This window comes from Strix aluco, chromosome 3 (genome assembly GCF_031877795.1).
Source record: "Strix aluco isolate bStrAlu1 chromosome 3, bStrAlu1.hap1, whole genome shotgun sequence".
NCBI classification, from domain to species: domain Eukaryota; kingdom Metazoa; phylum Chordata; class Aves; order Strigiformes; family Strigidae; genus Strix; species Strix aluco.
The window spans coordinates 62,414,835-62,703,192 of record NC_133933.1 but is presented as its reverse complement, the minus strand read 5'-3'; the positions used below and the strand labels follow the sequence as shown (position 1 = coordinate 62,703,192).

The following is a 288,358-nucleotide window of genomic DNA, read 5'->3' as shown; positions in this document are numbered from 1 at the left end:
GTTATGACAGAACCATTTCTATGTTCAGGAAACTTTGATCATTCCTTCACCTAGCTCAAAGAGTATTTTTTTCATGCTTTTATCTGTGCTTGAAAGTTTTGAAGCCCTCATATCAGTGAAGTATATGATCTTTTCACATTTTGGGGGGAACTGCTGTGTGTTATACTGCCACCGGAATGGTATAAGTGGTCTTTTGCAAGCATAAGGTGTGTTTCCACACTGCAAGGTTTTCTTGCAACAGCTAAACAGGCAGACAGGTCCAAAAACTCAGTCAGCTGCAGAAGGATATTAAGACCTCTTTCAAAAACTAATTTAGGCTGCTCTGGCAAGTCTTTACAATGCTGACAGCTTATGCAAGGCAGGGGAAGATGATACTTTGGATATAATTACTTATTTTTCTGAGGTATGGCCCATGATCTCCCACATTGGACTTTATGCAGATTTGACAGTATTACTTCATTTACCTGAAAATGATGTACTCCTAACTACACTTCCGTTATGTTTCTCATTGCACTTGTTGCATCTAATTTAGCTCCTCTTCCCTCTGCCATAATTATAAGCAGATGGAAAGTGCATTTGCCTCTGTGGATTTGAAAAAACATTGTCTGTCTTGCTTAACGTTAAAGCAAGAAAGAGAGAGTAGTACACGCTGAGTAAAAGTGTACGAAATCAAAACTGACAATTTGGTATCTCTGACTGATTGAAAGGTCCCAGGGAATGACCTATCATCTTGGATTAGATCAGACCTGGAGACAGAGTCAGGGCCCAGTTACTCTGATTTCCAAGGCTGCCTCTATTGTCTCTATTATTGATTACATCACACTTACTTGCTGACCTACTGTTGTGTCATAACTGCCTCACCCAAAGTAATGAGCATCAATCAGGCTGTTGGGCAGCAGACTGGAAAATAAGAGGAAAAAGTTGTGAAAAAAGGGGAATTGGGTGAAGATGATTCAAGAAATAAGGAGAAATCCAAAAGCAGAAGCAAAGCTCCAAGTAAAAGCCAGAAATATTTAACTGAGAGATGGAACATCAATTGAACGAGACCGTGGTTAGATAGGCTGTTAGGTGACGAAACGGTCTGTGCCTGTTTTAAACATACTATTTATCAGTGAGAGAACCATAACCAGCAAGGGGCTTGAAGAAAGGAGAAAATGTGGCTGAGGAACTTCAGATTGTCTTGAGACACTTTACCGGCGAGTAAGAACTCTTAGTTTTCTATCTTGTTTCAACAAGTTGCAACTCTTTAGATGTGATTTGGATGAGTGCACAGCATGACTAAGTTATATCAGGGCATGGGAGTGAAAATTATATCTCCTTGTGTGAGAAAGGATGTATAATTTGATTGTTGAAGGGAAATTTCTCAAAGCTGAATTGCATGAGGTAGTAGCTTTAAAATCTGCTAGAACTGTTTGGAGAAACCAGTGGTATATTTTAGTAGTCTAAAGTAGATGTGCAAGAGATGTTTCATTGCTTCTTTGCAGACATTTCCTTTGCATTCTACATTTCTATTTCATACTCTTTTCTAGGTAGGACTTGAAAAGAATTGTGAGTAGTTCTTGGTAGTAGAGCTGCCCTTTGAGAAAAAAATAAAAAAGCTTATGAGGTTAAAGCTTGAACCTAGGGAAAAAATGTTTTTTAGAAGAGGTGTTCCTGATTCTGATCTGAATTGCACCACTGATATATGGCAAATTTATTTATATGTCAGTTCAAGATCTTTAAAACAGAAGTAATTTCTTCCATAATGCAGAAAACTAAATAGTTTTGTTCCCAGAAAAGAGGCAATAGAATGATGTAAAAAATGAGATTGCTCATGGGAGGCTTGTTACCTAGAATAATATGATGATAGGTGGTAGGAAGAATTAATGGCAGAAAGAGTAATAGGACAGCTTAGAGATTTAAGACAGAACTTTTTTTTTTTTTTTAAGTAAAGAAAGGACTGAAGGTCATTTCACATTTCAAAAAGATCTGTAATTTCATCAACATCTAAGTCAAACATATCTCATTTTGCTGGATGTTCAGCTGTCCAAATAAAGCATTGAAATTTTAAACAAGCAGAAAGTTATCAAATGTTTTCATAATTAATATTAAGGAAAAGTCTGAGTTTCCTGGATGTGGTTGATCTCTTGTTATTCTTTTACACTCGTTAGCCCTAGCATGCTTCACAGAGCACCGAGTTAACACACTCACTAAAAAATGGTGCAGTTTTAGCCTCTGTATTTTATTTTTTCTGTCTGTCTTTATTCTCTATGAGCTGAGGCGCTTTCAGCACAGTTGATCATACTCTTAAAATGCCATCTTTCTTGACCTCTTGAATCTCTCATGGTTGCTCTCTTACCTCTCTAATACCTGTCTCCCAAAGAGCTGCTAAAAGAGATTATTATTCATCCCTTGATTGGTTCTTCCCTCTCTGTTACAGAAAATGAAGCTGGTTCCCTTGTCTGTCATCTTTTTGTGTCCTTGCACTGGTGCTGCCTTAACTTCAGAGAGTAAATCTTTTGGATCAGAGTCCATCTTTTCACCTGTTCATGGGCAGGGCCTCACTGGCTGGAAGACTTGTCCTTCACTAGGTTTCCTAGGCACTTTGGTAATGCAATGAATTAACAACAATCATAAATCTAAGGTCTTTTCCAGTCCACAGGGAAAGGAAATGAATACAAATGAGTAAATGATCAGCTGAAAATAAGGCAACCCTCCCTAGTAACAAGGAAGTGACAAAAAAATTGTGTTGACTGTATAATTATTAGTAGAACCAGGTGAAAATACTGCCTTTGGAATATATTATAGAATATAACTCTTTATTGACTTCATCTTTATATACACCTTAGAACGTTCTAACTGCTTGCTATTCAACTAAATTTTTATGATAAAGAAGATGATATGATTTATAGAAATCTTTCCAAAAATCCTGTTACTTCTTAGGTGAAATATTTTCACCTCTACTGAAAAGTAGAATACAGAGATATCCCAGTTTTTCCAAAACTGTACCTTTACTCTTTTTTGGTTTTAATTTTTTGCTTCTTTTCCTCCCCCAAGACTTACACAAGGCTGTATCTGAGGAGTTATGTTTCCAGGGTGAGGCATTCTGCTTTGCAGATTTTGCACTACAGGACATTTTCTGGATCAATGACTTGCTCAAGAGAATTTGTGTGCATATTTACAAAGTCTTGTCCTGTCTGCTGCAGCAACCCTGATGCTGAACATACTCTGCAAATGAAGGAGATGTAAGCCTCAAGTACAAATGAAGGTTCACTGTAGTTGGAGCACCCTGATGTTGGAAACAGGTTACCGAATCAATCATGCAACTGAATGTGCCACCTTTTCTCTAACAAAATATCATTGTGGAATTAGACTAGTGAATCTTTGACTGACAGAAAAAAGCATGAGCAAGACGATTAATTAAGTAGTCAATAGCAAACTTATTCCAAATGTTTGCAATAAGCAATATGACTGAGTGTGTAGAAGCAGCATTGCATTTAAACCCCAGATACTTATCAATACTGGTAGAAAGCACTCCAAGAAATTGGATGTTGTTTGTAGTGGATCATTTCAGCAGTGATTCATCAGATGCTATCACATATATCTGACAGAACTCAAAACTGGCAAATGTTCTAATGGAACATAATAACAACGATGAGTCGTACATTTGTAGCACTTACTAAAAAGAATTCCAGGATTGACAAATTGGAGTGGCAATGTTGGCAGACTTAAAATGAAGCATTTGTACAGTATATACAGTACTCGGAGATGTGGAATAGATTCCAATATGAAATGCAGAGAGGTTTCTTAACATCTTTATGAAGCTTCATGCCAAGATGGTGCCTGATTTTTATCCTGTCACTCACAAACCCCTTTGCATCTGTTGTTTCAACGTGTGAACAGTGACCCGGTTCAAGCTGCTGCTAAAACTTGAGCATTAATTAATAAGGGGGAAGCTGGCTGATAGATAATTAAGAGCAGAATAGGAAATTTTGGACAATATATTTGCAAAACTGCTCTTGGAAGAAAGATGTAGAATGGTTTAAGAAAAAGCTGTTTTGAAATGAGATATTTAGGGAGAAGTAGTTTCAGAGACTATCACACATTTTCAATCAGCGTGGAAGGCTCCAGCCTTTCACCTTCCTGGGAAACTTCACTGTAGTCATCCCAGCTGTTAGACTGGCCTTGTACTTGACTCAGAGTTGCATCTCCTCTCTCAAGAGCACATAACCAAAACCCAGGTTTTAAAGGGCTCTGGCTTATCAGCACTACTTAGAGTTACAGGTCTACCACAGGTATAACTGCTAATCTGTTTCTTCATGTGGACACCCTTATTGTATAATTAACAGAGGGGTTCACTCACACCAGTACGCCTAGAGCCTTCAGCTGAATATTATGCTTGTACGGCAGGAAAGTCCCTTTCCATCAACAAGAATTGTTTGAGGCACAAGCCCTGCACCATTTCTATGTGGGCCTTTTATCTGGAACTTGTTTTAGATCTGTTTGTCCAATACATTTAAAATTTATTTCTTTGTGATGTCTTCTAAGAAGACACTTACATTATGTTGTGCTAATCCATTGTCCTTTGCCATCTTGTGTCTATTAAAAATTCTTCTTTGAAATTGTTATTTATTTTTACCTTCTTTTTTCTTATTTCTCTATAGCTGAACACAAAAGGGCACTAATCCAGATAAAACCTTTCCACAAAATAAACACAGTCTCATATGTAGCTCTACAGAAAATATTTTGTAATTTTGTATGTCCCTGGAGATTTTTTTATCTACTGTTTACTTCACTTTAAAATACAGTCTCACTAATAGGATTATCTGAAAATTTTTTTAACAGTTGAAGGTGATCAAGTTAAGTGGAAAAACTGTATACACACACACAAATTAGTTTACACTCATCCAGGTTTTGACTGACATGTAAAATCATGTTAAGTAACGGTTATATTCAAAAATACTCACCACAGCTAAACTACCAGCCACAAATCTCGAGGAAATAATCCCAAGAATTTTTTGAGTAATAACTGCTAGTTTACACTGCTACACAGTTGCTGAAACACATAAGGCACAACTATCAGAAGACACAAGAAGGGCTCTGGGTTTGTGAGCAAATCAGTCATATTTACTTGGCCACATGATACCGGGACAGGCAGAGTGCCAGAAAGCAGAATTTTCTGTGAAACAGCCCTGTGTACTGCAACAACTGATTCTTAAACCATTGCTGCTGCTTCTTTCATAGATCCCAGGTCTTAAAGAATAAGGAAAACAAGAGCTGAACACATTCATCATAAATCCTACAATTAAACTCAACAAGTCAATTTATGGCTTATGCCTTGATCAGTGTCACACACAAACATCCACACACATGGTTATACGCACATTATAAAAATGCATTTCAGGTATGAAAGAAATAAAGATGCTATCAGAAATAAACATGTTGCATACCTGAACACAATGACTGGCTATGTACTTTCATTTTCTTCACTTACTTTCTTCTAAGTTCTAGCACTCCATTTCTAAACTTCAATTTCAACAAAGATGCCTTGGTGGTCATTAAATATTGAATCCATTCTGCAAGGAGGATGGCTTCTCCTCTGCAGAGGATGAGATCTAGCAGAGCTAATTCTGCCAGTCACATAAATGTGATCTTCCTCAGGCATTTGTACAATCTTCCATCATGGAAATACCTAAATTTGCATTTGAGTGCCTCATTCCCAAAAGGTGAGTAAAAAATTATTTTCTATTCTGTTTATCTGAGGAGAATGCAATTGTTATTTCACTTCAACTTTTTTCAGGTAAGTACTATAACTTTCTTCTGTGCAGCCTAGTACTTGCCTTCTGACTGAGGCAGCTGGGTGATATTTTGGCCACAGGTGCTGGGTTCCTGCTGAACTCAGCAGAAGCAAGGAGCCAGAAGCAGCTGCCTTCTCAGAGAAAAAAATCCCACCTATCTGAGGGGCAGAGACTCTGGTTTGCAGAAGGGGCTGGATTTTCTCTCTGATGACAGGCAGAGGCTCCTGGGTCACCGCTCCCTCTGTAACCTTGCAGCAGAGACCCGGCCCACAGCAGCATGCTGCTGAGCTCAGCAAGGTGCAATGGGCCTTACAGTCAGGCTGGGAGAGGAGCAGACCTGGAGCTCACTGCTTCACACAGCCTGCAGAAATTCAGCAGGAAAAGGGGTTCCTGATGAGCTCCTCCAGGCACCCTGCATGAACCCCCCCTGCAAGGAGATGCAGAATTATTGCAGCATGGTGTCTTGGCATCCTGCCTCATTCCTAGGAGCTCTGGCCAATGGTGCCTTGTACGTATCAAAACAAATCACTCCTTCCAAGGTTTGAATAGACACCCAACATGTAAACATCACCTTCCCAGGGCTGGGAGGGTTTCCATTTTTTTCTTCTTTCCTTGAGCAACAATGTGAGAGCCCAAAGCATATCATTCATTTTATTTATGCTTCTGTAACTCAGGAGTAACTCCTTTACAGTCAATAGAGGATGAAAACAGTGAGCATCAATTCCCAAGGCAGTTAGGAGGCTGGGCAAAAGAAAAAAAATCTGCAAATAGTACTGCCTCTGAACAGGATGTTTTTTCATAATGAACACAAATGGAAAATTTAATTATTTGCACAATTCTTGTAAAAAACTCCATTTGAAACAAAGATCACTCAGTATTTGTAATATTGACAGATATGTTCTATGAGGTGAAATGGCTTATTTTGGTCCAAACTTCAAAATTAGATTTTTATTTTGTAATAAGACCTTGTATAACTCTTGATATCTGTTATATGGAAAGTGATATAATTTTTAAAAAAACTTTATAACCTAAAAAGAAAGATAGTATTGTTTGAGAACTCATTTTTTTTTCCTAATATTTTGATTTCTATACTGCCTAAACACTACAGTCTCTAGTCCCAACTTCTTTATGCATTTGACTGAAAGGTGCTGATGATATAAAGCAGCAAACCTTAAAAGGCTATGAAAAAAAATCTTTGAAGCAGTTCTGTTCTAGCAGCCTACAACAGGATGGGCTGGAGGGCTAGGATAAAAACAAAACATATTGAAAAATATACACTTGCATTCATTTCAAATAACCGTAATTACCTACATTTTTAATGACATGTAATCAAAATATGATGTGGGAGAGGTGTCTTTGCCACTGCAAAATCCTTTTCTCATTGAAAAACATAATAATAATAATAACAACTACATTTAATGACAATCAAGACGCAGCTGGATAATGATTTTATGTGCTCTTTCATAACTATTTCAAGGTGTCAGCTCATCTGAATATCATACTTTCCATGGGAAGCTATTCTGCTTTAACATGGCTGATGTCAAGGTGAAGGGTTTAACCTGTTGTGCTGGGTTAAGAACAAAAGGAATATGTTTGTGTCCAGAATCTGGTGGAAATTAAAGGCCTGTGGACTGCTGACAGGCACTGTTGACATCATGGTGAGAGATGAGAAGTTAGAAGGAAGGACTGTTGATGTCTGTCCCCTTAACATCAGGGTAATGGAAAGATGAAGCACTATGTAGCTCGTGCTGTGTTCTGCCCCAATCCTGACTGCTCCTCAGCATAGATTTTGTTTCCTTATTTCCTAGGATTCACAGGTTTTGACATATGTCTGCAGGTCACTCAGTCTTGAACTACTGTCTCCCAGAGAAAATTATTCTGTTTAAAGCTGATCTGGACTTCATTCTTGAGAATCACAAGAAACTCTGAAGTGTCTCATTAAACCCTCCATCCAGAATATTTCATTGTAATTTGAAATTTTGTGGAAACCAGAGGAGCTCTCCAGCCTCAGAAGCTGAATACCAGCCATGAGAACCAGAGGGGACTTGGGTGAAAGAGGTTGTGATCACTCAGTTCTCAAAACTCCTATTAATACCTGAAATCTGCCTGCTTTCTCCAATTAAGCTTTATTATGCTTCTTCCTCCTAGTGTCTGCAGTTTGAAGCATATCTCTGAGCCTCAGCTTCCCCATGGCAGTTTGGAGGTGGCCTCTGCCTGAACTAATTGGGAAATTTCCCTGTTCCCATGCAGAAGAGCTTATAGTGTTGTGTCCTCTTCACTGAATAAGGGGTAGAAGCACCCAATTTTCCAGATTTGTCCTGCTAGAAGGAACGGTTTCTACTTAGGCATTTGTATATCACTAAGAGCTTGGGGTGGGAATCCTTTCATTCATTTCTTTTCACATATGACTCTCTTAAAAAATCAGATCTCAGCCTTATATCATATGAGTTCAGTCATGGCATTAGCCAGACAAGGCACATAAAACTGAAACCACTTTGTACTTTCCAAAGTCTGAACACTGAAGATGGATTATTCTCTGTATGACTGGTGCAACCTGCCACAGATAAAACCTGTAGCTAGTATTTGTTGTATAACGAGGAATTCTGTGTTTACTGCCAGAAAAGGATTAGCCATTATAAATAAAGGGAGAGTCTGGAAACATCCTCAAGGCAGCAACATTCCAAGGCATAAAAAAAGAGAGAAATGGATCTCTGGGAGTTGTGCACATCTGTTGAAAACTAGCAGGCAATTCCCACCTCATGCCCCTGTGTTTTGGGGGCAGAGATGCAGGGAGAACTCCTGCAGATTAGTGTTTAAAAGTGCCTTTCCAAATATTAAGCAGCATGTCATCCTCCTACCCAAGCAGTGTCATTTGTACATGGAAGGGCCTGGACCCACAGCTGAGGTCTCCTGGGGTAAAGGTGTGGAGGAGGTAATCATCAAGAACAACTCTTCCCCAAGCAAACACATAGAGTACTTCTTGCTACAAAGCAGCAGAGCTGTGCATTTTTCCTCTTTCTCTGTTCTGCTGCAGTGGGCCATTCCCTGGAGCCTTCAACTTGCCAGAGTACCTGGTGACGGTACCTGGCCTTTCAAGCTTTACATGCCCTCAAAAGTGTGTGTGCATGTTGTTGCCAAATTTTAAGTATAAAGTCTGTATTTTTGTACTGTTGTTTAGCCTTTCATACAGGAATACACTTCCATACTATAGTCACCAGAGAATAAAAACAAAGTACTTACTCAGCAGTATTAAAATATAGTAACTTCTGAATATTTTATGACAATGCTTGAGGTGTAAAACTTTACCAGAGGCTGCTACTAAATAATTGTGTTAAGGAAATTAAAAGAACAAGTGGAATATAGTAGGAGAATGGTGCGAATTCAATCAACCTTTACCATCCTCTCCTTTTATATTTTCTTTGTACCACAGAACTCTGTTAGCATTTAGAGATGATTAACATCATTGTCCAATTAAAAGTTAAAACCTATAAATATATTAAAAAAGCAAGCTTTCTCTGTATAGTGTATATGAAATAATTTGCCACAGCAGGCTGTCTGAAGCAGAAGAGGTAGAACATGACACAACATGTGGTTCTGTAGATATATAAAACTGGATTTTCCCCTGAAGCTTAAAAATTAGTCAGTTCCCAGACTTTGGTGGCATGTTCTCTTTAGCTGGAATGGGATGACACAGCATTATTACTATTTATGACCAGTTATTTCATGTTTCTATATGTATTTATCTTGATCTTCTCTGTGTTGATCACTTGGACCACTGGAAGTTTTACAGGATGTTGTTGTTCAAACTTATTTGGAAAACGTGCAGCCAAAATATGTACAATAATTTTAAAGTAAATTAATGCAACACTAAAACAGGAAAATGTGCAGTGAACTATAAACATGAATAGTTGCATTTTAAAATTCTCCTGCTCTTACCTACTATGAAAATTATTTTTTGTTAAAAGTTTCCTTTACCTTCCTGCTCTTCCAAAATGTTTTTTGGTTGTATTCAATTTTTGTGATTCAGCTTTTCTGCTCTGCTCCTCAGAGATCTTTTAAACTCTTGGATCTTCTCTGTTTCTCTGATTTCATGAAGATAAAGAAAAAGAAAGCCTCAAACCTTAATTAGTTTGGCAAGATATTCACACTGAATGCTCTTTATCAGCATGATTGGATTAATAAAGTTCATTAGCAAAGTATTTCCACTACTTTTTTTTTTTTTTTTTTTAACAGAGTGTAGGCATTATTAAGCTTCAGAGCTAACAGTCAGAGGAAAGCAATGAGACAGATAGAGCAGGTCTGTCAGTTGTTGTGTGTGCAGGCAGACACAAACTCCACATTGATATGATCCTCTGGATGCAAACAGACATTTGGTGGTCTGTTTTTGAGGTGAAAATTTTCAAAGTGTGTGGTAGATCTTAGGGTTATGCCAGAGTCCAGAAGGTGTGGGGTGAGCAGCACCATGGCAGCCAATAGCTGAGGTGCTCCCCACTTTCCTTACTTCTCTTTTGTGGAGGTAAAATATTTGCTTTCCCCAGTCACACTCATTTCTTCAAGTGCAGAAATAGCTACCTTATGGAGTTGTACTTTACACAGTACATCTCAAAATCTTTTCAAACCCAAACAGTTCAGCAACCTTAAGAACTGTTCTTTACTTGTACAAGTAGCTTGTATAGTGTATATCAGCCTGGTCCACCATTTTACCATCTTTACAATAATCATGTATTCTATCTTATATAAAATAAGATCTGAAACAGATACTGAGACATGGCTAAAGTGGTGCAGGTCATTCATCTTTGTATATCTCCTACAAGTTGCCTGAATTGTATAAAAGTGACCTCTGAAGATGCTTTTGCATGCAGATAAAACATCACAATGTGCTAGTAAATGAATGGTAATTAATGTGTGGTAGCATACAAACATAGAAAAATGGCTCTAGTTAGAACTTACTTTTATTGTCTAAGTAATGAAGTTTATCTCAACCTGCTAAAACCTACTGACTACATCTGCCTTGTCAGCAATGTCATATTACCTGTATTTGCAGCTATACAGTTAAACACACCCCCCCCACCCCCCCCCCCCCAATTAAATATCTTCTTTCTTCTGCTGATGGCAGCACACATAGGAGCTGTGCTTGACTTGTGGTTATTGCTGTTTTCTGCCTCTCACCTTCACTTCTCAGCCCTATAACACACTCTTGTTAGAGGTCAGCTGTGCTAATGCAGCCCCTCGCTTTCCCACTGCTGCTAGCCCCACAGGGCTAGCACCCCCCAACCATCAGGGCCTCACCCATATGCCACCGGGAACTGTCTTTGTGGAAGATAATGTCATAACTTTGAAGGAGTCTTTGATGGCACCTTTGATTTCCTTACCCACCCTTGGGGGTCCTTAAGGACGGGACTCTCTGAGGGTATGGCTGTGCTCTTGGATAACTCCACAGTTAGTCTGGCATGTGATAAAAGTTGATTTAATTTCTACTTCTTCAGGCTTCACAGCCTGCTGGCTAATCTGCTAATTGGGTTGGAGAAAAGCAGGGAGGAAATGGAAAAAAGGGGAGTAGTGATGAGAGAGGGTGAAAACACATTGCTGTCGGGATTAGTAACAGGTCCACAGAGGAGCAGGTCTTTCAAAAGGTTTCTGAAAGATCAAGGTTTGCTCAGACCTGTTTAAATCACATAAGAAATGGCAGCCTTTCCTAATAACTTGTGGTCTCACTCTGTACTTTAAAGGAGCCAAAGGAAAGCTACCCATGCACTAACAAAATGTTGGCCCTCTGTCAGAAGTTATGTAGTTGTCTAGAGCAGTTCTTTAGCTGCTCCTATTTCCAAATCACCATTTTATTATAATTAATGTGTTATTGTACTTTTAAATATCATTTATAAATATGCATAAACCTAAATAATCTGTAGCAGAAAGGAATTGGGAGTAAAAACATTATGAAACCTATGCCTCTCCAATATAAAATATTATAATATAAACATATTGCACATAATTACATATAATGACAAATGTGTCTCTGTGTGGTGTGATTAGTACTGCCGTAACAAAAGAAGAAAGAAGGAGAAGATATCACTCTAATTGTCAGCTATGTCAGAAAATACAGATGAAACATCTCTCTCTCACCATTATTCTATTTACTTATTAAATAGTCACTACAAACTAACCAACAACCTGTATTCAACTATAGAGTTACATAAATCCAAGAAGGGAATATAAAAAAAATGATCACCCTTAGCCCTTTACTGGGGACAATGAGCTGGATTCATATTAATCTATCTCATTTAGACAAAGAACATGTGCAAAATGACTCGTCAACTTCACAAAGAGCCGAGGAGCTTTTCTGGAGTTATTTAGAAACCAGATGACAAATTATGCTCTGAGCACATCTTTGAAAGACTTTTCTATTGGGACACCTAGAAAATGGCTGGGGAAGAATCAAATCTAAACTGTATTAAGTAAAAAAAAGATCTTGAGTAGCTCTAGGAAACTTTCATCATTTTCATAAGACACTCTTTCTGAGAACATACACATGTGAAATACCTTTGTGAGGATGTCTATGGAAGACTCCCCAAGAATCACAACAGTGAGCCTGGGGCTAATGATGTAGAGTTGGCTGGGACATTTTAACAAACTGAAGCCTCTGTAAAGTTTCTCAAACTCTGCTTGGGAGGAAAGCATCTACCAGTCTAAGAGCAAACAACAATCCCCTGGTTCGGTGGGGTGGAAGAGGGCAAAAGTAAGGTCAATGTTCTAAGTGAAGTAGGTGAGTGGGCTAACCATTGGACTGTTGGCAACTGAATGATGGCCCAGTCTTGCCATCTCATTTTTGTAAGAGATTTCTGAAGAGCTCATTTTTATCCAAATATGTAACAAAACCAACTCCGTGTTTTTTCATAAAACAAAAGTTTTGTTTTCTGGACAGCTTGGACACAGAGCAACTAACACCAAATGCTGAGATGAATCTAAATGTCCTGGAAATAGGATGATAAAAGTGGTATCTTGGAGTAGGCATGAAGTTACCTTGGAGCAGATAGGAAGTACATTTTAAGAAATATAAGCAGTCACACACATGTCCAGTCCTAGTACTGTATTACATTTCTGGCCTTCCAGTCTGTTCAGGAGCACTTTTGAAGTACATGCATTAAAGCTGTGGCCAGCTATGCACACAAAGTGGAACAGGAAAAAATACTCCATGTTCCCTTTCACATAAAGCAACTACCGTGACAGTATAAACCAGTAAACAGTAAACAGAAATATAAAGGTAAGCCATATTTGTCTTGGCACACATAAAAGTAATTCAAGTAAATGTAGAACCTGCTTATAAGTCTAAGTCTATTGCTGGCTAAATGTCCACAATAATTTTCTTCAGACATGAAAAATGTACACTGTCTTTTTGAAACTGTAGACTGAAAGAGAGTGCTTCTGTAATTGCTAACACAGTAATAGACATTTTCTGGCTGTCCACACCACTAACTTGTGGAAAAAAGTACCCATCTATGAAATATTTTGTGGAAATTATACAGTATATCTCCCCTCTCCCTCTATCTTCCTTTTACTTTTTTTAAGAAAATTAAGTAACTCATGAAAGACCAAATGAATATCAATGAAGAACACACATGCTTCTATGCTTTTTTCTGCACACAAAAGAGAAATGATCAGAAAGCAGTATTTACTACAGTGCTTTCTTTCTATAAGAGCCCTTGATTTTGCCAGAAATGAAAAATACTTATCATCTGCCTACAAAATCACATTTTTTTAAGTGAAACCAAAATATCGTGGGAGTGACAGCTCCTTCAAACAGAGAGCGCAACCATGCGACAGTGAGGCCAAAGAGGAGAGAAGAGAATTTCAGATCCATAGAGGGACCTTCCCAATGAGAGACCATCTCTTTACCCCCAGATGGTGGGGGCTCTCCCCTGCATCCTGTTAGCTTTTTCCCTGCTCCCCACTTCCCAAAATGACCCTTTCTTTTGGTCCGCCTGAAGGAGGAGGAGCAAGAAGGCCTGGAAAGAGGGAGGTTGAGCCTTGTGTGCTTTGGTGGTACAAGTCATTGGTCTGGAGTGATAGCCCACTCATCACAGGATGGGATGCTGGCTAGATCTGGTTTTCAGCTCAGAAATCTTACATGATATCTATGGTACCAGATACAGTTCAAAACAAGCCCAGATAGGATTTATTTGCCCTTTTCGAGGAGCCCTTTCTCCTCTGTTTCTGCTGAATGTTCTTCCTCTCCAAGCGGTACCCAAACCTACAGCAAACTGATTCACTGAGCTGCAGCAGGAGCTAATGGTGAAAATACTGACCAGTTGTCCTTAACTCTGACAAGAGAACATAGCACTTCCCTGGTAATTCAATTGGTGTTGTTGGGGAAGGAGTGGAGGATATTAGAAAACTGAAACCTAATAAAATAACCTAATAACCTGAAAGTAACCTCAACTAATTCTAGCCAAAAAAGAAAAAAAAAACAAAGCAAGCATCAGAAGAGGCTGAATCAACCCAGTTGATATTTTGACCAGTCTGCCGCTGCTCTAAAAGCAGGGCTGGCTGGAGCTCCACACCACCTCTTATAGCCTGGGCTTCAGAATTACTCTGCAAGCAGTGAAGAACACTTTCATAGTGAGAGTCAGGAAGCTTTACTGTCCAAGGAGTACCATGGCTGCATCTCCGAAATGGGAAGTTGGAAGAACCATTGCAATCACAGCCAGTTTTTTCTTTGCTTTGTGATAAACTGCTGGCTTGTGATAACAGCTGCAGCATCTCAGCACACATTCATTTTGCCATTACAAATACTCCGAGGAGAAGCAAGGCTGTATTCTACAAAGATCTTGTTTCTTGTAAGTTAGACTCAGCTCTAAAGCCTAGAGCAATCTTAGGCCTCTGGGATCCTTTGTTTATTCTTAATTGGCTTTTAAGATCTGAAAGAAAAATTTCAGAATGTCACTTTTAGTCAACACAAGGCTCACATTTCTCAGTCCCTTTTGTAAGTGTCAGGATCTTCTGAATTTTTTAGTAAATTCCATTTTGGATTACAGGCTTGATGTGGTCATTTTTGAAAATTCTATTTCAACATTTTATTTAAAATGTGCTGTGAAAAAAGTATAATTTCAAAGGCACTTTTTGTAGCCAGCTTTTCCTGAAGCAAAGTTTTTGGGAGGAGATTTCAAACATGTAGTGTTACCACTGACTTAAAATGTTATCTTATGTTAGATCTGTTTTAAACTCTTCTGAAAATTAAATTTGAGCCCCAACAAAGCCACCTATGAGGAGTCTTGGAGCAGAAGAATGCTGCAATGCTGGAGCATGCAAGTCTCCATTCAGCCTCGTTTTCCATCACAGTTACAATTGAGATTCGCTGTCTGAGTGGAAGAGGCTGGAAACTCTGCAGTAGGCAGGTATACAGGGTAAGCTTCTCCTCCTAACCCATTTGCTAGAGGTTGCCAAATCCTACCAGCCATAAGAATTTTATCACATTCCGAACTATTAGCTTTAACGCTTTTACTAGCATAACACTGGATATTTTTGTCACTTGTTAATGTTGTTTTTTTGTGGCTTGTTACATTTGGTGTTTGCAGAGCTTTCATAATTTATTGCCTGATTATGCCACTGAATAGCATACACAACTCTTATTGACTTCAAGGGGAGTTTCACACAGAGAACATGGCAATATAATACAACACTTCTAAAGTACTTCCTATAACTATTCATGACTTTGTCTACATTGGTGTTAAGATGTAAACTGAAGAATGGAAAATTATTCCTGGTAATTCTTTTGTCATACTCTACTTCTGTGTTATGAAGACAATAAGAATTTGCAACATTATGGTTCCTACCAGAACAGAAGAAAGTAAATAATTTGTCAGTTAAGTCCACAGAAGCAGACCAGATAGAAATGTATATACAGAGTTTTTGGCACACGTAAGATTCAGCAATAACTGACCTAAACTGGTCTGTAAATGGAAAATGGCAAGTGCTGGGAAATCTCCAGGAACAATAAGTGATTGCAAAGCAATTTTCTGGTAGTATGGTGCAAGCAGACAGATAAATTTATAGTCAAATATCCCCAGCTCCCTGCTGAGCATAGTATGATGGCTACAATTAGAGCATTGGACAGCAGTTTTAATGGTTGAGGCACTCTCTGTTCACAAAGGTAATTATTGCTTATTTGCGGCATTTGGGAACAGATATGTTAGATCATTGAACTAGCTTCAAGGAAAGCTGTCCACCAGCATATGAACACATAAATCCTGAAGGCAATCAACTTCAGGGCTCAGAAGATGACCCAGTTGAACTCATCAGCCTAGGAAGCTAGAATCTGTACTGATAAAGAGGTGACCAAGAGGAAGATAGAAGATTATTCCCAAAATAATGCAAGATGAATGACACCTCCAGATCAGTGACTTCTGAATTATCTTCCAATACTTTTTGATAGCCTGTTTCCCTAAAGGACAAAAGGTGATTTACAAAGGTGTCTGCTGAAGGACGAAGAGGTACTGGTTTGCCCCCCAAAATACGTGTTTTGTTAATAGAATGAAAATGATGTTTTGTCAATACAATGAAAGAGATAGATCTCAATAAGTATGAACTGTAAGTGGTAAAGACAGATGTTTTCTTACCATTGTTGAGAAACTAACTGCATTATGGTGGGAGACTAAGTTGGCATTTAAGTTATTAAAAAATTATTGTTGTTGATTGTTATAATCTTTGGTTTCAAGGATCTCAGCTATTCAATTGCTATCAAGGAGGAGCAATTTAGAAAAAAAAAGTCTGAAGGGCAAAGACTCTTCCTTTCCACAGGTGATGATCATTGAGGATGATGAAGAAAGAACACCTCACTTAAAACAAGGCAACTATAACTTGGGAGTGTCTTCAAATGGAAACCTTTGCCAATCCTCTTGCTGAAGACAAGTCTATCCAGAATAGGCACTATACCCATCTTTGAAAGGACAAACGAAAATGCCGGGCTTGTAAATTCTTTTTGGAAGCATAAAAAGTAGATTTTTGGTTCAGGAGATCTTTGATTCTATGTGCAGAAAAAGTGAATTTCATCAGAGGTTAGAAAACAGACTCTGGAGACAATGCACATTGCATGAGGTGTCAAAGTTAGGAAAATCATGTTCTTCATTTAGTGTTTTGGTAGATTATCTCAGCAGGGCTTTTCAGGAAGGATATCAAAGCAAGACACAGGAAAGTGTTCAGTCTATGTAGTCCAAGAAGTAGCATAACCCTGGCAAATGAAGTTTAGCTGTGAGAAAAGCAAAGGGCAAAAATAATTCATTCTTCTGGCATTGTCTTTTAACCTGTGTTACATGAAGAATTTAGTGAAGGAAGAACTTGATATGAGCCTTACATCATATTTATTGAGTTTTCAAGGTTCCCTGTCTTAATAGAGCTTTTTCCCTGCTGATACTGCCTCCGAGACATTTGTGTGCATCTAATGTAAACAGAAACATCCACAGAGCCTGTGGGCTTCTTATGGATGTGGAAGGAAAGTGGTAAGACAGCCACTGCCATTGAGACCTAATCTTAATGGCCAAGGACCTGTCACTTGCATAGCTCAGAAATGGGTGAGGGATAAGAAAGCTGTACTTCCATCTGTGGTAAGGCACCATTAACTGTTTGAAAAGTTCAAAACCTCAGAGAGTTAAAATCAGAAGTTGCAGCTGCAAAGCGCCTGATTTGGAGGCAGAACTTCCAGTGAGAAATTTTGGCCTGGCACCCTTAGAGGTGTGAAATGAGAGAGCCATCTAACTGACTGTTGAAAGAAGCAGGACTCAGTGGTGATACCGAAATGCCTGTCTGAAGCAAGGACAAGAAGCCATTTATTTTATTTAACAGTGGCAGTTGCAGGCAAACTTAGCATCAAGGACTGAGGAGATTTTAGGTCGCTCCTTTCTTTCCACTGTACCATAACTTCTAATGTGCCAAAGAGGACAGGCAAGGCTGAGTTATGATCTTGCACGGCCTTTTCTCTCCTAGTCTCCTTTCTTGACTCTTCGTTCTGCTTCTCCTTTCATGATTACCTCACCACACCCTTTTCTTTCTCATCAAGGGATGAAGTAAGGTATCTACTTCATGAACCAGGGATCAATGCAGCAAAAGGAAAAGGGAGACTGCTGCAGTTATAGAAGAAATAGATATTTTACTTTCCAGTACATGAAGCAAGAATACTGCATTAAGACAGGATATGTTATCAAAACATATTATATACCTGTTGTTAGCTGTCTTTGAGTATACAGCACACTGGTTTTAAAGCCAGTGAAGTCAATGGGTGAAATTCTCTTCTGTAACACCTCTGAAACCCAGCAAGTTTTCAGTGATGCTGCATGTACCCAGGGATAAAAAATGATCCAAAGTGTAAAGTGTATTCTGGAAGACGATTTGAATATGTTATGATCTGAATTTCATTTCTTAACTTATATGTGAAACAGACATATCACATATATTTTGCCTTTGTTTTACTAAACAATGCATTGGAACTTGATCAATTGAATAATAAGATAGAAGGAATAACTGCAATTAAAACTCTAAATAGTAGCTTTTGGGGGCTGAAAGAATTATTGGATTATGCTAATGTTCAGCAAGTACTATAGCAGCAACAATTTTTGTTAACTCAAGACAATGGTTAGGGTCTTTCAAATTACCAGTGTCAAAAAGATCACTTCCAAAACAAAAACTTGGTACATTCACAAAAACTCAAATTTACACAGATATAACCTGATCAACCTTCGCAAGCAAGGCAAACAATCAGGAAACAATTCTCTTCCTTTACTTAGCAGATTATTTTAATTATACTACCTGCAATATACAAAATCATGTAATGCAAAAGCAAATTAAATACACTGATGTTTTCTGCTACCTCAAGAACCTTCTTTGCCATGTTGTCTTTTGTTATAGCAATTTGGAAAGCAAAATTAAACACCTAAAAATGGCAGCAATCTCTTTACTAAACAGGAGCTTTTTAAAAAATTCATTTTAAAGTTATCTGCTGTCTCATTTGTATTGTTTAGCTTCTTTGTTTTCACTCCAGAAAGGCTGTGCCAAAGTGGTCCCCAAAATTTGTCAGTTAACTATTTCACTAAACTTAAAGCTGCCACCTCTGGTGATTAATCAAATTTTGCTCTAAATAGGATTAATTCGGGTGTATCTGTGAAGAAGATTGTCAGAGTGCACGTCCCTCTTCTCATCTGTCCTCAGGTCTTTTTTTCTTGCTGAATTTAAAATGAAGCTTGAGCTATAATCTTGTATGGCAGATACTGGATCGTTCCTTTGATAAACATCTAAAATGCTAATGAATGTGGGCTGCGGTTCTGAAACAGCAAAGCAAATGATTTGACAAGAATCTAGAGGGTAAAAAAAAAATTGGAACTTTCTGACTTAAAAGAAAAACTCTTTTTGTTCACATAGACTATTGTTTCCCCAAGAAAAATTTTTCTGCTCTGCAGAAAACAGAAAAAATCCTACTACATCAAAATGCGGAAGCATGAAAAACTGATGAGCTTTCAGATTGTCCTCTTTTGCATGCAAATCATATCAGAATTTCTCATTAGCATAAATGCATGAGCAACTCTAAATGCTTTTAATTTCCAATCTCAGCCAGCAGAGGAGTAATTTGTCACTGTCAGGGTGAAAATCTAAAAAGAAAAAAAAAAGAGAGAAGGACTCCATGCTAAATTGGAATCATATAAATTTTTGATTTGCTAATTGACTGATGCTGCAGTTCAATCAGCTGCCTTGAAAGTGTAAATAATTCAGTGTACAGTCAGAAATAAAAGCATAATGTGCTTCTACTGAAGGCATATTAGCATTCACTGCACCAGGACACACCTGACCATGTCTTTTTCGTAGATACCCTTTAGTCATGTTCTAACTCTATGCTGGCAAGTACACTACACTAACAAATAAAACTACCTCTGAAAATATTTAGGCTTTCACATCAAGAAACATGCTTCAAGAGATAGTTTAAAATATATTCACTCTAAATAATCTAGTATGTCAATCCTAATACTTGCAGAAATGGTGGAATACATTTGTATAACACTAATGCAATTATAAAGCATAGAAAGTGCATAAATGGAAATCCAACACTTCTATCAACTTTTAATTATCTCTTTCCCTTAATCAACTGCTTTAAATGTCATATGCAAAGTATATTTATTGCAAAAATGCTTCTCATCAGTGTGTGTACACTAAGGGTGTGTTAGAATCTGTATAGTTAGTTGCAATAGTTTGTGATTTACAATAGAGGAACAATATTGAGCTGCTTTGTACCATTTGTGTTAATAAAAAATTATTTATTTCAAAGATGTTGCTTAAGTAAAACCTATTTTCAACTGACTAGTCATTTCCTCCTACCTAAATCAAATAAGATTTATAGCCATCTTATACTTTTGTAATGTAATTATACTTCCAAAACCATAAATGAATAATTAACAAAAAGACCTTGAATATACAGTTTTGGGCCCCTCACTACAAAAAGGACATTGAATTACTCGAGCGTGTCCAGAGAAGGGCAACGAAGCTGGTGAAGGGTCTGGAGCACATGTTGTATGAGGAGCGGCTGAGGGAACTGGGGTTGTTTAGTCTGGAGAAGAGGAGGCTGAGGGGAGACCTCATCGCCCTCTACAGCTACCTGAAAGGAGGTTGCAGAGAGCTGGGGATGAGTCTCTTTAACCAAGTAACAAGCGATAGGACAAGAGGTAATGGCCTCAAGTTGCTCCAGGGAAGGTTTAGACTGGATATTAGGAAGCATTTCTTTACAGAATGGGTTGTTAGGTGTTGGAATGGGCTGCCCAGGGCAGTGGTGGAGTCCCCATCCCTGGAGGTGTTTAAGAGTCGGGTTGACATAGCGCTGAGGGATATGGTGTAGTTGAGAACTGTCAATGTTAGGTTAATGGTTGGACTAGGTGATCTTCAAGGTCTTTTCCAACCTAGATGATTCTGTGATACAAAAACACTCATATGGAACCTGTATGAATAGGAGATCCAGTTTATAGTTTACCAGGTGCATTAAACTAATTGTTAATATCTCATGGACTGGTGGATGTGAAAATCAAAGACAGCTACACTGACCCACAAAATGACTAGTTGCCTTAGTTGTGAATTATATTTTGCACAAATTCTGATTGTAGTATTTTGCTGACATAGTACAAAAATGCATCACATACACCTTATCTGTTCTTTAGATGCATCATCAAACCTGTTTTTCCTGTCCTCATCCCTCCAAACTTACACTTAAAACAGGTTGGGTTTAAACAATTCATATTAAGACTTTATCCCAGGCAAAGAGCAGATTTAATTGCCAGTAGCAGTCTTGCAATGGTTTTTGCAATGGAAATCTAGGTTTCTGATGATGAAAGGCTTACACCAAATTCCCCAGTGTTTTCAACAGGGATTTAATCTGAATAAAGTCTGCAGGATTAGGTTCCAAGGTGTTCAGTTTGACTGAGCATTTGATTCTGCTTTCAGTGAAATCAATGATGGCATTGATTCAGTCATTCGCACCTTTTACTTGTCATAAATTGCACATTTCCTTTTAAAATAGTGTTAAAATATGAACAACAATAGCCAAGTAGTGAGAATACATGAAATATAATGGGTTGAATACAAGCTGTAAGGATTCAGTTTCCAAACAGTCAGTTCCTGTTTACTCTGATAGTTGACTAAGGAAGTCTAGAAGAAAAGATCTGAAAATCAGTTTTATGAGTATATTTGTTTATATCCAGGGTTGTGGAAAACCCAACTGGATTACAAATCTTCAAATTCCTTAATAGAGCAAGGGGAAAGCTAGGGTGAAGAAAATCCTGTGATAGCAGCCCAAGTATCCCCACCATGCTGAGTATAGCTCAAACACCTACAGATCCCACCCTGGCCCAAAGACCTTGCAGTGCAAGCAGAAGAGACACATGAGAGCAGGCAGAGAAGATACCCATGGAGGTAATTTTGGATAACAAAATGTGGATGACAAATCTGACAGTAAAAATGAACACAGGTCAATCAGTCTCCACATCCCCTGAAGCAGGGCCACTGTGCCTGCCCTGGGCTGGTGGTGGTCTGGGGCACTGGTGAGCCGGCACAAGAGCCCTTGGGAACTGACAGTCCCGAGGGCAGATGGTGGGGCCCCTCTTCCCTCTCTGCTGCATTGGTGAGCCCAGGAAAGGCACACGAAGGGATTTTGTTTGGACAGAAATTATTTCTGCAGGCCCTGCTCCTTTCTACAGGGTCTTTCATGTTCTGGGATCCCCATAAAAAGGGGGTGTTGTGGGAAAAGCCTAACTAAAATATGGACATCTCACCACTGCTTGGTTCACCATTCAAAAGACAAACTGTTTTGTTCTGCTGGTCAGGGATAGTTACAGCCCTAGGACTGAGTGGAAAGAGAAATGCGTCATCAAGGGGAAAATGAGCTGGATCACAGGATTAAACAGTGGGGAAATTTCCTGGAGTCTAATTCAGACTGTAAGTAGGCAATTAAAACTTTGCTCTAAATGATGAAAGCAAAAAGCATAGAAATTTCAAGGATTTTTAAAAAATAACTTTTCAGACTCCCTTTAAATATTTGTATTTTGGTCTTTTAAATCTCTTATGTAGCTGCCTCTAGTTCTCTTGTGACTTGTGCATTATTCTGGAAGCAATTGTGGCAGCCTTTTAGATGCAGTAGAACAGATATTAGTGAAATGAGTGAAATTCAGTCTTGCTCTACCCAATTGTTCGTATCTATATTTATTTTTGATGTTCATATGGAGCACAACTATCATCTCTGACAAAAGCATTGCAAATAAACATGATTATGGTATTACAATAGTTTAAGACTCACATTAATACAAACGCTTATCTTTTTTAATATAAGGGAATATAAGAAAGAAGGGCAAATTTGGAAACATGTTTTGTGAGCAGGATCTGTTTACTGTCTGGAGAGCAGAGGGGCTCGGACTCTTCAGCCATAAAACCCTGGCCAAGTTATTGTCTGGCCACTGGTACAGGTCCAAGGGTTAAGCAGATTTTACAGCCATGAAGTTCCTGTACCAGGCAATCCTGGATGGGGGTAGGTGCAGTTATGCTACATCAGCTTTACAGCATACCAGGACAGGGCTCCTGAGTGGATATGCTGCAGTCCTGTGTCCTCTCCCAGATAACACTAGTGGGAACACATGTGCTGGACCAGACTGCTTGGGTTCACCAGTGTGCGTCACAGATCTCTACTTGGGCACTGACCAATACCAACAGAAAGACATACTGCATTTGTTTCTGTTTAAAAAGAAACCAAAAAAGACTTACCCTCCCTCTACCTCATTTCTCAGATGAACAGCAGAAATGGGTGTCTTCATTCATTTGTTAAAATGCGCTGCCACTGATTGATGTGGAATACCGTAACCTTCCTGAGGTTGCCAAACCCATTGTTCTCCCTCTCTCCAGCAAGTTTTACTCCAACTCACTGCATTCATCTTTAGATTAAAAACAAACAAACAAACAAACAAACAAATAAATAAATAGAAATCCCTTTGAGCCCAGGTTGTATCCTTCTGAATGTCCAGAAACAAAGATACGGTTCTGACCCTGGTAAGAAAAGCACAGTATGGTGATCAGGCTCACGACTGTTGTAATCAGGTCAGCACCGCGTTAGGAGGGATTGTTGCTGCTGCTGCCTCCCAAGGTTTGTGTGGTGATGAGGGGGTCTGATTAAGGTGCTGAACTCCAGGGCCAGGAGGGTGGCTGCTCCTAGCCCAGAGCCTGAAGTGACTATTTTTGGAAGAGAGGAATCTAAGCACTCTTTTCAATATTCGCTGCTGCATTGCTTATCTGGCCTCAGTAAATTCCAGGGTCAGGTTGTGCTGGACATGGAGCTTGGAGACCTCACTGGGACGTCACCAGCTGTGGGGAGCATGTGTTTGGAGCTCAGAACTGATCCTAGTTCATCTATGTGGATTTAGCCCCCAGACAACATTGTGATGAGCACAAACACAAAACAGGACCATGATTTACCATCACAGGAAAGAAAAACACTTTTTCAGCATGAAGGCTTGGGCCTGAAATGTGTTATATGATTTTATTTCACCTTTCCTTTCCTGTTTTTTACTTATGGTAAATTCTCTCTGTTTCAGATGATTCTTAGAGCTTTTTTTCCCATAGTAACATGGTTCACTCTTGCAGAAATGTATGCAAATTAACTTTTTATGAAAAATGGGGGCAGAAATAAAACATTATGCTGCTCTTGCAAAATAAAAAATCATTAGTGATTGCCAAAAGCAACAAAGTTGATCTCTTGACAGCATATTGTATATAATTACAAATTTTCTATTCTATTTCAGTTCTGTGAACAGTAGAAGAATAGCCCTATCATAGGACACAAAATAATTCTGACACCATGGTAACTCACTCGTCTACCTCATTCTGACCAGCTTTACATGAGCATTGTTTCAGACAAGCCACATTTTCAGTGGAGCTTTGAGAAGGAGGGAGAGACCAAACACTTTTTCATTACTTGAAAAGTGCCAAGGATGCTATAAGCATACCTCAGGCAGATTTAATTGTAATATTAATTAACTGGTTCACTTACTCACTAATTAATCTGCTGCCCCCTCTTTTTCACACTGATGTATTTCAGAAGCAGATTCAGAAGAAATGTTAGAAAAGTTTCTTTCTACAATCTCTGAACTAAAATTTGCAGAAGTACGTGTACAAAAATTTTATTAGGATCAGTGTCAATGTTTAATCTACTACCTTCATTTGATCTAGTTGTTTAAAGTAGGAAGAGACAGCTAGTTATTGACTTGATAACATGACTAAAAGACAATCAAAATATATCTCAAGAATCAATCCTTAGAGTTGCTATACACTAATAAACATACTAGTGTTATTCATGTAACAGGTAATGCTGTCATGTCTTCGACTACAAGCATTTCTCAACCACAGAGAAATACACAACAGGTATTAATATTCAATTAGTATTATAAAATACACAGAAAACTCCACATAAGCTGTATCCTTTACACTCTGCCTCGTTATTCATCTCTTCAAATTATTTCAACTGCTTCATGAAATAACTGCTCCCATGTCTACAAAAGCCAACCTGCAAGAAAAGCGTTCCCGCATTAGTGGCATTCCCATCTTGTTGATTTGGAAACAAGACATTTCTGTCATCATAAAGAGGAGACTGCCAGCCTGCTGATGAGATGCACAGCCCTGTTACTTGTTCAGTAAGGGCTAATAACACTAGAGTTTAATCTAAGGTACTCATGCATAGACCAGGTTTAGAAGCATTTTCAGTATATTGGTTACAATTTCTCTTCCCTTTTGACAGAAAAGCATTCCCAAGAGAGCTTCAATTTATAAGCAAATGGGGAAAAAATCATATTTTTCTTGCTGCTTTGCTAATACAAAGATGGAGAGCTTCTAAAGGGGGAGCAGGTAGAGAAGAGCATATTCAGATCTCCTGCTTTAGGTTAAGGTAAGTATATAACTAACTCCAGTGCTAGCTAAAGGGCTGAGACAAGGATTACACATGCCACAGCATGACGAAGGTGCCACTGGTTGCAATTCTGAGCACTAAATGCAAACATCTTTTATCACCTCTTGGGACTTAGGACCTCTTAAAAAGGAAGACCATCCCACAGAGCCTAAATGACTTTTCCAAGATCAGATAGCAAACCTGAGGCAAAATAGGAATTAAGTCAATGTCCTCAAGTACAGGGAGACGCTTAGCACTGAGCCACATTTTCTGTCTTTGGAATGTTTTTAGAGGTAGGTGGAATAAGTGTCATACATAGAAGAAATGATGACATAATATAACTTAATGGTTTATTGACAATGTCTTGGGACAGGCTGCATAGTTTTCTCATGGCTTCAGCACACTAAGGGTAAATTATTTCCCAAGCCATGATGTATTTCTTCCTCACTAGCGTTATTTAGATAAAGAGACAAAATGAATCCTGCTAATAAGCATTGTTAAAGTGCTTCACATGGATAGTCCAGTGTTTTGGCTCAGATCTTACTCTAAGGGTTCATGCAAGCTTATACCTCCAACAGTGGTGATGAAATTAGTGTTCATTCAAGTGAACTGCCTCTGAAACTGCAATAAAGTTAAATCACTTAACGTTATCTTTTTGTTGGAAAATTTTTCCCTATCAAAATTGAAGAAAAGTTATTTGGTTTACAGACAAAGGTGTTAACTTTATTAAACTTACAGTACTAGGCATCTTTCAGTGGACAATATGAAACAGTCAATGATCCAATTTATACCTGTAAATAGGAGAAATTACCAGAGAATAACACTTCAAACAGAATGGGTTCAAAATGGTCTAAAATATGTAAATGAATAAATGTTTAAGACTTTTTGGCTGGATGACAACCTGATTCCACTGTTTTCATGCATTTTCACAAAAGTTGTGGCTGAGCGAGACATGTGGTCATTGTCACACATATCCTTACAATCACATGTTGATAAAAAGGAAAGTAATTCTTAAATTTGACAAATTATTGTACCAAAGAGACACAGGAAAAGCACTGCGACAGTAAGTTGCTCATACATTATATTTCCCCCAATTCTTTCTTTGTATACTGACTCAGAATTCTTTGGTGTCATCAGCCTGCCAAAACTGGTATACTTCCTCCAAAGCTCGGCCAAGTAGAACGTTTCGCTTTCCATTAAAAATCTGCCTGGGAACATTACATATTTGCTATCTGAATTGTTAATGTGCATTGCAAGTAAACGGTCCAGCTGTCAGACAGTAAAACAATGTACATTTTAAGGTAAAAAATTGATTTGGAAAAAGGCACAGGTTGATAGTTGAAACTGCATTTCAAATTGAATGCATTTACACCAACTGTTTCTGGAAGTGCCTTCTCCAAATTGTGACTTAGTTTCTTGAAGAAGCAGGAGGACACTTCTCTTTTGTTTGTAGCAGCCTTTCAGGAAAGTCTGCAACGGTAAATGATCGAGGTAATCTGGTGTTCTGCTCTGTCTCAGCAGCTAATCCCTTTCAATAAATTAAACTTTTCATTAACTATAAATTGACTTTTTTCTAAGCAAAGTGGTAGGTTTTTATTTCTATCAGTTTTGATCCCAGACCCTATTTACAGAAGAACAATTTTGTGTCAATTTCTAATTCTACCAGCTCCAGATTTTCAGTAATTTTTGTAGCCTTGGACAATATTCAGCATCCTGCAATGTCTTGTGTTCACTAGAGAAAAAAAAAACGCAAGAAGGAAGTTAACCCACAGAACTGAGAGTTAATATAGCATGTGCCAGCATATCACTCTCTCTTTAAGATATAGTCCTCAGTATAAACAGAAATTTTTCAGAGCACACAAGTCTCAGAAAATACAATTATCTGAAAATTGATGGATATCTTCCTTGCTTTCTGGATTAAGAATTTACCCTGCATTTCTCCACTTAATAACTGCCTCATATTAAAGATGATCTACTTTTATTTTTGTAACTTTATAAAAGGAAGTGGCAGGTTTGTTTGTGAGGCAGTAGCAACTCCCTTTCAAATTGCTGGTGAAAGCCTGCTTTAACTTGGTGAAATAAGACATACAGTGTATGTGAGAGGCAGTTGTCATAAGAATTGTATCTGGCCAGGTACACATTTGTATTGCTTTCTGGGTGGGAGAGTCTTCAAACATTAAAAAACAGCCCTTTGATTCAGCCAGGGCATTTTCATCTCTTAAATCGTACTATGAACATGTTTTGCTCACTGAAAAATGCAACCTGAGACTTATGAAACAGATTAGCTACTGAAGTCTGAGTGAAGTGGGGTATTTGCCACCATCTGGTTGTGAACCCTATAGAGAAGCTATCGATGGGTCTGCTTGCTATTTAAGTGGTAGCCATATCCATGCTGGTGTCCCAATTAGGAAAAAAAAAAAGTTTTTTAATTGGAAAGACAAGCTCACACATTTCCAAATTTTATGGCAGGCCCAGATGAGACAAAAAAAAAAAAAAAAAAAACACAACAGAAAAAAAATGGTTATATCAAAACTGGATTTTTTTCAAATTGGCACAGAAGTGACCATATTTTATTCAACGAAATTCTGAACTATCCTGGATGAGAGAGGGAAGAAAAATATTTAATTATTTTTCTGATATAAAGAGGGAAGAAAAAGCATGTGGACTACAAAATGGCACCTTTCCAGGAACCTGATGAAAAATCTGTTATCTTTTGAGAAAGAAATTAACTTTTGTAGGTTTCTAAAATGCACAATGATAGTCTTATATACTGCCAGCATTTTTAAGATTTTTTTTCTCTGCATCTTGGAGAAGCTCCTGTTGTCCTAGTTTAAAAGGTAGCCTATATTTACCAGACCTGAAGGAGATGGCTGGGGTGCTTGCCAAGCCACTTTCCATCATTACCAGCAGTCCTGGCTGGCCAGGGAGGTCCCGACAGATTGGAAATTGGCCAATGTGACGCCCATCTATAAGAAGAGTCGGAAGGATGATCTGGGAAATTACAGGCCTGTCAGCTTGACTCCGGTGCCCGGGAAGCTGATGGAGCAGCTCATCCTGAGTACCATCACACAGCACATGCAGGACAACCAGGGGATCAGGCCCAGTCAGCATGGGTTTATGAAAGGCAGGTCCTGCTTGACAAACCTGATCTCCTTCTACGACAGGGCGACCCGCTTATTGGATGAGGGAAAGGCTGTGGATGTTGTCTACCTTGACTTTAGTAAGGCCTTTGACACCGTTTCCCACAGCATTCTCCTGGTGAAACTGGCTGCTCGTGGCTTGGATGGGCACACACTTTGCTGGGTAAAAAACTGGCTGGATGGCCGGGCCCAAAGAGTTGTGGTGAACAGAGTTAAATCTGGTTGGCGGCCGGTCACGAGTGGTGTCCCCCAGGGCTTGGTTTCGGGGCCACTCTTGTTTAACATCTTTATTGATGACCTAGATGAGGGGATCGAGTGCACCCTCAGTAAGTTTACAGATGACACCAAGTTGGGTGGGAGTGTTGATCTGCTCGAGGGTAGGGAGGCTCTGCAGAGAGATCTGGACAGGCTGGAGCGATGGGCTAAGGCCAACTGTAGGAGTTTCAATAAGGCCAAATGCCGGGTGCTGCACTTGGGCCACAACAACCCCCAGCAGCGCAACAGGCTTGGGGAGGAGTGGCTGGAGAGCTGCCAGTCAGAGAGGGACCTGGGGGTGTTGATTGACAGCCGGCTGAACATGAGCCAGCAGTGTGCCCAGGTGGCCAAGAAGGCCAACGGTATGCTGGCTTGTATCAGAAATAGTGTGGCCAGCAGGGACAGGGAAGTGATCTTACCCCTGTACTCGGCACTGGTGAGGCCGCACCTCGATTACTGTGTTCAGTTTTGGGCCCCTCACTACAAAAAGGACATTGAATTACTCGAGTGTGTCCAGAGAAGGGCAACGAGGCTGGTGAAGGGTCTGGAGCACATGTTGTATGAGGAGCGGCTGAGGGAACTGGGGTTGTTTAGTCTGGAGAAGAGGAGGCTGAGGGGAGACCTTATTGCTCTCTACAACTACCTGAAAGGAGGTTGCAGAGAAGTGGGGATGAGTCCCTTTAACCAAGTAGTAAGCAATAGGACAAGAGGTAATGACCTCAAGTTGCTCCAGGGAAGGTTTAGACTGGATATTAGGAAGCATTTCTTTACAGAACGGGTTGTTAGGTGTTGGAATGGGCTGCCCAGGGAAGTGGTGGAGTCCCCATCTCTGGAGGTGTTTAAGAGTAGAGTCGACATAGCGCTGAGAGATATGGTGTAGTTGAGAACTGTCAGTGTTAGGTTAATGGTTGGACTGGATGATCTTCAAGATCTTTTCCAGGCTAGACGATTCTGTGATTCTGTATCACCTGCAATGAAGGCATAACTCCTTTCTTATCTGATTCAGAGATCACTGACTGATTTCTTTCAATTCTACTGCACACAGCTACCTTTCTCTAAAGTAACTAATGCACAGCTACTTACAACCCTTTACCCCTGTACAGACCAGATACAATTACATTTTTAATAACTTTATTTTTAGCCATTTTCCTACAAATGTGTGTGTTACTGTAATTCTCATGAGCATTAGGTACATGGTTACTTGAAGTCTTAAAACTGCAGCAAACTGTTAGGCCAGTATTATGGCTACAGGCATCAGTACTTAACATATTTGAATAATTTTATTTTAAAAATATTCCATTTGTTTTAATCTGAAACACAAAAATAGTCCTATTCCCCGGTAATATTATAACTAGCAAAGAGATTAAAATGTCATCAGAGCGTCAGTTTGAGTTTCATTCCACCAATGCAAGATAATGTCCTTTGAACTCTAAATATAACAGTGAAATTTCAATTAATATCTTTCATGTATGTTGGATTGCCATTAGCTAGAATCATCCATTCAGTTTGCCCTCAAAACTGAAGCCACATTTTTTTTCCACATACATCAGTGGTCAACCAGTATCTTTTAAGTGTTAAAAGGTGGACTGGCTTTGCCATACTTTTAGCATAGATAGATGAGATTATATTGAAAACAGCGAACCATGTTTCTGTTCCTCTCACCTGCATATTAATGTGGGAAATAATGGATGATACTTTATATTCTACAGCAATGAACTATCAGATGCTGAAAAATAGGACCAAAATCCTTATTGCCTTGAATATACCCAGTTAAGTAGCCATTTTTCCCAAGGAAACCATAAAAAATTTCTGGCTCTGGATTAGCAACAGAAATACATCTAACTCAACAAATGCAGAGCATGACACTTGTTCAGCTGAAAAAAACGAAAACATTAAAGGGAAGTGTAAAGAATATATGATATATTCTGAAATGCTAAGTTACAGCATAGATGTGTACATATTATAGAAATGTTCACATAATTCTATGTCTTTCAAGGATCTTTTCCTAGGTAAATAGGCAGCACTTCCGGCAAAAGGAAAAGCACAATTCCCAGAGAGGCTTTTTTTGCCTAATGAACAGCTTTATCTGAAGACATGTAGCAAATATAGTGCAAACCTGCAATCAGACTCCTAGGGTTGGATCTATGGCAGCATGCACCAGAGTCAATATATCTCTAAAACAACGCAAGATGCTATGGGTAATGTTTGAAAATTTACCAATGCTGATGTCATACCTTAGAAATATATTGGCATTAGTCTCCTGTGCTCAGGCGATTTATTACCCTGACATGTTACAGACTCCACCTTCCCAGGCTCTGCTTAAGCAAAGAGGCCAGAAGGCAGAAAGCCAGTGAGGTGACTGAGGGTTGCTATAAATGCACCATCATATTACAATAGATGAGGGATCCCCTGCAATGGATAAGAGTTGTGGAATAGCTCTACTTCCCTTTCCATACACCAGCCGACAGAGCTGAGACTGAAAGGAGATTAAGGAAGAAACTAAAGTGCAAATGTGACTCTGAATTGCAGTCTCTTTTTTGATCTGCTCATGGGATGTTACAGGTATGTGCTACTTTCAAAAATTGGACCAAAAATTGTAGGCTATAGTCTAGATGACACATTTGCAGTCTAGCACCCTAGTCCATAACGTGCAATTTTTCATCCATTTTTTGATTCATATGTGTAGTATCTGTTAGCAATACATATTGGAATGTCAGGCAAAATCCATTAAAGTTTTATATCCATAACTTCAGTGTGAATTTCGGTAAACTGTCTCCTGTGTACATGAGCAGACTGCATGTGCAGTATTTGTATTCTTAGTGAAACTAATGGAAATATTTGAAATATCACAATGAGGATTGGTAAAATTTAACAAGATGCATTTTTTAAAGATCTGTATAGCTGTTTAGGTAGAGGTGGTATGTGAAGGAACTATCTGATAAAGGAAGAAAAAATTAAAGATTCTCCAAACCTGCAATCAGTGTCTGCTTAGCGCTAGGAGGTCTCAATCCCAAGGAAGTAAATTTTTGGTGTTGGTCCTTCCCAGTGCACTTAAAAGCCAGAAGGTTTCACCTTAGGAAAGTTCATCAAGAAGGGCTGCCTACTTTACTTACTAGAAGGTATCTGACAGATCAGCCCTAAATGCAACAAAGCAGAAGAGAGGAAGCCTGGGATGAGAGTGACCAAGATTTATTTATAGCCTTCCCTATGTTGATTTGCAACATCTAACTCCTAGAAGCACATTCTGACCACTAGCTTCTGATGCGCTACGAAGTAACCACTCTCAAATTTTCTCATAAAAGCTGTTTTACTGATATAGGAGACAGAAATTTATCACAGCAGGACCTAGAACATGGGTGTCCCAAAAAACCACACTTCCTAGCAATCAAGCCATTTTTCCTTCTCCCTAGCCAAAGGAAGAAGACTTATTGCAATGAGCCTGACACAGAGGGAAAAGCTCCTGTTTGCCAGGAGGACAGTGTCCTCCTTGACATTTCCTAGCAGCTGACTTAGATGGCCCCCTTATTAAAGGTCTGGCATCTGTGTTTAGGTGTCACACCAGGGACAGCAAGTGCTGTAATACTAGGTACAGTTTTATGTTTGGATCTAGATGGTGATAATTATTTGGTTCAATCCAGACAGTATGCAGTTTGCCTGCCTCATGGTGGCTGCAGCCTCAATAGGCCATTGTAAAACAAAAATATAACCTACACCCTACAAGTAACCTAAACCTCACCTTCAAAGGGAAGTATGCAACTCGTGCTGGTAGCAAGAATCCCTGAAGCATTCACATGTAAACTAATCTCAACAGTGTAAATATTTTCTTAAAGAGAACTGTCTAGGAATATTGTACATTTTAGATGTTATACTCTTTTCTTCACAAGGCTCAAATTCACAGATGTTATTACTACGTTGTACAATCTCAGCATTTGACTTGGAAGAGTGAGGTAAATTCATGGCTCTACAGTAATCAAATGGGTGTGATCTGTAGGATCTGGGCTTCGATAGGTTCTAATATATCATACACATGAGACATACATAAAGAGAGAGTTCAGAATGTGCATAAATTTAAATTAACTTTAAATGGGGTTTTAGTGTTTTCCCAAACTAAAAGATTGCAAAAATGGAATTACTAAACAGATCAAAACGTCTCATATTTGAACTTTATAGTTTTGGGTCATTGGTCATCTGTCTTTTGCACCCTATTTAAATTGTTACGTTGTCTGTTACAAGTGAGAAGCTTTTCTAAATAAAGTTAAGAAAACTTTTTTTATTTTTTTAAGAAAAATAAAGTTATGGAAAATCCAAACCAAGACAAAGTTTGCATGGGAAAAAACAGAACATGTCTTATTGGCAGCAGCTTCTTCTGTCTAGGCTGGGCTTTCTGGTCAAGAGCAGACAGAGGTAAAAATCCTGTAAGAGTGAACAATGTAGCAATGAACAATGTTATATGGAATATGGGGGTATGAGAACAGCAACTGAGGACCTTCTTGGCTGTTAGCATGTCCATCAAGTGCTATAAACACAAGGCTACTGGCTATCCTATGGCCAATGTCTCTTCCTAAATGTGAAAAAAACTTCTGTGGGTTTCAAGTCTGACAAGCACAGAGCAGGATAAGTCTTGAAAAATCACAATTCAATGGGACAACTCATTGTTTCCTGCCCAGTTCTATTCACTAGCTCTTGGTCACTATAGAAAAAGATAATGAAATATAGAAATATAGAAAAAGAAAATGAAATCTGATGCTCTGACATAGTTTCCTAAAATTTATTTGGCTAAACAATTTACAAAAATTAAATTATTTGTAAAACAGTCATTCAACATTAAGTTTCCAATAAATCTCACATGTAGAACATACAGACCACTCTTCTGATCTAGGACAGCATTCCCTATTTAATAATGTATCTTATTTCTAACAGTGCTCAGAGGACCAGTTGCAGAGGCAGCTATGAAACTGGAAAACAAAGAAACAAAGAATCAAACCATAATTCCTGCAGATGTGCCTATACCTGTAGCACTCTTTATCTAATATTATATAATATAGAACTTATTTTAAAAAGCAGCACAAACCTCCGTTGGAATCTAAGCAGTATTTGCTTTAAACATCACAGGCTCATACTTTATACATGAGGAATTTTTACTTAAAAAAATGAAGGAGAGTCATCCAAAAGTCTTATTCTTGCAGAAATGTCCTTTTATTTCAATGGAATAAAATATGCCTAGTGCTATTTCATTCAGTAATGATCTGTGTGCTCTCAGCTCCCGATGGTAAGCCACGTGATTAGACCTTCTAGACAAATAGGATTGTTTCTCCACTCGTGTAATTGATTCTGATGTGCAGGTCTGGACATTGTTTCTGTGTTGTGCCACTTTGATTTGCCTCTTTAATTGAAAATGTGTTATGTTTACAGAACATCAGAGGGAGTATATAATCCATTTGTAAAAGTCTGTTGCAGCAACTTTAAGCCACAAGATGGCAATGGTGTTTACATTTTTTATTAGTATTTAGATTCTGTTCTGTTCTATGACCTACACTTCGGTTTATGTTAAAAAGTAATTGAGATTTCACTCTAGAATGACATCTTTAAATCTCTGACCATATATCTAAAACTTTAGCCATGGCCTTCACACCACCAGAGAACATGCAGTGAGTCACACTATGGAAGCCATCCCACTATCTCTGTCAGTCACCTCTCCCAAGCCAGAAGAAGGCACAATGACACTGTGGTGAGAGAGGTATCAGCTGGCTAATTGCAAGACAGCTGGAGTCCAAGGGCCACAATTCATTCACTTTGGACTACACCCGAGCTACCACAGATACTGGTGAGCTTGGCACTGTGCTTTGCCATGCAGATGGACTTTGTGTTCTGGGGGCACACACCAACTGTATCTATACCTCTCTGCTTTATGTTGGATATACATACACTGGATGCCTTGTAGAAAGCAAAACCAAGAAACCCCTGGCAGAAATTCTGTGAAACAAATTTCCATGTGCTCAGAGCTGATCCCTGGTCCCCCTGCTGGGTCCATAACCCCTTCTGCTCCTTCTCCCAAGCTCGGGCAAGGTAAGACCGACTGCCTCACACACATCTATGGCTCATAGTGCAGACTGTTTCAGATGCAAACATTTTTTTCCCAGAGATGATCATTTACTAACTTAATTTCTTCAGTAGTACTCTAATAGCCATACCTAACCACCTCTGGGTAAATTTAATCCTCCATGACCTTTACATTTGCTGGCAAACTGGCTGGCTTGGTTGGTTAGTAGACTTTCTGTCCCAAGGTGTTTACCTCACTCTCTTGAGACATGATCTAAAGCTTACTGAAGGGAGCAGAATTGCTACCTGATTTCAGCAGGATTTGAAACTCCTGACATTTAGTTTCCTCCCTGTGCCATTACTACCAATCCATCCTTACTCCACCATGATTTATATATATATATGCATATTAAACCCCACAACAGCAACAAAAAATAAAGAAGCAGCAGAGGAAATACAGGATCATCAAAGCAGACTCCTAACCCTGCAACTGTAACTGCATTACAGCCCTCAGCATAGGGTTTAGGAGTTAGTTTATTTAATGACGTGCTTCAATTTGGAGTATAAGATTTTAGGCCAGGGAACTTATGTTCTTATTTTTTGCCTAAAACATTCCTACAGTACAGCACTAGACAGAAATAAGTAATACAATACAGAAACACTAGAACATGATAAACAGCTTCACGATAATCAACACTGATTAACATCACCTTGTCTGTTTTATTATAATCTCAAGTATAATAAGTAATGATTTCAGACTGAGAATGCATCCACAGGTTACTTAGGAACGTGAAAACACTCTTCACAAAGGAAGCAGAGAGGACAAAAAGAGGTCTTAAGGAAGAAGGCCTAGTTCAATTTTGGCCATTAGAAGATTAAATCAACAATGGAAACTCACAAAGATGTACGAGCGAGTCTGTCTCTGACACTTATATTGGGCAGAGAGAAGCAGGATGGGAGCAGAGAGAGAGAATTCTTAAATGTGAGATACTGAGAGGTTTTGTGCAGAGCAATGGGCTATTGATCCTGAAGGCAAGAATGGCAAAGAGGAGCATCCAAGAATGGCAAAGAGGAACATCCAAATAGCTGCTTGGGCTCTGGGTCAGAAAAGCATCTTTATTCAGTACATTATTTAAGCATATGAGTGTGTGATTTACTGTTTCCCTGAACAGAATTGCATTTAATCAGTTTTTCTGAATAGAGACCAAAATAAATACTGAGAGGTAGGAGACGAGACGGTAGAGGACTGAGCTGTGAAAACAAAGGGAAGGTAATATTTCAAGGCAGTTACCATAATGTTGAAATCCAAGGAAAAGTCAAGGATGATGAAGGTGGTATTTGACTACAAGGATGGCATTAGTTATTTAAGTATAACCAGTTTTAGCATAATGGAAAAGGTCTCAAGAAGGACTTCGAAGAAGCAAGAGAAGAACAAAGAGCAGCAACAGCTCAGGAAGGGGCAGGTGTTGAATAGGGAGTTGGGAAGAACAATGCCAGGGAACATAGCATGTGCGTTGTGAAATAGTGGGCTGTGATGGGAACAAGAAGACAAAAAAGAGGGTGAGAGGAGACAGAGGGCATTGGAAATGGAGCTGTTGGGGAAGGGGGAGAAAGAGGTGAAGGGATACTGGGCAGCTCAGCTGGCAGACAGCAATGTCAATCTGGCCCATGAAATGTTTCAGTTTGGTTCATCAGTTTTCCCCAGAGAAAGAGGAGGAGGAAGGTGCCACCCTGTGCTGATGTTCCCACAAAAGGCAATGCTTTCTCTTGTGCCTTCTGCTGTCAAAACTGGTGATGCTGAGGAACAGTGATTGTAGGTGGAGACCAAGCTTCCAGACAGCTGTTGCGTCCTCTCTCTTCCTATGCAGCATCCTTGCTCCATATGTGGGCCATCAGCTTGCTCTCCTGCTGCCCTCCTTCATGGTCTCTAGTATGCTTCTGGGAGGCAAAAGATTCAGTGAGGTTCAGGATAAATTGACTTAGAGCTTAAGCATGATTGTGCATTAAGACTATTCATCAGAAACCTTCTTGTGTCATCCAAAGATGGGAAGCGATGGATGTGCTCTACAGTGCTTGCCTTTGTATACTCAGTCAAAGGCAGCTGGCATTTTGCCTCAATAGAGATTGCAGAATCCATCTACATGAAAGAAAGATTTCAGTATCTCACTCTAAGCCTGAAGAATCAAGACTGGATTTTCAATCCTATTTCTCACCCCAGCTACTTCAGTGACCTATGGTAGCACATTTTATACCACAGCTTTCAAAATGAATGGTAATTTTGGTGCCACACAGGCTGATCTTCAGACATGCTCAGCTCCAATTTCCAGCTTAAAAATTAAAGGCTATATTTGAAAATGCTGCTATTGCCTCTGGCCCAGTATCCCTGTTTGTAATGAGGAGTTAGCTTATTTCCCAAGAATGCTGAGAATTTAATTACATAATGTCTGTAAAGCAATTGGAAGAAAAGCACTATATAAGTGTTAAGCATTATAATTGTATTAAATGTGTATGCCCAGTATTGCAGGGAAGAGATGTGATTATCTAATAAGCAATGACCTCTCATCACCAGCAATAAAAGACTTTGTGAAGACCACAATGTTGTGCTGGCATAGGCTGAATTAAATGTCAAGAATATCAAGCAGTGCTTTTTAAGTTTTCATTGTGCAGAAGGTTAAAAGAATTTCTGTTAAAACATGCACTGCCCAATCAGAGTATTCTGACTACTAATGGTTTTACAAATACTGGTACAGATATTAACTGGAAGAGCTAATTTGAGGCTATCTACTGTCACCAGTGCAGCTTTAGATGAATGAATTTTAATCTGACCCTCAAGAGTCAGTCTAGCCGAATAATAACAATGAAAAATGCATGAGAATAGCAATTTCAACATGGCTATTTCACAGACAAGCTTATTTTATGCATCGATAGCAAATAAATCAAGAAATTGGATGGACTTTCTGAATGTCTTTCACTGATCTAAGTAAATCCATCTAGCCAGCGTAACCATTGGTTCTGAAGATAGGAGAGTAAACAGAGGAAGAATATTGATTGATTGCTTTATTTGGAATGGAATTTCTAATGTCACCTTTGCCAGGAATTTAGCTTATAGGGGTGAAACTATCTTTTTGCTATAAGCTGAACTGTAAGATATCCTAATTGCTAGCATTTGGATTTCACCGATTATCTAAACAGAAACTGCATCTTAAAATGACTTGTGTAAACTTCATACAAATACCATGGCATAACAACTGATCGTTAGCAACAGGTTGTTATACAGCCCTGGTAGAAGGGGCTAATGTATTTTTAAAATTACATTTTCTACAATATGTACTATAAAGTATGTGTCCTAATTAGTAACAATGGGAATTACATGTTGTCACAGAAAAATAGACAAGTCCAAATTTAGGTGCCTAAAAAAATTATTCAGCCTATTCTGGCACAATTTTGTGGTCTATCACTTTTTGCTCTGAAACAGTTTCCCAGGTAGTACATACACTGTGCCACTATTAGGCAAAAATATTGGTTTTGGTGTGTCATTTATCTGCTCCTAATACTAGGTGCTCAGGTTTAAATTTCAGGCCCAATTCCCAGGACATATTTCATTTGATTTGGAAGATGGCCCAGACATTTGTATTAACACAAAGCAGAAAAGTTTTTATATCAGTGCTTACCAGTGGATTCAAGTGGAGTTCAGACAGCCAAAATTTCATTCAAACCATCAAGCCCTGAACAGTAGCTTATAAAAACAACAGATCGTATTTTGTTTTTAAAAGGAAGTTTGACTTATTGTACTTGATGAGTGTTCCATTTTGCTATATGAGAACTGATGAAGCCTCAGAATAATATTCTTTAACATAAATTACTGTACAGATTTCAGTATCTGAAAGTCTATAAAATCAGATTTTTTTAATATGATTTTCACTGGAAACCTCAAGCATGCACGTATGCATTCCCCTTCTATTGAGCAAGACGTGGTATCTGTTCTATTAAGTACAGGTGAGTGGAATAATTGATGTATTATTATACCTTAACAGGTGCACAGGAAATGACTCTTGGACTTTGTATGAATGTGTGCCTGCACACATGCAGCACTGAACAGCTGGGACTAAAGATTATGTTTGAGAAGTCTTAAACAAAATGCTTGTTTCATTTACCCTGTCCTGTGTGGATCTTCATTCATGTGGGCAGTTTAAACACGATATCAGCATTACAATGGTCTGCCCATGGACTTCAAATTGCATTGCTGAGAACAAAACTAAGCAAATGTTAATGAAACTGTTCTTTTCAAAATCCTCAGCAGAAAGGTGATATGAAGCCCTTCTGGGATTTCATTTCCAATATGTCTGTCTCCTGGCCTGATATTTGCACGTTGATACAGATGAGAAAGAAATCCTCATGGGCTATTTGAGATAACTGAGCCTATTGTTTTCTGAGCAACTTCTTCTGTGAAATTGAAGGTCTGTGTGATAAACCAAGAACCCACCTGGAGAATGGATCTGCCAGGAGAGTGGTTAGAGGAAGTACCCAATAAGAGTTGACAAAAAGTGTGATTTCAAAGACAACAATAACATACATACAGAGAGTTTTGTCCTTAATGGGGAAGAACTAAAACTAAAGATATGTTTCTATTGCAATACAAACATTCAAGAAAGCCTGACTTTGTAGATTCAGAAGAAAACCAGAATAAAATTCCACAAAACCCATTGTCATGTCCATACCAATAAGATGCATCTCAGAGTAAAGATAAAGTTCTATGCCATATGTTCATAACACATCATTAACATCACTTTCATCAGAGACTAGGAGGCAATATAAGACCTCCACTCCACAGAGTGGAGAAAAGAAATATTAAGTATGAGTACAAAAATCCTCTATGAAAATCCCTGTCCCAATGTATTAAGCAAAAATAACATCTCCAATTAAACTAATGAAATTTGTAAAAAATCTACTGCCTGATACAATTCAGAAGTGTACCTGGGTTTTCTTTGGGTTAATACCTATTTTCAAACATAGTACCATGGCAAGTGAGCCAGATGACTGCCATCAACAGGAAGATCCACAGCATTGGAAAAGATCTCTTAGAAGGTCATGGGGATGAATATAAAGATGCAACAAGAGATTCTGGTCCAATGTAGTCAAAGCTTGAGCCTCCCCACTTTCAGTGATATCATTAACAAGATTTTCACAGCAAGTGCATGCAGCATAGTAGATCTTCAGTCCTATGTCAGGAGATCAGCTGGAATGATTGCAATGGGTTATCCTTTCAATATTTTCAATGTTTGGAAAGGGTGTGCTGAAAGTATGATAACTATGTAAAAAACATCTCAATAAGAAATGACAAGCATATCAAAACAGAAAGACAGTATTGTCTAACATATTTTCCTGCAAGTTTCATGGGAGGACAAGATTTTTTGAAAAGTGGAGGAAGACTTTGGGAGGAAGAAGGTCACATGATGCTACAAAATATTTGTGCATTTATACGTAAACCAGAAGCATAAATGATGGAATCGGAAAAAATAAAAAATCAGGAAGAAATAAAATATTGAATCTCTTTGAAGAAAATAAAAAGGCTTGCACAACCATGCTTCTCTGCCCTCAAACATGTTCTTTTGGAATTTAAAACATGTTCAAATGAAAAACAGACTTACTGTGTAAAAGAGACTATTATTCACACAAGATTAAACAATGATCCCAAAGAAAATGTCTTTGAATCCCTGTGTATGCTGCTAGGTAAAAGATGGACAAGACAGACATCTTACTGGCAGCATGAATGCACAGTCAGAAGAATTAGTCATAGACTGTTTCATTTGTGCAAAATATCAGGACAAAGCTGCAAGAGACCTTAGGTAGTTTGTAATGAATCTAGCAGAGCCTGGCAACAACTGACCATAGATTGACCTATCTGAACAATGGGAAACTACTGTTACTGCTAGCTAGTTACTGAAAATTCATTTTTGAAGTAATTCAGCCATGTTATTCAGCACTGAGATTAATCATACCATGGCAATGTGCATCAGGCTTGCTCTTCATGATGAGCTTGTTTCAGCTAATGGCTCACCATATGTAATCAAGGAATTGTATTGGGTTGCAAAGAATTGGGATTTCATGCCTATGACTAATAGTCTGGACTAGTACAAGCCAAAGCAAATGAGAATAGTTAAGAGTCTTAGCTGAGCTTGCTAGACTACAGAAAGACATGTACAGGACTACAGGCTTCACCTACACAGCTATATAAGCAGAAGACCTAAATAGGCAAACCTCATCAAACAGTATTGCCTAATGCTCTAAGCTGTGCAAACCATGACAAAACAAATGAACAAAAACCCCTTGAATACATAGAAAAGGACAGAAATGCCACTAAACCATAAATGTCTGAACACTGAAGTTCTTCGCAAGACACTCCAACATAATAGTGAAAATGCCAGATGATGTTTGGTGTCTTGTCATGGTAACTGAATCAGCCTTAACCTAGAACAACCACAGCCTATTAGACTTGTAGCTTAACAAACTCTCCTATTACCAACAATAGAACAGGTAAAAGAAGCTTTCGTTCAAAAGTGGCATATAGTATGACAACTGTGATCTCAACAGCCTTTTACAGCAATTCACCAAGAGCAAAGAGAAAAGAGCTGTTTTAAAATCAGTACAGGCACAAACCTTGATGCCATCAGGACTGTACCCAGGAAAGTATAAAGAGCCACAGTAACCCCAAGTATGGGGAAAGTTTAAACCCCAAGTGTGGCAGGACAAAGAGATATTCTAATGCCGGGGTAAGAAGAGTATTAGCATCAGCACTGTTCAATCATAATTTAGAGGGAATAGATTTAAGGGATGTCCAGGAAATGACAGCAAGATCCTTCTGCTTTCTTTGTACGTGTGTGCAGACATGTATATACACAAATGGAGATGACTACGCTGAGGTGAGAGCAGGGAGCAAATCTGAAAAAAACCCTCATTAATAGCTTGTTTGTTTAGTTTGTTGATCCTGAGTGGATCTTCATTCCACTAAGTTACTTAACCAAGACACTGCAAGTCCCCACTTCTTCCAAACTACGTTTTAAGTGAGTGGGATTTTTTACTAAGAAGGACTCAAATATTTAATCTGGAATCAGTGCAATTCCTGGCAATATAAACAGCAAAAACATCTTGGTATTAAAATCCCCCATCTTCCAAAGAAGTGCCTCTGTGCCTCTGACAGAGGTGAGCTCTAGAAAGATGAGCAATATGCTTTACTTAGCCTCCATATACTTGGTTTTTGACTATCAGTTAAGAAGTTCGTTTTCTAATGCATGTCCATCTGGACAGGGAACAATAAGAAGTTAAAATGGGGTGGGCAGGGGGGTAGGAAGGAAGGAGGAAGAAGTTATAAACCTTGATGGAAATAGTAACAACACTTTTCACAACATTAGGCATGTGGAAAAGAGGTAACAGAATACTTCTTCAAACAGCTCTTTGGCTTCTCTGACTTGGGGAGAAGATCCTCCTGCTAGCTGGGTAGAGCCACAGAGCAGAATTGCTCTTGACTTTCTCTTGGTGAGGAGCCAGGCCCTCTGTTTAAATAAAGCTTCTGTAAACACTCTGCCAGTACATTTACAAAGGATGTCTGAATTCCTGGTGGAATGAGTGATCTGTGCAGTTCATAGAAACACTAGTGTGACACTTGGAAGGAATGTAAGGTGGTGCCTACACACATTCACCAGTACAATAATTTCTTCTCTTCCTTTAGGGCACAGATAAAAGAAGCTGCCTTATTCAGTGCAGATGGTTTATTATACAGCAACATCCTTTGTTAAACTGCAACAGTACTAGGGAAATAATAAATATGGAACAGTTACTTCCCACTAATTACTGAACCTTTAAATTGAAGGCAAATTTATCTCACCAAATTTACAAGTCTACAGCATCATGAGCTAGTCACCATTCACTCTCTTTACAACTGATGGAGAGGAAGAGGTGTTATAAAGAACAGTTCGTTTGACCAAATTTGGGAGTCCACTTTAGAAGGGTCATATTTCAGAAGTGCCTTTTTAGCTATTGACTATAAAAGGATCTAGATGATCTGCTTAAAAGTACATCATTGTTACATGTGTAAGAATTCATTAAAGTTTTAATTTTTTGTCATTATGGATACATGACATATCTTGTTTCTGTCAAACTAAGATTGTGAGGGGAACCCAAGTGATTTGTTGTTAGTATTTTGATTTTAGTGATAAAGTCTTTTTAACTAACACTTTTCTTTTTGCTGTGCAATTTCTGCACTTTACATGTTGTTTAAATACATCCAACAAATCTAGGATGGAGGTCAGGTATTAAGATGCCAACTTTGGAAATATTTCCAAAGAACTATTATTTTTATCTCCAAATCATCTAAATGATCTATTCATTAATTAAGTATATACCATAGGCATAACTCCATAATAAACTGAGTTACAGTATTGTATTGGTAAAGTACAGCTTCATTTTACACTTTCAGCACAGAATCATTAAAATCATAGTATTATCTTTATTGAGTGTTGTATGTATGTATCAGACAGATTCAAAAGATTACATCATATTTTGTCACTGTCAAAGCAATATTTCTCTTGACTTAGTCTAAACAGCTCCCAGTCCTAACAAATCAACACATCATAAGGTTTACTACTCAAATTAACAAGAGAAGGTGGCTTTTATGTCAAGTGTAAATCATCTGTATTCTACTTATCCCACAGTCCTTAAAGATTTTAGTTCAGTAAAAATCAGGTCTTTGTCTCCCTGAAGTTCAGTCTTCTCTTGCTAACCTTCATAAAAGAACTAAAACCAAAACCTTTACACAGAAACAAATCCCACCCAAGAAGAAAGGCATCCTTCAGAAACAATAGCATGTATTCATGCATATAAATAAGACAGTATAGTTAAGACTGTGTGGAGCATCATGACTTACATTTTCACACTCTTGAATGTTTTGATATACTACCTTTTAATGTAGGTGTTTGCTAATATAATTAGGGAAAAGCCATAAACAAACACAAAGCCCAAAGATTTCTTTTTTGAATCCTACAGCGAGCCTATCACTGTGATAGCTTATGCAATGAAACGTGCAACAGAGATTTAACTCAGACATGGAAATTATTTGCTTGTCTGGATCTGATTTATCTTTGCAGTCCTGGGTCATTCTTATTTAAACTTCTACCAGCCCTCCCACTGTATATGCTGTAGTGGAAACTTAAGGTCCTCTGAATGAAGTAAAGCACGATAGAGATATTCAGCTTCAACCACACTAGTTGTAGCTTGACTTTTCCAACACTGCCCTGACTTGAGCTATGAAAGAATGCATTTTTAGGTAATGAAATAAACTTATTGGAAAAAGAGCCTGATTATCTACAGACTATCACACTGTGTGGCTATTTATATAGGGCAAAGGAGGAATAAATCAAGTCTTCACTCAATCTACAAACAATGTTGTAAAATATAAAAATAAAACAGAAGACCCAGAAGAGAAGTGGGATTATACTGTTCGGTAATGGAGAAGTAGAGAAGTCTGCATGCATTATAGCAAAGTGAAGTTTGGACCAAAGCTTGCACACTGCCATGCAATTGCTCAGTGCTTAATTTTTAGCAGACTGTATCATGGTTGTGGTTAAGCCAGCTACCATTTTCCCAGGCAGCGCCCTGGCATGAACTGCTGGATAGCTTGGGCTAGGAAGTGATCCAGTAAGCAGTATGGATGGGAGAATCTGGTTTGGAGCAGGGAGGAGGGAGTTTAGCTGGACAGATGTAAGCCAGGACATTCACTTGTCACTGTTGTTTATTAGTTAGTATAGATATGGCCACAAGTGTATACAGTGGAATAGTCTTTTTGCTGTCCTTTAGAAAAATATTTTTTTTTACCCTACTAGTCATAGGTGCCCTATGCTAAAAGGCTTGGTTGTTGGGGTGGGGAGAGGAGAGGATGGAAAGTTTACAATCTTTTATGGAAAGGTTCATACCCATTAAAATTATTATTACAATTTCACCAAATAAATAGTCTTTTTAAAATTTTTAAATAAAAATAGTATTTTAAGTTCATCTACCAGAAGATAGAGGGAAGACAGAGGAAACCATTCTCCTTGTTATCAGGATTGTTCTGTGGCCAATACCGAGTAAATTTACTGTGTTTCCATATATGAATAAAGATTCTCTGTGGTCTAAGCAGTGAAGATCTGATTAGTAAACCTCATGAAGATGTTCACAGTTTAATACAAGTGACACTTATTTGCCTACAGTCATCTTTCTAGTAAGTGAAATAATGAATAATTGAAACATCGTTATTTGATACCTGCTCAATTATTCAATGGTAAAAGAGAGAATATAAATTTTTAGGTAAACATTGCTATCCTGGATTTGTTTAGCTGTGGTGCTAAGATCACAGTGGCAGCTTTACCTGCAGTCACAGTGAAGAAGTCAAGGCTATTTTCTGATGATTATTCTATGTTCTAACAGACTAGAAGCACTATTTTCAGAGGCATTTACACTCGGGCTTCCCACAATGTTTGTGGATCTGGGTTGTGTTCAAGAACTCAGAAAGGAGGTCAGAGATTTATGCATTGTGCAGCAAAATTTATTTTCCTTCTTTGCCTATTGTATCTTACAGAACATTCCTAATTCATTGCAGAGCACTGATGCTGAGCATTCTGCTCAGTTATTGACAACTGGATTAAATTTCCAGGAAGAAATGTGAGATACAACAATTAGATTGAGGATTTGAAGCAATGATCATTTTACAGCTCTGAGAGAAAAAGGTTTGTAGTCTCTAGGATACGCAAGTAAACTGATGACCTACAAGAATTATGTACAGATAGAGTATATATGAGTACATACAGTACATAGACAAAAGGACAAAGAGCTTCCAGATAAAATTCAGCAGTCAATATTTCACATCAGATTTTTTTAAAATCAGACTAACAAAATATACCTACTTAAGAAATCTAGATTTTGACAGCCAAAAGTTCAGATATGCCCAGAGACACACCTTACTAATTGTATAGAGGCTTGCAAGAATGTTTGAATGCCTGCCTTGGAAACAGACGGTCTGAAAGAGCTTTGGAGTGGTTGTGGTTATCACATGCAACAAGTTGACTTCCTCAGAGACACTCAGAGCAAAATGTGAAAAAACATGACTCAAAGAAGAGATGAAAACCAAACTTACCACTGCAACAGTTACATTATCACAGGGAATGTTACAACTCCCCATGTGACTTTTTTAATACGGGAACCCAATTTTTCCAAAGACATATATTTAAATACTCTGTCTAGACTTTCTAGAATGATGTTTTCTAACTCCACCAGGAATCAGACAGGACTTCAGACTTGTGTAGCAGGTCAATTAAATGTTCTGAACTTTATTCTGTGTATAGAAATCAGACTCTAAGGTTGAAGTCCCAATTGCTTTGTTTCTACAACTCTTTTCAAGGAGTTTCCAGTTCTGGCTTGACCAAGCACTCCTCTCTGAGCAAGGTTTTCTGGTAATATTTGCTCTGGAATAGGTGGTTCTGTAGCTTATTACACATGTATTTAATAGACATAAAATTTTGATGTCATTAACCTCTATTCCTATAGGTGCATTTTTGGGTTAGGTCCAAGAACTTGAGGTCCTAGCAAAAATTTGTTCACAGTTCAATAGAAGATACAGTCTGAATTTCTAGATTTCTTGCAAAGGATACTGACTAGTCCTTTGAGTGCTTATTCTAAAAAGGACAAAATATTGCAAGAAGCATAATTGCATGATTTCCTGAAGTAATTTAATTGTCCCTGATGCTTTCCCAAGTTTGACAGCAGTATCAGAAGAAACAAGGTACTGCTTCCACAACTTAATGATAATGCCTTCATCCAGGACAGCAATAATTGAGTTTTAATGTCCTGCACTGCTGCTTGTCATAAATCCTCTCTGTGTGAAACTCTAACCTATGCTAGGCAAGATTAATGGTTAACAGTGTATATAATATTTATTAAACCTCTTTTTTATATTGCTTGGCAACCTGTGCTGCCATCAAACAACTTGAAATAATTGACATTTAGCACATCAACCTTCTTTTGACTAAGAAGCATGACATTCATGTAGATAGTAAACATTTGGCAATTGCTGTAAATGTCTCCAAATTTAACGCCATGACCTTTTCTCAGGTAAATGTTTTGGGATAAAATGTAAATAGTAATTTGCTGTATGTCAAATATCATGCAACGTCAAGTTTACTGTCTTATTATTCTTGAGAGGTTTGCAACTTGATTTTGACCTCTTGCTTCATCTTTTAAACTTTTGTACAAAATACATGTGTATGTGTTTTTCAGTTTATTTTTATGACTTGAAGACCGGGAGAAGTTCATTGGATCTTTTTTTTTGGTAGTTTTACAGTTGACAAGAACCCAGTAATATTACCACTAAAATAAAATAGGAAGAGACACATAAATGTTAGCAACGTGACTTTAGTAATGTTGTATACGTCAGAGTGTTTTTAAAAAAGATTTTTTTTTGTTCTTTGTTTGTTCTGTCACGTACTCTGAAGGCAGTGCTCCAGAAATAAACAAAACAAACAAAATTCACACTAGAAAAAGCAGCTGAAGAAAAAATGACAAAAGCAATGAAAGTTGGATTCATTCAGGTCAAAAAGGCATTATTGCATTGTGATTTAATTTGGTCCAGAATGAACACACCAGGTGTCTGATTTCATGTGTGGTCAGCAGGTAATTATTTATATTGGAGTACAGTTACTTTGGAAAGAAAAACTGGAATATTTCCCTGTATACGCCTGTGATTTAGGAATGGAGGCATTTGTTTACTAACATGATTTCTACCAGTAAAAACACATGCAAGTGAGAAAACATGTTCCTGAAGTGAGAAGAACATAGGTTGTTACTAAGAGACCTGCTTTGGTCAATGAGGAGATGAGGCAGAGTTAAAACAAGAAGCAGGCATGTCTGAGGCCCATGACTTGTCTTCCTGTTATTGTACTCCATTGACATTTGGCTCAGCTTCACACACTCCTACCAACTCTTAATCACTTTGTGAGGCCCATAGAGGTGGGAGTAGCAATTCCTGTCCAAGGAGAAGCCTCAGGTATTGTCTGAAGGCAAACTGAAATCCTTCTGATACTACTGTTAACTGCCATTTTAGCCACGAATTTGGAAACAGTTTCTGATATGGAGGACTCTTAAGGACAGCCACAGAGCAGAGCACATACTTGCTATGATCTGGCTATCATTGCCTATCACTATCATCATTGGTCTGTTGTTGTCACCTTTCTCTTCTGCAGGATGGTCCTGGTCCTCTGATTCATTTAATTTGCTGCTTTCAGAATATCAGTTTACACAGAAAATTCCAAATAAAGCACATAAAGCCCCAGCAAGGACTTGTGTAAAACTCTCAGCATTGTTGCTACAATTCTTTTCAGTTATTTCCCTCCATACCTCCACAAAGGGTTGTAGGATGAATGAAGATCTTGGGTTGCCATTGAACAGCAAACCCTACTCCAGAAAATTCCAAGCAAGGCCAGATACAGATATTTTCTGCTAACCCCAGCTTTGGACTGTTAAACTTGTGTCTCTTACATTTACTGTCAAAAAACAAACACCAGTCTCTGTTTCTAATCCTTCACCCTACTAAACATCATATGTGCCAGGAACAGACTCTTCCTCAAACAATGTATTTCACAAGCAGTAGTCAGTAAAGCTTCCTGCTCTGTCTCTACAGGCCAACAAAATCCTCTGCATGGTTAGCCAGATGTGTTTGTTTTGATAATTAAGCTTTCAGGCATCTATTCACCCTTCTATGCCAATGTGGTATTAATGGACATTCTTTCAAATGAATATACTGTATAAAATAAAGAAAATAAACAAGCTGAAATAAATAGCTGAAATAAATGAAGAGAATGGACTACCAAGACTCACTTTGCTGGGAATATATTTGGATTTCTGTTGATGAAAAGGGTATGAAATAAATGCCATCAGAGTGGGAGGAGCACATAGCAGAAGCCATTCGAACTAGACATCACAACATACATTTCAAACATCTGGCAAAGCTGTGGACGAGTGATAGAATTTAGAGGAAGTCATTAGTGTGGCCATGAACCAGAGCATAACCTGAGAAAAAAGTAAAACATATTTTCAGAGTAGCAAGGAGCAAAAGCCCCATCCTAAAACATCCACAACTTGAAAAGTGGAGTGCAGAATGCTGTATTATTGCTTGACTTACATGGCTGCTGATGGAGCAATAAGGATGAAGCATATTCTGCCACTATCTGCAGACTATCAAATAATAAGTGTGGATATGTTTTTTAAAGAAATTAGCTTTGTATTCACAGTGAAATATTCACTGACTGAAGATGTCTGCTCATTAACTACATATTTGCAGAACAGGCAGTATAAAACTCATTATCTCTTGACTCAAACAACAATCAAAGACACTGATGAGCAAAAAAGCTAACTCCATCAAGTCATCAGTAGCTATAATCAATAACGAGAGCCATAGGTTTGACCATCAAACCGTAAGTGCCAAGAGAAGATAAAGGCAGCTATTTGTTATAGTAATAATGACCCTATAGTCAATAATAATGTCTCAAACATATAAAAGTTTAGTTGGATTTCACCAGCCTCTAACTTCCTTAGATACTTTGTTTCTGGATCACATTTAGAAATTTTGACCTTCCCTATTGATTAAATGGCAATTTCATATAGCCAATGATTAGATAATCCAATCTTATCTGCCAAAAGTGATCAACCGTATATGAAATAAAGGGCAGAAGTTGTGCAATTTACAATACAAATGAGCTGGTTCCTGTGGCTCTGATTAAATAAAACAAAAAATCAAATTAAACAGTGATCAAATTACAGGGGTGGCACTGTAACAATTTTAATTTTTCATGATTCATTTAATTTAAGACAGCACTTAGCTAAAAAATAAATAAAGAAGAAAACCCTTTTTACTCCTTCCTTCTTTGAAGTTAATTAGCCTTACTTAAAACTATTTCTTGAAATGCCATGGTGCAAAACATTGAGAGCTATTTTCAGCGTAATCCAAGTATTATTTCTACACCACACATAAAAGTGCTGACAACATCCTCAGTGATAAATTTAACTTGGGAATAATGCTTCCACTTTTAAAAAACATTTTTCCCAAGCTGTTTCAGTCCATTCCAGAGAAGTTGCTTCTGTTACAATACTGAAAAGAAATCTTCAAAGCATCAGTTTATCATGTCCTAAAATTCACCAGGCAATCCAGCCAGGAGAATTTAGGCAACTTTTCCTGAGCACCCACCTGATCTCCGTACCCATGTGTGGGAGGACGAGGGGAGGTGGGTGGCTGCCCCAGGATACCCTCCTCCTGTGGGGAGGAGAAGGAGAGGTGTCTGTGGTCACTGATCTGAGTCAGACCATAGAAGCAGTAGATACAGGTACAGGCGGATATGTCAAGCATCAGGAAAGTTATGCTTACACTTGCAGAGCTATTTCTGCAGATGGACAGACTACAGCTGTGCCTGTCAAACCATGAAGCTACTTCTGAGGAGCATGCATCATTAGAGAGCTTTGCATGATATAGATGTTTTCCACTAACATAGGAATGAAGTTCTTTAACTGGAGAATTAGTATTAAGCTTCTGCCCAAAATAGCATGTGGAATACAGTGTCCATTTTTAATAAAGATCTCAATGACAAAAAATTAATAAGATTGTCACTATGCCTCTAATATCTGGATCAATAGGTCAAATGTACACAAGAATGCACAGGTGGCCATTTTTGATAATACAGATCCAGAAATAAAACAATTACTGCAAGTATGACATCAAAGGTATACTATGGACAAACTGGAAGACAGGTTCTTTCTGGAAAGTGAAAGTTTGAAAGTGGAAGATGGGATAAAATAAAATGAGTGACTGATATCTATTTGGTGTATTGTTTATCAATATTTTATAGATGAAAATAATGTAGAGCTAAACAGTGGTTTAAAAGCAGCTCACTTTAGAAGAAAAGCGCTAAATGGAGGTGGTGGAAGTATGACAATCTGTTTTAATAACTGATTTCCACTTACAAGGAACATACTGATTAGATATAAGGAATGCAAGGTTTTGAGGGGCTGCTCTATAGCTTTGTTGTTGTACTAACACTGTTCTTCAGTGTACCTCCATGTCCAGTACTCTATTCAACGTTTGGGGTCTGAATAATTCACTATTCTAAGTTCTAACTTGTTTCTAGGAGTCTTTCTGGTCTCTGGACTCAGGAATTTCTCCCCTCTTAATGCTGAAACTGGGCTTTATTGGCTGGGAAAGCTGCTTCTTGAAGACTTATAACTGGAGTGAAGAGAAAGAGACCTCATTGGCCATTTCTTGTTCTGCACATATTTGTTTTGGCAATGAAAGACAGGAATAATGATTTATATGAAAACAACGTAGAATTACTTCAACCTATTAAAATTAAACAAATTCTCCTTTCCTCCTCTTCATTCCCCTCCACCTGTTTTTTTTTTTTTTTTGAGGTTAATTTTTTTGAAGTAGTAACTATAAAGCAAATAATTTCAAAAAGCAATCCTTATTCATGATGGTCAAGGTTCAACACAAGATTAGCAGACCTAACTTTAAGCTGTTTTTCTGTGAAGCTTAGAGTAGGATATACCTGCTCCCTGTGCCCTTTCAGCATCAAACTATTTCTCTGACTGTCTGCACACTATCTTCAAGGTAATCTTTGGAGAAGGACCTCCCCGTAGGAAAGTATGCTTCTGCCAGTGCCAAAATCTGTCCATCATTCTAATTAAGCTTTTTTTCCCCTTAGGGCCACTAAAGAATTGATGCTGTTGACTCAAATATTATGGGCAGTTTGGAATTGCGTTGGTGCCATTGTTTATCTTGGCTTGCTACCTCAGAAATAATTATATTTTAAAAAGGCTGACACCAAACTATCAAAAATGTACTGCAGGTAAATCTAGACAGATGGTCACCCTAAGTGTGTATGCCTGGACAGTGGAAATTTCAAGACCTGTTTTTCTCAATTCTGTCTCTGTATTAATGCATTGGCCCCCAAATAAATTTGGGTGTTTCAATAGTTTTAGTACTTTGACATGTTCTCAGTTGTGGGATGCTGCCTCCCTGGCACTAGGAGAGAGGCACTAGGAGAGAGGCATCAAGGTGACTATAGATTAATGATTAAAATAATTACTTAACACTACAGAGGAAAGTGTAACTTTGCCTTATTTACTTGATGAGCTATAAAATTTCTGAGCTTTTGAGCACACTGTTGAAATTCAGTAAGGGGATACTTCTCAGGTGACAAGAAGGATTTTTGGAGTGATACCTGTAAGAAGCTGTGTAGAGTTAATCAATCTACAAACCTATGAAATTCCAAAGGCTCTGAAGAGCCGTGAAAGTAGATGGCCTGAGTAAATCAGGTACTGATCTATGTAGTTTTAATATAGTTGCATATAACAGAATTTGTTTTTATAATCACTGTAAATAACATAGAAAAAGAAGAAAATTACAGTTGCAAATTCGAGCACATCAAAGGTGATGCACTCTTAAATCAGCTTCCATTTATTATATATCATGATACAGTCTTTAATGACATGATAACATACCCCTACCTCATTAAGTGTGCAGAATGTAGTGTGATTAAAGGAAGAATGTTTTACAGTAGAGAAAAAAGCACCTTCTGTTGCAGCACAGGATGAAAGCCCAGGAAAGCTGGATGTACCCGTGGTTCTATCACAGACTGCATATGTGATGGCTATCAGAAAGCAGATAAAAAAGGATTTGGAATATGACTGCATGGCCAAACTTGTACTTGTTAATTTCTGAACACTTTATATTTGCAGAGGTAACTTTCTCTTAGCACCATTCTCTGTATGAAATATAAGTTACATGCAAGCAAACTAAGCAAAGTTATGAGATGCTCAAGTAGTCTTCTACTGGTGATAAATGCTTTTCTATTTCAATGACATTAAAATACATAACAGTTCTTAGGAACAGTAAGTTAGGAAGAGTCATTTTCACTTCAATGCAAATTAAATTCTAATAAAAGCGTGCAAACTGGTGAGGAAATTAAAACATTCTTGCCCTTTTAGCTCATCTGATACAGATTTATACACCAAGTCATGAAATAATGGAAGCGTACAGTATTCAAAATACAAATGCACTTGAACATTTGATCTGTCTTGTTAAAGCTTTTCTGTACGAAGCATTTTGTTGGCAGACAGACCCACTCTACACAAACAAATTCTAATTCTAGACTTAGAAATACCCCAGTTCAAAGAGTGCCTTCCATAGCTAAGCCATTGTAGATATTCTCCAACAAATTTTTCATTAAAACACTTCATTTTATGTTTGTTTCCAAAGTATTACAGAACACCAAGCAGGAGAAAACACTGTTTCAGCTGTAAAAGATACTTCTTATACATAAGAGGCAAGATAAAGAAGATGTTAAGGAGTAATTAGTATACTGAATAGTTCACGGTCATGTGTTAAAATGTGTAGAAACTTACAGATTTATATTCTCTGACTTGCTACTATCTCATTTTATACAGGAACACACTATACATTTTTCAAAATGTTAGCTGAATTGTAATTGGCACTTGAAACAAAAACTTAGTGATAGTAAAAACTTTCATCAACTGCTAGTGCAGCTTAAATGGGAGTTAATATAATAAATATTTTAAAACAATACAAGGCTACAAATTGAGAAATTATAAACCAGAAAATCTGTTTTGGTAAGAATTAAGTTTCTCCAAAAGACCTTTTTGCTTCCTGAAACTTAATGCTAGTTCCTGAAGTCACTTCTATTTTTTCTGCAAGCCAAAATGTACATAAGTACACACAGTGTTTATAAATCTGAAAAATAGATGCTTTCAAAACTGTAATACTAAGGCTTTTGAATGCTGAAGAGATCTTTTTAGTAATATTGCAAAAAGAAAAAATTCATCACAGAATAAAATTAGAAAAATACATATGAACTACTTTCTGACTTGCCAACTGTTTTGGAGCAATATGATATACGGCCCGTAATCTGCAATTATTAATGCCTAGATAAATTGATCTACCAGTAAGCACTTTTTGTACCCTTAAAATATCCTGGCTTTTATTGAGTTCAATAACAGGTTTTAAAACTCATTTTAGAACACTGCTGTATATTTAATTTATTTGAGAATTATATCCCTAAATACCTCCGATTTTCTTGTGATTGTAATTCTACATAAATTAATAACTTCAGTCAACAGAAAGGAGTGACTGTGCTTTGAAACGTGGAAAAGATTACAAAAGTAGTACTCAGCAAATACATTAACTGTACACTGTCAGTTATTAATCTTAGTTAATGTGGACTTAACAGGGTTAGCAATTGTAACTTGAATGTTGGGTTTTCGGGGTTTCTAGAAAATACAAAAGAGATTTAGCACATCTTGGAATATGGTCTTTAATGCAATAAATGCAGGGAGATATTCAGTAACAATTTATTGAAGATGCTAATGTTAAAAAAAGGGCTAATTAGGTTATTATTTCCACAGAACAAGTTGTTTCCCTGCTATAAAGTGTCAGGTAGAACAGCCCAGATTCCCTGTTGTTGCACTAACAGTACACTGATTTAACCCTTGCTTTTTCTGATTTATAGCAAGTTTGAATGTGACTACACCCTAAGATGAATTAAGCTCCTTGATTTTGTATTTCCTGTGAAACTGGTATTTCAGAACACTTTCAGAGTTGAAGGCTGCCTATTAGAAGACAAAAGCTTTTCATTTCTGAGTATGGCTGAAAATGGATGAGATTCTGGAAACAATTTGTAATTTATAACTGAGGGGACCAGTTCCATATTAAGTGTTTTTAATTTATGGATCAGAAATTGGGCTCCACAGAACCATTCCTGGCACTTGTTCTAGCTGCCTGCCCTGCTTGTACAGAAAGCAGAAAGCAGCCAGCTGTAACTAGTGACTGCAAGGGCTCCTTCCACGGTCCCCTGCAGTGGACGTTTCCAGGAAAAAGCTCTGCAGCTGGATGAAGCAACGCAGTGATGGCTTGTTTCAGGGTTGTGGGCACAGCAGGAAAGGGATATTTGCATCCTCTACCCTCCACTGTGCACTGAATCAGCTGAACCAAGTCAGAGAATACAAATCTACACTGTGCCTGCATACATCCTGGACACTAGCAATGTTGTAACACAAGGTGCGAAAATAGTACGGATAAATATTGCAGATTTAAATGTAACAAAATGAGACTTTGGGAACTCTGTTAGCATTAAAAATGTTTTCAATAAGGAGTTGTTAGCAGCACATTTTTTTTACTTAGAGAACCCAAATCACTTCTTAAACAACGGGAGGCCATCATTCCTGTCCCAACCTCTGGGGCACCTTCTCTGCCTCAAAGAACTTGTAGCTTTGCTTGTAGCAAGTTATACAGCAAAAGCTATACAGTATTAGGTAGGTGTGTGGGATCTTGATATTTTTTCCTTCTCAGGCTTCCTTTGGTAGTGAACTGAATGTCTGCCAACCTTTGGATGAGCACCTACATGACAGAATGTTTCTATCTGAGTGCTGAAACTATTCTTAGACAATGTTTGTTTAAATCTTCCCTTTTTAGTAGAATTGCTGGTTGCTCTAGATTGCTAAATATGTCTATACATTGAAACTCTAACTCTTAATATTTGACCTGTGTGATATTAGGAAGTATTTCTTTACAGAACGGGTTGTTAGGCGTTGGAATGGGCTGCCCAGGGCAGTGGTGGAGTCCCCATCCCTGGAGGTGTTTAAGAGTTGGATTGACATAGCGCTGAGGGATATGGTGTAGTTGGGAATGGTCAGTGTTAGGTTAACGGTTGGACTAGATGATCTTCAAAGTCTTTTCCAACCTAGATGATTCTGTGATTCTGAGTTTGGGGATCTTTTTTTTTACTAAACTTGTTTGATTTAAATTCGAGAAAAAATCTAAAAGCTTGAAATGTTCTTCTTAAGTTCATGCATCGGTTCAACTTAAAATTAAGAGCTACAGGAGTCCTGATGTTGAGAAGTTAACTCATTATATTTCCTGGAGATATGTCAAAACACACAGCAATGCCCTTCACTAAGGTGGAGCCAGGAAACTTCCATACCACTTTTTCTTTAAAGTCACAAAAGGTTTTTCTCATATCCACAGTCTCTGTAAATACTGGAATACACATAGAAATCTGTAGTCAAAGGTTATTCAGGTATAAACTAATCCCCAGATCTTCAGAGATCTTCAGATATCAAGCTCCTGAACTTCCATTGACTCCCAAAGGCTTTAATGACCTAAATAACTTTGAAGATATGGTTACAGAGACTTCTTTTTTTCCTTCACACCAGTCCTCACAAGAAAGTGACTATTCAAATGTACCTGTCCACCATCGGGTATTACTGCTCAATGCAAAAAAGGAGACTCTTAGCATAATTTCATTTTATAGGGAAGGAATGGAAGAGGAACCCTGCAGGATGGGTATCCCAAGCCCAAATTTGTCACTGAGTGCTCATAGTCAGTGGTGGAGAGTAGCTGCAGGGAAGCCAACACTAGATCTTTTCTGCACAAGTGACTCCAGAAGCATTTTGCCTCTCCTTGTGAAAATGACACAAGGAGGCTTTTAGTGTATGCAGAAGATTTGAAGTACTGAAGTCTCAGTGTTTCCTCATTAAAGATTTCCAGAATAGATAATGGACATGGCTGCTTGATAGACAGCCATATGTAACTGAATAAAACCACTTTTAACCAGTGTTCTGTTCTAACAGAAATTATCTGTGTAAAAGAGAAAATTAGGGTAATCAATCTATTTTTATACAAAGGGCAAAAATATTTTTCTAGCATATCTAGCATGTTCTGTGTAGAGATGTCATAATAAATTTTTACAATAAAATAAACAGCAAAAGTAATCAATTATGCAAACATTTTAGATAGATAGAATAAAAAACCTAGTTATCATCAGCTCACTAGGAAGGGTGAAAGATTACTTTTGTATTTTTCTAGCTACATGCATGAACCTTCCTTACTCTGAGGTACCAGGGACTTCTTGGGACTGATTAGCACCAGACTCAGTGTCCCTAATTGAACACTCAGACAAAATGCCATACTTCAGAAACTACTAGGAAAAATATTTAGCGAATAAATAAAAAAGTTATGAAGCTGCAACTATAAATAGAGCTTAGAACATTTTACTTTTAGCTCCTTTTCAGCGATCAAGCAAAGCAGTTATTAAGTGCAAAGAAATTACCAGTTTTCAAATGTGGCTATTTTGAGTACACTTACCCAGTAATAGCTGTACTATTTAAGCAAAAATGCATGCTAGTAAAATGACTATGAATTGCTAATAATTAACAGGAAAAATATAAAAGTAATCGTTTACCTTTGTTAGTGAGCTGATGATAACTAGTTTTTATGGCATTCCAAATACATGTATTTAGAAACAATTATGAAGCAAATGCTAGATAAATAAGGTTATAGAAAATGTCAAAAATCAGAAATACACACCGGTTTAATCCTTTACTTTTTCACTGGACCAACACAGGAATTTGTTTTCACATTAAACATTTTACAGTGTACTGCATACAAGAATATATAAAATTAAATGCTGAAAGATGATGGATAATGATTTAACTTCTAGGATGTGATCTGCATTTAATAAAATTGACAGCATTACTAGCAGATTTCGAAGAAGGAAGATTAGTCTGCTAGCTATCAGAATCAGATTTCTTCCAGCTGCCAGAAAAATTAAAGTCTTAGAAACCTGCATCCAAAATTTGGCTGAAATTTGCATAGAGCAAGTCCTAACCACATGTTGTCTCTATAGACAGGTGCACAAAACTTGATTGCAAGTATAGAATTGTCTCCCTGGTCTCAAAGATTACTTCTTTTTGCTTGCAATAGAATTAGAACTGGACGAATGTGGGTGCTCTGAAAATCTGAACTGATGAGGTTGTTTTGGAGCTGAAGAGTTCACTACCATATCTCGTCTTCCATGAGACACAAAGAAAGTGGAAGCAATGGGAAAGATGCATTTCCTCTTCCGCAACAAAAGTAACATGCAAGGCATTTAGCAGTCAGTCTCAGTGAAATCTGAATGGCTCTCCACTGTAAGAAAATACATTTTATTATTTCAAACACTTCTCAGGATTGCTGCTTTCCTTAAAGACTCTAGTAGGGACCCTATTAGCTTTTCTGCCAACGGAAAGAGTCTTATCCTTACTAATCCCCCAGTAGATTGGTTTAGCAAACCAAAAGATTTCACTCTTTGTGTGTGTATATAGCTCACTACTTTATTATTTAAATACTTGTATTATTTTTAAAGTTGGAGCAACAAAATTACTACTGATCAACTACTTCAGTGGTCTGTTTCCTGGGGCTGATCCCTATATCCCTCTGCCCTCTTCTCTGTGCAGTCTTTATTTAGAAACACCAAGATTTTTGATAGAACTGATTTGTCTTTGTTTTTGTACATATTTCCACACAGAATATTTACAGAAATGTAGGATTCCAGCTTGCAATTCTTGCACCTAAATATCTTGCTGTGAATGTATGGTCAGTAGATTAATTTGACCTATGACTGAAAGTATCTGAAATGATGGCATGGCAATGTTGTTATGGAAATGCCTAACATACAAAGCCATATGACACAGTAATTTTAAGCATACCTTGACTGAGAACTAAGGATGAATTCTCAGTTGCATCACCAACAGACATATGGTCTGAAATCTGTTCTGTGAATGTGAAAATTTTGCCAAAGGAATTTATAATTATTTTACAGATTGGATTAGTTGATAAGGCATTATATGTGATTTGTTCATATTGATTTTAAATCCTAGCAAAAAAACCAGAACCATTTAGACTATAAAGAAATTGTGACATTTTCACAAATCAGCCAAAATATGAGTGAAAGAGACACTATAACCTCAGTTTAAGCAAATGAGTTGTTACTAACAAGAGGCTGTGAATGGAGTTGCTGGTATCAATGAATCTATGGGATGTAGAATGGTCATTACTGAAGCAGAAGTCACCACGTGGAAGCCAAGATGAGTTATTTAAGTAGTGAAATATATGTAGGTCATCAGTGAGAGATATTTGTATTCAGTTCCCCCCCCAACCCTGTTTTTTTTTTTTAAGTACAGAGGAATATGGCTGAGAAGGAGGAAGCAGTGTCAGCTCCTTCTGAGCTATTAGTAGAAACAAATCTATTCCTACGTTGGGGAGGTTCATATGCATGTTCTGTAATGGGAGTGAAGTTAGAGGGGAAGGAGACAGAAGCTGTGACTCAATTTACAAGTATTATGGATTACGTTTAATGCCCACTCATCTATTGTAATTCCTGTCCAGAAGTGTTTGGAAAAAGTAAGTAAAAAGCCAAAATAAAGCTCTCCATAAATCTCTGTAAGATTCTCAGTCATAACCTGATGGCTGAGAGGACCTACTTTTGAAGTGGGAGAAGCAGATGAAATAATTTTTCTCTTCTGAAATCCTCTGCATAGAGCTTCTGTTCTTGATCATTTGTTCTCAAGACACTTGAGAGGCAGAATGTTTATTTCTAAATGACTGCATGTGTCCTAAAGACAGATTTTTTTTTCAGGCAGCAAGAGGTCTCAGGCTTATTCACAAAAGTGCTCTTTGCCACCAAAGTTAAACTGCATATACCACAGTCTCCTTTTTTGTAGGTATCAGTGATACAGAAATTCAAAATCACTTCTCATTATATTTGGCACTGATCTTACTCTTAATTTGAAGCATGTGGTGCAAGCCAGAGATGTGCTGCTGTAATCAGTTGCCCTTTAAACAAATAGACTTAAAGTTTATAGCAGACATATTATCAGTAAAATTAACCATTTAATTCAACTTCACATAGACTTATTCCTAGGGGCAGCTTAGCATAGCAAATGTTAACTTTCCAGTTAGTGGAAGTGTGCATCTTCCAACAACAGTGATACAAACCCTGGATTCCTTCTCCTTTGGCCATGTTGTAACAGACTGCTGCCTCCGTCACAGACCATACACTACAACTCAGAAGAAGCACAAGCTTGACAGAGTCATTCTCCTGATTTGCACCTTTCAAGGAACCTGTAATGGTTCTTAGTAATTTCTGAGAAACTATTTTACCAGTCAATGAGTTTGTCTGCAAAGTGTTGTATGTTTGTACTCCTTTCCTTACACCATGTTGAGGACAACAAACAGAGTCTGGCATTGTTAATAATTTCTGAAAAGCACTGATGTCACTTAGAGTGAACAGCTAAAGGCAGTGAGGCTGATGAAAAGCAAAGGAGATACCTCTCTTCTTCCATCAGTATGTGGTTTTCCTTTCTAATGGATTCACTTTCATGAGGGAAAAGAACTCAGAGGCTCCCACATAAAACATATTTCTAGATCTCAAATATATCATGGTATCTGATTCACAATGTAAGGCTAAGGAGCCCAGTTTCGTAGAATCATAGAATAGTTTGGGTTGGAAGGGACTTTTAAAGGTCATCTAGTCCAACCCCCCCACATACCTTACAGCAAAGCCCCAGTCTGAAAATATTTCCTTCTCAAACTGGTGAACACTGGTCTGCCAGCAACATCCTAATTTCCTCTCTTTCCTCCTCTTTTCCCTCCACAAGATGGGAAACCTCTCTGAACCTCATTTTAGCATTCCCAAACCTTTCCAGACAACAGTCAGTTCCTGGAGCATTTCTCAAGCACTGCACAACCTAGCTATTTCCCAGACAGAGCACTATCCCCCTGGAAATTCTCAAAGGACTTCTGCTACTAGAAAGCATTTGTAATTATCACACTTCTACACACTGCAGGGAAAAAAAGCCTGCCTGGACAAATTCTATCAAGTTCCCACTGCTCAGTTCAGGTATGCTGACATCAAGATAGCAAGTATGCACATTTAGTCAAATAGCACACATAGAATGAATTTTGAACTAAATATTTGAATATTATCCTAACTGATTTACATCTAGTTAGATGTTTATACAGATTAATAGTACCATAATATTAATATTAATATGGAAAAAAAAAGCATACAAAATACAAAAGCATTCAGGAATAAGCTCAGTAGTGGTACAATCAAAATCTTCATACTGCATTAAAGGCAGTGTTATAGCTAGACGTGTATGTTTTATTGTTTTGGGTTTCTTAACTCGTATTTTTCTTTTTATCTCAGGAGAACACCATTTAATCTAAAGATATATTACCTTTTGGAATACCAGAAATGCCAGAGCCAAAGCATAACATGTGATGCAGTATGAAGCAGAAAGAACACAGGCATAGCCTTACCCATCAGATTTATTCTGTGAAACAGAATGTAATTGAATTACTTAACTATCAGATTTCAAGAGATGCTCTCAAGTGCCTATTAATCTTACTAAGGTTACCTATTCTCTAGAAAGAATTTACAATTCAGCAATTAAGAGGCTTAACAATGTTGCTTCTTACATTTTGCCTTTTCTTTATTGCCATTTTTTGTAATGGATATTGAAATAGTTGCTGGTTTGTATGTAATTTCTCCACCAGCTTTATATAATTCTATTTTCTCTTAAAGTCCAGATACCTTCATGGCAAGTTGAAAACCACTGGGCAATAACTTTGCTCTGCTTAAGTCAATGACAAAGTTAACAGAATTTCAATCACTATGTATAGGGGCATGCTTTTAAATTCAATGTTTACACTGAGCAGCTAGCAGAACTACTAGCTAGATATATAAATCATGGTGATGGTGATATAATATTACACATGTCAATGCAGAGGGTGTCTTGAAGGCCCACCTACACAACTGAATTGTTGAAAGGTTGTGAGACAAGTTGATGATCTTTTATACTGCTAGAAATAACTTCTTAATCCCAGCTTCAAGTAAATACTTTTTCTCTATGTGAAAACTCATTAACTAGACATGCAGTTTTAAACTAGTAATTTAATTCATGTATTTGGACCATCATTAACTACAAGCCTCTATCCCTAACCACTTCATAATGAAGTTAAATTGTGAACTAAAAGGTATCCTTCTGTTCTTTTATTTCAAAAGTCCCCAAGTTTGAAGCTATCATAATGAAATAAGTCTTGAGTAATTCAGTACCCAAGCTAGAAAAAGTATTTTGACTGGAAAGTGGGGTGCTAAAATGTACAAATAGTACTAGAAATCAGCCAAGTCAGTAATGTGTTTGTAGTCTGATTTTGTACCTTCTATACTGTTAATTTATTAGAGAATTTACTATGTGCTCTTTATCACAATGTACAGAGAGATCCTTCAATGATTACAGAATCAGATGATTTCACTAAGCAAAAAACTCTCAGTTACATGTATAGTGGCAAAAACTACAAGTGTGTTCTTTACGATCTGATTTTAGCCATCAGAGAATTACGTATTAATCTCAGGAAGAGGGAGAATCATCTTTGTATTTCCAAATTTTTGAATTTATATTAGCCACTTATAAAGATTAAAGATTGCTTTAGATGATTAAACTCAGGCAGTGAGGCCTGTGTCTAGCGTATGACTGACTCCAGAGCTGTGAAAAAAAAATATGGGAGACCTCTTGTGGACATCTTACTTCCACAGATGGAAGTGGACTGTTGTGTGGAGTACCAACAAATTCCATAAAATGTCTTGCAGTGTTCCAATATTGCAGGTTTTACTTGTTGTTAGCTACTATACAGTACAAAAACCACCTCAGGAGTACCAGATACTTGTATCATATCAAGGACTACATGTTCTACTTTCACTTTGTAGAATCTTGGAAAATTGGATTAAATTATTTCATTTACTACTTCACCAAACATACCATATTGAGGTTCTGTTCTGATAAAAATGATATATGAGCTCATGTATTACCTATAGATACTGTCACCTAGCCTTAAACTAAAGAATGAGATAGAGATGCCCATTATTACTCACTTGAGTAGAAAAAGATTACATATTCTCCACTTAGAGAAATTGACCAAATTAAGATTTTCTTATCACTATATCTAATTGCAAAATGTAATTACATTTTGTTTTAGGTATAATAAATAATCATATAGAAACCTTCTGGATAGTTTGATAGTAAGTGAAACTAAAAGAATCAACGTTCCTATTAGAATTCATTGAAAATAAGAGTTCCTGTATTGTTCTCAAGTGTTATGAGTTCTATAATCTTTCCCTATAAAATAGAAAAGTTCATTTAATAGTCTTAAAACAACTTTTTTAAAGTTACATCAGCATACTAATTAGAGAACAACTTTGATATTTTTCCATCTTCCAGCGTACAGGTGCTTCCTTGCAAGGAAATAATTTCAGCCCTAGTTGCTGTTATCAGTTGGGGTGCACGCTGAGAAGTATCCATGGGCTATCATCTCCCTCAGAGACAGAGACATTTAGGGGGGGAAACTAGTGGTACAACAGACTTTTTTAGCAGTTCAATGAGCTGACGTAGTTTGGTTTCATCAGCTACAGTACAGCTGGGGAGGATGAATCGTCACACACCCCCCCCCCCCCCCCCCGCCTTGGTCTGTGCTTTGGAATTAAGTTTGGACAGATTTTCTTTCCTCTTCACTTTCTTTACTTTTTACCCTGCACATCAAACAGCTGGAAGTAGGGTAATGTCATGATCAGTCCTTCCAAAGCAAGGATGAGCTGAATATGAATGTCACCACCCTAGAGCAAACACAAGAAATGGTTCTGGTGCAGGTTCTGTTGGCAAAGACAATTCCAGAGCAACTGTCCCTTACTAGGACAACACAGCTGCTTTCCTCTCTTTTCTGGAGACTCCTTTCAGAGATAACCAGAGGATAAGCCTCTGGCTATGCAACACTACCTTAAGCCTGTTGAAATTACGGTGTCATACATTCTCAATCTTTGCAAGAAATGTTTTGATTAGTCTGTTAGTATCCAAGCCAAATAAATAAATTTCATACTCTAAAAGAAGCAAATGAAGAATTTATTCTTTTAAACTTAACATAATAGACCACAAACCAGTAAATGACATAAAAGGGTTTTTTTAAAGTAAAAATTTTAAACGGAGAAAAATGCTAGTGTTCCCTATGTGTATCACTCTGATAAGCTGTACAAGATGCCACCTGACATTATGTAGCTAATGATTTCCAATTGCTTTTCAGATCTGTGGAGCCTAGAAATAAACTCAAAGTGGGCTTACTTGTCATTACCATTCGTTTTGCCTTTTTGTTTTTGTAAAAAGACCTTTCTTAGGATATGTTTTTTATTTTGTGGTGTGCTCTAGTCTTTAGAATTTCCCAAAGACACCTGAAATTTCTGCTAAGACCAAAACTTCACCGTGTCTGTGGTAGTTAGGGAGTGCTATATTGATTCAGCTTTCATTTCTAATCAATGAAAGTTCACTGGAGAAGTTGTGCCAAACCAGTGTTAATTCCCCCATCACACATACTGTCAGAAGATGATGTTTACACTTTGTCCTCTAATTGTGCCTGCGGGCTGCCCCTCAAGAAGCCCTGAGGGTGGGCTGGCAGAGAAAACACACAGGAGCTTCGGTGGAGAGGAGAACGAACAGTTCTTTAAACTGTCATCACTGAATGTGTCAGCAAGCAGAGTCTTTGCCAGTGCAAAGTCAGGCAGGTTACATGAAGCAGGAAGTAATATATTGTCTAGCTCTCTTTTTAAAGTCTTAGATATCATCAAGATGGAATGTTTTCTGGATTTTTTTTTCCCCTTGTGTGTCTAGGACCATGAATAAGAATCATGCTGTTTAGGGTAAGAAAAAAAACCAAACAACACTTGTAACAGGGGACAAGGAAAAAGGATTTGAAAATACCTCCGCTAGTTAGGAACCTCCTATTGTGCTAGTCATCATTAAAGAAACAAAAGTAAAACAACTGGAAAGACCTGGGGCCACTCAGACAAGAAAATGATTGTACATGAACTTAATGACTTTCCTTACAGATTGCATGAGAATACTAAAGATATATCATGGGAAAATATTCATAAAACATAGCTCCATTTTTCCACCCAGCATGGGCAGTTTTGCAAAATGGCTCTTTGAACCAGCTTTACATGAAAGACAACAATTTTATTTCAAGAGCATCCTGGCAAGTAGAGCAAGACTTCCAGAACAGACCACAACAATACTAATGTGGGACAGGCTATCAATTTTTCTGCATTAAACTATACTGGTTGTAACTAAATTAGGAGAGAGCTTTAAAAGCAGGTTTATTGTATTAAGAGCTTTGTGGAAGCCATTAGTAAAAACTATTTTCCAAAAGTAGTCAGTAATATTTTCAGGCAGTTTTTTTCTCTGCTTGTTTTTATTTAAAAAGAAATACTCATATGAAAATTTCTGTTGCTTAGGAGTACATTTGTTCCACAGGGATTTTGATTTCAAGTCAGGAAAAAGCAGCAGCAGCTGATAAATTCCTACGTGCATATTTTTATGCAAATATCTCTAGTAATCAATAGGGAAAAGTGATAAAAAAACATATATGCTCTAGAAACAGAATTATTTCTATATAAAATGTTTTCAGAATTTCCCATGAGAAGACAGTAGTTTTAAAAAGTAAGTTGCAAATGCCATCCTTAATCTGAAAAAAACCCCATCTATGGTAAGGTTTTCACAATATATTTATGAAAGGCATAGAAGTAAAGATTAAAGGGTGCACGCACTGTCAACCTTGGAAACAGTGCCCATTAATTAAATATGTGCGCAGTTCTAGCTATTATGTTGAAAATATGCCTCTGTGAGACCATCTGACTTAGGACTCCTTGTCATCTAGTCACCAGGTTACTGTCAGGGAGAGGAGCTACTCCATCACCCAAATATTTTAAGCCTCAAGAGCTTCATCAGAGCCCAAACACTGTCCATATTTTACTGCCCCTGCTCACTCAGGGGATGCTGCTGTGCTGGTTAGGATCCTCCCTCGAGTTTCCTCTCAAGAGACACTTTGCCTTCCTGTCTTGTTCCTATCATCTAGTTGTTTTTATCTCTCTCCCACCGTAACACAGATTTGTCCTTTCCCATTATTCCTTGAACCTTCAAGGTGCCTGGTTTCCACTTCAGCTCTCTAGAAGGCGCACTATAAACATGCAGCGAATAGTGAAACAAAGGTAGAGGCAGATACAGATGCACCATAGATTGCCATAATGGATTACATTTGCTTGCATAATTTCTTTTTACTCAGAAAGATAAAGCTGCCAAGTCATTCAAGAACAAACTTACAGAAAACAGTGCAACTCAGGCTATTTTAGACTTCTCAATTTAGCCTTGTATGTTTATTCCTGTTTTTCAGTCCAGACCCTTTGAGGCACCTTTCTTTAGATTAGATGCAAACGCACCTTCTTCCACTGCCGGAAGCCATTGAGATGTACCCGGCTTTGCCTGAGGCTTGATGGAGCACTTCCAGCTCATGGTGGATATGCAGATAGGGGTATTCATTTGCACAACTTTAAGCCTCTCAGCTGCGTATTATCTTGTCCAAATACAAGGCAATATTGAATCTAAGGCAATCCTCTCTGTCCAAAGAGCAGGTGTCAAAAAAATTGCATTAAAAACTGAAACTGCAGGTGCCCCTCCTTTACAGACGAACCTTTCCTGTACCACTGCACAGACTGCTTTCCCTGCAGTCTGACTCCATCCCCCATCCTCCTTCAGCAGGTAGGTGCCAGGTAAGTAGGAGGCTAAAGAAAATTCATATACCTTGAGTTTCTCCTCTCACAATGACATTTTGGCTCATAGAGGACCTATGCAGACAAATAGCCCTTAGGCTGTCATCCACAAGTACAGGGTGAGCTGTATCTTTCCAATCTTAATTCCCCAAAAATCTGGCTTTATGTTCAAGTTAATATGTTGAAAATTTCTTAATATCAGCCTTAACTCCTCAACTGTATAGACAGGTTCCTTAAATCATTGTTCCAAGCTGATCATTGACCAGATCAGTGTGACGTCAGATTCACATCCTTCACTGTCCTTTGGGCAAAGAGTAGATAAGGTACAAAACAGTTCACCCTCAGTCCATCTCCACCAATAATAAAACACCTTCATTTTGTAATAATTTCAGTATGTATTCAGCTAAAAAATACACTGAATCTAATAAATACTTGGAAAATTATAGATTCTTTCAAAAAAAATGAAAGTTTTAAGCAGAAATCCTAAGACCAGTTCAATATCAATAGGAAACTAATCAACACAGGGCACAAGTAACCTCCTATCTTGACTTCTTGGATGCACTCTTCACATAAAAAGAAAAATATCAAAGTATTCATAAACTTCTTAAACAAAAACCAAAAGTAATATGCAAACATATAGTCACAATTATGGAACCTTTATCAGTCATTTGACTGTAGGTGCCACACAGTTTTAGTGACACGTGTCACATTTATCAAACATCATATGATCAGTTATTCTACGGACATAAAGAGCATTGTTATTCAGAAAAAGAATTTTCTATTCAATGAAAAATTCAGATGGTTGTGAAATGTTTTCTATTCAAAATTGCATGAGGAAACAGTTTTAATGCTACTCATCTCCAAAATTGCTTAGGACAGTTAGACTACTGTAATTATATAAAATATAAGCAGCTGGGTTTGACTATTTTAATGTAATTCTTGATAATTTTTCTTTTCAAAGAGAAAAATAAAAATTGAAAATTCCAAAAATAAAAAATATTAGTTTAATGTGTTTTGAGTATAAACTACTAGTGTAAATGAATATTGCCAAATTTAATATCATAATTTTGACCAATAAATATTGGACTAAATAGTATTCACTGATGTAAAAAGGAATATCAACAAATTTTCTAATGGCTTTGAGGATAAGAAATTGGATGAAAGAGAATAGAAGTAGAAAAAAATTACACAAATTGGCATTCAGTGGATGTTCAGACAGTGTAATTTACATGTATAGGAGACAGAGGGAAGTCATTAAAGGAAAAGCAAATTATGGGATAGTGTAAGTCAAAATCTGTTCCCTTAGAAGTTTAATTAGCTACCCTCATCATTGCTTTTCTCTTGTAGGCACTTCTGCCCCATCTTATTCAATCTACACCAGTCTAGTGCAGCACCTAAATTCAGGGATAAATTACACGTTTTAATAAATACACCCATTCTCTGACAGGCTCAGTCTACAGCTTGTCACTCTTTATAATGTTGCTAAAGTTAGGCCAGCTTTGATGGAAAATTCGCTCACTTACTGCAGCCCTGATTTATCTGTCTTGGAAGCATGATCTGAGGCAAGCTCCTTACATTTTGTGGAACTGCAGTGAAAATTTTATGGCAGCAAATATTTATTTTTAAGGATTATTTTATTTGATTAAATACAACAGTGCATACTGTTGCGCACAGCATGATTTATACAGTATGTCTGATATTACATTTATTTCATACTGTCCATGTCATTTCAGCTTTCAGTGTACCATATGCTGTCATTTGTAGGTTTGAGTTAATAGTTCATTCATATGTGTAGGACACTTCATGTTCCTCAGCAATCATGTCTTTAAGGTCTGGAAAGCATCACTAGATCAGTTTGCACTTGATTTATATTTTCAAGGCTGTCACCACAACAACAAGGTCTAGGATGTTGTTTACTTATTTGTCAATGGAAAGCTGGGATTCTTGAACACTGTTCCTGGGCAAGGGGTGAAAAATATTTGGGGCTGACTGTGCAAAAGTTTTTAAAAGGACGGCATTATCTTCAGCCCTGATCTTTGTGGCCATCTTCTCTATCATTACCAATTTTTCTACATCATTTTTGACTACCAGCTCTTGATGCATTTTCTTGTATTGATTTTATCAGTGTTATAAAGCATGTTATATTCCTACTCCTACCATGGACTCCCACAGCCACATAGCCATTGTCTTGCTCAGCCAACTCACTGTAATAGGAATTCAGAACGAGCCAGTTTTCTTCTCAAAACGATGAACCTTTCTGAAGTCACTGTTTGCCAGGAAACAAAGCTTCATCCTGTGCATACAATTTTATTCTTAAATATATAGATTGGCATTCAGAGTCTATTTTTTTGAAATGGCTAAGGCTGCAGGATGAACCAGCATGCAAGTGTGGCTGGTGCATCTTCCCCAGACTGGGCAGGGGACAGATCTGCTCCTTACACAGCAGACCCTGCCCCAGGGACAGGTCCTAGTCACCAAAGCCAGCATCAGTCGTAATGTCAGGACAGGGATGCTGGAGCAGGTCGCACAAGGTATGGCAGCAGTTTCCCATTTAGCAAATATTAATAATATGTGGGGGAAAAAGAATTTAGAAGACAAATACTGAATTAAGCAATAAATATCTTGTCATATTTATTTTTTTTTCTTGCTGCCATTCTCTCAAGTAATCTATCAAATCACAGTAAAAACATTTGGATCTAGTGATCACACATTATCATTTTCTCCACTATAATAACAATTAACAGTGCAGTTTTAATGTTCTCATATATGAAGAACGTTTCAGCTTTTTTCAAAACAATGGAAAAGATAGCAATTCTTGTGAACTGCTTATGAGACACAACCTGTTAACAGTTGCTGTGACTCTTTGGCAAGTCACTTAATGTCCCCTTCTGATTTTACTTTTTATAATAACTTATCTTTGTCTTACAGAGTTTGATGTAAAGACTAAATAGAACTATTTGTACAGTAGTTTATTTATGGCAAGAGCTACCAAAAAATGGAGTGTATTTTTTTGAATGAAAAATACATTATTATAGAATAAAATTATATTATTATAAAAATATATAATAAAATACATATAGTACAAATACCATCAATTGAGTATTGAAGTAAATGAAACAGAGCATTTTAGCTGAATTTCTGTTAAAACAATTTAAAAATTAGCATGATTTGTAAATAGGCTTCCCTCAAGGTTTTATTTCTAAAACCTAAATTTTTAAAATGTTGTTCAACTTTTAAATTAATAGCATTTTACAGATAGTCCTTTAAGTCTCTTTTAATTCCCTTATTCTCAAACCATAGGCAGTTGTTAGAACTTTTACGAGATCTGAAATGAGCAATATTTGAATATAAACCAACTTTAATCTCTTCTGTTTTAAAGTACTATATTGGGAAAACCTTTAACAAAATTGAATTCATTAACTTAAGTTGTAACTACAATATAAACAGGCATACATTAAATACCATAATCACCATGTCCTTGCAGTTACCTTTATGTTCACACTTACAATAAGGTAAATTTACAGTTCCACAGAAATTTCAGGCAGCTCAAAGCCTTGAAACACTTGCAATGTTAATATAAATTTAGAGCAAAATGATGTGAGATCTGACTTTCCAGAGCCCTGGTGAGGGATGATGCCTGTGGAGAGCAGGCATGGCTAGGGTAAGGCCATGGGACCAGGGCAGTGTGGTGGTGCCCATGGTGGTGCTGGGTCAGCAGGGGACATTGCTGGTTGCCACCTGGCTGGAGGACATGGGAACAGATTGTGCTGCTTGTGTTGCCTTCTCAAGAAAGCACCATGGCATGAGACCAGTCTGCATATGGTGGGGAGAGGAGGAAGAAGTCCCTGTGCCTTGCCTGAAGGAGAGGAGAGATGAGAAAAGAGCATGAGCTGGTCTGCTGCTTTCTTCTCCATCCTCAGCCTCAGACCCCCATTGACTGAAATCACTCCACTACAGGTGAGAACAAATGAAATTGGGGTCTAATTGGAAAGGAGTCACTCAAAATTTAATTTCAACTGCAAGGACCAAACCATGAGATGTGTTAAACGTGTGTAACCACTTGGTCCTTTGGCATGGATTGGGTGTCCTAAAACTTTATTGCTTTGTCCACAACTTGTTAAATCAAAAGTGTCACAAATACTAAGTAAAAGCCTTTTTACCTATGCACACCATTGCCGTGAGATGTTGGAGAAGTTTGACATAGGACTAATTATTTTTAGTTGCTAAAACTTACAGAGCTTTTAGAAAAAGTTTAGGGGAGGGGATAAAGATGTGGCGAGAAAATGTTGAAAGGAGAAATAGATAGAATCAGGCATCGCTAGGAAACCTTTACTCACAAGGGCACTGTTGTGCAGACTATGAAAATGCTGTTTAAATGCCTGTTATCCTCCCACTTTGTCTTTATTCATTGTTTCTTTGCCTCTTCTTGGTGTATTCGATCTTTATTCTCCCCCCCACCTATGCCTCTTCATGGCTTCTTCTCACAACAGAGGGGTATTTTATAGACAGTGCCACCAGCTTATTTGAATTTAAGGTAATGGAAGCAAATAACATTTTAGTGGCAGAGAAATGAGTCCAGAACACTTACAGCTTATGCTTTTATATATTGCTATACTGCAGTGTTAACAATGATGGCCTGTAATTACTTTAAAATACAATTTCCACTTCGAACATGCTAGCAAATGTTTTCTACTAGGTGAACTCTTAGCTCTTGACCTCTGTTCTTGTCCACAGTTGTGAATAGCCATCTGGAAAGGTTGTACATATTGCTGCTCTTCCTGCATGTGCATATGATTACTGACACCAACGAGTACATAGGAGTGACCTTTTAATGCTCCTATGCTGGGCAAACTGTATTTAATTTTTAATTTAATATGGAATAGGATTTAATAATAATCTCAGAATGAATTTGAGAAGGAATATAGTCTAAATGAGGAGAAATCATTCACTAAAAACCATTCAGATAACATACAGTTTTATCAACTCTGGTCATTTTACTGCTATTCAAATGAGGAATTTGCATGGTGATGTGTTTTTTGGAAAAATGATTTGCAGCACACAGTCTTAAAAACATATCTATATACAAGTCCTTATATTAATTTAATGAAAGTCTTTATTCATGTTATTGCTACTCATTTTAAGGGTATATGAAGTCACTTAAATACCTATGTTTCCTTCTTATCATTGTTTTTGGTGTATCCAGTGAAAGAATTTAAACTGCATCAACCAAATTTCTATAAAATATTCCACTGAAAATGTTCAATCTAGAACTCCAAAACATTTCATCCTCATAAAAATGTACTGCTAATGGGATCACAAAGTTCTGAATAAGAGCCAGAAATAAAATCAGACTGATCTAATAACTTCTTCATGAAAATTTTAACAAAAGACAAATTAATTTAGTTAAATTAAATAATCTCATAGTCTAGGTTAAGAAACTTCAGAATGCTTCACTCACTTTGTTCTAGTAAACTAAGTGGAAATCACAGACATCGCAAAATGTCTGAGGCCGGAAAGGACCACCAGAGATTGCCCAGTCCAACCTCACTGCCCAGAGCTGGGTCACCTACATCAGGCTGCTCGGGGCTGTGTCCAGATGGGTTCTGAATATCTCCAAGGAGGGGGACTCCATACCCTCTTTGGACAACCTGTGCCAGATACCCTCACAGTAAGAAAGTGTTTTCTGATGTTCAGAGGGAACCTCTTGTGTTTCAGTTTGTGCCCACTGCCTCTGGTCCTGTCACTGGGCGCCACTGAAAAGAGTCTGTCTTCATCTTCTTTAGATCCTTGCATTAGGTTTATATATATTGATAAGATTCCCCTGAGTCTGCTCTCCAGGCTGAACAGTCCCTCAGCTTGTCACATCATGAAAGATGCTACAGTTCCTTAATTGTATTTGTGACCTTGACTGGACTTGTTCAGTAAATACATCTCTTTTGTGTACTGGGTAGCCCAGCAGTGGACCCAGGACTCCAGATGTGTCTCACCAGCACTGAGCAGAGGGGAAGGATCATCTCCCTTGACCTGAGGGCAACACACTTTCCTAATGCAGCCCAGGTGGCTGTTTGCCGCCTTTGCCGTGATGGTGAATTGGTGGCTCATGGTTAGCATGTTGTCCACCATGACCCCCAAGGTCTTCTCTGTAGAGCTGTTTTCCAGCAGTCAGTCCCCAGCTTGTACTGGTGTCTGGGATTTTTCCTCCCCAGATGCAGGACTTGGCATTTCACCTTGTTGAATTCCTGTCAGCTCATTTTTTCCACCTGCTCAATACCAAATCCATCATCTCATCATAGAAGACTATTCAGTTGATTAACCAAAATTTCCTCTTTGTAAAGCCATGCTGACTGCTCCCAATCACCTTCCTGTCCTTCAGGTGTCTGGAAATGGTTTCCAGGAAGATTTGGTCCATCAGCTTTCTAGGGACTAAGCTGAAGCTGACCACTTCGGGTTCCCCAGATCCTCCTTCTTGCCCTTCTTGAAGACAGGATGACACTTGCTTTCTTCCAGTCCTCAGGAGGCTTCCCCAATTGCTATGACCTTTCAAAGATGGTTGAGAGTGGCCTCTCAGTGACACCAGCCAGGTCAGCCCTTGTGGCTGTGTCCCATCAGGTCACATGGATTTGTATATGTGCAGTTTGTTTACATGTTCCCTAACCTGATCCTCCTCCACCAAGAGCACATCTTTCTTGCTCCAGACTTTCCCGCTTGCCTCAGGGGCCTGGAATAACTGAAGGTCAGTCTTACCACTAAAGACTGAGGTGAAAAAGGACTGAGTACCTCAGTTTTGCCATGTCCTTTGTCACCAGGTCCTCTTCCTGATCTGGTTAGCCCTGGAGTGCACAGAGAGGATTATATATGTGCAGTAGCGCAGGGGAATTGGTTGTGTGCTGATGCGGAACATAAACAACATTTTATACCCATATTGAGTCTCTCTCAATACTTTCTTCATTGTGTCAGCGATGCCCTGGCTCTGGGGGAGATGAAAATCCAGCTGGGAGACATCATCCTCCTCCAACACCTCACCTTCCAGGTCACAGGCCTTGTTTCCCACTTATCGTGGGTTATACCGAGCCTGGCAGAGCCTGCTCCCATAAGGGGCATCCTGTGCGCACAGTCCTGCAAAAAAGTGTCACAGATTGCAGATCTGTGGACTTAGCAGTGGCACCTGGTACAGGAGATGAAGAGCTGGAGGGATGCCAGATGATGCACAACTTGCTTGTGCTATATCAGGAACATATGAGACAGGGCCAGATGAAAAATATCTCGTCTATTATGGGATTTTTCAGGTCTGGCAACATAGAGAAAACATCATGGATGCTACTGTCACCCCTTTTTCCTTCTGCTCCTTGTTCTTTTCTCAGCTCTTTAACCTGTTTTCCATGGCGTGCTACCTACAAAACAGCTAAAAGGAAAATTCATCTGGCTAACCTGTGGACACATCTATTTGTACAAGATTCCAGCTGCTTTGAGGGGTTGTTTTATTTTATTAAGCTGGAAAACAGCTCGTGGGGGAAAACCAGCATTTTGCACATATAATTAGGAAGGTAGGATATTCTATTTCTGGAGATGCACAGTCAAGAGCTGGGAGATTCTGGCACTTACTGAAACAAATAGCTTTTGAATGTCTGAAATTGCTCCTGAATATATTTTGATTACAGTGTGAGTATGGTAATAAAGGACTCCTTTGAGAGAGAAAAGATCTGGATTCAAATATTAATATCATTTGGCTGGGAATTGATTATCTCCCAAGCTTAGAGCTGTTACGTTTCTCATTGATAAACCTTTCTGCTACCCCGTGGAAAGAGTCAGAACTGGGGCTGCTCTCTGCAAACAGGGTACTGAGCCCTGCTTCAGGCAGAAACAACAGTTGTTCTCACACTGGTCAGTGACAATCTCCCTTTTAGCCTCCAACGTGACTTCTGATTTTGATCCCAGACCCTTTGCATTTTGCTGTTCTTTCGACTCTTCTTGACTCCTGTAGGCATCACTGTTATTCCAGGTCCTGGCACTGCCCGTCAGTTGAGATATCCCCAACACCAGCAGCAAGACTGCTAAACACAGGGAAAGGAACTTTTTTTTTTTTTAATTGCACTGGCTTGTGGAGTTCAAGAGGAGCTGGACCTACAGTCAAAAGACTTTTCTTCTTTTTAAAGGGGTTCTGAAACTTCATTCTGCTTTTCTGGATAGAGACAGAAGTCTTTCTCTCCATTTTGTGCCTTGTGACTAATGACTGGGTTTGTGGACATAGTCAATACTTGCTAAATCATTGCTAATTCTGCCAGCTGCATCACAAGTGTTTTGATAACTGCATAAGATTTTTGTTGTTCAAGCCCAATTCTGGGGCCAAAATTTTTAATATTTTATTAAAAAATAAACACATTGTTACTGAAAAAAGCTGTAAAGGAGAAGACAGATACCCTTGAAGTCTCAGTACCCAGTCAGCACTCTGCCCCAAACTGTACACTCTTTTTTTTAATGTTATAAATTTTAAAACAATCTGATAATTTTTGAATCTTTGGCACTGCAAAGACTGATATTACATTAGTCTTCTCCAGCTTTAGGGATTTTTTTGAATGTTCCCAAACTGCAAAACTGTTCCCCCATCCGTAATGTGAGTACAGTTCATAAAAAAAAAATCCATTAACATTAATGAGGTAGTTAAATTAAATAAAAAAACACTATAAGAAAATCTCTAAAAATTATGTAGCTGTTTTTCTGCTACTAGTCACTCAGCCACTGTTTATAGAAATTCAATAAATTTCTTTTACAAAGCTAGAATCAAAGCATTGAAGAACAACCAAAGCTGAACCTTGGCCTCTGTTCTTTCAGAATTGTCTTTAAAAGAAAAAAAGAAAAAAAAAGGAAAAGGCTTGCACTATAATCAGCTTCAGCAGCTTCTCTCTCCCCAAAAGTCAAATGATTTATCAAATATATTGTGCAGCTTCTTCATCCACTCAACAGAGACAAATCTGCCTCTCACTTCTTAAACATTATCAGGAAACATTATGTAGAAATAATGTAAAAATTAGAGAACACAGCAGCGCCACCATTTTGTACAGTCTAATACAAACTGTACACTCTGATATAGTCAGCAATTAAATGCCTGTCAGATGGTCTGCAAAATTAAAGCATCCTGATCCTCTGGATCACTTGTTTACCTACATCCATCTCTACTTGTAGCATAGTGAAGCTCACTGAGTTCATCCAGCTTACAAACAGACATAAAGTCAAGCACATATAAAAACTACAAAAGGGCTAGGGTAGAGTTCAGAGTCAACTGAAATGATTTTGCCTTTGAGAAACAAGGCATGCATACCTAATAGTAAAATGAGGATAGCCTAGCAAAATGAAATATATGTAGGTATATGTATACAGTCTCATGCTAATAATTAATTTGTCTTGTAAAGGGTAAGCACTGTTAAAAGTACTTTAAAAAAATTACTAACAACCTCAGATAGAGGTTGCTGTCAAATAGAATAGAACTAACTGCGATTGAGATCTGTGACAGTAATTGATATAAACATTGACATTAATGTTGAGATACTTACATGGAAGAATTCAGCACCTCATAAACCTCTTTCCATGCAAAAACTGACCTTTTAAGCTAATGACAGAGTTGCCTGTCTCTTGCATAGGAACTCATCATACCCATCGCTGCTTTTTCCACAACTGGTAGAACAAATCCCTTTTCACCCTTATTCTATATCCTTTTTAGGACAGTTGCACTTCATGATAATGATAAAACAATAACAAAATGGAATACAATTAGTTCTTTAAGCAATAAAATGTCCTTTCCTCAGTCTTGTCTGAATAGTTTGTGCTAGAAATTGGCTGAGATCACTGCAAATCAGTATAATAAAACGATGATGACCAGTTCCTTTGTAGAAAATGAAGCAATAAAGAGCTTTTGTGTTAGCTTTATGTTTTTATTGATAGATACCATACTGGAGACCACACACATTACCGTTATATATGAGAAAAAAATATAGCTGTTTCAACAGACAAAAAAGAAAGTGCAGTTGATTCATCGGCTCCTTTAAGAGGACTGGCATCTGGACCGCATGCACTTCAAAGTCAAATGCTGTACTGAGATGTGCTGCTTTGAAGTACAGCTGCTGATCCAGACAAATTTTGGAGCCTAAACCAGCATATGAATCTGCTGTACTCTGAAAAAAAATCTATTTCAGATGCCAGTTTTGACTCATTTTAGAAAATTGCTGTCTGGATCGGCTGAACTTCAAAGCAGAACATCGCAGTGTAGCATTTCCCTTTGAAGTGCAGCTAATCCAGATAGTGGGTTTTTTCTCCCTCCTTTTTTTCTAAGTAGTTAAAATTGGCATCTGACCTTACTAGTATTTCTCCTCACCCTCTGTACATTCTTCTTCCCTTCTCCCTTATTTCCTCTTCTTTTGACCTCTCTGAAAAATACAGCAATACTCACTATCTTGTTAGCTCCTGCATTACCAAAGCTACCATAAAGAGGGTCGTTGTGGGAGTAATCTATATCAAGTCACATAATGGACAGTGGCCAATTACTGCACATGGCTTGTCATAAAGTTTGTTAATAAAAAATGCTTAATTTTACCATCCAAGAAAAATAAAGGTCAAAATAAATCCCCTGTAAATGGTTGTATTCAGAGTATTCATAACTACATTTCCATGGTTCTGCTAACTTACATTAACGGTCATTAGCACTGGTTTAAAAAGTAGCTGAGCTTAATAGTATTTCAACTCTAAGAAATTTTAAGCTATTTTGTCACAGAAAGATCTCCTTTGCAGCCAAGTCAGGAAGGCCTTAAGAAAATGGTATTAGTGGGGAAGGAATGAGATTACTACAGGGAGAGTTTGCACAGCTTGTGGCAAGGGGAGCCAAGAGTAAATGCAGAGTACTCACCAGGACAGGACAACAGAGGAGCTGAGACCTGGTCATCCAGGAGGACCTTCATGCAGTAGAATGGACCATGTTTCAAAGCAATCTCTCCCTTACCCAAATTGTTGCCAGTTCCACAATGTAAGGGAGGCCAAGGGGAAGGGATTTCCCTCTGGAAAAATGCAGAAAAGTCAACAAATTACTCTTGCCTCTTAGTAAAGACAAATCAGAAAATGTGTTCTTCATGTTGAGTATAATCATGGTGATGGCTGCTCATATAACCACCTACTAAAGAAAAGTCTTGAACAGACTAACAGCATTCTCTGTTACACTGGCCTGTTAAAAAGTTTTGATCTTGCTGAGAGGTATTGAATCCTGCTGACTCATTTTTGCAGGTAGCTTGTTAGATCCTTACAGGAGTAAACCTCTGAGGAGAAGGAAGCAGGCTTAACAGTCCTCAGGACAAACCCAGAGGAACAGGAACATATGGTTTTATAAATAAAAACAAATCTTGAAAAAAGGTGGGTAAGCTTTAGCCCTGGGCAGTGTTTGTGGATTGTATTTGGAAGAGGCTTATATTTCCTGAGTACCTTAAGTCCTGCCAAAGCAACATGACTTTGCAGACAAAACGTGGGAGCAGGGTCTGAGGCACATGGAGAGCCACAGCACCTGCCAGGCTGCTCAAGCCACATGCACAAGTAAGGGTCATGTTTTTTCCTAACCCCTCTGTGCTCAGACCTCTGAAACAGGCATCCTCTCCTCACCTCATGGGTCGTGGGTGAAGGCAACCAATGTTTGTGAGACTTGACTGAGAAGCCCAGGAGGAAATGAATTGTTACTTCTTTTCTCCTACCAGGGAGAGAAGGAAGTAGGATTTGTGTCCATACACCAAACAATGTGACTAGAAGAAAGAGAAAGTAACTGCTTATTTTATGACTGCAGCCAACTGAATGAAAAACTATCATGCATTTTAACATTGCCAAAATCTATATTTGCCAGAAATCCATAAGAATGTTAGAAGGGCACCCCTTATTCTGACAGTTCCCAACTTGTGATTGAATGACTTTGCCACTCCCAAGATCTTTTAGCAATGCTCCCATCTTATATACACATAAGGGATGCTCCCATTTGCTACTAAATTAAAAGACAAATGATGAAGAAATGCTGAACTCTCTTCAAACTGCAAAGACAAAACAAAAAACCCACCTAAATAAATGCTAGTAGAAGAGGACAATTTAATGACAGCATCTCTCATTTGCTGAGAAATAACTTTGGAGAGAGAAAGAACTGGACAATGACCAGCATTTTATTTACACAGGTCATGAGACATGTCACTTGGGTGATCTGTTCTTGTCAGGCAGTTCTTAATTAGAAAATTCCTAGAGAGAGCTCCTGCTCCCACTAGGTGCTTATTAAAATCTAAAGACAAAAGGAGTTAGTAGAAAAGCCTGAGAAATGGACAGAGAACTCAGGTTACACTGGAAGGCAAGAGTCAGCTGCTGCTAGCATAGGGAGAGACACTCAGGATGGGATGCTGGATTTTGAATGAAAAACTCTCAGTGCTGTTATTAGTGAGTATTTTTAGCATTAAAAAAATCTAATTGGATATATATATAAATATTTTAAGCTTGTTTAAAAGACATTTTATGGTTTGCTTACAGTAATACTCCCAAGCTTAATGTAAAACTTGCTATAAAATATTCAGCAGCCTTTTTATAACTAGTCTTAAAAACAATTTAAAGTCTTACTGTTTTATTTTTAATTATTTTTAAGTCTGTGTACTTTAGTCCTCAGATAAAGGGAATGGGGTTGCAATTGTAATTGAAATTATATACTGATTTTTTTTCAGAGGTTTTGGTGAACTGAGTATGGGGGGCAGAGAAAGGAATTTCTTCAACTCCTAACTCCCTCCATTTCTGGAATTCTTTAATTTTAGCTTTTATTGCCTTTTTAGAGACGAGGCTAAGCCCTGTGTTTAAGATCAAGTTTACCATCACACAGTAAATGTCATCTATATCCTCTATTGGGGATGTGGGGATAGGACTGTAATCCTGCATTTGCTAAAAGATAGCCTCATTCCAGCAGACATTTGTGATTTCTATCATCTGTGATCAAGAACTGCATAGCACACTGATTTTGAAGTATCTCTTAGATACTTTTAAAACTGTAACCATAACCAGTTTTATATGCATCAAAAAATACTGTAAGTGTCACTAATCTGTAGCCTGTCTGCTTTGCAGCTGGTGTGGCTGGGACTGAATTTCTATTTGTTTATTGATACCTTCCACTGGTATGAAGATGAAGATGCTTACATTTATACACGGATTATGCTGGGAGTAAGTATGAGTTTGACTGTTAAAGGGCTCCACAAGAAGAATGTATGCATAGTCTGATTTTATTTACATCCTTCATAATAATCTTTTTGATGCTTCAACAGTGATTTTCCCATATAAGAGTATAATGTTAATACAGTATTTTCTTTCTTTTGCTCTTTCTATACCAAGCTTGTAATTTAATTTCTTTATACTGTTATATGTACAGTCAACCCTGGCTTGGGCAAGGGCTTCTGCAACGTGCCTTAATTTTAACTGCATGCTAATCCTGTTACCAGTCAGTAGAAACCTTACTTCACTCTTAAGAGGAGCAAGCATTGTAAGTACCATTTCTCAAATAGCCATATTATCCACCCTTTTTTATTTCTGTAGTTCAGCAGTATTATCCATATCAAACATTTTCCAAAGAATTTTAATTTTTGACAGAGAAGTCTGTACACTATTGCCTAGTTATTATCATTCAAATTGTCAGTATTCATGACTGAAGAGAAAAAAATGGCTTAACACAGTGCTCTAAAGGCAATGCTGATTTTGGCAGTCACTGCATAACATGGTGTCATGAAATGAAAAGTGAGGAGCTACAAAAAATGGACGTAATAATGCAGTTTGGCCAAATGGAGAAAATACGTATCCATCATGTGTATCCTGTGTAGTTACAAAGTGAAAATTGGAGAGAGAAAAGTACAGATAGATAAAAGTGTCATAAGGATAATAACGAACATGTCTAAACCCTTCTGCTGAGTGGCCACCATTCAGATCTTTCTTTCTTGTAAACGTGTTTTTGTAACTGAGTGGTCATCTGCTCAGAGGCCTTTACATTAACCTTGGCATCATGCATAGGAAGTACTTAAGGCTTTAGCTCTACTAGCTATAGCTTCAACTTGCAGTGAATTATTAAAGTCAGAGCAATTCCAATACTACATGTTTGGGTAAAAAATCACTGATCACTTCATGCCTCCAAGAACAACAGGAATTTAGAAATCATAACATTAATTTATTTTATTGTAAGCTGGTTCTTATTTGAGTTCTGCCTTTTTTTTTTCTTCAGCATTAGAGATACGTTTCAAGCAGTCTTTAGGCTGGGAATCAACACTGGTTTATCATTGTTTGAGTCCAGGAACTGAGCATTTAAGAAAAAAAGTCTTATTGGACTTCTGAATCAGTTTGTGAATTAACATAAAATATATGCATGCCCACTTAGGTGCTGAGTAAGAACTCAGAGAACTGGAACTCTTCTCACATATAACCAGTATTTTGCTCTTCTGAACAATATTCTGCTCTTCAGGAGCATGGTACAGAGCAGCTCGACTGTCTCCAGCATGGTCAGCGTGGGACTGGACCCAGTGATTCTCTGAGGAGGTGCCGTGTCTTGGCATTGCACCCATGGTTCTCCAGATTTTTGGAAGATTTATTAGCTGGGAAACAACATGGATAAATGCCAGGACCTTTGGCATGGCATGGCACTGTGCCAGGTCAAGTGAGCAATCCAGACACCCACAACACCATTCAGAGACTGAATTAGGCCCGCGAGGGCTGTCTAGGTTCCAGCAGATCATGTTAGTTTTGGCTGATGGCCGCCCGCCCCGGCCCCAGGCTGGCTCTGCACAGAGGCACTCAGCTGGCCATGAGCACACCACCGCCAAGCATTTCCGATAATGGGAAGACAGCTCAGTAACACATCAGCGTGCAACCACCTGAGGTCTAGACAGCCTCACCCTCCTGGGGTGTGCATTTCATGAAAGCAGCAAAAATGTTCCCATTGCCAGCTGTCTTTGCCAGCAGTTCAGCTGTGTTCATGCAGCTAAACCTAAGCTTGCAAAGCAGTGGTGGCCCAGCCTGGCATCCTTATACCAGCAAATTAGTTAATCACCAGCTCAGAGAAACCACTCACAAATCACAGATAAATTTAGTAGAGTATTATCAAACCTGTTTTTGAGCCCCAACATAGGCTGAATAGCTTAAGAAATCCTGGAGTGTCACTATGCTGAAGTTACCTGAGCCCCAAAGTTAGGGTTAGCCCAAAACTTCCACTGAATTCCTTCAGCATTCCATTTTTAAATGTACTGAACTCTTCTCTTCTCCTATCCAAAATGTGAGCTGCAAATAGTAATAGGAATGATATAAAACAAGGTCTGCTTTTTCACCAAGTGCTGTGGAGGAGCACTGAGGAGACAGCTTGACAAAAACATCGCATTTCACAAGATGGTTGCCTATGGAATAGCTGTAAATGCAAGTAAGCTTTTTTTTTTCTTTGCCTTTGAAATGTTTTGAATTTCACAGTGATGCTGCCTAATGCTGTAATCCCCCTCAGCTCTGAGATGTGCTATTTTAGTGCATCATTTGATGATTGCAGCTTTAAATAGGTGTAGCAGTCCCATCTGATTAACCATTTGTAACTTTTTTTGCTTAAGAAAAGTTTGATTCTTAAGTCAATAACTTTCAACCTGGATAGTAACTACTAGTTACATTTAGTTAATGTGACCAGCTTGTGTGCTCTTAACATTTAATGTAAATAACTTTCATTAAATCCCTGAGAGTAGATGTTTGCAGAGGTGACATAACATTACAGTTTGATTTCCTAAGGAAATGGTGCTCACGAGTCACACTGCTCATCTGTCCACCACTACATATTCTTCAACAATTTTTCAACCAGGTAATAAATTTAATCTGAATTTGAGACAAGGAGCTGTCTCAAAAACATTAAATTCCTAAATATATATATTTTTTTAATAGGTGATGGGTACAGGGAGCTAATGGTCCCCTTGAGGGGAAAACTGCATCTTGAGATCAAAAGTTATCTGTTCTGCTGGTCTTAGTGACTTACTGAGCTACAGATGTTTGTTCGCCTGACTGGGAAGAGGACATGGCACCTTTCTGTTCCCCAAGTCATTAAGGGATCTGGAGAAGACTGAAGCTTGTAGGAATTCAGAGGACATGAGGGGAACAGAAGATAGCATTGGGAACAGGGATGTGCAAAGAAGGAAGAACGAAAGGTAACATGAGGAAGGACATAAGCACATAGAGATGGAGAGGTATCTGGAGCAGATAGTTCTCTCAGAAAACATGAAGGAGACACAGGAATAATCAGGGTAATTTGCAAACATAAGATATTGCAGGGTAACAGTTCTGCCTCCAGGCTGTCCAGGTGGATCCTGGTCCCAATATTTTTTTCAGCATACATGAGGGAGCTGCTTTTGTGTGTATAGGCTGTTAAAGTCCCCATGCAGTGAGACAAGAATATGAAGAATATTGATTCCTGATTGCCATCAGGAATCAATAGCTAAAATTTGTCCTTTGTATAAGAATTAAGAGGGGAAGGCTGGGGGATGAGAACATGCATCTTATAGTGTATTATGATGATTTACTTATCTGTCATGTCCATTCATTTATCAGAGTTCAGTTTCAGCATAAAGCAGATTCCTACAGAATGCAACATTGTTTCTTTAATTAACAAATCAACCCAGGAATGTAAATTAACCAACTTCTACTCCGTGTATAATTTGTCATGCTCCAAAAAGAAAGCAAAACTGCACAGTCAAACCTTTTATGTTTTTTGTTTTTACATTAATATAAAAATGTTTGCTAGTGCATTAAGGTGGACAGTTTGGGAAGTGCAAGTCTTTCAGAAAAGTGATTACTTTATGCCTTCAGTAATTCCGAGGAAAAAGACACAACACAGGGAAATGTGGCAAATGACAGCACCATTATTTAATTCTGTCGCTCTCGAGGGAGAAAATGAGGGTTTGTTGTTGAGTTGTTATTTGGGTTGGGGTTTTTTCTGGAATATAAAATGGACAAATAGTTGATGAGCTATTTGAGGAAGAGAACAAAATACAGGGAAGTCTAATGAGCAAAACATGACAACTTATGAACTCATGCTTCCCTATCAGACAAGTGAGAAACAACTATCATATCTAGGAAAACTCTACATCACTGTATAGTCAGACTTGGGTAAAGAATGGCTAGAAACTCGGTTGCATGCAATTACATTTCAAATTCATAGAAAAAGTAAAATCTACAGCACATATTGTGACAGGAAAGCAATGTTTCAGAGTAAGGAGGTATCACAAGTATATTGAGTCCCTTTTTATAAAATCTAACAGTGATAAAATGATGTGTAGATGCTGTTTTCCTCTCAACTGACGCATTATTTATCCAAGTACTACCTATATTGCCTCTTGTTACACAAACCATAGTCAACTCCTATTAGTCTATTGCAATTTAGTAATTCTTAGTTAAATGAATGTTCTCCCCTCTATGATCAATAGCCTAAATGTGGCAGCAAGAAGTTAAACCAATTTGCAGATCAGATCAGTAAGCTTAGCCTCACAATATAAAATTGTAGACTCCTTTATTATTAAAGTAAGATGTATTCATCTCAGCTTGCCAGGTGGTGTTATTCCAGCATATTTATTTAATAGCATGCTAAAAATAGTCAGTGCAACATTAGTATTGTCTGGCTTCTAACAGGCAGCCAGCTCAGCTGAGGTGCGCATGGTCTTGGAAAAAGTACATCTGTACCTTTAATTTTTCATCAGCTCTAATACAAATTCAAGAGCAGGTTTAATTGGTCAGGTCATAAAGGGATATAATTAGAGACTAGTGGAAGAGGGAAGTTGGAGGAAAGAGAGAGAGTAAACAATGCTATCTATAATCAAGGGCATCATTGAAAATTCAGTAAAGGGAATTCTGCTTAGTTTGGCTTCCTGCGTTCTGCATGCCTGTCTGTGATAAGAGCTGTCTGGGAGTTATTCACCCACTAATAAATCTTCCTTATAGACCTGTAACTCTGCTAGAATAAAATCATAGTTTCATGCACTCTCAGTTTGATCAGTGCAAATCATTCTATGCTTTCTAATACAAAAAAGACTTTGCAGTTGAGGGGCAGTTGTCTGAAACCTAAAGATATCTACAAGAGATAGTAAATAACATTTTGTACAACTCCTCTCTCTTACTGGATTGCTTTTATCCTCATAAGAAAGTACATTCGTACATTTTCTGAAGTGGGGAGTGTTGGGGGGAAATGTTTTTTTTTTTTTTACATTGGCATACAGTGCGTATTTTGAAGAGCAAACCACTTCTTCTGTTGTTTTGATGTTTACAGAAAGATTATATAGATATATTGTTTCAACAGTCTTTGAATGATATTGAACTATTGAATCAAGCAATTAAGGGAAAGTAGGGGAAGGACAGCGAGGTTCTTTGTAGTTAGGCTGTTTGAAATGGTGGTTCCTGCTCCTTAAAAATTCCAGCAGTGTGATTTTCTTTAAAAACATGAAGAATGCAGACAGAAGTATAGTGATACCAGGTGTGTTTGTTTTCTGACAAGCACTGAAATATCTATAGCTAAAAATACTGGAAAACCTTTCAATTTTCAACTACATTTTGGTGGTGGTGGCTATGTGAAGGGCTTTGGTTATCTGAGTAACGTTTTTGTGTAAGCGATGAAGATTTCAGGGAAACATGATTATCTTCAAAAGAAGTTTAGCTGATATCTCAGTGTTGTACTTTTAGAAATTACAGAAAACCAAATTTCCATTAAACTGATTTTCTTTTTCAGTCAGATTGTTTAAATCTAGACTTAGTGCAAGTACTAGGAAGGAAACTACATTAAATTAAAGATTATAAGCTTCCAGCTAGCATAAAAAATGGTCCAAGTCATGTTCTTCTTTGATGTTTATAACCATTCTAAAAAAAAAAAAAAATCAAATGTAAGTATGTCAATATTGTTGGTGGTCAATATTGTTGTAATTTGTATATAACCTGCACTTTTCTAGTCCACAAAGATAGCATGAAGCTGAATTAAGGGTTCTGTGTAACTGGAAAAGACACAAGGCAGTGGGTGGCAAAAGAACCCAGGCTTGGTCAGGAACAGACTTCCCTGTGCCTGGGTTAGCTGCTGTTCACTTCACTGCGGGCAGAAAGGCCAGGATTTGACCCTTTGATTTTATCATGATGGGTTGGTTAACCAAAACATTTAACTGCTAGCAGCAAGCTCCAATTTGATTATTATCCTGTACAGGCATGCAGAAAAAGAGAGCGAAATCTTTTCCTCAGATAAACACAAGCAATTTCTGTTTAGTTCAATGAGAGTTGTGCATGCTTCACTGAAGGCACAATTGGCTGAATAAGACTAGCTAAATTGACCAGACTTTCAAGATAATTTAATTACATCTCCTTGTATTTAAGAATACGTACAGTAAACACCATGCTCTAATAGCAACCCTTTTCCTCCCTCCCTCCTTCCAATAAAACCTTTTATTTGATCTCAGAGGTGGACTAGATAGAACATCTCAGGGTCAAATACAAATTAATGTATGTTAAGTGCTTCAGACATTCCAGATGTTAAGAACAGCAGTCCAAATCCTTCAGTCTTCATGCACAGTTATAAAAAAAGACTTTGTTTAAAAGATTGCATGATTTATTCTGTACTTTATGTTTGGCCCTGTAGAATAAGGAAAAAAAATAAAACTGAAAATCCTGAGATGTAGTCCCTTAAACTTTGCTCTCATGGTTAACTTACCTAAGTGGTGCAGGGAAAAAACCCAACTGTTGTAAGCTCAGATTTCACAAATCTACATATTAATTTTGGAATTGCTTAGTAAATTCCATACACTGCAGATGCAAAGGACTTTCAGAAAATGCACTTTAGGGATATAAAATATTTTAGCTAATGGCAGTGTATCCAGTGCCAGACTTTTTAGTCTGCTACAACTATTGTACATTAAATGAACCACACTGAAAATGGAATTAGATCTTTGCATTACTCTTACCATCCAGCTATAATTCACTTTTAGATTGCATCATTTTTTCCTAGCACCATACAAAAAATCATGAGAAGTATTAATCTAATAACACTCTAGGCAATATTTAAGATCATGGAAGACTCAGGTAAACCAACGTATTCAGTACATCATTAGTTTGAATGTTAATAATTTCCACTGTATCATTATACTCTGTACTTTAACAGCTACCACAGAATAACTTGCAAAAAAGACCTCCACTTTTTATTCTGGAAGTCGTCAACACTTGCAATATCCTCTACCTGTTAGATGAAAGCTGGAGGGAATGTCACGCAAAAGGGAAGATGTGGTAAATCCCAAAGAAGAGAGTATGATGGTGTTTCCACTGATGGTATCACAGTGAAGCAGAATGATATGCAGATGAACAAAATGGTGTCCTTTAATAGCCTGTAGAAAAATCTTACTAGGTTAAGTAAGGCTTGCCAAGCCGCTCTCCATCATTTACCAGCAGTCCTGACTGACTAGGGAGGTCCCGACAGATTGGAAATTGGCCAATGTGATGCCCATCTATAAGAAGGGTCGGAAGGATGATCTGGGAAATTACAGGCCTGTCAGCTTGACTCCGGTGCCCGGGAAGCTGATGGAGCAGCTCATCCTGAGTACCATCACACAGCACATGCAGGACAACCAGATGATCAGGCCCAGTCAGCATGGGTTTATGAAAGGCAGGTCCTGCTTGACAAACCTGATCTCCTTCTATGACAGGGTGACCTGCTTATTGGATGAGGGAAAGGCTGTGGATGTTGTCTACCTTGACTTTAGTAAGGCCTTTGACACCGTTTCCCACAGCATTCTCCTGGTGAAACTGGCTGCTCGTGGCTTGGATGGGCACACGCTTTGCTGGGTAAAAGACTGGTTGGATGGCCGGGCCCAGAGAGTTGTGGTGAATGGAGTTAAATCCGGTTGGCGGCCAGTCACGAGTGGTGTCCCCCAGGGCTCGGTTTTGGGGCCACTCCTGTTTAACATCTTTATTGATGACCTAGATGAGGGGATCGAGTGCACCCTCAGTAAGTTTGCAGATGACACCAAGTTGGGTGGGAGTGTTGATCTGCTCGAGGGTAGGGAAGCTCTGCAGAGAGATCTGGACAGGCTGGAGCGATGGGCTAAGGCCAACTGTAGGAGTTTCAATAAGGCCAAATGCCGGGTGCTGCACTTGGGCCACAACAACCCCCAGCAGCGCTACAGGCTTGGGGAGGAGTGGCTGGAGAGCTGCCAGTCAGAGAGGGACCTGGGGGTCTTGATTGACAGCCGGCTGAACATGAGCAGGCAGTGTGCCCAGGTGGCCAAGAAGGCCAATGGCATCCTGGCTTGTATCAGAAATAGCGTGGCCAGCAGGGACAGGGAAGGGATCTTACCCCTGTACTGGGCACTGGTGAGGCCGCACCTCGATTACTGTGTTCCGTTTTGGGCCCCTCACTACAAAAAGGACATTGAATTACTCGAGTGTGTCCAGAGAAGGGCAACGAGGCTGGTGAAGGGTCTGGAGCACATGTTGTATGAGGAGCGGCTGAGGGAACTGGGGTTGTTCAGTCTGGAGAAGAGGAGGCTGAGGGGAGACCTCATTGCCCTCTACAACTACCTGAAAGGAGGTGGCAGAGAGCTGGGGATGAGTCTTTTTAACAAAGTAACAAGTGATAGGACAAGAGGGAATGGCCTCAAGTTGCTCCAGGGAAGGTTTAGTCTGGATATTAGGAAGTATTTCTTTACAGAACGGGTTGTTAGGCGTTGGAATGGGCTGCCCAGGGCAGTGGTGGAGTCCCCATCCCTGGAGGTGTTTAAGAGTAGGGTTAACATAGCGGTCAGGGGTATGGTGTAGTTGAGAATGGTCAGTGTGAGGTTAATGGTTGGACTAGATGATCTTCAAGGTCTTTTCCAACCTAGATGATTCTGTGATTCTGTGAAGTTGCAGAAAGCAGATCTCTTCTTCCAGGGAAAATTTGCAACATGATTACCCTTCATTAAACCTTAGACTTGAGACCTTCTTGAGAAGCTCTGTCTACTCAACCCACATTTTTTTCCTGTTCAAGTCTGAAAATACTCTGTTAAGAAACGTGGACCTGTGTCTGGAAGAAACTACCACCTCATTCCATTCTCAACACTCGGCATATACCAGATAGCATGAAGTTTCCTGTCACTGCTGACATGACTGGAGTTTGTACAAATCAAGTACAATCCTGGACTTAGAGGAAAGTGCAAGATTTCATAGCCTTCTAAACAACAGAAATGTCATCATTTCACATGAAGATTTCACAATCTGCAGTATCACTTTTTAAAAAATATGTGTTTTGAAGGTGAAGGAGAGAGAGTGTGTTATGCTCTGAACACAGATTCGAACCACCACCTCTAATCAGTGTTGTTATTTTAAGTGAGCAAGGATAGTCCAAAACCTGCTGCAGGGAACCCTTGGTAAAACAACACTATGGATCACAATTGTGTGAAGCTCACCTGGTCCCAAGGCTATGGTGACTCTTACATCACTTAGGACTTATAAAGAGCATCCTGCAGGTATAGAGGACAAGAGGCCCAAGTACCATTACTTATTGCAGCAGTAATCAATAGCAGATGACAAGATATAACTGCTCAGTAGAAGTCCACTCAGAGATTCATTGCCAGGGCTTTCCATCTCTCTCCTCTTTCCCTCCATCCAGTACCAGACTACATGCAGCATGTAACTCCAGAACCTGCCGCACACAGCAGTCCATTACCCTGCACCCCATCCTCCAAGTGAGGTCTTTCAGATGCCAGAGAAATCAGGTCCTTGTCAAGCAATGACTTGGTTCCTTTCCAGCTGGATCTGATAACATCCTTAACAGGCCAAAACATCTGTTCTGAAAGAAGCCCCTTGTAGCAACAGCTCCCCCTGCTTCCCACTCAGCACTTAAAAGTGCTGTTACACTTAAATACATAAACAGTGTTTATATACTGCTTATATATCAGTTGTACACTGGGGAACAGATTGCCACAGCCCCCACACAGCTGCCACCTAAACCCTGAAGCTCAGAGCCTCTCAGGCTTTTGGGTTTTTACAGTCTGAATCCACACATTTCACTTGCTGTTTGTGGTTTTCTGCAACCTTCCTTCCAGTGTCAGGGTGCTGCCAAGGTGCTGGGAGCTTTCTCTTACACACAGGCTCCAGGGAGCATCTCCCACCTGACACTGGCCAGGTTGTTTCACATGCAGCACCTAATCCATAACAACATACGCAGGACATGCCAGGTCACTGAGTTCAATACCCTCTAATGTTCACAGTCACGTCATATATGCTATTTCATAAAATGACCAACCTTCAGCTGAAAGCTGCTTAGATTGCTTGATCCCATTATCCCATTTATTGAAAGGTTATTTTAGAGTCTCATTCCTTTGATGACTTGAATCCGTCTTCTAATTTCCAGGCTCATTTTATCTCTGTGCAGTTCATACCCATTTGGATTCAGTCTCCATTCTGCTGAAGCTATTCCAGCTTGTATAAATAATTTATTATTCATTGGGCCAAAGATTCAGAAAAAATGGGAGCTTGATTTTGCAGTTTGGGTGCTCAGAATATTCACTTGGGATGCCTGTGTCAATAAATATTTGATTATTTTTATTAAGGGTTTCATCAGAAGACAGCTCACAGGAGAATAACCAGTCAGCCCAGTGACTAAGACGTGATTTGGTTTAAAGCCCTACTTTAAATTTAATGTAACAAGGATTTTAAAATAGGTCTTTCATCTCCCAGTGAGTATCTAAGCATGGGGCAATGAGGTGAAGCAGGTGTTAGGGAGTGGCAGCGGGGAGTCCCTAAGCTAACATTATGTTTTGAATGAAGTGCAACCTGACAGTCAACCAACCACAGCACATCTACTGCTCTCAAAGGATCACCTCAGAAGAAGAGTGAAAATAATCTCTCTCCAGCCTGGACACATGGGCTAGCCTACTGTTCGGGGGAAGACTGCAATCTTCTACTTTTTTGCACTGGCTGTTTTAAGCATTTCCATGGCCAGCACCCTACCTTAACTCATATTCCTATGCCCACAGCTCTCCCCATGCACTGCAGAGGAGCTGGACTCCAGCATGCAGAAGATTTAGGAATACCAAAGTCCTTATGCATTTAATCCTGTGTTGTCATCTATGATTACACAGTGACTAGCACAGTAAGACATTACTTTTGTGCAAATAGTTACAATTAAAAAAAGAAAAAAAAAAGAAAGAAGAAAGAGGAAAGAAAGAAGGAGAAAGAAAAAGAAGAAAGAAGGAAGAAGAGAGAAGAAAGAAGAGATGAGAGAAAGAGACAAGAAAAAAATGAAAAGAAAAAGAAAAAATAAAAGGAAAAAAGAGGAAATAAATCTTCTTTTGAGAGAATATTGTTCAGGGAAGCATATTATATCTGGTTTACTACCTTTTAGAAAGGTTTTTTAAATGGTCAGGAACAAGATCAGAAAAACACTGAAGGAGAGATGATAACAGAAAATTAATGATAAATCCTAGAAATAGCATATCCTAATAGCTCTACTGTAAACATATAATCATTTTTCATTGTCATTTTTTCATTCTTTGGTGTTTAATATTTTGCATTAATTACAACTTTCTTGCAATAGACTTAAGAACCTCTCATACTGAAAACTGAAACTCTGCACCTAGCATGGTTACAGCTTTATCTACGTTAGCCAATAATAAACAAAGTCCTTTCTTTTTCCCCCTTTTGAAATTACCATCGTTCCACTGAGGAAAGGAATTACATGGGAGTTCTTATTTCACTCTAGGGCATTTTTTTAAACTGACTATTCCATATACTTTTTGGAGCAGGCCAGAAGTAAAGGTAATATATGATGCTCAGGACAAATCAGATCTAACACTGTGATACAGACTTCTCCCTTAAAATCATAATTCCTGTGGTATCCCCAGGCTCCACCTGCATAAAGTTCTGCTATAGCTACTTGTTAATAGGGGACAGATTTTGGATGCGTCTCTTAAATATCCCTGGTGCAAGTTGCAAACTGGTCTATGCCTAAAACAGACAAGTTAGTGTCCTGCATAGCAATATTAGACCATGTCATATCCTAGTATATTAATTTAAAAAATAGGGATTTTAATAAGTTTACCTTATTTGTAACAGTTTAAAATCAGAGGCAAACACCTTTATATCATCTCTCAAGAGGTCCTTCTTTGATGACACTGAAGACTGCAGGGCACTTGATTGTAAACATGGGAGGTGACCCTGGAGCTGTTCCTCTCCTCTTGTAGACACATATTTGATAAAATTTGCCTTTTATTGTCAGCTTAACCCTTTCAAAACTCTCAGTTTATGCCCAAGCTTTTTCGAATAGTTCATAGTGTGCTTAATGAAGTTCCTCCTGGCACTGTGGACACATACAAGTGTGTCTGTAATTTCACACTACTCTTTCTCTCATGCAGCCATCCATATTGTTGCCCACTTGATCAACATCGAGCGGTATCATACCAGCCAGTCGAAGGAAGCCGGGGAGTTACAGAATAAACTTTCTGGCCTTGGCAAGAGCCCAAATGAAAGCTACTTGAACCCAATCAGGACCTATGAAACTGTAAGCTGTCACTTCTTGGTTTTCCTCATCTAAAAAGTTTTCCTCTGTGGATTCTATTGTCGGTAAAACTGTATTTCAAAGCCTTTTAACCAGAGCGAGAAGGTGCTGCCAAAGGTTAACCTCAATTTCAGCTGAAAACACTTACCCAGAGCTGCAATTTTCAGGTTACTAAGCTCAAAGAAATGTCTACAGTATTTTAATTAGTTTGTCAGGAGACAGATGGAAGGGGGAATAAGGAGTGTTGTGAATAGTAGGCAATGAAATAAACCTGCAAAGAATTTAAAAAAAAACTAAACTAAACTATCAGTACATGGAACAAACACAATTTCTTTCCAGAAAGAAAAAAAGAAACCAGCAATAGCACATAACAATATTTCTTTCACAGTTGCTATTTGTCTCTCCCCATGGTTGTGCAGTATCTTCTCAATCTGAGGGTTGATTCTGCCTTGTTACATGTTGAGTGTGGCTGCCCAGGGAAGAGCACATGCAAAACCACCTGGAGGCTTTTGCTGCATATAGGAGAGTGTGCACGGGGAAGCTAGTGCCGCTGTGTGCTCTTCAGAGCCAAGTAGGACTATGGGCACCTCAGCCCTGCAAATAAAAGGTTCTGCTTGCTTCAGGGAAAAAAGTGACTGTGTCTCCTGCCCACTTCTCACAACAGCATGATAAGCTCTTCCTTGTATTACTCATAACATAAACAGAGTCTTTCTGCAAGGTGTGCATGTCAAACACGCTAAAGTTAATCAGCTTTTTCCTTATGCCATTATACTATATATCACATTTATGTTATATGTTTGCTTGTGTACACTGTTGTATACTGTTATATACTGCAGGGTTGAAATGGTCCTGGTGAGATTCCCACACATATTGTTTCTGCTTTTTAGAAAATTTCCACATAGTCAGCGTGCACTAAAGACTGATTGAACACCACGGAGTGGGGCTCTTTCAATTAGTGGTGTGCTCCACTGAAACAAGAAACAAAGTGAGACAATGGCTGGACAACCATCAGTAGGATTTGATAGTACTTTTCAGTTAGAAGACATTTTGTCCTGCTTTTCCTCAGTTCCTTTCCAGTTTAGACAGTGTGATTTTTACATCTTTCAAAAGAAACAAGTAAACAGTTCTGAAGTTTGAAGAAGATCAAGCAATTTAATGGCCTCAGTGGTATGAATATAAAAGTCTTCATGTTGATGTTGACAAAGTAGTCAGGTTTATTTGAACAGGACAGTGAGCCAAGGACCCAGCTGCAGAGTCTTTCAGTACACCTGGTGCCCACTCTCACCACATGCACGTGAGGTGTTCCCCAGGAACAGAACAAAGCTCACAGGTCTGAACACGAACCTACCATCTTTCAGTATACATTTTTTTCTTCACTAAGCCCATGGTGATATAATTGTGAGGTAGGCCTCTAACTAACATTAAGATCCTAAATACCCTTGAGGAGGAAAGGTAGCATTTTTTGAGATCTTTTCCCAGACTTCTCACAGTAATATGCCCTACAATTACCTTTCAATTTACAGCCTAGATTTTACTCTAACCTCTAATATTTATGTCTTTTATCACTCACTTGTGTCTCAGTAGCTACACTCAGAATTAATAAATTATGAAGGAAAGCAAATAAAAGATTGCTTCTAACTTCAGAAAGTTCTGAGAGCAACAGTTCAGGCTTTCTTTTCAGTTTCATCCTACCCTTGTAGTAGCAATGTACTAAGTGTCTTTGACATTTTTCCTTGTTTCATCTCAACATTCAAACTAGCCACTGTAGTGGAAATGTTCAAAATATCACCTAGATCAATCCTGTTAATATGTAATAGGATCTGAACACACTCTTCAGAGGCACCAATTTGAAAATGTACTGTGTGCTGTCAAGTGTGAACATTTGAAAGAATGATTTTACTGTAAAAAATGACTGTAAAAATGGCATTGTGGAATTTTATCACCTCTAGGATTTCCATATCAAATGAGTGCACTTTACAAGTACAATATAGGGCTTTATTTCTCCTACTGTATTAAGCTGTAGAACCAACTCAGGATCCAGAAGGCATGCTGAACTCCTTCATTCCTGCGCATCAGCACCAGGAAAACAGATATATATGCTTTGCAGGCCAAATGGAGACTTCATTTATACTCTGTTGGCATATCTAGCTTTAGTTTCATCTTGCATGTGAGATTTTTACTGTTCTTCACGATTTGCACTTTATAACTGAGATCAGCATCTGACTGTTGTGTTCAAAATACATCTTTGTTCTCACTTCTGTTTATTTTGGTGGGTTTAGACAGATGTAACAGACCTGTGCTTATGTCTGTGAGTCATGAACAAGAAGAAACATGTTCTAGCCCAGCATATTAATGTATCATCACTGACAAGCATAAAAATGTAAATATAAATTCGTCTTTTAAAAAATAAATGCAAGTATTATCCAAAGTATCTTCACGTAAATGTAAGGAGCCAGCAGCACTACAGGCTTGGGGAGGAGTGGCTGGAGAGCTGCCAGTCAGAGAGGGACCTGGGGGTGTTGATTGACAGCCGGCTGAACATGAGCAGGCAGTGTGCCCAGGTGGCCAAGAAGGCCAATGGCATCCTGGCTTGTATCAGAAATAGCATGGCCAGCAGGGACAGGGAAGGGATCTTACCCCTGTACTGGGCACTGGTGAGGCCGCACCTCGATTACTGTGTTCAGTTTTGGGCCCCTCACTACAAAAAGGACATTGAATTACTCGAGTGTGTCCAAAGAAGGGCAACGAAGCTGGTGAAGGGTCTGGAGCACATGTCATACGAGGAGTGGCTGAGGGAACTGGGGTTGTTTAGTCTGGAGAAGAGGAGGCTGAGGGGAGACCTCATCGCCCTCTACAACTACCTGAAAGGAGGTGGCAGAGAGCTGGGGATGAGTCTTTTTAACAAAGTAACAAGTGATAGGACAAGAGGGAATGGCCTCAAGTTGCTCCAGGGAAGGTTTAGTCTGGATATTAGGAAGTATTTCTTTACAGAATGGGTTGTTAGGCGTTGGAATGGGCTGCCCAGGGCAGTGGTGGAGTCCCCATCCCTGGAGGTGTTTAAGAGTCGGGTTGACATAGCGCTGAGGGATATGGTGTAGTTGAGAACTGTTAATGTTGGGTTAATGGTTGGACTAGATGATCTTCATGGTCTTTTCCAACCTAGATGATTCTGTGATTCTGTGATTCTGAGCAGGGAAATGAACTATGCTGTCTAGGTAAAAGAGAGCATGCCATTTTTATACACCATTTCAGGCTTGCTAAAAACCCACAAACTTTGAAGTAAAATAAGCACAAAAGAGCCCCACACCTTTATCGTTACAGGTGTCTTAGCACCTTACTTTATCAGCCTCACATGAATAAGCTGGTTTCTAGTGCTGTTTTGCTTATCACATCTCTAGGTTTAATCTTCTCATTTCTCTAATCATTTTCCTTTTTTTCTGAGACACTTTTACATAAGCAAAATAGATAAAAGTACTAATGAGACTGTCTAATTTCCTCCTTTCAATTCCTGAAACAAATAAGTGGCAGCAAACATTTACACATCTGTCTGGGATAAGCCTGAGTGGAAATAGAGCAGAGGGATGTTTTTCCATGCTTTTCTGTGGTAAAATGGAGCTTTGCCTTGCCTCCATGTCTTGTTCTGGTTTTGTTCCTATCCTGAAAATATATCTTAGATTTTGGTTTCATATGTAATAGAAGCAACAGTAACAACAGTAACAGTAACAGAAGTAGTAATAAAAAAACTATTATAACAACAATAGCTACTAATATTAGTACTAATGATGTATTCTTATTTTAGAACACAACAGGAGAGGCACTAACCACCATAGCTGGAATAACTGGAGTTGTGATAACTGTGGCTTTAATTCTGATCATTACTTCATCCACTGAGCTCATCAGAAGATCATGCTATGAGGTGTTCTGGTATACCCATCACCTCTTTGTGGTTTTCTTCATTGGTTTAATAATCCATGGCATGGGGTAAGTGTCTGCATAAACTACATGGGGTATACGTACACAGTCTGAGATTAAACATGATTCAAATCTATAATCCTGTGCTTTTCCATTAACAAACTGCTGAGATCTTTGCTTGGAGACAGATTGCAAAATGAAAGCATTTTTAAATTAAAACACACCACTTTTCTGAGGACTAAAAGTGTATTGTAGTTCTTTCAATCACCCTTCTACCATTTTACAATCTGCACCTTATCAATGCATCAGTCTGAACTTTCATCCCTGGGAGCTGGGGGCATTACAGATTAGGAATCAAACCTTTGTAGGTTGAAATTAATAAGGGATAGACCTTACACTCACAGCTCTTGTAAGGCATTTTGCAAGAGAGCTTGTACAAGCCTGACAAGCTTTCAGCATGTCAGCTACCCTATGGTGGGTATCCCTGTGTCCATTCTCTGCATCCATAAATGTAACAGTGGTTTTGACCTTTTTGTCTGTGGGGAAAAGAACCCCAAATTTCCTTACCGTAGAGAATTACTGTGCAGTAGCAGTAGGCACTATATTACAAACCAGGTTTAAATGACTACAGTAACAAACAACTCAATCATAGAACCATAGAATACCCGGTTGGAAGGGACCTCAAGGATCATCTGGTCCAACCCTTCTTGGCAGAACCATGGTCTAGGCAAGATGACTCAGCACCCTGTCCAGCTGAATCTTAAAAGTGTCCAATGTTGGGGAATCCACCACTTCCCTGGGGACATTATTCCAGTGGCTGATTGTTGTCATGGTGAAAAATTTTTCTCTTGCGTCCAGTCAGAATGTCCCCAGGAGTAACTTGTACCCACTACCCCTTATCTTTTCCCTATGACTCCTTGTAAAAAGGGAGTCTCCATCTTCTTTGTAGCCACCCTTTAAATAGTGGAACATGGTGATAAGATCTCCCACAAGCCTTCTCTTCTCAAGGCTGAACAAAGCCAATTCTCTCAGCCTTTCCTCATATGCAGGCTTCCCAGCCCTTTGATCACCTTTGTGGCCCTCCTCTGGACCCTCTCCAGCCTGTCCACATCTTTTTTGTATAGTGGGGACCAAATCTGAACACAGTATTCCATGTGTGGCCTGACAAGTGCTGAGTAGAGTGGGATGATGACTTCTTTATCTCTGCTGGTGATGCCCTTGTTGATGCAACCCAGTATCCTGTTGGCTTTCTGTGCCACAGCAGTGCGCTGTTCACTCATACTGAGCTTGTCCACCAGAATCCCCAGGTCCCTTTCCACAATGCTACTCTCCAGGCAGGTAGATCCCAGTCTGTGCTGCACTCCTGGATTGTGTTTACCCAGGTGCAAGACCTTACAATTCTCCTTCTTGAACTTCATGAGGTTCTTGTTAGCCCACTCCTCCAGCCTATCTAGGTCTTCTTGTGGGGTGGCTCTCTCTCCTGAAGTTTAAACATAAACTCAAGTTTATGACTAGCCCAGTCAGGTGGCTTTTACGGAGAGGGATGACTGCCAGATTGCTGATTGTCTCCCTGTTCCTCAGCACAAGAGGAAGGTCCATCTTCTTGGTACAGGGCTCTGGTTCTTACTCCAAGGGACAGCAGAGTCAGGGGAGCCTCCCTAAGAAGCTCAGGGGCTGATAAATCCCCTGTCTATGCAGAGTGAGAGCAAGAAGGTACCTAGTGCTGAAAACATTTCCATCTTATGTTTCCAGCTCCACTGACATCTTCTGCTTCTTATCCATTGTGTGCTTTCCCCCATTTCCTTTTCTCATTTCTTTGTGACAGTGTTAATGTGAATCTACAGTGGTACATCTACATTCACATGTTAATTCAGATAGGGAGTGCAGTTTTGGAGTAAATCTCATGGTCCTCCTCACCTTCTAGGTTTGGTTCATACCATGGTACAATCCCTGGACTGCATAACACAGTCCCAACAGAGCAGCACCCTGTTGCCCCAGCACATCCCTACCACTACCCCATTTATGAAAAGGAGTCAAAACCCAAGGATTCATCCACTTCCCAACTCTTTCTCCTTCCCAGGTGACTGAACAAAACTCACTCGAGCCTACCTCCTTTTCTACCTTTCTGTCTGAACTGGTGGCAGCCGATGACACTGCCATGTAGAAAAAGGCAGCACTTCTTATCTCCCCGTCTCGTTAGACTAGTGGGCAGCACAGGCTAACATTGTAGAAACAAAGTAAGTATGGGAGGGAAAATTCAGAGAAACAATATGAAACAAATAGGTTTCCCCATTAAAATCTTCCTTCTCTACCCATAATCAACACCAGCTGAAACCCATTTAAATTAAACAGTCAGGATTGATATGCTTGGGAAAATTCACATTATTAATATTCTCAGAAGTAAAGAAGCTAGAATTTAATATGTTTAGAGAGTATACATCTAATTATGGTTCTCCAACTTTATTTGCAGTTTTAAAAATGCATTTAGAAAGCAGCAAAGGAAAGAGAAGGTCTGTCACTATTAAATTTTATTATTTTACTAAACAATACCAGATGCTCATATACAGAGGAGGTCAAAGTGTCTGCTCCAAAGAACTTAGAAATCATTCTAATTTTGTCACAAACAGCACAATGTACATTTTCTACACAAGGACTGTCCACACTTCAGGTGCATTGATGTATATCAATACTATAACACACTTCTTGCATTTGGTCAAAAAGTCATGGCAAAGCTAAAGGAAAGGTAATTTGAATAAGAGAGCCGAACAGGGTGGAAATGGCCAGTTCTTGAACTTTCAGTTACGGCTGAATCTGCATTCAACTACTAGTGCAAAACCTACAGATGCACAAAAACATTGCAAAGAAGCACATCACTGATGAACATTTTTGTTTTAAGTCAGCTTGTCCGAGGTCAGACGCCTCAGAGCCTGCTGCTTCACAATGTCACTTACTGTAAAGATCACTACTTGGAATGGGACAACGCCACTCAGTGCCCTTTGCCACAGTTTTCTGGCAACAAACCTGTGGTAAGAGTGATGTTTGTCTTCTGTTTTTAATTTCATGTCCTTCCTTGGGAGGCCCAATGACTTGGAGATCAGGGGGCTGGAGTGTATGCTAGTGACCGGCACTTAGTGTCATGTTTAGAGAGTGCTTCCACATTTCTGTTCCATGACCTCTCCCTGTGCATTAAGATAGTGATCCTGACCCCATCTATAATCAGTATAGACAGGTACAGATGAAGAGTGATGAATAAAACATTGGTGTCGTTAATAATAATTTTTATTTCTGGAAGATCCTTTAGTTAGGCAACACTCCCTTTGAAGGGTATGGATTTCAGAATTTTACTCTATTTAAATCTGTTGTTGTACACTTATTTTTAATTATTCAGTATCACCAATATCCTTGCTGTGTTCATGGCATAAACATAGCCTCCAAGTGGAAACCTTACATGGGTAGAGATACAGAAAACACAATGGAACAGTAAAGCTAGGGATGCAAATTAATGTTATTATTTTAGCTAATAGTACTTTAATATGGATAATCTAAATACCAAGGGAGAATAAGTTGGAGATAAAATTATGTCCTTGCTTTGGGGTACATGCTTCATATTGTCCAGCCTTGATGTCTTAAGTTAGGTAAAAAGGAAAGAATTTGAAACAATGAATTATGAAAGGGAAAGGCAAAAGGCAGGGAAAATGTCCCACGGAAGGGTGGTTTTGCTGCAACAAGATTGCAAATCCACAGGGGGTAATTAAGTAGCAGATTTGTACAGTATGTCAGATGTCTAGCATCCAAACAAAATCATTTAACATTTACAGCTCAAGATTTAGCTTGCTCATATGCAAGTTTTTGTTGTTTCTTCCAAAAAGAGAAAACATACCAAAGGAAATCCTAAAGTAGAGGAGAAAAATTAGCATTCAGTGTCTTGCAGCTCTTTTAATGGCTGACATAGATTTTTCTTAAACTAAACTATTGTTAGCCACTATCCAACCCGCATATTAATGAGAAAATGAATGCCTCTCTAAAAATTTCAGCTACAATGTCGCCATAAAAATCAATACATGGCTACGCACCATGAATACAGACACAAGCTTGCTTCCAACAGCATGTCTTGACATTCATTATCATAAAGCTAACTGGAGAGAACTTCTACTTCTCTGTGTTAAACCTATTTTGCCACACTTTCCTGCCTACCCAAGGCCATACTTGCAAAGTCACATTACTTTAAATGAATTGTGATAATACCATATGGCATATAGATCATCTCTAAGAAGAGTGCTTTGCTGGATGGGTAGTGTGCTATGGTGTGATACATGCTAGACACTGCAGATAGATAGCACAAATTCGTTCAAAGGCTAAAAAGCCATGGCAAGGCTTGTGCAGCACCGGCAGGGCAGGAACAGATGGGGTTGAGCAGGGAGGGGACAGTCTTGTGCACAGCTGGGATTGTGTGGGGTGACACCGGAATGCATGCCCTGCTGGCCACAGCTCCCATGGGAGGCTACCACGGCAGAGCCCCTCTCTCAGTCACGCCACATGTGCTTCACTGATCCATATTTCAGCAGGTAGGAGTCCAGTCTGGCTCCCACTGAGGACAATGAAGCATCTCTGTTGCACCCAAGGCATTCAGACTTTTATCCTCACAGCCTCTCCTGAGCCATCGCTGCCCCATCTCAGTTCATTCTCATTACAGGAGGAAACACCACTCGGGCAAGAATACCGATGTCCTGATTAGCTGACCAGGAGCTGTGTTGCCTAGCAGCCCATCCCTCCTGGTGGATGCCCTGTTGTCCCAACCCAGCCAAAACATATTTTGGATCGAATGCTCCATTGCACTGGAGCGATGGCACATTTGAAATCCTAGCTGTGCTCTTGCACAGGGTAGCCTGCAACTTTAACATTCCTGTCACGTGCTTTTATTTACAGGTAGCACAAATGGAAAGGAGGAAAAACAGGTCTCATCATTATTGTGGCTTGATATATGCAAATATATTCAAGATGTGAAATTACCCACTGTGCAGAGACACCTGTAGTATTTAGGGACAACGGATATGTTGAGTTTCTGCTTTAACTGAGAATCTTCTGGCTTATGCTGGTTTCTTCCCATTATTAAATCATGCATTTTTTAATTTAATTTTCAAGACTTAACCTTGGGAAATTGCCACTCCATCCTCTTAGCACTTTCTAAGGAAGCCACATAATTTTATGGCTTGTTTCTCATAAAAGATACTTTATAACCCCTGTTACCCAGCTTGTGGAGCAAAGTCAATGTTTCAGCAAGTAAAGTTACTCTTTGGAGATTTTAAAAGCCGCATGATTGTGGAGTCTTCAGTTTGCTACAATGAGCTGTGTAATTAACAAAACTGAAAATAAAACAGTATCTCTTCTAGGAAAAAAAATATTTTTTTAAATCATGAAGATTCAATTACATCTAATTATCTTAGCTATCAGTGCAACTCAGTGAAATCATCAGCTAGTATACTTGAATAGCCAAGTATCTTGGATTGTTATAGTGATCAGTACATACGATTAGCAAGTACAAGCACAGCAATCATCTGCAATACTTAAAGTATGACCAGCTTAGTATCCTAGATCAAAAAAACACATTTATTGATACAGAGCTGACTAATGAATTAAATGGAAATGTATCCCGTTGCTCTAATTGAATATTTGGGACTTAATGTTTTCTCATGCAGCATCAGAAAACTCACAGCTGACAATAAAAGCTATTCTTGTCTGACCCTTCTGAAATATTTTAGACTTTGAAGAGCAAAAAATAGTAAGGCTATGGGTAATATTGTATAAATGTATACATCTATATGTCTTCAGGTCCAATGACATCTATATGTAACACCTAAATAGAATAATCCTTTTGCCTTTTAGTAGGAAAAGATTTTAAAGGACTCTTCTTGGACAGAATACAGATAGATATTAGCACCGCTTTTGGAGTGCGTCTGTGAAGGAGTCCCATATGTCTGTTCCACAAGAAAGCCAGAACTGCTACAGTAGCAACAGAAATACTCTCATGAAAAAGGCGAACCAAAAATCACAGAAGAGAAATCAAATAATTTCATTTTAGGCTACCTGCTGATTTAAACCAGAAATGCAAAACATTTTTGTAGACATTCAAATAAATGTTGTTTCTTAATATGCAACTTTCTACAGGCTTGGAAGTGGGTTTTATGTCCTATGGTGTTGTACATCTGTGAAAGAATTGTTAGATTTTGGAGATTTCAACAGGAGGTGGTCATTACTAAGGTATGTAACATAGCTTGCATGTCTGTGTAAAAAAGCCATTATGTCAATGACTTTCTTATTTTTTATTGGTAACCTCTCTACATTATGACCTTATTTTTCACTCCTAGCTTCAGCAGCTCTTCCATCATTACCATGGTTTCAGCCAAGTATTGATTTTTTTGGTTTCACATTCATTCCAATAGCAAGTCCATAAGAATATTCCATATGGTACCAAATTTCATTAATCAAGTACCAGACTTTACACCACCATAACACAAACATCTGCACAGAGGGTCTCACATTTTAATGAACAGAAACCATGTTCCACTCCAGTAAATGCCAGAGACACCCTCAACTGCAGTAGGACACAGTTTTTATTTTCAAATCTGGAGGCTTCCAAGGACATTAAGAGTTATTTTATCAGTTAGCATAAATAGTCGAAGCTTCATTAACACCACTGTAACAATTGATCCTAGTTGTAAATATCTCTGTGTGCTAAGGGCCTATTTAAGTCAAGCAGATTGAATGGGGAATGCTGCTATTGAAGAAGCCATGTCCACATGTATCAAGCTGGCAATCAGAACAGACTTGTGTGAGGGGAAAAGTATGTTGGATAAGTCTTGGTACTGATTTCACAGAGTGGCTGTGATGTGAGAATCTCAGTATACTATGTGTGACATATAAAACTGGGTGCTTGACTGAGATTACCTCTTAATAAAAGTTTTTAGACTTGAGTGGAATTAGGCTCAGTGGGCTTTTTTCTTCTTGTCAAACCAACAATAATCCCATACATGTCAATTGTGTTACATGAGAGTAAATCTGGGAAATTATTCCAGTCTATTAAGGAATACTTTTGCATAGGGTCTACTAGGATAGAAAGTTGACAAATTGTTGAATTGTTACAGCCTTTTCTCTGCCTCTTACACTCACAAAGCAAGCTGCCCCTCGATGCACACTGTATGTGCTTTCAAGCTATTGGGCAGCAACAGCACTGCAACATGCAGTTTAGGAGGCAATCTACAAAACATTTAAAAATTACTGTGCATCCCAATTTGCATTAACTTGTGGTTGAACTCAAGTAGAAACGATTGCAATGTCACCTGTAATCTAATGGAAACACACAGTTACTCTTCTGAGGAAAATAAAACAGGTCCTTTTATTACTGTTTAGGTGGTGACACATTCCTCTGGAGTCCTTGAGCTTCACATGAAGAAACATGGCTTTAAAATGGGACCTGGCCAATATATCTTTCTACAGTGTCCATCTGTCTCACAGCTGGAGTGGCACCCTTTCACCCTCACCTCAGCTCCCGAGGAGGACTTCTTCAGTGTTCACATACGAGTGGTCGGGGATTGGACTGCAGCCCTTTTCAAGGCCTTTGGAGCAGAGGAAAAAGCTTTCAGGGAACTGTGGACGTTACCAAGGTTTGAACAACAAAAAATACATTTTAAAATGTTAATTCTACATTTTAAAATAAATGTTAACATTTTAACTTTAATTCATTTTGTGCGTGTTCTTTATGATACAGTATTAGATTGTAGTTCTGGATTCATAAATATATCATTATGCTAAAAGAACCACAAATAAACACATGAACTTAGGACAACAGCTACCAAGAAGACATGATGACTAATCCAAGATTTAAAGTCCATATCAATATCTCTGTCGCTATCATCTAAATCTCTAACATCTATATCTACACCTAAAGATATCCATTTTTACAGACAGGTGCTTAAGAACTGAATTAAAATGACACTAGAAGCTATCTGCTAGCTTTGTGCCTATATGCTTATGCTCTGATAGCACCCATCCCCTGCCATCCAAAATGTCAGCTTTTCCCTTTCAGTTACTTAGATATTTTGTGGCCTCAGAAAGTTCTGCCTGAACCTTACTTTTTTACAGCAGTGTCCCTCAACTCTGTCTCCAGTTTCCAAACCCCGCTCCACTTTATAAGGGTTATTGGTGGTCAAATTCTGTATCTGTGGCATCTTAATCCAAGCAAAAGCTTGATGCTTTGTTGTTGCAAGTCAGCAGGGCTCTGCTGAAGTTGATGGAGACATCCTGACTTACATCAGCAAAGCATCTGGCTCTATACATAATGCATTCAAACCATGTAGCTCCTTGCACGCATAGTGGAGTTTTACAGCAAAGAAGAGCTCGGCACAGGATCATTTCAATTCTGGTGGAGTGTGTAGGGCCCGGGACCAAAGGGACTATTTTCCCACTGGAAAACTGCTTTTGATGAGGGTGTTCTAGTAAAATTGAACAGCAAAATGCACTTGTTTAACTACATTTATATAATTTAATGGAAACTGGACATTAAATTAATGGAACATTCCTCTAAAAAGCTTATAGACACCACTGAGCTCCAGAGGCATACTAGAAGGTGGGGACACAGAAGAAAGTCTGGTCCAGTCCTTGCATTGTATCAGTTAATAAGAATTAGAACTGAAAACCGTGCCTTTGCTAAAGGCAACTGTAATGAGAAGTGTGTCATTTCAGCAGAACTGGAGCAAAAATTGTCCAAAGTGATTGACAGCCAGTGTAAAGAATGAGAAAGAGAAAAATGTTATCAAACGTTGCTGGCCACAATGCAGAGTTGAAATTAACAGCACTGTCATATATAAAGACTTTTCTTTTTAATCTTGTTAGGGTGCCTAATGCCATCATTCAGTTGCTTTCATGCAATATATTAAAAAGAATATTTCAGTAGTTAAGCTAGCAACAAAGCAAAACCAAGTCTTTTTCACAGGTTTCAATATCTAAAGATAAACACCAAATTGGTGACTATACTAAAAAATAACATATAGGAGAAACTGAGCAGAAGACAGAAGACATGTAGTAACAATGATAAGGTAAGGTTCTAAAAATAAAATGTCTATTGTAATTAATAAAAGAAGACTAAAATAAAATGTACGTACATTTATAGAGGTAGCAAAGACAGTGGTGATTTCCGGCCAATTTGAGAGATAAGACCATAGAATAGACTATTCCTATGAAAATAATCAAGTTCCATATTATGCCTCTTTGGGATTTTGGCTCACTTAATCGCTGTTTTAGCACATTGTCCCAAAATATAACTTCTTTTACAGTCAGGAGTACTACACAGTCATGCTTAGCAGCAAATGTTTAAATTCTAAAAATAATACAAGAATCCATAATGTTATTTTTCCAGAACTAAATACTTGCCCTGTCTTTCTCAAAAGTATAATGTTTCTTTCTAATGAAATTGTGTAGATGGACACAAAGAATATGGAGAATCCAAGCCACAGCTAGAAACAGTCTACAGCCCTATTTTCTACTCCTCCCTTGGCAAATGCAATGTAATATTTTTTGTCATTTTGTTTACTATCTTCCTATCTTCCTCCACCCTCTCTAGATCGAATGAATGGGTTGTATATCTCAGTTTCTCTTTCTCCACTTTCTCCTCCCTACTTCTCTGAGTCTCTGTATTTGGCTAAGCTCTCTAGCTACGGCTGAGCAAGGCATTCAAACCAATGATGGGATCTCTGTCAACTGAGGATTTAGGAGCAGACTGACAAGACAAATCTCTGTAAGGAATGGTTCAGAAATAATTGATCCTGTCTTGCAGCACAGAGACAGATTAAAGAATCTCTTGAAATTCCTTCCAGATCAATTTTTTCTCAATCTACTAACAGTAATGAGAATTGCTCCCAAGCCCACATTGAACTAAATAGAAAGCTTACCTGAAAGCAGTTCTTAGGAACTTTACATATATATGGTAAATTAACCGTATTTTACAGGAAGTTTTGAGTGCTCAAAAAGTACAGGGCTGGACAATAATCTAAATAACAATACATATTTTAAAAAAAGATTATTTTGTTTATACCTGAAGCCAGATTTCCAAAAGTTATCCCTGAGCAGCTGTTTCATTTGCTATCAGACTTGCAGAGCATTTGGAATATTGAAATAAAAGTGACAAGTACAAATGAAAGGGAAAATATTTGCTAGAACTTCAGGTACACTTTAATAAAGCAACAATAGGGTTTCAGAAACATTGTGTCCCTATATTTGTGTGTACCGTTGCTTGGTGATCCCCCTTTCTTTTCCTATTAAAACATTTCATTCTTTCTACATCTGCGTATTGTTCAGTAGTATTTGAGCTGAATTTCAAAAATTATTCGTTCAATAAAGAGCACAAAACAACAGAAAATCTGAAAGAAGTAAAAAATGAATTTTTTCTAAAGACTGGGTGTTAGTGAAACTGTCTTCCAGAGCATTTATGTTATTTAAAGACAGACTGGACAGAGCACTCCAAAGTACTGTATGTATTTAGATTTCATGTCACTAGAGGAATTAATCTGATTATTTAATAATCTTTTTCATCTCTAATTTTGACCAAAATGAATGCCTTAGCATCAGCAATATTGATTATAGGAGGTAGCAACATAAACAAGCGTTTCTCCTTACACATTTTGCCTTTATGTCAGATATTAAGTACAGTATTATTGCCAAAAATATATTTCTGAAATATTGGTTTTTCAGAAAGAGCTGAGAAAATAGTAGTTTACTTGCATATGATGGCCTCTTTCTTGCTTTCTCTCTTATCACTAACACATATAGAGAACTTTTCAAAATTATTAATATAATCTGTTCATCTTTACTTTGATATATACAATATAGAAAATAAAGCTCTAAAACAGGATGCTTTTCAGTAATTCGTAATCAAATATGCAAATTCCACAGCTAAATTTGGACATGCAATTATATGACTAATCACATTTCAGAAAGCCAGAAAATTGCAATTGCATGCTTAAATAGATGGCCAGGCCCCAAACCCACATGGGCGCTCTTATTCTCTCACTTCAGAAAAAACAGTTGCTTTGCTATTAAATGTCACCCACTGAAAATTAAATGTGTTTGTATGGGTAATTTGTGTGCCAGCTTAGACATGTCTTTTCTCTTTTATTTTAACAGAAGTTCAGTTTTGAAAATATGTAGTCCAACAAATTTTAACCTTTCTTTCATTTTATATGTTGCTGACCATTGACTAAATGTCTCGTTGCTGTAGACTGTCTGTGGATGGACCATACGGATCTGCAACCACAGACGTCTTCCACTACCAAGTGAGTGTGTGCATTGCAGCGGGAATCGGCGTGACGCCATTTGCCTCTGTTTTAAAATCCATTTGGTACAAATACTGCAACCCTAAGTCAGTACTGGCGCTGCAGAAGGTATGTGGGAAAGTTTATCGCTCCATCAAAAAGTTCTACAAATGAGCCTATTTTGCCAGTTGAGAGAAGCAATTCAGAGCTAGAGACTCACATGAGTGCTTTAACTTGCTCTCAGAAGCAGTCACTCACTTTCTAGCTGCCTCAGAAGCTGTTGTGGGGTAGGGTGTCCTGAATTCATTGTTACTCCCTGAGGAAGAAGGTAGCCCTAGCTGCAGTGGTTTTAGTAAAAGCTGAATAATTAGATTTTCAATAGCAACTGGAGATAAACGTGGACTGTCTTTCATAGCAAGACAGGTAGTTAGAGAGCTAGAAGAGAAATTTGTCCTCTTTCCTACCAAAAATAAATCCTGCAAGGTCATCTCAGACAGAAGCGAAGGGCAGCACTTTCTCCTTGTCCAGTTGCAGGTTTTGTAAGGGCCCTTTGTCTTCATGTCCTGGTCCAGAATGCTGCATTCAGCAACCACTAGCTGCTTTTCTCACCTTGCAAACTCAGGATATTAGCCAGCATAGAAGGAATTAAAAAAGGCATTTAAGCTCTGCATGAGATGCATGTATCAAGATGCATATTACTGCCTCAAACCACTTTAACTATTTTGTTGAAAAAATGTATTGGGGTCTGTAAGGCATGGATGGCACCAATTAGGTAACATACTCTTGATTTGCTAACCTGTTATACATCTTCTGCTAAGGATATGTGAGGCAGCACTGGAGGAGGATAGGTGAAAGAGAGATAATGGATGAAGTAGTGTGAGGGATAAAAAGGTAACAGAGAAAAAAATCAGCATTAAACATTCTCTTCCCTATCCACCATGGCAAATGGTAGTTTGTGGACCTAACAGCTTCTTTTAGATCATTTTCCAATGTAAAAGCTGAATCAGGAACTGTTCAACATTTCACATTTAGGGACAAATGCTGAAATTGCATTGGAGTGGACAGATCTCTGAGAGGGTCAGTACATACAGAGCTGATTGCAGGACCAAGGGGCTGATCTTTTTAAATGAAAGAGTTAAAACTGGCATCTTAATGACAATCTGCCACTGAAAAAGCATCTGGGATTTTAGTAACTGAGGAGTTGAGGACAGGTTCAAATTGCCAGGGGGGATCTTTGAGGCAGAAAAAGCACTGAGAAGGGAGGGAAATAAAAATGAAAATATGTGCTAGATGTGAAAGGAAGTGTATTTGCAAACACTATGACTGTACCAGAAAGATCTTTTCCACTGGAAGGAGAGCTATATATGTATATACACATTACATATGTATATTCTATACGTATACAAGGAAAATTGTTATTATTGTCATTGCTGTTATTATCTTAAGGGGAAAAGAACAGAATTTAATTATGCATTGAGAGTACAGTATACTCAAGGTGTTCATCTATAGCTTAGGAAGAATCTTGGGTAAGTTGCCTGCAAAGATAAATGCATGGTGCATTCTGCCATGGTTTTTTACTATAGAACTCAGTTTTTCTGAATTCCTGCAAAATACAAAAGTATCATGATTTCTATATGTCCTTTCTCTATATCTTGGCTTCCTTATTGGTGCAGTGGGAACAGTGATGCTTATTTTTCACAGGTGTTATGAGGCTAGGCTTCATCGGTGCTTGTAAAATATTTTGAAAGCCTGGATGAAAGGTCCTGGGGAAGTTCACAGCATTACTTAAAAAATTTAGCAGTCATCTTAGTGAGAACGATTAATCTCAGGGTAGCTCCACATTTTTTCTTCCATTGGTTAAAAGCTTCCACTTGTGGTATAATTACAAATAATTTAATCTTCCTCAAAGTATTCAGCACTCTCTTTCTGCCATGATGAGTACCATAGAAATGTCTATTAAGGAAATAAATAAGAGGTTTTTCTTTTTTTAACAACTTCATTTTGATTTGAGTACAGCTATCATTACGCTTATTGAACTAATATTTCTTAGTGTTGCCCACATACGGTTGAGATATAAATACTCATAGCTTCCATAATGTCTGCAGCTGTATAATTTAAAAAACCCAGCAAATCAAAAGGAGTACACATTTATCTAATTGATTCTTCACAATTAAATAGCCTTAGAGCCTTCATTTCCCTATCATTTTTTGTGATGAGGAAGGGCACTACTACTAGTCATGGCTGGAAAGTTTCTACTGGCTTTAGTTATGCATAAAATGATCTTTTTTTTCACATTAGTGGTCTCATTTTTCAGATCAATTGCTGCTGAAATTGATAAAATTGTACTGATCCATCAGATGCTAATATCAGCAAACATCCACTTTCTCTTTTATCCTATATAAGGACATAAGAAAGGTCCTACTGAGTGTCACGGAAGATCCATCTAGCCCAATATCCTGTCTCCAACAGTGGCTCTTCATGAATGCTTAGGGAAAAGTATACAGACCAGAAAATCATACAGTGATAAGTCTTTAGTGGACACTTTCTCGCCTTTGAGCAACCTGCAGTTCAGTAATGTCTTGATACAAAAGCTGCATCTCTGTGTTTAATATCCCTTAGTAGATTTTTCTTCCATGAATTTGTCTAATTGCTTTTTGAACCCATGTAGACCTTAAACAACCACAGCATGTTGTGGCAGTAAGTTCAGCTACATACTGTGAGGAAGACAAAACCATCTTCCTCCACTTGCTTTGAGACTGACTGTCCCTGCCTGAGGTAACCTTCTGCTTCAAGCTCTACCCCAGCCCACATCCTTCTTCACAAAACACCTTCTTCCAAAGACCTAAAAACCTGGGCTCTTTTTGCTGTCAAATGTAACCACCTTTCTGAACTCTGTTTGAGAACAGTTTAAGACTCTTGATTCAAATTTGGGGGTATTAATTTGAGCCTTGTCCTGCATTTATACGAAAGGCTGCTTGCTGCCACACTAGCTCTAAGTCAGTGCCTTATGCAGGCTGCCAAACCCCCGTCTCCTGCATGCCCTGGGCTGCAGGCACTGCTGTGCCTTACCTGTAGTAGCCCACTGGATCAATTAATTAGGCTGAGGAAGATCTCTGATCTTTTTTGGTATGCTGCAGCCCATGGGTGATGTGGTACACTCAGGAGCAGGAAGGACTGGGGTTTTGCAGAGACGTGCCCAGCTGCAGGTGTATGAGGGTTCTTCAGGGACTAGTCATGTCTAAGAAGGAACAACAAGAGTCAGGGATGAAGGTGGCTCCCTGGGCATCCCCTGCTTCACCATCTTTAACACCCCTTTGGTGTCAAGCTGGCTTTGCCCAGAGATGCAGCTCCACCTCTGTCTTCAGGGAGGAGGGAGAAACAGACGGATGGTCATCAATAGATAATTATTAATGACTTTCCACATGATGGAAGCTGATTTACGAAGTAGGTTCTTTCACCTTAGAGAAAAGAAGTATCAGAGTATGCTCTTGTCTGTTGTACAAAATTCAGGATGTAGGAAACTGAATGATAAATACGCATGCATTGCAAGGGAGCAGAGTATTACAGAAACTAGCGACTACTCAAAACCCTGCATTACAGATCTGATTAATAGCAATACTGCATCTAACTCAATTTGCAAAAAGAGCACTTGGAAAATTTAAGACAGTTTACTTGGGCAAGCCATCAAGCTGATGAATGTAGTCGATGGGGGTAGGGTGGGTGGAGACTAATGAAACATAAATCTAAACCAGATTTTTAAGGGTCCTAAATAATTGCTGTCAGTTAATAGTATGAGGCTTACAAGAAAAAAATATAGGATTCAGAATAATTGTTTAATTATAGAAATGCACTGATGCTGGCTTTATTCTACAGTTTTTATAAGGATTAATTTTATTGTGCATTTATTGTATTTTAATTATACATGTAATATGTTGGGCTATGCTATGGGTAGTCAGTGTAAAGAAAGAAAGACTTCTTTGTAAACACCATTTATTTTAACATATTATATTAGAAGTCCTCTTTGATCTAAGGGAAATGGAGACCTTTTACCTATAGGCCATGCTTCTTCACTACCTCTTTTCTTTCTAAGATTATAATCATGGCCAAAAATACTTCTTATAATGGCAGTCTTTCTTCATTAACAAATGCTTTCCACCTCTAATGTGAAAATTAGAGACAGTGCAATGGGTACCACTTCAGCGGAACCACACCAGTGATGAGTTTCAGGAATTTCTGCAGCTTCAGAAAGCTACATCCTTTCTCAAGAGGACTGTGCCAGAGGCAACTTGACCCAGTTTGGTTGGACTGGCTGTTACTGTGACAGCCAGGTCTGCAATCAGCTAAAAGCACTCCTTCAAGTTCTATAGCCTGATATTCTGGAAACCAGTCCCTCATTTCAGAGACCACATCATCTCAACTCATGGTCTAGCTTTTCTTCCTCCTTCCCTGAATAAGCTTGGCTCCCAGTCCTGCCCACATGCTCCCAGTTGCTACCCCATGCACAATTCATTATTCTAGAAGCACATGCCTCCTCTCCCCACATGTGTACTAAATATACATACCCATGAAATGAACTACTGAAAAGACTTGAGAAATAAGAAGATCAAGTAGTGGCTGGGGGAAGAAATTTCTCACTACAAATCAACAGCCACAATGTGATACAGACTGGCAGCACTCAGTGGGTTCATTTTCGAGACGCTGAGGATGTGGAACAAGTGGGGACCTCTGAATTCAGACACAAAAAACTACATAAAGGTTAAGACTATAAATCTTATCTAGTTTTGGTTATTTAAAATAGTGCTTCTGTTGGTCAAAAAAATAAATGCTATAAAGTCAGTGGGCTTGCTTTTTCCTCATAACTTATGCCAGTGTAAATCAGCAGCAACCCCCCTGTAAAGGAATGAGGTTATATTTAAGGCAAAACATTGAAACAGAAGGGGAAAAAGCAAACAGCCAAGATGGTTGGTACTAAAGTTCTGCAGACAGTCCTATTCCTGGACTGTAAAAATACCCTGCTCAACTCTGAATGCTTTATCTCTGTTTCCTGGGATCATACTTCATTTATATTTCTTACAGAAACCACAGATGGTCCCTTACAGTACACTCAGATCTAGGAAATATCTGAAATTACTGCTAGTCTCTTTCACCAAATCTCCAATGAAATATGGTGTTACCGTATTTTTCTCCCGCCACCTTACCAGAAGTCTGACAACCTAATATATTAAATCTTCGGGAAATCTCTTGACAGTTTTCTGGTTTCTCCTCTGATTTCTCACTTCAGAAGTGTCTAATATGCATCTTTATCTCATTGACCCTATGGAAAAGGGCTACAATTTCCAAATCATCAGAGCTCCCACAACAATCGCCTTGGGGAGAGACCTTCCAGATTACCTTTGATATTGAGGTATAATAAAAGACAGAGGGGCTGGTGAGCACAAAGAGAGATGGATTAGAGGAAATTAGGGGATTTTGCAACAAAATAAAAATCACAGTCACAATAAAACAAGTTCCAACCATCCTTTTGTTATAAGCTTATACATTGTCCACCATGCTGTTCCTTTTTCATCTGAAATTGTGTATTTTCAGGCTTCCTTCATGTTTGTGAATTATTTCTTTAGAGGCACTATAAAAATAATTACACTCAAAATTACATTGCCCACAGATGCTCATTCGAGATCTGGTGGCCTCTGTTCAAAAGTAATGATGGATTGTGTGGCAAGAGCTACAGAATTCGAGTTATAAGAATTGCAAGCAGATTTGGCTTATAATTGTGGTTCAGCCAGGCATCAGGGTATTGCCTGGGCAGACACCCAGGGAATGTCAGACATTCAACTCCTGGGTGGTGCAGGAACTCCCAGTCTAGTCACCTACACAGCTGGCCCGGCTCAAGACAAGGGACTGAGCTGAAACCAGGGGATGCGCTGTACTCCCAATCCCCTTCGCAGCACAGCACTGGTGGAGGAGATTTCCAGGTGGGAAATTCTGACTGTCCTGAAGACTCCCTAAGGTAGCTCCTGCTCAGCCTAGGACAACTGTATGTCTCAGTGTGTTGCTTAAGATCCTGAGAGGGCAATCTCACCAGTTCTGAGGCTCCGCAGGCAGTTCCTGCTGCAAAATTGATTAATCTGTACACGGATAAGACATTTGCAAATGATCAGCAGAAACTGTTCCTGCAGAAGTGGTCACACAGGACACTCTTTTATACATAGTTAATTAGCTAGTAGATGCTTTGTATGTAGTTAAGACAATAGATCACAATAGATCATGCACCTGCTGGGGTGGTCACAATGGTCCCTGGGCCAGCTGGCTATAAGAACTGAGCAGAAGAAGGGTTTTGGAGAGTCTCGCCTGATCCAGCTAAAGATGCCACAGCAAGGACTCTTGAAATAGAAACTCTCATCATCATATGGACAGTGTCTAACCATCTTGTTTGAAAGATTTTATTCCCTATGCAAGCATTACCCTTTGCCAAGATCCTAATAAATTAGCTTTTTTTCCCCCTTTTTTAAAAACAAACTCTCTGTTCTGTTTGTGACTGACAGCAGTAGAGAAGGAATAGACAGAAAGAAGCCATAGGAATGATTACAGAAGCCATAGGAATGATTACAGGATGGAAAATTAGCCTCTCAGTGACAGATCCCAGGAATGTTCACTTTACCATAGAGAGGATTATAGGATGACTTGATCCCAGCCTCTAATTTCTACCTGAGGAACAAAACTTTAATAACAGGCTCTCTAATCTGATAGAAAACTAAAACAAGATCCAGCATGTGGAAGATGAAGCTAGAGAAATCTGGATGAGAAAAACTGCAAATTTTTCATAGAGAGAAGGTTTTCAACCAATAGAAAACCCATCATGGGATAGTGGTTCATTTTACCCCTTTGGCAACTTTAAAATTAGTTTCATGTTTCTCTAGAAATTATATGCTCCAATTTAAACAAGAAATACATAAAAAAAGAAGTAGGGGCATTCTGTAGCCCGTTTTATACAGGGTATCTGACTTGAAGGACATACTTGCATCTTTCGATCAGAGCAGCTGTTAACCTATGGCATAAGGTCTTGAGAAACAGGAATTCCTTGCTTTAGTGTTGAATGAAACTGAAATTCCATTTTAAACATAACTGAAAATAAATCCAAAATTTCAAAGAATAATCAAGTTATTTGCAAGAAATGCAGGGCTAGGTATTATAAGTCAAAGCTGAGATGCACTGGCAGGGGGCGATGGGAAACTTGTACATCGCCTATCTTCACTAGTACATTAATATATTCACTCAATCTTTAAGATGAAAATGAAATTTTTAAAAGATAGAAACTACATCATCAAAATGTGTAATTATGTTTAAAGTTACAGTGGAGAAGAGTCCCACACTATGCGGTTAATGAGTTGAAACAATCATTAGGAAGTTTTATTGACAGTTTGCTTCTTGTTAAATCTCTTTACTTTTATCTGACAGGTTTATTTTTACTGGATTTGTCGAGACCCATCAGCATTTGAGTGGTTTGCTGATCTTCTGTTCCATTTGGAAACAAAAATGGCTGAAAAAGGGAAAACTGATTTTCTAAGTTATCATATATTTCTTACTGGCTGGGATGAAAGTCAGGTAATAATTAAACTGTTATGAGTCTGAGTTAATGTACCTTGCTTTTCCAGTATGGTAACATATGGAACAGGAACAGCTGAATAAATGATGGATGAAGCAGAGAGACAAAGAGCTGTAAATATAAAGACACCAAGCCGTCTGTTTCCATCTCACATTTAGGAAAACAGGAATGGAGAAATCAAGCCAGTGATCCTTCCAGTCCTATATCTTGTCTTGGGCAGGGCTGATTACCAGATGTCTCACAGAAAAGTGCAGAGAGCCTTTCAGGAACTTGTGAAGGGACATTTTGTCCACATCTTTGGAATTGTCTTTAAATAGACTCTGGCATTTTTGTACTGAAACATGGAGGGTTGTATAAAAAGTGTTGGTTTGGTTTACTCTTATTATTTACTATCATTTCTGTTATTCACATATATGTCCAGTGCACTTTTGAAACTTGCTGCACACAGAACATTTTGGCAACAAATTCTATGGGGTGATTCATGTTGTTTGAAAAGACATTTTCTCTGATTGACTTTAAATTTGCCATCTCATAATTTCTTTGGATCATCCCACCTCGAGGCACTCAATCCTTAGACTGGGTGGATTTTATTCAACTTCTTTAGTCTTTACCTAGACCCAAATGAGTTGATTTTCTCTCTCTCTTTTTTTTAATGGATCACTCAGATCACACTGTGATCGGAGTTAGGCACCTGCCAGAAAAGCTCTCAGAGGAAAGCCTTTGCTCTACTATTTTATTTCCTGCTGTCTGTGTTGAATGAAGGACTGTCTAGTAGAGATTAAAAAAATAGATTTCATAGAGCTTTTCCTTTCCTGCCTCTGCTGCCACAAAAAAAAAAAAAAACCAACCAAAAACAAACAAAAAAACCCCAAAAAAACCAAAACCAAAACAAAAACAAAAACAAATTGTTTCTTTCTGCTTTCCTTAGGGCTTCTGTCAAGTAATGAGGTATGTGCATAAAGTTGTATTCAGAAAAATCTACTCCCATCGTGAAGTAAATGGCAGTTATAGAGACTACCACTCTGCATTAGCAATATCACAGGGTATTACCTAAAACCTGCTTTGAAAGAAGCTATTGAGGAACCTAACAAAAGACAAAGTTTCCCTCATCTCTCAGCTGTCATCATCCCACTTCCCTCTTGGGCAAACATCAGTCCAGAAATCAGGTAGGGAGACAAATACTCTTGCTGGGATGTCTGACTCTCTTCACTTGTATGTTCTGCACTTTTCTGAAGTGCTTCCTTCTTCTCTTCAAGCCCCATCATCCAGCCTCCTGTCAGCACTGCCTCGTTATCCTGTGCTGCTGGTTAGTTGACATAGGAGCATCCCTGAAGCTGTGCTGCCTCTCTGTCTACACTGGTACTGCTCTTGTTCCCAGACCCCCCCAGCATCCCACCTCTAAAGGGCTGTGGGGGAAGAGGAATGCCCTTCAGTGGCTGCTTCTACTCTGACCAAGCCCAGTGAACTGTTCTAGGTAACAACTCCACTTTCTTCAGACATCCACAAAGCTCCCTCATCTTATAGGTCTTACTTATCTTTATCAAATTCCAGTTCATTATTCCTCAAAATGTGAGCTTCAGCACCACCAATATTTGGATGATGCTTTACTTCTCCCTTTTAGCAAACAATAAAACCTACATTCTCCCCATTCTCTCTCCGTCTCACCATATAGATGACCAGTAGTTGGGTGAAGCTGAATCCAAGTAGGATGGGCAATTTACACCTTCTAGTGCACCCTCCACTACTGGCAGGTGTTTACTCCTCAGACACAATGTTTTTTCAATGCTTCAGATTCTTTGTAGATTCCATGTTGGCAACGGATGGTCAGATATGGCACATGTCTGCCTCTGCTCAGACAAGAAATCATGTTTCAGCCTATTGATCCTTGCAATGCCCCTGACATTCCAGACAACTTAATGCTGTGAGCTACAGCAAGGGCTAACACCAAAAATCCTTGAAAAGTTCCACTTAATGTTAACAGAAATAGCCCATCTGCTCAGTAGCACAATTTTGTTGTAAACAATTAAAAAATCCTGCAGTTCTCCACCTCCCACTCCTACCAAACACCTTACGTTCTTTCTTAGACTATTTCAAGTCCTCCATGACATTGGCCCAAACTAACAAGAAGAACCCTTTAGAAACATGACCTCTTGTGACAACTGTGCTTGACCAGAATAATTGAGTTGTTAAGCAACATGGAAGACTCATTAGCACAAGAAATACACAATATTCCCAGGAAATGGATCTAAATTTCAGCAGCCACTTCTGCAAGAGATGATAATGATGCCTAGTTCATGCTAGGGCTTGAACTAAATGCAAAGCCCATTTTTTAACTTAGCTTTCCTCTGGTAATTTCTTGACAGTGATAGTAATGATGATAGTCTGTAGTGAAAACAAGCATATTACTCCTACACAATAGCAGCACAATTAGGAGAGATGGTGGTTTTGTTTTTAAATGCATCTGGGAAGTACTCAGATAGCATGGTAATGGGTGTAGCATAGGAGCTGAGAGACACTAAACGCCCACGAAAATCAGGATTTGTTTTCTTGGCACTGAGAGCTGTGCAGCTCACTTAGTTCAGTGCTTCACCTGAGCTGATCCACTTTCTGCACCTGCCTCCACCTGAACAGAAGAGTCAAAACACTCAGTTTTACCCCTGCTGAGCTGGTACATCCTCTGTCTTTTCCATCAGCAGTAGAATGCTCTGGACTTACTTAAGGTGCATGTAACTGCTAATATTTATTGTCAAACTCTGTTACAGTACACTTTGCTCCCCTTCCTAAACTCCAATGAGGCCTTAAAATGGTGACTGTCACTTCAGGATCTGCAAGAAGGAAGTGTAGGGTGAGATATTCAATGGCTGCAGAGATGTTTAGGAATCTAAGACCTGCCTGTAAAAGTGACTGAGGCACTTAGGCCCAGGCCAGTAAAGACTGTTATTTATTCCCAACCCATTTCAAACATTCCATCTGAAGAAACTGAACTCCTTTGAGGTATTGGGCACTTTTGGAAGTGCTTTTTACAATTCTAGTAATATTCTCCTCTCCTCTCCTCTCCTCTCCTCTCCTCTCCTCTCCTCTCCTCTCCTCTCCTCTCCTCTCCTCTCCTCTCCTCTCCTCTCCTCTCCTCTCCTCTCCTCTCCTCTCCTCTCCTCTCCTCTCCTCCCCTCCCCTCCCCTCCCCTCCCCTCCCCTTTGATAATTACACAGTTTCCTGTCCCTCATTAATAGTTCCATGTTTCACAGCAAAGCAGCTTTCTCTTCCTACTTGGAGTGTATGTTGTGGACTCTAAATTTATTATCTTATAAATTTGCCTTTAGGCTACTCACATAGCCCTACATTATGATGACAAGATGGATGTAATTACCGGTTTGAGACAGAAGACCTTCTATGGAAGGCCAAACTGGGACAAAGAGTTCAAGCAACTAGCCAAAAACCATCCTAGGTAAGTCAGGTTGGCTTCTAACCTTGTTAGGTAACTCTTCTCTCAGCACAAACAGTGGCAGAAGAGGAGGCAAACCTTTCTAAATGACCCTTTTAAAATAATTTAGTTTTTTTTTCTGTGTGGAAAGATTTATGCTTAATGAAGCTTTTAATGAAGAAATCTCGGAAAGAGAATGCCAATAAAATCTAATTTTTGGACAAGAAAATCTAATATTTAGAAGTATTTCAATATCCTGGCCTTTGTCCAGATATAATTGAAACACACAATCCAATTACTGTTCTGCACAAAGGACAAAGTAGCATTAATTTCCCTTGAAGATTGTTATTAAAGAGATAAACTGTGATTTTTTTCTTATGATGTCAAGGATATGTTTGTTCCCCTAACATATTTGGCTACTCTTGCAAGACTATGCTGTTCTGTTATTAGTTCATCTCTGCTGGCAAAGACAGTTCATTTGAACTTGGTGGATTTGCTAGTGGTCTGAGAAAAGCTTCTTTGTTCCTGAAAGCCTTTGAAGCAAGAATTTGAAATATTTTGTGTTCAGTAGTAGAAAATTCCAGAATCTTTGTGACTCTTTATGATTTCCAAACATTTACCTGCTAATGCAAAATAAAGGCTTGCACTTGGGAGACAGAGATACAAAAAGAAAAAGATGAAAACTTTTTTTTAAAGATGAAAAAGACCCAAGAAAAAGCTGAAAGGGAGGAGATCAAAGAGAATACAGTAAGCTACAAGAATACCATAAAATTGCAAAAATAACAGTAATAGAGAAACCACTTGATGGAGGTCAAAATAAATACAATCAGGAAATATGAAAGATTAAAAATAGAAAAAAGGCCAAGAGTAGAAAATACAATTTTTGAAAGGTCTTTTATAGGGATTCTACTGCATAAACAGAGCTTTTAAAGTTATAGGTAAAGCATTACTTTTTGTTACTTTTCTTGAGTACAACAGAAAAAATCTGTTTTTCTGATGTTCAGGGAGGGAGATGGGCATTAACTTTCTATACTGGATCTTGTGGTAGTTCCTTAGAAGGGCAGCTAAAGTGACAGAAAAACCTGTACCTGCTTCTGAACCTAGATGCCCATGTTTATGGTTAATATTGAACCTTTAAAAAAAAAACCTTGAATGAAATAAGGATTTCTTATGAGAAAAAAAACACCTTTTCTTGCTCTGAGTTACAGAAGGTTCAAGAGGCAAAGAAACTCAAGCATTTCTATTGTGTGATGGAACAATAGGCTTTTATGAACTGACTGAATTTTGGGTCCCTGCACCTAGGTCCATAGAGTTTCCCTTAGCTGCAACAGTGTCTTTTAGTGGATTAGCAGGAATATACTGATGCAGGTTAAACGTAGTGCAATAGAGCATCAGAGCAATATGGGCACTGCTTCTGGGGACTGTGGCTTGGGTACCAAAATCATATCTACAGTCCCTCCTTTGCAGAAGCAAACTTTTTGAAACTCATACTGTCACCTGTCACATGCACTGCATTTATGTAGACTGAGCTTTCCTCAGTAGCACAGCACATGTGTTTATCTGTGTGTACATATATGTTTTAAAGCAATATGTGCCATGTACTTAGAAGCAAACCCTTTAAACCCTTTAAGACTTGTGCATTTACGAACAAAATTGGTCACGTTCTTATTTTAGAAGAACTACCTATTTAAAAATTTTGTTATGAAATCAGCCATTTAAATATTGTCCATAGGCAGAAAAGAAGAAAACTCAGAAGTAACTGAGAATTTTGTGTATTTTTTAGAAAAAAAAAAAATCAACTCAGCTGGAGAAAAAGAATTGAAAATTTTCAGCACAAGAAATGTGTTTGCTTCTCTGATTAAAAAAAGCTATGAAGATCAAACCGAAAGAACTACCATTTAAAATAGTTGGTGACCTCTAATATAGCAATTCAAATAAATAATGCAGTAAGACATAATAAACACAAAAATAATAAAATAATTATACTTTAATACTTTGTGACAGTAACACAGATGTTTTCAAATGTCTTTCTCAAAAAGTCATTTCAAAAGATGCAAAGCTGAAGGCAGCCAAAAGGTACAGTTTATCCATTTACTCTGCTACTCTTATGTTTTTGTTGTTATTGTAATTACAGCAACAGTATTGGAGTATTCTTCTGTGGACCCAAGACTCTCTCTAAGATCCTTCAAAAGACATGCAACTCATATTCATCAGTTGATCCAAGAGGAGTTCAATTTCACTATAACAAAGAAAGTTTCTAGGCCGTACTTCTTAACTATATAATCGGTATTACCAAATTGTGTATTTTTTCCTCACTTTCTCTTGTCCTCTACTCATTCTGCAGCATTCAGGTCAGATATTAGGAGTAGTAAATTGAAGTAGGTGCACTGACTTCAGTAGAAAAATGCCATCCTATGCCATCTAAAGATTTGGACCCCATCCCTAGCCTTTCCTTCAGAGAACTGAAGGGATGATTCTCCATTGCTTACTTAGTGATGCTGCGAATCCTTTTATATCTGTGTGAAAACAAGCACAAACCACTAACCTTTGAATAAAAAGTCATGAGTAAAATGGACATTTAGAACTGTACCTTACTGTTGTGTATGATCAAACTACTACTGCAGGCTATACTCACATTCCTGCTGTTTAAATCGTGCCCAGACATTTAAAGCATTTTCCTTCCTGGTGTTCTGATTTTGCATTTCTTATAGCCTCCCACTGCAAACAGATCCACATCACCTTTTGTGCTGTAGCAATACTGTTTATATACACACACGGTCCAACAAATTCCTCTTCCATGCACCACTGAAATCTGCCATTTCCGCAGCCATGGTGGCTGTTCTTGCATAAGTTAGTATGTTCTGAGGGTTAATATGTTAAGGAGACTCCAGAAATTTTTGCACTCAGCAAATGGATCTCCTGAGACAGGCAACTGAAGCTGTGGAGAAAAGTTTCAGATAATGTTTTAAATGTCACACAGCTTCATGGGAACTGAAGAATGGGGCTTTAAAAGATACAGAATCACAGATATATGCCAGAGTGACTGAGGTAGGAATGCACTCCTGGAGGTCATCTACTCCAAACCCCTTGCTCAGAGCTGATTCCATGAAGACAGGAGTGACATTTGCATTCTTCCAGTCCTCAGCAACCTCCATCACCATGACCATTCAAATATAATGCAGAATGGCCAGCTTCCTCAGCACTTGTAGGTGCATCCCATCAGTTCCCATGGACTTGTTTAAAAGTTCCCTAACTTGATCCTCCTTCACTGAGGGTAAGTTTGAATTGCTTCAGATTTTCCCACTTGCCTCAGCAGCCTGGGATCTCTGAAGGTCAGTCTTACCTGTAAAGACTGAGGTGAAAAAGGCCCTGAGTACCTCTACCTTCTCCATGGCCTTGGGCACCAGGTCCCTCACCCCATTCAGCAGCAGACCAATATTTTCCTAGTCTTCCTTTTGCTATTCATGCATGCATAGCAGCCTTTCTTCTTGCCCTTCACTTCTCTCACTAGATTCAACTACAAATGGGCTTTGGCTAACCTAACCCCATTCCTGCACACTCAAGTGTCTCTATATTCCTCCCTCATTACCTGTCCTTTCTTCCACCTCTTGTACACCTCCTTTTGTGCTTGAGTTTTGTCAGGAGGGATTTGTTCATCCATGCAGGCCTCCTACCATCTCGTCTTGACTTACTCCACAGCAAGAGGGATCATTTTTGAACTTGGAGGATGCGATTCTTGAATATCATCCAGTTCTCCTGGACCCCTCTTCTCTCTAGGACCATATTGCATGGGATCCTTCCAAGCATGGAATTCCTCCTGTGTCCTCCCCATGCCACATGTGTTAGTATACAGGCACTTCAGAGAGGCAACCACTCATGTAGGTTTTTCAGAAGAGGCATTAGAGCTGCCCTGTAGGCACTTGCTTGATTGTGTGGATACCCTTGGGGTGGGACCCATTCTGCTCTGTTTTATTGATTGTCACATCTCTCCTGTTTACATCATTCTGCACACTTTGCTTGTCATCCCAGTCCACCACTTCCTCACTTGATTGTTGGTCATCCACTCCCCATCATTCCTGATTTAAAGCCCTTGCCACAGGCTGGCCAGCCTTTGCCCCACTGCAGTGGACCCCATCTCTTCCTAACAGCCCTCAATCATCAGAGCGGGTCTCATGGTTGTAAAAGCCAGATCCCTGTTGTCAACACCAGATGCACACCCGTTGTTGACTTGCAAGATCTATGACCACCAAGTTCCCCATCATAATGAAAAGCCTTTTGTTTGGTTGGTTGTTCAATAATCTCTGACGATGTGGGAGGAACCGTGTTTGCCCACCATTTTGTGCCAAGCTGACAGCCTCAAGAAAGGTGTATGGGTGTAAAGTGCACCCATATATATATTCCTGCTTAACATTTTTAACAAAGTCTAATTCATAACTGCATTTCTTGTTTTTTAAATCTGCCTTGTAACTGATCCAGCCTTTCCTCATAGGTCACAGACTATGTTACTCACACTAGTTATCTGTTCTCTGATATACTCACATAGCACTGAGAGGGAGGTACAACACAGTAAGTCATCTTTACACCTCTTCAAACCTTCTGAGGCAGCTGCTGGGAGTCCTGAAATACAACTGAGGACAGCTACAAAGCTGCTGGAAATGCTGTTGTCCAAAAACTGTCTTTCAAACAACCCATCCACAGCCCATGGAGTGCTCCCTGGAGCCACATCTAAAATGCTGGGACTAATGTAAAGCTATGCATGCCACCTGTACAACCGCTGTTGCTTTCTCCAGGAGAGGACAGTCTCCAGCTGGTTAGGTCAGCCAGACTTGAAGCACCTTATATATCAAAACAATGAAACAATGGCCTTCATGTGACCCAAATCTTTACTCATCTTCTCGTAGCTCTCACTGGCACTAGAGCTGCCATGGCTATAGGTACTATCTCCTAAAGCAGTCCTTCTCTCACCACTTTGTACTTCTCATCTTTGATGGCTGAGTATATCATAGCCAGACCTGATTCCTAGACCTGATGTTGTCTTCCTTCAAGTATTATTTGTACTTAGCTTTGTGACTTTAGCACTGTTCAGCACAGGATAATTCCAAAATGAGGGGGAGACAAAATAAAAAATATGGAAATGTTGTAACATTCACTTAAGGTAGAAAAGAGAGGAGAATATTTCCCTATTCCCTAGCACAGAAAGTTAAAGAAAAACTATATTTGAGTCGGACTGAGGCGTAACAGAGTTCACTAGGATCACATAACGCATTGACCCAGTCACACAGTAAAAAGGGGAGGTAGAAAACATCCTGTATATGTCAGCACTCGAATAAGACAAATTACAACATTATATATGTATACTTATACACACACACAAAAATGCCCAGTAGAGGGGACATAACTGTATAGACAAAAGAAACAGAATAATAAAAATTATGTCACAGAAGACTCCAATATTATTTTATACCTCTTTTATTAGGAGATACAGTATGTGTGAACTGAGATTGTTCTACAAGATACAGTTGTATTATTATTAAGTTTAGGGCAATGCATCTTTGTTTTAAAATTGTTGAAGTTTTTTTAAATGCCTGCCTATGTGAAATGATTAATGTGGTGCATACTGTGTAGCAGTAGAGTGAGTAGAGAATTAGAGCCTCTGCCAGTTCACCTAGAGGCATTTATCTTTTATTTTTTTCCCTGGTGCCCGTGCTGAGCCTCAGGGTAAGCTGACACATTTTTAATATAAATTAAGCTTCTTTTTTTATGTGTGTTGAAAATCTTGAAGGAAATGAGAAATGTGTGTAGGCACCAATACCAGCTGCCATTGCATGAAAGAAAGAGGTGACAATTTCCTGCAGATTCTGAATGATTGTTTTAATGGGGTTGGATCGGAGGTAACAAGCACAAAGATATTGTGCTGCCAGAAAAACAGGATCTGTTCTCCCTCTAGCCTCATGCAACAAGATGTAACATTTAGCTTCTGGCTCAACATGGCATCTCTTCACTGCTTTGATTTATTCCCACTTTTGCAAATCACTGTGGTATGCTACAGGAGATGCATTTAGAGCCCTTGTTATAGTTCATTGAGTAGCACTGCTGTTATCACCACCAGAGGAGAATTTCACTTGTATCAGGAATGAGTGACCTAGAATAAAGGAAAAATAATAATAATAAAAAAAAAGAAGTGGGGAGGTTTGTTGGACTAGGATGAAACTGCATTTCGGTTGAATGAAAATCCCTTTATTACAAATACAATTTAAATCAAAATGGGAACTAGGAAGATTTGGCTTCCTGCCTTGTTTTGAATAACACTGAGCACACAGCAGCTATGATAATGTGAGTGCATATGTAATGACTCTATTATTATGTTTATATATGGAAACATCATTCACTGTCAGGGAAAATGAAAGATATCTTCATGGATTTGTCCATTCAGCTTCTTCAGCAGGAAGTGTTCAGCACGATGTAGGAAAATATTATTAAATAAAATATAGTCATAACAGCACAGACTCACCATATCCTGTGACAGCAAACTAATCATAGACAAGGATTGTAAATATACTGATTAATTACTTTGGCTCTTACAATAAAAAGAGTGGTATTATAATGATTGAAGTTGTGTTATGATAATTTAAGTTTATTCACTAGTAAGTGTAAATTGAAATTCATGGGTTTATATGTTCTGGGTTTCCTCCCCACCAAGTTATGCACGTAGCAGAAATTATTTAAGTAGATTTGCTCCTTATTTTACACAGAAAGATTAAACAGAAACTGCCACTCTTAACAGAAAGTCCATCATGCAGTGACTGTACCATATCATCACCATTATAAGGACTCTCCTGCTTCTTTCCTGCTTTTAGATATAATTAAATGGTTAAGAGGAAATACTGTTAACTGAAAAAAAGTAACAAACTTTTCATAGGTTTGAGTACTTCTGATTAGCAGGAGATTTTATAACAACTGTCTTAAAGGCAGCTCAGCCACTCTGGAAAAGTAATAAATTAAATGACATGGTAGGTTTATAATCTCAACTGGTCAACAGTTTCAGTGATTTTTTTTTTTTTTGAGGGAAAATCACCTGAATTTCTTCAGGAACAGAGAAAAGGAAAAGCAAAATGTGACAGTGCTTCCACCCAGCTTGCCCTGTGAATACCAAAAGCTTAAATGAAACATGCATAGTCAGTCAAGTAACGAGGAATGCAAACCCGTGACGGTGAAAGCAGCATAGCAGGTGATGGACTGGAAGGTGCAGTACTGCGTACCGCAGAGGCAAATTGTCCCTAGGCCTTCATCTCTTCTCCTGACACTTCTCAGGCAATCAAATACCAGGCATGAAGTCACCTCTGTGACCACGTACAGGGTGGAGGGCATCCTACTAAGGACCGGCTGGCCTAAACCTTCCTAGTGCTGGAAACCAGCTGAGCTCAGGCTTTTGCACCTCAGTCAGGTTATGTACGCTGCAGCAGAAACTCCAACTCCTCATGTGTGATCACTTAATTGTCTCAGAAGTTCAGCCTTTCTGTGGAATAAAATCAGGTGTCCATTTCACTGAAGATGTGCTACTTACGTGTTACTGAACATGTTCAAATGAAAGTGGACAGATGATTTGCATTTTAAAACTCTAACCAGTTAAGTCTATTTAAGAGGAGTCTTCTTGACTTTCAACAAATCACAGAGTGAAAAAAATCACAATTACACAATGGTCTTAATATATGTGAACAAATGTGTTAGTTGACATGGAAATACACTTTTTCTCCTTTCAAAAGCAAGAAAGGATGAAAAGGCTTAAACTCTTTAAAAGATACATTAATATCCTTTCAGAATACATAGAAACAAACAAAAGTTGTATAGTATAATGAACCACTCAAACCAGCATATTTCAAAGGCTATCTGCTTCAAATATTTGCAACTATTATTTCTAAACAATAATGACTTCTAACATGGTAAGACATTTGTATTCATTGAGGATAAAAGCCCTGAGCCTGCCAATACTTACACATGTGCTTTTCTAACTTCAAACAATCTTTTTACTGTCCTAGAGGACTAAATATGGTTTCTTTGAAGCTCATGCACAGAAGACTGATGTCAGGCTCAAGGTTGGGTCCTGAAGGCTGATCTGTATTATTCAGCTATTAAACTACTGGATTGTCTTGATTCTTGTCTACAGACTGTTTCTCTGATACAGTAATTCTGAATATGAAAGACAATTTACAGTCATGCTTGCCTTAAGGTACACAGATAAGATTGCACTTATGCACTTCAATAAAAGGCCTGGTTTTCAGTGGTCTTACAGCTTCTATTAAGCAAAAAATGTGGGTTTGGGGAGAGATTTTATCTTTTTTTTTATTTTGGCCAAATGATGAATATGCAGATCTGAACTTTTTATTCCATGGATACACACAAATAACAGGAGAGAGGGCAGGTACAAGGCTGTTCTCTGAGACAGAAGTCCTGGTCTCCAGCCTACTGCTGATCATTTCCCAGCACCGCTGCCTTGAACGTTGTCTCCTGTCCCACACAAAGACCTGTGCCCTTGCTTGAGACAGGGGTTCTCTGCACAAAAGCAGTATCTTTCCTCCTGCTGCTGTCCAAGTCTGTAAAAACCCTCACAGAAATCATTACTGTCAAAAAACTGAACTAACTGGGACTTTGTCAGCAAAGATAAGGAAGCATGCACGTGCCCAAATTAACACAGTAGTTGTGGCTTGAATGCACACAGGAAATTTGCTGAAACCTATCTGCTTTAGATCTCACAGAAGCTGATGTCCACAATTCCCTCTTATTGTAATAAGCACAATGTATTTATTCTCATGTTTCCAGGAACTGATCAAGGTTAAAAAAAAATGAAAGACAAACTGAATTCAAAACGTCACAGGCACCTAATCAACCTGCAACACATCACGCTCATTAATTATACATTACTATACAATTACATTACATTTAGATAAAAATGTTTAGATTTAAGAATGCCCACCATTCTCTCATTAATATTAGTAAGATATCCATGTAATTTTCTGAGTTTGTGTGCTGCTAAGAAAATTCAGAGAGCTATGCAGAATGCATACCAATGCAGAGTTAGCTGTTTAAGATCCCTCTTTTTTAGATTCCTTACCATGCTGGCAAGAGGAAGATAGTTAAGAGGCACAGTTGGACAACTTTGAATGTAATATCAAAGGTCTGAGGATGAAACAAACAAATGTATGCTATGATACTGGTCAACACAGAACTTACCTCAAATATAAATCGTGTGGAGAACAGCTAGATTTGACTGAACTGGACCTTGTGTAATACAAACATGCCCAAGTACAATTTCTCTGACAGGAATGTACATAAACTATTTTATTATTTAATGGAAGCTGTGGTCACCATTACAAAGATGTATCTATACTAAAAGACATCAAGCATAATCACAAACACTGGCCACCCTGTGTCTATTATAGCAAGTACATCATCCTTCCATAACACTGTGCATTCATAAAGTATCAGAGAATCATAGAATGGTTTGGGTTGGAAAGGACCTTAAAGGTCATCTAGTTCCAACCCCCCTGCCATGGGCAGGGACACCTTCCACTAGACCAGGTTGCTCAAAACCCCATTCAACCTGGCCTTGAACACTTCCAGGAAGGGGGCATCCACAACTTCTCTGGGCAACCTGTTCCAGTGCCTCACCACCCTCACAGTAAAGAATTTCTTGCTTATATCTAATCTAAATCTACCCTCTTTCATTTTAAAAATGTTACCCCTGGTTCTATCACTATACTCCCTGATAGAGTCCCTCCCCATCTTCTGTGTGGGCCCCCTTTAAGTACTGGAAGGCTGCAATAAGGTCTCCCCAGAGCCTTCTCTTCTGCAGGCTGAACAACCCCAACTGTCTCATCCTGTCCTCACAGGGGAGGTGCTCCATCTTCATGGCACTCCTCTGGACCCGCTCCAGGGGGGTCCATGCCCTTCTTATGTTGGGGGCTCCAGAGCTGAACACAATACTCCAGGTGGGGTTTCATGAGAGTGGAGCAGAGGGAGAGAATCACTTCCCTTGATCTGCTGGTCGCACTTCTCTTGATGCAGCCCAGGATACGGTTGACCTTCTGGGCTGCAAGCATACATTGCTGGCTCATAGTCAGTTTTCTATCCACTAACACCCCCAAGTCCTTCTCTGCAGGGCTGCTCTCAATCCACTCATCATCACCCAGTCTGTATCTGTGCTTGGGATTGCCTCAACCCACGTGCAGGATCTTGCACGTGGCCTTGTTGAACTTGATGAGGTTTGCACAGGCCCACCTCTCAAGCCTGTCCAGGTCCCTCTGGATGGCACATCCCTTCCCTCCAGTGTGTCAACTGCACCACACAGCTTGGTGTCATTGGCAAACCTGCTGAGGGTGCACTCAGTCCCACTGTCCATGTGTCCAACAAAGATGTTAAACAGTGCCAGTCCCAAAACTGACCTCTGAGGAACACCACTCATCACTGCTCTCCACTTGGACATCGAGCCGTTGACTTCAACTCTTTGAGTGCGACCATCCAGCCAATTCTTTATCCACAGAGTGGTCCATTCATCAAATCCATGTCTCTCCAATTTAGAGACAAGGATGTTGTGCAGGACAGTGTCAAACGCTTTGCACAAGTCCAGGTAGATGACATCAGTTGCTCTTCCCTCATTCACCAATGCTGTAACTCCATCATAGAAAGCCACCAAATTTGTCAGGCACAATTTGCCCTTAGTGAAGGCATGTTGGCTGTCACCAATCACCTCCTTATTTTTCATGTGCCCTAGTACAGTTTCCAGGAAGAGCCATTCCATGATCTTGCTGGGCACAGAGGTGAGACTGACTGGCATGTAGCTCCCCAGGTCTTCCTTTTTTTCCCTTTTTAAAAATGGGGGCTATGTTTCCCCTTTTCCATCAGCAGGAACTTCACCAGACTGCCATGACTTCTCAAATATGATGGATAGTGGCTTAGCCACTTCATCTGCCAGTTGCTTCAGGACCTGCAGATGCATCTCGTCACTGCCCATGGACTCGTGCACCTTCAGGTTTCTTAGATGGTCTTCAACCTGATCTTCTCCTCCAGTGGGAAGTTCTACATTCTCCCAGTCCCTGCCTTTGCCTTCTAAGACACGGAGCCTGAAAACACTTTTAAAATAGTCTGATGCTGGGAAGTGCTGAGCTGAAAGAGCTTTTAGTGAAACCAAAAGAAACTGCATTCTGCAGAACCAGACCTTTGGAGTCCAGACAACAAAATTAACTGGAGTTTTTCCAAAATGAGGACAGTAGCATTTGGCTCAGTTAGTCAATGTCAGTGCAGAACGATATGTTGCAAATATCGAACACTGAACTTTAAAGGAAAAAAATTAATTCACTTCAAATTGTCTGACTTATCATGAAATAGCCAGTTCTTTACTACATGCTGATTGTCTTATTGCTATACATGTAGATAGCCATCAATAATAAAGTCTGTAAGTGGGGAGACACCTTTTTGGGGATGGATGCAATTATATCCATATATATATAATATATATTATTAATGTTACTACACCAGAGTCCAGTTCAGCACAGCATTTGTGCTTATGCTTAGTTGAAAGCATATAAGATGGGTTTTTGTTTCAAGGGGGTCAGACACATGCTCAAGGCTCAGTCCATATCTTGAGAGCTTTGGTCAAGTGAGACACCAAATGCCTCCACAGGGAAGTTCTTCCTAAATTAGAAGAGACTTTTCTCACAGAGTTAGTGAAGAAACTGGGAATCTTCTTGGCTTTGCTCTCCATAAATCTTGTCTTATACTGGGGTATGAAACTGGTTGTCCTCTTTTCCGGGGAGCCAAGTAAGACCAATCTCAATTCTTAGATTTGCATTTGGCATAACTGGTTGTGGTTCCCTAAAGAAAAAAGTCTTATGGAATTATGTGTGTGTGTCTGTCTACTGGTTCCCTTTTCTGCCCTTCTACCCCTCAGAAAATATTGCTTAATTTGCCAACAAATTTCAACCAAGATTTAAGTAGATAATCGTATTCTAAACTCATATAGCCCGTATCACCAAAAAAGACCTGAATACTTCAAAAGCTTTAACAAGTCGGCAATGTCACTAGGCAGTCACTCCAACAAAAACTGTCTGTACACAGGCAACTGAGAAGCTGCACATCTCAGAGCATGGGAGGCATGCCAGACTCAGAAGCATACTGACGGACCTTGGAAATTAGTGAGGATGAAGAAGAAATTGAGGCTTTACTAGACAAACATGATGAGATGGTTTTTTACACACACTCAGTAAAATAATGCAGCAAAAAGAGATAATTGCCCCTCTGTACATGGGAGGGATGAGACTAATACTGGTATATTGTAAATTGTTCTGTTGCACATCTTAGGATGTTAAGAAATCAGAGTAGAGAAAAGAGCCACAAACGTATTCAAGGACTTCACAAAATACCTTGCAATTAAAGGGCTCAATCAGCTTAGCATATCAAAAATTAGATTAAGAGATGACTCTATAATAGCATACAAGTACCTTCATGTGGAGAAAATCTAGGCACTAGCAGGCTCTTTAATCTAGCATATTAAAGCATAACAAGAACCATTTCAAATAGGAAATAAGGCTCTCACTTTTAACAGAGGAGGTGATTAGCTACTAGAAAGCCCCATTGGAAATGGTAAAACCTGTATCTCTTGCTGTTATCCTGTCAAGCTTGGGTGCTACTCTGGAAGAGCCACGCTAGCCAGACACAAGTTAGGCTCAGTTAAGTGGAAGTTATTGGTTCAGCTCAGTAACTGGGTTCAAATTATTGGCTGCTGCTATTTAAGCATCAAGGGTAAAGGTGTAGTGGTCCCTTTGGGGTTCAAACTTCTTTGAATGTATGTTTTCTCATAATATCCTTGACACGTGGAAAATTTATTACTTCCAGTTTTAGATGGGAACTGAGACATAGAAATGCTAAGTGGTTTGCCTCAAGCTCTCAAAGGAATAGCAGAACAAGGATTAAACCACAGCCTTTTAGGACCAAGACTATTGCTTGAACTGCTACAGCAATCTTCCTCTCCCATAAACTGTATTACACATATTTGACATGGCCCTTAAAAATATCTATGAGCTTTCTGAATGAACATAAAACTGAATTGAATTATTTTCTTTTTAGTGGCAATGGTTAATATTGTTATTAGGCAGCATGGTCTGAAAGGCAAGTATTTTGATTCTTAGGACCAGCATGATACATGCTTGCTCACTCTTAGAATTATATGTATGATATATTTACATGAAAAGTAGGTTATCTCACATACAATGGGTGATTTCTGCAATAAAATAAGAGGTTTTAAAACAACAACAACTAAATGTATCATAAAAGAAACAAGATTTGGAGTTTTCTACTAAGCAGTATTATCCAAATATGTGAGTACAGATTTTGATGCTGGACTCAAGCCTGATCCTACTCTGAGTAAAGAGCACAGGAAAATGCTTGTTGCCTCACATAGTAACAGGATCCAGCTAAACACCACATAGCACAGCAATGTGCTGTCAGGAAAGCCAAGATTTCATTTTCATGTAGGACAAGTCAGAAAATTTTCAAGTGTATTAAAGCTCCTCTTTAAATATTTCATGCAAAGAATATACAATAACAAATAATAAAGCTTGGTAAATAAATAACATTCTGCTTTGGTTTCCTGGGAAGCACTTATCCCCTTTATGACCATTTGAGGCTACACTGCATTTGTTTGCTTTCCGATTTCTGCCACCTTGCTTGTACTTAGAGAATTTTCTAAGATTGCAAAGGTGGACCCATTTATTTCTTATGTCTATCTTCCATTAACAGCTTAAAATAAATTCTAAGAGAACCAGATATGAAGTCTTCATCCCGACTCTTTATCACCTCTGTTATTGGCTCCTTAGTAATCCAGACTAATGGTATTTTGTTATTGCCCTGCTTAAAGGTACATTAAAGCGGTGTCTGCAATAATACTATTTACAAGAGTAAATTCATTTCTTCTCATTCCATTCACTAATATTTTCTATTAAATTAATGCTAGGGGAGGAAGGATTTAGTACACTTCACCTCCTGCAGAAGTAATCAGAAAACATTTATGAATGTTTGCAGTTGTTATGGGAGGAATAGAACAGAAGGCATTTTATTATGCTGATTTTATACTATTTCTTTTGACTGGTGTTAACTAGTGTACAAAAATCCAAAGCTCATCAGAGAAAATGGATCTATGAATTTTCAAAATTCCCTGTCAATAAAATAAATCTGAGGGGGGGAAAATAATTCATACCTTACTGTGCAAGTTCAACTCCACTAGCTGCCAATACCACAAAGTACTGGGACATACGGTTAAGCAGAAGAATGAAAACTACTCTAAAAGACAGTATCAATCTAGAAATTCAGTCATTGAGAGGTTGCTTCATGAACTGAAGCTAATTAATGCTCTCATGTAGGGTTGAACCCAAACCATCAGAATGATAGCAGCTCCACAGCTGAATTACTTTTTTAGTATGCTGCCACTTAAAATTCCACCCAGTCACTTTAAAAGGATGGAGCACATGATTAAATTGTGCTACGGGAAGGGAAAAGGTGAACAATTAAAATGACAATCTCCTAAAAAACAAAGATGACCTAAGATATTTAAATATAAAACAACTTTATATTGAAAAAAAGCTTTCTGCAAAAAGCATCCTTTAATTATCTGCAGAGGGTTACTCCTTGCACAGCTCTGTTTGGAAGCTCTAGAAAAGGTACCTTTGTCAGCTCAGTCTTAAATAGCTGCTTCAGTAAAGGAGTTAACTATCCTAGTATCAAAGCACAACAACGACACTGGCAGTGTGAACTATGCAATTTTTTTAACCACAATAATTTATCTGTGCAGATGTCTGGAAGAATGTGAAAATAAAAACCAAGGGCAGATTGAGCAGATCCTTTACCTTAGGAGTTGGAAACAGGACAGATCATTCTTACAAAAGGGTATGAATCTGGAATATTAGCAAGTTACTTTCATATTTTGCAAAATTACTTTAACTTGGGACATTGTCCATGACAGTGCTTTCAAGACATTCCAGTTTATTTGCATTCCTAGCTGCTCTTGTTTGGATACTTTCCTTTCTGAAATAGACAAGAATGAGATTTCAATGTGTGTTTAGACTGGGAGAGGATGATCAGATGTATATGGCTATAAAACCACATCTGTTAATGTCTCTAAATGATGCTACAGCTGCTGAAAATCGTAACATTTACTTGTCTAGGTTATCAACTAAATGAAAATTATATTTACAACTGGATTTTTCATCAAATACATGGGATTATCAAAGGTAACATTTCAAAAGGAATTGAGTTAGGAGACTAAATCACATTGACTTTCAATACAATGCAGGCATCTATGTGACATAAATATGTGACATATATAGATTAGTATTTTCAATACTAACCCATGTCAAAGGCATGAGGCCTTTTGTTGAGTTGGGAAACAGCACATTGCAATTAGGAAGAAGCCAAGGGAAAGGGAGGGGCAGAGGAAGCATAACAGGGGGCACTGCATTTGTAGAGGCCATTGTTCAGTGAAGCATGGTTTTGTCCTCAACCAGGAATAGCTGGAAGGCTTCCTCATGCTGCCGTGAAGGAAGATTAGTGCCTTCTTCTGCCTGGTGTTTGGATTTGTTGTGATTTATGCAAACTAAACCAGCTTGTGAGATTCAAACCAGCATGGCTTTGGCAATCCTTTGTCATAGTCAGAAGATATGAAGATCAGTCCCATAGTGGAGCAATGGACAATGAGGCCACAGTCAGTGGCAGAATGGGTAGTAGGAGAGCAAGAGCTGCAGGAGGCTGTAAAGCACATGGAGGCCCAGCAACGATCCTTTTTCTAGCTATTGAACTGGGATCAGATATGTCACACAAGGTAGTGGCACACAAGGAGAGGGAATGCTAATATGGCAGCAGCTCCTTTATAGATGTTTCAGAGTGATCTGTGAGGCCCATAAATGTCCCGGGTGTGTATGGGCTGTCTTTCTGTGATCAGCATGGTGCATGGCACAGGGCATAAAGCTGCCATCCCCGACTGTAGCAATGTGAGTGAAGATGTCTACTGATGATGATTTAGGCAGGAAATGTTCTTTTCAGACTCATATCCAGGACAACATCACTGCAGCTCAGGAGTTTGTGCAGCTCACTCAGAAGCATGTTTCCCTGTTGAATCATTGATTTTGTAATAGCTATCTGGCACCATACAAAGAAAAGTTTTGCCTCCAGCAATGTGTCTAGCCCTGAGGAAATGATATAACATGCAGAAAACTGATAGGAATTTTGACTTGGGCTTTAGACAACAAAAAGAGCCAAAAGCCTAAGGTCTTGAGCTCTTAAGTTTGTCAACTCCTCCTGAACTTCTAGGCTGCTCCCCTTTCTGAGCTGGATCTAGTTTTCTCTGTCCACATACACTGGGAATCATGTTAGATAACAGAAGTGATTTAGGAGGAGTGAGCACCTTAGGAGAAAGGAGAGGTCCTTAACAAGTCACAAACCTAATGCTATGGTTCCCTCATGTTAAGTACCTGCAGCTGTATCTCAAAGATTGCTGAAGAACTTCTAGAACTACAATGGGAAGTACACAGGTAGCAGACAACTCAGAACTCCCAAAGCTGAGTAACAGGCTCAAAGTGTGTGTAGGGGACGCAGCTGTGGATCCCCCCATGTGGACAAACAGACACTGATACTGAAGTCAGGTCAGGTGATGATGGCAAATGGCTATGACCCTGCTGCATATAGGCTTACGCTTGAAACTGGGACCTAGGAGACTGATTTCTGTTAGGGACCATTAATCACATTCTGTACACTTGTGTAACTGTCTAGAAGAAACATCCTTTCCTCTTATCACTTCAAAACAATGAAAATCATGTTCAGAATGGTGGATCACTGGAGGATAATGGTGTACCCCAGAAAAACAGTCTCTGCAGGCTGACTTGAAAACACCCTGTGTTTCTGGGGCAGGGAAAATTCCAAGAGAGGTGACCAGGTTGTTCAGTTCACTGTACAGATGACTGGCAAGTGAGATGCCAGTTTATCCCATATAGGATTCCCAGTACCATAGGTAGATGTCCTGATGAGGACGGCACAGAATGAAGGGATCAGGGCTTCTCCTGATTCACTGTAAGACGAGGTCATTCAATAGCAACAGCATCCCAGGCTGCATTAGGAAGTGCACGTCAAGGGATTCTTTCCTTCTACTCAGTGCTGGTGAGACACATCTGGAGTGCTGGGTCCAGTGCTGGACTAACCAGTATAAGAAAGATATGGACTTACTGGACTGAGTCCAACAAAGAGCGATAAAACCAATTATGAGACCAGAGCATCTTTCATGCGAGTACAGGCTGAGAGAGCCTGGAAAAGAAAAGGCTCAGGGGGATCTTATCAGTGTGTATAAGTACCTGATGGGAGAAAATTAAGAAAAGAGATCCAGACTCTTCTCAGTGGTTCCTAGTTACAGGGCAAGAGGAAATGGGCATGAACTGAAGCACAGGACTAGACTATCTCAAGAGCTCCCTTTCAACCTAAACAATTCTGTGACTCCTTAAAGACATTGCTGCATTTCTTGTTTGCAAATTAACAAGTCTTAGGGCCATCTATGGAATTTTCTCCCTTTCCATTATTAAACATAAAGTAGCACCAGGGAATACTGAACCTGCAAGGAAAAACAGGGACCAAAAATAAAAATATGACCTGATATATCCTTCATCTGAGGAAGTTGCACAGATTTGGATACTTTGCCAAGAACCTACATGCCACACTATACTCAATAGTAATGTAATTCAGTGTTGAGTGTTACTTACCAAAAATCTGATCAGATTTCACTTTCTGATAAAAAACAACACCAAATTGTCAGTAATTGTCATGTCTCATTTGAGATACCAAGGTGAGTGGGGAAGCTGAAAATGTCATTTGTTTAGTAGGGAAATGTGGCCATGATAGTCTACTGCAATTTTGGAAAACAGGAAAGATGTGTTAAATTCAAGGCTGTGCTGTCCAAACTAACCTTAACAATTCAAATATGTGTCTTTGCAGAGGACCTAAATGACTCCTCAGAGAAAACCTATCATAGATCTCAAAACAGAAGCTACAAGACAGGTTAAGAAGTTGTCAGATGTGTTTATAACCAGGTCAGCTGAGCACCTTTCTAACTATATGGAATTACTAACTAAGTGTAAGAAAACACTTTGTGAGGTGGTTATCAAAGACAACCAAAAAATAGTTGCAGAAAATAGCTCATTTAAACATCTTTGAAAAGTCACAATTGTTTTAGCTGGTAGTATCTGCAATTTGTATTGATTCCTAGAAGAGTACTAAAAATGAAGCAGATGAATTTGACCCAATCTGATGCTTTGCACTGATGAAATGCAAAGGACTTGGGGAATAGCCATTGAAAAAAAGAATCAAGTTAATGAATGGATATTGGCAAGGTCTGTTATTCCTGAAAACCAAGAGTTACATTAACTACCTTTCTAGTCCCTGTATCAGCTGTACCTGTTCCACATCTTGCTGCTAAGGCTAGATGGAACGGTTTGATAACTTGCGGATGAAGTACTTTGATACTATGGATATTCACACATATGTCTTGATACACCACCTTGCAAACTCAGTCCTTGCATAGAGAGCTCCTCAAGTCTCTAAGGTCTTTTTCTCCAGCAGCGTCACATAATTGACTGCAGGTTTTAGTAATATCTAATAAGGTATTTAGACCCTGTGCAGCCTAGTTACTGTGGGTTTAATCAAAGGAAGTCTCCATTTCTCTCACATCAAATATAAGCCACTACTTATCTTCACCCCAAAGTCCCCCAATGCCCTATTTCCAGTTTTCTTATGATCTCTTGTTCACTACTGTGAATCTACAAGTCAGTGAGTTACTTATCCATGTGAAGCCATACCTTGGATTCCTGCTGATTTTAATTCCTGTTTTAAGGCCTTTTATTTAACACAGAAACAAAGTTTCTGACGTACTTAGAGCAACAAACCTTCAGAGTCTTGGTTAGATCTCCTTCTCTAACGCTCAACTGTCCTTCTAGTTCATAGCCAGATCCAAGCTTTCGCATCCTTCTCGTTTACAGCTTCAGTCTTAGTAGACTCCTCCTATACTTCAAATACTTTCCTAAATTCTTCCTGCTATCAACGAGTCTTTCACAAAGTGCCTTCTGATCTTGACCTTCTTCCTTCACTCTTAGCATGAGCTACAAGAGCTAAAGCTCCCAGTGTGCACCTGTGTGCCCAGAATGAGGCCTGGGATGACATGGTCTGGACAAAAACTGCCTTAAAATGTTCTTCCTGCACATTCTTAGCAACATTTTTTCTGATCACTGTCAATAATATTACCACTGCACTCTCATCCACTCATAATCAGATTATCATTATCACCTTGGACCTCTAACTGGGCCTCATTCCCAACCTTTGTCTTGCAGATATTTCTGTGTAACACCTGTAAGATACTTTTTCACTCATGTAGTTAAAATTCTCATCCAATTCTCAACTCTTCATACCTTGCATATTGAAACCACCTTCTCTCTGGCTTTCATAAATGCTTCCTTGTCCCACATGTCATACCTATCCTTTATCACGTATCTATCTACCTCTCACTTTGGCCAGATCCCTCCTCTCTTTACATCTTCCACTGCTTCACCTTTTATACTGCAACATATGCCACAAACTCTCACACTGACTTGCTCCTATACAAAGATTTCTGAGTCTGCTTCCTGGAAAGTTGCTCATTGTTGAGAGGCCAGCTGGTTCACGAGAGCAGCCCATGTTTCAAAGAAGCACCTTGATGTTTTTTCCCCTCTGCCCTCCCCGCAAACATCTGCAAAGTTCCCTTTTTGTACCCTTCAGATCCTTCTTTTGTGATGCTATAGGAAAAATGCTGCCTTGCTGAGACCACAGCTTCTCATGCTGACCAGTACTAACTCAGTGTCTCCTTATTCTCTTAATCTTTCAGTATCCACTTTTCCCTATTCTTCTGGACTCACATGGCAAGGTTTTCCTGACAGAGGTCATATCTTTTGCTGTGTTAGTGCAATTTCTGACACGCTGGAGTTCTGTTGGGGGCCTCTGGGTGTAAGTACAATAAAAAAAATCCATTCTAAGCTTTGAATACAACATTGAATAGTGTCTATTTAATACACAGGGCTAAACATACACATTAATTAGCAGTCTGAACAGAGCTGTAGCTCCAAATTAACTTCAAACAAGAGTTTTGCAAAGGAAGAGCCAGAAAGAAATTAGTCTATCCCCCCTCTACCTCCATTTTCAGATCACAGTATGACAGAATATATCTGTAAGTAAGCAGATCACTGTTGTATTTTCAAAGATGTTAGAATATTTTGGTTTAAAACCAAATCAAACTAACAAGACAAAATAATTAAAAACTATTCCCACCTGTTTAAAACCAGCAGTTACCATGACTTTAACAGCACAATATACTTAGAAAAAACTCACACTGTTTGATTAGGGGAGCAATTTCTTGCTGATGATTTTTAATTTCAGTTTAGCACTTCCCTTACTCTGGGCAGAGAAATCATTCCAGTTAGCTTTACTCTTCCACACTCATCACTACAGCAGTGGTGGTTGGTTGCCACCTCAGAAATACATGGTCAGAATGATGTGGTACCTACAGCACCCTAATGACATAAATAAGTCAAGCTTCAGAGGCATTATGTTTTATTGTAGCAACAGCAATAGATGCAAAAAGCTGACTTAAGATCTAAGTTAATGAATTGCTTTCTTCTTAAAATACATTTTTGAATCATTCTTCTTGTCTCTTTCTTAGCAAAATACAAATTCTGACCTAGCCTACTTAGGCGCTCTCAAAAAGGAGAGCACCTATGATTAACAACCTACCATTTCATGTGGTATATTCAGTAAACCTGAACCTCCAGGTTTTGCAGCTTGAATTTTGCTTGCTAAATCTTCCTTTCTTGTTTACTGTAGGCGTCTATCATTGACCTTCTGCTTTTTATTTCTGCTAGGCGGACTATACGGCATTCGTATTCTGGCAGCCTGACTCGACATAAGGACATACAGCGGAGTCAGTAAACTTTTTGTTCCTTGCTAAAGACTGTGCAGTTCACTCGCCGTGGAACAAGAGTGGCACCCAGTGGACAGAGAGCTTGGTCCAATACTCAGGCCCTGAAGTTTCTGCCTTCTGCATTTTAAAAATCCCCTTCCTGCATTCTTAAGACAGAAAGTCTTCCGTGTTCAAGCTCAAAGATGCCTCTCCCACCCCTGTACATGAAAGACAGAAGCTAGAGAACTGAAGCTAAGAGGTTTCCTCTCTGTACTTTCTGAATATCACCCTTCCTGAGAGCATAAATAACCCACCACAGGTATAAAGCATTTATAAAGGGTACAGCTTATTTCTGAGGGACCAGGCAGTGACTGACTTGCCTGACAGAAGCACAGAAGTAGGAGGAGTTCAAGGACCTCATCTAACTCAAACACATTTTCCAGTAAGTCCAGATGAGGTAAACATGTTTTTAAACTGTCCTGCAGAAAATGTGGTAGCAGGAAAGGAAAACCCAGGGATAGAGCCTGCTTTGTGATCCCCCCTCATGGGGAACACACAGGCTCTGTGCTGATCCCCGTCCTTGGCTGGGTTTTGCAAGACCATAAATTAGATTGTTGCAAAGGAGGAGTAGATGGTGACAGTGTGGTGACGAATACTGTTACCTGTGTGATAGTACACATTTCATGTGCTTCTCAGAGGTTCATGTAATTTTGCATTCATTTTTCATGATACACAACCAGAGTATAAAAGTCTGGGTTTCAGCTGATATATGCTGTACTTTGAATTAAATTCTTTATGGGAGCTGTTGAAAGCAGTGAGAAAGCTTTTACTCTCAATTTTTTTCTTTAACTTAGGGATACTTCATGCTTAAAACTGGAACATCAGTTTTGAAAACACTCTGCCAGAGAGCCTAATTAAGACGCAAACAACTATTACCCTCATAGGAACATTCTCCAGGATGCAGACTTGAGTGCTGGGTGAACAAGACCAAGCTCACTAGAACACCAACGTTTCACAATGCTATAAAATTCCCCATGATAAGGGTGATAATGGTGCAGCAGCCTGCAGTGCTCAGTCTGGGACTCCATTTTTGGTCCTATTTGCAGTGTGAAAATCCCTATTTCGAGGCCAGCAAATAATGTGAAAGTAGTCTTGATTCTCCTAAATCCTGGCATTCCTAAAATTTTACCCCAATCTTTGCACTACGTGATATCCATTCCAAATGTCCTAGCACCTAGAATGATATGATCAAGTGGAAATCAAAACTGTCAACTAAAAATAAACTTCCTAGTGTGGATGGCTACAGCTAGAGCTTGACAATGTCACCCAAGTAGATTAAACGGCTCACAAATCAAAAGGCACATCAGCAGAATCAAGCATTAAAAGAAATTCTAATGTTTTAAAATAAATATAATGATTTTTTAGACACCTGCTGTGGCAATACTGAAAGCCATGGATCTTTGTACTTCCTGAGTTATGTTAGGAAAGAACTCAGCAGTCTGGACAGAAAATTCTGCCAGATTTTCTGTTAACGGGAAGTCTTTGTTCCTTGAGTGTTTAGTTTTTGCTACACAACATTATTGAAGTGGTAACAAGGAAAATACTGTTCTTGATCATAATGTGGTCTGATGAATCGACAGTGGTAGACTGACAAAAGTAGGAATATTTTCCCCATAACTGGATTGTTTTGCTCTAGGGGAAGAAATGGATGTAGTAATATCCCGGTTTATTTCACACTGAATATAACCATTACACTGAGCAGAACATTCAGTTCAGAAAAGGTATTCTAAAATGCATTGCCTCCACCATCAAAGAGCAAGAAACCATCTTACAGATCTTCTACAGAGTTAATACTGGAAATGTTTCATGAAAGTTTTGCACTTTTTTTGCAGCCTGTGGCTTCTAAAATTACTGTGACTATGCAAATGTACATCTCTCTGCTGTTATCTTACCTAAACTTTTTCCCATTTGCTAATTTATTTTCTTCAGCATTTTATCTGGTCACAGAAGTTTCCCTGAGGGAGGGCAGTCACTTGTTTGTACAGTGCCTGGTGCAATGGGGTCCTAAAATCTCTTGAGGATCCTTATGAGATCATAGAAATAATAGAACAGAAATAATCAACATTTTATTTTAACAAACAATAGAAAACAGTGTCTTTGAGAACAAGCTGAAGAATAGAGGCCTTGTGGTACGAAAATACTTCCAGCAGGGTAGAAAAGCATTTCTGTATCCTCTTTTGGGTGTTACATTTCCTCATAATTTTTCAATGCATCTGGCCATTTACAGCTTGTCATCTTATTTACCTTAAGCTGATGTAAAATAACTGTCAAACAGATTTGTCTCAGAACTCAAATGGAGTGTGTCATTTCAAGAGCATATGTGAACACTGTTTTCTACAACACAATACTGTAACATAACACTAGTAACAATCCCAAGGAACACAATCATTTTAGGTCAGTGATACTGTATACACTTTTAGAGGGGGTTATTTTTAAGTTGTAACAACCTGAACATAGAACCAGTAAACAATTAGAATCTATGAATAAGCTCAGCAAGTCTGTAAAATTAAAAATTGAAATTGCTACTGAAATTCCACAATTACTGTGCAAACTTTCCACTAGTGCACATTCTTTTTCATAATTAAGGTTGAACTTTGCTTTCAACCGTTGCAATGCTGGCAGGTGAACCTAAACTGAAGCTGCAGTCAAAAAAAGAACTCCAAGTGATCCCATAAGGGTGTCTCTGCACAACTTATCTCAGGACCTGAATCTGAGCTGCTTCAGATGCCCAGTTTATCTTTCCCTGACATTTATCTGATCTGTGGAAAATGTGCTGAATGTTTCATTGGTTTCAAAACCAGCAGGCTCTGTCTCCAAGGTCAATTGAATGATGAAGTCAGTCAGATGGTGGATTCCTGCCATTCTCAAAATAAAGTATTTCACCAGCATTCCAAAATTCTGTATTATTTTATTTTTCTGTCAACTGCTCTCACCCTGGAAGAAGGAAAGAAAATAGATTAAAAACTTAATAGATTCTTGGGCTTAGCTCCAGCATCAAAATGCAGTTGTCCAAAGTCTAACTTGAGGGGTCATTAAAGTTTTGTTATTGCCGTTTATAGTAGTGCTCTCCATATTCCAGCTGCTTTCTACATACTTAAGGACTGTCCTGACCATGGTGCTCACAACCCTTTGTTGTTACACAAATACCAGAAAGTCAGTTCTGTCACCAAAGACCTTACATTCAAAGCAGGTAAGACAGCTATAAGGCAGTGAATGTACAGAGGAATGCACAGTATCTCCCAATGATCACACAGATCACTGGGACAGGTGGGAACAAAATCTTTATCTCCCCACTTATGGGTCACTGCCTTGTCAGTGGCACCACAATGACTCAAGGCTCTCTTCTGGACAGTGAACTCCGGAAAACAAACCTTCCACATAGAGTGTGCAGGCCATTAGAAGGCCACCTTCTTAACAATGGCAGAGCTTGAGATGTGACACAATAGCTAGAGTAATGGAGAAGATCTTCCAGTAGCTGCTTCTTCTTCCTGCAGACTTAGGGGCACATAATCAGAAATGTCTTCCAGTGACAATTCCAACATGTCAAGGGAGAAAGCATTTTCCATTAAGAGGCTGGAGAGTCACAGGGTGGATGTGAGACATTCACAGAAATGGAAAAATTCCTTCCTGTTTCTTTTTCTCACATCTACTCTGTGAACTTTGTTAGGACCGTAAGAAGGAAGTGCTCTTCCTGCAGGCCCTACGTAACTTGCAGAGGAACGACAGGGCTGGGATAAGCAAATGAAAACTGGGAAGGCTCGTTCTTCCTCTTGCAGAATATGCAAGACTTAGTTGTAGGCATCTTCTAGAAATGACCCGATGATGTGATGAATTAAGGGTTAACTCATCCACTTTCCCTTCATAAGTTTTAGGGGCCACCTTAACTCTCCAACCCATACACTGCTACCCCTACAGCAACTTTAGGAGTCTGGAAAACATTTCAGCTATCAACTGGAATTATCATTTTAGCAAGTGATTTTTTTCTACCAAAATTTTTCTACAAGTAGACCTATTAGCATAGATTGCTATATTTTTTTCAAGTACTTAAGTGTATATCTATTATATCTTGTTACTATTACAGTAAGAGTTATGGCCACATAAAATAATTGGAATCTGCTATATGTGCATCTAATCAAGAAAGAGCTTGTACTTTAACTATGACAGAACAGTATTTGTATACAGAGTAGACTTGAGGTTGCGAGATGAAAAAGTCAGTCTTAGAGACAATCAGGTATGAAATGCATTATTAAAACAATGCTCTGACATAACATTTTTTATATATTGAGAAAACTTTTAAACTGGCATCTTTTTTTGCTTTAGAGTTAACATAGCCTGGATGCCTCAGCTGGTCATAAAGCTGATTCATCCCATGCCATTTTCACACTTGTTTCTCCTAAGACCCAGTCCATATTCCTTCATATTTCTTCAGATTTTAAGTAGAAAAATCACCATTATTTTCTCATAAAGCCCTTTTGGAATTGGGCAAAGTAACAAATTTAATTTGAAATCCCACATTTTCACCAACAGGTGGAGCTTATATTTTATATTTCATTTATCATTACTTTAAATTCAAATAATCTATATTAAGACAAATACTTTATACCCCACAAACTCAAAACTCCAGTATTTCAGATAAGATTAGGACCACGGTTTTTATTCCAATATTCCACTGTATGTAAACAATAAACCCTAGGCCTGCTCCTTTTTTTACTTACACCAACTGCAGTTTCCTGTTTTTAATGACTGCATAATTAGATGCATCTTCATTTTTAAGTGTGGCTCCTTCACATTATATTCTCTCTCCTATTGACTTCACTAATGTTCACACACATATTATTTATCTCATATGCATAGGTTTCAACTGTGATAAAACTGACCGGTCTCAGAACACAACCGAACCTATATCTGTAAAGAGATATTGATGCAGATATTGTGTATCAATCTTCTTCCACTAATTCTTCACAGGACAACATTAAAATACATTATTATTTAACTAGAACAGGCTGTTGATGGCTGAAGCTATATCTAATGCACAAAGCTATTTAGAATTACACCCATTAATTATCCTGAGTGAGGAATTGCTTTTCACAAATCCTTTAATGTCTTCATTTTCATATATCTACCTAACAATATCCTTGATTATCCATGGCTTTTTAGTAACTGTTTAGATTTCTGGAAACTTCTTAGTATTCACTTGTACTGTCATAATAATCAAGCATAGAATTATAAAGGCAAAATGAAAAAAGAACCTTAAAAGCCAACAGTTGTTCAAAAAGTGCTGTGTAGAAGGGAACTTCCTTAATCCACCATGACAAAAGATATCACAGAAATACGCTGCCAAAATGGCTTCTGATGCTACCAGTGAATTTTAGGATGAGCAAAACTGGACAGTATTTTAAGAATATATACACAGATATAAATATACATTCACATATATATGAACACATATATGTTGGTACAGTATACTGCAGTTAAAATTCTCTTGCAGCATGCAATTGTTCAGTTTATATAACTACTCATAAAAACTATTATATTTGTTCCTTCAGTGTTCGTTTCCCAGTCAAATCAAGACATGCATGTTGTATGACTCCAACTGGAAAAACTTAAGATATACAGAAACACAGAAGCAGTCATCTTTTCAAAGGAAATGAACTACAGGTTCTGATCGTACTCTAAAATTCAATCTTGATACACAGAAATGAGCCAGACACCTGTGCAGTATCCAGACTAGCTGAAAAATGGCCTAGCAATTGGCTCAAAATTAAAAAAAAACCAAAACAAACCTCCATTGTAAATATAGAAACCCAACTCAATTCCAGATTGATCTTCAAGTCTGTGAACCTGCATTCCCACTCCACTACCATGGCATTTGAAAACATACCATGAACAGGCATGTGCCTGTTCTGGAGCCTGCAGGTAACAGTTCTACCTATCTGAAAGGGTGTCAGACAAACCGAGTTACCACAGAAATGGATAAACTACACTTTAGCCAACGATGACTGCCAACACTGGGTTTTTTATTGCCTAGGATCATCTCTGCCGTGGTCAGACACATCCAGAGTCACTGCCATTTCAGGCTCACGACAGCGGCCCATCCCTGCCAGCAGAGCCTACCGCTCCAAATGGGGCCTTGCTCGGGGGCCTCCTGCGCAGACGCTACAGGAACCCTCCCTGGCAGCCGCAGGAGCAGCAGGAAAATGAAACCCTTCTGAAAGGTTCACGCTGTGGGCATCTCCGAGGCCGGCCCGAGCGGGCAGGGCTGCTCCATGAACACACCGACCGGCAGGGAGGAGCTGCCCGCGCCCCTGCCAGCCGACCTCCGTTCGTACCGCGCATGCGTGCCCCAGGAGCAGCGGGGCGCCGAACCTGCCGCGGGCGCAGGCGTAGCCCCGCCCTCCCGGGACGCAGAGCCAATTAGGGCGCTAGGCGGGCGCAGGCGCCTTTAAGGAGCCGCCCCGCGCAGCGCAGAGGCACTTCCTTTTCCGGGTTCTCTCCCGCTCCGCACCGTAAGGGCCGGCGGCGCTTGGGCTGTTGCACTGGGGTTTCCTTCTCGCAAAAGCAGAGGGAGAAAAAGTGTGTCCGGCCGCACGGCGCCTCCGCCCCGGGCCCTGCGGCGGCTCCACGCGGCGCCCCGCTCCTCCCTTGCACCTTGCGCGGCCCCGTTTTCCCCAGCCATGCTGACGGCTTCTGCGCCTGCGCAGCCGGCCGCCGTGGCGCGGTCCCTAGGAGCATGCGCGCTGCGGCGGGGGGTGCGCGCGGCCCATGGCGGGGGGCATGGGGCGGGGCCCGGGGCCGTCACGGGAGGGGCCGCCGGGCGGGACGGTGGGGGGAACCGTGCTGCCGCCGGGGCGATTGCCGGCCCGGCCCGGCCGTCTGGCTGAGAGGAGCGGGTCGTGCTCCGTTGGGTGCGAGCGCCGCTAGTGACACCGCTCCCCGAGGCAAGGGCCGTGCGCTGCCCCCGGCCCGCCAGCTGCCGTCATGATGCCGCCGCCGCCTGCCCCCTTGTCTCGCCAGGCCGCGGCTTTGCCCCATCAGCCCCTGTCGTGAGGCCGCTAAGACCGAAGGCGGCCTGACCTGGGGCGGTCCGCTGCGGCTTGGGTGACAGCTCGGAAAGCATCAGCTTTCCTTGGGTGGCGGGCCCTGCTGCCAAGCGGGGACTGCGAGCGCTCCGTGCTGGAGCCGGTGGGCCCCCAGGTCTGCAGCGGTGAGGCTGGGGCTGGCAGGTGCGAACAGAGGGAGGTGAAACATTTTGTCCTGTCAGGCTGAAAGTGAAAAGGGGTTTTTAAATTTTTTTTAAAATTAGCTAATGCCATTGTTTACGCTTGAGATTCCTGTCTTTACTGAGAAAAGCAGGTGATTCAGTAATAAAATATTTTAGTTCTTCTTCAGGGACACTTCAGTTACATATATTCTGTTCTTACGTGATGCTATGAATTCGAGCAGATCATCCTTAATGATTTTTTTTCTAAAGGAATGAAAGAGTGACATTGAACAACTGTGAGAGGGTTTTGTTTTACCCTGATGTTTTGGCAAAGCTACAAAATAAGGCTTACCCAAATCCTACAAATACATGCTGAGCATAAGCACTGCATACGATAGTCAAAATATTGATGCTGAAAATTTAGCACTTGTATAATGATTTGTAAATTGTGTCTTGGTTTGTAGACTTAGTAGTGGTTTTAATACTAAGAATTAAGAAAAATTAGATTTATTGCATGTACTAGAATCATCTTTTCAATATCTCTAGGACGAAGGAACAAGAGTGTTGTCTATGGCTGTTCCAGGAAAGGTGGCAGCTTTCCGTCTGCCTCCCCTGCCAACGGTTGGAGAGATTATTAAACTATTTCGCCTTAAAGCACTGAAACAACTTTCCCAGAACTTTCTACTGGATTTGCGATTGACAGGTTAAACATTTTATTCTAATATCTTTACCTGCTGTAAAACATACATCCTGGTTTTCTTCAGAATCCAGATTCTAGCTAGCTAAGGAGATGATGTTTGCATGATGATATCTGTCAAACTAATGGCAGCTTAATGGTAAACCTTTAAAAGTAGTTTTAGCTTAGACAAATTGATTTTACTTGTAAATTCCTAGAAAATGTGTTTCTTTATAAATTACAGTGTAGTTTTTAGGTAGAAACTATATTCCTATATAAAACATAGGTTATTGATTGAAATGTAAACATCTAAGCCTTAGTAGTAGTTTAACCATTCAGGTACTATGATAGTTTATAAATTTGATTCAAAAATGAGTATTTCTTTCAGATTGTTATTTATCATAGAAAGTACTGTAATTCATTGTGCAGTTTAATTTACTATATACTGTGGTTAGGAAGGTCATTTGTCTCAGTTTATCTGAAATGTTTCAGCTTTTTTGAACCAGTTACGTTGTTTTGAACAATTCAGTTTTCTCCAGCTTCATGTCAGTAATGGGTGACAAAGCTGGCACTGTTCAATCAGTGGTGGGTTTCTTTACTGTCCTAGTGGTGGCTGGGTTTTGCAGTAATAAATGTAGTGCAGCTTCATGTAGCTGATGACTGGATTACATTTGAAGATTCAGGTTGTTCAAGATTTAGGATAGGAATGTGAAACTCAGTTCCACTTCCTGAACAACTGTACTCTTATCCTGGAACAAAAATGTCTGCATGCATTTAGTAAAACCTTACAAGTAGACAAGTCTTCAGATAATTTCTTACTTACTCAAGAAGTTATGGAGTGAGCAGCATAATTTCTCTCAGCATCTTCTCTTAGCATCTTCCTAAGGATCCCTTTGTTTCATTAGCTAGTTTTTAATCCTTAATCTGTTTTCTTTCTTGGCTGTAATACCTTCCAATGTTGTATCATTTCACTTACGTACAGGTAGGCTTTCCCCACCTTTCAAGTGCCCCACTTCCTATAACTACCAGTTGCCTGTATTCCAACTCTTAATTTACTGCAGCTCATCCCTCAAAATTGCTCTTTACATATTGCAATCTTGGTAGAGCTTCACTATCTTCTTTACTTCTTTAATTTCCTTGAAACAGTTACTGTAGTGAAATACCTTTATAAGGTTAAGTTGTGAGATTTTATGCCATTGAGCACAAGTGCTTACTTGCAGGAGAATAGTACTGCTAGTTTACAGATGAGAAGTAATGTTCTCTTTTTATTTGATTCTGTGATGAGCAATAATGTGTATTAAAGACATTAAACTGAAAATAGTCTTTTTTAAATAGTTGACTATATCTTGTATGAAACAAATCTGAATTCTGTGCAGTCTAGCAGGCGCACGATCATTTGACTGGGATGTGTCACTGTTTGTGTCTGTTCAGAGATAAGCATGCTTGTGCTTTAACAATAAACAATGAGTTTATCTTTGTGAGCTGGATATTCTGGAGAATAAAGGCTTAGTATGTTCTTTGTGTCTTGCAGACAAGTTAGTGAGACAAGCTGGCGAGCTGAAAAATGCCCATGTTTGTGAAGTGGGCCCTGGGCCAGGAGGAATTACCAGATCCATTCTTAGTGCTGGTGTTGAACAACTCCTTTTAATTGAAAAAGATGCTCGATTTATTCCAGGATTGAAGGTACCAACTGGAGAATAATTTGTATAAATGTATCCACAATGTTGAGTAAGAACATTTTAAGAACATAGAAGGGTTCCAGTGTCTTGTTGAGATGTCAGCATTGAAAATAGGTTTGCTTCTTTGGCTTAAACCAGAGCTACCATTTGCTTGAAGATGAAAATTCACAGTATAGCAATTAACTGCTCCTGCTTTCTCATAGGCCTCATCCTTCAGGACCTGATCCTGCAACTGAATTAATGCTGAGGCCTGTCTGGTTTTTTTCAGGTTGAGAGGTTTCAGGTGCATTGCATCATGCAGGTGAAATAGTAGTTTGATGATGTCCTTTGGCCTTATTTTTCATTTTAATCCTAATAATTGTGCTTTAAAGTTTATAAAATTATGAAAACATATGTCCAGCTAATACAGTTCAATGTGGTTAACATCCAGATACAGAAGAATAAAGCAAGCATTTATTGTACATTTAAAAAAAAAACCCCACTCTTAAACTTTTGTTCATTTCTTTTAAAGTTGGTATAAGTTCATGAGTCATTGTGGCGTTTTTCAAATGCCATCTACTTGTGTTGCTGTTATTTCCATGTTTATGGAATTGGGCTGTATAAATCTAGCAAGAAAAACGAGTCCAAAAGCTCTTCAGATTTGACTGTTTTCTTGTGCCTCTACAATCTAGATTATAGCAATTCAAAGGGCTTTCCTTATATTACACTGTGTCTTCTGTAGTAAATCAGCAGTGAAAATAAATAGGTAGTTCACTTGGGAACTGCTACCATCTCTTTGTAGGACAAAACCAATGTAAGATATGAATGAAATTGCTCATATTCTTAAACCTGAATACGTGTGTAACTATGTCTTTGTAAGGTTAGCCATTGATAACTTATAATAGGCCATCTTTACCTTACAAAGTATGAAAACTTTGTGTTTTCACTTTTCTTGAGTGGGGGCAAATCTGCATTTTTGTTTTAGATCGTAAGAACAGGTTTGAGATTGGAGAGAATTTGAGAGTAAATGATACTTACTTTAGTTAACAGTTTTTTAAGTACTTAGACAATTTTTCTGATCTTTCAAGAAGCAGCCACTACAACAGATTTCTCTGAATAAAAGTACACTTTTCAGGGTCTGTAATGAGCTTTTGGTATGTCATTATCTTTAGTTTTCAAGTGAATTAACATTAGTCATTATTTTTAATTAGCAACCTTCTCACAGTAGAAATAAATACATCTGAATGAGGTTATTGAGCATAAAGATGCTATCACTTATTGACAGTGGATGTGAATGAAGAAGAAATATGCTGCATCCATTAGTGTTAAATTTGGTACCTTTTTTTTTCCCTCCAAATAAGATGACACATAACTGAATCTTTTGTGATAATGTGAGTTGTAATACCTGTTTTTTTCTGGTTTGCCATTAAAAGCTCTATCAAAACCAAATGCTCATACAAGGGTTGAGATTTGAGTAACAGAAAATGTTAGAGATTAATAATTGGGGACCGTTACTTTACTAGATACTTATAAAATCACTGATGTAAAGCATACAGCTTATTTCATTACCTTTTTCAGGCTGTGGTCTATCAGAAAACTGAAGTTGGAATCCTCTTTACTGCAAAACTGAAATATAGTGAAGAATGTGTGTGTACAGAGTAAAAGTTTACACAAGCTAGGAGTCTGTCAGTTCTGTCTCATTCTTAAGGAATCACAACCTCCATATGCCCTAATAGTCGTTGGCCTGGAAAGATTTATGCAGCGAGAAAGGGTGCTCTCAGCCAGAGAGTGGGTTGAATATAGAATTCTTCCAGGAGCACCATTTTATTTTTTAAATTATGCCTTTTATGTTTTCTTTTTGCCTTTTTGGTTATGTGTGAAGAATGGGAGGATCTGTATGATGGAGAATCACTTGGCTCATGTACTTGCAAGAGCTCCTGGAGCTGTGTTAGCTGCGCACATTGGCCTTGAAGTGGAGATAGTTTCAGTGCGTTTCTGAGTCTTTATTTCAAATTAGAAATATACAACTGTAATTTTCTGCTCACAAATTAAATGCAGTCCTCATTTATGTTGTGTGATACTTAAAAAAAACCCCAAACTCCTCTTAACATGAGAACCATTATTTAAAAAACAATATAACATATGTTAATCCATTATTGTGTAGGCAGCTGTCTGCTTCCTCTTAAGCTATTTTTGAACTTTATTGATCTTACATTATCTTTCATCCTGTTACAGCATTTGTAACAGCTTCAAAGAAAGATTTGACAAATAATGGCAGATCAGTGAATTTGTATGCCATATAATTGCTAGTGTAATGCTGAAAAATCTGTTAAGTGGTTTGGAGTTGAGGTTAGATTTATTTTTTCTGTTTGGAAATAATTGCACTTAAAACATGTAGGAACACTTAGGTTTTAGTTAAGCTTTTTTTAGTACTCAAAATTTAGCTGTTTTGATGCTAAAAAACCCTTTTACTCAAAAACATTCAATGCAGACATTTTGTGAACAGTATGAGAAAGCAGCACTTTCCTTTGGCTTGGAGACCTGTGAAAGCTGTTTGTGCCCCAGAGCATATAAACGTGATTCAGATTGAAGATAGAACTAACAAGGGTGAACAGTTTATTTCAGCAGTTAAGCCACTTAACTTTGGATTTCTGTGCAAAAGCAAAATTGTTCTTTAAGCCATTTTTCATTATTCTGATTTTAGGAACAATAAATATCCCCAAATGACATCTTTGTAAAAGTTGACTTTGCTTTTGAGTTGTGCTGTTTGTGCATCCTTTCATACTGTAAGAGAAAAGATTACTACAACACTAAAAAAACAACTAATTTTGGTTGTGTAAACTGAGACCAGAAATGAAAGAATTGGTCATAAAACCACAGCCTGTTCTGAGTATGCATTTCAGCCTTTATTAAATACTAGATAAGCTGCAGAATTGGGATAGAAAAGTTGACAACAGAGTGGATTTTGTTATGTCTAAAAAGATACATTTTTTTAAAAAATTTTCTCTACTGCTGGGTAATTATTCCCTCATTTTTGGGAACTCCTTGGTTTTTAATGGTGTGAGTTCAGACTACTACAGGGAGTATTAAGAGAATCTTTTCCCCTTTTTTATGTAAAAGGGAAAACGACTGAATATTTCTGCAGCCTTGTATTGCATGTGCCTAAAATTGGATAGTAGACCCTACAGCTGTGAGGGAGACAGAATATACAACGTGAGCCTTGTTTCCATAGGTAATGTATCTAAAAACTTCTCAAAAGCTGCTTCTTGCATTATTACTTAAATCAGGTGGGATCCTGTTAGTGGCCTGGGTTTGTTAATTGTCATTGTTGAAAAGACTCTTAGCAGTCTTTTCAACTTCAAATTCCCTATTAGGAATTCTACAGCTGTGAATAGTAAGCGTTTACAGAATCACATTTTTTCATTAGTGTTTGCTTTTTGAAAGTAAGTACTTACTAATAGTGTGCTCAGTCTTAACTTCTATTGTACTTTTTTGTATATTGAAGATAAATATATAGCAATGGTTTGATTCTTGCTGTGGTTGAAACTGGATATCAGTTTGGTTAATACTCTGAATTCTGCTTGCTTGCTTATAGATGTTATCTGAAGCAGCTCCAGGAAAAGTGCACATTGTTCATGGAGATATCCTGACATACAACATGGAGAAGGCTTTTCCAAAGCACTTAAAAAAAAAATGGGAGGACGGTTAGTATTTGGATTTGATTGACTTCCTTTTTAAGTCTTCTGAGTTAGTCTTAAATGTGGTGATAGAGTTGGAGTTCACTCAGTGCAGGTGTTACACTCTTCTGGTGCATTCTGAAGGTAAGAAGAGAGACAAGCTAACTTTCTTCCTTTCTAGAAGGAAACAGAGAATCATCTTCCTCTCTTAAGATGAAACAGTGAAATTTGTGTGACATTAACCTTAGTCAACAGCGAGGAGCTCTGCAGTTAAACCTCAGAGTGTCTTGACTGTACAATAATGACTCTTGGAAAGTATAAAAGCAAATTAAATGATATACTTTCTTCCCAGCTTCTTCCACTTTTTGAAGAAGCCAGAAGCCACCACCACTGCTGTTCCACTGAAGAAATTTCTGTAACTTGCTTTGAAACTTTTAGGAAATTTGTCCTCAAAAATTTAGTTTTCTCATTGCTTTGGTTTCAGCTAGATAACTTTGGCAAAAGTAGAATTTAATCAGAGATTTGTGGTTTTTTTCAAATCTGAGGTTCTCACAGGACTCAATTTCACCTCCCTTTTAAAACATGTAATAATTACTAGATAAATCAGAGATGACCTTCCAGTCCCTTTTTCCAAATGTCGTGTTTTAAAGTTAGAGTTTCTGTCTGCAGTGCCTGAAGAACAGTAAACTGCTTTCTGACTTCACAGAATCACAGAATCATTCAGGTTGGAAAAGACCCTTGGGATCATTGAGTCCAACCATCAGCCCTACTCTACAAAGTTCTCCCCTACACCATATCCCCCAACATCTCATCTAAATGACCCTTAAACACATCCAGGGATGGTGACTCCACCACCTCCCTGGGCAGCCTATTCCACTGTCTGACCACTCTTTCTGTGAAAATTTTTTTCCTAATGTCCAGTCTGAACCTCCCCTGTTGGAGTTTAAAGCCATTCCCCCTTGTTCTGTCACTAATCACCTGTGAGAAGAGACCAGCACCAACCTCTCTACAATGTCCTTTCAGGTAGCTGTAGAGAGTGATGAGATCTCCCCTCAGCCTTCTCTTCCTCAAGCTAAACAGTCCCAGCTCCTTCAATCACTCCTCATAGATCTGTTCTCCAGGCCCTTCACCAGCTTTGTTGCCCTCCTCTGCACTCGCTCCAGCACCTCTATCTCTCTTGTATTGAGGTGCCCCAAACTGGACACAATACTCAAGGTGTGGCCTCACCAGTGCAGAGTACAGGGGGACTATCACCTCCCTACTTCTGCTGGTCACACTATTTCTAATACAAGCCAGGATGCCGTTGGCTTTCTTGGCCACCTGGACACACTGCCGGCTCATGTTCAGTTGCTTGTCAATTAGAACCCCCAGATCCTTCTCTTCCACACAGCTCTCCAGCCACACCTCCCCAGGCCTGTAGCGATGCATGGGGTTGTTGTGGCCCAAGTGCAGGACTTGTCCTTGTTGAAGCTCATGCCGTTAACGTTGGCCCACCGATCCAACCTATCCAAGTCCCTCTGTAGTGGCTCCTTATCCTCATGCAGATTGACACTCCCGCTTAACTTGGTGTCATCTCTGAATTTACTGATAATGCACTCTATGTCCTTATCAAGATCATCAGTAAAGATGTTAAACAGAAATGGTCCCAACACCGAGCCCTGAGGAACACCACTTGTGACTGGCCACCAGCTGGATTTAGCTCCATTGACCACCACTCTCTGGGACCATCCATCCAGCCAGCGCTTGACCCAGCAGACCGTTTGCTCATCCAGGCCATGGGCAGCCAGTTTTTCTATGAGAATTCTATGGGGAACTGTGTTGCATGCTTTTCAAAAATCCAGGTAGATAATATCGACAGCTTTTCCCTCATCCAATAGTCGGGTCATTTTGTCATAGAAGGAGATTAGGTTTGTCAGGCAGGACCTGCCTTTCATAAACTCATGCTGACTAGGCCTGATCCCCTGGTTGTTCATTATATGACTTTTAATGGCACTCGAGATGACCTGCTCCATGACCTTCCCTGGCACCGAGGTCAGACTGACAGGTCTAGAGTTTCCTGGATCCTCCTTTCTGCCTCTCTTGTAGATGGGTGTTACATTTGCCACCCTCAAGTCCAATGGGACCTCCCCAGTTAGCCATGACTTCAGGTAAATAATGGAAGGTGGCTTGGCGAGCACATCTGCCAACTCTTTCAGCACCCTTGGGTGTAACCCATCCAGTCCCACAGACTTGTGTGCATCCAAATGGTGTAGCAGGTCTCTGACCACTTCCTCCTTAATTGTTCTGACCTCAGTCTGCTTCCCCTCCCCGTCTCCTAGCTCATGAGGCTGGGTGTCCAGGGAACAGCCAGTTCCACTGCTAAAGACCGAGGCAAAGTAAGTGTTGAGCACCTCAGCCTTTTCCTCATCCTTAGTTACCATGTTTCCCTCTGCATCCAATAAAGGAGGGAGATTTTCCCTGAATTTATAGAAACATTTTATTATCTTTAATAGCTGTAGCCAGGTTGAGCTCTAGCTGTGCTTTGGCTCTCTTAATGTTCTCCCTGCATAGCTTCACTACATCTTTATAGCCTTGATGAGAGACGTGGCCCCTCTTCCAAAGGCAATAGAATCTCCTTTTGTTCTTGAGATCCAGCCAAAGGTCCCCCCTTTAGCCAGGCTGGTCTCCTTCCCTGCCTGTTTGTTTTTCGGCACGCGGGAACAGCCTGCTCCTGTGCCTTTAAGACTTCGCTCTTGAAGTATGTCCAGCCTTCCTGGACTCCCATATCCTTCAAGGCAGCCTCCCAAGGGATTTTGTTAATCAGCCTTTTGAACAGGTCAAAGTTTGCCCTCCGGAAGTCTAAGGTGGCAGTTTTACTAACCCCTCTCTTTGTTTCTCCAAGGATCGAAAACTCAATCATCTCATGATCACTGCACCCTAGACAGCCTCCAACCTTTACTTCCCCCACAAGCTCTTCCCTGTTCACAAGAAGCAGGTCCAGGAGGGCACCTTCCCTGGTCGGCTCACTCACCAGCTGTGTGAGGAAGTTGTCCTTAGGACATAACTAGGACATGACTTAGGACATAACAGACCATGCCACTTTATAGTCACCTTGAGAATTCCATGCCATATTTGTCTCATTGCAAAAGGTAACTGCTTCACAAAACAAAACTATGAGCAAACGTATGTATGAAGGTGTAGTGCAGTTTTTAAAAATGTACCTTTCCTGAACATACCTGTAAGTCGTTACTGTCTTTGGAGCTAACTAATGAGAGGTAAGATACACTTTTCCTGTATTACTGTCATATGAAAATCTGAAAGGATGGTGGGTTTCAGAAAGATACTTAGCCATTTCCGATATATGTGTAATATTGCAAATATGCTAGAAATATCACAGCCTAAAAAGTGTGCCAGAAAACCAACTTGAATTTGATATCGTCTGTTATTCATGTTATCAAATGCTGTAGTATCTAAGAAACAACACGCTTGCTTTTGTTTTGTCCCCTTCTATTGCACTCCTGCTTAGACGTAAGGATCCCCGCTAATGAAATGCCTGCTTTGTGTTGTAAAACGCGTATATAATGACACAATCCATAATTGAACAATACATATCACTTCTTATGACTAAGTTGTGTACTTGCTCTAAGACCTTTTGATTACAGAGGACTCTCTACAGAAGGAGAGATCTGTGCAGTTTGTGCTAGGTAGTTTTGGGGATTCTGAAGACTCAATAAAATGCCCCTGGGAGGAACGTGTTGGACAGGAGGATGAGTGTGACTATTTACTCTGTACCTAATAGTCATAGTTTAAAATCATGAAAACACTCTTGTAGTTTTGCTGTTACGAGTTCTGCTATTCTGGAGTAGCTCATCTGAAATCTACTGATCAGCAGAAAATCAGCTGAAAGCTACTGGTTTATTCAAATGTAAATGAGGACCAAACCTAACCACTTTTTTCCAACTAATTACTGAGAATAGTAACACAGTTTTGTCAGTGTAAGACAAGTATAAATGGAAAGGCATAATTTTGGTGTGGCATCATAAAAATTGTTTTCATATTGTAAGTCTAACTTGATACACACGTATCGTTCTTTCTTATGTGTTCTTTCATGGCAATATCTTATCAAAAACTTCTTGACAGTTGCTTTTCTTCCACCAAATGTTAACAGAGCCACCAGATATACATATCATTGGGAATCTGCCCTTCAGTGTTTCAACTCCTCTAATCGTCAGATGGCTTGAAAATGTTTCCAAAAAGGATGGACCTTTTATTTATGGCAGGACGCAGATGACATTGACTTTTCAGAAGGAAGTTGCAGAGGTAAGATGGTAGTGTTTTCCCAAAATTTTACAGATGCTAAATTGAACAAAAATTTGATTGCATGCAACCTCTTGTTTAAAAGTACAAAGCCAATATTAGTAGGCTTTAAAAAGAGAGAAAAGAGTTGGTTCAATTTTTAGTTTGTGTGGCTGTAAGTTATTAATTTTAATGTTGAGTTAATCATTTGCCCTGATCCTTTCACAGAACATAAATTTTTTTTTAAATTTCTTATGGGAAGATATATTTCCTTGAGGTACTTAATCTGTTCTTTTCTGAACTCTGATTTCTTTGACAGATTCCACGTCACTCTTCTGTTTTTAAGTATCTTTCTTCTCTCAGTCATTCATGCACCATTTCATCAGTCTGTTTTTCCTTACCTTTTACTCATCTCAAGAAATATCCTGATAGTTCTTTCCTTTCCCCTCTTAATTAAAAATGATTTTTAAAAAAGGCAGCTTCCTTGAAATGAGGAAAAACAGAAAGTTAGCATTATTTCCAGTTGTGATTAAACACTTAAAACACAGGGAGTGTTTGTTCAGACCATGGATACTGAGTCTGGCTTTTTTGAATGAGACTTGATATCAGAATTATTAGTGGATTGCTACCAGTCTTGTGTGTATAAAAAGGCGGCATTTGAGTTCTGTCACAGCAAATCCAAGAGCAAGTTGAGATTTTACTTTGTCTCAATAGTTAGATTCTCAAAGAAGGCTGAACTGATCTGCTGTGTAGTAGTGTTAATTCTAGATCATTTGATGCTAGGTTGACTTTCCCCACAATCCTTTCAGACTTAACAGTTTATTTCTGTTGACATTACATGAAACATGTCATAACATAGAGGCAGAAAGACTTTTTGTTCTATATTTATGAAAGTGGTATGGCTTCTTACCAGCATCTCAGTATGGCTTCTCATCAGCACCTCACTTGCTTTTAAAAATAAGAAAAAGGAATTGCACATCAGACTGAAAACTGAATTTCGATCTAATTACTCCAGTGTTTGTAAATAGCTGTTTTTCTGTGTGCAACCTAAATGTGTGTATTTTAATTTTAATCTTTCAAAGTAAAAATCCTAATAGGAAATATTTTTTTGTATGTAAATCAGTAATAATTACATATGCAAATGGCATGTCTGCTGTCCTTTTTTGGGGTCATAGAAAACCATATTGTCCTGTCATTACTCTAGCCCTGCAGCCAAGATTCAAGACAAGTACTGAAGTATTTCCAGTAGGTGGCTCTAGAGAATACCAGGGACAAACATTTGGTATGAAATAAGCTTAGATTTCTTAATTCAGTTCTGAGCTCATATGGTTTCAGGCATTAAAAAATCCAGATCTGTTTTCCAAAACGACATCATGTCATTTGAGATTAGACCTTGTTGCAAAATATGGCTAATGTACTATGATGTAAAACGCAAAGTGATGATGGGTAAGCTGCGAAGTTCTGTGACAGCAGTGAAAAAAATGGCCTAGCACTGAGAGTATAAATGCACTCTGTACTTTATATAGCTGTAACCAGCTGCATACACCATTGGTGACATGCAGATTATAGTACTTCTGCACCCAGCATAGCACAATGAGATGCAAAATACCATGCACTCTTAAGTTCCTTGTACTTAGAATGCTGAGAAGTTAGAAAAGGAAATTGAATATGTTGTTCAAGGTCATGAAGTGAAAAAGTGTTAATTGTTTAGTTTACATTCTGGGATCTCTTGATTCTTGTTCTTACATCTATTTAAAAACAGGTCTTCCACTGAAGACAAAGTTGTTCCTAGTTCCTGGTTTGCGTTTCCATCATTGATTGGATATCATGAAAAACTAATTGAGAGAGACTATTTTGTTTTATGATTAGGAGAAAGGATGATAGTCAAAAGCTGTGTCTTTTTTCTGGCCCTCTGGAGTTGCTTCAGTTAACATTATAATTTGGCATATACAGGCCTATTCAGTACCAGGAAAGAAAGAACACTGTAATGCAGATAGTAAGTCGCTACTGACATTTTATGTATCTGTGGATTTATATTCTTGAAAGGAAAGTATCTTGTACTCAAAAGTTCAATGTCCTCACTGGATGTTTCTAAGCTAAGAGCCTAAATATCAAAGAAAGTCTCAGTGTATATGCCATAAGCTCAGCAGAAAGGTAAGATGCTGTCATAGAATGGAGCCATGTGCTTTATAACCAGTTAGGATAACTTGATGTTAACAGTAAGAAAATAAAGCAACATGCTTTGTAATCTGTGGTCAATCTCGTTTTTGCTAGTATAACAGGTAGAAAATACCTTTCCCTTTCTTGCTAGAGGTAGTTTCTTGCTTTTCTGTTTCCTTGTAGCACAGCTATGTTGGCATGAGTTGAGTCAGTATAGATCTATTACTACAGACCACTCTGATCTGATATGATTTGATTAAATTGATTAAAACTTGATGAGAACCAGCAGTTATATTATATACTGAATTCCAAGACCTATTAAGGAGGATAAGGCCACATATCCGCAGCAGTAAAAATGGCACTTTTAAGTGTTGAGCAGATCATTTTGTCTCTCTCTAGTTTAAATTCATAAAATTTGTGGATAAGAATTTTTACCTTGCCCCAAATTCTTCAGTGCTTCCCCTCAAATCTGCCACCTGGGCTGGGTACTTCCTGGCCCGCTTCCATTAAAATGAGTCATATTTCAGTTTAAATAGAAAATCTTTGTCAGTCTCTAATTTTGAGTAAAACTGGGCAGAGAGGAGTTTGCCTGAACTGCTCTGCCAACATGATCTGCAGGCTGGGAGGTGGGGTGCTAAACTGTTAGATATCTAGAAGACAGGCGTGTTAGAAGAGCAGAATACTTAATGATTTTGCATTTAACACTGCTGTCTATTTAGAACACTAGGCAAAAGGTGCTAATAAAGTGGAAAATATTTCATATTTTTGAGCAGCAAAGATAAGAAAAATTACCATTATGTTTTCATAACTGATATAGATTAAATATAAATACTTCAGTTCTAAAAAAAAGTTGTTTTGCAGGAAGCAGCTTGTGTACTAAAGTGTGTTTAATATTCCTTTATATGGTCAGCTTTGCCAGTCTAATTCTTCGTGTTTAGTTCTTGCGACAGATTTTGCAGATTCATTAATACTGGGGTTTTAATACATGTTTATGAAAAGCACAATTGTATGGTATAGCTTACTGAAGAACAAAACAAATAGTTGTTCCTGAGGTAGTCATTGAGAGTGGTTGATAGTGAGCAGCATTAGAAGAGATGTCAAGTACTACCTTAATTGTATTCCAGAGTAGGCTTCAGAATCTTTGTTTTGCTTCATGCCTTTCTAAAATTTCCGTAGCAGATGTAAAAATGTTACCTAGTTAGCTGAACTCCAGCATGGTTTACTTAGTGCAGTGTCTGGTTTGACTCCAGCTGGCAACTAAGCAGGTACATCTCAAAGCACTATCCAATACATTCTCATTAACCATGACCCCACTTCCCATCCCTTAATATATTATGCAGATATCATTCCCTTAGTCTATGGACCACCCTTGTGAAATGTCCACAAAATGCCTGTTGAGTTAATTTAGTCCATGACTTTGGGCTCCATCTGTTACGGTGGTCACTCAGGACAGGGGAAGGGATATGTTTCATGGAGTTACTGGCACCAAAGACAGCTCAGGTCAGGTCACTGCTGCACTTGCACTGCTTCTTGTAAGGCTTGTCCTCCATTGGTTCAGGTGGTTCATGCTATAGTAATTCCTATAACATGCAACTCAAATCATGGGTTACAACAATTTGAAGGTATATCCATTACAATCTCTATCCTTGGTCTCTTTGGGCCAGGTTATCTGGTTTAACATTGTAATGAACTCCCCTTGCCCCTTGTCTGGCTAGCAACAAGGGGTTCCTGCTGTAGTAATTCCTGTAACCTGCAACTCAAATTCCAGGTACAAGAATTTAAAGGTATTTCCATTACAATCTCCACCCCTAGTCCCTTTGGACCAGACCATGGGGTTTAACATTGCAATGAATTCCTCCCCCTTGCCCTTGCTCTGGCTTGGACTTATCCACAGACTGCAGTTCCGTAGGGGTGTACCTGCTCCAGGTGGAGCCTTATCTGTGAGGTGCAGCCCCTCCAGGGGTGTACCTGCTGAGGCATGGACTTATCCACAGCCACAGTTGCTTTGAGGTGCACCTGTTCCAACATGGCCTTCTCCATGGGCCACAGTGCCTTCAGAGGTATGCCTAATGCAGTGTGGCCTTACCCACAGCCACAGTCCCTTCAGAAGTGAACCTGCTCCAACATGGCCTTGCCCATGGCTGCAGTCCCTCAGGGGTGTACCTGCTCTGTTGTGGGCTTATCCATGGCCACACGCTTTGAGGTGCTCCAGATGACCCTCCTGCACAGCCACTGATGCTTCAAAGTGTACATGTTGCAGCATGGACTTATCCACAGCCACGAATGCTTTGAGGTGTACCTTCTCCAGCATGGACTTATCCTCTGGCCACAATCCCTTCAGAGGTATACCTGCTGCAGCACAGACATGACCACAGCCACAGACACTTCGGGGTATCCTGCTCCCACGTGGGCTCATCCACAGATCACAGTCCCTTCAAGTCAAGTTCACACTGGAGTTTCAGCCTGGCTAGTGCAGCAGCATAGGAACAGCAGTGATGCTCTGGCCATCTGCCAGCCCAGGCTCATCGCCACTGCTGTTATTAAAATATTCCCAGGCACAGCAGAGTAAGATGATAAGCAGTACAGCAAGCAGCGAAAGCAAAAAGCAGCCACTAACAAACACTAGGCTCCGCTATACAGTGAGGCAAACAAGCCCCATGGCAAGCACAGGAGCCCGTCAATTAAAAACTAAACAGCAATAACAGCTATAAATCTGATCTAGCACATTCCAAATAAATCTGTCATTATCTTGAACCCTTCATGCCCCATGTTGCGTGCCAAAAAGGACTGTCATGCTTAAACCCCACACACCCACTCATGCAGCCTCCGGTGGGATGGGGGAGAGAATTGGAAGAGTAGAAGTGAGAAAAATTGTGGGTTGAGCTAAAGACAGTTTAATAGGTAAAGCAAAACAAGGAATTCATTCACCATTTCCCAGCGGCAGGCAGGTGTTCAGCCATCCCTGAGGAAGCAGGGCTCCATCATACGTAACGGTTAGTTGGGAAGACAAACACCATAACTCTGAATGTCCCTCCCTTCCTCCTACTTCCCCCAACTTTATATGCTGAGCATGATGTCATATGGTATGGAATATCCCTTTGGTCAGTTGGGGTCAGCTGTCCCAGCCATGTCCTCTCCCAGCTTCTTGTGCACCCCCATCCCACTCGCTGGCAGTGTGGTGTGAAGAGCAGAAAAGGCCTTGACTCTGAGTAAGCAGTAAGGAAACAGTAAGGAAAACATCCTGGTATTATCAACACTGTTTTCAGCACAAATCCAAAATATAGTCCCCTACTAGCTACTATGAAGAAAATTAAACCTGTCCCAGCCAAAACCAGCACATTCAGTTTCAGATACTATACATATTTTAAAAGTAATAACAAAGAAAATTTTGAGAACTGAGAGGAAAAAACCTACAAAAATAGGTCAGGTTATAAAAGCATGGGGACAAAATTTTTAGCAGGATCTGCTGCAATAGGACGAGGTGTAATCGTTTTAAACTAAAGGATAGTAGGTTCAGACTGGATATAAGGAAGAAATTTTTTTACAATGAGGGTGGTGAGACACTGGAACAAGTTGCCCAGAGAGGTGGTAGATGCCCCTCCCTGGAAGCGTTCAAGGTCATGTTGGATGGGGCTCTGAGCAACCTCATCTCGTTGAAGATGTCCCTGCTCGTTGCAGGGGGTTTGGACTAGTTGACCTTAAAGGTCCCCTCCAGCCTAAACTATCTAAGATTCTATTCTGTGAATATATTCTCAGCATTTTTGTGTTCCTTGAGGAGTACCATACACGTGTGTTCCTGGTGATGTGGTTGAAGTGGTTTAAGATGTTACTGCCTAGAGGTGGATGTTGTTAAGTTATTCCTCCTGTAGCTGAGAAGCAGGAACTAACTGCCAGAGGTTTGTTAGATTGTTCTTGTGGGAAATAAAGACTGGCTTGTTTGAGTTGGCATTGGAAGGACTACAAGCGTTGTCATAAGGTCTGTTTCATTTCCGCTGCAGAGGTTAAGGAAGTGCATATCTGATTGAATTATCAGACTTGGCAGCCTGGCTTTTTTTCAGAGAATAATGATGGTGGATAGATTTTTTTTAAATAGGTTTCCTCTGAAACAATAATGAAGGTAGTTTTACATGCTGATGTAGGCAAAAAGAATTGCTAAGCTTTCTTTCTGAAAAGTCATTGAAAAGCATTTTATTTGTTCTATGCTGATACTTAAACTGCCTTTAAGGAGGGTTGTTGAAAAAAAAATTAAAACTTCAGCAATAGGTTTAATTTTATTTTTTAGTGATAATTTTAATAAGCATGGTAGCATTTCATGAGTAGGCTTTTCATCTGAAGCTACATGATGTACAGGTGTTACCAGATACGCAAATTGGTTTTCATCTTCTATTTTTTATTAAGGTAGTGGTAAATAAGAACAGAAATCTTCAAAATTCTATTTCTGCATAGTTAGTACAATGTTTACCATTTGAGACTTGTTTTACTGTTTAAATGTTTAAATTGTTTAAATGTTTAAATTGTTTTAATGTTTAAATCTTGTTTGTGCTAGCAAAACACACATTTCTTGCAAGGTCATGAAAGTGTAGAAAACCTCTGTCTAGGCCACTTTTTTAGTTATTTTTGTTATTAAATCGAATAATGCTACTACTAATTGCATACTAACACTAATTGAAGTATTAAATGCTCTTGCTGTTAGGTATTCTAAATTTATGTAAACTAGATCCAACTTCCTTGCATATCTTGTAAACGTAGACCAGTTAATCATGAATAAATTTTGGTTTCTACTTGATTTTGAGTTTATGGAGCTTTGTTTCATCTTGAAGGAGAAAAAAGTAGTAATATTTGATACAGAAATAACGAAAGGAAAGGATGTGAGAATACTGTCAGCTGGTGTTATGTTTGTTTTGAATCCTGCAGTCAGAATAGTTTTCTCTTGTGCCCATACAAAATTCTTTTGACATTCATTCAGTTCTGCAGACTTTCAAGGAGCTCCTTTTAATGTGCATTTGACTGCAGGGCTGAGGTTGTAAATTAGCATGGTATCTTAGTGAAATGCTGCTATTCTGGAGAAGAAAATTCTAGATTATCTGGGCATAAACTTTGATTCCTAACAATTGGGTTTTTTTTAATTTGTCTTTGCTGTCAATTATACTGAAAATCAAGCTTTAATGTTACTGACCATTTGGTCAACTCAGTTTCACTGATTTACATGTTTTGATTCTTCTATAGAGGCTTACAGCTAATCCAGGAGGTAAGCAACGTAGCAGACTGTCCATCATGTCTCAGCATCTTTGCACTGTCGAAAACTGTTTCGTAATTCCAGGTCAAGCCTTTGTTCCAAAGCCGGAGGTAAGTTTTGATGTATTTCTTTGGGTCTTTTGTTAGTCTGTCAGTCAAGCAATATATCTGATTTTGTGTAAGGAACACAGTTGTGTGCTCTAGTTCAGCATCTGCATACTACAAAGTGGAGTGATGTGATAGTCCTGTAAACAAAGCATAGTTACTTCAAGAAGGTGCTTTTCTTTTTTGTTCCTCAGAACTTGTCTTTGACCTTCGGGTCTGTCTGCAAGATCAGCGTACTTCTTTGGGTGTTTCTGGAGAGGGAGATTAGGATTTAATGACAGGATAGTCTGCTAGGATTGTAGCATCTTTGGAAAGCCTGCTGTTTTACAGTTTGAATTTATAAATAGTTTGGGAATTGTGCCTAGAAAATTTGATGGGTGTTTTGAAAGACCCTGATAAATAAAAGCTTTTCATTTGTCATCTTTGTCAAAGATCTCTAATTTTACCATGCCTATAATCATTATGTTTCACCCTGCTCATTTTTAGCATATTTAACTCCTTTTCACTGTAGCACTTTGTCACCAACATCCCACTGCCTGTTTAAAAAAGTAACAATGTTTTCTCCCTCCTGTCTGCTCTTGAGTGAGTGGACGAGAATGATCTCTTTGCTGTCCTCTTATCTACTGCCACTGGTTTTTATTAATAGTCATTATGATTACAAGAATCAAGAATTAATAAATTGAACTGCATTTTGGGCAAGAATGTATCATCTTTTTTTTTTTTCTTTTTAAATGTGTGCCTGATGCTAAGTGTGGTCTTTTTCCTCTGAATGCACATGGAAATCTACTGTTCTGTTTCAGAAATGAATGTGCAGCTTCTGAAATTTCCTTTTAAACTGGTTGGTTCAGCTCATCAATACATCTCCCTTCCCCCTTACCACAGTCTCTCTCTTGGTCTTTTTACTTTTCAGGCTCATGTCCTGTGAACCCTTTTGAAGGTCGTTCTCTCTTTTATCACAATGAATTTTAAGGCCTTTATCTGGGCATATTCTGATGATGATTTAAAATTCTGTTGGTATTTTTTTTGAGCAAGTAACTGTTCAAACATATTAAATGATTAGTTGTGACAGCAGTCTGTTGTGAAGAAAAATGACCATGCTTAAGACACTTTTTGCTTTGCATTTTTGGGTGTTCTTTTTTCTTGTCTCCTGACTGAATGAAAAATAATTTCAGAATGTCATCTCACTGTTAAATATGTGAAATAGTGTTCAGTAAGGCCAAAATTCCAATTTTGTGGTGGTTGTTTCTCAATGGTGGATACAGTTTGAGGGCATAGTAGAGCTAGTGTAGTCAAAAGTCCTATGCATACTTTGTCTCAGAATTGGGAAGCTATAACTGATATTCCCATTTTCCTGTACTGAAAAGGCCACGATTGTCTGAGAGGTAACTATCATAGAGTTCTGTCAGATGTCTTAGTATAAGCAAATCCTACAGTTGGTGCTCTGTTGAATAAAAAAGGCAGTACCACTAAAGGCAAGCACGTTTTTATTTAATACATTTCTTTGAGTTAAAACAAATACTGCTTATATTCCAAAAACAGGAAGTACAGATTTTTCCAACAGACCTGACACCTGTTTTCACTGTATTTTCTTTCCTTCAAACTCCTGTTGTAGATTGATACTCTGTTTTGTCCCTGTTTTTTCAGCCGTAGACTGACATGTGGTTTTAGATATTACTGTTTCTGATAGAATCTTTGTTTTCTTGGAAAGCTCTTGCAGTGTATTGTGACTGAAGTGGCTCGGTGCTTGATTTTTGTTTCATAGGTATATGGAGAAGGTCAGGTACTTCTGTGTAAAGTTTTAGGAAGAAAAATTTGCTGCTTATGTAACCGATGACTACTTCATTTTGCTCATAGTATGCAATTTAACTTTTTCTTATACCCTCCTGTAAAAGCACCTTTGGTTCTTATTTTACAAATACTAATTTTATTTCACATTCATAGCAATGATCACAGCTTAGTGTCATGTCAAACCCTTTACTAAAGATGGAGATGCATGGTTTTGCGAATGAGTTGTTTACTTCATTTGCTAAATGAATTAATATTATTTCAACAATACTACGAATGTTGAGACATAAAAGACTCTTGGTTTATGGAACGGAATGGTGCTGTACAGCATTATGTCTAAGCAAAGAAAATTTGTCTTTTTGGTCATAGTTAAGTCTCTGCAATACCGAATAACTGCTGATACTAGCGTTAGGAATGGTACAAAGCAAGCTCCTTGATGAATAGGAAACTCAAAATGGCTACACGACAGTAGTAATACAAACAAGATGTAATTCCATTCTATGTACAGAATCACGGAATCATCTAGGTTGGAAAAGACCTTGAAGATCATCCAGTCCAACCATTAACCTAACACTGACAGTTCCCAACTATACCATATCCCTGAGCACTATGTTGACCCGACTCTTAAACACCTCTAGGGATGGGGACTCCACCACCTCCCTGGGCAGCCCATTCCAACGCCTAACAACCCGTTCTGTAAAGAAATGCTTCCTAAGAGCTAGTTTAAACCTTCCCTGGCGCAACTTGAGGCCATTACCTCTTGTTCTATCGCTTATTACTTGGTTAAAGAGACTCATCCCCAGCTCTCTGCAACCTCCTTTCAGGTAGTTGTAGAGGGCGATGAGGTCTCCCCTCAGCCTCCTCTTCTCCAGACTAAACGACCCCAGTTCCCTCAGCCGCTCCTCGTATGACATGTGCTCCAGACCCTTCATCAGCTTCGTTGCCCTTCTCTGGACACGCTCGAGTAATTCAATGTCCTTTTTGTAGTGAGGGGCCCAAAACTGAACACAGTAATCGAGGTGCGGCCTCACCAGTGCCCAGTACAGGGGTAAGATCCCTTCCCTGTCCCTGCTGGCCACGCTACTTCTGATGGAAGCCAGAATACCATTGGCCTTCTTGGCCACCTGGGCACACTGCTGGCTCATGTTCAGCCGGCTGTCAATCAAGACCCCCAGGTCCCTCTCTGACTGGCAGCTCTCCAGCCACTCCTCCCCAAGCCTGTAGTGCTGCTGGGGGTTGTTGTGGCCCAAGTGCAGCACCCGGCATTTGGCCTTATTGAAACTCCTACCGTTGGCCTTAGCCCATCGCTCCAGCCTGTCCAGGTCTCTCTGCAGAGCCTCCCTACCCTCGAGCAGATCAACACTCTCACTCAACTTGGTGTCATCTGTAAACTTACTGCGGGTGCACTTGATCTCCTCGTCTAGTTCATCAATAAAGATATTAAACAGGAGTGGCCCCAAAACCGAGCCCTGGGGGACACCACTCGTGACCGGCCGCCAACCGGATTTAGCTCTGTTCACCACAACTCTTTTGGCCCGGCCATCCGGCCAGTTTTTTACCCAGCAAAGCCTGTGCCCATCCAAGCTGCGAGCAGCTACTTTTGCCAGGAGAATGCCGTGGGAAACGGTGTGAAAAGCCTTACTAAAGTCTGAGTGTCATCATACAACACATGCAGGACAACCAGATGATCAGGCCCAGTCAGCATGGGTTTATGAAAGGCAGGTCCTGCTTGACAAACCTGATCTCCTTCTACGACAGGGTGACCAGGTTATTGGATGAGGGAAAGGTTGTGGATGTTGTACGTTTGAATAAGGACTCTTTACATATTAGATGCATAAAACATTTCACTTTCTCAAATGCTGTAACAGAAGATTTTACTTTTCCAATAAACTATACATGTAATGGTAAGGCCCCTTCATACTGTTCTAGTGAATTTCAGGCTAATAATATGGGAAATTAAAGTTGTATATAAATACGCAAAATAAATAGCAGTTGATTTTGTTGAAAGACTCATCCAGCATTATCATATTCCTAAATTTAAAGGCCTGTATCATACCTCTTTTCATTCCCTTACCTATGCTAGCAAATTATGATCAATTTGATTCTTATTTAGGGAAGCATTTAGATAGAACATACTTTGCCAATGACCAATATAAAACGGTGTCTGTGTGTTGAAAGAGAAGGTTAAAGGATCTGAGATTATTAATCAAAATAAGGGAGTTAAGAAAATAAATTTAAATAAAGAAGCTGTCTCTTTATCACCACTGTATATTACATTTTATAGTAATAGAATACATGGGAGTGGGCCTAAAACAGACCCTACAGGAATAATTAAAAGGATTTATTAAGTTCTTTTAGAACGCCAGAAATGAAGAAGACAATAAATGGTAGCTGTATTACTTGAGCTGTTAAAAGCTACTTTGAGCAAGTGTAAGCCAGAAAGCTTCCAGATATTTCTTGAACATAGATAATTTAGTTTGTATCCTGTGTGTTACAGTTTGCAAGTGTTTTCATAGTCATGGTTACATTTCTGTTGTTGTAGTGCACCTCAAGTCTAACATTCATTGTCTGGTGATAGATTAGTAGCAATTGGTGAATGCCAAGTAGATATTTCTTTAACAATAATAAATGAAACCCACAGCAGGTGGAAGTTTGGGGCAGGAGAGCCATTTTTGGCAAAATCTGAATGGTACTGCTGATTCTTCAGCCTGATATGCAGAATTTACAATGCAGCTAAGGTTTGGGGCTAGGGGTTTTTGTTGCAGTTTTGTCGTGTTGGGTTTTTTTGGGGGGGGGGGGTGTGTGTTTGGGTTTTTTTGTTTGGTTGTTTTTTGTTGTGGGTTTGGTTTTTTTAAAGAAATCTAGTTACCAAGGCAATTTAGAACTGAAAATGAAAGGCACATGTGTCTGCTATTTAAAAAACATTGAATTGGGCTTCTTGGACAAAGAGTGGTTGGGGTTTTTTTCCTTGTATCATAATTAAAATAAAGATAAAAATGTAAAATACACTATAAAACATTATATATAGTTCTTGATAGCCTGATTTGCTAAATAGAAAGCAGTTATTTTTTAAGCATCTTTGCTGTAACAAGCCATCAGTGCATTAATTGTACTGTCAGTTATGTTTTAAAATAGTTCCTTTTTCTTCGATAAATGTTACTCAAAAAGTCAAAAAGAATGGTTTGAAAAATCAACAAAAAAATATTCTTGTAGCAGACTTAAACATCATTTCCTACTTCATTCTTTTTGTGGATGCTGCTATAAATGAAATATCTTGCTTAAACATAACTGCAACCCAGATATAAGAACAGTTAAGTGGTAGGTTATACATTCTTTGAAATAATCAAACTACACACCACAAAAAACCATCAATGGATAGAAGTAACTGTATTTACACATAGTCCTTCAGGTTGTAACCTGCGTTGCTCTCCTGCTCTGTGGATGGGAAATGGTGCTGCTTTGGAGGGTAAATCCATGCTCCTTGCTGCTTTTTAAAACAGGAAGTGCAGAAGATCACCCCTGCGATAAGCAGAAACCCTGCTGAAATGAATCCCGTATAAACCGCTCCTCCTGGTTCATGTTTACTGCTCTCTGGAATGGTCTGATCCAGAAAATTTGAAATAATTTCTCTTGTGTACCAGGATGTTGGTACTAATCCAAAGATTCCTGCAAGAATGAAGCAGACTCCTCCAGCAAAGCAAGCATGACTTTTGCTGTCTGTGTCCCCTCCCAACTTTGTGCATTTCATTCCAACTGTAGTGATGCAGATCCCAAAGGCTGATAGGATACAAGACAGTACCATGGTGGTCCGTGCAGCCTGGATGTAGATGGGGAGAGAGAGAACCGAGTATTTCAGGGTACAGCTAAACATCCCAGTGCTGTACCATGTGCAGTCCATCCAAAGTCCTTGCATCTGTGTTATAGCTGTTATGATATTTGAACCAACATCTGCATTTACCTTCCAGTTTGGTAGCAAGGTGGCTGTGATATCTCCAAAAACACCAAACAAAGCCAGAATAAAAGCAAAGAACTGCAGACTTGCTGATGCCATGATGATTATCGGCTCTCACCTTTTGTCTGCCTGTTTCTCTCTTGTAAATGAGTGTAACTGGTTGGTAGCTTCGTAGCCAAGGCTGTAGCCCTCTGTGTAATAGGGAGGAGGGGGCGGACGAGAAGAATGAGGGGGAAAGAAAAAGAAATCAGCAAACAAAAAAAGCTTGCATTTAAAATTAGAGCTATCTGAATGAATATCTGAACATGACCCTGCAGCAGATGAAAGCAGCTGAGCAACTGTACACAAGGTACTTGAACATAAATGATGGCAAATGGACAGTGTTTTAGAATTGCTTATAAGAAGGAGCTGCTGCCCTTTCATACATGATTGCAAGCCATCAAGCAAAACTTATTTTACTGGAGTTGTTTTTGGTAATGGTATACAGATTGCAGGCTTACTAGGCAAATATACATTGTAAATGGAACATTAGAAATTTGCAGATTAGGAGTCGTTGTGGAAAAAAGCTGTGATAGAAAATATATTGTACTCAGGTACTTTCTTTAAATGTGTTGATGGCTGTAGTCAGCTCCTGTTGACTATTTTATAACAGTGAACATTGGTAATACTATCTTTTGTAAAGGTAACCTTTTATTTCAGTTATTTAAATATTGTGGGTTTTTGTTTAATAATTTATGAAATATTATGTTTTTGAAGAATAAGATTGAATCTACTTCTTGCAGTATTTTCACAATTAAGTCACGTGACTTTTCTAAATCAGTATTTTATTTTCAGTCAGTGATTCTCAGTCCTTGACTTAGAGCAGCAGTATTGAGCAAGTTGTAAGAATGAATATGATCTGCTTTTTTCTATAAAATAAAATACTGTTTTTAACAGTACAAATGGTTAAAAAATGGAACTGTTCCAAAAATGGAACAACTCAGTTGTGTAAGTGCACTTTTTTTTAATCAGTCAGTCACCTGTCTGAAATAATTTGTAAATTTGCCATGAAGTGGCAGTTTTAAAAATTCATTAAAAAACCTCCCTTCTATTCTTGCATAAAGAGTCAAATTTCATTTGACAGATGAAACATTTTAGGCAAGTATGATAACTGTGCACCTGGGGAGACACAACTGTTGCTGTTACTTCAGCTGGACTGTTGGGATAGCAGCTGAAGAACAGTGGTTTGAAACCTCTGTGACAAGGATTAGAAATGGTGTCCTGCCTTTTGAGTGAGGCTGTATAATTGGCAGGTTTTGTCCTTTATCAGAGTGATAGAGAAAGGGCAGTCTTCAGTCTGGATTATGCTTTTTTAGACATTCTATCTAAATATGAACAATAATATTAAAATTGGCCTTTAGCATTACAACTTTTTTGAAAAGCCATAGTAATGGGATAAAGTTCAAATAAGTGGAACACAAAATAACTGTGGCACTGTACTCTTATTTCAATTCATTATACATAAGACAACAAGGTTTTGATCAGTATGTATTCTATCATTCTTTAGTGGCATTATAGAACAAGTAATCCTCTATATATTGTACTTAGTTTAGGTAATTGTTCAAGGATGTGCTAACTCTGTCCAGCATACATACATGAAAAATGCTTATAGTTAAGGTGAGAATATTAACAGCTACTCATTTTTAAAAATCTTATTTCAAAGAACTGCCTATTTCCAAATCCCTTCAGTTTGTTCAGACTGTGAAGAATTGCTTTGGCAAATAGATACCATTTGCTGTATCAGGCCCATGGGAAAGATGGCTTAACTTCCTTTTGTAGAATGAACTGACATGTCTGGATAGCTCAAAACTCATTCAAAAGCATATTCTGGAACAGCTAATTAGGGTCTTGAGTTAGCCTTTCTCATTGCTTCCTTTTTAAAATTTCAGTATACACAGACATGCAAACAAATGCAAACCACTGCAAACGGTAGTCATACATTACATTTAATGGGATGAACCAAATTAAAGGCATGATAAATTCAAGTATAAGCACTGCAAGTGTAATAAATACAGTTGTGTTTCATTCCTGTTTGTGTAGCACTTACTGCTGGATGTGAGATCTGAGATGTTTTCTTCACTGCAGATGTCCTGGATAAATGCTGTTTCTCTTGAATGGAACTATCCCTTCTCATATAAAACTGCATTGGCATGTATTAACAAAATTTCTTGGAATGTTGGTTTTTTTCTCTTCTCTACAGCAAGTGCATTACTGCTGTTTATTCGGTCTCTTAGTTCCTTCTAGCCGAGAATAAAGGAGTACTTTGTTTTAGGAGTTTTGTTTGTCGCTCGTAAGGGAAAGCAAAGAGATTATGGAGAAAAACACATGGAGGTCCTTAGTCCTAAATACATAATGATATCCAGGTTCTGTGATGAAAACTGTGAACAGTGTTTAAAAGGAGTAAAATTGTGAGAATCCAGAAACTCTGTGGACTTATGGAGGGCGAGGGGTGGGGAGGGTAAGATTCATTTAAATTTAACTGAAAGCCAGAGCCAGAGGGTTTTGTTGGTTGCTGGTTTTTTCTTCTATTACAGATAATCTTATTAAGAGTTTAAATGTCCTAGGAAAGAACTATGCAATTTATTTTAAGTTGTAATTGGAATAGCAGGACATTTCTATTCAGCTACAGCTTTTGCTTACCTCTTTTTGATAGCCTTCTGTAGGTCAGCCTATAACTTGTTAACATTGTATGAGTTTGTATAAAAGAATGAAGGAATAAAGCTACTATTAAGGCTTATATGGTAACTGCAGCTCATCAGAGAAATGGCCTCGAGAAGTTGGTGTGTGAAATCAAGGTTAGGAGAAAAGTCTTGCTGATGGAAGCAGTGATGTACCTGTAGGTTCTGTACCTGACTCGTGGTTTCCTGTGATCCTGTTTGTGAGCCTAGTGTGAATGGAGTTACTACAGAGCTGTTCTTACACAGGAATTAGATTATTGCTATTAGTGCAGTGGCACAGTTATTTTCTGCTGGAAGTGGACCAAAATGAAACCCCTCACATTGGAACAAGATTGCTATGAGATACACTTACCTGGTGTTACACCTAATGTTTGTCTGTAGTACAGTACCAGATAAAATGCTGATACTGAACACTTGGTTGGTGAAGGTGCTGGCTTAGAACTATCTTAGTAGGATCTCAAGCAGTCTGTTTTAATTAGTTGTAATATATTCTGCTTAGGTTTCAGTTCCCCATGAGTAAATTACAGCTTGAAAAAGGTATGTGGGTTTGCTTTTAGTACAGCCCTGTTGCAAGATACATGTATTGCCCATTGTGAGATTGTCAACAGTTAGTAAAAATTTCTCATTTAAGATTATTCTGATTTAGAGTGTTGATTTCATCAGCAAGGCAGCAGACTTCTCTGAATTAAATTGTACTCTGTCATGTGTTCCTCCTACCCTATCAGAATATAAACCTTCATTGTACCAGATACACTAAAACAGCAAGGGGTGAATAATTGCTGTACTATTGACAGTTCAGGATATATCAGTTGAATAATTTCCATATTCATTATTTTGTAAGAATTGAGTATTATTTTGTAAATATTTCTATACTTGGTGGGGTGAAAAAAAGTGTTACTAATAAAATTATCAGCAAATTAACTTGTGTGTTTTAAGTGCTCTTGTGTACTCTATTGGCTTTCATAATTCTACTCTATTTTATGCATATTAAAAAGGTTAGGGAAAAATAGCATGTATAATTTTAAAGGAGTGGCCAATTACAAGTGAAAAGCTTTCGCCTGTATCTGTTGCTATAGTAACCAGGCAGCTTTCCTGGGGTCCAAAGAAAACAGCGTCTATAATGGAACAAATGCTGAGAAGTGCTGTGTTTTGTTTCAGAAGCAGAAATTATTGCCCACTGGCCTTGCGATTGCAGATTGAGCTGTTTTTCTCTTAAACTGTACACTGCATCTAGATAGTGTTTTTTTCTTTTCCTTCAGAAATTTTTGTTAAAGATGCAGCTTCAACTCCCAAAGAGCCCTCATATCTCACTTAAAAGCAGTTCTGCAAAATTGAGGTGACCAGGAGATCCCAAGTGGTGTCTGGTGGTTTTCTTATCCCTAATTTTGTGGGGGAAATACTTTGGTTTATTTCTTGACAAAAAGGTAGATAAACATACACATGTGTAAATAAGCCTTAGTGTTTCTGTTGAAGGAGCTGGTTGGTCATGTGAAGTATGTATTTGCCCTGTTCAAAAGGATAAACTTTTCTGACACTCAGTGTGAACACAAGTTTTTGCTGCGTTCCTGTGGTCTTCCTGACAGGTAGCAGCAACCTGTGGCAAAGGTAGAAGCTATCGACACTTGAGAAATTCAGAAACTGCTTTGGAAAGGACGTTTATGTGCATTTCACTGCAGATTCCATATGTCAAGTTTTCTTTGTCACCTCATTTTTACATAAGTTCGTGTGTCTTTACATTTTAGTAATTTATTTTTTCTGTCTTATTCTTAACTCCAGATTTCAGAAGAGGTGGAAAAGTAGAGAAAAAACACTATCTGTAACATATACTTGAGATCAGCAGTGCTAATACTGGAAACTTGCTGTGGTTTTTTTTTTCATCAGCGCTGTTAATCAGCATTTTCTTTCTCTAGCCAATATTTTCGTTCAGCTTCATAAGTTCTGTCTACGTGAAAAACTTAGGTTGTTTGAATTTCATAATTTCTGTTGAATGCAAATGTAGTACCTCTGCTGCTGAAGCCGTTGTACTGGATATAGATGTACTTGACAGCTGAGCTGTTCCCACTGAAAGTACAACATGGATGGATGGCACATTTGTGCCAGAAGAGTATAATCACATCAGAGGTTACTACAATTTAATTGCTTTTAAAAAACCCCACAAACTTAGAGCAGTTTTGGTTCAAGCAGTAGAAAAAAACCTTCTCTATTTTTGAAGTAGTCTTTTGCTATGGGTTTTCTCAAACAATTGGTACACTGAGAGTGTGCTTAGAACAGAAGCAGTTCTTTGGCCTGAGTGTATCTTTTATTTCAGTCAGAACTAGCACATCTCCAATTTAATGTCACATAGAATCTGTTCTATGAATGCCAATATTGACTTCCAGACCTTTTAAGAAGTTGGATGATTGTTTCTAAAAAAGCAGACTTTTTTAATAGGAGACTGAATATTTTTAAAAGTCTGGCGCTTAAAAATTTTGTATACATTCAGTACCAGTACTTGTACAAATTGTACAAATTTTCAATGTCTTTTTCCACAGAGATTTTTCATTTCTATTGGTGTTAATATCTAGTTTGGAAGATGAACTGCTTTATTCAATGTTGTGCAGAACTGGATTTTTAGTCCAGCCTGTATTTTTTAATACAGGAGTCTGAATTCAGACATTTCTGTATAATACAGTATCTCTATAATTGGATGACATGTTTTGTGTGTTTTATATGTGTATGTGTGTACATCAGAGGGAGGATATTATTCTATTTTCAGACAGAGGGACAGTGACCGTTCTGTGAACTAAGCTGATTTCAGAACTATAAAAGAATAAAACAAGCTTGAAAAAAACCTTTATAGAATAATTCAGATATAACTTTGGATGAAGGGTGATACAGTGCAAATACAGAGTTGTATGGTCACTTAAATGGAATGCAAACTTATTTCTTCCTACCATTCCTTTAAATAGACTAGAATTTTAAAATTTTAATATGTTGAAAAGTAATTCCTTGGCTTACATTTTAGAAAAGCCCTAGAGCAACAGAAAACATACAGGGAATGGGTTTGATTTCTAATTATAATACCAATTTTCTCCAGCTGCCCTTCAGCCTGTATATCAAATATTGTCTAATTTGTGTATCATGTCAGAATTGTCTTGTGGAAGGATCTGAAGAAAGAAGTGCTAATTACTTTACAGATTACATGGAAGTTGTTCTAGATGGAGGAAGTGCCATGGGGGAAAAAGTCCTAAGTACTAATGGTATATGAACTAATTGGAAATATGTAGATAACTAAGACTAAAATTCTGTAGGGCCTTGAAAGTTAAGCCAAATCTTTATATTCAAATACTATGACATTAGTCACTGCACAGCTGTGTTACCTGTCACAATAACGTCTTCCTGTGTTCTGCCTGTTTCTTAATGTCTAGATGCTGAACTTAGAAATAATGTGTCTCAGAGGAATATATCTACTCAAATTTATCTTTCTTTTCCATATAGGTGGATGTGGCTGTGGTACGTTTCACTCCATTGGTTCAACCAAAGATACAGCAGCCATTCAAGCTAGTAGAAAAAGTGGTTCGAAGTGTTTTTCAATTTAGAAGAAAATACTGCTTCCGTGGAATCGAGTAAGGATCTTTAATGAAGATAATGTTGTTTTAAATCCATCAGCTTCTAAATCAATTGAGAAGCACTTGTAGCTATGCATTTGATTTTATGTCTCCCGTTTAAATTTGTTATCATCAGATCAGAATGTGTTCATCAGATCTTTTCCATTTCAGAATGATTTCTGAAGACAAAAGTATGACATGAATCTTTCTGCTGTAATTATACAATAATCACTGTGCATTTTTGTTAGTGCAGTTGAAGTTGTTAAAATTACTAGGATAAATTGGTGATCTTTCCAACAGTTTGTCTGTCTCAGAAACCAGAAAGAACCACTGACCACAAAAACAGCAGCATTTGTTGATTGAGTTAAAAAATTATCAAAATTCAGAATGAAAGATGGCAGTGGGAGGAGGGAAAACGTCATCCGTGGGAAATTTTACTTATTTGGGGATAATGTCAAAAGGTCAAATTCTTGTTTCTGTGCTTGCCCTTTTATGGAGTTCTTACTGACTCCTTAAAAATCCCCATGTCTTACTGAGGGAATTTACTAGGTTCTCAACTGAGAAACCTGCAGTCTGTTTGCCAAGGATCCTGTTAAAACTGCAGCATAGCCACGTGTCTGACTTGGTATGGGAAGAACTCAGCATTCAGCAGTGTAGAATGTGTGACAGAGCTGCTGTTAGGATTGGAGACATGCTGCAGCAGATCGGGCTAGCTGGATTTTGTTGGGCATGGTTTTGGCCCTGATGCAGTCTAGAATGAGGGTGGATGCCACCTTACTGACCTACGAGCCTTTTATTGTCACTATTTTAAAGGTGAACATAGAATTTTGCCTCTAGTTTTGAGTTTTTTCACTTGAGGCAGTGAATGCCATTGATGTCTGGGATGCAGACATTGGATCTAAAATGAGTACTGATTTGCCTGTGTTAAGGTTTGAGTATGCATTTGGAGGTGGTTAGAAAATGAGGTATCTGAACTCTAGATTGATTTGTATTCGATTTACAGGGTGGTGGTGGTGGTTTTTTTGTGAAAGAATGGTTTCAGTTGACAATGTAAGCAGAAGGCATGTGCAATCAGTGTCTTTACATTGTGCAGAATATTATTGCCAACGTTTAAAAAAGCCCCAACTATTGTGTAATCTCCACTTGCTTAATAACTGCTGTACGTTGTTTTGAGACAAGGAGGGGAATCCTGAACTTTTGGACGTCATGTATCCCCTAGCAGCTTATCATACTTTAGCCCCAGTGTGCAGCTAAAAACACAATCTTCTTATTCTTTAGCTGACCTGAAAAAAAGTAGCAAATTTTGGTGTATAATAAGGCTATTAAGTTCATTATAAGCTATCTATCTACCTGTATATCACATACACTGTATAAAAACAAGGTAATAGAATCAGTTTACGTTTGTGTGTAAATTCTGAGATCTGAGAGACATGGCATATAACATTAAGCTATTAAGTCCATGAAGAAAAAGAGTGTAGTTTGACTTGCTGTTCATGGGCATTTATAAGATGGTTCCTGGTCTGTATATAAAAGGTGATTAAACATTTTTAGCTCCAGGTACATCTTTTAACTACCAAATCAAAGGAGAGAATAACTTAAGGAGGGATACCAAAATAAGGATTCAAGGTTAAGGATCTAGATGCTGAACTAATGGGGACATTTTTGACCAAGGCCTGGAGTAGCACATACATTAAACCAGATTGTTCCCAGAAGTTCCATCCTTCTCATCATTTTAAACCCCTTCTTAACTTTGTATTATGCCTGCCCACCAAGAGCAAAATATTGCTTACTGACACAAAGCCTTTTGACTAGCTTGTCTATCCACCCTGCAAAACACGGCTGGAGGTGCGGGGGTGCTTCTGTATTAGATGCAACAGCATTTTTAGGTCTTACGTATGACAGAGGCAGATAATTTGAAAATTGAGACATGCACATGAACCGTGTGGAAATTTTTTGCCTTCCTGACCTGTTGTAGCCAGCAGTGTGCCCAGGTGGCCAAGAAGGCCAATGGCATCCTGGTTTGTATCAGAAATAGCGTGGCCAGCAGGGACAGGGAAGTGATCTTACCCCTGTACTCGGCACTGGTGAGGCCGCACCTCGATTACTGTGTTCAGTTTTGGGCCCCTCACTACAAAAAGGACATTGAATTACTTGAGCGTGTCCAGAGAAGGGCAACGAAGCTGGTGAAGGGTCTGGAGCACATGTCGTATGAGGAGCGGCTGAGGGAACTGGGGTTGTTTAGTCTAGAGAAGAGGAGGCTGAGGGGAGACCTCATCGCCCTCTACAACTACCTGAAAGGAGGTTGCAGAGAGCTGGGGATGAGTCTCTTTAACCAAGTAATAAGCAATAGGACAAGAGGTAATGGCCTCAAGTTGTGCCAGGGAAGGTTTAGACTGGTTATTAGGAAGTATTTCTTTACAGAATGGGTAGTTAGGCGTTGGAATGGGCTGCCCAGGGAGGTGGTGGAGTCCCCATCCCTGGAGGTGTTCAAGAGGTGGGTTGACATAGCGCTGAGGGATCTGGTGTAGTTGGGAACTGGCAGTGTTAGGTTAACGGTTGGACTAGATGATCTTCAAGGTCCTTTCCAACCTAGATGATTCTGTGATTCTGAGAACTACTGCCAAGAAAGAGATAGTCCTTTCAATAGTTTGCACTTTGTAGTATGCATTTTTGTGAGGCATTAAAAATCACTTGAGCTAATACTATTCATTAAAATTTGGGGAAGTTGTAAGAGAGCGGTGTGAATGCATCTGGCCACAGAGTAAACATGTATGTTTCCATTTGCTTAGATAATCAGCTATATTAAGAGTGCCAGAGCTAAAATGATGACATACTTAATAGTAAACCTGTATTAATTAAATTCCCAAGAGGATCCTGTTTTTCTTTAGGGAAACTGAATTGTCTCTCTGAATTGTTTGACTTTGTTTGTCTTCTCCCCACACCTTTTAGGACTTTGTTTCCTGAAAGTGGACGTTTGAAAAGAACAGAACAGCTGATGATGACAGCAAATGTTGATCCAACTCTGCGTCCTTTTCAGCTCTCCATGTCCCAGTTTAGAAATCTGTGCAATACGTACAGGAAAATGTGTGATGAAGACCCAAGCCTTTTTGTGTACAATTACAGAGAGGAACTAAAGCTAAAGAAGAAGACGGATTTGCTTATAAGTACCAGTCAGCCTGAACAGACTGAAGAGGAAAATCAGTTGTAACAGCTGTAATGCAGCAGACTGCCTTTTTTATTAGTTTTAACTCCTTGATCTAGAGGTGTTGACTCAGTAAGAGGAAGCTTATATATTCCTGTATCTGTGCAGGTATGGAAGAACTACTTTTGAGAAAGTGGTAGAGGGAAGAGGGCTTTCTCATTTTATTTATTCATTCCATTCAGCTGCAGGCAAAAGTGAAAAGACAGTCCAGTTACAAGGTCCCTACAGGTTCTTTTTACTTCAGGGGAATGGCTAGAACACATACCAAGAACAAAGTATTTTGTGAGACATGTAATTAGGTTGGGATACTTCTGAGATAATTGAGTTTTGTATGAATGAAAGTGCATTATTGAAACATAAGAAAAAATACTTTTCATACTTCAGCATGTAAGACAATGTTTGGGTTTTTGTGCTCTTTTTATCCTGGAGCATCCTACTGTGAAGAGTAATTTAAAAAACAAAAGCCAAAAGTCTTGTATAAATATACTCAGGTGACTGCCTTAAAGGATGATAAAGTGCACAGATTGCCTCAAGGTCTGCTAGTACTCTACTCTTTTATGCAAAAGCAAAGAATTTGGGATTTAAAGCTCCAACTAGAGAAAAGCAGCATGATAACAAGTAGAAAACATGGCTATACTTATTTGTCTTTTACTGTACAGGCTGGTAGAGAAAATAAAAAATACAGTCAAATAAAAGATTACAGGCCAAGCTTTGTTTTTGTATTTACACATATATATATATAAAGTATAAACAGCATCTTAAAACTTACAAAAATGAAATTTCTGCACTGTTGTGCACTAAAACACATTAAAATAACTTAATTCTGCTTTAAATAAAGCAAAAATGAAAACCAAAGAAATAAAATGCCCAAGGTATTGAAAAATTCATTTTGCAATGCTACTCACTAGCACCTTTTCCACATTACTTAAAATACTAAGGAGGCCATCCTTCCCTTCCCCTCCCCAAGAACACTACATCATCTTAATAACTGCTTGAAAGGGATGAACTAGTTTACAGACCTTGGCCAACTTAATCTATTTTGATCCACAATAAATTAAAATAACTTAAGAATCCTTTACAGCTGTTTTTGTGGAAAACAATGTATTAGTGCACAAAATCAGATAGTAGTTTTCCTGCAGCTTCCATGAATTTACTAGTTTTAAAGCAAAATAAGTTTGTGGAATTTTATGTGGACTTCAAATGAATATTTTAAATATAGTGCTTAGAAAGCTAGGATTTCCCGTGCCTCTCCACAGCTTCATAAAAACAGTCCTCATTAACTACAGATGTTAAACTCTGGACGCTAAATTCTCTCTCTAAAATAGAGTTCAGATCCAGGTTTGCAGCATCAGAGTGACTGTCAAGGGACTGGTGACGTTGTTGCATTGCCATTAAAGTTCCTCTGTTACGCTTCGTGCTGTTTACTTTTCTCTTCACTGGGCAGAAGTGGCCACGCACCAGCTTTGGATGCTGTCCTGTCTCAAAGCCATCTCCTTCCTCATTTTCAGGAGCCTGATCCCGTTCAGAGTCAGTACTCGGTTCCTCTGAAATCTTCAGCCGTTGGAACTGTATTTCAATGTCTTTTGTAGGGCTGCCCTTCTTTAGGCCTCGAAAGTCATCATCGTCGTCATCATCGTCACTGAGAATATCAGATTCTTTGACAAGAACGTTAGAAAAGTCGGATGCACAGCTCTGTACATGTTTATCGGCAGAGGAATTTTTGGGCTCCTGTATGCTCTCGGCGGTGTGGCAGCTGCTGCTCTGCGTACTGCTGCTCAGGCTGCACTCATCAGAGTCCTGGAAGGTGCCTTTCCCCGAGTCACCATTCCACTCGCTACTGGATGACTTTTTCAGTAGCTTCAAGGACCTCGTGGAAGCTGTGCGGAGGAAAAAGTCAGGTTTATTTTTTCAGCAAAACATCAGCTGGTTATACAATCTGTCTCAATAGCCCATTTATAATTACAGTGCATGTAGTCTCATTTGATAATCATCCCAGGTCAGATGCGACAGCATTCTGATACCGACAGTGCAATCCTGTGTCAGAGTTTTCATTCCACCTACCCCAGGGCTATATGCTTGCCTTTATGTGTAATATGTACAAAATCCTCCAAAGATTGTAGTAATGATTTACACACATCCGTGGGAAAGCATGACTGATTCAGGCACCTCAAGCAGTGGAGGGCCAGGTTGTAGGTGGGAGTTGAACTGTCCCAGTTCCTGTGATGTTAAGGGGGTTTTACAGAGAACTGATCAGATGGAGAAATACTACTCATTTAACTAAACTCTCTGAAGCCTGTACTTAATTGGGGTATCTGCTGGGATGCAGATTTAGTGCACTGAAAGAAGCAAGACCCCTGCCTTTTGCCAGTTGTTTTAGTGTTAAATGTTACCAGGGCCGAGTTACTAAAGGAAACCCAGAGGAAAGAACACTAATACTGCACGCTGAATGGAGTCTGTTTCTTCCCAGCAAAATTAATTGGGGCCTTATTAAGTCTTTCCTTAAGAGAGCTAATGACATCACAGTGTCATAAGCTTGCTTATCTCCTCTAGCCCTTGTCATGCACTGAATTATGGAGAAACTACCACCTTCCCGAGCACAAAATAGAAGTGGGATTTGTGGGTCTGCCACATGACACACTACAGTCATGGTAATAATTGCAAATCTTCTGCCAGCACTGGCATCTCCATTTTTCACTTTGAGAACGTGTTTCTTACCCAGTTTGGCTGTGGCAGGTACACGGTTCTTGAGTGGGACAAGGCGATCTTTACATGTTTTCTCCAGCGGTAGTTCACATTTTATGTGACGTCTGAAATTCTCCCGCAAAATAGAGCGGATCACCTTTACGATGTTAGTCTTGTTCTCACAGTCACTGCAAGTTTAAGAAAACAGATAACCTAATTTTCCACTGTGAAGTTAGATGCTATCAGGATAAAGTCTGTCTGCCTCCTTTCTGCTGATGGGCTTTAGTGCAGTGGTTTTTCTAAAGCAGCTTGCTTCAGTAGTGGTTCTGCAGCTATCATCTTTATGTGCTACTATTATACTTCATGAAGTTAAACACTGGCATAGTGCCTGAATTCAAAGAGTGAGAACCACATCAGAAGTGCTGATGCAAAGGTCACGCAGGGGAAAATCTTTTATTTTTTTAATTCCCTTCATGTGATTTGTTAAATACAGCCTCCATGTAAAGCTTACCTGCTGCACAACTGAAAAATTGTTTCTGGCCTTCCTTCTAGTTCTGACTTTGTGTGAATCAGTTCCCAGATACAGCTGTTCTCTGTTCCTGTGCATGGAAGGAAACGTTATTTTTGTATGTACTTACAAAATCTTCAGCATTAGAAAGTCCAGTGTAGAGCTCCTCCACTCTGGAGGCAGTGTTAATGTAGCCATGGGTAGATCCACAGATCTCACCTGAGATGGAACCCAAGGGAAGGAGAGTCCCCTGAACTCAGCCAGTTGCAGCAGCCTAGTGCTGCCTTTGATAACTTCTCTCTTGGAGAGTTGCTTTCCCCCATTCTTACTGCTTCTTGCAGCCTTAAAAGGCCTTCTCCCAGGTGCAGAAAGCCTTTATTTGCTCTAAACACCTAGTGACACTTTACAGAAGATACAGAACTGGATAGGATCATAAAGATCAACTCGAAGGGAAAATAAAAACAGCCCTCTACTACCACAGATGACACAGTCAACTTTCCCACATTTGGGAAAATTCAAGGGTCAGCACACACAGCATAAGGGCGTCACCAGGACACCAACCATGGTAAATCACCTTCCTGTTCATGGTATCTTTTCATTGGGGATTTCTATTGTCATTCCTTCACGTCATGTTTTATCTTCCTGAAGTCATGGAAGAAGCCAACATACCAAATGAAGAAAGTCTGTTAATGTATCAAGCCTGTACCTCCTGAGTGTAGCGGCAACAATAGATACCATTTTCTCTATATCTGCCTGTTTCCAGAGGCTGCAGAAGGACATATGGAAGAAGCAGTATTACGGAATCCCAGAAAAGCATTCAATCCTAAAGTACTGAGTGCAAGGGAATTACCTGCTGTGTTCCCCAGTCGAACTTGAAGAGCAGATAAAGGAATCAGCCAACGAAATTTAAATGGATCCAAGTCACCATAACTATGTGCAGCACGAACATTAGTAGGCTGCAAAAAGAAAAACGACAAGGATATTTCCAAGAAATAAAAAAGTGGGTTTTTGTTGTGTTACTCTTAAAAGACCTGCCTCTGAAGAGAACCTAGACTTTTTCCTTCAGTACCCTAATATGTGCTTGTAAATGTAGTTGAAATGGTGATAGACACAACCTTTGGAATTCTTAATTGCTTCAACTTTTAAAAGCACTTGTTTTTAATGGATAAAAATAATACTTTGCATGTAAGTACTACTAGGGAACGAGTTTCCCATGAAGGAACCTGCAGACTGTTGATTAGCGGAATACATTAATCATGTAGATGGTGCTGCTACTTTTAAAGCTCCTCCATCTGTTATGATAAGCATGGTGCAGTACTTCACCACTGGTACTCGGCATACACAACTTGTGACTTGACTTCAGCATTCCAGTTTTGTAGATGGGGACAGAGGAGGTTACGTTTATAATGACCCTTTTCCTTTCCTTCCAGGGTGATCAAGGGTCTGTAAACAGAGGTCTTTAACCTACACACTGTGTTAAGGTAGGCCATCGTAAATGCCATCTGGAAGAATTAATGATTCCTACATGAAAATGTTTCATATTCCACCTGATGGAATTAACATGAGGCTCACACAGATAAGATGCTGCTGCTTACTAAATAACAAAAAATATTAACTGCTACACAGATACTGAGCACTTGTTTGAGCTGTGATAGCTAGAATTCCAGCCTAGCAAGGGAAGGTGGCGTTTCACCGCAGTCACTCCCCCTTCAACACTGCTATGGTCCATCTCACACTGCAGTAGGATCCTGTGTGTAAACACCCACCACCTCCACTGATACCAGACTTACCATTTTCTTTTTCAGTTTGTAGTTCTCCTTATACACCAGTATTACAGCCCTCTTAAAAACTAAAAAAGAAGAAGGAAAACTGTTAATTACAGGTGTAATATTCAATGAAAATATTATATTGGAGAAGCTGATTATTGTATTCATGGGAATGTGAAGGATGAGATAAGCAAAGTGATTTGAAAAGCACCTGCCCTGTATTAAGATGACAACTGGGTTTTTCATCCTACATTTGTTCATCCAGTGTTAGTAATTTTTCCTCAGATTTTGTTCTAAATATTTAGGATGAAGCCTTTCTGCACATTTATTCCGAAACTACCAGCAATCTGCCTCCTGTAAGTCTTCACATAAACAAATACAGCAGATGTAGGTTAGATGTAAAGGTTCAGATTTTCTTTTTGTAATCAGTGTACGTTTTCAAGTGGAGTGAAGGGCCTATGGCAGGAGAGTACTGTGAAAAAGGACACTAAGTCTGTTTTTCCTGCAGTTCAGCATTTGTTTAGTTGGAAACTCGAACATTGCAATTCCTACTGTTCCATCTCAGGCTTCCACAACATCCAACTGCAGTGGATCACTAACATTATCTAATCTTTCAGTCTCCAGGGAGGCAGGGACATGTTCTCTCTCATCTGTAAGGAGGAGCAGAAACACGGGGCATTGAAGCTGCAGGCGAACTAAGAGATGACTCTGCAGAGCAGACCTGGATCCCAGATCGGACTCGAGGGCAGTAATAGCTCTATCCAGGCTCATGCATCCATGTTTCCTTCCAGCAGAGTAGGAGAGAGGGGTGCTGGTATGCAGTTGAGTCTCATCCCTACGTGAAGCCAGGATGCGGCCATAGCGAGCACAGCATTAATCCAAGAGCTTGGCAGTTTCCTTCAGTTCACATATTAGGTGCATTTTCTAAGCTACCCACATAGGGTTTGAAGTAAGAATAAAACTCGGTTTCCCAAGTGGCGGACGAGCAGTCTAAGCAAAGCATCAGGCCATGTCCCGCTGGGAAGTGTCTGGCATACATGGATCACTGAGAAGCTCATCCAAGGAACCTGGCAGGTAGTTCCTCTTTGTTCTGTTGGAAGCATCCCCTCCCCTAACCTGTCGTGCTTCCCAGGGAAGATGTGCATGACAGCCCTGAGAAAGAGAAACTTGTCTCTCACCTACCTGGATTTGTTCTGTAGGTGCTTATCCAATGACATCTTAAAGAAATACTATTTAAAGAAATGGACAAGTGCCTAAGATGTTTCACTGGCAGATTTACTTAGGTAATTATTAAATGATTAATTGTATATATACACTATTAAATAAAACCCTTGCTTGTATGCTATCATTTCCACATCCATTTTTCAGGTTAAAATAATCTGGATGGGGATTTCGAAGCAGTAGCTGTAAAGCAGAAATTAGCCTGAATTCACAAGAGTAGAATAAATCATGGTTTTCCTACCAGCTTCCTTTGAAGGCTTGGTTTAGCAGATAGTTCTAAAGAGAATACTGCCTTTTGAAAATCACTCATTTCCATAGCTTACATACAGGCAGGAGAGCAAAAGCAACAGCAAACAAACGAATGGAAACTTTTTTCATATTAGGAAATGCAACTATGTATTTTTTCAGATGTAAGTCTACCCTATATATCACATGGCTACAGGGGAAGGAGATGGTGGCTTTCATCTTGTGCGAAGATTTAACATGGCAATCTTTAGATTTGAAAGAGCAGAGTCATTAAGGAAGACACTTACCAAACACTGTAAGTTCAAGGTCTTTTCTTGCTTTGCCCAGCGATGGGAAAGGATTCAGCCAGGAAACTATAGAGTGCATCAGAAGTTCTCCCATTGAAAGCTCTGTCACCTGTATTAAATTAGAACAGTAGATAATATAACTAAATAGTATAAATATATACATTGGTGCTGCGATCCACATATGTGAGTAAAATGTTAATGAGTACACATCAGTAACTTTAAGGATCTATGTCTTCTGTATTTATGTACAGAGAGAAAGGCAGAGAGATCTGCACTACAGCAGGAAAAGTGTGAGTAATCCCCTTTTTAAAATAGGTAACAACTATAAAAAGTAATAGCCCCTAAGTTACGGAAGTTGGATTGAAGTTCTTACTATTAATAACTTAGAAGAATATTAAGTTGGTATGATGATCTGTCACTTACTTACATATTATATAATATACAGTTGTGAACTGGCTGATTTATTAGCTGGAAGTATCTTTAATTTTTATAGAGTAATGAGTATTAATGACACTGCCAATAGCCGAATTAAGGAAGGCCTTGTACTCTGAGCCTGCTTTCTTCTGTGGGACACAACATAATACTGTGAGGAATCTCCCAGGCTGTCAAGTTTTGTTTCCCCATAAATGATGGGAAACCAGGTAGCCCACAGTGGTGATTTGGCTTTTACTAGGAGGAAATAAAACAAATGAGTTGGTATCTCTCATATCTGACTTTCACCTTTATGGATTTGATCTGCTTAGTAATCGTTTGATGTAAATAGAGAAGTTGAGACCTTGCTGCCCCAGTTCTGGGAGATGTGTGCGCACAGTCTGTTTAACTAATGGTTTTTGCTCTGACAAATGCCCATGGATGCCTCAGAGCTGCAAGTGTAGAGAATGAGAATAGCAGACCTTAATGTGAAATCCCTCAAATTGCCATTTTCATTTATACGGGTGAAAAAATATCTAAGAACTTAAGAACTCTATAGCATAAAGTCTGAATGCCCTGGGGCACAGACGATCTCTGCAACGTTTGAGAAAAGGAGGATTTTTCCTACAAAGAATTATGTCTACTCCTGCTTGTAATTCCTGTCAGTCCAGAAGGCGGCTCTGGCAGCTGTCTGAAAATTTTACCGTAACCTACTGACAAAAAGAAATTTGACAGGCAGATATGAAATGGAAGTCAAAATATTAAAGGAGAATGGAGGAAGCCCAGCACAAATAAGTTCCCAAAATTACCTCAGGAAGAGATAAAACATTCAACGGCAAGTGGGATAATGCTTCAGAAGTGAATAAAACATGTTGCTCTTTCTCTCACCTCCTTCTCTGTTCCACTTTGATCTGCAACCAGTTGGTCAAATACAGTGCCATAATCTTCGTATATCTTCTGCATCTCATTGATGTGACTTGCTACTTTTTCCATTGCCTTCAGCGCTTCTATAAGGTTTAAAAATTTCATAGACAGCTATGTAATTCAATTGTATTTTCTGAAGATGTCATTTTTTATTGAATACCACTTGAGGCAGGCAAAATGACACAGCATTCCCAAGGTTTGGTGAACAGAATTCTAGCTTTATACCAGTGCTCTCACAGCAACAGTAGAAGGTATGCTTCCTGATCAGAGTAGGTGAAAAATGCTTGTCTGGTGTCTTAAGTGCCTGAAAAGGCTGCAATATGCATTCCAGTGATGAGCCCCCAAATATATGAATACTCCTATCAATATGATACTAAACCCAGTTAGGTTTTACATCTTGTATATCTAGGACCACTAGGATCTCTAATCTACACCCCTACTAGGATAAGTCATCTGATAAGCTTTAATAGAAACAAATTGCATATGGCTCACCACAGAATAGACAAAGAAATACAGTGCTAGGTTGTACAAGTTCCTCATGGATTGTACCCATGAAATTAAATGCTGGTAGTCAGGTTTTGCTTACATTTTGTTTTATAAGCAAGAATGACACTAGATTTCATTTGACTTTTGTGTGTTAATTCAGAAAGGAGTTGGAGAAGGGCGCTTAGTTTCTCCAGTCCTGCCAGCTCTTAACAGTGCAGCCTTTTAGCAGTTTGGCATCCATCCTGACCTGCAAGTAAGTCCCCACCTTGGTTGTAAGGGCATGGAAACCGTATTAGAAGCTCCCTTTTAAGTCAGTAACAGCCTCCTGACTTTTTGCTGACAGTGTATTTTGCCTGAATGTATTTTGTTAAAATGACAATCAATCCATGAAATGAATCTCTAGACTTTCATCCACCAGGTGCTGACAAACTTGAACTAGAATTTGCCAGGGTGAAGTCCCAAGCATGCAAACCTAGAAAAACAATCAACTCTAATATATATTGGACAGACAAGTCTTTCTACGTGGGAAGACTGCAAAGCTTTGACACAGATCTCTCCTACGTAAGCGAGAGTCACAGCCAAACCTCAAACAACTAAAATTTTCTTCTGTGGCTTTGTTAAACGTTGATACATTTTAAGAACTGAGTAACCACCACAAGATGGAGCTTTGGTCAGTGTTTCCCAAGTGGAGGAAAAAAAAAAAATCAGCACTATGACCTGAGATGCTCCTGTGCAAGAATTGAGGAGAAAGACCCCAGTCGTATTTGTCATAACAAATCCTGGGCATATCTTCTTCTCAAAGGGACTTGGACATACCAAGTAGGACTTTTTGCTAAAAGCACAAAAAACCTACTCATTATTTTTAAGGAGAGGGAGGAAATTCTCTCTAGGTTTTGATTAATTCTGCGACATCTACCAAAATGGCTACCTGCATCTTCAGAAAGGGCTGGAAATAAAACTTAACTCATGTTAATTCCTGTAGAAGAAAGGAAGAAGTTACCTGTCAAATGATAGTGCTCCTCGCTCTCATTGTCTGTCAGAGACACCAGCTCTTTTAAAAGCAGTGGGTATTTCAGCACTCTCTGAACAGGCTTTATGAGATAGGACTCCAGTGTAGAAGAATGTTGCTTTGTGGGATTTCGAGCATCCAGAAAGGCTTTAAAGGCACTATCTGTTTTGGCTAGATGTAAATAAAAGAGTTGGTCAATTGAACATGGAAGTCATAGAAGCTACAATAATTTGAAAGCACAGAACTGCAACTTGTAACCAGCACCAAAAGCCTCACCCTTTTCAATAGATGGTTTACAAAGCAGTTTACACATTTAATTTCATAATAATTTCCTGCATTAAATAACATACATAAGGGGTAAGAGAACAATTATATCAAGGTGACATTATTCCTCAATGTAATTTTTCCACTGTGCTACAGATTTCTTCTGCATCAAATTAATAAAGTGATGGCAGAGGAAGTAACTCGTAACTTACTCTCCCATTTGTTGCTTCTTTTTGGAGTATGAACTGGATCTGCAGAGGGCACAAACTTGTGGAAGAAGGTTTCTGTGGCAATTCAGGCTACTGCCTGGATGTTACAAAAGGAATCTTATCCCTTCAGTTCTATATCATACTCCAGCAGAACTGCAAATCTTAACTATTCCTGTTGAAACATACCCGGTTGGCCCTTGCTTTGTACCAGTACTCTCTGCAAGTTGATGAGATTTGTTACGGCAGTTCACTGCAGTTTAAATTCATGCACATGAATTACAATAATGAAGACAATAAATTACCTCTCTCAAGAACTTTCTGAACTTTGATGTGGTTTGCGCAGAAGCCACTGTACAGTTTAAAGTGGTCAGCATAATACAGAAAGGAGCCTCCAAGAGAAAACAGCAATTTCTGAAATCAACACAATCAAAATATTACTTCATTACTGGAATCCTAAATAAATGTTCAGGCACATAACACAGAGGGTCAACACTGTGATTATTTGCTATCTTTCTACACCTGTCCTATATATGTGTGTGTATATATATATATATAAAAATCATTAATATACTATTGGTAGTATTCCAGAATGTTTCTGTATTTCTCTGGGCACAAACTTCAGCCTATTTAGGCAAAGCCTGTAATTGTCTCCATTCTCTCTTAGCAGGTAACACCACTGCAGACACTCTGTCTTACTGTATCTTTCAGGCAGCACAGGAACAAAAATCAACAATATAACAGGGTATCTTGTGCTGGGAAAAAACATGAGCAATAGGAAGCAAGGCACAGAAGTGCCAAAGCCAGAAGGAACTGTAAAACAAACACAGAGGATTGCTTTCCAACTATTTTTCATCTTTCAGGCAGGTGGTAATTACAGGGCACCTCTGATGCTCTTGGATGAAGGGGAGGTTGTGAAGATGTGGGAGGGACTGAATCACAAGGGAGATGTTTTTAGAAAAATGCTTCCCAAAGTAAAGATAAGGAAGAGGAGTAGTGAAGGAGGAGGAGGGGGAGGAGAAGAGCAGCCCTCTCCCCTCTTTTTAATCAATGTTTGCTCCACAAAAGGCACCAAGTGTCTGGGACACCTGCCAGCAGTTTCCCCTGGTTCTATGACAGTGACACCATCTCTGGGAAATCTACTTCTTACAGTTAGGGCAGGTACTGAGTGGTGCTACCCTGAGCAAGATGGCACAGTGAGGGCATAGTCTACAGCCGTTTACACTTTGTAGGCCCTCTTCTTGGACCTCACAACATGAGCAACTCATGTGGCATTTAACAGGCAAAAAAGCTCCTGATCTGTAGCAGGTGAACTGGGCACAGTGGGGAGGAGCACAGGGTAGGGCAGAATTCAGTCCAGTGACAATAACCTTTCTACAAAGGAGTTCTGCATCGTAAGCATTGATAGTTTACAGCATACTCAGTCTACGCTGCATCTTCCATGTTGCATCTTCTGCCATGGGAAAGAGGAAGCTAAAACCATGAAAAATAGCACTAATCTTTCACTGCTGAATAGTTGTCTGTAATCCAAAGTAAAGCTTCAAACAAAAGCACCCCTACACTTAGAGTTCTTAAAGCCAGATTTTCACAAACATTTGCAGGCACACTACAAAGTATTAAATGACAAAATATTTACCCGGAACTGGGATGGTGTTTCCAGTGTATTAAAATCCGAGGAAGAAGATATTCCATCTTCAAGGGTCTCCAAAAACACCTTCTGGAAATCCAGCATTTCTGGCAGGCTGCCAAACAAGGACTCCATCTGTGTGAAAAGCATCAGGCTATGAAGTACAGCCCTCCATGCACCTAACAGTGGTCTTGTGAAAACAGTCCACTAAGGAGATGTGACACACGAAGAGGTTGCAAAGGCCAGTAATGTCTTCGTTAATACTTTTCTAATGGGTTTTATAAAAAAACCCTTACAAAAAAGCAAAGATTTCTTAGGAGTTAAGTCAGAAGAACAATTACCATTTAAAAAAAGAAGTGGCGAATGCACCAGACAGAAAGGCACTGACTGGTGTAATTCCTATTGTTATGTTCATTGTTTGCTTTTTCTGTCATGCTCTGAGCAATGAAAAACCCCCATGCCAAGATCTTAACCCATAAAAGAATGAAAAGCACATCTTTCAGTTATTTCCTCACCTCATCCTGGGTAAGGAAGGTTTCATTTTGAAGGGGTTCCAAGTATAGCTCGAAGAGGCAGCTCAAGTCCTGCAAGAAACAGAACTCATTCACTTTTTATGTAACAATTTGAAACTGTTCTTTATACAACAACTGCAGGATAGGGGTAATTTCTGGGAATCAACTAGGGATACAATTTCTTTTCTGTAACAAAATCACCTGCGTGTTGTTAGCATTAAAGTGATTGCTAGATTAGACACAAATTTCTTTCAGTGTAATGTTTTTGTTTCATCTTCAAGGCTTTACAGCTTGATTATAAGAAATTATATATTAGTATAGCATGAGGAAAAAAATGTTACAGATGACAGCTTTCTAAAGAGTCCATGTATATGAACAGCATCAAATAGCCACTCATGTAAACATCAGTAGTAATATTCAGAAGGACATGTAACATTTTAAAATCCTATTAGCTATTAACGTGTTCAGTTATGTTGTTGGGGGGATGTAATTAGGGGCTTTTTCAGTCATTTCTTCAAAGAATTGTTGGCACTTTGGAAGACTTACTATCCCCCACCAAAGCGTGATGGCAGGCCTGGGGCCCACTGCAGGGCTCTCCGACCCTGAGAAGAGACATGGCAGAAATTCTTACGGAGAAGGAGTAACAAGCATCTCCCTGAGAACACTGTAACAAGTATGTGCAGCCTGACAGGATTTTGCCCGGTGCAAAATTTCACACATGGCAGTGACCTCCATGGTCATACCTTTGTTCAAGCGATTCCTCTATGAGAAACACTAGCTGGACATATATATGGGGGTTCGTGTTCTGTAAAGCCTCCTCAACCTTTACAGCACATGGCTGTATTAGTGCATTGGTGGATGTACTAACAACAACAGACTGAAAGCGTTTTCTCTTCTTTTCCATATACATTATTGCAGCAAGTACCGATATCTGTAAGTATGTGTTTTGAGAACCAGTAAAGTAGGTGATTCCTCCTTGCTGAAGGTCAGTGAAAGCAATGTTTTCATGTTTTGAAGAGACATACATCTAACAAATTAGGATCTTATCAGTCAGAGGAGAAATAACATACGTGTGATGCTACAACCAACTGGAGCTGTGCCTTTTAGCTTTGCTGATTCAAAAATAATTATGCACTATTTTCCACATTTAAACTTTTTTTCTAATTTGTAGGAGACTCTATTCTGTTTCTCTACCAGATTTATTTTCATCTTGGAAACTATGGAAACATCCCCTGGAAAACCCCTATGTTAACATATTGCAGGTATCTACTCCCCACAAATTACCACTCTCCGATATAAATACAAATTGACTAGAACTAAAGCTACTAGAACAAATCCTACAGTCTCTATTACAGGAGCAAGCCTGTTGAAAACAACAGGCACAATTAGATAAACAGACTTTGTAGGTTATGGCCCTTGTAGAGGGCCAGTTATATAAAGGTAAGCATGAAATATGTTAATACCATCCACAAATCATGGTCAGCCTCAAAAACAGGGCTGTAGCTAGCCAGATTATATTTTTTACCTTGACATAAGACTTCTCAGTGTCCATAAGTTCTTGGATGACTTTTCTCAGTCTATCTGCATCAGAAAGGTGGCGAGCCAGTGGCCGTGGAGGTGGATCCTGGTTGTCCTTCTGTCCTTCCATACCACTTGCCTGGACTTCTTGGAAGTTTCGGCACAGTGCACTGATCTGTTCTGCGCTCTGTTAAATGAGAAGAAAGAGACAAGCACTGATGTTTTAGAATACAAGCTGTACTACAATTATTTTTAAATTCCTCAGATCTTGCTCTTGTTACAAATTTGGGGGCCAGAGTACGCCACTGACTTTTGTCAGATATGCTTCCTGATAGCTTTGAACAGCTTCAATTTACAGCAGATCCAGATCACAATAGTAAAATGAAATGAAAATTTTCTAGTGATTTTCCAGTGCAAATTATTTTCAGTTTTCAGATACAAGCCTGTGGGATGCAAAAGATGAGAGAGCACTTGGATGTATCAGATACTTGCTTCTTATGACACTACCATCACACTGGTTTCCATCTCTCTTATTTTGCAATACTCACTGCATCGAAATAGAAAGAATTAGTAGATAAACATCTTTTAAGGATCCAGAATAACTGTTTTATTTGTCATTTGCTACCTATATTGTGTTGTATGTGTTTTCAAACAATGAGACTTGGAGCTGAGGGTTCAGATTCCAATGCCCTGGGTTGTCAAAAGATGTTTAGATGCTTTCTCTCCAAGGACACAACTACATATCAAGATTTTTTGCTTTCAAAAAGAGCAAATGGAAACCCAAATCTTTCAGATTCTTTAGAAGAATGATAAACATCAAAAAACCTCAAAAAATTTTCAAGCAAGGTAGGAATTGGAGATGGAACAATTAGTCTTCCATCCAAAGATGGAAGAGAGAGAGATTTTTCTGACACTATGAAATGGTTGTGTAGTTTGCTTTTGCATGACCATCAACTTCTGCAGGCAATAATCTTTAATGCTTAATTTAAAAATTATTTCACTGTTCTCTTTCTTATATGATGTTTTCCTGAAAGCTAGATTATCACTACCATTAGACAATTCTACTTCAATAGCTATTGGTATCCACCCCTTTATACTACATGAAACAATTCTTCTGCAGTGCTTCTTCTTTCAGACACTCTCTAAGACACCAGAGAGTTGCATATGCTGTGCTATATATTATCTTCTATTTAGTGAATGTGTTCAAATGAGGACTACATGAATGCTGCCTTACTTGAAGTGGAAGTCTTGTTTCAGTGAAGAAATCAGGACATGAGTGCATTTCAGAACTGTCTTAATCTGTACGAATTTATTCCACGCGCTGTTTCAAGTGGTCCTTTTTGGATCTCCTGATTATCTCTGTAGCTTAGTTCACAAGCATACTACGTCATCAAATAAGCAAATGCAAAAGTTATTCTGAAACTGAACCAAGCTATACAAAGCCTTATGTAAAGTGGAGGCTAAAAGCACTAACAATATTAAATCTGAGCCATTCATGTGACAAAACATAGGTACATCCCTCACACCTATATGATGGAAATAAATGTTAAAATGTTAAATATTTGTCATGTAGTCTATATTACTCTGTAGCTTCCCAGCCCCTAGTTTTGAACAATGCCACTAGTCTAAAAAAATTAAGTTACTTTCTTCACTAATATGTGCAACCATCTTCCACAATTCTGTACAATGACAGCTTGCAGGACTATGGAATTTAGATACATTTTATATTTACAACATTTATTAGGATTCAACAGAATGCAAAGTAAATTGAATGGTGTTTGTGGGAATTAGAGCTGCACACTGATGGAATACTTTTAAAAATCATAGTTACTCTGTGCCACTAAAATTCATCAGTGTTTTAGAAATAAATCACAACTTAATTTAGGAAATGGGGGGGAGGGTGTATTTTAAAGCAACTTCTAAATAGCTGAATGCCAAAGTACTTGAGTTTTGGTTTGTTTCTGATGTCAGAAAGTTTTTTATTTGTATCAAAATGACTCAGATTTTATGCTCTCTACAGCCCAAGGTGCGCGTGGGCAGCTTGATTTACATCAACCTGACGCCTGATCAAGGACACTAGATCAAGGATATGAGACAGCCTATTGAGAGCAAGTCATACATCATCATCAGGCACAGTTTTACAAGAAGGAGTTAGAAGTCCTCTATTCCTCTTCAACTGCCTTCACACGTAGGTCAGGCAGACATGTTCTCTATCCCCTTCAGTTCTGGGGCCAGAGCTGCATCTGCCACCAAGAACCACTGGATAAAAAAGCATATGGAAATAGATGACGCTCCTCAACATAAATACTATTTGAGCACCTAAGCAACATAATTTTGGTGTCGAGATTGTTCCGCATAACTGGCCTAAGCCCAAGGCACAGGATTACCTCTCTGCCATACTGCCAACAAGTAGCGATTTTTATAAACTTTAGTATGTTCCTGAAGATGTAAGCACTTCGTGTTTGCAAGTCTGGCATTAAAAATATTGCCCTTGTCCTGCAGTGCTGCTCATAGGCTCTTGTCCTTTCCAGTGGTCTTGGTCTCTCTATCCCTCCCTTTATGGGAGGCTTCCAGACTGTGCAATATCCAGACCTCATTCTCACTCTTTGTGCCCACTGTTGTATTTACATCTGGGTCAAAGCAAGAATGAAATGGTACTTGATCACAGGACAGAAGTATTTCACATTAACTCCTACACATTGCATGAACCATAGAAGATGCAGGAACCCATTTTGCCAGCGAAACCACAAAGTGTACCTTAGGTTCTCGACTAAGAGCCCAGTATTCATGAGAAACTTCATAATAACAAGTAAGTAGAGAGGAATAAAAACTGTTCTTGCTTCACATTTCTTCCCAAAACTCCCTTACCACCCAGGTCAGGGTCTCCACCTTTTTTCCACACTGCTCTGGATGCTATTTTCTGCCTCCCACACCAAACAATGTCCCGCTCAGTATTATTTTTGCTGTTAAAAACAGATCTCTTCTAGAAAGGCTCTGGTGAGAACCCCCAAGAACATCCCCTTTTATATCTTTTATGTGTGGGCAGGAGAGGCCCAGCCTATGCCCTGTTACTGATTGCAGCTGGGATTTCAAAGCCACCTGAACACTCTGGATGTCAAAGCAGAGTCTGGCAGTCCAGTGCCCTTAAGCCAAGAAGTCTCAAGAGGACCCCCAAGTTGATACTACATACACCCACCATAATCTTGAATTAAGGAGGGAATTAACCCTGAATGTGCTCTGACAATGACACTGCAATGGCAAACACAGGCAGATTTGACTCTTAGATACATCTGGTAAACTCTTCAAGCACACAGCTTCTTTTACTTGCACAAGGCGAAGACTGTCTGTACTTAGCAAATGGTAAAAAAATTATTTACGTCAACCTTTATAGTGTGCAGCTCATCAGAATAAAAACAGTTACACTGGTGAAAAGAAATGCCCAGATGACTGACCATGGACAAGGCTGCAAGATAGCTGAGTGCAGAGAAAAGCTGAGGAGAGCATACAGGGGAAGCAACAAACTCTCTCCAAAATCCATCACTTGAGCTTATATATGCCACTTTCAGCAACATGTATAGGTGACTGCAAGCAGCTTCAGCTTACCTTTGGCACTGAACAGCACAGATAAGGCTCAAAATCCAAAAACTTAGACTAACAGTGCTAGAGTTGGGAAAGGCAACTAGAGCTTATGCAGGGTTTATAGAAAAAACAAATACTTGCATTCCAGGGAGAATGAAGTTAAGCAGCACTGTACTGTTTTATTGGCCGTTTTCACAGATTTTCCAACAAAGCTGTATAAACCCTTCTACAGACCTAGCAGTCAGGGGAAGCACCCTCCTGTCCCATACTCTCTTGGCTTCTAAGAAAACAGAAGGATGTGTAGAAGCAGCCTTGAGAAACCTTTCTCATCACTGTATGTTTATGCCTCATACTTAGGTTCCACATCCTTTTGCTGGGAGTATTTCCTGTGAATGTAACCTTAGAAGGGAAAGTTCCAGTCCACATAGTTGTCAGCTTGACCCACAGCAGTCAACCACCACAGTGGTGCTCAGCTTGTCAGATGGAGATGAAGCACATCCCATTTTCAATAATACTCCTGATAAGGAATATTAGAGATTATTCCTCTAAACTGAACAAAAGGATACTTGCAAAGAACCTCTTAAGAGATTTTCTTTGCTCCTTGCAGACAAGCACATCATCATCTGAGGCTGTGCTATTCCCACCAGACTTAAAAATCTCCATAAAATTAATCGGTGAGAGAGCAGAAGACATTAATCAGCAGCGGTTAAGCATTAGCACAACAATTTCATGGCTACCCTGTGACTTTCTGCTGAATGATACTGATTGAGCATAAATGCTGCACAAGGTCAATTAGTGTTACAGTGTCTCAGCTCACTGCTGTTTATTTTACCTTCATTTATACACCTCGTGTACTCTGTCAGTCGGTTGGGGTTTGTTTGAAAAAGTGATGGAAATGAATATTTTGAGTAGGCTTAGAAAACTCTACAGCCTAAGAAAGACTCCTGGAGGGGTTAAAACCATGCATGTCCCTTTGATGAGTTTGCAGATTTCTGTACCCTTGTGCAGGAGACTGACCACATTTATGGGGTGATTACCAATCCTTTGAATTCCTTATCTGAAGAGGAAACATGCTCAGAAAACATCCTGCAGAAACAGATCAGTCTTGTACCCTCTGAAAACAAACAGCTAACAGCTCAGCTCCGCCTGATGTATGTATTTCCAGGAAGACTGAATGCACCAGTCAGCAGAAGAAATACAATTAATTGGGATTTTGAGAAATGAACAACTGGCCAGAAACCTCTTTACATCCCTCACTCTGTGAAAAAGGAAAGCTTTTGGAGATATCCATCACTTTTCCTTTGTGTTAGAAGATGCTTCCCTCCAGAACAAAGGCAGGGCTAACAGCTGTCTTTTTTTGTAGGTCCATCACTCTGTGGACTTCTCTGTCATGCTCAGAGTGGGAAGTACTTTGTAACCAGCAATATAAAAGGCTAGAAAGTTGCAGGCCTTAGCTTCCTTAAAGACCACTGAAGAAAGTTGCCTTATGTTACACAGCAATACAGTACATGCACTCCTCTAAATTGTTTATCAAGAGTGAAAAATGTCAGCAGAGTTTTACTGAAAAACACCTTGTGGGATTTTCACCACATGTATCTGGGCAAGACTGCCACTCAGCTTCAGGCAACAGAAGCTAAAATCAAGTAGTAGCCTCAGTCATCACTTATCTTCTGGTCCTTCTCCTTTTTTCCCCAAGTTCAAGGCCACTCAGAACATGAAACTGTTCCTGACTGACACTGCTGAAATTTTAGGGGTCTGTTTGGTTTCAGTGTGTCTCTTGCATGTCTTCTAATTAAATTGTTTAAAACATTGCTAAAGGAAGGCATTTTTTTTCAAGTGTCCACTCAGATCCTTCGTAGCAATAAGCCAAGTGTAGTTAGAGTTATGCTTTAAGGAGGGAGAAGCAACCCCTCTACTCCATGTTACGAGAAGCTGCCCTACCAGACAACAACAGACCAGTCAACAGGGGAGGAATTAATGATGAACTTTTGTCTTTGAGTCAGAATTTCCCAATTTCAGGGAGATTTACATTAGCAAAGTCAGACTGTTCCGGTAATGCAAGTAAGCGTCACCAGCCTCATTTAAAAATCACAAGTACAGTAAGAGGAAGGGTTGATGACCTAGTAACTCTTTCCTGACAGCACAGATAAAGGCCTGAAAGAAGGCTGAACATTCAGCTGTGTAAAACAGCTAAGATACAACCCACCTGAGCTATTAATATGAATTGCATGGTGGCAAATCTTCCCTCTCATTTGCCACACAGAGAGACATGCCCATCCTTCTCCTTGGGTACAAAGGAAGAACTGCTGGTGACTTAGGTACTTGACTGAAATGCTAGTTATAAACCAAGTCATGCAGCAGGGATCTAGGCCCAAGAGCCTACATTGACCAGGTCCTGAGGACCAGCAGCTCCCACTAAGTTCACAGATGCTGTGCTCAGCTTCTCTAAAATCAGTCTCCTGGCCCAGCGCATACCAAAGTCAAAGGCAAAGCAGAAGACATTTCCATCATGGAATGTTAAATCCTGACCATACAGAATGTGAAGATGAGAGCATCAGGAAAACAAAGAGAGAGGAACCCTGACAGCCCAGGTCACAAAAAGGAGACTCTTATCAGGTAATATTAAAACCTGATTCAGTGAAAATACTGTCATTCTTTCCTTCCCCATGTCCTTATCCTGATGTTGTCAATTTTTAATGCAGAAGGCTATTACCTATGTAATATATTAACAGCCTTCTTACACTCCCCCAGCAGTAACTTGATTGTAGCTCTTATTTTTTTCCTGTTTTCACAATCCTAAATTATTTGTGAAAAAACAGAGAAATAGCTAAAGCATTCATGGTGCAGTTATTTCCAAATTTCCATGAAGAATCTTGTTAAAACCATTCCACTTCTTGTTAAAATCTGGGTCATGACTTAGTCCTTTCTCTGACAGACACAAGAAATAACTATTTGCTTGAGCCCAGCAGCAAACCGCAGGCAACCAACCCATCCTTCCCTCCCCCTGACTTCAAAAAGCCCAAACCTTTTCCCATGCAGCGTACTGGTATAAACTCACCCACTGACTACATGTTACCAGAATCCATTATTTGATTACTAATGCTGGGACAGTTGCTATTTATCAAGCACAGACAGCCTGGCATGCTCGTGCAGCCCCGTCACCTACCTTAGCCAAATCAAGCAGCACCCCCCCAGCTTAACCCGCGCCGCTGCAGAACTCACCACAGAAAACATCCTGTGCAGGGAGCCGTAAGCTGCTGCTGCCTGCTGCTGGGTTTTGCGAGCCAACGCTAAACTCTTAGCTCTGGTTTTACTCCTCCTGAAGGCGGGCATTGTGGCTCGTGAATATAAACTTTGCCAAAGGAAAAGGCCCCTCGGAAGGAAGCTGTGGATGTTGAGATCCCCCACGAACACACCTTCTCTCTAAGCTCAGCCGCACAAGTTTCTCTTTTGTGCCGATTAACGAAAATCAAAGATGCTGTCAACGTCCCAGTGTAACGGGGCTAAGCAGCGTACGAGAGCACAAACTGACCTGCCATGTCTCCCTTTATTACTACAAATGCAGGGAAAACGTGCCGGATGAGAAGATTTTTTTATAAATAGCTTGACATAGTGAATGCAGGACAAAGTGCAGTTATGGCAACGGAAGATGGGTTTTAGATCCACAGAAATGTACCTGCCTCTGTGCCTGTGAGATTTACTGCATAAACAAAACATCAGGTGCTTTGAGAAAATTAGCCAAATACCTAAAAATATCTAGGGGGTGCTGACTGCCCTGAAGGTCAACATGAATTATCAATGGTACTGATGCTCTGTCAAGGGTATACGCTGCTAAATGGTGTGGCATACAAATACTCTTACTATGATAAAATGAAAAACAAATAGGCAGCTCTCTGCATGATTTCTTTACATCATTGTGCTTGTCCTTTGTTTGAACTTTTTAGTTGTAATTGCATCAATAAAAAGAAATTTAAACTGTGCTCAGTAATAAATTCAGGCTTGAAAGTAAAAGTCCCCATGTTGATATATTTACACAAAACCAATCAGGTCTACAGATAGATTATTCTAAAAACAATGTAACTTTAAATAAAACATTATAAAACATGACACCACTGAGCTGAAGAGTTACAAGACTGACAAGCAATTAATTAATATAAGGAGAACTATACCAGTGGCATAATAAAACACAGTAACTCCCATGTTCCCTCTACGTCAGCACTGTTAGTGTGCAATGAAGTTGAGCTATCAGGCTTCATTCAACACGGCCCTTGCCACTGCCTATTGCCCTCTAGTAAACCCTTTTCTTGAACCCAAATGATACACCAGGCCTGGGTACTATATCCTTAGTTATGAGTATGCTGCTTCAGAGGCTTCAAGGATATTCACCTTCATACAAGGGAATAACGCAGCCTTCTCCTTTAATTACTGCAATTAAACTTACATCCATCTCTTTCCAAATAATTAGCGCAACTTGACAGCTCAGCATTTGCCAAACTGTACAGCTCAGTTGCCAAGCAGCCGCCTATCAGAGGAACAACGAAGCTGGAGCCCTGAAACAACACACTGGTGATAAGGCTCGCAGCATAACCTCTTGTTTAGTTGATGGACTATGCCCTTTATTTCTTTTGGAGACAGATATCAGATACACTCTGTGAGAAGACTATAGAACAGAAAACTGAAGGAACGGTCTTGAAGGAGTGAGAGAGGTTTTGCTGGCTCCCTAATATTTCATTTTTCAGTGGACACACAGACTGGTTTAAACATCCAATTATATGGACTACTGTTCAGCAGGTACAAGGCTACTTTTCTTATCCACCATTAGTGGTTGCCTCTGCAGTAGTCCACAGACCCTAGGGATCCACAGAGCAAGTCTGAAGAAAAAAAAAAAGTAAATCACTAGTCTGTGAAAATTAAACGTTTACAGTACCGCATATGGCATTTTAAAAATAACACAGGTCAGGTCATCAGATCCACAGTTATGATTATAACTATACTTTCTGGAAAGATACTGTTTCTTCATTTTCTATCAGCACGAGTCATGGCAATTTCAAGCTCTGTTTTTGTAATAGATATGTGTTAAAACACAGCTCATCCATTGGGACCATGCTAAATTTCATGTCCAAGCAGTATCATCAATCTTGATGAAAAACAATGACAGGCCTTTTTAATTCCATATTAGGAAGTTATTCTTCCCCAGATTTGCTAATTAAGCCTAAGTTATTAGCTAGCCATATGTCAGCTAAAAGATGTTACCAATTAACAGCTCTTTTTAAATGTGTATTCATTAGAAAAAAAACCAACGATGTTTTAGCAATCCTTCCAACTCTTATTGAAAGACTTGGATAAATCAAAAAGTGAAAAAAGCAAACTAAAATAAACCAAATGAATGAAAGCATTTTCTTTAGCCTTTCTTCTCTAGAAGCACACAACAAACACTCAAGCCCTTTTCAAGAACATGCCTCCTATGTAAAATTTACATGTAAAATAATCAATCACCTTGAAATATTTGTAAGATGACTGGAAAAATTACACAGCCTTGTTGTTAGTTCCTGTGTGTTTTGAGTAACACACATTCCCTTTACAGACATCTGGTTTTCATCTTTCCATTTTAGTGGCACCAGGCTTGATAGTTACCATAACAGTAACATCCTTTGTAATACAGGCTTCCCTCTATTGTCCCGGTAGTCTAGGTGCACTTATCTGCATCGAGTTCATTTCCCATCCTGCTTTTGCCCGTAATGCATGAAGGTAAAAGGCTAATTTTGTGCTCTCTGTACATACTTCAAAACAGCAGCTTGCCTCTAGGACAATTCTTAACACTTGTGGGCTACTTTGTAACATCAGTCTGGACCAGCAGTGAAACAGAAACATAATTTGGATACACAACACCTACTTTTTAGATATCTGTGTGTGTATATAAATATACAATATGTACATACATATCCTGGACTAACAGAAGCTCTGTGACATTAGTGGTCTCCAAGCACTACAAGCTCAGGCATAATTCAGCTGGTCTCCAGATCGCTACAGTGATCTAGAGGGACTCTATTTTTTACTTTTATAAATGTGAGTGGATGATTTTTCTAAATATTTTTCTATCACTCTTATTATAATAACATGTTTTTTTAAATGCCTTCATTTGCTTTAATTCCGGTGCTAAAAAAAATTAGTTAACATTCCAAATGCTTAAAATTAATTCTTGTTTAATTTGTAATTTCAAGCATCTTAAATATTGTTTGTAACATTCTCACCCAAAGTGTTCTGTGCTGAATGCAAAAACTTTTCTCAAGTGCTGAATTAGAAACTATGGCAACCACTGAGACATTATCTTTGCAGTTGCATTAATCTTTCACAATATATTTTTGCATTGTGCCTTCTTTAGAGGCAGAGAGGGCAACCCTTACCTCTGCTTGTTAGTAGCAGGCATATTGTGCTTCAAATGTTAAAAGATCCAATAACCCCCCTGTAAAGACAAATACAGACCCTCTGAACTCCATACCAACTCTCCCCTGGTTTCAGCAGCATTTTGTTTAGGCACTACAGAAAGATTCTGCTGTCTCTGAAGGAAATCTCAGAAGGAAAAAATCACCATGTGAGTAAAGGTCTATGTCTGCCCACATATGTTAACAAGTAAGACAGAGGCACAGAGTGCTATGGACAACAAGGAACAAAACATGAAAATCTGTTGGAATTTCCCCGTGCATCTGACTCAACTGATCCCTTACTTTCTTTAATTTCCTCCCTCTGCCTTTCTTTCAGGTATTCTTTTTGTTATCTTTGATTTTGCTATCTGCTGCAGGTAGCAGATTTTTTCAGTTTTGGCTGAAATTCCAGGTCTACCTTTGGCTTTACGTGTTCCTGACAGCACAAAATAGGAATCAAAGTCTAGCTGAAGTATATGATGGTACCCAGGATGCAGTATTTCTTTGAAATCCTGTATTGCAACTTTGAGCTACCTTAAAGTGATGTTGTGTCCTATGTGATGATGACCATCATGTGATGGGTCCTGCTGGGCACATCACATACTTCAGTGTGCACCAAAATTCTGTTTAAATGCTTCTGCATCACAAAGAAAAAAGATGTGTGTTACTGCCAGCACAGTAACTGAACAGTATCTCAGTCTTAAAAAAACCCACCAAATAATCTACAGCTGGCTCAGTTCCCGGGGTCTGTCAGAAGTGTGATTAGATATCTCTGCCTTTCATTGCAAAGTGAAATGCTGCCGTCATATCCTGTGCTGCAGGTGACTAGGGTTGCCTTTGGAGGCCCAGGGTGGTGGACTCCCAGGCAGCTTCCTGCCTTTCATCGGTCAAGTTGCAAGCATCTCCAGAGACACAGTATCCTGTTGCAGTGAACCAGGACTGTTGTCATATGCTTCTATTTTCACCTACAGGTAAGCCTCGTGGATTTTTCCCAGAAGACTACAAAGAAAAGCTGCATTATAAGTCACCTCCCACCGGCTTCTTTCATTTGCAAATGCCAACACAACAGAATTTCTTCTCCCAATCAAAACCATCTGCACTTTTTACACTGACAACTGTCACAGTACTTTTGAGAGGATGTTCTTGCAGTCTGAGGAAAGACAACAAATACCACCTCTCACCCCAAACTCCAGTAACTCAATGTAATAGCACAAAACAGAGCAACACAAAGTTCACATGTCTGCAGAGTCTTCCTTTGGTCTTCTTTCTTGCCATTCTTGTGCCTCCCTACAAGTAACTATGCACACAGGTCTCCATCTACAGCTTGACCTAATGTCTGGTTACAGGTTCACTCTAGATATAGCACCTTTCATGCTTTAAGCTCTATGACTTCAAGGCTCCTCACCATGTTAGCCAACACAGGCAACTGTTGTGTTTGAATTTTGGGCCATCTATAGGGTGGCTCTGCTGCATTTAAAGAACTGCAGGATCAATACAAGAAAGAGAAATCCAGGACTGGGGTCAGTAGCAAGCACTAACTGGTAGGTTTACAGTAACCCTTCTGTAATCTATAGTCTATCTGTTTTGGTGCCTTCTCTGAGGGATGGAATAAAATACTGAATTAGCAAAAGTCTTACAGACTTCAAACAGGCTACAATTTCACTTATATCACTGATACCCTTCTCAAAAGGCACATGATGACAGCAGGGGTCCAGCCACGGCTCCACACTGCTGGACCCAGCAACTCTGGTTGGGCTCACCACAGGCTGGGCTGTCTGCAAGGGAAGCACAGTAATTAGCAGAGCTCCCCACAGGTTTCTGTCGCACTTTTGATGCAGAACTGTCCCCTCCAGGCACAACTGAATCAAGGAAAACCACTGCTAAGGAACATGCTATTTTCCCATGTTAGCTCTTAGACTCCCTAAATGCATCTCACATCTGGAAGGAAATGACACTTGGATTGCAGAGGAGTACACATGATTTTGAGAGTACTACATTGTTAATCCCCGTCCTACAAAAAACAGAAAAAAGGACGTTAATTGCAGACTACTCCCCAAGCTTTTGGATCTCATCAATTGCTAAAGAGAAGTTCTCACAATTAAAATAAAGGAGAGCTCCTTAATGTCCTCTGGATGCAGCGTAAACCTTCAGGCAGGCAGCTCTCCTGCAATTAATGACATGCTGTGAAAGTGGGAACTGCCTGAGCAATGCAAAATAGAGCTAATGAGAAGCTATCACCATGAACATCATTTAACTGGAATTGCCTCCATTCAAGAAATAGGTTTAGGGGCATATGGGCATACCAGTAGTTTTTTCTTCCTCTTATTTTTTTACTTTTCCCAGAGGGACCTCTGTTGAGCTTCTGGTCATTTCTGCTTGGCTTTCTTTCAACGTAGCTCAACAATTGGTGTTTACTTGATCAGTAATAACATTCGCCTTCCAAGATTTTTGATTTTTACAGTCTTTGCTTAACAGAATTACTCTCACACACTTTTTTTTTTTTTTTTTTAGATTTTCCACAGTTTTATTTCAATGTTAATGTTTCTTTGGGGATGTTTTGGGTGTAGGGGTCACTAACTGACTAGCAAGAAAGGATGCCTGCCACTTACATCGAATGGAGAGAAATATGGCTCTGGACTCTACCAGACACGTTAACACACATACATACACTGCCACACCATCCTAAATGCAATCACAATGTTTGTGCTTGTTAGTTTTTATGTTTCATGCACAATATCATTGAGAATAATCCTTCCAATCCAGTATATTTTGGTAAATCTTTTAACTGTCTCACTGAAAAGTCATACTAGGAAACTGTTTAACTTTGATGGGGAAGAATAAACATTTCTTGACATTTATACACTAAAAGACAATCATCCACTGCTTATATACTCACATTCAGACTGATGATCCCTATCTCATCTCTGAGAGTGAGTGTCATCACCAGATCAGAATAAATAAATGAACCACCACAACTGAACATATAGGATTACACTTACTGACAACGTCAAGTGAAGGCTGTTGGGTGTGTCCTGAATAGGGGTGCCCTGAACTATCCCACAGCACATGTGCTACAGATCACATGCTTGTACAATGTTTTCTAGGTTACAAATCAGAGGAATACATCATTTCTAGCATCCACTTGCTTTCTTCTGGAAGATGAAATACCATTCAAATCATCCATAAACATTGAACAACTGCATTAATTTTCTGCTGGGATTGGACTACATGAGTAATGATTACTAACTGCTTTCACCTCTACTATTCCACGGCAACTGTCGCAGTTGCCCCCTTCCTCTCCCCAAAACCAAACTACACTTTTTTCTTTAACAATTGAGCATTCAGACAGAAAAGCAACAGGATACACGTTCTTTCATTCAGGTTTGAACCTAGACCTGAATGTATATAGTACCTCATGATTTTTACCCTTAAATTACTCTATCTGCATGAGAAGTTGATGGTTTTAATGCTACTTCTAATGAAGAGGTTTCAAAATCAGTTTTAGACAGTTTGAATACAAAATATTAATTTCTTCAACTTAGGAAAACAATCCCTCCAGTACATGGCTATGCTGTATATACAAGAGGCCAAAACTACAAATGGAGCAAACTGTTTACAATACTCACCAATTTTCATTACAGAAATAGCCGTGTGAAATCAGCTAACAGGTAACACAAGGATTTACTTTTTGAAATCATGACACATGTATTTCGCATCCATTGAAGGCACTGTTTTGGGAAGCTTGTTGTGGCAGTTGGATGACACAGATGTGGGAAGATGGGTCTGCTTTCTGACCCAGTCTCAGTCTGCATTCACACCACTCGGGCACCACCTGACATGCAAAGCAGCTGCTCAATTGCACATACACTTTAGACGGGTTGGAAGAAAAACCTCAACAGTTATCGAAGTTAGGCACGTTTGCATGTTGGCTCCTTGAGCACGAGAAGTGGGACTGTATGCAGGGAGACCAAAAACCCGATTTCTCACCATGGTCCCAGACATGCAGAGTTCATGGAAACGTCTGCTTCTCACTGCACTTGCAAAAGCTCCTCTCCGGCAAATGGAGAACTGTCCACAATTGGCATCACAATAAACAGAATACACAAGCTTCAAAAGCACTGGAGGGATGATTTGACATCACATAGGAAACTTGAGCATCCAAAAGCAGACTTTTGAAATGCACAAGTGCATAATTTTTCTACTTTCTTTATTCCCCTGTATCTATAAATATTGACATTTCAAGTAGGACCATGATACTGACCTGCCTCTCATCCCTATAAAAAGCTGAAAGCATTTGATAAAAATGCTCCATCCTGCAGGAGATGCAGATTTGTGTTTGCCAAAGGTGCTATGCACTCTGCTGACCAGACCTGTCACAAGTTCTTCATTTCCTCACCAGATGGAGGGAAAATGAACATGGTTGTCAAACAGGAGCGGAGGAGGAGTGAGTTGAGCTAAGCTAAGGCAGCCCATGCTAGGGAAAGGTCCTCAGGGATTTTTAACCATAATTTCTGTTCATTGCATTAAGAATGGTATTCTCAAGAAAAAAAGCTAGTTTTCTCCCTCTGCAGGGTGTAGTATTTTTTATTTATTTTTTATTAAGAGTTGATGGGGATATACTTGCCCTCATATACACATACTGATGTATGATCAATAAGCCGTTCTGGGAATAGATTGACTATTTTAATAGTCAACAGCAAAGCAAAGGCAATTTCTGTAGGTCTCTACGCCCAACTTATTCCCAGAATCAATTTTACTTCATTCTTTGAAAGAAATATAGCACCACTTCAAATGCATTACAAAATCAAACCAGTTGGCCATTCTTTAGAAAGCAAATTCTTGTTAACATTCAAAGTTTCTCATCACAGTAGCTTCCGTTTCTGCATCTGCAATGTTAATTTTTGAAGATGCCAGCATAAAACCATTCTGCACTCATTGACTATTTTTAACATGATCACAAAGCACCACACTAGCTATTTTTACTGTTTAAGTTTCTTAAATAACTTTAAGATACAGCTAAGAATATAATGAAGTTATGTGAAATATTTGCACAGCGTTTACTCTAAGGTTTTTTCTTATGATCTGTAAAATATCTCACACATGCATTTATATGCAGTTCCTTCTTTCCGTCTGTTAAAATTTAATATGATTTCAGAAATACTTATCTCTGATGATACTCAAAAGATTCAGAGCAACTTAAAGTGAGATCACAGCAGTCTTACAAGAGACCTTAGAATAGTAGTTACTTATATGGTAAAATTTCACCTTTTAGCTATGTTCATCTTTCATAAAAGGATATTTTTAATATATTGAAAATTCAAAGTAAAGATAAGTAAGTTAGAAACAGACTACTAAACTTCATCTTGAATGAAACCATGGGCTAGTGAAAACCTTTCTAACCAATACAGCTTGCAATTAGAAATCACAAGTACTTAAAGGAAAAGTTGCATTTTTTATTTATTCAGCTTTGTGCTACTTTGATGTACGGAGAGCTTCATTCTTGGCAACTGTCAACATACCAGGATTTAACTAAGAACTGGGAACACAGACAATTAGTTCTCAAAATGATTAAACACAACTAAACCTAATTGCACTGACAGGCATACTCAATTCCCAGATTTTCTGAGGACCTCTATTCTTCTGTCAACAGTACGCCTACATACTCCAGAACCAACAACTGCAAGGACAACATGCCACTGTCACATAAACAGTATTTTAACATAGTTTGAAAATGTACTGCAGAAGAATGTGTTAGAAGTATAACATCTATCCTTGTTAAATAAAATAGAAAATAGTTAAAGGTATTAAAGGTATAAATAGGGCATCCCAGATAATACAAAGATGACAAAACTAATGAGCATCTGGAATAGATGGTTCTTGATGTCCATGTGATTTTAATACTATTTTATAACTTAAGGAATGGATTCCATTTCTGGAATGAAACAATCTTCTATTGCCCTTCTAATTCATTTGTTAGCTCTCAGATGAAAGACAAACACACAATTCTAAATTCATTCATTTCTCAGACTACAAAAAATGAATGACTGACTGACTGAATGAACACATGTTTGAATGTAGTACACATGCAACAAAAACCTTATTCCTCTGAGATTACAAGGTATTTCAGAAATGCCTCAAGGTACTTTCAGTTAAGATGATGCTTAACCTTAGCTTGGTATGAGATGAAGAAAATAATAGTGAAAAAAAACCAAAAATGCTCCAAATGAGAAACACAAAATCTAGAAATCAGACATGCAACCATTAAATCCAAAGCTTTAACACTGTTTTTTTATTTACTTACATGTTTTGGGACAAAAATCAACCAAACTTCAAAGGAGTCTGTTCCCTCAGAGCCAAGTAATTACATCTAGAGTTGCTGTCAACTGGGAAGTGAGCATCCCTAGCTTTCTTTCCCCTGAAATAATCCCAAACTGCCTGTTGTTCCAGGCTGTGCTCAGAACCTCTTAACGCCACCAACGTCTTCTCCACAGAGCTATGCTGACAGATCTCCTCTCCCCCATACTTCTGTGACATTGCCTACTGCTGAGGTGTCTGCGCTACTGCTCTCCCACAGGCGTGGGTCAAGTTAGCACATGCAGGAAACAGAAGGCAAAGGGGAAAAGAAAAAAACAAACCCAAATCCAGATGCTATGCTTTCTGAGGCTGCACAATTTCCTCAAACTAGCTTTTATTAGCAATAGCTATTGTTTATCTGGTGAGCAGTCCCAAATCACAGCTATAAAAACAGAAATAATTTTAATTCCTTTTATACCCTATCACAAAAGCACATACAATATATACTACCTAAATTTACTGTGAGGTTTGATTTTTTTTAATTCTACATCTACTGGAGAAATCAAAAGGGTCAGACAAAAAGCTGTGACAGTAATAGGCACCCTCCAACAGAAAGACAGCAATCAATTACAAACCATTTGCAGAAACTGTAGAGCTGTCACAGACTCGTTTACAGCTGCAGTTCAAGACAGACTGCCTCTGATTGCCAAGCCATTTCCCCCCTTATACCTACAAAACTAGGACAGCTTCAGATAATTTTTAAAATTACACTAGAAGACCTGAATGCCAACCCAAGAAATGAACTGCAATATGGCATGGGCAGTTACTCCATCAAATTGTGCACAAGCCATTAATACTGCTAGACGTGACAGATTTGAGGCTGGAGAGAAGGCAGGGAGCAGACCTGTCTGTTTTCCCCTCTATTTTGAGCTTTAATTGCAGCACATAATTTAGAGCATTGGAGCAAATTTTGAGCATTCAGAACAACAACTAGTGTACATGAACTGTTCTCTGTGTATTTAAAACCTCCTGAATCCTCTGTAATTTTCTGTCATCTGGTGTATTTGACACAGATGATCAGGATTGGCTTTGTTTTTCTGCAAAAGCTGATGCCCCAGAATTTCCTCCCCTCCAGCAGGATGGGGACAAGTGCACGGCAGGCAGCGTGTACCCTTGGGCAAGCAAGGCACCCTGAGGCACCTGGTGGAACCCAACCAAGCACCAGCCTGCTGGTACAGCTGGCCACCGAGGCATCCTAAGCCTTGGGGTCACATCTGCTGTGCTCCCTCAAAGATCCCTGCCCCTAAAACACTGCAGAAGCCCTAAAAAAGGACAGTAGAGAAATCCACACAATTCCTTCCAAAGGAACAATGTGCCCTAGAGGGAGAAAAATCCAGTTTATTCTTGTCTGGTTGCAAAGACTTTTTGGGAGCATAAGCAATGTGTTACACAGGATATGGATTATCTCTGTGGGAATCCCCTGTGCAGCAAGAGATGGGCCCACAATCACTGGGCTTCTCCCTACTCTCTAGGGAAACTGCATAAAGTCACCTATATTAGACTGAAGCAGATTACAAAGTAATTCCAAAACTAAGAGAGGATCAGCTCCTCTCAGTAGGTATGGCTAGAGACACAATATATCTTCCCTCTTCTGTTCTTCTGAGTTCTTATGTTCTGCCTTACCTCTAACAATTCTTCATACAATCTAATACAAGACAGTAATATATTCCAGAACCTCAAAAACTCTAACTTCACTGTTTTGACACTGTCCCACACAACATCCTTGTCTCTAAACTGGAAAGACATGGATTTGATGGATGGACCACTCAGTGGATAAGGAATTGGCTGGATGGTCGCACTCAAAGAGTTGAAGTCAACGGCTCGATGTCCAAGTGGAGAGCAGTGATGAGTGGTGTTCCTCAGAGGTCAGTTTTGGGACTGGCACTGTTTAACATCTTTGTTGGCCACATGGACAGTGGGACTGAGTGCACCCTCAGCAGGTTTGCCAATGACACCAAGCTGTGTGGTGCAGTTGACACACTGGAGGGAAGGGATGTGCCATCCAGAGGGACCTGGACAGGCTTGAGAGGTGGGACCGTGCAAACCTCATCAAGTTCAACAAGGCCAAGTACAAGGTCCTGCACATGGGTCGGGTCAATCCCAAGCACAAATACAGACTGGGTGATGAGTGGATTGAGAGCAGCCCTGCAGAGAAGGGCTTGTGGGTATTAATGGATGGAAAACTGACTATGAGCCAGCAATGTGCACTCGCAGCCCAGAAAGCCAACCGTATCCTGCGCTGCATCTAAAGAAGCGTGACCAGCAGATCAAGGGAGGTGATTCTGCCCCTCTGCTCTCGTAAGACCCCACCTTGAGTATTGTGCCCAGCTCTGGGTCCCCCCAACATAAGAAGGACATGGACCTGCTCGAGTGGGTCGACAGGAGTGCCATGAAGATAATTGCTGGGCTGGAGCACCTCCCCTGTGAGGACAGGCTGAGAGAGTTGGGATTGTTCAGCCTGCAGAAAAGAAGACTCTGGAGAGACCTTATAGTAGCCTTCCAGTACTTAAAGGGGGCTACAGGAAAGATGGGGAGGGACTCTCTATCAGGCAGTGTAGTGATCGAATGAGGGGTAATGGTTTTAAACTGAAAGGGTAGATATAGATTAGATATAAGCAAGAAATTCTTTACTGTGAGGGTGGTGAGGCACTGGAACAGGTTGCCCAGAGAAGTTGTGGCTGCCCCCTCCCTGGAAGTGTTCAAGGCCAGGTTGGACGGGGCTTTAAGCAACCTGGTCTAGTGGAAAGCAGGGGAGTTGGATGATCTTTAAGGTCCCTTCCAACCCAAACCATTCTGTGATTCTATGATTACTGTTATGCAAGAGTGTAATGCAAGCGTTAGCACAAATTTGCTTGGAGATACAACCAACTCATCAACAGAAGTAACAAAACCATTTCTGTTGTCAGAATGGCAATGCCTAGTAAAATCATGGCCACCAACACTACCCATGCTAGCAGTGAGGGATTCAAAACAATACACACTTGAGTTGGACACAGGTTGCAATTTGACTGACTCAGAGCAAAATGGACCAAAAGAAAGTCTTCAAAGACCAATGCATTTGAAGGTGGACACTAATTCTGGGGGCTCCTGCCTCAACTTCCAACGTCCTGACTGAAAGAAGATCTGAGCATCCATTATTCTAGCTGAAGACAAACAGTAACTGCAGACATATAAAAGTTCTCCAAATTAGAGTGGGAATCACTGGCTCTGAAACACTGCACTTCTCCAAGTCTGCAGTCCAGTCTAAAACTAGTGATGTTAAGCAAATGTTGCTATGGTCACTGCAATCTTAACAACAAGCTCTAGAAGTATCAGCAAAAACCAAATATGAACCAAACTGAAACAGTTAGAAAGCTGTAGCAGCTTTACTGTTCTCTGCAGAACTGGGTTCAAGCAACACAGAAAGATTAATTTGACAAGTTTCCACCTGTTTGCCATTTGCCCCCATCACACTGCTTTTGGAGATGCAGCGGCTGTGCCATAAATGCTGACCTGTCAGCATGGCCTCAAAATAATAAAACACTAAGTACAGCTAATATGCATAAATAATTTTCCAAAGTAGTCCTATAAGTTAAATCCTTTCCCACAAAATGCAGAGTGTTAACGCTACAACACTGTCTTTTCATTCATAAAATTGTTATGTCAATGTTCTTACCCTGAAAGGTGGATCAGGCTTCTCCCTGTGTGGTACTTGGTCCAGAGTGCCATCAGTACTGCTCCTTTTCAAGCTGGATGTGACATCAGGCACATTACTAAAATCTACATTCAAAAGAAAACAAATAAATAAATTAGAGGATTATAGGACAGGAACAGGAAAAGTATTTGCTTTTATCTGCAAATACTTTCAGTGTCTAGTAGAATTACTATAGGGGAAGAGAAGGAATACAAAATTTGCAATCCTCCCCAGCCCCCAGAAAATAACACGAAGAGGTCAAAGTAAGGAACAACTATGCCTAGAAATTATGCTTTCAAAACAGCAGCTGGACATCTAAGACCATCTGAAGCAACACACATATTTGATCTACCAAAATAAACCCAACGCTCTTGCTAACAGCATGCTTTTGAAGGTAGCATTATCTATAATCAGCACACTCTGTGCTGAGACAACCAGTCAGGATAATTAAATGCACTCACTAGTTCTCCTTGGATGAGCACACTATTGTTCAACATGACTTAGTCCTGAATTCCTTAAAGATTTAAGAAGAAAAGAGAATTTTGCCTTGGAACAAACACCACAGTTCATAATATGGACAAAATCCCTTCTTGTTACTAATAGTTTACCAATTTTACTAAGTTTGGAGCCCATGTACATAGTAGCTGGGACAATGCAAAAACCAGAGGAGGCATTGCCCTGCTCTACTTATTGACAGACTGTAGCTTTCAATGACATGTATGTGTGTAAATTCAAGATCTATGCAACAATGCTGAACATTCATATAAAAATGATGGTTTTTTCTCTTTACATTTTCTGAATTGGCTGCTTAAAATCTGCAGAGATGTTTATGTGGAAGTTCTAATTAAAACTCTTAGAAGTGAAGAAGTGATTTTTGTTCTATAGTATTATGAATCCAAGTAGCTGAAAACTGTAAAGCAGCCACCAAAAAAAAAAAAAAAAAGAGGATTTTTGGCAACCTCAGATGATAAACAGTAATAAAATAAAGAGGTTTTTTCTTAATTTGCTGCTTTGCTTCCTAGCCTTTAAGCCTCTAGGGTATAATTCACACCACATTACCACATTTTCAAACTCTCTCTCAACACCTACAAATGCTGGAGATTTATTTTTAAGTGAAAGCTGAGATTCTCATTTAATCACCAACTCCAACTGAGGTAGTAATTAAAACAAATATCACTCATCTCGCAGTTCAATCATGAGAGCTAGCAATAATTAAATTGTGAAGGACAACAGTATCTCTCCGCCCAGGTGTTGCTGTTGTCCTGTCCTTGCAGAGCAGGACCAGCTCCTCTCAGCAAGAACTGACAAACATGGACTGAAGCAGAGAGGGAAATGGGAATTTCAGGCCCAAAAGAGCACCTTATAGCCCATGAGAGCCTTCCCAGGAAGACAAAACATGGCAGACAGACTCCACAGGAAAGCCAGAGAGAAAGATGCAAATAACTCAGCATGATGTCATCTTGATACTTTATTTTTCCATATGCTATTAAGGTGCCTGTGCCAAGCTTAGCATCGATGCTGACACTTTCCATCCAGATGCTAAAGACTTGACTAGTTTGTCATTTCCCTATCCTTGCAGAACCAAGGTCCCATCGCTTTTCTCCCCTGAAGTTTTTTATCTATTCCTCCTGGAGTCAAGTGTGGCTCTTGATATCTCAGAGCCTACATAACATGCAATACCCCAACAGTTACCACCTTTGCAGAAAAAACGTATTTTACACAACTCCACCAAACAGCCACCCATCTTCTTTAAGAACTTAACAAGGGGTCTGCTTGTTTATTTACTTTATTATGCTTTTACCCCTCTTCCTCCCCCGAGCCCAAATAATTTTCTCTGCCCTCTGGACTTTTAAAGTAATTTTGAGTCTCTCTTCTGTATATGGGTGCACATGAATGCCTATTGACTTCCACCACTGTCAACTCCTGGGTACACAAAAGGTAAGCCAACCCCTAAAACTCAAACTGCCTTTGAAATAATATTTTCACAGGGGTGAGGCGATACCGAGGATATTATTTCCCATTGTTTCCCACTTGTGCTCTTTTTACTTTCCTTCTTGGTTTTAATGCACTTCTCTCTCATATCTCCAAACAACATGCACCAGAGATAGATGTTGCAGTGGTATATAAGATCTATTGATCTCAGGTAGCTATCTAATGAGAAAGAAAAAAAACCTATGTCCTTCCCCTGATTCTACAAAGTGACCTTAAACATATTTGTCCTTTACAAAACAGGAAGTAAAACTAATCTACGCAAGCAGTGAAGAGAAAGCATAAATATAGGAAGAGGAAAGTAAGGTAAAACAATCAGCAGACAACATGAACAGAAATCAGGATAACAACATCTAAAGTAGGCAAACAGAATATTATATCATTTTGTCCAGATGATCTATTGTTTCCTCCCCTCACCCTCATCTTTGCTTTTCCTTTGTAGTCTATAGGATTGTCAGAGGCAGGTCTATATAGCCTTGCCCATTTTTACAGCATTTTCTACTGCCAGAATGTGTTGCTGATGGTAGTTAGGGTAAGAAACTGTAAATGTTATTTTAAATAGTAAAAACTAAAAAAAGTTACATGGGAAGGACCCAAGGTGAAAAACGACATCCTACTGCATGCTGTATGCCAAACTAACAGGGGGAGGGAAGGAAAGAAGCACGTATGGCTTGTTGAACAGTTGAGCGTCCATATCCTGTCTCCCCTTCCTTCTTTTACTGTGGAAGTACTTCCTTTGGATCTGCTCCTACAAACCATCAAGCTATTCCCAAAGAGCATACAGGCATTAACATCAGCTGCATAGCTAAAAAAAAAAAACAAATCAAGGGGCAAAGGAAGTAAGTATTACCTTAGAGAACAGGTAATTTCAAATGCAAAGTCTAAGGACATAAACACAGCAGCAAGTTTAATACTGAAATTCTCTCTGCTTCTAGTAATGAATGAAAGCAGAGTAACAAGCCAAACCATACAAAATTTATTTTCTTTAAACATTCAAATTTGGATTTAGCTCTACAATGAAATTCATATTAACAAAGATGTTCAAAAGTAGTAATGCAAAACTGTTATCTTACAGGCTAGGTAACCACTATCCTTTCAGGAAAAACTAGCAATAAAACTGTAGGGTGTATGCATAGAACTAAGAGCAATGTTACAGATCTGTGAGTACAAAATCGTTCCAGTACATAATGTTCTGGACCTTTGCTGGGAATGAGCACAGAAAAGTATGCAAGGAGATACACATTCCTAAAAATAACCCAAATGTGAGGTCAAATCATCACTTCCTGGCAATTTATTTGTTTTAATTAATATTATTTTTAGAAAACTACCTTTAATGTTACTTACCTTACTACAATTACATTACTGACTTGTTAAAGAAAACATGGACTACTTTGCTGGAAACACCACTTGAGAGGCTTTCCAGCATAGTAATGGTGAGTATACCATGACTAAGTCTGCCTTTACGGCTCCATTACAGTAGTACATTTGATTTATTCTATTGACATACTTGTGATAAACCTGTCTGGAAGAAAAAAAGGGACTGATCACATTGGGTTAAACAAAACTTGGTTTAAATCTTTCAACATAATTTATCTCTACTGCAGCATGTCTCTCTGTCCTGTTTACGCGCGCACACACACACACACACACACACACTCATGCATAGTGAGTTGAAATGTGTATCACTTCCATCTGGGAAAGACAGGAACCTCTTAAGTAGATACCTTCTTCTGATCTAGCAAACAGAAGTGTCTCCAGACACTAAAATACAAAGTCAGTGTGGTGGGTTGACCCTAGCTGGATGCCAGGTGCCCACCAAAGCAGCTCTATCACTCCCCTCCTCATCTGGACAGGGGAGATATCAAAAAATATATCAAAAAGTTCATGGGTCGATTTAAGGACAGGAAGAGACCACTCAGCAATTACCATCACCCGTAAAACAGATTTGACTTGGGGAGATTAGTTTAATTTATTACCAATCAAATTAGAGTAGGATAATGAGAAATAAAATAAATCTTTAAAACATCACCCTCCCTTCTTCCTGGGCTTAACTTTACTCCCAATTTCTCTACCTCCTCCCCTCTACCGGCACAGGCAGATGGGGAATGGGAGTTGAGGTCAGTTCAGCATGTGTGGTTTCTGCCACTCCTTCCTCCTCAGGGGGAGGACTCCTCATACTCTTCCCGTGCTCCAGTGTGAGGTCCCTCCCATGGGAGACAGTCCTCCACAAACTTCTTCATCGTGGGTCCCTCTCACAGGGTGCAGTCCTTCAGGAGCAGACTGCTCCAGCGTGGCTCCCCTACAGGGTCACAAGTCCTGTCAGCAAACCTGCTCCAGTGTGGGCTCATTTCTCCACAGGTCTACAGGTCCTGCCAGGAGCCTGCTCCACCGTGGGCTTCCCACAGGGTCACAGCCTCCTTCGGGTACATTCACCCACCGTGGGTCCTCCATGGGCTGCAAGTGGAGATCTGCTCCACCGCTAACCTCCATGGGCTGTAGATAGGGGGACAGCCTGCCTCACCATGGTCTTCACCATGGGCTGCAGGAGAATCTCTGCTCTGGTTCCTGGAGCACCTCCTCTCCCTCCTTATTCACTGACCTTGGTGTCTGCAGGGTTGTTTCCCTCACATATTCTCACTCCTCTCTTCTGCTGCAATCACGCACGATTCTTCCCCCTTCTTAAATATGTTATCACAGAGGTGCTACCACCATCACTGATGGGCTTGGCCTTGGCTAGCAGCGAGTCCGTCTTGGAGCCGGCTGGCATTGGCTCTGTCGGACTTAGAGGAAGCTTCTGGCAGGTTCTCACAGAAGCCACCCTTGTAGCCCCGCCCCTAGCAAAACCTTGCCACACAAACCCAATATCGTCAGCTTGTTGCAAAGAAGAAGAGTAGCAACCTCAGATAAATGATAAAATGCTCAGGAAAGCACAGGGGGAAAATGCCATTATGTGAAAAGCTTAACTGCACACCAAACTATTAGCTTGGTTTCTAGCAATGAACAATCAAGTACTAAGAGCCTGCTCAGCACCTTCAGCTACCAACAGCATCACCAAAAAAGAATGCCATTACTCCTGCAATGCTGTGCCTCAGTGGCAGGCAGATACATGACTCACAATCATTCAAGAGAAATTATAATGTAACCATAAAACCTGAAAGAAAGCATACTTCCGAAGTCATGCTCCTCGCTACTCATCATTCAATTAAAAGTAGGCACAGAGCACACAGATGGGACAGTCGGTGAGAAAAACAAACACATACAGTATATTCAAGAGCTCTGTACGCCTACAGGAATGTCTCTTCCCACGTCGCCACCATGTGTGGTGATACACATACAAGTGGTCAATATGGAAGTTATTCACATGTTATTGTGAGTGGTGAGGTACAATGGAAACACATCCTCTAGCAGATGTGTGAGACAATAATAATCTGTGCTACAATCCCAGCCAAGAAACCAAAGGAAATCAACAGGAAAACATCAACATCGACCATCCGGCAATTCATTTACCATAAAGAAGCCATCAACAAATGCAAATGTCACTTATCTCTTTTTTTCTGTTTAATTAACGAAGAAGCCTTAATTACTTTCTAGTCAGCATTGCTCTTACCACTTTAGTTGCTCACTGCAAAGGCAAAATTACCATGAAGAAAAAGTAGGAACTGAGGCTCCTTCCTTTTATAATTCTTTTTTTCCTAACACTTCAGAAGTTGTTCTGGTTTAGATTTTTCTCACCAATTTCAAAAAATGCTAAATAATCATCACAAGCATGTCAAGTGTTATCAAATGTCGAGCACTATGTAGGTGGTGTAACCACCCCCTTTCTCAAACTACAGCAAGAGGGTGTGTTTCCACCTGCCACTCTACTGACAACAATAAATTGAACAAAAAATTCCTTCAAGCTCTACACAAGATGACAACACAGCAAAATTAAATGTACTCAAGTCTCTCACTCCAAGACTAACTAAGACCACTGCAGGGGATAATTTTCAGATCTACCAGGAGCAGCAGTTCTGTGCATCACTTGATAACTATCCTCAGGAAGTAAAGAAGCACTCTGACAGGCACAGGCAGTCTTGACCTCGGTAAAAATATAGCGACTACACTATGGAAAATTTGGTTTCCATTCTGCAACGTATCTAAGATTGCAAAAACAGTTTGCTTTGTATCAGAATGAAACCATGTCCTTTTACACTATGCTATTTTATTTTTGTCAAAATGCTGAGAAAGAGACACCACAGAGCAAAAAGAAGTAGCATGACACCAGGATATTCATCCATGATGTAGCAGAGAAAGATGAAGTCTCCTGCTCTGTCAGATTCAGGCGAGGAAAGTGAACCTGGGTCTGTCTCAGCTATGGTAAGATGGTTGATTAACAGCTAGTAGCTGTGAGTCTTCCCTGGTATCTCCAACTCCACCTGATCCACTTACTGTATCACCAAACATTCACTACAGCAAATAGATTCAGACTCTAGAGCTCATGGCAAAGCTAGTCCCATAGGACGCAACTGACCTAGACCAAAATCTGTCTGTTTGCAACAGGGAAGAATGAGGCAGGATAGCAATTAATGACTAGAAAATGATCGCATCTGAGGTGGGTGCAAACTGAGCTGCACTCAGGCAACTCAGCAGAGGATTAAACTTCCTTTAGCTCTCAACATTTAAAACCTGGCAAATGAAATTTAAACTCAAGAGAACGGATTTTAATAAATGATTCAACTGATGGGGAAAAGAGGATGATGCTATGAAGCTGGTGAATAACAAGCAATAGCTATGTTTAAAGAAAGAATGAGAATGTTGGGGAAAAGTAACACAGAAAACCACAGATCTGTGACCTACGTAGTAACCTAAGGCTTTCACAATCAATTCAAGGAAAGAAAAATTAAAAATGTGGAAATAAATGTAAAATTATATACATACAGTATGTGTAAACAGACTGTGTCAAATCAACCTGACATCTGCCTTTGATAAAAGATGTTTTTAAAGGCAAAGAACATAGGATATGTCCAACCTTCTGGAAACTTAGTTTAAAAAAAAGAAAAAAAGAAACCATATACTATCCCAAGGGAAATTATTAGCTAAAACAAAAAGGATAGAAATTAAAACAAGGCAGAACTGGCTAGCAGGTAAAGATAACAATAGATCAGTCTGAATAAACTTCTAGGCCTGGGAGAGGCTAATGGTAGATTTTGTCCAAGGTGGGTTTAGGGACCAATTTTACCCGGTATTTTCATTATTTGTCTCAGCAAAGAAAGTACAATAGGAAGTACTCTGATTAAATACTCAAATCATTCCAAGTTAATACACAGTATTAACTAAAAGCATGACTAGAGATGCAGAAAGGAGATGCATGATGACCTTGAAGATGGAGCCACAGTCCCAGAATGAAATCACACAGAACTAAATTTCAGGGACCAGTAAGAACAATTTCTTAAATAAGCTGTGGCTCATCAGTTGGAAACATGAAAGGAAGAAAAGTGTGAAAGTATGCAGAAGGGGTTAACAAAATGTAGTTTTGAGCTAGAGCTGCTTAAGCAATGGTCAAGGCCAGCAGATACTGATCAGTTATAACACTGGCCAGGAATATGTCTATGCTGGCAATGAGAAGACTGGCTTTCAACCATCATATGAACAAATTTCTGGAGCAGGTTTACCTGCGAGCAAAGAATGCAAACAGTCTATCCTGTTTTAAAATGGAATATGATAAACGTATCAGTAGGGTTGCTGAAAGCCCTGACTAGCAGAGGACTGGATTCACTGAGTCTGGAAATTCCTTCCCATCCTAGGTTCCTCTGTCACCAACGTAGCACAAATATTACACAGATGCCTAAATGCAGTTGCCAGAAGCCTCTGTTCAGTAAAGCACAAAAAAATACTTCAAATTTCATTAGTGCTGGTGTGTAAAGATCCTGGCAAAGAGTGTTTATGTCTAAAAGAACGCTTGTATCACAAGTCCATATTGGTGAAGAAGCCCTGACAGCTGTCCTATACCCCAGTCGCTTACCGATTCTAGCTCAGATGTTCATCATTAACTCTAGTGGTTACTCTTCTACAAACTGATCTTTCTCTTGTTTGTAGTTCTCTGGCACTTGAGAGGGAAATGGGGCTCCCACTTCCCATCTTCTCTGCTGCGGTTTTTAATCCGCAGTAGTTATATGCTTCAGATATGGCAACACACACACACACACAGAGCTTCAAGCAATTATGATGGGCTTTGTCTAGTCTGTAAAAGCACATACCCCGACCTCAGATCAGCATTTTGAAACACTGGTATTGTCCAATGATTTCAGACAGATGTTGCAAAACAGCAATAAAGCAGGCATCAACTTATTTCTGAGAATATTACTATGAATTTTAGCTTGAAAAAAATTAGGATCTGTAATTATGAGGAATTATAGGAGGTCCAGTCTATCCACTAGAAAAGAATGTATTCAATATTTTCACTAATTCCCAAATGCTCTAGAAACTGCCAATAAAACACAACACAGCCAATCTTCAGCATGTAAGATATTCTCCCTCTCTTCATTACAGAGAGTTTCCATAACACGGCTGCATGGTTTAGATGGAAATATTACATTTGGGTAATAAAGTTAAGCCAGGTGTATGGAAAGCTGCATTTTTCATTGTTGTGTGAATTCTCCAGACTGATCAGTTAATTATGATAAGCTTGTAGTTCCCATATTCTTCTAGCCAATGTAACTATCAAGAGAAAAATAAGCTTCCAAGTGAAGATAACAAATATTTCCAAAATCCCTGGTGCAAATAATACTAAAGTCTGAGCCAACTCTCATAAAGGTACAAAGCCTTGGTGGTCTTAATGCCTTCAGACTTACTGAAAAACAGGGAGTGGTAGATGAGGCATTCCAGCATTGCCTGGAGAAGAGAAATATCTGCCTGGTGAACTCGAAAAATGCTCCCTTGGAGACTAGTACTCATAACTTCAGTTGAACGGTTCAGCCTGGCAAGTAGCACACATGTGCTTATTTCTTTTGGTTCAATACAACTAAATATATTTCAGGTTTTCAACAACAGTATACTTACTCTTTTGTAAGTAGTTTTGAAGTTAAAAAATAGGTATATAAGCATTTCCTTCTGTATCCTTTTCCTTTCTGAAAGACTTCAAGAATATCTTTCAAAAAGTAACAGTTGATCCAAAGGAATTTATTGAATGGCTTTCAAGAGACATTCTCACAATCTCTGTTAAAGAAAGCATCCAAGTTTCACCAGAGAGATATGAAGGGTTCTGGGTTCACTAGTTCAGTTATGAATAACTCATATGTCTTGCTTATGTGAGGATGAGGTCTTTCAGTTCTTTAGCTCATGTTATCCCCTGGGATCAACATGGAAGGGGCACCCAGCAGCTGGCATCCAGGGCAGAGCTCATGCAATATCTGCAGTCCTTTAAATTTCTGTCTAGGTTGTGAAGAGAATATTAACTGTGGTCAGAAACGAGAAAAGCAAGAGAGTTCTAGGAGGAGAAGACAAACTCCCATGCAAGATTAATTAACTGTCCCAGAACAATCATTTGCACTGGAGAAACTGTTACTAAAAGTGAGGAGGGTCTAGAAGATGAGGTGTGGGGATAAAGCCAGATAGGTTTAGCAAAGCTGTGATACAAGAGGACATTAGAATTGATCCAGGGTTTCCATCATGAAGGCCCAGGTCTGGAAACATCAGGAGGTGTTTGGAGGCATACAGTTCTTTAAGGCCTTCATACAAGAGCAGGTTTTCTTCTCTAAATCCTCTTTGGCCAGAGAAGGGTGATTATAAATTTGGTGGTAAGTCAGCTGAAAAAAATTCAGAGCCCATAACACAAGAATGGTCCAGCTCAAGTGACATGTGGAGAGCTGATTTCCACCTAGGAAAACTGCACTGAAAGGTCCTACTTTACCTCAAGATGTTGATCTATTTCCTCTGTATGTCACAGCAGCAAATAAATAAACAAATAAGTAAGTATTTTTTTGCACTCTTATGTCCTTTCAGTACAAGCCTTGACATATGAAAAATGGCTGCTACACACTGAACTTATTCATGAAGAGTATTTACAGCCACATTTGATTTCTAGACCAAAAGCTGTCTCCAGGTAGCTTCTGCATTAAGGAAACAGATCTAAGGGAAGGCAGGTGCAGACACAGATGAAAAATATCTATTGAAACACATCATATCCTCCACCACTTCAAGCTGAAAGCCAATGCAGTTTGATTCACCTCTCATCTTCACTGGGGTTCTCTATGAATCTGAGCAAACGACTGAGGTACCACGGACCCTAAATTCAGATTCTTATTAATCTCCAATCAAGTTTTCCAGAATTATGGGAGTGTTCATGTTAGCTCAGTTCAGTAATTTTAACTGTAATTTATGTAAGTTTTTAACTATGGCACAGTGCCAGTTCAGTTGTTTCCCCACAGCTGGTACTCACAGGCAAGTATTACTACTTAAGCATTCACACTCCAATGCTGGAGTAAATTCAAAACAATTTGCAGGCAGTAACTGTGGTTATTAACTGTACAGTGGTTTACAGCTTTCATGCTGCTTTAACCAACAGTTAGAAAGACAGTGAAATACTAAATTCATTACCAATTCAGAAACCCCTCCTCTTTTTTTGCCTAGAAAATTTTCAAGTTCTTCTGAAAGCCTTTGACCTAATTCAGATACCAACTATCTCAAATTCTCATTGCTAAATTAACATGACTAGAGTCTACTAATACAAGTAACTTTAGTTTCTAGAAAACTAAAACTAAACATGTTAGAGAAAAAACAAATAAAATGTACTGGATTTTAGTAATTCAGAAATTATTTAATCTCTGCAAGGTATTTTGGCTTTTATCACTTGTTGCTGTCCTAGGCATTTTGTAACTTATTTTGGGACTGGCTGGAAGGTACGCTCTCAACAGCTTCAAGGCTGTAACAAATGACTCTTTGGTGTAGCTAGAAACTTCATTTAGGAATTCATTCAAGATGTTAAATCTGGAAAGAAAAATTAGCATACAGCTGTCATAACATCAGTCTTCCTACATAGGGTTCTTCAACACAGAATTATTAGATGTCTGTCGCTGACAAGACTGTTATCAAACAAGACAAAAGTTACAGGTTCCCTTCATGGCCCCTCTCATCCATATGTTTTGGCTTCAGGGAACAAACTATGAGACATCAGAAGCTGCTCTACATGCTTCCTGAAGGACAGATGCAACCAGGCTGCTGCTTTTTGCAGATCTGATACTGCCTAGACAAACTCATACTTCTGGCCAGGGTCTGAAATGCTCAAGTCTCTCTCCTTTGTTGTCATCCTTCAGTGAGGAAAGTGATGCTTCTTCTTTAAACACTCCACATTTTCATATTTAGAAAAAGCCAGTATGTTCATGCAAATATTCTTGTATCATACAGCTTGCTTAAGACATGTTGGGCCACATGCTGAACAGTGGCTTAGCTCCAGTCAGCCACCTACTTCTGCAAGTGTGACTTTCTGTAGGCTGCTTTATGCTCTCTTTTCTTTTTTTCTAAATATCTGCAGAAACATCCATTTTGAAGCTGTAGCAGTGTCCTTTAGATCCCTTGGGAGTTTCTTTGTGGGTTAACTGTTCATCCTGAAGCAAAGTAATTTGATTCATTTGCTAATTCAGTAATCAATAGGAGATACAAATTAGCAACATAATAGGAAATAGCTGCCTGCACTTCTGTAGCAATGCCTGATTAGTCCCTGCATGTCAATGGTATGTTTTATAGGGTTATTTAACTTCCTAAACTTTCTCTGTCCAAGTATCTGCCAGTCACACAGCTGTTCAGGCTTTTCACTTTTATGCTTAACAATTCATACTGACTTCTCAAACTGTTACTGAAATACATTTGTTTCCTAAGTGCATAACAAATGCACTTCTTAGATGCATTCTTTCTGGAGGCCAATGTTAGTTGTAGCTAGTGCATCACCCTTCTATTCCAGTTCAACAGCTGGAGATGTGTGGCTGTGGTGTGGAGGAGGAAGACACAGCAGAGCCCATGTTGGGTGGCCACCATCCTCTCTACAAGTCTCAGCAAAGGCTGCAGCCCACTGCTGCTATTATGTCTTCCAGGCTGAGGCTGCTGGACATGCAGGACTGCTGTCAGTGGCTCCTCTCCTGGTTTCTGCTGCTACTGCGGGATTGCTCACATAGGACAGCTTTGGCCATTCTCAGAGGTCATTTGCACCAAGGAGATTTGGAAAGCAAATGGAGCTGGCCCTGTCAAGGTACCAAGTGTACCACCTTAGTGGTACATTTTCTTCTCCATCTCAGATTTATAGGCACAAAAGTAATGAAAACAGAAAGGAAAAAGGGGAAAAAAAAGTTACTTAATAGTTTAGCAAGAATTTGTGGCTAGCTTCAACAGTTTTTATAATTACTCAACTTACCTCTGTGAAACACAGAACATCTGCTGTTTGATGTGTTTTAAATTATGCCTGAGGCACTGGTCTGTATGTGGGTGTCTCTAACTTTATCATCATTAATAAATCTCCTTGCTGTCCATATTGTCACTCTACAGAATTCAGTAGGATGGGCAATGTCATGATTTATGCCTGCATATTGTCACTGAGCCAGAAGGTGCAGCTCCACAGGGTTTAATGGAGTTTACACCAGGAAAAAACAATTTGGCCCACTGACTTCACAGAAATTAAATCATAGCAGCATGTAGCAACGCAGAACAGAACACCCTTTCAGTAGAAAAGCACAACGAAGAGCATTTAAGGCAAGGCTGTCCCATTTTATAGCATAAACAATCTTTTAATTCGCAGCATACACATCTAGCAGGAAGCCAACAGGACAGTTTGTCAAGTGCCAGCAAGAGCTCATTAAACCACCACTCTTGGGAAACACTCTGTATTGCAAAACACGCAGTAGGCAACAAGTGCTCCTATGGATCCAGGTTCTGAAGAGGCAAACGCTTTCTTCAAATTAACCTCTACACTGCTACAGTCCCAGGTATAGAGGCACAGGTCAGATCTAGTCTTCTCCTGGTGACTCGCAAGAGCGTGGTATAAAGACACTTACGTTAATGGCACATAAACGGCTGGAGCAGGAGTCAACCTACCATGGTTGTACAAGACTACTGTAAACACACACCTCACCTCTGAGCTCGCTTTGATGAACAGCCACTACCTGTTCTATCACATCTATTCACATCTATGGGGCTTCCTGCTGAAGCAAATTGGGTAATGAATTAAAAAAAAAAAAGAAAACCCAGCAGAATCACCGATCTTCAGGCAGATAAGCAGTCATGCTGCATAGACAACTACATGTCTATGTAAAAAGAGGCACTGCTTTTCTAGTGTGTTGCCTCACACCATGCAAAACCATCAGATATCTGGTATTAGATCCACCAGGCAAGAGGGAGCGATGTGTGCAGACCTGCACAACTAACACAGACCAAGGCCTGCTTCTAACAGGACTGTGGGTGTCCTTGGGACTCAACAAGCTAAGAAGCAATATTCACCTCTTCTGCACTCAAAAGGGTTTCCTGTGAAAGAATAAAAATAAATTTCTTTGACTTCTCACACATGCATCGCAATGAAGGCCATGTCCTACAGCAGGAAGAAGAGAATTTAAATGTCAAAACAGCAACTAGGCAAACAAACAAGACCTGATTTGGGAAGAACTAAAAGTAGAAGTTATTTCAGAAATGTTTTCAGTTAAATTTTAGTTTTACTTTTGTTTACGAAATGCTTTGAACATTACATTAAAAGAAGCTTACGAAATGCTTAAAAACTATGGGCAAACAGCAACAAGCAGAGCGGTCTGAGCCAGCGCTCCAGGCACAGCACCCAGCTGCTGGAGGCTACAGACCACTTTGTTTCACATCTTCCTGACTTTATCTCTTTTCTTAAGAGGGACACACTGGTCTTTCTGATATTCAGGGTGGGTTGGGGCTGGAAGAGAATACAGGGAGTGCTATCTGGAGAGGCATGTGTAGCGACAATGCATACAGCCAGCTGGCTGCAGAGCCAACCTCTAGTCTCCCTTTTCCTCCCTCAACTCAGTGGTATCTGACAAAACTGAATGGAGCAAAGTTTTCTGGAGAAGCTGTGAGTTGCAATTACACTTTGCAGCGGCATCTAACCATCTAGTGAAGCGTGTTTGAAGCAGAAAGTACCTTTGAATTGAATCCAAACCAATTATTATTACAACCACATTTTTAAAAATAATTTAGTCATATCAAAATTAAACTTGTGGCTGACTGATGTGCTTTGCTTCTGTGCATGGTGCATGCTTACTGAGATTAAAATCAGAGGTGGCTCACATCTTGGGAAACAGAAGAGCCACTTCCTATGTGAGGGTTCCAAAACTGATAGTCCTCCTGAAGTGGCTGCATTTTGCAAAAATACCTCAGTGTTTAGCAGATCAGGAGTTGAAATCTAATTGCTCCTCTCCAACACACATCCCAGCTACTTGTCAGACAGCACAAAGCCTGACTTGCTGACTCCAGCCATGCTTTATACAACGTGAAACAGCTTCATCAGGAGCGACTCAAACCGGCATGTCCCAGCCTACGCTGCTGACCGGGGATCAGCGCAAGAGGTGGGAAAGCTGAGGGCAAAACCCATGCTCCAAAACGGCTAGAGAGGTGCTCTGCAGGAAGGTCGGCTGGAAGAGAGCTTACTGCCTCTGACAGCAGCTCTCCTTGCAACCAGGTCTCCCCTGGCACCTGCCTGCTTGCCACTCCTCCTCCTCCTCCTCCTTACCTGGCTCTGGCCCTTGTCAGACCTCTGCACCCGCCGGTTCAACTCACTGTGTTTGCAGGAGGAAGGGAAAAAAAAGTTTTCTCCTTAATTAGCTTCATCAAAGGCTCCAGCAAGTGCCACTGACAGCACAGGGGTGGGATGAGTGCTATGGGGCTGGAAGGTAGGGCTAAGGCGGTGCAGGGGAGGAAGAGGAGGAGGAGGAGGAGGAGGAGGAGGAGGAGCAAGCCTCCCCCTTGTCAGCAGCACCCAAGCCTTCTTCACGGCTCCTGGGGCCACACCTCTAGAAAGATGGGCCAGACAGAAACCCAGACCCCACACAGAAGGTAAGTGCCCTACCCAAAGATGAGGAGTACAATGGGGAGCAAAGGAAGAGTATGTTCATCTTTATTTTTTTTATTTTCTTTTTTTTAATGATTTCTTTCCCAGTTAGTTCTCTCACCCTTCCAGATGAAAATGTTTCTTCATGGAAACTTGTTAAAGCATATCCAAACTGCCATCCCCCACTTACTTCTTTTTTTTTTATTCCCTTCTAATCACAGAGATCTATTTACAAATTAAGGTTGATTTCAACAGTGTCAGCTAACCAGAAATGACAGCTTTTTTGGCAAAAACCCACTTGCTGGGGAAAAAAGATAATTGCCCAACTCTGACAGCAACTCGCATACTGCAATGGGTTTTCACACCTACTAATACTTCTACCTCCTGCCTCAGCACTCTATAGATATACCATTAACCCACACAGGGTTGCACTAAATATACAGTTTTCAATTCTCATGCCTTCTCTGTTGTTTATTCCTCAAATATCCATGCCATCTTAAAATGAGGCATTTTTTTCCTCCACAGTTGTAAGAATTCCAGTCCAATTCCCTCATTTTTTAATTCTACACAAATATTTGTTTAATTTCCTTAGCACTGGAGCTTGAAGCAAATTTAGTTGCTCTGTTATTTGGTTTTCCACATTCATGAGTGCATTTTTTAAAAGTATTTCATCTCATTTCTTTTCCAGGATAAGCTTATTACTAGCCAAGCAACTAAGCAGCTAGCACATAGCATTGCCATGTGGGAGATCAAATGATATGACCACAGCAGGTCCAAACACAGCTACAAGGGTATAGCAACCTCCTGGAGCAAATGAATCACTCTCACAGAAAATGTCCTGGGAATGATTTTTAGGAGTGGCAGAGTTAGTGGCTTTGGAGAAAGTCAATCACTTCTCTTCTGTGCAGTATAGGCTGCCAAAGTTTGCCACAAGGTATAATTGGGTATCCTCAACATGGCAGAATACATAGGAAAAGGCATTCATCAAAGTTATGCTAAGCAGTTACAAAACTGTAAACAAATGTGGACCAACTATTACTACCCAAGTTATACGAAGTATTTAAAGTAAATTCTGTTTTGCTTTTGCCTGGTGGTTGTCACCAAGCACCAGGCAGGCTATTACCACATGACTCAGTGCTGAGAATTTTCATTTTCCAAGCACTTCGTTAATTTTAGTTCATTAATCCTCACAGTACTCTAGAGAGATAAATAGAGTTAGTTAATTTATAAAAACATTAAGGTTTTTAACTCCAGGTATGTACCTTGGACCAAATTGTGCTTGATTTTTGAAAGAGGTCCCCCTCTGCTGGCACTAAACAACTTTCAAAGGTGCTGCCCTGGAAGAACAGGCTTAACACGGACATGCATATGTCAAATTATTTTTGAAAACTCCCTCAACTCTACCAAAGGAGACAGAACAGTATTAAACACTGGATGTGAATGTAAGAGTCTCTGGCCTCCAAATCCCTGCTCAGATCATTAAATATCCCCTCTCTTATCTAAAAATCTTACTCAATTCCTGAGTAACAGCACATAGAACAGTTAAACCCTTTATGATTATCTATTAATTCAAATACCACTTCAGTTTCCATTTGAATCCAATCAGGTGATCACACACTAAGCACTGAATTCAAGAAACATGAAAGTCCTTCTCCTGAAGCTTAATTTAGAACTATTTGTTCCCTTTCAGAATAAAATAAATCTTCCTTAGATGCTTTTAAGCAGAAAAGCAAATATACTATGTCCCTTTATCCACTAGTGCTTAGAATATAATACATACTCCAGTAATTTCCTATTATAATGGAATATTTGCACAGGTTGCAAATTTATCCCGGAGGAATGAGGAATCTAGTGAATGGACACATACATTTATTATACTGAATACTCCAGGTAATGCTGGCCTATGATATCAAGCCAACAAGCTGAATGATAGCCCTGGTATAATTATGTAATTAATTAGCTCTATCATAATTTTTGTTTTATGGCACTAACTTTTATGTGCCACTAGTCAATTTAATGGCATTTTAAATTGAAGTAAGGCCCCTGAGAGAGATGCTACTTACTGTATCACAAATCTTGTATTCAGATTTCTTTTAATTTCAAAAGATGACCTAATAAAACTGCTTTATAATTAAATCCATTCTAACAACTTCTCCTATGTGATTCTTTTTCTTCTCCCATTTTTAATTACGAAAAAATTCCAATCAGAAAACACTTGCCACCGTAATTATATACAAAAATCAGCGATATCTTTTTGTACTCTTGCTGCTCTCCTCGCACAGCAGTGCACCCCGGCTACCTCTTCTGCAGAATTTTACTAGCATCCCCCAGAGGTGCAGTGAGGAAACTGCACCTTTTACACTCAAGGAACTAGACTTAAATTTGCTTCCATCTTGTTTGAAAAATAGTCAAGGCGCGGGAAGGAAGGGGAGCAAATCCCCACGTACTTTCTATTTCAGACAGGCGTTTACAAGTATTCTGGTATCACAAGATGTACTTTTCATGTAAAGTAAGATCAGCTAAAGGAATGGAAGGGTGACCACGGCTCTCCTCCACCCAGTATGGCAGTGCCCCTCCATGTGCCACCTCCTATTTCCAGCTGAAAAGGCAACAGAGCAGTGAGCACTGGCAGCTTCCCTGGGGCTGAGGGGCTGTGGTGTCATCCAGGAGCAGTCCTTACCACGTAGGGTTTTGGCACCTTTCCTGCCTGATGCTCCTCATATGGAAATCCATCAGGATCTCACCCTGACACAGTGCTGTTAGGGTATGTCCTCCATGCAATACTTAATACAGTGGTATTACATTGAATAAGAAATACGAACAGGTAGTAGCAAAACAATCCCTACGAAAGCTGTTTTCATATGTTTTCTTCTACACAGTGAGCAGCTGTATCCATCGGGAACATGATAATATCACTGGGTGGGAGCAGAGCTAAATGACTCCTTTCTGCGCTGATGATGATTATTGCATTTAAGGTACCCTTAATGTATGCAGTACTTTACCATATGTAAAGCACGGTAAACACAGAACAATACTTCTGCCTCGGAAAGCCATCACATCATTTCAACCACCTGTGCCTGGGAAATGGATGTATTGGAGGTACCCAAGATGACACACAATATAGTTAAGAGAGTGCTTGATAATACTAGATGGTGCAGCTAAACAGATTAAAACAGTATCATTTCCCTGCAGAAATTATCATATTCTGTTCCATTTCTACTTTCTAGAAAATAATAAAATAACAGACAGATATGGAGCATAAATGGAACTTGAACAATTTGTACTTGGGTTTCTCAGTAAGGCAAGCACAGATTTTTAAACATAATTGAGTTTTAAAAAACAGCGATATTGGAAGGGACGTGAAAGAGGACTGTCAACCTCTTACCATTTGCTGTGTTCTTTCTGAAGTTATCTAGAAACTCTTCCAGGAGCTGTGACTGGTTTGGAGGGGGTAACAAACTCTTTGGGTCCCTGGAAATGTCGCCATCTGACCAGGACGCACATAAGGGTTGCTGGGTCCCACAATGGTTCATTCTCAGAGTGAGCATTACGCTTCTCTCTGAAAACAACTCCTCCATCTGCCTGAGGTCAAGATCAGACACAGCCTCTCCATTTATGCTCAGGATTTCATTATCTACTCTGAGCCCTAGGAACACGTGAAAGGAAAGAAATAAAAAAAAAAAAAAAAAAAAGAGGGAATATAAACATAATGGGTCACAAACCAAACCTTATGCTGATACACCTTTTATTTTTGCAGTTTTAATTCAAATAGCCTAATCCTACCACAAGTCCATTAGAATCAACAGCAGCTTTATTTGTGCTATAATTATGTAGATGGACCTCATGCTTACTCTGATAGGTGCTACACATAGTACAGCAATTGAGTTGTTTCTTTCTAAAGATACTATAGAATTTGGTGGGTGGGAGGGCAGCACAACTTTTAAGATTAGAATAGAGGCACCTCTCACGACTCAGATACCACCAGTGTACAGCACTATAACACTTATTATCTGGGAAGAACAAGGCACTAGTCACACAGATCAAATCATCCATGCAAAACTGGAACAACAGCGAATGGAGTCTTTAAACAGCAGCAACCGCTGCCTTTCAAGGTCAGCAACAGTCAAGTGGTCATTACCCTCAGGTAGCAAATGAAACTGTCTCCATTTTTCTGGGTTTGTCTCTCTGCTTTTCAGAGAGCAGAATGCATCTGATCCTGCTGTGCTGATGAAGAGAAGCACGATTTCTGAGCAGCACAGTAGAGAAGGCACTCACAGAAACGCATGCAGAAAACTATTTGGGGGAGAGAGGCTACTTTTCATTGCCCACAGAAGTGGAAGTGTGAGATGAACTCTTTCTCCAGCCTGTTCCTCTGTGCAAAAGCACCTGATTAGATGGCTGAACACAGACTTTGTCTCCAAAGGTGAAAGGATAATTCAGTCACTCTGTGTACATTATCTTTCCTAATATCACATATTTCCCATCGTCTTCAGGATAGAAAACTATGAATAGTAACCAAGAACCACTTCAGACAGCAGTACTAAAGCTCCTTCATGTTTTGGGACTTAAAAAAGATAATGAAGTACAGTATTAAACATAAATATGATACAATACCTTCCTTGTATGCCAGTCCATCAGGGAGGACATCACTTACATATATACGGGTGAGATGCTGATGTTCATCAACTTGCGCTGTGACAGCAAAGCCTGAAGTAAAAGAGGTTTAAATGAAACAAACCTTCTCAGAACCCTTTCCTTTTATTTTGTGTATTTAGTAGACTCTACACAGAGGGAGGATGCTTCTCTTGAGAACACACCCATGGAGCATAGAAAAATTATTACATTGTTTCTCAGAAAGTTAATAGGACTTTTCAACTTCCAGTAAATGTCATGCTGTGCTGTAAAAAAACACCAAATTACATTTCAAAAAACCAGTTTCTACCTCAGCCCCATATGACATTTCAATAACACAGCTAATCGTTACGGTAAGAGTTGTGCAGTGTGTCCATCAGACGTAGAGGTGTCTTAAACAGATTCAAAAATTGGAAACCAAAACTATAAAGCAGCAAATCCACCAATCCCAGTGAGTGAGACAGCCCAGAAAGGAATACTTTACACCACCAGACTTGCAGCTAAAGAACAGCACAGAGCTGCCTTACAAACGTATCTTTGCAAGGTACGTAATTATTCTTAGGCATAACTGCCTCCCACGGATAAAAAGCCTGTCAGAATTTGTATCAAAGGACCCTCTGTTGATACTGTGCCAACAGAGGATCCCACTAACAAAAACCAAAAGGGCAGACCTTGATCATGGCCTGACTGAGACCAATTGTATCAATCCTGGCAAAGGACATTTGTCTTCTGACAATTCCATGCTTGAATTATTTGTCCAGAGCAGCAGATTATAAAGTGGACCCTTTCCAAACATAAGAAATGAGCTTGCCAGTGTAAAACAACCAGTTTGGGTCTTTTTTATAATGCCTTGAGTCCTTTGCAGACTCAGACTTTTGAGCGATCAAGGATGGCTCTACCTGTTCTCAGGGACAGAAAAGTCCTGAAGAGAGAAAGTAAGCAAAGATAAAATAAAAAGAAAAATTCCTGAGAGCTTACCAAAATCACTTATGTTTTCAGTCTTTGTAAGATGAACGTGATAAACATTTAATGGACAAATTTCTATTTCATCATACACCTGTTGAAAAAAAAACATAACAGAAGTCATCAAATTATGAAACCGCATAGAAACTGCAAGCATCAAAATCCAATGGTACAGCATGAGAAATAAGCACAATATTCTTTGCATCAATAAAGAGCCAAAACTTGCTGTCTTTACAGAGAACTGTGTTACTGTGCAAACGTCACCGGTATCAGTGGGACTAAATGCAGAGTACGCTAAAGATAGAAAACCCAGCCTGGAGTAGAGACTGACACTTTGCTTTTGTACCAGAAGCCCCACTTAAATGGTTCTTGAAGAGAGTGTTTGCAGGGCCTAACCACCCAAATGTCTGCATAGGCATAGACTGCGTGAATGAGGATGGCAGAATGCAATTCAGGAACAGCTTTAAAACCTTATTTTAGATCTAAATCACACATATCCATAGGTGATAATACAACTGTAGCTACAGACATCATGGAGCTTTATCTAAAAGGAGTCACACTTTCCTGGTCTACTATGTATTCATATGGTTCAGGAGCACAATATTCAGTATTTTCATCAACGAGTCTTCTGAGTTGTAGGCCATAGTGTCTTGGCTCCAGCTGTTTCATCTAAGGAATAAAGAGAATGGGGTTTGGAATTTTTATTTATTTCCAGAATCCCAGAAGACAAAGATGTGACACACACAGAAAAAGCTTGTTAGAAATCATGCAAAAGCCATCCTCAACAAGTCATTTCCTAACTATTTTTGTGGTATAAACAAAACTAGCTGCATTACTTAGAAGACAAGGTTTCAAGTGCAATTTCCATTTTCCCTTACGATCCTCCCAATTTCTTTCATAAACACTATGTCTTGGCTATTAGATTATCTGAGCACTGCTATATGTTCCCAAAGGTATCACAACCATTTTCTGTCCTTTTGAACTTACGCTCACAACCATCTTTTTCTGTCACTAATTTTAGTGACTCAGTTCTGCTCAGCAACTTTTTCTTCTGATGGACAAAATGTATATGCATGTATGGACTTTAAGAAGAGAGGATGAGATGCAAAGCAGGTTCCCTAAGGATTTGCCTTTATTGAATTTTATTTTTATTGCTGGGTTTCATCTATGATCAGAGAGTTTCAGCTATTTTTTTTTGCCACATGAGGTCAAAACAAAAATCCTGTCTCAACAGGAAGTCAAAGGGAAATTGGAATATTCCTAAAGGATATTAGCCTGAAAGTGTTGAGCTGCTGACAGGAGTCTCCCTGAAAATCAGGATGCTGGTGAGACCACTGCACAAAACATTTCAATTTAGCATATTAATGGAGCAACATTTCTAAAACAGGAGGAAGCAACATTTCTAAAAGAGGAGGAATGACTGCCTCCCTGAAAGTTATTTAACCTCTTTAATGCATCTCTGTAGCTTACAAAATCCAAATCTACTGAGTAACTAGCAATTACCTTAACATTTTATTATGTGTAACAGTTTACAAGTTACATGTGTTCTGTATCCTGAACAATTGTATTCAACACCACATTTTTTTCTCTACGTGTTATCCAAAAGCCTCAGATGGAAAACAGAAATGAGAAAAGTATAAACCCCATAAAGGATGAATGAAGGGAAAAAAACCCCACAAAACCAACCCCTTTGAACTTTATGCTTATACACATAACATTCAAACATGTTCTGTTAAGAAGAAAGATTCCTTACACTCACCAGAGCAGAATGAAAGTGTAAGAAGGAAAAGAACCAGGATAGATGAGTAGAAAGTATTCAGCATTAGAGAATGCTTATGAAAAGCTTTACACACAGAATAGAAAGAAAAAATAAAACAGAAAACCATTTAAGAAAAAATCAAATAACTTAAAACTAAGTTTTCATGCGATACAGACAATGAAAATTAAAAGTCAGCTTTACAATTACAAATATTTTGGAATGATAGAGTAAGAGAGGTAAGGAATTTCCTTTTCAACTTAATGTAACGTTTATAAATTTTATTTCCTCTTTCAGGGGTCTTGCACTTTACCGTAACCACTTCCAAATGTTTCAGCTCTATCGTGCCATCTCGTGGTCAAATAATGTCTCAGACAATCCCTTTAGCCTGACTAGGTACAGTCAACTTTTAAAAAGTAAAGCCAGGCATTAAACTGTTTCTCTAGGATTCAGTCTCAATCAGAGAAAGCAACAGGAAGATAATTTCTTCTCAGTGATGCCATGGAGATGCATTGTGACTTGGCTAATTCAGTGTGCTTATTTTGATTTAAAAACTATAGCTCACCCTGGATTCTTAAAAATTTGTGTAATTTAATAATTTTTTGTTTGTTTACAACAGTACCAGGTGCAAAGAGCCATTAAATTGGGTCCTTTTCTCCATTAGAAGTCTGAAAATTCATTAACTTCTAAGCCAGTTGAATGAGCTCACCTGGAAGTTCACACTAACCTATGCCAAAAGCTACAGCTGGATTTTGTACAGAGCAGGACTCCTTTTTTTCCTGTTTTTCCCCTTTACTAATGAGGTAAATAAACTATATTTAACAGTTGTCAGAAAGCAGAACTTGGGAGTAAAAAGTTAGTTTTTCCAAAAAGCTTGTTTGCATAATTTAAGTGCCTTGCACTACAAAGTTAGAGCTAAATTCAAGCACTGACACATGTAGAGACAAAGGTGCTAGGTACGTTGAGATGTTCTAGAGGTGCTGGTCTTTTGTCTATAGTTAAAATTGGTATTTCTACTTTACCTTCTACCTGTGACTCAGTTTTCTGTCCCAAGATTTATAGCAATTCCTTTCAAATCACTGGCACTAACTTTCAGAAGAGAATGCACTCTTTGAAATTAAGTAGAGATGGTATTTAATTAAAAGCTTAAAAGGGTTCTTTAAGAAGCAAACACATATGATAACCTTTGTCACAGCAGTCTTAATCTCCCGGCATTAACTCAACCAGTCCCCGTTACTCTCTGTGATTAACTTGTACAGAACTAGGTTCACTGCAGCAACAACACAGAATGGACATGTGCTGAGATTTCTCAGGGGCTGACTACCTGGTAAACCATCATCACTCTTTAAGTATTCACTGCGCGCTGTCTCAAGCAACGCTTCTTGAAAACGCTGCTACCTTGGCTACAATACATAAATAACACAACTAAAGGAAACAGAGCAATGTACCTTAATACAGTGACAGAGAGATGCTGGTATTACACTCTCACAATTTAGGCATCCTCTGATGTATTACATTCTTTCTCAAGTCCACAGCTATTAACAAGGTGCAATCATACATGAAAAGTGAGTACCTTGCACGCCAAAGACAAAACATCTTCCACCCTGTGCTCTGGCTTGAGGGTCAGTGCCACTCCCTGGCCATCACAGAAGTGAACATACGTCTGTGTCTCCCAAGCACTCTCCTTCTGAATGCTCTCTGGCACTGAGCAGTAGACATTCAAAAAGTCATCAACTTGATGCTGGAAACAAGGGAGAAACATACAACATATGTGGATGTTGTAAAAAAAACCCCAAAGTAAAATTACATTGGCAGTTTGCAGTGGATATGTATTTAGACATGGTACTCTGTATTTCCCCATGGCAAGACAGGGACAGAGTTCAGTTACCTGCTCTCATTCACTGTCGAAGACTTGATTTTCTTGAGAACAGATTGCACTCCCTCTGCATTCCCATTATGGGATGGGCTTTTATGCCTTTATCTTACATTAATTGTCGATTTAACTCGAAGTGAAAATATGTAGCTACCTGATATTATATTGCAGTGGGAATAAATTCTTAAGAAGAACTGACCTCTACAATTTTACCTAATTAACAAATGCAAAAAAACCGGAATTACTGCAATTTTGACAGAAAATTATAATATAGTAAACTTCCAGCAGAGAGCACTGTGGAGCAAGGCTTGCCATAACACAATAAAGGACTAAAGCAGGAATAAAGTGTTCCTACTCACAGTTTTAAGAACGTATTGTTTCACAGGTAGCATAGGGTATTTGCCTGTTTACCATTTTGCTTCACATTCACTCTCATTCCAAAGCCACTCCACTAGATCAATTAACAACATCCACCCTGAATAAATTCCCTGTTGCTTTCTCACACTTCATTTTCACACTTTTTCCTGTACTGCACTTCAGGCTCCATGTTTCAAAGGAAGCCACACAAGGAGAAGAAAAACACTGAGAGCTGCTCAGAATTTGGAGTTTCACCTATGTATTTGGGTCTGCCTATTCAGCACGTCACTGAAGTACCCACATAAAGGCATTTCAGTTTACGCAGATAGGGTCCCTCAATTCCCCTTGCAGTCACTGGAAAGGGACAATAACCTTGTAAAGCAGCAGAACTGCCACCCAAGACATATCTTAAGATACGTCTGTTCTTAGGAGTGCCTACCTCCCTGATGCTTTCTCTTTGCATTTCTGTTTGTTTGTTTGGGTCAGGGGCAGGGGTGGGGTGTTGTTGCCTATATAAAGTCCCTTGATTATGCAGTTCTTCCTCCTGGCTCTGCAGGGACACAAGCACAGGGGTGCACTGCAATTAAAAGCTGCAGTAAGATCACTGCACAGAGACTGCTTCCCATGCTGCACGCAGCAAAGTTATTGACAACAATCTATCAGTAGCAACATAGAGACCAATATTTTTTTTTTTCCCAAATAACAACTGTGGCTGTGAAAATGATGTAGTAAGCAATCCTATCCAGGTAATTACCAAACAATGCAGAAATTCAGGTTGCAGCCGACCCAGAGTATGGCACAATAAAAATTTTACGCCAGACTAACACTGGTTTTGGCAGAATAATGTTAATGAACTAATGGCATTCACAAATCCTGTATCTCTTGCTCAACTGTCCCTTTTAACTAGCTGAAAACGAAATTTCAATTAACACAGGTCCATGGAAATCCTACTAAAATCCAGTAACTACTATACATAACAGGAATCCTGTTATGCTACTGCAATTAATGAAGTGATGAAATCTACACCAGGTGAAGCTTCCCCTCGGTGGCTGTGGTTTCAGACTGCTCTTCAACAGCAACTGGTGCTGTTGAAGAAGATAATTCCCATAGAAGCGTGGTCCTCTCAGAAAGCACTAAATCAAGTGCCTGGGAATAAATGCTGACCTCCTTCCACAGTGTAAATAACAGAAAGGAGAAAGGGCAAGGCAGGCAGGCTGCAAGAGTTTAGCAGGAATGAATCAGACCGAATTCTCCAGTGGCTTCTTCCGGTGAAAACCAAAGCTATGTTGCCTCAGCTAGGGAGATGCTCCCAGAAGCTCAGAGGTTTGTAACTACCAAAGAGGTTTACTGCACTGCAACAGCAATTCTTCAAATCTGTGTAACTGAAATAGATCTCACTATTGCCAGAGATCAAAAAAAAACCAAACCCCGAAACAACAGAGGATTAAGGTGATGCAAAAAACCCAAACCCCAAAACATAGAGGATTAAGGTGATGAGAAATGGGATTAAAGCTACATTTTTTCCGGAAGCTTTTAAGACAGGACAGAAAGTTCTGCAGCCAATGTGTGATACTTCCCTTTCCTTGCCACGTACGCTGGTGCTCAAGCATACACCTTGAGATAAACTCGCCTCTGTTATTAAACATGACTATGTTCCTTAACTGCAGTCAAGGTACTGTTGCTTCACCCATATTTTCCATCTCAGAAAATCTGACATGAAAAGGGATTTTTTTTTTCCTGTTATGCCTGCAGTGACTAATTCTACAATAGTTCATTCATTCATTGCCACATAAAATTATAACAACCCATCCAATTTTCCAGAAATAGGCGCCAGGATTTGCAGACTGTCACACGTTGTGCCACAGGGCTGCTGCAGGACCAATAGGTTACTTCATAATTTCCTCCCACTGTTTGCCTCTGGTTTTAGCATCCTTTTCAGCGAAAATACAGCCTCCCTGGCAGACTTCACTATTCGTCATTCGCTGCACTCCGCAGGTAGCATTTTATAAAAGTTTTGATGCTGTTTTTGTTTTTCATTTGAAAGCAGCCAGTGAAACCAGGCTGATGCCAAAGTAACGGTTTACAGAGTTATGATGAATCATTTCTGAGTTGTTGTATGACTCATCAAAATGTCAAGATCTTAAAAGTGCCCACACTATATTTTAAAATCCCATTAAAAAAAAGGTTTGAGAAATAATGTTGAGATGATAATAATAATAATAATGTTTTTCTAGAAATAAGGTTGTGTTCCAGAGCTCTGCTTCAGGACCTAAATTGGGGTATTTTCTAGACTTGAAACACAACCCTGTTAAACTTTGTAAGTCTGGCCTAAAATCTGCGGTGACGTTGCCCCCCTGACAGTCCCCTCTACCTGGGGAGCAGGGCTGCAAGCCCCTGCCTGAATTTGGAGAAAGCTGCTTTTACCCAGAGCTGGGTCAAGAAGCCAGATGTCATCACTTCCCTGACATGGCACCAAAAGGAGGGGACTTCATTCTGACTGCTCCCTGGCACCTTCAAAAACTTTCTTTGTCTCCTCACAAAGGTTCAAGAAGAGCAAACGCTCTTGTTAGGACAGGAGACCCACAGCAGACCCCACTGCACAAGGCAGCACCATTGACCTACCAACCCCAAGGGGGTCGGTGTTAAACTGAGGGACTGGTGTCACAGCCTTTTGAGAGAAACTTTCAGGGGGTGCACACAGGAGATTTTGCTTCTTCTCAGTTTTAGGAGGGACCAAACCTTTCCGAGTTTTAACAGGATTGGACAGGAACAAATTGTGTTTGCTGTTTCTGAGGTGGGAAACGGATGCCATCTCACACCACACCAATAGTACATTCTGGAGGAATTTGTAAGTGTTCTCTACAGGAGATCATTTCCCCCAGAAATCCCTCATAATTATAATTTATTTTGAAAAGAGAGGGGTAATTTGGTTTAAATACTTTCCCACCCCAGGAAATAATGAGTGGACAACTAAGGAATTCAGGTGTTTCAATATACTTCTTCAAAGAACAGACAAAATGTGAAGATATTTTCAGGAAGCAAAACAGTGTTATAGGATTAGCTGCTGTCAGTGGGAGATGCCGCTGTCAGTGGTATAACTTCTGCATAATTACATATTTCTTTCTTATCTACCCATTAAATGAATGCACGTCATGAGAAAATAAACCATGTAGCACATAATGATGCAAAAAAACCCAACATAAAAACCTATGAGAAATCATGAACTTTGTCCAAACCTTCCTCACGAGATTCATTACAGCTCTTCATTATAGTTGATCACTTTCAAGAGCAGCATTTCATTTTAAATACAGATTTTGACTTTTTGTCTAATACCTGGTACACACACTCAGCTGAAAGGGAACAGTACTGTAGTATGATTTTTTTTAAAGTCTTCTTTCAAGGTTTAAACTGGATTGAGGGAATATCTGGTTCAGGGAACAAAGGAGGAAAAGGGACAGGCGTTAGAGATGGGAAGACAAATACCCCTTTGAGTCTGGCACATGTTGCCATTGAAGAAATCCAGCTACACCATACAGAAAACAAAGTCCAGAAACCCTGTGCCTAAGACTTAATTTGAATTTTTTATTTGGAGTCTGCACAAGCCTACTGAGGGAGAAGGATTCTGTCTATGTAAGCCCTGCAGTATACAGACAACACTCAGTGGTCCTACGTTTATGCAGTTATGGATTTTGGAGCATCCTGCTTTGTTTCCAGACCTGGGCATGGCAATGTTATCCCCAGGGAGCTAAGAAGGATCATGACTCATGCCAGGCAGGGACGAGCAGTAGCTCTCCTCCTGGGCACTGAGGACATCAGCCACAGCTATTTACTGGGTAATGCTGTTGGGGGGATGCCACTTCCTCTTCCTTTACTTGGGCAATCTCCAACTATATATTAATGCTCATTTCTCTGCTAGTATGCTCCACAGACCTTAATTAGACTTTATTTGCCTTTATACTCAAAATACACAGGTTCTGTTGAAGTAGGCAAAGGGGAAAAATATACCTTGGCTTTCACCATACTGTGAAAGATGCTTTCAAACAAGCTCAGTTCCAAATCTCTTGGACACTGTAAGGATTAGTGCTGTGAAGAAGCTTCTAGGGATTTTTTTTCTTTTTTTAAAAAAGGCTACCATGCATGATCAGAAACTTACATTGAAGTGGTTTTATTAGAAGAATTATATTCCTGCCATCTAACACTAAGTGCATTTTATGAACCTCTGTGGGGTTTCTGAACCAGCCGCATCATAGACTTACTGAAATATATTCAAGAATTTAAAAACAAGATGGTGCAGGATAAGGACAGGAATATCTTACCTCAGCAGAGTTGGCTGAATTCTGGACACCAGCAAATCCATGTCCTCCAGCTGAATCAAAAATCTATTAAAAAAATTAAAATATTACAGATAAATAAATAGGTTAAACAAATAAAACCTTTTATTTCTTACCTGTATTGTAAATCCTTTGAAAAAATAAAGCTGAAAACTAAATTAATAAATATCTATCAACTTGCTAAACCCCAGGGATCTTTTTGAACTTTTTGTCACTTTATTCTGACTAGAAGTATCAAAGAAATATAAATCTTCCTCTATAAAGAAATTTGAGCAAGTTTTCTCTTTCAGGCTACATGCACACTCACATTCAAATGTATAAAAGCATTCATGTCCTTGTTTTTTCCTATCTACTGTTTAGCAATAAAACTAAAGCAATTTACTTTTAAATCTTATACTATGCTGGAAGTTATAGTTTCACCTTCGGGATACTGTTAGCTACAGCTACAAATCTCATGATTTAAAGGAAATATTTCAAATCATAGTTGCTGTTTTCTAAAACTTCTTACCCTATAGTTCTTCATCTCTTCTAACCAAGCAGTCAGTTTGACACTATCGACAAAAACTTTTAGCTTAGCTTTAAAGGCATACTTGACCCAAAACCCACACTATTAAAATAGCTGACTACTGCGTCTGCTCTGGCAGTGATGAAAGCATAAACTGAGACATGTTCCCCATCTGTTTTGAAAGCTTAACTACCAGTATCTCACAAAGGTGTTGGGCGTACTAGTGAAATTTTTAAAAATCCAATAAATGGCTATGGATACAATCAGATATTTTGGTGATAAGGGTTGTATAAAAGCACAGATAGACCTATACAGTTTATACATGATGTTGAGATTTACAGCTAATAACATTACCTTCCTGAAGTGCAAATATAAATAGCATTTTTTTAATCCTTCTGCAGTCAACAAATCAGGACTATATCAAACTTACATCTGAGCTTTTTTGTTTAGATTTTTCTTTTTAATTTTTTTTTTTTTGTACTAGCAAAAGCCTTTTGGATAATCTGAGACAACAACAAACTCTCTCTTAAAATTTCATACGATATCTGCCAGTGCAAATAAAGGGCACCACTTCTGAACTTCCTCTTCCTTGTCTCACCCATAGACATAATCAAAGTATTTTATTGTTTATGATTTCTCAAAACGGTTTATCATTTAGACACAAGAAAGCAGATAAGCATTTAAGAAACTGAGGATAATGTAAGCCTAGACATCCCCCATCTGCTACAGTGCAGTTTTATTAACTGATTTGTAAAAGGCTGAGCGCCACTTCACTAATGTTTACAAAAGCCTCCCAGCGTAGAAACTCTGAACCTTTTTTTTTTTTTAATTAGTACCTCAAAATTAAACTTAAGATAAAATTAAAAATTTCTCTGACACAACAGTGTTCAAGAATATACCACGTAATTTTGAAGCTAGGGTACAACAGATTAAAATATACCAGCTCCAGTCAAATGAACTTTAATAAAATCCAAGCAAGCAAGACATTTTTAACATATTGTTTGACACAGACATCACAGCACAATGCACAGAGAAATGAGCTCTACTTCTCTGCTTAACCCAGTTTCCCAGTGGGCTGAAAGAGATGACAAGAAAGGCAGCCTCAGGCCTATTCTGATTTTGATATACAATTATGTGCATACACACAAGTCTGAGCAAAGACATGGCTTCCTTTTTAGCCACCTTCTAGGTTCATGGGTCAGGTTTCAAGCCATGCCCTTAAAAATTTCTCACTTTTATGGGTATGAGTCACAACCCAGTGTTATTCATATGCAACACTCAGAATTTACATTTCCTTAATTTTATTGTAGGATGTTTAATTAAAAAAAAAAAAAAATCAAGAACCTCAGCTCACAGATTAAAATGGAACGTGTTCTTGGTCCAGCTGGTTGCAAGGTTTGGAATAAGGAGGGTGAGGACATGCTGGGGACACCTCTACCTGCACCAGGACTTCCTCCTCCATGCACAGAAAAGCACTGGGAGGGCAGCAGGAGCCTCCTCTCCTTGCCACGGAAATAAAATTCCCCATCCCTGAGCTCTGCAGAATCCCCTTCACAGGCTATAAAGCATACAGGAGGACGTATTACCCAGTTAAAAAAAGTGCGAGATATCGGGTCCACTGGGAACGGAGCTAAGGGGCATAAAATCCCTTCCCTCAGGCCTCTTATTAATAAAGAAATAGAGCTGCAGGACTCATAGACCAGCATCACCTCCTGGGGAACACAGGGGAAATTATGTGAAAAGGATACCCAGAGAAAGTATCTCCTTCAGTTTCCTCTTTTGTAAAACAGATTTGAGTTCTATTCTTACAGAACTTCACGATGTAAAAAGTCACCCCAAGAAGCTTCATCCCAGTGTAACACATAGATAAATATCTACCTATTAAAAATACAAACCACTAGACCAGAAAATCCTGACGTGTTACTTTGCAACATTAAATCTATTGCATCAACTCTGGGACCACTGCAGTATGCGTACAGATAGGCTTGTTTAAATATTCTACAAGCAGATTACTAGACATGCAAGAACAGCTGATTTTCAAGTGCCGATCATAGATTTTTCACTAATAAAATCAAAATACAAGGGCTGGGGAACAATAGGAACAAAGCCACCTAATGAACAATGCATGAAATACTGCTTTGCAGAAGAAACAGCAGACATGGCAAAGGCAAGTGAAAACAGTAATGTTTTGAGTGTGGGTCCACTTCTATGCTTTCTGCCTCACCATCAAGGAAGTGTCTCTGCTGTTATTTACCTTTGTTTCAGGGATAAGGCAGCGAACTTTTGTTTCACGTTTAACTGTGCTTTTATTGAGAAAATACAGACTCCTGAAGTGTGGGGTTTACACTCAATACACGCACAGGCCATTAGTTTCACAAAGAGAAAAAGACCCTGTGAGATGCTGTAGTTTCATCAGCAATGCAGCCCTTCAGCAGGGGCACACATCAGCACAGCCCCCCTCTCTAGGGCCAGGCTGCCCCGGCACATCAAACCTGTGCCAAGTCTTCAGCTGGTGTAAACTGGCATGGCTTTATTAGTCTGCTGCCTATGCCTACAGCTGGCCTCCTGCATGACAGCAGTCTTCTCCTGTTGGCTAAAATGTACTTCCAAGCAGCATGTGTTGCTTTGAGATGCCATGCCAAAGACATGCAGCAGTCTCTCCTCTTTTTCCCTTTAAGACTCACCAGTGTTACTCCATATTAAATTGCAATAGTACTTCAGAATGCCAGTACTAAGCCAGGGCACACTGTTAAGGACTGTGCATAGAGGTTATTTCCAAAGAAACCCTACTTCCAAACAGTTTGCAATGTGCCAGAAGACAAGTTTTGTTAGAAATTCAAACGTTATGGTCTTGTGCTGCTGACTAACCCACTGGGCCAAAACTTCTCACCAATTTTATTTATCACAAAGAAACCCAAAATTAGATATATACGCTTCATAAGTGATGTTCCCATTGCAAGTCTGCTACATTACTGAAATTGCAAATGCAGGTTTGATGGACAGACGTCTCCTACCCCATGCACCAACAGCACCTTGCAGGATCAGCCTCAGCAGAAACAAGCCATTCTATGCTCTCCTCAGCAGATAAGATCTTACCTGAGTTACAGAAGGTCGCTTTTCTTTTCCTTTTCTTGCCAACGTGTCCAGTCCTTTTAGTGAAGAAAATAAACCCTTCTTATTTCGGACCCTTTGTGACAGAGATAGCGTACGTTTCCTGAGAGCAGCTTCATCCCTGGAGCAGATCTATTTAAACACAGAGACAGGCCTTCCTATGTCACTTTCATAAAAGCAAAATATTGACAGTTATTTCAAATTGAGGCATCAAGTGAGAGTTACTTCAGTTCACCTTAATGTAATATGCCAAGGTGCAAGGATAATGTTTTAAACTTTCAGAGGTGATGCTTGTTTTGGTATTCCAATGGCATAATAGTGTAATTGTTTTGTCATGGGGAAAAATCAGAAGGTCATAGCAAGGGAGAAATTGAGAAAATATTGCTCTGTAAAAGAAAAGAAGTTAATGAAAAGGCTCTGAAGAAGAATGATAACCTATCATTCAGATATGAAATTGCTAGAGGAAGAAAGACTCAGAATTGCCAAACATAGGAGATAAACGTGCTATGGCACTGAGTTATTAACAAGCAACAACACACCACACAGATAAAAAGAGTGGCAGAGAGAAACACATTCCCCGACAGGACTTTCAGGACTGCTATTCAGACTGACTTCTCATGCAGCAAATGTGGTCCACCCCTCTCTGAAAAAAACAGCCTCACAGCCCTGCCAAGGTTAAAAAGCAGAGGCGAACCTGCTACTGCCGTACTTCTCTTGAAGCCAACAGGGTGACGACAGCTTACAGCAGCTGAGGATCTCCCTCATTCTTCTTTGCAAACACAGCCCACAGTTCTTAAAAAGTGACTTCTAATTTTGGTTTTTCTCTTGTTCTAGCCTATTCTAAAAACACTTCCTCTTCAGGACGGTATCAAACTGTTTCTGAAAAATGGAGCCATCAAGGACCTCCAAAAAAGATCAGCTCAGCCCAGGAGGACCTGAATCACTTTTGGAAATTTCAGTGTTAGGCTCTTTTCACTCTAAGTGACTTAGCTCCCACAGACTTAAAACTCTTAACTCAGGGGAGGTGAAATCCCCATGACAAGATTCCAACACAATAACTCATTTACATCTGAAGAATTTTTTGGTTTGTTTCTTTTTTTAGGTATAGGTCAGAAGTACTCAGTTTTGGAGTCCTCAGGGACCAAAAAAAGTCATGGCCATATCCTCATGGTTTCAAAGTCTGTCTGTCGAAGAAAATTTATTTGCAGTCAAGGAACAGGCAGAAAGGGTGAGAAGGGAACAGGGCTGTCTGAGCAATGCAGCACAATTCCACATTTAAGTAAAATATTAACGAGGGCTGTGCCATGACCACACCCATGAAAAGTGCATTTGGACTTACCAGTGCATGGAAGGATGAGACAGAGAAAATACCAAGCCTCCCCAGTGCCAATTTTGAAGGACGACTGGCAGCAGCCAAAAGGCTCTTTGGGTTTGGGAGCTCCCCACCTTGCAAACTGGCTAGGTAACATCGCATTCGGAAAAGGTCCATGTTAAATTTTTCCAGATTCTGTTCCCATTGCTGGATCTGTTTAGATATAAAAAGGGACAATTAAAAGGGGAAAAATGTCTTTGTGGGCTGCACTGAAAATTCAAGCTCTTCCCCAAACCCATAGTAAATTACTTTCATCTGGTAGTATATGGATTAGATTAGCTATTCCCTGCCAAAACGCATTCAGTCATATTGTGTTACATCAACCCAAAAGATGGCTTGAAATAAAACAAAGCTGGTGGTCTTAAATGCATACTGACAAGATGAACATACCATGAACTTCGGGTAGTTTGACAGCCACAAAAGCAGTTACATAAAAACACAACCCTGTGGTTCACAAAGACTCCCCCCCCACCCTCCCTTTTTGGAGAGTACTTTTGTTTCCTTCATTTTTACAAGGTTAGATTGTATAGCTGGCTGGCTGAAAGCAAAGCGGCGTGGCTATGCTAATGGACTGTGCAAAGCAAAATAGCTACAGATAGGTTCTGCTCATTCTTTACTATCGTCCTCTGGCCTCTCTAACTGTAAACTGGAGACAGTATGGGCAACACAAGCATGTGCGGTTTTTTTGTCTGACTAATAGGTTAAGACATACTCACACTCAGGCAAACTGCAAAAATGAGCTATATATGCCCAATACAAGCCACTGGACCAAAAGCAAGAATGTATACATACTCTTCATGCAACTTTTAAACATACCTAACACAGGTACATGCAGATGTAACAGACAGCTTAACCGAGTTTCAATGTAAAATTAGGAAAGTGAAGAGACTCAAATATTTACTAGACAAATAGAGTTCTGAATCAAAGGCTCATGTGACATCTTAAGTATTTCTGTAGATACACACTCATCTACACAAACACGTAGTCTTACGCACTGCACAAAAGTCAAATTTTGCTTTTCATTTCCCCAATTTACAGATTGGTAGTTACAGCTAAAATCTACCCCACAGTGTACAATATACATTAATACAATAAATGGTACAAATAAAAAGGTAGCTATGTTTAATAGAGTAGGCACATTCACACATGGGAAGGCAGAAAGCAGGTCCATTAGGTTAATGTACACCAAGTTCATGTACTGAAGACTGTTAAAATCCCCTGATAATGCTCACTTTCCAGTGTCGGCCCCAATCACTGCATGTTGGTTGATCAACAGGTAGTTTATGGCTGCAGAGAAAGTTCATCACGTTTTCTCTAACATGCATTGACTTCATATTTTTCACTGTCACACCCTGCCTGTCCCTGTGCCCACAGGATATTATCACCTTACATTGAGATTAGCCAAGGTTGGGACAAGCACCTTTGTGACTCAGAAAACAAGCTGATAAATATAATAAAAATCTCAGGTGAGCTATGACCTGCAGGCTCATGTAGAAGCAAAATCAGTTCAGTTTCCTTATAATGCTGCTAAATATCACAAGAACTAAACAAGTATCTTGCCGCTTACTTTCAACAATGAAGAAGTGAGCAATAAAAGGACGAAAAAGGCCCTGTTAACAAAATAGTGCAAGGGCTTGTAATACAACTGTCAGAGACCTTACCTAGTCTGGCTTCCTTACACATGTGCTCACAAACTGTGGCATCAGTTATAGCTATGTTTCTGGAAACAAGAGGTAGTCTTATTTGGCAGGTAGGGTGAAGAAAGGGAAGACAATATAATATTTTGTTTATCTCCAAATGCAAACTTTTAATTTACAGTACACTAAAAAAAAAAAATCTTTCATGGAATGACTAAAACAAAAGATAGAATTTACAAAAGCTTATCATGACAGCAATTCCCAAAACTCCAGAGAAAAAGGACACAGACATACACATAACCAAGATGCCTCATCTAATCTCTTACTGCAGACATTCAAAACATATATCCTTTGCGCCTCAGAAAGAATAATCATTTTTTCTTTGGTTTATTTGATCATTGACCTTTGTTTTCCTTTCTTTGTGCTCTCAGACACCCCTCACAGGATTTTTCTGCTTGCCAGTACTTTACGCATGGGATGAGTCCAATAGAAGATTTTGTGATGAGCTCCTTCTCTGTGTTAACACCCAACTAGAATGAAAACATGGTTGTCAGCTTTTCACAAAGCCAAAAGCTACAAGCTCAGGTGAAGTCCTTCCCTTTGAGATGACACCTCCGTGGGTACAGAGCCAAGCCAACTTTGAATAGCTCGGGAACAGAGTAAGGCTTGTTCTGGGCACTGCTGGAGTGAAGCATCCTGTCCCCATTGAGCTGGACACAGGCATCCTTGTGTTTCTGAGGCAGTCTTCAAGATCCCCATTAAACATTTGTACGAAGTTGCATTTTAAAATAAAAATAATCTGAGAAGGGGGAGTGGGGTACAACAGGAGGACATTCTGAAGAAATAATTAAATTACAGTGTTTATCAGTCACACAGGATGCTAGCTAATCAGCTCCAAAAGCATTCGTAATCATGATGTTACATTTAATGGCATTAGCAAAAGCTGTAGGCAGGGAATTTCTGGGATTGTCTTGTAGTCTTATCAAAACCAGGGAAGTCTGGAACCAATTGGAGACTACGAACCAATACCAGCTGCTATTTGTCTAAGCCTTTTAAACTATGATAATTCTTCCTAAAGATTTATATTCTTGAAGACTAAACAGGGGAAGCACACAAATAAAAAAGCAACAACTTCAAAGCGCAGTATGACCTGGTCCGTGAAGTTAAATTTACAGCCTGAAGACTAGCTGCTGCAACCCTTATTCTGCTATTGTGTGAGGCAAATCTCTGTCCCACGTGGGAGGACTGCCTGAAAGATGGCTCAAGGACTTAACTTCATCATGCACAGACAAAACAGCCCTTTTGAAATCTGCTTGAAAGCAAACGGGAAAAAGTGGAGGCACCAGCCAGCTGTGAGAGTGGCAATGGGTGACAAAGGCTAACAGCAGCATGAAGTGAGTCCACAAAGAAATAAGAGATATCGCCCAATGTGAGGCTCGCTAGAACAAGCAAGTACACATGAAACACTCCCCACATGACCTGCTCAGCTGTTGTGTTTGTCTGCACCACCAGCTACAGTGTCTGGGGCATCCAAAAATTATCCTCTTTCAGTCACTGTTTCAAAACCTCCATGTGAATTTCTACAAAAAGTGCTAAAGGCTTTTCTTAGAGTAAAGGGAGGATGTCATTCTCAGCACAGTCAAATGTTAGGCAAGGATTTCTGGGTTCAGTGGCAGCATGAGAGAGCCTGGGAGAAAGGCAAGGAGGGGCCACTCACATAAATGTATTCAGCCTAAGAGGATCCCCTTAAGGTAGATAGAAAAAGAAGGCTGTGGCAGACAGATAGAAGGAGTAAAATGTGGGAAGCCTTAAGAATTAGGGCCATGAATTATTTAGCCTGGACCACCAGGAGAACTCATGCAAGAAAGCCTGGTGCAGGGACAAGACAGTAATTTCGTGGGGAGTGCTAAGTGAGGGGATGAGCTTTTGCATGAGAGACAGCTCAGGAAGAGTTTTTAAGCCTTAACATACAAAGGAACATCAGCGTGCTACTTTGGCGGTACTTTAGCAGCAATGATCATTTTCACAACATAAATAGCCAACTGTTCTCCAGGTTAGTGAAAAATCTTTTGGACACTAAGAAACAATTGTAAATTAATTACATTTTAAAATCACACTAACAGATGAGCTAAAGGAAGATGCTTGGAAGAAGGTCTCTATTAATTCAATAACCCTGCTAGGTTTTCTATAGGTAAACTCTAAAGTAAATACATTGAGACCAGACAATACAGACCAGTGATTTCCAGCAGATGACATGGGGATCCATAGTTCCTATGTGCTATACAGTTCTCTCTTGCAGGTGACATTTCTAGTAGCACCTCCACCTTCACTCGAACATGCTTAGGGTTTGCAGACTGTAAAAGAGAGGGCCAGGACAGTCCCAGCAAAGGCAGCACCAACAGCACGGCTCAGGGATGGACCTTGGCTCCTCGCCCTTCTTGTACTACAGTGCAAACAGCATCTTTTAGGGCGCTGGGGAAGGATTGTCTCATTCTGAAATACCTGTTCTGTACAAAGTTAAGAGCAGCTCAATGTAATAAAACCCAAACCACTATGTGAATGGTGGAAAGTAGTGCCAGAAACAACACATATAAACTCAAGGTAGCAATACTTCAAGAACCTAGAGGAAGGATGGAAGAAACTTCCCAGACAGCTCACCCGATAACAAAATACCGGTGTTGCACTTATTTAAGGCAGCACAAAAGAAAAGATGCACATGGAGGAGGGCCTTCTCTCAGTGCTTAAGCCTTTAAAACTGATTTGATTTAGTAATAGTTCTTATACCATATAGAAACACGAGTTCCTTGCTGACACAATTCACTATCTATAGCAGTAAAACATTCAGAATTTTCCCCTATGCAACATCTTCTTCCCAGACAGAAAGTGTCTCTGCAAGCTGATGTAGGGAACTCTATGGATTTAAAAGAAACTTCTGCTGCTGTTTTACATGAACAGTTTTTCAACCACATTACAAACAGCACCAAACTCTTTGCATTCCAGTCCCTGGTTCTCAGACACAATTCATATTGTACCCATCTGGATAAATGAGTCACTTGGTTTCTGGGGACAAGGAAAAGATTTTTATTGTCATTACTTCCTAAAGAGAACTCAAAGAAGCAAAAACATCCCTCTCCCAGAAATTCCATTACTTTAAAGGACACTACAGAGATACTGTAATAATTTTCAGCTCGAAGAAATAAAAAAGGGAACATAATAGAGTACAACAACAATGATGTGCAGTTAGCAATACACTTTATTCTTCATTCTGCCTAGTGACTTAAAAAATGGTTAAGAAAACTTCATGAAGTAACAAGACAACAGGTTTTTTTATGTCATTTTTCTCCTTGTTTAGGAAGGACAGAATTTTCCTCATTTTTAACCAACACAGACAGAGAAAATGTTATTCTCAATACTCCTGATAGCATAAAAGTGCACCCACATGTACCCAATTCACATTCTTGTCAATAATCTGATTGAAACTGGCAGTACCACATGTATGTCTCTAGCTAGGGATGCAATTAAGAAAGCCACTGAATCTTATTATCCAACTGACCCTCCCCAAAAAACAACACCAGCCCTTTCTGCATACACTCCCCCACCAGCTTCATTGTATGAGATAATGCTACACAACTCCACGTTCAGTAATAGTTTATTCCTTTTTCATTATTTTATACTAAATCTTTGTGAAACAAAGATGGAAATTCACCCATCTGCAACACAGTAATTACAGCAGTGAGGAGAACGGAGATGACCGTCCCTAACTTTCTGGCTTCCTACTCACTTCATTCCTTAGTGACAGTCTACTACTACTAACGAGAAGGATTTTGCTAATGTTATAGGGAGGGACCATCCTACACTGAAGAGTGACACCTGAAAAGAAATAATACTGAACATCTCGGAAAGCAGAGCTCTGCTCTAGCCAGTTCAAAGACCACCCAAACTGAAGATCTGTTCTAACAAGTTCAGATAATGTTTTTTTGTTTAAGCGGGTATGGAAGAAAGAACAGTAACTGTGTATTGAAATTCAAGACGAATTTGTGTGCGGCAAAACTGGCAAGTGCTAGCAAAGTTCCCTGAAAAGATTTTCTTTGAGTGTTGTTATTGTGAGTTTCCATCTGATTGTCAGACAGTATTTCATCAGATGCTTTATAGAAAATTAAGACATGAAATTTGGGGAGCCTGAAGAACAAAATTCCCCAAACTATTCCAATTATTTTCCTATAAATGTGAGAGAAAAGAGAAAGAGTCCGGTACATTTTAAACAAAAAAAAAGTAATGAAGTTATGCTCTGTGTAAAAAGCCAGAGAAGAAAGGGAAGAAAGGTACTAATAGATTTAGTGACTACCCAGAGTAAACAGACCACCACATTAATGATCCCCTCATTTTTTTATGGCAACAGATAAACTACTTTAAGCTGGAGGACACATATGAAAACTTCCATAAAAAATATCTCCAAGCATGTGCCTGTTCTTTTTATTAATGCCTCATCATTTCAGTGCCTGCAAGTAAATACCTATGTTCATACTCCATCTGATAAGTAAGTTAAGTATAATAACACAGAAAATATCAATCACATCAGAAACCTCTGAACAGCTTGGAAAACATGATTATACTAACATATTAAAATTTGAAGAGAAAAACCCAGAAGGCTTTCAAGCAACTATTATTCATATTATTGTTCTAAAGTGAGACAACAGAATAGATTTATGTACAAAGTACACAAAGAAGTACACCCAGAGCTGCAGTGCCCTCACTGTGAGGTAGATTTTCCGTTTCATTAAAACCAGTTCTACAGGCACAGACAGTCACACTTTGGACTTAATGTGCAATATTTTGTTAAAAGAACTCCAAATAAATGTTTATAATCCCTTTCACTAACTTCAGTAGCAGTTAGACAGGGCTCCATATTCACAGCAAACACTGATTTCTCTAGCAAGTTAAACAGCTAAGAAAACTAAAATTTTTTTAAAGACAGGCTTTGAAATGCGTCTCGGCACCAGGGGATTTTCAAACTTACTACCTTTTGTCCTAATTCTCTTCAGTTTAGGGGAAAAGTTACACCCTGGGGGAATACCACCACCCACAACATATTTATTGCATATAGTAATATAAATGTACTTGGCTGTAGGTAGTATGTGCAGACTTGGGATTTCCAGCCATGCCACCAGTGGCCTACTGGGACTGGCTGCTATATGTACACTGCTCTCACAGATGCTTCACTGATCTCTTCTAAACTGCCCAATGATACCAATAGCTGTGTGAAGGGCTGCCATTTTCTCTTAAACAGTTATTAAGCCTAGTATTATTATTATTGGACCAGTAAACCCAGATAGAGAGAATCCCTGGTCTAGGCCACAAGGCTGAAGACATTTCTCAACCAGTTCGATAGCATCAAATCTCTAAAACAATAATTTCTCTAGAAAACCAACATTCTCCTTGTCATTTTTTTGTTTGCGCTTCTTCTGTTTAGTGCTAGCTTTATCAATTGCTAGCCTGCAAATCCACAAAATTTAAAAGATAGTACCAGATAAGCTTCTCCAGTCCATTTGCTGGACACCAAAAAGAAACATATATGTACATTACAATATCTATAGCAATTTTAGAAGTCCAGGTTTCCTTACTGCAAATGCCTTTCAGGTGATAGTAACTGTGAAACAAGAAAAGGTTTTGCTTGCTTGTAAAACCCCATGAAATACTAAGTCTTCAGCAGAGAAGTATTGGTTTTAAATCAACACAGATGTGAAAGAAAATAGAAAGTGGTGGTTGCTTTTCTGAGGAATAGGAAGGAAAAGGAGACAGCCTATAGAAATCACAGTTTCCAAGATAATTCCCCAGTGGAAATAAGACTGTGCCTCATCTTTCTACATAAGAAACCACTGTGGTCCTTCTGAAGTCAATCACACTATTTTCACTAACTTCTCAAAATATATCACTAGTAAAGTTTTCCAGCACAGGATGCAGGGCATACTTATAAACTACAGTATTGGCAATACAATATACTTCATAATGGAGGAAACATAACTGCCACATGATTGAAAACACCACCAGAATTTATATTCCTCTTCTTACTCAAAGTGGGCAAAAGACAACTAAACAACCACAGTTACTAAACCACTGATATATATATATATATGCAAACTTCTCCCTTGGGAATAATGTTTTTTTTCAAAATTGTTAGCTTACTAAATATATTAAGAATTATCGGTTACTAATTACATCGATTTTTTTCCTTCCTTTGCAAAAGCCAGTCTCTGAGACATCAAATCAAAAGATTAGGAAACCAAGTTATCTATTGACTTTTCTCTGAAGTGACTTTGCCAGCAAACCTTCAGCAATTGTAAGGAGAGATTTTATAGAGATCAAAGGGATCAAGACTGGAGAAAAGGCTCATTATAAATTTATTGTTTGTTAACTAGTGGATGTTTGCACATGATCCATCTCACTCTTTGTCTCACTGGTTTGCCCTCATTCAAGAGGCAAAGTCATGTTTTAAGACAGTCGAAGACAAAGATTAACATGAATAAATCTTCTGTAGCCCTAGTGATCAATTTCAGTTCCAGCAGAATGCAGCCAACTTATTCCATGGACTGAGCTGGAAAACAAACAGCAGCTCTTCAAGGACAGAACATCTAATTAGCACATATTAAGAGAGCATCATTGATACTCTTCAGCTGACTAAATAAACTACTAGCATCAGTATCTAATGGGGAAAGGGCTAAATTAATTATTTATAAATAAATATACATCACAATTTTTCCTCAGTGCATCACATGTTACAAGCACTAGACATCTCTAGAAATCTGTATATTCTTCTGGGTCTCAAAACCTACTTCAATAAAAGGATGCTTAATGTTTTTCCTTCTCCATTCAACTCACTAGGCTTTGGACCATGAAATAAAGTGACCTAGAAATAAATTATGAATATCTGAGCACTCAAAGGGCTTATGAACATCTGTACCACAAATCCTTACACAAACCTGCATACTTTTTGGACTCTGCTCATATAGCTTCAGACTGAAGTGTGCTACAAGAGCTTGACAGTGAAGTCAGTATCAACCAGTCTGCTCTTCAAGTTCAAACCAGTATAGTATGAATTTTAAATACTATAAGCATCAAATTCCTGAAACTAAAAGTGTTCCACTAACCAAAGAAACATAATTATGCTGTATTGGATCAAAGGAAATAATCTTCTGTTGCTACTCAAGAGGCCACAATATGCAGCCTAAAGTAATGAGAGAGCAATAGCTACTCTGACTGGAAAGGCAGGTAGGGATGGGCTCTCAAATACCAGTCAAAACATTCAAATTATCAGATGTCTTCTGTTCATGGCCTAATAAAATAAAAGATAAAGCAACCTCAGTCCACAGACCTATTAGGCTGCACTACTAGACAAGTTTAGTACACAAGAGGGCCTGGGTAGTGAGGTCTTTGCCTGAACACTAAACATGTCTAATTAAAGCATCTTTTGCCAGTAGCTGCCTGCAAAACTGGAGACATGGGCAAGATGTCAATACCTCAAGATGTACTTCCCTAAGTATCACTGGAGTGATTCCTGGTTCACATGCTAAAAGTGAGAGCAGAGTAAGGCTTGATGTTTATGCACCAGTGTACATACAGCAAGATGACCCTTTTCACTGAGGAACAGTTCTAGCTGCTCATCAAGCAGTGATGGGTCTGAGCGTATACTGACAAAAAATTCCCAGCACACAACCAGAGAGTGTTACAAGAAGTGCTGTTAGTGACTAAGTGTCCCCCTTTTCTTTGAACTGATACTGGTATAATGCTCCAGTGGTACTCATGGCAGTACATTTTCACCTAGGATGGAAAACTCCAGTCTTGACTTCTTGTTCCCATTTAGACTCCTACAGGAGTTTTTAAGAAACCTAGTGGATCCTGGCCTTCAAGTCACGGCTAAATTTCAAGTGAAGCACATGGTTTTGTCTCCCTCAGTCCTTCCTCCAATTTTACTTGGATAAAGTATTCTTCACGTCCTGTCTTAAGATGCAGAACAGTATTGCTAAGTATGCATTCCTAAATCTCTACTGCAATTCAATAATAAATTAAATTATTCACAGAACATACTGTATATTCTGTGGTATGCCATATAACAACTAGATATTATTAACGGCTAAGTATATCATAAAACAGTGAAAATTGATTACATTTTTCCAGAAGAGAAAAGAAATAGCTTTGTGCTCATAAAACAGATCGGTCTGATCCTCAGGTTTGAGGAGCCTACCTCCCGCACTGCTCTGGATTGCTGTAGAAACCTGGCAATAATTACAACTACCATACCAGCTATGCCCAAGACAATTATGCTCAGGCCTAGAAAGCACTGACAGACAAGCCCAAAGCAAGAAATAATGATAAATATGCTCCTGCAAAAGCATTTTTTCCAGTACCTGATTCTCTATGGCCTTTCTGTTTTTTGGATCGCTAACAATTGAGAGCTGCAACTCTGCCATCTTTTTCATCTTGCCATCCATGTCAATCTTCTGCAAGAGACTCTTGGTTTGATTTTTCAGCAGTCTAATGGTGTCCTCTTTCCCAAGCTTCTTTGCAAAGAGAGAAGCACAGGCTGAATGTATGGCAGTAACCCAGTTTTCCAGATCCGTCTGGCTTGTCGCCTGTGAAACAAATCAACAGCACAACATTGTGAGCAGACAAGAGGGGAAAAAAAAGAAAAAAAATCAGCAGCTCTAGGACATGAAGTGCTTGATGGGTTCACTGTGATCTTAGGCACTTTATCTTAAAATGAGTGAAATAAGCTTTTATCTTTAAAACTGTGCAAATAAAGCAAGTGTGAGCTTTTCCTGCACTCCATCATGACATACCTCCAAACTTCATCTTCTGAGAGCTCCAAGAGCGCAATACAGCCCTACAGGCTGTGGGAAGGACGTGACTTGCATCCTTTGTCCCTCAAATTAATTAAGGTAAAACCCACCAGGTTTAAAAGATAAACCTCCTCTTCTGTGAGTAACACATAAACAGAGAAGATTTTACATGTAAGGTCTGAGGAGAGGTGTTTGCCAACTTAGTGCCAAGTTTGCCAAGTTAATGGAGAGAGGACAACAAGGTAAAAGAATACATCTGTACAAAGTGTCTCTGGAGATATTTACATGTGTGCCTATGAATCAACATGTTTCTATGCAGGCAGTTCCACATAATACTGTTCTTTATTAACATTTCCAGTGGAGCAGTTAAGCAGCCAAGATCTTTAGATTATTTTTAGCCTTCTTTTTTGAACATCTTGCTCAAACAAACTCTCTTTGAGGCCAGCAGATTCAGGGTTGAGCACACCATTCTGTAAGGGTGGAATGCTAAGATGTGAAAAAGTTAATAATAAAGCTGCTTTTCTAGAAGCTTGTAACAATCAGGTACCAAAAGTGTCTTGCAGATTTGTGATCTCTGTTCTTTTTATTTCTGAACCATAACTGACTGAGCCAACTGGTGTAATATCATATACCTGAAGTCATATCATACACTTAAATCAATATTATAATAGTAAAATGTATTAGTGTAATTATGTTATTATTTTTAAGTCAAAGGCACAAGCATGATGTGTATGTGTGCATGTGTACATACAATCATATACATGCATGTGCATACTCACAAACACATGCTAAAATGGAAACAACCACAAAGTTACATATGCATGCTGTTACCTGAAATAGGTAGACATCTCCAAAAGAATTGCTGAGACAGAACACATTTTCCTTCTTGGGATGTTCTGGAACAGACTGAACTATACTGTCTTCTGCAAACAGGGCATATCGAGGCAAACTGCTCTGCTCCATTGAGTTCCTTCCATAGGTCTCATAAAACAGCAGAGTACAACCTTTGCAGTTCAGAGACAAAAAAACATAAGGAAAAAGTAAGTTCTGGATCTCCCATTTCAGTTCTCTTAATGCTTTTGTGAATTAAGAGTCCCTGCAATGATGAGGAACATCAGTTCTGCTCCTCTTTTGAAATAGAGAAAAATGGAAGATATTCTAAACTGGAAAATGGGCAAAGTTAACGATAAATTTGCCAATGAAAAGTTGCCACAGATATCTAATACGGACACAGCAAACATCCATGGACTTAGAAAATAAAACAGGATACTTCAATATGGAGGTGTTTAAGATCAGATTGGATGGGGTTTGACTAACCTGACCTAGTAAAAGATGTCCCTGTCCATGGCAGCAGGGTTGGACTAGATATCTTTAAAGGTCCCTTCCAACCCAAACCATTCTGTGATTCTATAAATAAAATCAGCCTATTAAAATGTTAAAGCACGCAGAAAAGATTAATTCCTGCTTAGTTAAATCGGCCTTTGTGGTTTTTTATTAAATTGAATTGATTCTCTCATAACAGCCACCTAAGAAATCTTTGTATTTGTTGAAAAGATTTGCAGAAACTTTTGTCTTCAAACAACACAGTGATTAAATTTCTCAAATTTAAAGCAGATTTCCTTGAATCTACCTGCAAACTGCAGACAATTCTGAATAATTTAAAACAGTTTAAAGGGGCTGAGTTTGAGCATGTTCAGTCCCATAGATAGTGTAACATCTAAGGTACGGAATTTGCATCCAGAAAACAAACTTCATCCTTGACGATGACAGTCCTGAGTGTAACAAGAGGAATTACTTCTGGAGGGCAGCAGAGGAGACTTGATTTCAGTCCCCAGCAGTATGTCGCCTTTGGCAGTGAAGCTGGCTCAAGAAGCGCCCGTCCCCTCCAACCCCGCCAGCCTTTCATTCCTGCCCCATGTTACAATCCACCACCTACTGAGATGCATCGATTTCCCTGTTCAAGGGATCACAGACTGAACTGCATTACTAAAATAATCTAGTTATAAACTAGATTTCTCAAGAATTTCTTAGGCTAGTTGTGCATCCAGAGACAATAAGTAAATAAACCTCGCTTTCACCCCTGGGAAACGGCAGTTTAATAATTTTTTTTTTTTTTTTTTTTATCTTGGAAGATAAATTAATACTATACTATGACTGAATGTTTAACCTGGAAGAACTAAGACCAGATACTATAAATATATTTTGAAAACTGAGGATAACCTAAGCAGTTAGAAAAATTTGAGGCTGATGGTGGATTCTCCAGCAAGGCAAGCCTTCTCCAAAAGATATGTTCAAATTCATTCAGGAATTAATTTAGAGAAGACCTATGGCTGCATTACATAGGACATCAGACTAAAAGTCCCTTAGGGCCTAGTAATCCATGAATATATTAGAGCTGTAAGCCCTATACATATTCAGTAGGACCTGAAATTCAACCTATACAAGGATTGAGTTTGCTAGAGCTACAGGATTGTCATCCCTTTAGCCCGCTTTTTGTTGCTGTTTTTCCTTCAAATCAAAGAGGCACCACAACACAGGGCAGCACCAAAACTGAGATTTTGGGTTGACTTGTTGATTTCAGGCTGTTGGTGTTTTTCTGTGTGACACACTGTGTGCACGTATGCACATGCAAATATGCCTAGGAAGTGCATATCAAGGGGACATAGCAAAACCTGCAAAACAGAAATGTTTCCTCTGTGGATGCTTTTAAAATACTTAAGTGAAAACAGAGTTCAACCTTTATTTTAGTAATTCTCCAACATTTCCACTTAACACTGTATTAAAAATCCCAGACACATCATCCAAAGTTATGTACATTCGAGGGGAGCTTCCTCAAAGGTCAAATCTGAAATCAGAACCAAAATCAGGATTTTTGGATTCTTCTGTCTGATAAAAGGGAAAGCTGGGCCTACTAGAGTTTATGGGACAGATTCACTGTGGAATACACTGGTTCAAATCTACGGTGTATGAAAAGTGAGAACCATCAGAGGGATTTCATCACATTCTCCAGTGCCAAAGAATGTACAACAGCTACAAAAAAAGGGAAGTAGGTATCAGAGGTTACTGACCAAATTATTTCACAACTGAAAAGCTGCCAATGGAAGGAATCCAATAAATAGAAATGCCTCTATACTACTTAAGTGCACTTTTTCCTATTACTGTCCAGAGTGTCTGGCAGAATATTTAGGGTAAGAGCAGATCCTATGAAGTTGGTCCTACCCTTTCCCCTGACCTTCTTTATGACACAGAAACACTTGGAGATCTCTGCAGTTGGAAAAGAAGGATACAGTTTGTCACACTCTCCATATCAGGCATGGCACTTCTGCCATCATTTCAACATAACAGGGCAAACTAAAACAATAAAACCAAGTCCCCTCTTGTATTCGGCAGCAACAGCAGGACTCTACAACCACTTCTACTTCTGCATTTTAGGAGAGTGTAAATTATGTTCTATTTTAAACTCCCATATTTCCCCTATGTGTTATCAAAAAGGTAACTAAAGATACATCATTTTTTTTATCCTGACAGTTTATATGTACATAAATAAAAATTTCTGAAGGGTGCACATGCGTGTCAGGCATATGACACCCCAGGTATATCTTCGGCCAAGTGATTCCTGGAAGCAGCTAGTTTCATCGACTCTGACAGACCCACTGGGACTGATTACTGTCCGAGTATTTTAATCAAAACTTGAACTGAAGAGGGAGGGCAGTGGAAAAGCAATTTCCCTCATTAAAATAAACTAATTAGACAGGACAGATGAAAAAGAGAATTCCTCTTGTTAAATGGTTACTATTCAAGTTCAGGTCTTGGTGGCCCTGAAAGCAGAGCAGAGGCCTCAGGACATGTATACTTTGAAGTCTGGCAGGTAACCAGATGGTTATAAGCCTTCTGCATATTTATAATTAAACACATCTCAACAGAGTGCAAAGAAACATGCTGTTCTCCATTTGCATATGTTGCTATTTTAAGTCATATTTTAAAATAACTTGGTTATTTAAACTTCAAGAACAAATTAAATACAGATTTATTCAAAACCCTGTATAAGGAGAACCAAAGCAAGCACCTTGATCTTGATATAGCATATTATGAAAACAGAACTATGCCTTGATATCCAGACAGGCAAGTTTATTTTGGCAGCAGAAGTCTCCACAGACAATAAAGGTACAAGATCAAGGAAATGAGGAATGCATATTTAAAACAGTTAACAAAACGGAAGAGTTTCAGCACCACGAATGCAGACATATCACCCACCCAAAGTAAAAAGTGTAGTATCTAATACTTCTTATAATGTTAGAAATTAATAAATTTTTTTACAAATAATTTTATTATTCCTTTTTTATAGCTGGGTAAATTCAGGTAGCAAGAAGGGATGTGACTTATTCAAGGTCACCAATAAGCCAATTTTATAGCAAAGGACTGAACACGAAGCACCTAAATTCCTTTCCAGAGCTTCATTATCGCAGAAATGCATGAATTCCTAGTATATAATGTACTTTAGTTGGGAGTTTTGATAGTATTGTTTAGAAACTACTTGAATTTTAGAAGAGGCAGATCAAACTCATATGTATACTTCATAACGCAAACACATACAATAAGGGTGGAATTCAGATACTGTTTTTTCCTTTGTATACACTGCTTGTAACCATGAATCATGCTATCCAGTGATCAGGATAAGTGATTCAAACTGTTAATACTGCCTACATTTTGATCCCTTGATAACAGGTCTCTGAATTATTAGGCAGAATTGCTACATTCTTGTGAGTTTACTTCTTTGAAATCAGCACTATCAAGGACAACATTCCCAGCACTTGCTGTTTGCTGTTCATTTTTCTTCAGGTCTATACCCATGCAGAATTTTGAAAAGGGCAACCTGTGGGAAAGTTGTTATTTTCTCTCCTCCAGACCCAGATATGCTAGGAAATTATTAAGTTTGATCATTTCCTTACTCATTAACTTAGCATTATATTTACTGAAAGGCAAATCCTTTGGATGCAGTTCAAAAAAAAAAAAAAAAGCCTATGAACTCACCCATTAAATTCCTCTTCCTCCCCACAATATATGTTATTTTCCTTCTCACACTTCCTGACACCCATACACTTCTTGTGGCACACCCACCTGCTCGATTACTCTGAGCCATCAACATGCACTGTGAGAGCAGCGCTGAGCACAGCAATCACACCACAGCCCACCAGCAGCAGTCCCTTTAAAGGGGATTGCCTTCCCACAGGCCTGTTTCACAGCAGGAGCAGTCAGGGGAGATGGGAAGGTGGGCATGCCAAAAGCCAGAAGGGGTTGGTATTGTGGGGAGTGGGCAAAGTGAAAGGCAAAGGAGGGACACTGGTGAACCCTGGGAGTGGTCTGTGGCAGCTAAGCCTCAGGCACTGCAGGGCTTCCCCTGTTGCTGCTTCAGCCTCCTCTGCCCTGAACTGCACACTTTTCTGGGTAAACACTCTAGTCCGGGGAGTTCACCTCTTTGTTATGTTGCCACCTGAAGCACTGGAAATGAACTGAACATTTCAACACTAATTTACCCCAGCTGTAAGTAAACCTCATGGCAGAGTCCAAGGAACAGGGAACTGGGCACCAGGGACTTCTCCTGATCCTTAAATTTTGAATCCTCCCAAGAGAGGTGTAACTTCTGTATTCTTCTCAGTTTCGGTTCAATTTGGTCTTTGATCTCCAAATGTCCAAAAGCATCTTATAAACCCCCAGTCTTGTATGAGTACAGAAACTGAGAAGTCAGAAAAAACCAACTCCTGCTATGTTATGAGACGCAAGGCTGCACGTGCAATACCAAAGATATGAGCACCACCTCAATTCAGTGGGCTGCTCAGGCACATGCTCCACTTCAAGCATGGAGATAGACTGTGTAAAGTTAGGCATGAATTTCTGATCCCCCTAAACCTGCTAAGAGAAACTGTCATGAATGAAAAGTTGCTGAGACACAATGGAAACAACTGCTGCTGCCAAGCTGAAGGAGCAATGCGGTGGTTTACCTTTGAGTGTGACCCAGTACTGCTTCCACTTCCGCCGCGTGACCAGCTCCAGCTTCTTCTCCTTCTGCAGGGTCACCAGGGGTTTGAAGAACAGCCACCCTGCTTTGCGCACCACTCCTTGCTCCTTCTCATACAACAAATCCAGCTGCTCCAAGGAGCTGAGGGACTCGCCACTGGAGTCCTCTGTTTCCGATGAGGTCTCAGTGTTCTCCAGGTTCGTCCTGCTCATCTCCAGCTCCCGCATAAAGTTTTCATAAATGTTCTGCCTCAGGGCATCACTGCTGACCGCGTTGGTGGACTCACTTCTCTGGGACAGGACGTGGCTGGAGCCAGGTGACCACAGCAAAGTAGAGAGCTGCGATGGTGCCAGCGTGTCCGTGGTGAAGTTGTCCATTCTGCTGTCAAAGTATTCGCTCCCATCTCTACACTTTGGCTCCTGTGCAAAAAAGGAATATGTCAGTGATCAGCCACCAGAGCTATGATGAAAAGGCACACCTCATTTGGCATTTAAATTTGTTTTATCTTTAGCCACAGCCAGTTCCTTCATCAAGGGCCACCTCTTTCCGCCATAAGCTTTGCCTTGGCAGTCACTGACATCGTCAGTGCCACCACTCATGGTTTTCTCAGCAGAACCCCATTAAACCCTAACCATTAGGTCTGTGAGCTTTGGTAACTCAGACACCTGCAAGTAATCTCCAAAATCACTAGTAACTATTGGGGCTTCTACTGGCTGAAACCTGAGGGACTCCAGGAGACAACAACATCCTTCGGCTGAAACCCAGGCACCACTGCCTACACATCTGTATGAGTACAAGCAGAAACAGCATCACAGCAAGTTTCTTTATTATTACAGGGTTTTCAATACTTTGGTGACACCCCATTTGTGAGAGGCAGCTACATATAGCTTCAGCACAGCTAGGCTGATTTTACCTTCACTTTCTATTTGTCATATAAACTGTGCTTAACCAACATAAAAAAGGTCAAAAGTTGAGGATATTTTAAGCTTGTTAGTATTGACCAATTGACAAAAACCTAATCTAACAGAAGACACAAATTAAAAAAAGAAAGACATGCTTGCTGACTTGCACGAATCTAGTTCCAGACTGCAGAGGTGTGTATTTTCTGACTTGCTAGAACCCCCTGAGAGCTTGACTATCTCATCAAGCACCAATGGGCCTTTCTCCTAATTGCATTGTGCAACTTCATCCCTTGTATTGAGAGGGCTGGCCAATTTTACTTTAAATACTCAGGCCTGATGGTATGACTTCAACTGTGCCTTGTGATATGTATGCTAACGTAGGCCCATTTCTTGCCACTGCTTGTTGACATGGGACCTTGTTGGCAGATTAGGCCTTTTCTTTCTTAAGCCTTTCCCAGTAATGTGCTGACTGCTCCCAATTCTCCCGGGCTCCAGTGACGGACAGGGATTTTCATACTACTCGAGACAGAGACTCCTCAGGCTAACTTCACTGTTGAGAACCACACCATCCATCATAAGAAACCATTTTTTGTCTTCCCAACTCAAGTGTTGATGATACTATTTGAAAGCAACCAAGGTTTAAAAACATACAACACAAAAAAACCTGCTGCCTTTTTCAGCGTAAGTGTGAGGGAAGAGAAAAGATGGCTATAAACAATTCAAGAAGTAAAGCTATTACCCTCAGTAATAATAAAGCTATTATACTTTCAAGTTTAGACTGCCTCTCTAAAAGCATTTATTTGCTCCCAGACTTCTGTACATGAATAAAGTAAATAAACCTTGGTCTCCTGTGAGCTGCTCTCACCAGCAGCTTTGAAAGCAACTACTTTTTTGTTCCTTTGCTTCCTACTTGATGCTCTTCAAAACTGCAGCAGAAAAGCTGTGCTGTGTTTTGACAGCATCAGGACCTCCAGTGTGCAGCCAAGAGCAACAGTGAGCACGCCCTCCCAAGCGTTGCCAGACAAGCCACTTCTCAAGCAGCAGGACACTGCTGGTCATGGCCTCACAAAAAACAACTTGAACTAAACCCCATGTTCCCTTATGGTACATTGAAGTTCAAGCCTGGCTTTTCAGATCACTGTCTGGTGACAAGGATCCAATTCTCTTGGTAATGGAGCACCTTCCTCAAATCTTATTGCAGAGTGTTAATCAGCATTCTCCAAGAGTAACTCCCTCAGCATCAACAGTTCTGCTTTTTATACAGTAAAGGGAGGGAAATCGGGGCGGGGGGGGAGGAATAATCACACGTGTAATGTGTTTATGCCCACAAAGCGACCATACGACACTATTGTACAACTGCGCTGGCCATCTGCAGTTCAGTGGGATACTGGAAGCTTTCTCCACCTTCTTTTTAATTACTGTCTCTGTACATGTGTGCCAAAATCCTGTATTTTAATTGTTTGACTGTTCTCCAGGAATGGCCAGTGTCCTCCAGAAAACTTTAACAGTTTATTAAGAATATGTATTTCTTTGAGTCCCAAAGCACTACTAAGGAAAACAACATGAAATGCAGACATAAGAACGTGTCTACTGTGAAGGGCCACTACTGGAACAACAAGCATTAAGGAAGAGGGTGGGATACAACCTGTCCATGAACAGACACTAACCACATCCTATGTTTTCTCCATGCACACAGAAAGGGTAGAAATGAGGAAGTACCAGAGCAGAGCAAATGGACACAGGATTCAAAATTAATATATACACTTCACCATGACATCACTTGTATTTTATTTTTTTTAAAGAACAGAACTGGCACAGTCACACAGTCTCTGCTGGTCCTCAGGGACGCTGTCACTGTAGCAGGATCTGGTCACTGCTGAAAAGGTCTGACCCAAACCCCTGCTGGTGGTGGCTTTCCTGCCAGGCAACTTTCTGCTCATTTTCTCTCTGTTGCATCTAGTGATGATAGAAAACTCCCACTGCTCCTGCTCAGCTGCATTCAAGCAGATGTCTCAATGTCCGAGATATACCCTGGAATAGTTATAGATAATGCAAAAAGATAAAGTGGCTAACTAAGATACCAATTAGACAAAATGACGTATGTAATAATTAGCTGTAAAGAACAGTGCAGGAAACAACTCAGCCTGCTAAATTCATTAGGACCCAAGCTGAAAGTAGAATCTAATACCAGTTTTCAAGCCAAATAAAGAGATTGTCTCAATGTACTTTTCTTTTAAATTCTCTTTATACGACACTTCAGGTCTGTGGCTTATAAAGTCAGGAAATTTCAGAAATTATTCCCATTGAAGAACCTGTCTGCAGCAGCTGTTTCTGGTGGATGGATTTTCATTTTACACAGCATTTGCTCATTTTCTCCATGTTATACAGTTGCACACTGAGTTTACACCACCACCTTTAGCAGTGGCCAACTATGCAATGAGTCTGCCTAAATTCTTTCCACAAGTTTCACATGCATCACATATGCCTTGCTGTTCATACATAGTGTATTGTGATACAGCATCTCCTCAGTGCTGTTTCAGCACGGATTAAACTAAATTAGGACATGCTATGCAGTAGAATAGCAGCGATGCATTGAGGGAATTCATTAGGACACTCTTGTGCAACGAAAGCTGGGTCATGGCACAGAATGACTGCAAGTCTTGATGTGAGACCATTATTAGAAAGGCAAACTCAATTCCAGGATATATCAGATCAAGTATCAGATCAAGTCAGACATAAGGAAACATCCAAGTCACTATTCAGGGCACAGCCGAGGGCTCCTCTGGAATATCCCATATCCAAATCTGTTTATGGATGATTTAAAACAGGTGCAGAGGAAGGGTGCCAGAACGAAAAGGAAACAGACTTCCTATCTTAAAACAGGAGACCAAAAAGAATCTGCGTAGCCCCAAAAATGCGGACTGAGAAAAGATACCATTTCTCCCTTTAAATAAATCATAACAGATTAAATAATAGGGAGGGATAACTAATGCAGTGGACAATACTGGCATCAGAACAAACTGGCTGGGACTATATTTACTCTGCAAATTAGCAAGCATCAGAGTAAGAGGGTTTGGAAACAGCCTTCAAGATGGGGAAGAGCCCACCTGATTTTAAGCTGCAATTTGTTCACGAAGGGGATTAAACTCCACTGCCTTTTTAGTGGCAAGGGACTAGCCTCAATATCCCAAGACTGTCCCTCCTGGTCCTGCACCTCTGTGAAGCAGGAGGCTTCGCTGACTTGCTTCCACTGGGGCAGCTGGAGAGACCTATCCACCCAACCAGCACTGCTGCTTAGGCATACTTGTTGGGAAATATCCCAGCTTTCACCTACGTTCAGCCCAAGTGACTCACAATCAGTTATTAGTAATGTACTGAGGAAGGGACACGTTGTTCAGAGCAAAGCACAGAGGCTACAACTGCCGTGATGAACAGTCCTACGAACAGGGACTAACTGTCTGACAGATCATAACTGTGCACGGTACTTCTGCATTTTAAGCCAAAGGACCTGGTGAGAGTATAATCATTACCAAACTACAACACGGCAACCCCCAGAAGAGAGGGCAAGTTACTCAAACCGTGCAAGGCGGAAAGGAGCTGACCAAGCCTCGTGAGGAAGGCAGAGTCATAAAGCATTCACTACCCTTCTTATCCTTCCTGTTGCTGGATACTTGTCTGATAAAAATCAATGACTAACTATTTCCTATGCCTTTTTCTAAGAAATCACCATTTTTGGAGCTAGGGCTGATTTCCTTCTACCAGAATCAGATTCAAGCTTGATGCAATCTCGCCAGCCAAATTTCCTTGCTGTGTCTGAAGTCAGTTCACTGCACAGTGAATTCAAAACAGCTATGAATCGTGCACCACAAATACCATTCTGAAAATGTCATAACTAAGTAATACATGGCAAAGATCTGGGATGCAGAGATCATATGTAAAGCCTGGATGTAAAATCCAGAACAGCCATGGATGTTGAAACCGGTGATGAATCCTGGCACAAGGCACTGAGGCTCTTCAATGATTCCAGTTTTTCTGCCTTCTCTTTCACAGCTGAGTAAGAAGGTGGAAAGACAGCATCTGATAAAATACACGAGCACCAACTCACAAAAGAAGTGATCCAAATAAATGGCTTCCGTTTTCATTTTCCCAGTTCTGTAGCCCTTACCTAGGATTTATGTTGGCAAACCTTATGCTGACCTCATTTCTGAGCCTAAGGGTCCATCAGAGTTTTACACTGCAATGACAGATGCCTGTTAAGCACAATACCCATCTGAATTTCCAACACGGGTGACAGCGTTTGCTCTACATGACACATAAAGCATCTACTGCTTAGCTGCTGCCTAAGTTGAAGAAGTAGGTGTTCCCTTCATTCTCTGCTCACTTCTGAAGTGGCCAACACCCCCATGTTGCTGAAAAGGAGCAGATCCTTCATTTAGGGAAGCACAGTAACTGTTCCTGTATGAGAAACGCTAGGGAAGATTAAAAACAAAAATTAAATCCAAACCAAACCCAAAACCAGCCTCTGCCCTCCACCTCAGCTTGCGAACTCGTGCAGAAGTCCAGGCACAATCTGGCATTTAAAGAGCCAATTCTGGGGCCTACAGATAGAGATGAGAATTTCATTCCTGACCACAGGCATCCTAAATTCCTGTTAATGGGATTAGCCTTAAATTCTTCTAAAGAAACATCCTTTCCCTTCCTCTTGCCCTCCTCCCATCTCCTCCTTCACACCACCATCTCCTGGCAAGCCAGATGGCAACTCAAACTTCTCCATCTGGAACTAAACTGACACACAGGAAGGAGGAGGGCGCTCCATGTAACGCCTTCTTAGGAGGTGGAGGCAGAACCAGCAGCTCTGCTCAATACTCTACAGTTGCTCACCTTGCTAGAAATGGACCGACAGTGAAACCAGAGTGGTGAAGCCAACAATAAAAATAGGGAATACCTGCAAAGATATTTATAACATCGTCCTTCTACTACTCCTTCCACATTCTTTAGATATGTAGGCTGATTCATAGCATATATATGATATCTAGGTCATATTTTCATAACTGAAATAAAGAGAGGGCTTAAAAACTCCAAGTCACTTTCTAAGTAATGCAGTGATTTCAAACACTAATTCATTGAGGAATTAGGCTGCAGAGATTGGAGTTAGCTAAGAAGCTGACAAAAGAGGAAGGGAAATTTTGCACACATAAAGGTGTATCTTTTTTTGCTGTTGACACTTCAGACAGCTCCAGGAATGAAATACTTCTCAGAATTCCACAAATTACTAAAGGAGATCAGCAAGTAATTATCCTGTGAGAAAGCCAAACATGATGCAATCACTGCATTTATAAGAGGGATCTACAAACCATTTTTCAGGCACTTAGGCTGGGATTTGTACATACCTGCAGCTTCCTCTTCTTCCTCGAGAGACTTCCCGTCCAGTCACTGATACGTCGCATTCGGTTTTTTAACGTATCCTTCTTGGATGCATCCTCACTGAGGGGCTTGGACTTTCTGCATGGGAGTGTGTAAGAGGAGTAATGTGCAGGACTTCCCTGCTCTACCCTGGAGGGAACATCAATGTCTGAGGCAAATGAGACACGGTTGCTTAGGCTACCATGAGTGTCAATATATTCATCAGACAACCTGATTCCAGGTGAAGGAGTGCTTTCCAAATTTGTATCCTTATAGAGATCTCGAAGTGAGGAAAGAGATGAACTTTGGTTGAAAGACTTCTTGTTGTCGCTTGCTGGGAAACTGGCATGAATGCTTGTATCTGGAGTGCTCCTCGTTAAATATGGACCATCCAACTCATTGATATCTCCAGCATTTCCCCAGAGAGAGTCATACCATGAAGACTCAGAGCTGAGGGAGCTTCCTTTACTAGATCGAAGCCTTGAATCAGTAGGTGACAGACGATGGCTTGAAGAACAATCTGCGCTGGAGTTCCTCCTGACATCGAGCAGGTTATTCGTCTTAGATTCCAAGGCAGGTGAATACCTCAGCAACTGGACCGGTCCACTAGACTCCTCGGTCGGTACCTTGCTGTTGCTGCTGTTGTGGAACTCAACCCTCAAGCAACCATCCAGCTTCCCCAGAGTTTTAATGAGAACTTTCGGACTTCTCCTATCCTCTGATGGGGAGGTTGATGCAAAACTCTCATTCTTTCCATAGCAATTTAAAATGTGTCCATTGCATTCTCGAGAGGCAGCATGATTACTTCCAGTTTGAAGGCCAATATAGTGGAAACCATTCTCGGGAAAAAACACCGCGTTATTTCCTTGGCAGTAGTCCCCTGAGGCATTTGTCCTGTGTTTGGCATGGACATTGCTTTTAGAGACCTTTACCACAGTGTCACCGAGTCTAGATGAATAAGGCTGACTATTCTTGAAGTGTGAAAGGCAGCTTCTGGCAAGGGACCTCGATTTGTAGTTCGAGCTGCTACTGGTATGTCCCCATCCATGCATAGAGCAAGACTTTTCATCTTTAGCATGAATGCTGCGAATTTTCAGAGAACAAGGCTTCTGCTTGGCACCAGCTGTAGCAGCAGCATGATTTTTTGACTGAAGACTGTATTGGCTTTCTGAATTCCCCATTTTCCACTAAATTAAGAAGAGTTTCATTAGAAACAATGGCTAGAAGACAGAGCGAAAAGTAACAGACCATTTTTACCCTCTACACAGGAAAGTGCCTTTTTAAAAAATGATATGAAACAATTGTTTCCAAAAATCCATTAAATAGCCATTTACAACATTAAAATTCATAGCTGAACTTATTTTAGGGGCAGGCTAGAAAAGCCTATTCTCTGCATGCCTCATTACCCCTCTGTTATAAAGCTGGAATCTAGCTCCATTGAAATCATGTCAACACCTTTCTCCACCCACACCCTTGGCAACATCCTTTTCTTATAACTTACAAAATCTCTGGCTCCCAAGAACAATGGCATAATGAAAGGGAGACAGCAAGATAATCATAACTTAGATGTAAAGTGAACTGTACTTTCAGAGAAAACCCTTCTGCCAGGAGACAAGCCCACTGCAGTTTCAGCTTGACTGGTTTCTGTGCAACCAAGTGCTGCCTCAATAAACTGTTCAGCAAACTCTAACTCCGTGTTTAAATGGAGTCAATCAAGGAGAAAGGAAAAAAAACCCCACACCAAAAAAAACCCAAAAAAACTTGGTTAGCAAATACCCTCATCTTCCATTACATCACAAAACTGCATTATGTTCACTCTGCATGGCACAGTTCGACAGTTCACTTAGTAAAATGCTTTTCAGCTTTTTACTGAATTCACAGTGAATGGCACACATTGGAGCAGTCAAATTGCTCCAGTGAGATGACTGAAGATTTTGGACCTACATGAAGTGTACCCCAAAGTAAAAAAATATTGATCTGGTTTTTTTGTTACTTGGATTGAATATTCACTGTTTGTAATTTACAGAAACAACATCAAAGAACTTTTTCCATCAGTACTACGTCTTTTTGCACATCGGATCTCAGACAACCACTCTTAGGAGAATATGCTGCAGCCTCATTAAAATTTTGTCAAAATAAGCCATTGTGAAAAAATAATCTTATCTTCTAGAGTTTTAACTTCCCTACTTCTAGCCCTTAGCACTTCTAGATGAAAAGCACAGTATAAAATGAAGAGCAAACCTGTAGGATCACTCTTAAACACCGGCACGGTTAGCAGTTAGCATGCTCTGCATTGTCCTCGTGGCCAGCCGCTACACTTGCCAAAACCAGGATGGAGTTGCACGCAGACTTCCTAGAAAACACCAAAAAGACAAAAAAGGGTTCTCAGTCAAATAGAACTTACTCCAGATGTAAGCAAAATGAATACCAAAAAAAAAATCAGGCTGGTTACAAATGGAGAAGAGAGGCCTGGTTGACGGGATTCCTGGACTTTAGACATACATTTTATAAACATACTTTACCAACTGACATTGAATTAATACAATTAAGTCACTGTTTGGGTAAGTGTTTTATTTTCTAATTTTGTCCTTTTTCCTCTCTCGCTGACAAGTTAGGGCAAACTTTAAGACCCCTCCAGTTTTCTTTTTGGAAGACCAATTACAGATGGCTGGATTATGTGGTGATCTATTACAACGTGGACCAAACTGATCAGAGCAATGTCCCGCAGCATCTGTTTATCCTTCCCCGTGCCTGGATTCCAACTATGACCCTTGCAGTGAAAGGCCACCACACAATTCACTCCACCAACCACCCAGCAAGCTCTCTTTAGGTTTGTGCTGGTTTTAAGTTAATCTGCCAGTAAAACACGAAAAAGGCAGCACCAAGCATGGCACACACCCAAAGGTAACAAGACCCAAGTTCTTCCTGACCATCTGAACATATTGGCTCTTTACTTGGCACACAAAGGCCACAACTCAAAACAAAAAGGACGGAAGCTAAATCTCACAGAACACACCAGCAGTTTAGGGATTGAAACACTCAGCAGAAAAGAAGCTGTACAATATCTTAGGCTCAATTTTGGAACATACAGTTTAGCTAGAAACCATTCTTAATACACTACTCCCCAAAAAATATTATTTTCTGCATAAATTCAGTGGCTACTGTTCATAAATTTCAACTGAATAACTACTTGATTTGAACATGCAGACTTTTGTTCTTTTTGATTTGTTTTGTAGTTATTTACTGTATAAGAACCTTGAAGATATTTAAAGGAATTCACTGGTAACCTAGGTATTTTGCTAACCTTACCAAAAACAAAGGTAAAGGTTGCAAACTAGAACTAAAACCAGTCTCAACAGCAAGCCTAGAAAAACGTCAGCAAATAAATTACTTAGAAGAGATATATCCCTTTGGATCATGCTAGAGATGCTACAGACCTATAAAAACATATTCATGGCTGTTACCACAAAGATATTTGATAAAATAGATAAGCCACAGAAATTTCATCTTACACTCAAAAAAAAAAAAACCCAACCCAAAAAAACCTCTTTAACTTGCTTATTGTCTCTAACAATTTGCTATTTATCAAACCCTTGCCTTGCGGGTTTGATTTGCCTATGCTGCTAAGTGCACCCATTTATGTAAATAGTTTTAAAAATATCACATGCAACATGGATTGAACAAAAGGCTTTCGATTCAAGGTAAACAGAAGACAACACACAAACTTCCTAAGCTCTAAACTGCTGAACAAATCACAAACCCCCAGTAAAACTGCCTTCCTTGATCCAAGAGGTACAGACCACAAACAAGCAATGAGTTTACATTCAGAATTCTTCATCTGGGAGCAGAAAGTACATTCAACAAGGGGGCTTTGAAGGGCTTATATCTATTCATAAGGGAACACTGAACCCAATTTGTCTAAAGAAACAGGCAAAAAGACCATCTGGTCTCCATAGTGATTGTGCAATGGTTAGGTAATCCTTTTAACAGAGTGGGTAGTGAGCAAGCTGCTGTCATGAACCTCAGAAGATAGACATTCAATTCGTCAAGGCTCGAGCTGCTCCTACAGGGTCCATTGTATGTGTCTGATCCAATACACAGGTCACATAATGGGTGAACGAATAAATTTATCTCAGGGTACAATGTCTACAAAACAGTGTCTCAGTCTGTGCAGGAATCAGTCAGCAGTACAACAGAACAGTCAATAAATCCCATAGAAATAGCCCTGAGGGATTTTTCTCAGCATCCCAGCCATCCAGAAAGCTATGGTAGGCTAAACATTCACGGGCGCTGCGATAGCCAATCTAGGCATCTGTGAGGCTGCACAAAGACCATCACCCTGAAAATCAGCTGCAATGGCTTTCTCTTGCCTCACACTTCTGCGGAGCGATTTTCTTTCTGCTCATTACAATGGCGGGGAGGGGGGGAGGGGATCGAGTCAACTTGTGCCCAAAGGCAGCAATGACGCTGGGGCAGGGTGGGCAGTTGTGGACAAGTTCTGGCTGTGCTCACTCCAAACACTCACATATTTTATACTATTTGAACTGTGGAAGCACTGGAAATTACAGAGCAGGGGACAGAGTTCAGTTTCCCCTATATTTCTCACAGCAACCTACCACCACAGACGACAACGTGCTGTTCTCCTTTCCTGTGCAGAGGGATGAATACTTCTTGTAAGCAAAACCGGCTTCTATGAATATTTTCTGCAATTATAATCAGTATATTTAGAAAGCAGCTCACTGTGCCTGAAGATGACTATTAAGAGTTTTAATTGCTTTCAATTATACCCACATTCCCTAAAAAAGACATTTTTAATCTTCACCCTGGTTCCCCTTGACACATTCAAAAAACACAGCTATGCAAACATACTAAACTGGGAATCCCACCATCCCCACCACACCCAATAATTAACGCAAATCATAACCCCAGAGCTAAAAACGTATTTCCCCACCTTGGGGCTTCTCCACATAAGGTTCCCCTAGACTTTTTTGGCTCCGAAAAACAAACACACGAGCTCAGGAGCTGTTCTGGAGAGGCGTCTGCCACCTATATTCTGTCATTAATACCACCACAGCTAGACTACTTTATAAATACTAGAGGGGAAAACACCTTTCTTAAGATTAAGGTGAGTGCACATACAAGTAGTGCTCTGCAATTGCACAGGTGCTTTCCTCCGCAGTCCTAATCTCTCAAAACAAAGGTTTAAAAAGCTTGACTCTCTAACCATATTGCAAGCAAAACTGAACCATAACATCCCAGTACTAGGTTTGCTTTTGAGATACAAGGAATTATTATATTACGAATTAGTGGGATATCTGAGCCAAAAGAGACAGGCTCCTGTGCTAGTCTCATCTGCTACAGCAGGAACACACACCAAACATGATTTTGCTACTGCCACCCATCTGCTTCCAGTACAGTCACACCAACCAGGCTGAGACTCTCTAAAACTACAGGTCAGAAAATGGGAAGCTCCAGACCGACAGGAGGTGAGCACAGAGCCATAAGGAGACTGAATGCTCCACAACCACAGCCAGCATTGGACAGTGGCCATGTACTAGTTAAAAAAGGCAAGAGATTGTGGTAGCATCTTCCTAGGGAGGTTCAGCAGACTTCCTTGACTGGGACTGACAATCTTGCCACCCAGAATGTTTGTTGTAAGAGTTCAACTAATGTCAGCCCTAGCAATGTTAAGCTTTCGCCTGGATCAAGAAATTACCCTCATCAGACATGAACACATGCATCAAAGCTATCTCTCTGATGTATTTTGATGCCTTTATTCCTTTGGATGGCTGATGACAACGACCCTTCACTGGTAGATATATAGCAAGTGAACTACAAACCATTTAATCCCTGCTGAAGCTTCCCTGAAAATCTACAGATGAGGTACAGGGAACTCGATTCTCACTTCACTAAACATGGCATCAGTGCAAAAATGGCAAAAACAACAACAAAAAAAAACCCAATATGGATTGGTCCAGATGAGGATCCATCATTCCATCAAATTAGCACCACTGAGTGAGAACTCATTAAGAAATGCAGGAACCCATGAGACTCTTTGGAGTTACCAGGAACAATAACTATACACAGCAGAAAAGCTTAAATTTAAAACCTCCTGTCTTTAAGAAGAAAAAGGCTTTTAACAGAAGAGCTGGAGTAAGAGCTAGAAAATAGGTAAGAGCTAGAGCTAGCTGACACACCCCTAAAAATGAGAGCCTGCAGCTTTTCAGTTCCTTACGACATACCAGGACACAGTTTAAACTTTTTCAGAAGGCCCTTCCTTGAGGAGAGGACAAAAAATTATTCAAGAAAGAAGATGATTAAGTATTTTCTTCCTACTTGTAGCTTACACAGCAACCATGTGTCACAACCTCTTAAGACCTTCTTCAACAGGAGGATTGTTACCTGCACCAGTGTGATACCTTTCAAGAGGGCATAGGACCAATTCTTGAGTCCCTGCCACCAGGCACAGTCCCTCACAGCCACCCACATGGGTATGCCTGCCAAAGAAAGGCAGAGCTTCAACAAACTTTGTGGTGATAAGAAATACTAATACAAAGGCCCTTTATATGCAAAGGGTGGAGTATATCCCATCAACTACTCTCTAGTAACAAAGGAAGAGGAAAGCGCCATGTATGCTTTTTGCTGTTTGAAAACCGTATTTCCACAAGGGCAGGTAAGGGCTCCCAGCTGCAGAGCGGGACTGTGCGCAGTGGAGTGGGGAGGCACGGAGAGGAGAAAAGGCAGCGCCACGGTCTTTACACAGGCAGCTGCTCTGAGTGCGTGGTTCATAAGTGCACCACAGGAGACTGTCATCAGGATTAGTGGAGCTGGGATAATGGAGAATCTGAAAGTATTTCAGAGCAATAAAAAAGGAAACAGAAAGCCCCATCATTTATACGAAGTGATCAACTTCTTTTAATGGCAGATCTAGTTAGAAATGTTGCAGGCTTTGATGTACAGCAACTATGTCAGTGGTTTTTTACATCAGGAAAAGCTTTTTTGTGATTTTTTTAAATTGACAGAGCAATTCCTATTTTTTCTTTCAAACTACTTTTACATTCTCTTTCACCTAATGCTTAAAACACCGTCCATTTTAAATGGCTTATAAAGTCTTAGAAATTGTATATAACTATCTTTCAGATACTAATGTGTTCATAAGTTTTGCAAAGAATCAATGTGCTTTGTGAATTCTTACAGGGATACAGAATTACAGGTTAGAAGTCTTAATTAACTTTTAATCTACTTTGGTTTTTAATATGAAAGTAATAGAGAATGCTAGAATGTGAACCTGCCCTCCCCTTCCTGCACCGCTGCGTATGGACAGATACATGAAATTAATGAGGGAGGCAGGTTAGCACAATGCTGTAGCTGGATTAAATGTGGAGTTTCTTACTGGAAACAATTTATTATATTTTTTAGAACTACACTCTTTGGTCACATGCTCCCACAAATCAGAAGCAGATTTCTTATTCCTGCAATCTCAATCATATTCCTACTACAAAAATATACTATAATAATTATACCATGGTATTCTTGGCAGGATACTTTACATTATATACCACTGTATTCAAAGAATGAATAACCAAAACACCACAAATATGCCTTTCTTTAAAAAAAATAGAGCTACTTTGCCTTAAAAATCCAATTTGAAGCCAGAATTCCTCACTCACTCATTAGTCTCTTTAGAGTTACAGCCTCCTGTATTAGGAACTGTTTGGTAGTTCACAGATCAAATTAAACCCATTGTTTTTCCCATTAAACATGAAGTATTCATTATGACTCCAGACACTTCTTTTCATGCTGTGAATCATATCTACATTGCATATAGACTTCTAATTTCACAGTTTAAGCAAGAAAGGGACAATCTCCTTTTCTGGTTCCTTCTCTTAAAATAACATTAAACCCAACAGGTCTAAACTGCATCACAGATATATTGCATCAGAATTACACATCCCATACCTGGGACAAGATTCCTTCTTTTGCTCAACTCATTCTTCTAGGCCCAAGACACTAGCAGTTTAATTAAATTACACTTTATAGCTTTCAAGTTAGCGCAATATGGAAGGTACAGTCAAGCCTGAAGATCCTTATCATATTACACCAGTGCTGATACAATCTAAATCTCTAGGGACTTATTTTTCTTTGGCAGGAAAAACAAATTTCACCATTTGTAAATCTTATTGAATTTATACACAATGGCTAAAGTGCACATCCATTTAAATAAAAGCCATTAAGCTTGTTAAAAAAAACCAGGAATGCCAGCTAATATCTTGGCTTAATGCAGTAGCTGCAGTAGTTAAAGAGTTGATATGTCAAAAGGGTCTATTTCCTGCCCTTGAAGGGGAAATGAACTCTGTGATCTGAAAGGTCTTTTCTTCTCCACCTACTCTGGTTGTAAGCATACTGGCAGGTCCTGATGCAGATTAATGTGGTGCTTTCAAGGGATTTCAAGGCCTGGGGCCTCAGGCAGGGAGGATGGTGCACCTGAAAGGAGCCAGGATGCTCCAAGCAGGGAAACCCCGGCTCCAGTCTCACTGCCCACCCTGGGCTGTGGAGGAACAACACTTCAGAGACTGAGCTCAGGTCTGCAGACTTACTGCCTGAGCTTAGACAAACTCCTGAAGAGGTATCTGCATCAGCCCTCCTTACTCGTGATAACAACAGGAGGTGAGACTGGGGCTTTCTGGTCAAACTGGGATTCCCAAATGCCCACCAGGAACATCTGTCCTTTTCCTCTCTTGTTTGCTTCAGTAGAAACCAGCTCATGCTGTCAAATACAACCATAGTCAGCAGGCAGCTACAGGGACATTCTCTCACAAGTACCCACCCAAAACTGTAGGTGCCAAAACATCAGCTTTGGAGAGGGTAGGAGAGAGGTTATTTTTGGACTAGGACACAGTTTATAACAGTGCATTCTGGGCAGCCCTGTAGACCCTACCAAAAGAAGAAGTGAACGGCAGCAAGGACGAGCAATCCCAGGCAGGAACATTAACCCCCAAAGACCCTTTTTAGTGTAACACTTTCCAAGTCTATTGGACCAACTCTTAACCCTTGGCACCAGAGAAAAACTTCCAGTAGCAACCGGTAGAGACAGCGTGCTTCAGGCTGAGGGACAGGCGCTGGGATGGCTGCAGGACTCCCTGCCTGCCACCTATTACACAGTCCACTTCACAAGCAGGAGGGGGAAACCACGCTGCATTTGGCATAGTCTTTTTCTACTTCTCAGTTTACACATTCATAAACACCTGAGGGTGTCAATTCCAAAGTAAATGCTTTCCCACCTTCAGCCCTGGGAGTTCCTAAAGAGGACAGAGGATCTGGGAGTTGGACACCAGAAGTAAACTTGAGACACAGTCCCTTGGAAAATTAAAAGCAGATCTTGATTTTTGCATGCCAAGAGCCCTACAGCAGTAACACATCTTAGGGCTTCCTTTCGTTTACCCCTGTAGTACCGGCATGCTACTCACACATTAAAAGAATAAAAAAGTACACTGAGGATTGGGTTTCCCCACTAAAACATTTGCTTTGTAGCTTCACAGCTACAGAGTGCCCTAGTCAGAGAATCCTCTCTTCCTGTGGAAGGTGATCAGATAAAAAATATCCCACCCCTTGCCTGCAACTAGTAATTTGCTATACATTGTATAATGTTATCAAATCATCCACCCTAAAGGGAAAGAAATACACAATTTCCAGAATGAAGTCGTCAGTGTACAAAATTAACTCCTGACCATATCATCAGCAAGCATAAATGAGGTAGCAAACTTTGGTTGTATTGAACAAGCAATTAATCACCCCTCTTTAAAAAAAAAAAAAAAAAAGCACTTCTCCATTTCTTGGGTATTTCCCTCTTTTTTATTTTTTCTGTGCCACAGAACAGAGCACTTTCACAATTTGTGTACAGTTATGTATTAAAAATCTATGCAGAAAGATCAAAACCTGTGCAGGACCTACCTCTGCCAGATGCAGAAGCTTCAGTTTTCCATACCATCCCAGTTCAGTAGCAGTAGTAGTGTTGACTGAAACTTTTTCCTTTAACATTACGCAAACATATAACTCTTGCTTGGGCACACTGTCTATTTATTGAAAGTTATTTTAAGTATTAGTGAGAATAGACAGAATAATACAAAGGAAAAGATTCAGAGGGATTATTAATCATACTGCATTAGGAAAGTCACTTTAATGCTGCAGAAACTGTAGCACTCTCAAACATACTTTCTCATACTTTGCCTTAAAAAAAAATCCAGCCCTGCCATAGCAGAGCTGTAAAATGATCCTAGTGGTGGTTTATTTAGCAATTCAGGCAATTGAGTTTGACAGATGACCACCAAGAACTGTTTTCTGGAGGAAAACCATTCATCTCGGGCACAGCCGGCAATAGCAGAGGCAGCACGGGGGCTGCAAGTCCTGGCGCTGCAGCAGCCCCCCTCTGCCCTCCGCTTTCAGAGGCTTCCCAAGTCTTTCCCTACTTTTCTTTCAGTTCTCCAGCTCTGGCCGGCAGCCGGCGAGCAGAGGACTGACTGCTCTCCCCCAGCATCTCCCTCCCTGGCTCGAGTCCCCCTTCCCACTCCTGCTTACCTTCCCCAGGGCACTGGCTTCAGCCTCCCGGCTGCCCCAGCTCTGCCGCGGGGACACGGACACGCAGACACAGGGACTCTCCCTGGCCTGGGCATGCCAGGAAACTGTGCCTAACACTTCAAAACGCTCAGCCGTTAGGAACTAAAAACAGATCCTGCGCGAGGCTGGATATATTTTTGTCTGCAGGCTACACACCCTCCTCCCGTTCAATTTTTTCCATTGGTGGAACAGCATGATGCAGACTTAACCAGAGGGTGGTTTTCCACGGGCCGCCTGAAACGATTACGCGGGCCAGCCTGCCACGATGCCGGACAGCCGCCGGGGAATACGCCGTGACTGGGCTCTTGTCTGACCCCACATTCCTCAGCCGCCAGGCTGCTTCCACAGGAAAGCTGCTCAGAATGCTGCTGCTGAATGGAGAGGAGTTCAGTTGCCTGAATGTAGCTCCAGGGTCCTCTCTTCTCTCTTTTTTTTTTTTTTGTCTTTTGGGGTTTTTCCCTGGCTTTTTTTCTTTTTCTTTAAACTTGCTAGGAGGGAGTAGGTATTCCTAACATCCTTGTGTGTCAGATGCTGGCAAAAACATAACTTCCCAAACCACAGCCGGAATGTTGTAGTCATGAAAACTCACTCTTAAGAGCGGCTCTCAGTCGCATTCAACGACTCTGCACAACGGCATCACATATACAACCGCAAACTCTGGTGCTCTCTTCCTTGCTGCTTTCTTTTGTCAGATGTTTTATACTATCTTATGAAGAGAATTAGGTTTTTGTAGTAACTGACCTCTGATAAAACGGATCTCTGTAGATGTGAATGATATCCCGAAGTTTTGATATACAGAGCTAGGCTGTTAAATCTGTAGTCTAGGCACATAAACAATTGCTTTATTATCAGAAAAGTTCAACACTTCATTGATTGCAGCAACAGTTGGTGAACAAACTCAGCTAAAAAACAAGGCATTTATTCAAATATTCTAATAAAATTGCAGGGTCACATTCAAGTGCCAAGCGTGAAAATACAGCCAAGTTACACTGCAGATGACGTATTCAATTGAAAAGAAACACATGAATGCTATAATAAAAATCATTAGTAACCCAAAAAAGCCCCAAACCAATATTTATGTCCACAGAAACAAACTAACGATTTGCATAGTAACACAGGAATTGACACCTGAAAGTGGACCTCTATTTCACTGCATCCACTACCCTGTCTCATTACAGAGCAAACTCCAGAACCCAACAGCTTCGGAGTAATTTGGAACAAAATTCTATTTCATCTCCAAAGCCGTTATAGTTAACTCCTCCACTGGAAAACATCAACTTGGATTTCTTCTCAAACTTCACAGATTGACAATATTAGCACTGAATCTGCTCTCCTCATCACGGCAAAGGTCAAAATCCTTTTTTGAATTCTACTGACCTCGATTAAGTTTTCCATAAGCGAGTTCCACAGGTTAGTTTTTGTAAAACCTAATAGAGCAGTACATGACTTATGCCTATACTCCTAATCCTATACCTGAATATATGTCTGGGGGCTTCACATCTGCTTGTTCTGGTAACAAATTGGCTCTCTGTGAAAAGCAGACTGTTTTCTTTTTCCCATTCTCGGTCCAACTATATTCTCTTCAGTTAGTATTACTTTGGTCCAACTATTTCATTAACAGGCCAGATCCAAGTCCTGGGACTAATGTGGAAGCAATGACAGCTCACGAGTCAAAGCACCAGGTCTCTCTCAGGAGCAATAGTTGGCCTCTGGTCCCATTCCCCTTCTCACACAGAATACTGCATTTCCCCCACGAGTCTACATCTTAGTTGACTAAATAAACCATGTTCAAATGATTCCTTAGGTAACATTAGCCTCCAACAAGCCCAGAAGCCTTTCATCATCACCTATTTTGTTGAATTTATCTTTCTCAAAGGTGAATGTTCAGAATTATAAACACTATTCCCAAAGATGCCTCTCCAACACCCTGTCCAATAATAGTAATTCTTCCCTAAGTCAATGGAAAATACCTGGGCTGACATAACCTAGGACCTAGCTGAATCACGTTAGTGCCTCATAATCTTCTAGCAAAGGGTAATAAAGCTGTCCATTGCCTTCCTCTTTCATTTTCAGAGGGTGACACCCAAATGTCAACAGGCATTCTTGCTATTAGTGCAAAGCACTCTACCCTGTATTTTCTCCTTCTTCAAGTTCACTGCATTTTATCATTCCAGTCTTAGGGGTCATTCAGCTATTTACTACATTCTTTCTAATCTACCTGTGTATTTCCTATGTTTCCCACTTTTTATCAGCCAGTTTCATCAAGGCATTCCCACTTTTTGTGACAAGCCAAGCAACACTCATTGTTTGGTCTCAAGACTCCAGTTGATATCCCCCAGGTTCTTTTATTTTTGCTTCCACCTTTAACTGATTACTTTTAGCACACTGACACTACATGTTGAAGACATAATTTTCTAACTTCCACTTGACTCACATGGAGCTTTAACTTCCTCCATCTCAGGGCTGCTGTGAGTGCCTCCCCCTGACCATGGGGCTTCCTTCTGCCTTGCTCTTTGAGGAGCTCCTTCGGAAGCAGGAAGGACAGGCTGATAGGGCTTTAGTACAGTCTAGCTCATGGGTTACAGCATGAGGGCCCTCCTTTATTACACCCCCAAAACCTCATCCCCCTCTGTTACACCCCCACATCCATTTTGCCCCCCTTTTCTCACCCACTGCCTTGCTGTTATCAACTTGGGACAACCTGATAATGAAATATTCTCTGGAGATCAACAAGAAGTAGGCAAGCTCCATGTTGAACACAACAGATTCATCTCTTATTACTATGTGAAATATTTATGTGCCTCACAATCTTCCACAAACGTATCATCACAACACCGCTGGGAAGGAGAAGGGTGTCATTATCTTAATTTTCTAGAGAACTGCTAGGTCACACAGGAAATTAAAAGGTATTTCAGTACAGTAAGAGGGAGCTCCGTAGCTTGTGTTAATGCATGTCTCCGCTAGCTTAATGGCTCTTAACATCTCTGTTTTGCAGAGAAAACAAACTGTAGTTTGCACAGAGAAGTCTGTAATGGAATTAATAATAAAAGTCATGCTTTGGATAGCAGGTTGGCTACATAAACACTCTAGATTAAAAAGATGTTATGAAGGTTGCATGTTAAGAATGTTCTATAGAATGTTTTAAAGCCAAGAACTTATTTTTATAGATGGAGATAAATGTATTATCAAAATTAAAGACAGCTATTTTAACCTATGTTTTACACTACTTTCACACTACAAGAATGTTAAGATTTTACTTTGGAAGTGCTAAGACATCCCATTGACACCACTGTTTTGTTTTCTAAGCAATGGAAATCCACTAAGAAAAACACAGAAAATGCACATATCCCCAGTATTCATGCTAAGATGACAACACACCTCCTTCCCTAAAGTCAGCCCACTTTTATAAACATATGCCATCCCTGTAAAATATCTTTTCCTAGACACAGTCCAGTCTGTTTCTGAAAGGCCAGTTCTCCACTTTGCCTCTTCGCCCTCTCCTGCCTGGCTCACCTGACAGCAATACAGCTGAGTTGTGTGAAAATCTCTGGTCCATAAGGTCTCTCAGCTGCTACTCAACAGACGGGCACTGGATGGACACATGTGGAGAGATTTCAGTATCTTGCCAATCATGGCTTAACCACAGACTGACAGATGTGTACAGAGACTTCCCATGAAATCCAAAGCATGTTCTCATGTTCTCTAAAACAGAATATGTGTAAGAATGAAAAAAGTCTGAAGTAGGAAATCGCGTTTCTGGAATCAGAAATCTCTAACAGAGCTCTCAAGAGAGCTGGGAAGTTGTCCTATGCTAAGTGTAACTAAGCTGCTAAAAAATAATTACATGTTATTGTCAACAAGACAATAACCAGAGATGAGTTTCGAAGCCTTCTTAATTTCATGACTAAAACATCTGAATCACGCAACATCTGCTAGAGAAATATTCTCATTAAACTGTACTAAAGGTCCATCCTTGGTATCTTTGGCCTTGAAGGGGAACTTCACAAGAAATGCAGCAGTTTCCCATTCAACCAGCAGTGAAGGGAAACTTTACACAACATGAAATTCCTCTAGAAGACGTGAATTCAATTTCTGAGAACTTCTCACCTTTCTGCAAACCAGTGCTCACACACTTGGCTTCCTGGTCTCATCCCCAAATGTTTGTCAGATAGAAAAGGACAAAAATAATTGAGGCCATTCATTACTTAATTCTGATTCAGAGGAGTTTGGGAAAACAGTAAACAGGAACCTATGGTTAGCACGTTCTTTCTTGCCAGAGCACACAGATCCCAGTAGGCCATTTCATTTACTGAATGACAGCACCAACACAGGTCTAACAACTCCGGCTATAGGTCAGAATAGATGTTAAGCAATGAAAAATGATGCAGATGAAAACAATTTTATACCCTCAGCTATCACTGAGACTTACAATACTCTAAGTGGCTACTACCTTCCTGTCAGAGACTCCTGTTCTCCCTGTGAAATGCTGTAATACAAGAGATCAAAGGGATGCTCCCCATCCCCATCTATCTGGGGAGCCAGCATGCCCTTGCCCAACTCAGCAGAGAGGGGCTGCTGTCCAGGCACTCTCCACACACAGCTCATGATCCTCTCAAATGGGTTTTCCCAGCATCCAAAACAGAGAGGACCCACTGATACTTAAGGCGTGCGATAAACCACACCTGAGGTTTAGAGCAAGATGAAATTTTCCTTTATTTTTATGTTACATGGTTCTTTAGCACCACTGTAGACATGGGGTTACTATTTGCTATCTATTTTCAAGCGAGTTCTAGAGAATAGTTGGGGAATCAAAGTGCCTTGGTTAATGTCTTACTAATTTCAGTATAATTACATGAAGAAAGATAAAGCATGATCACGTGATGGCAGGACATGTGGCAGAAGCATTACTGAAAAATGGGAAATCAATTAGGAGAGAAAAAGACATGAACTGTGTATGCAGCAAACCCATCTCCTCAATCTAGGTGACTAAGCACACTGGATATGAGAAGCCTGGCCTGCAATGATCAATCAGTATTCCCGCACTGGGTCTAGCTCGGATGCAGTTAATTTTATTCATAGCAGCCTGTATGGTGCTGTGTTTTGGATTTGTGACCAAAACGGTGTTGATAGCACACCAATGTTTTCGCTATTGCTGAACAGTGCTGACACAGCATCATGGCTTTCTCCATTTCTCATTCTGCCCTGCCAGCAAGTAGGCTGGGGTGGGCAAGAGGCTGGGAGGGGACACAGCCAGGACAGCTGACCCCAATGGACCAAAGGGATATGGACCAAATGGTCCAAAGATGTAGTGAAGTTATGCAGTGAGAACATTAGGAGAGTCAAAGTCTAGCTAGAGCTCAACTTGGCTACAGCTGTTAAGGATAATAAAAAATGTTTCTATAAATTCATTAATAGCAAAAGGAGGATTAGGGAAAATCTCCCTCCTTTATTGGATGCAGAGGGAAACATGGTAACTAATGATGAGGAAAAGGCTGAGGTGCTCAACCTCTACTTTGCCTCAGTCTTTAGCAGTGGAACTGGCTGTTCCCTGGACACCCAGCCTCATGAGCTGGGAGATGGAGAGGGGAAGCAGACTGAGGTCAGCACAGTTGAAGAGGAGGTGATCAGAGACCTGCTACACCACTTAGATGCACACAAGTCTGTGGGACTGGATGGGTTACGCCCAAGGGTGCTGAAAGAGTTGGCAGATGTGCTCGCCAAGCCGCTTTCCATGATTTACCTGAAATCATGGCTAACTGGAGAGGTCCCATTGGACTGAAGGGTGGCAAATGTAACACCCATCTATAAGAAAGGCAGAAAGGACGATCCAGGAAACTATAGATCTGTCAGTCTGACCTCGGTGCCAAGGAAGGTCACGGAGCAGGTCATCTCGAGTGCCATTACAAGTCATATAATGGACAACCAGGGGATCAGGCCTAGTCAGCATGGGTTTATGAAAGGCAGGTCCTGCCTGACAAACCTAATCTCCTTCTATGACAAAATGACCCGACTATTGGATGAGGGAAAAGCTGTGGATATTATCTACCTGGATTTTTGAAAAGCATTCGACACAGTTCCCCATAGAATTCTCATAGAAAAACTGGCTGCTCATGGCCTGGATGAGCGAACGGTCTGCTGGGTCAAGCGCTGGCTGGATGGACGGTCCCAGAGAGTGGTGGTCAATGGAGCTAAATCCAGCTGGCGGCCGGTCACAAGTGGTGTTCCTCAGGGCTCGGTGTTGGGACCATTTCTGTTTAACATCTTTATTGATGATCTTGATAAGGACATAGAGTGCATTATCAGTAAATTCGCAGATGACACCAAGTTAAGCGGGAGTGTCGATCTGCATGAGGATAAGGAGGCACTACAGAGGGACTTGGATAGGTTGGATCGGTGGGCCAACGTTAACGGCATGAGCTTCAACAAGGACAAGAGCCAGGTCCTGCACTTGGGCCACAACAACCCCATGCATCGCTACAGGCCTGGGGAGGTGTGGCTGGAGAGCTGTGTGGAAGAGAAGGATCTGGGGGTTCTAATTGACAAGCAACTGAACATGAGCCAGCAGTGGGCCCAGGAGGCCAAGAAAGCCAACGGCATCCTGGCTTGTATTAGAAATAGTGTGACCAGCAGAAGTAGGGAGGTGATAGTCCCCCTTTACTCTGCACTGGTGAGGCCACACCTTGAGCACTGTATCCAGTTTTGGGCACCTCAATACAAGAGAGATATCGAGGTGCTGGAGCGAGTGCAGAGGAGGGCAACGAAGCTGGTGAAAGGCCTGGAGAACAGATCTATGAGGAGCGATTGAAGGAGCTGGGACTGTTCAGTTTGAGGAAGAGAAGGCTGAGGGGAGACCTCATCACTCTCTACAGCTACCCAAAAGGATATTGTAGAGATGTTGGTGCTGGTCTCTTCTCACAGGTGATTAGTGACAGAGAACAAGGGGGAACAGCTTTAAACTCCAACAGGGGAGGTTTAGCCTGGACATTAGGAAAAAAAGAGTGGTCAGACAGTGGAATAGGCTGCCCAGGGAGGTGGTGGAGTCACCATCCCTGGATGTGTTGGAGGATATGGTGTAGGGGAGCACTTTGTAGAGTAGGGCTGATGGTTGGACTCGATGATCCCAAGGGTCTTTTCCAACCTGAATGATTCTATGATTCTATGATATCCCACACCATGTAATGTCATGGTCAGCAATAAAAATGGGGGCTTGTTTTGACAAGGTTGCTATTGCAACATCCGTGACCAACAAGGCCCTCACAAGGGTTAATCTCTGAGACCAAGGTGGCCCTCAGAAGCAGTGGTAGCTACCGCTACAGGGAGGCTCACCCTGCACAGCCTCAGAGGCTCATACTTTTAATAGTCTTCTTTTATTTAGAACTCACAGTAAAAGCTTCATTTTTGTAAAACAAAGTGAGAGAGAAATACTGATACACAAGATCAAATGGGAACTCCTTCTGAGCAGTGTATGTTACTTTCTATATCACCAGAGCAAAACTGATGCATGTTTTTTGACAAGCACCCTACTTCAGTGATACACTTTTTCAATACAGAATGGACAGTAACAAATTTCAGTTAACTACATAATTTTAGTTAACTAGGTAACTGTATCTTCCAAACTATAATTAGAAGTTCTTTTACTACAACAGATAGGCATTAAAATGCTCTCAGTTTAGGAGTGTTACTTTTCAGGAACAAAAATCTAAAACTTGGGACAAATCTCACAAAAATAGGAGTGGAAAGGTTTTTTTGAATGCATTAGGTTAAAAAATGCAAACTGAACCCTTCACACATGCCATTAGAAGAAAGCACATCTATTAAACACGTAAAAATATTTGAAGTCATTTGTCATAAGAATATACTAGGAGATCTTACAACATAAATATTTATAAAGCACAGATGTTATTTCACATTGCATTACTACATAGCTTGTTCCATTAACTGATCCAGCAGACCAGCTAATTGCTTGTGCAAGATTGACTATTTGCTATCACCCATTCAAGACAGAAGCGCAAACAGTTGCCGGGGGGCGGGAAGCTTTAAGGCGTTGCTTTCTAACCAAA

The 288,358-nt window shown here is 39.5% G+C and overlaps 4 protein-coding genes across 12 annotated transcripts; 2 read left to right on the top strand and 2 right to left on the bottom strand.

The window, feature by feature from the left end:
* Positions 1 to 78,601: 78,601 nt before the first annotated feature.
* NOX3 (NADPH oxidase 3) lies at positions 78,602 to 120,571 on the top strand. The gene is made up of 13 exons (XM_074820705.1): positions 78,602 to 78,646; positions 79,316 to 79,411; positions 79,617 to 79,727; positions 81,557 to 81,641; positions 91,606 to 91,751; positions 95,548 to 95,729; positions 98,557 to 98,686; positions 101,826 to 101,918; positions 103,068 to 103,321; positions 106,930 to 107,092; positions 114,419 to 114,565; positions 117,887 to 118,011; positions 120,122 to 120,571. Exons 1-13 carry the CDS (start codon positions 78,602 to 78,604, stop codon positions 120,246 to 120,248), a joined length of 1,704 nt encoding a protein of 567 aa, XP_074676806.1. The 3' UTR covers positions 120,249 to 120,571.
* A 24,911-nt stretch (positions 120,572 to 145,482) lies between these two features.
* Positions 145,483 to 179,979, top strand: TFB1M (transcription factor B1, mitochondrial). Of its 6 annotated transcripts, none has more exons than XM_074818821.1 (8): positions 145,483 to 145,560; positions 146,802 to 146,958; positions 148,463 to 148,614; positions 152,185 to 152,293; positions 156,414 to 156,565; positions 163,928 to 164,047; positions 175,973 to 176,100; positions 179,032 to 179,979. In XM_074818821.1, the coding sequence occupies exons 2-8, from the start codon at positions 146,826 to 146,828 to the stop codon at positions 179,288 to 179,290; spliced, it is 1,053 nt and encodes a 350-aa protein (XP_074674922.1). In that variant the 5' UTR covers positions 145,483 to 145,560; positions 146,802 to 146,825; the 3' UTR covers positions 179,291 to 179,979. The 6 variants fall into 6 exon arrangements, with proteins under 6 accessions (XP_074674922.1, XP_074674921.1, XP_074674924.1 ...); XM_074818820.1 differs by lacking the exon at positions 145,483 to 145,560 and adding an exon at positions 145,786 to 145,803; XM_074818823.1 differs by lacking the exon at positions 145,483 to 145,560 and adding an exon at positions 145,859 to 145,992.
* On the bottom strand, positions 169,218 to 171,937 carry CLDN20 (claudin 20). The gene is made up of 2 exons (XM_074818827.1): positions 171,865 to 171,937; positions 169,218 to 169,969 (listed from the first exon to the last, which is right to left on the bottom strand). The coding sequence occupies exon 2, from the start codon at positions 169,875 to 169,877 to the stop codon at positions 169,218 to 169,220; it is 660 nt and encodes a 219-aa protein (XP_074674928.1). The 5' UTR covers positions 169,878 to 169,969; positions 171,865 to 171,937.
* Positions 179,980 to 179,981: 2 nt separating the features above from the next.
* TIAM2 (TIAM Rac1 associated GEF 2) lies at positions 179,982 to 272,039 on the bottom strand. Of its 4 annotated transcripts, XM_074818805.1 has the most exons (26): positions 271,926 to 272,039; positions 269,672 to 270,871; positions 263,363 to 263,798; positions 258,195 to 258,367; positions 256,932 to 257,156; positions 246,860 to 247,045; positions 245,506 to 245,652; positions 241,890 to 241,952; positions 236,917 to 237,084; positions 234,155 to 234,256; positions 233,603 to 233,684; positions 232,607 to 232,699; positions 231,378 to 231,638; positions 212,962 to 213,065; positions 192,959 to 193,138; positions 191,437 to 191,505; positions 190,931 to 191,056; positions 189,600 to 189,708; positions 188,816 to 188,995; positions 187,294 to 187,412; positions 185,995 to 186,103; positions 184,265 to 184,323; positions 183,325 to 183,430; positions 182,478 to 182,565; positions 182,000 to 182,154; positions 179,982 to 181,161 (listed from the first exon to the last, which is right to left on the bottom strand). In XM_074818805.1, exons 2-26 carry the CDS (start codon positions 270,863 to 270,865, stop codon positions 180,515 to 180,517), a joined length of 5,181 nt encoding a protein of 1,726 aa, XP_074674906.1. In that variant the 5' UTR covers positions 270,866 to 270,871; positions 271,926 to 272,039; the 3' UTR covers positions 179,982 to 180,514. The 4 variants fall into 4 exon arrangements, with proteins under 4 accessions (XP_074674906.1, XP_074674907.1, XP_074674908.1 ...); XM_074818806.1 differs by lacking the exons at positions 236,917 to 237,084; positions 241,890 to 241,952; positions 245,506 to 245,652; ... (4 more) ...; positions 269,672 to 270,871; positions 271,926 to 272,039 and adding an exon at positions 235,347 to 235,399; XM_074818807.1 differs by lacking the exons at positions 232,607 to 232,699; positions 233,603 to 233,684; positions 234,155 to 234,256; ... (7 more) ...; positions 269,672 to 270,871; positions 271,926 to 272,039 and having other exon boundaries at positions 231,371 to 231,417.
* Positions 272,040 to 288,358: the final 16,319 nt, after the last annotated feature.

Coding starts and splice junctions, on each gene's coding strand:
- CLDN20 (XM_074818827.1), bottom strand. CDS start 169,877: ATGGCATCAGCAAGTCTGCAGTTCTTTGCTTTTATTCTGGCTTTGTTT.
- TIAM2 (XM_074818805.1), bottom strand. CDS start 270,865: ATGGGGAATTCAGAAAGCCAATACAGTCTTCAGTCAAAAAATCATGCT. Junction 213,066..231,377: donor CAGAAAGAACACAGCAAATG/GTAAGAGGTTGA, acceptor TTTTGAATGTAG/ATTTTAGTAATGTGCCTGAT. Junction 193,139..212,961: donor AGCCTGATCCACCTTTCAGG/GTAAGAACATTG, acceptor CTCATTTAACAG/AGCGCAGAACAGATCAGTGC.
- TFB1M (XM_074818821.1), top strand. CDS start 146,826: ATGGCTGTTCCAGGAAAGGTGGCAGCTTTCCGTCTGCCTCCCCTGCCA. Junction 156,566..163,927: donor TTCAGAAGGAAGTTGCAGAG/GTAAGATGGTAG, acceptor ATTCTTCTATAG/AGGCTTACAGCTAATCCAGG. Junction 176,101..179,031: donor TACTGCTTCCGTGGAATCGA/GTAAGGATCTTT, acceptor CACACCTTTTAG/GACTTTGTTTCCTGAAAGTG.
- NOX3 (XM_074820705.1), top strand. CDS start 78,602: ATGGGATGCTGGATTTTGAATGAAAAACTCTCAGTGCTGTTATTA. Junction 79,412..79,616: donor ATACACGGATTATGCTGGGA/GTAAGTATGAGT, acceptor TTATATGTACAG/TCAACCCTGGCTTGGGCAAG. Junction 81,642..91,605: donor TGGAATAGCTGTAAATGCAA/GTAAGCTTTTTT, acceptor TCTCTCATGCAG/CCATCCATATTGTTGCCCAC.